Source organism: Neospora caninum, chromosome VIIb, assembly GCF_000208865.1.
Source record: "Neospora caninum Liverpool complete genome, chromosome VIIb".
NCBI lineage: Eukaryota > Apicomplexa > Conoidasida > Eucoccidiorida > Sarcocystidae > Neospora > Neospora caninum.
Genome location: NC_018394.1, coordinates 3,316,081 through 3,542,153, shown reverse-complemented (window position 1 = coordinate 3,542,153; position 226,073 = coordinate 3,316,081). Strand labels below are relative to the sequence as shown.

Genomic DNA, 226,073 nt, shown 5'->3' with positions numbered 1-226,073 from the left:
CGGTGTATTGGGTGTTCGGAGCTGAGCAAGAATACAACTACGCCAGCCGCAGGTGACGCTCATGAGTGAATTGACGAAGAGGCAATACGGATACGATACGGGCACGCCGGGGCTAACGCCCCAACACAAGTGAGACAAAGACATGAGCCACCGGAAGAGGGCACATGGAGCACTCCAACATTAGGGATGCAAAACGGGGACAGGTAGCGTAGGCATAACACGCACACGAACGCGGGGAGCGGGGAGGGTGAAAACGAGTAACACAGATTGGCGCAGACGTAAATGAGAGGCGGAATGGCAAGCGATGAGGAAAAACCGGAACGCAGGAAGGGACTGAACAGCACCACGGTGAGGGAGAGAAGCAAGCACTTCAGCGGGGGATTCTAGTAGCAGAGGAGAGAGAGAGGGAAAAGGTGAAACCAACTGAAACGAGAGGAAAGGCTGAAGAGGCGAACACACAGCACACGGATGGAACTGTTCAAACCTTCTTTAAACTGCTGACAAAGGTGCATGAGGCTCCGGTGTCGCTGTCGGCATCAGGTGGCAAGCAAGTAGCAACTGACGGGAACCAGAAAAAGGAAGTACAGCGCACTGATGTGTTGTCCACGATTGGAAAGGCAACCAAGAAATGACAACGATACTCGGGCCACGACACCAGAAAAAAACACACAAGATGCACATATCATATTCTGCGATGATAACGCTTGGTGACTGTTGGAGTCCGGGGGAAGTCGCTGCCAGTGTTACATCGCATTCGCAGTGATCTCCCCAGAATTTCCCCTACGCACTCCTCCTTCGTGTTCGTATTTGATGTTTTTTCTTTTAAATAGTTGGAAGGAAGGAAGAGATTTTGTTGGTAATTGCGGCTACAGAAAGAAACTAACACCTACGACTTTGACTTGGCAGTCCTGCGCCTCAGGTAGGCCTCCCGGTGTGGGCTGCGTTTTGGCCATCCTCTCAGAAATGCTGCGGGACTACGGACAGTCACTGCCGACTCCAGCATACGCATCCCTGTTGTAGGCGACTGTGTTATATGGTTTCCACCCCTATGATACGTGCCACATTTCTTCTGAAGAAGTTTTTTTCCACAATATCACCGGAGAATGCTAGCAGCGGATCCCGCTTGCTATAGTCGTTCCGCCCATTGGAAAGTGAGCTTGTCTTGAGGACATCAGTACCGCGCTCAATGAGATCGCCTGATACGACGTTATAGCATGGCATGAAGGCAAGGCAAGCTGGAGGCATATCGAACGCATCTATCTTCGACGTCCAGAGGGGAGGCCCCGATGGAACAGTCCACTGTCGGGTTGTTTCTACTAGCGAGCGCTGACGGCATTGACTAACATGTACTGAAGAAGTTGCTCAGTGGAGGAGTATGTTGGCGTATGACGGTGCTCATTCGCGATAGCTTTGGTTGAGCAAAGAAAAAGTCGTTTAATGAGCTGTAATTCTTTTCGAAGAAGTTGGCACCTAGTACATGATCTAACTAGGTCATTTTCTACTTCTTTGGGTAAACATATACACGAGATTTTACAAAGACGTATTCGTATATCAACTGTTGCACACGTCCTTATCAGCGATTACTGCATCCTTTCCCAGGGGCCGCTGCTTTCCTTCCTCATCAATTGTGTGCCCTCATGAGGAAGCCAGTCGAGAGTTAATTGCGAACCGAGGTGCTTCCTCCCACATTCAACAAAGCCGATGTCCGCTAGCTGAGGCAGCGTATGCTGTAGTTTCACGTTTTTGACTACCACCCAGTTTTCCTTGCTGTGACATACAGTTTGCGCAGCAATGCATGCTTAGAAAAACTGTTCCTATTTGCCATCCTTAGCGAACTCCCTGCCGATTCCCTTGGCACACTACTTGCGTTCTAATTCCTGACGCTTTGACTGACAAAAATACTTCCTCACCGTCTACGTCTTCGATAACTTTTCCTTTTGGTACCGTATACTGCCCTGTCGCTTTTGACTTCTGCCACATCCCCTTCCGCTTGTGTTAGCTTGTTCGTCGTCCGGCGTCGACGAAGTGTTTGCAGTTTTATTTGTCAGAGTTCTCTAATCGGCAAAGCCATTATCACGAAGCATCTTCTGACTTTTCACGGGGGCACCGTATGATTTAGCGGACCCTCATCCAGGCGAAGCCATGTCTCGTTGTCGTTATTCTCTCTCTATTATTCAAGAGAACGATGCCTGTTCGTAGGCACAAACTCGTGTGGTACGATACTCTGTATCTCCTCTGGGGCGCTCGCCTTGGAGAACACCTAAAGCCTGGGCAGCGTCGCAGCGAATCGTGCTGGTGCAGGAGTCCTGCGGTCTGACTCCGTCAATCATTCCAGCCGGTTAGAAAACCTAGCCTATCAGCTGTATCTGACTGAGTGCATTTCTTCTCGCCCACGAAGTGGCATTGCCGAACGAATGCCCGAACCGCTGCCTCAATAATTCCATTGTCTTGAAAGTTATTTTGGACGTAGGCGATTATCAGTAGCACACTGCAACAGAGGGCAACAGGATCAGGGAGAAGCGATTTTCGCGGTGTGTGATCCTTTTTCAAAGGCTCAATCTCCACACGTTTTTAACGCAGCCCACGTATTACATCTGACGTCAACTATCGTCCCTCACTGAATCTTGTTCAATAACAAGGGAGTAATGAGCCGACAAGCAGGTCTAAGGATTAACGCCTCTAAAAGAAATGGTGTTGCAAGGCTGTCCTGGTAAAGATGACGTGGCTGGCAGAGCCTCTCGACAGTCCGCGGGAAGCAAACGATGATGCATGTGGTACGGGCCGACTCAGCGGAACCAGTCTCAATATTTGGACGTGAAGGAACAAGGATGATTCCTCCTTCCACTTTTGCGGCCACCCTTCTCGAGGAAACCATACACAAAATTCAGACGCTGACATCAGAACTTGAAGACTGGCTTTCGGTGAAAGACGCAACGCTAACAGTACGTCTTTCTCAAAGAGCGGCAGTATCACTTGCTGGTCTTGGTCTTCTTTCTTAACATGCACGTTGTCCTGATCCTTGGCCTTTTCCCATAAAGTGTTCAACTCCTCACATCTGCTTCACTCGATTCCTGTTGGTTTGGCTACTCGCCGGATAAATTGCGGAAAATACGCGTCCGAGTGAGCGACACGCTAAAGTTCTGACGTAGGTGGGAAGGTACACATTGTCGCATCACGCGTGCAAGGCATCGAAGAGCTTTTGGTAGAAACCAGGGGCGAGGCTGCACAGAGAAACCGACAGGAGAACGGGAAGCGCTCCCTGTTCGTATCACTAAGCTCCTTCACTCTTCCATTCGGTACGCACGGAAACAGCGGAGAGCGCCCCAGGGTGAAAAAGAAGACACATGGGCCTTGCCTGAAGGCAATTGCTGGGCGGCAGTGTCGCACAACGGAAACCAGGAAGCCCCCCAAACCCGAAAGGAACAACGACCGCAGGTGCACGACACAAAGACGAAGCGAAACAAACAAGGAAGAAATAGACCGTGGTGGTGTTGCCAGGTGCAGGCAGGACTCGCCACTTGAACGAGGGTTACAGAGTCTACTCCTGCGTACACCAACGGAGGCGGAATGAGGAACGGAAGCTATTTTGATTCTATTTTCGGCACTACGGCAGCAGACCGGAGTAAGGACGGAAGTGCACGTGCGATCAAGGCAAGTGCTAGTTGCTTCATTTCAAATGACATGGAAGGAGGAAACGCATTTCCCCTCAGTGTGGTTCCGCACAGAGAAGAATCTCATGAAACTGAAGTAGACACGAACCAGTACACAGCAACGTCGTTTTCATCAAGACGCCCCATTGAGTCTTTTGTAGATGACGCCACTGCGGCGGAACGAGAGAGAGAGAGGGGGCGGACTAAATATCTATTAAACAGCGAATCTCAGCTCTTCATCAACAGTTACCAACAAGAACGACCCAATGAGGACGAGCTATCAAATGGCAAAGTACCTGGCCCTTCCTCGGTTCACACGCGCTCGCTTTTCTTCGCTGCCGGAAACACTGAGAAACAACTGCGGTCGAAGGACTTTGAGAGTAGATATTATTGGAAAACGCAACCAAGTGAGGTACACTCAGCAGTGAAGTTTCCCGAAGTACCCAGAGCTTCGGCCGACGTAGAGTGGAAGAAAAGCAAAACAAAGGGAAACAGAGAACAAGGAGAAGGCAGGAAAGAGCCTTGCTGGAAGCATAGACCACTCCGAAAAATTCTGCGGGTTATGCTGCCGGTACCGTTGAGATTTGAGGACCCAAACGACGAAGAAAAATTCGCTTCAACAATTCAGGTATATCCGCGTGAGACCGAAGCTGCCGAAAAGTTCTGTAGTTTACGCCTTGCCGGCAGAACTATCTATGGCCAATATGAATGGAGTCACCAGAACTGGAGACGTGGTTACCTAGATCTTCTCACCTATGCCTAGATGTAGCACTGTGGCTCTCACTGCGTAAGAGGTATACGGACATAAAGTTCACAAACTCCATAAAGGTGTTTGGACATCCCAATAAAGCACTGTCCTATGCGAGTTCATCTTTATCTGCGCTGCACTACAGAGCAGCAGACACGGTGTCTGCCCGATTTATCTTTACGTGAAGATTCTCTGCCTGTGTGAAGTATCTCCCATAAGGTATGCCTCTGTACTGTGCTCCCTCAAGAAGCGTGCAACGTTCTTTTCTCTACGTAATAAGCTGGCAGATACCCTGAAGCAACGAATCCAGTCGTGTAAGGAATGCACACCACTCACGAGAGGCAGACCTCAGAAGCCTATGTGTAAGCGTTCTCAACAGCATGCTGGTCAGGTGCGCCTTGGCCACGACACCCTGTGTCTCGTTTTGCTCTAACCATTTCTGTTTGTACTCTTCTTTGTACACAGGAAAACGCGCGTGGGCTTAGCTTTTGTGCTGCATTAGTCTGCTTTTTTGTGTTTGTTTTCAGCATCAATTACAAAGGAATATCTGGTGGACTGTGAGCATCCCCGTCTGTTCGCTGATTCTCGAGTTCATGATGACTCGTGTCTCCACACCCCAGTTTGCGCCGCTTCTGCATACTCCACATCTCCTCTACACTGTTGGAACGTTTACCCTTGTTTCGGTGTTCATTCTTCTCTTTCTTCTCTCGCACGTTTCCGCTTTTCTCCCTCTTCTCGAAAGCTGCCTCTGCATCAGTGGATGCCTCTATAGCTTACTCCTCCCTCTCCTCTGCGACCACTATCGTGTCGCAGCACTCTTAGGCCTTTCGCCTCAAGAAACATGGGGACGAGACAGCTTCTCGGATGGCCCCGTCCTCATGGCTTTGACGGCACTCCTCTTCTCCGTTGCTATCTTCATACCAGTCCGGTCCGTAACAAGACTCGATGAGAATAAAAAACCAGTGAAGCTTCATCAGATATATACATATACATTTACATATACATACATACGTACATACATACATACATACATACGTACATACATACATACATACATACATACATACATACATACATACATACATACATACATATATTTGGGTCGTGTGGACCTTCTTCTCTCCTGTCAGTTTGGAAGTGTAACTTGCACCCAGAAGACATATGAATCTGTATGTGTTCAAAACGTTTCCCCGAAGCACTTCGCCATCCTTAGAGACTCGCCTCGCGTAGTCTTCATGGAACTCTTTCGTGTTCCTTGCAAGTGCATATAGGCAAGTACACGAGCATATATAGTCGTGAATTTGTGTATGAATAGAGAAACCTGTTTTAGCTTGCCTGCCTTATTTTTTGCCTTTAGCTTTCTTCGTACGCGCTTGCGTAGTTTCCCCCTATATGTACCCGCCACAGTCCTGCCTGCGCCCGTCTGCAGATGCGCGTGTGTGCAGCTGGCGCCCTGAAGTGCCGCGCGCGCCGCGTAACAGTTGCCTCCTACATCTGCAAAGAGGTGTATGTATGTGGATGTCTTTATGTTTCCCTTTTTCGCTCCGGATCTCGCTTTCGAAATACTTCAGAATCCGTACCTGGTTCCTCATTGACTGCGCGGTATCCTGCGTCTGCCCTGTCCAGAGACATATGCCTGTGGCCGGTATGCCTCGTGGCAGTCGCTTCCTTCCAAGCTGCGACACTTCTCACGGGCGGCGCAGACGGCCTTCGTCCGAGTATCATCAACGGCCTCTTGCTTATGCTCCTTGCCTATCTTGCACTCGTGGGTAAGACACAGACACACACTCAGCCTCCGACGCCAAACACGAAAATGCGAGAGGCCAGTGAAGCGAGCGACACGGTGGCATTTTTTGCCTGTCCCCCGTTTTCATTCCGGATTCTGCTGCCGCTCTTCAGGGCGTCGTGCGCTTGAGCTTCAGCTGCGCCTTCAGTGCCGGTGCATGATCCAGGCGCAGGCATCGGTGGGTGCCCTTCGAGCCCGACTAGCGGCCGCGGCTTCGCTGCCTCCACCACCCACTCCACCGACGGGCTTGGAGTCCGTCATGAACGCCCTAGAGGCCTCGCTGGATCGGATGAGCAACGTCAAAACCGCGCTCGCTTCGGTCACATCGCAAAGTGTTCCCCGTCTCCTGTCATCCACTGTCCAGCATTACTCTGGCGTTTCCGCCCACGTCGCAAAGAAGAAAAGTACAAGTACGTACCGTCGTTGGTTCGTGTTCTGTGTTCCCTTGCCTTCTGGGGCGTTCATGCGCGTTTCCTGCCCCCAGAATGGCAGTCTGCTTTGCATCCAGTGAGTCGTCCGCTCGTCGCTTTGCACGTTAACCTTCGTGGTTCCTGGTACAGCTTCAAGCACTAACGGTTTTGGCTTTTTCCGGGACCAGACAGATACGTAGAGGTCCGGGTTGACTGTGTCTCGGAAAGACTCTCCACATTTTTCGCTTCCCGTCCACGGGTGTCCCTATACGGGCCTCCGCCTTGGTGGCATTCCCTCTCACGTGCCGTCTTGCCTGTTGTTTGTGCCGTGCTGAAGATACACCCGCCCGGACAGTCAATGACATCGAGGGGCGCCCGTGGGGGATAGGGCAGACACCCGCCACAGGGCGAGAGCAGGGCGAGGAGAGCGACAAAGAGGCAGGTGCCTCTAGGACCTCTCGTTTCCTTCCTTTCTTTCTTTCTTGGCAACGAAAGTTTGGCAACGACCCTGAGGGCGTCCAGGACCATGGAGAGCACACGCAGAGCAAGCGAAGCAGCGACGGGGCAGCAGAAGGAGCGAAACGAACAGCAACGCACAGCAGTGGCGAAGAGGAAATACGTGAAGATGACAGCAGCCTTGTGCCCAGTCTATGGGGAGCGTGGGTGTGTACAGAGGTGGACCAGGTTATGCACGATGTGGAGGAGGTGAAACGCCAACTAGGTGATCTCGGCGGGCTGCTCAAAGTTGACATCAATGCAATTCTGCGGGTACGGAAGGGACCGGCTTGAAATCTCGTCAATCACGGTGGCCAGCGTAAAAGAAGACAAAAGCTCGCAAAGGAAACAGAACGGCAGGAAAAGGGCACTCAGAGGCAGAGAGCGAGGCAACATATGAGGAGAGTGTTTAGATAAGCATATTTCAAAGCTTCAGCAGGGAACAATACACATACGCAAAGCCGCAAGAGGCAAAGGAGTGAGACAAGTCAAGGACGAGAAAAGAGGTAGACACGTTGTACTGCTTGTCCGTTCCTTATCGTTTTTTCACTTTGGGCCCACGGTTCGCGCATGCATCCCAGTCACAGGCAGCGGCGCAGCGGCGGTCCTCTAACATAGCAAACACGAAATTTGAGGGACAGGAAACGGCCGAACGGAGAGAGTCAGGAAAACGTACATAGGGCGAAGTGCGAACAAACCCAGCGATATCTGGCAACGTTCCGTGGCCCAACTTGTGGAACTAGATGATCCAGGCGCTCGCGTAGCAGCGGCGTTGCGCCGGTCACTGCAGTTGAAGCCCTCGACAGAAGACCTCCAGTGGCTAAGACGAAGGAGAGACGTGACGCCCGAGGAAGCAGCTCGAGGCTGGAAACGGAAAAACGGTTGTGGCGACGCTACACACGCGTGTCGTGTCATGCTTTCTATCGTCCTCGCCTCCACACGCCATTCTGCATGGCCTCTCGTTTCATTAAGGGCACTCGTTGCTCCTCATTCTTTTTGCTTGCCCCCAGTTTCTTCCGCCTGCGCAACTCTGAACTCCGCTACTGCATGCAGTTCCCCCTTGCCCGTTTGTGCTTGCTCGATGTTGTGTTCCCCTTCTTTGTGCGTCTTGCCGTTTCCGCTTTCCGTACACCGCCTGTGTGCGCATTGTGGTACGTACTGCTGGTCCTCCGCTCGGCGTTTTCGCTTCGTCACAGCTTCCGGTGTTTGCAATCGCCCTCCATCCGCTTGACCGTATTCCTTCCCTTTCGCGTCTTTCAGGCCTCTCTCCCCGAAGACTCGCGTCCACCATCGTGTGCGTCCTCCCCGCCCATCTCTCCGGCGCACAGTTGCCCGTCTCTCGCCGCCGTCGCAGTCCGGCAGGGCTTTGCGGCTCCTCCTGAGTGCCTCCGCGCTGACGCTTCGCGGTGTCTCAATCCTCTGTCTCTGTCTGCCTACGAGGATCCGCTCTCGGGTTCCCCCGCCGTCGCTGCGACTGCGCAAAGCGCCGGCTGCCACGCTGGCTGTCTCGCGTGGGCGTCAAATGCTCCCCTCCAGTCCGTTTCTGTGTTGCCGCGTGCGCGGCGGAAACGCGTGAGGGGAGGCAACGCCACGTGCTCGGCCTTTCGTCTCTTTCTGGGGTCGGAATTGACTGGCCATCGACAGCCGTCCTTCCAGGCAGCTGCGTCGTCGTTCAAGGCTCCGTTTGACGGCCGCCAAGCCGGCAGCGTGACCCCACACGGGACAGATGTTCACGTGCTGGTGGACGCCTACGCGACTCTCCGAAAGACGAAGACAGGGCAGACATCCAAAGCGGAGCGTAGGAGAAGAGAGAGCGAATGTCGTACGCAGACTATGCGTAGGGAGGAGCTCCGTGCTCCCATTTCCATCTTGCCTTCCCTCCTGCAAACTGAGAGAGAAGGAGGCGCCAACCCCTTTTTCGTAGGGAAAGAGGGAGAAGCGTCAGGGGGGAAGATGCACGAGGTGGAGAGAAAGGAAACCCAGGCGGAATCAGTGGGCAAGGAGACGCGGAGACTCGGAGAGCAAGCGACGGACAAGGAAGGCGGAAGCAGAGAGGACACGGGAGTCGAAGGGCCGACTCGGAGGGGAAAGGAAGCGCGCGGGCAAGACGTACACAAGAACCCGAGTGCTGCTGACGGAGAACTGAACAATGAAGGCGGCACGCCAGATGCAGAGACGCAAGGCTCGACCGGCTTGGCACGGGACAGCCGAAGTGAAACAGACGAAAAAGGAAGACAACTGGAGAGAAGAATCTCATCCGGTCCTCCCCAACTTGTGCCTTCCAAAGAGCCGCTGAGCAGCGGGGTTCTCCTTGGTCGGGGCGTCGCTTCCGCCTCAGATGCCGCTTCTCCCGTTCACGGTTTGTCCGCAGTCACAGGGTCGGAGAGCGTGCCAAGCGAGGAAGCACATCGTGCCTGGACATCGACACGTGACAGAACGAAGGAGCAGAGAGACGGAGAAGGCCAACTCCACGGTGCTCCTCCGGTGTACTTTTACATTGGCGACGAAGAAGACGACGGAACAGGCAGCAGCTATCGCTCTTCGCTACCTTGGCCCGGAGAAAGCAAGCACCAGGATATCTTGGTTTTGCCCGGCAAACAATTGCCAGCCGCCGCCCGGCTGTCCCGCGCCGTGTCTTTCGCGTGGGGTACGGCGAGGTCTGACATAGCAGAGGCAGGCAAAGACGGAGAAGAAGTGAGGGACGAAAGATGTGCCACAGGAGAACTTCCCGCTACCCGTGGAAGCGGCGCTGAGGCCATTACGCCTACGTCTGCTCCTTGCCGCCCCATGCGTTCCGCCGCGCCTCCCCTGGTCAGTCAGAGCCGATGCGGGCCAAGGGGGAATGAAGCGACAGCTGGACAGAGGCGAAGGCGTGGAGCGGAGGCTGGAGGGCACCGGCAGCAGAGCGTAGGGAAACTTCGACAATCTTCTGTCGATCGCGTGCACTCTCTTGGCGCACAAATTTCCGCTGCATTTGCTAGCTATCTTCCGCTTCAACAGCTGGCCAACCGGTGTAATCGCGTGCGCTCAGCGACGAAACAAGAACACCCGTATCGCTTCAAACTGCCCAACACGAGGTCATCAAATGCGCCAGCGTCAGGTGTCTGCCTCGTCCCCCACCTTTCTTCAGGGGACGGAGGCACAGAGAGCGGCGCAACAGATACAGTGGACGCAGCTGGTGCGCAGACAGGTGACGAGGAGACGCGTAGTGAGGAGACAGGTGACGAGGAGACAGGTGACCAGAAGACAGGTGGAGAGGAGACGGGTAGTGAGGAGACAGGAAATGAGGATACAGCGGGCGAGAGGCGAGGGAGGGAGAAAGCTGGGATGGCACGGCTGAAAGCGGAGAACTCGCCGACAGAGGTAGGCAACAGGCGGAAGGCAACACGGAGAGCGACCGACGCTGCGACCCTGGAGAGAGACGCGAACAGGTATGTGGACAGTGAAATAATAGATGCGCAGAAACGCGGAGACACAGAAGCAAAGGAAAGCACAGCGGAAGCAATGAGCATCGCCTGGCTCTTGCATATGCAGCGCGAAACTGCTACCTCGTCTTGAGGAGAGATACGCGGCGTTGCCGACGAGTACAGAAAGAATCGAGCGGTTGCGAGAACGGATTGGCGCTTGTTGGGCTCTGGACCTCCTCCAGCTGCACGAATGGACAGAAGGAAGAGCCTTGCAGACGGTAAGAGAGGAACTAGCTGTCGCTTGCACGAACGGGAAGTCTTGAGTAGACAGCAAACGCCGCTCGCAAGGAGACGTAGAGGCGCATCGGCGGGCGGAGCGGACCTCGTCAATAAAAAAATAACGAACAAGGCCGCAGCCATATTGTAGTGAAAATCAGGGGAAGAGGGTATAAAGAGCCACGCTTAGAGGAGAGGCTAGAGAGAATGTGACATCGAGGCGCAGAGTCGCCACAACGCAAAGAAGGAGGGACTGGAAGCCTGCAGACGACGGGGGGTTTGGGGGGGGGGGAGCAATGCTAGTGGGAAGTGAGTTGCAGCGCGTCAGGGAAGAGCTGCCCCGAGGGCGGTCTAAGCGTCGCTTCAACAGAAAGGGTAGGCACCCAAACCCGCAAAAGAGAGCAATCACGCGGAGCCGCACGAAGCAAAGGGTGAAGGGAGTATCAGACCAAACGACAGAAGACGACTCGTGAGGCCAACGGTAGGACGCGAGCAAAAGCCGCAGCGACGTTTGAAAACTGAGACACTACTAAATGGAGCAGAGGGCAATTGGCATTCCCTTCTGTTCTGTTTTGTGTCCAGCTTCGATGTGTGCTCTTGGCCCTCCGCTCTTTCGTCGCTTCGCGTCGCCCTGGATACCTCATTCCCCTGCGACGCCGTTTCGTCCGTCGCTTCCGATCCCCAGCGTGTCTTTGACCGGCGGCTCGTCTTTTGTTGGCGCCTTTCCTCGGTCCTCTATCCTCGCTTCCATTGCTCTCGCGCAGCTGTGCGTCTCCTGCGGTTTCATGTCTCTTCTTTAGGTCGGTGCGACCCTACTCTGTCGCTCGCCGTCGATTTCGTCTTTCTTCCACCTCTCCGTCCCTTCTCGCTCAGCGAAGCCCGATTTTCGTCGGTCCTCTCCAAGCACCGCTGTCCCTTCTGCGCCTTCTCCGCCTGCCTCCCCGTCTGTTTGCTCCTTCCTCGAGACGCTCGCGCTGAGTTACCATGCCACGATCCCCTACCACAATTCGGTGCATGCAGCAGACGTCGCGCACATGCTCAGGTGTCTCCTCCGCATCCCCGCCCCTAGGAAAGGGTGGCGGCCGTCTCCCTCGTCTTCGCCCGCTGCCTCTTCGTCGGCACCTGCGCGTCCACTGGGGGTGTTCGGCCCAGGCAGTTGCTTGCGAGAAGACGGCAGCGGAGACAGAGGAGGCGGACGGTCGGGGACGGAGGACCGCCAGAAACAGCCTCTTGCTCGACATGCACGACTCGACAGAAACTGTGAAGAAGGAACTGGAACACTGTGGGGTCTCTTGTCTCCGACGCAGAGAGCCGCGTCAATGGTTGCCGCCCTTGCTCATGACGTGGGACACCCTGGAACGACAAACGCTTTCGAGGTATGCGTGCTCCTTTCCAGTGTCCGATTTACTTCTCGCCTTCTTCAGCTGTTCCTCTGTCGCGGCCCTGAATCGGCGACTCCCAGGTGATGCGTTTGCTGTCCGAACCATTATATCCATCCAAGATATACCCATATATATATATATATATATATCGCATTGGCATACGCATATGTGCAAGTGCAACCATATATAGGCATGCACGTATGTATATATATATATATATATATATAAATGCTTGGCACTCTGCGACTTCCGCACTGTCAGGAAACTAAGGGATCCGCGTTTTCTCCATGCGGCCCCACCTGACCAGCGGCCGGAACTGATCTGCGCCCTCTTTGTTCAGCCACAAGAGCCACCATTTCTCGACGCTTCCTTTCTCGCCTGTGGATGTCCTTCAGTCCCGCAATGGATGTTTACACATACGCTTGGATATCCAGATACATATATATGTATATTTATACATATATTTATACATATATTTACATATATATTTACATATATATTTACATATATATTTACATATATATATATATATATATATATTTACATATATATTTACATATATATATATATTTACATATATATTTACATATATATACATATATATTTACATATATATTTACATATATATATATATATATATATATATTTACATACATATTTACATATATATATATATTTACATATATTTACATATTTACATATATATATATATATATATATATTTACATATATATTTACATATATATATATATATATATATATATATATATTTACATATATATTTAAATATATATATATATATATTTACATACATATTTACATATATATATATATATATTTACATATATATTTACATATATATATATATATATTTACATATATATTTACATATATATATATATATATATATATATTTGGTGGCTGAAGGCCATCTACTCGGGCGGCAGGCGGACGCGCATACGGGTGCAGCAGGCGGGTTCGGCGGTACCCGCGTCTCCTTGCATCGATCTAGGGATCGATTATGTTTATACAGATGCCGCCTTATATAACGAGGTGCGGCGCGACGTGCGTATGTGCCTATGCAGAGAGTTGACTGCAGATGCACGTGAATGGGTCAGTGCATTCCTCTGGCGAAAGTGGAGGGAGCAAGGTTGAAATGGACAGGTATTACTTACAACCCTGTCGCTTGTGTACCCACCGTCTTCTCTGGTTTCAGATGAATCGGAGAAGCCTGCTCGCCCTGACATACAACGACAACTCTGTTCTCGAGCAGTTCCATTCCTCTGTCGCATTTTTCCTCCTCCACCATCACCACCTCCTCCTTCCCAGACCGCTCCACGCCTCGAAGCCGGCGGGAGCGAGGAAGAGAAGCTCGACCAAGCGCGAAGAGGCGGCGCCGAGTCGGCGGGGAGACGCAACCGCCCAGACAGGCACGGGCGAGACTGCAGACGGGCAAGGGCTCGAGGGTGGCGGCGAAGGCGAAGTTCTCCAAGAACGCGATGAACCGGAAGGAGAAGCGTCGCTGTGTGACCGCATTGAAAGAGAGGACTCTTATAGAGCCTTTCGCAAGGAAGTGATCGAACTCATTGTCCACACGGACATGACTAAACATTTCTCCCTCCTGGCTCTCTTCAAGGTCAAGCGACAGACTGGCGGGCTCGACATCGTGTAAGAGACACCCGCAAGCGACCGCAAAGACCCGCCATCCCCGTTGCTATCTTAGGTCCCCTTCGCTGCTGACATAGCCTTCGGCGTGTCGTCGACCGCCGCTCCTTTGGGCTCTGTTGGGGATCTTCTTCGAGGTTTCCTGCCCGCTCTTGTTCTCTGTGAGCCAACTCCTCCCCGACCGCTCCATCTTGTGTTCCGCCCTCCTGCTTTGGTGGCTCCTTCTCTGACCGTCAGTCGTTCCCGCCCCGCGGGTGCCTTCCGAGTTGTCGCGCTTCCTCGCCCCGGTGTGGATCTGTTTTCTCTGGAGTTTCGCCCTGTTCTCTCCGCCACGCGCCCTCACCTGCTGCCTTTGCTCGTTCACCTTCATCCACGGCCCACCCGACCCACACGCGGACCGCGCGAACCTGCCGATGCAGCTTTCGACGGCAGCAGTTCCAGCGCCTCGCGCCTTCTCGTGTGGCGTCTGTCTCTTTTACGCACGCTCGCAGACCTGTCACCGTCTCCTGTCTTGGCTCTCCTCTTGTGTCTCTCGTCTGTTTCTTCCCGGCCCGCGCTGTTGCAGCAACAACGAAGAGGACCGCTCGATGCTACTAAAGATGCTGCTGAAGGCGGCAGACATTGGCCACGCAACCAAGACGTTCGATCTGCACTTCTTCCTCTCGTGTTGTCTTATTGAAGAGTTCCACAGGTAACTGGACTCAGCCGACGGCTCACGGGCGTGGCATCCACAGCATGGTCCACGCAGCAGAAACCGTGGCAACTCGCCTTTCGTTATGGCCTCTCGCGTGACAGAAACGCGGTATCGAAGCGAGGCGCGGCGGAAGGGACGGGAAAGGGGCGGAGCGACACCCGGAAACACGCGTGACTCTGCTCTGTCCTTCGTGCTGCGACCAGGCAAGGCGACGAAGAAAAAAGGTGCGGAATGGCTGTCTCGCCGCTATGCGATCGAACGCAAGAACTGCGACAAATCTTCTCCTCGCAAGCTGGTTTCCTACAGGTGCGTTCCTCTTTCACCTTCCCAGTCACTCGGTTTCGCCGCACTCTTTTTCTCGGCGTCCTCTGTCCCCTGTCCCTTTTTTCCCGCCCTCAGCGGGCGTCGACAACTCACTCTTGCCGAGTGAAGAAGCGTCTCGCGCACGCTGCCTCCTTTCTGCTTTCGCTCGCCATGATGCGCCTCCCTGCGGACGAGCAGAAATCGAGAGACAGGCAGCCCCGTGGACAGGCGCCGACGGGCTGTCTTTCTGGCGGGCGTGTGGGTCTTCGCATTCTCCGTTTCCGTCCTCACCGGTCTGCCCCGTGTGCTGTCGTTCATCCTGCGCGTTCCTGGCGACCGTGTTTCCTTTTCGCCCGCTCGAAAGACGCCGCCCTCGCCCCGGCGACCGCTCAGCCCTCCACGCGTTCCGGGTGTGAGGCCTCCACCTGTCGACATCTTTGCCTGCGTTGGGTTCTCTCGCTTGTCTTGCTTCTCCAGGTAGTGTGTTTGGATTTTTTCTCCGAGCTGGCCCTCGCTGCGCGCGACCTCGAGCACGGCAACCTGCTTCAGCGCCAGGCTCTGGGCGCTGGCTCTCTGGAGTCGTCGCTTTCGCGTCCAGCTTCGTCCTCTCGTTTGTTTCAACGCCGGAACCTCTCGGCCGTCGTCTCACACGAAGGGAGAAAGAAGACCGCCACACCGAAAGACAGTGAACTTTTCTCGCTCTCTTTCTCTTCCTCCGCCTCCCTTCCTCGCCTGTGCACCCGCTGCCCCCGTCAGTTGTCTCTCTCGAATGCACACCTGCCTCAGCCTCCGCCGCCTCCACCGGCTTCATGTTCCTGTAGTTTCGCTTCTTCCTCCTCTGCGTCTTCTGCTTCCGGTTCCTCTGCGCCGTCGCTCCTTCTGTCCGAAGCGCAGAGTGAGGACGCAAGGAAAAGACGAGCGCGCGAGCGGTCTCTCCCGTCTCGTCCTCGCTCTCGAAGAGGAACAACAGAGCCTTTCTCGACTGCGTTGGTCCGTGAAGCTTTTCCGCCGCAGTCGGCCTCTGCCGCCGCAGCTGTCTCCTGTGTCTCCTCGCAGGGCGCGCTTCGTGGATCCACTGTCTCTTGGCTCCACAGAAGTTTGCCAGAGGCGACGAAGGCGTGCGCAGGGGATCCCGCCGGGATCGAAGGCCTTTCTGCCGGCGAGAGCCGAAGGCGCGCTACCCTTGGAGTCCATCACCCTGCTGCTTCCCTCCAGCCTAGCAGTCCGGAATCCCGACGAGGCGCAAAAGGCGGCAACGCATGCATGCGGAGCTTATCGTCGTTTTTTAGGGGCCCGAAGACGAGAAAGGAGGACTCTGATGACGAAGCTCGGGCGCGACAAAGAAGCCAGACTTTGCCTTCGTCTCTTTCCTGTGCGCCTGTGTCACGCGGTGGAGCCGTCCATCCGCTTGACCCACGCCCACGCAGAGTTTGGCTGGACGGCGAAAAGGGACGTGGAGACCAAGGACAAGAGCCAGGAGGCCAGCGGCCCAGACTCAGCAGGGGAGGCAGTCTGCCTCCAAACTACAAGTCCCGGGTGGGCGATCAAGCAGGAACCCAAGACCCAGTTGAAGCCGCAGGCACCGCCGTCGCGCACAGTGCCGAGCAGAGAAGGAGAGAAAAGGGAGAAGGCAGAGCAGGGGATAGAAGGGAGACGGAGACAAGCGAGGAGCGTAGAAGTTCGACGGAACAGCAACTCGGTGCGGACGAACCAACGACCGGAGAGCCAAGGGAGTCCAGAAAACGGGAAGAGAAAGAGGAACCAGACGAAGCGCGGCTGTGTCACTGGGACCTCTGCGAAGTCTGTGGAGACAACTGTCGATCACCTGGAACAGAAACGTCTCCTCATCTCTCTTCCTCTTCCCCTTTCCGTTGTTCTTCCCTGCTTCAAGTCTGTGTGGCGCAGATTCAGAAAAACAAAAATGCTTGGGAGGTAATGCGACGACCGACAGGGGGGTTGTGGAACAGCTTCATTGTGTGCGGGGTTGTGGATATGACAGATTTGTAGATCTAGAAGTGAACCTGGCGATATCGACAGGTCCAGACACCTACGCAGTAGGCAGACAACCGGACACTTTGAGGCATCCACAACACCGTGTGCACTTGGTGGTAGAGAGACGCCCGTATCGGCATCCGAGCAGATGACGGTGCGGACTACACAGATCACGTCAGATAAAGTTTCACCTGGAACTCCACTTCATTCTTCGACGTTTAATGCGCCGGCTCCTCGACAGGGGCGTGTTTACACGTGTGCTGTCTGTCTCCGGTCTCGTGTACGCAGGCCATGGCGGAGGCTCAACGCGATCCGCCGAGTCTCCTCCCCACAAACATCCTGTTTGGGCCGTTTCCCCAAGAAGGCGTGGCCAGCCTTGTTCGGGCGCACCTCAAGCGATGGTCAGGGCTCTCGCTCTGAGGCGCGACACCAAAGAGAGAACCGCGCAAACGCTCACCACCCCGCCCCCTTTTTGCAGTGTGCTCCTCGCCTTGCGCGTTCGTTTTGTGTTCCTAGGTACTCTCCTTGTGTGTGCCGACTTGGAATCCCATGTGCAGTTACCTTCACCCGTCGTTGTCTCCCTTCTCTCATAACTTTCGCCAGTTGTGGTTTCAGGCGTTGCGCGTCTTCCACGCGTTTCCTGCGCGAGGCGTCCCAAACGTCACGGTGTGTGTGTGTGTGTGGTTTCTCTTCCTTCTCACGCTCCGTAACTCCGTTCTGCCTAGTCTTCTTCCCGTTGTCGATGTCATTTTTTCGGCTGGTTGGCCACGTGTTCTGCTTTCGGCGCTCTCCTTGCCCCGCCAGCTTTTTGCGCCGTTTCCCTGTCCACCTCTCTGTGTTCACAACAACCCGATGGGGAAGGGAATACCGCCGTTCTTCTGGCGTCCTGGGCACGGACACCCGTGTCGCTCTCGGTCGTCTGCCTCAAGGTGCACACGTGAACGTTTATGCATCTTGACAAATTCTGCCCATCTTTGTCTCATCCTGGCTTTCCGTTCCGCGTTGTTTAACGCGAGTCACCCTGGACCGTGGTCCGCGCGATGTTGATTTCTGGCGAGTCCAGAAACGGTCATTGTTCATGTTTCTGTCAAAACGGAAATAACTGGTTCCTCGTTTGCCAGAGCGTTTGTATCAAAACGCAAAACGCCTCAGACCTCGGTCGCGAGCGTTTCCACGACGGCCACACATGCAACGCACCCTCCACTATCGCTCGTCGCAAGCGCTGTAGAGTACCCTCTTTCCCTTGGTTCCTTCTAGCCCTCAACCGCGCGGCTGCGAAGCGCCTCACCCTCTTCTTTAAGAAGTAGAGACCGCAAATGCCGGGCTGCTCGTAGAAACAACACACACAGCCCCCTTGCTCTCCAGGAAATGGCCGCGCTACAATCGTTCGCTTTCCCTCCACATCGTCGAGGAGAGCCTCTCTTCCTCGTTTCGCTATACTTGGCAGTGAACCGTAACAACGAAGAGCTTCTGGGACGGTCGGAAACGCCCGTTGCCGTTCTGCGGTTTGTCCCAACTAACGCCACTCGGGGAGAGAGCACAGCTCTCTCCCCGAGTGGCGTCAGAAGGAACGGAATGTGCGTCTGTTCTTAGCGCCGACCTCACCGGACGACGTCGCTGCTCGCAGCCGACGTACTAAAAAGATATCTGTCTTTTATACGTCCGGCTGAGAGGCTTGTGCCGACGCGTCACGCAACGTCTTCTCGTCGGCCTGAGGGTACATCGCACGCCGGATGTCTTTCTGAGTTCACTTTGTGGCGGAAATAGGGCCGAGGAACTGGATTTTTGAGAGGTGAGGACACATCCCAGTTCGTGAGAACTCCGCTTTCGAAACGCCCTCTTCTCTGGAAAAACGCCGACAGCTAGGACCGCGGTTGGGAAAGTGGGGGCCGAGGAACCTCTGGGGGTAAAATGTGGTGTCTTCTCCCCAGCGCAAATCACCGTTTTCTTGCTGTTACATCTGGACGCGTCTTGATTTTTCTCGGCCAGCCTGCCTCTCTTGTCTCGCCGAACGGAGAGGAACTTGTGCGACGACTTCTTTGTCGCATTTTCCTCTGCTGCGTCGCCCCTGAACCGCTTTATTTTCGATTTTCCAGTGTGCCAAGTCGCCTCATCTCCCCGTCCTTTCTGCCTGCTCATGCACACCACGCAGCCGGCAGACGCCTGGACGGCCTCAGGCGCCCTCTGGTTTTTCCGGTCCGTTTCCTCTCCCTTTCCTCTCCCTTTCCTCTCGTTTGCGCGTTTTTTTCTCCCCGTATTTTCGCGAGTGGATTCTCTCCGCTCGTCAGGATTTCCCCCCTCTTGGTCTCCGTTTCCAACCGGCACCGCGCCGCGCCGGTGTGTGTAGTCGAAACTCTTTTTCCAAGTCCCAAAATCCGCTCGGGCCACGGTTCTGGGCCAACTTCCGCTTTTCCTCGCAACTCGCTTCGACACGTGCCGTCCCCCTCTTCTCTTTCTTGCTCTCGGTTCCGGTATTCCTCCGGACGGGGCGTCATGAATTCACGCTAGGCCTAGCCCCGCGTGTCTTGGCCGCAGGCATCCCATGCAACCTCTCTCTGGGCACCCTCGTCGTTTTCGCGTGTTCCTGACCTCGAATCGCCTGGCCGCATCATTGCCGTCTTCACCCTTGGCCTGTTTGGCAGAACAAAGTCGCGCGTGTCCCGAAGCTGCCGCCAAACCGAGCCTGCGGGGTGTCGAGGCCGTGCAGCCACGTGGATGACCTCGTTCTTTTTGTTCTCTCTCTTTTCATTCGTCGCATCTCGACTTTTCATCGCCCAGATTGTCTTTGTTGACCTCGTGAACGTTTGTCCATACAGCTTAGCGGCGCACAGCATCGACGAAGTCGGATACAACACGAGGGGAACACAGACTCGTTCGCGGACTTGCTTCGTCCTACTTTCTCATCTTGGTCACTCTAGAGGGCTTTTCTGTCTCTTCTTTCCCAGTCACGCCCATCTGGCTCATCTCGTCTTGCTGTTTCTCTTGCTTCCCTCCCGTTCGTCTCTCTTCTGCATCGCCTTCCTCCGTCCACTCCCTTCCGGCGTCTCCCTTTCTGTCTCCCTCCGTTGTCTCTCTTGCCGTTCTGTCTCTCTTGCCGTTCTGTCTTCCTCGCTGTCCCCCCCGTCGCTTTCTCCTTTTCGCCGGATGAAAGCCCTCGTGCTTGTGGGTGGCTACGGCACGCGGCTGCGGCCTCTCACGCTCTCCGTGCCGAAGCCGCTGATAAACTTCTGCAACAAATCAATTGTGGAGTACCAGATCCAGTCTCTAAAAAAGGCAAGCATGTCGACCTACTGCATCTTTTGTGTTGATACAGAGACATCCCTGTGGATCTGATTGTATTTCTGTCGGCGGGTCCCGTCTCTCAGTGGGCATATATGCATATAAGTTTGTTTATATATATATATATATATATATATATATATATATATGCATGCGGTGCTCCGTCACTGTCAGAGTCTGCATATTGAGGCATACGTGCAGATCTGTGTAGAGCTGTTAAGGGGAGAGACTGGCATGGAGCGTCGTCAGCCGGAATGCGTTTCGGGTGTCCGAACGGTGTCTCCTGTAACGCGGAGACGGTCCACTTCACGATGTGCAGAATGGTGGTGCATGTGCCCAATTCAATGCATGCATGCCAGCATTTTTACATGCGCATGGCGGGGTGGTAACAGACAAGGGCAGTCCTTTCGTACATGTAGGCATGAATAGGGTAACCACGCGCGACACCGTGGGACGTGCAAGGAGCACCGGGGAAGACAGTCGGAGACATATGGAGACAGAGAGCAGGGAACACACAAAGCGGGAGAAAGGCGGGCGAGACGGAATGCAGTGCATACAGGCGACACAGAGAGTTTACGAGGACGCGTTTTCCCTTGGGGGTTCTCTCCGCCTCGAAGACGTCGCTCAGCAAGTGATCGTCTGTGTCTCCGGCGGCTGACAAGGTGCACAGTGGCAGCATCACACAGCTTAGAGTCTGAAGTCCGTTTCGAGGTACGCTTCGCTTCGTGCCTATGTTTCTGTCTTTGGAGCCGTCTCTTGTCCTTGCAGGCAGGCGTAGATCATGTCATCCTCGCCGTTGCGTATCAGCCATCTACTCTGATGGATGCCCTCAGTGCACTCGAGCAGAAGGTAAGGTTTTCCGCTTCGTCCCCTGGGTCCCTCTTTCTTCTCCGCGACCCGGCCGGTCTTTTTTTGGGGCCGCGACTTTCATTTCTGATTCGTGTGCGGAGCTGTGTCGCTTCTCCGCGTGTGTGCTCCGCTTCTTCTTCCCGTCCCAGCACAGCGCGCGCAGGTTAAGCCGTGCTCAGTCTAGGTCTCGGGCCCAGCCGCTCTCTGCGCCTGTCCCCCGCGCCGCTGTCGTCGCGGCGTCGTCACCGGCTGTCTCTCGCGTCTGCTGTTGCGCTGGCGACGCGTCTCCTTTTGCAGGCGTAGTCTATGGATGACAGTTACCACTCGTGGCGTTTGGCCTTTTGTCTCTGCGCAGTATTCTCTGGCGATCACGTGCTCCCGCGAAGATGAACCACTCGGCACCGCAGGTCCGATTCGCCTGGCGAGAGATCTTCTGCTCTCTCCGCCGCCGGCTCTGCCTCGCCCAGATGGAGACGGCGAAGCCGCGACTGCCGTTCGCGAGAGCCCAGCGCGGGAGAGCGCGAGCGGCCAAGCGGCTGCTGCAGAGCCAGCCGCGGCGCACGCCGGCGCATGCACGTCCGAGGAAGTCGCGGACACGGAAGACTGCTTCTTCGTGTGCAACAGCGATGTGATTTGCCCCTTCCCGTTCAAGGAAATGCTGGCCTTCCACAAGGCAACGGGCGCAGAGGGGACGATTCTGGTAGGCACAGGCCGCGCGGAACGCGAAGCCGGGATAGGAGACCGCGCACGAGAGAGAGAGAGAGACAGCCTGAGAGGGAGAGAAAAGGGAAGGTGTTTTTGGTCCGTACGCGCTCGCGCACAGCCAGGCGCGATACGCGCCCCAGTTGGCTGCCGCCTCGAGGAGGGAACAGACGCGTTCTTTCAGAGGGGCCGCGCCGCAGCCAGGCCGCAGGTCTGCGGTTCGTGCAACGCAACGTCCTTGCTGTGCGTTCCGTCTTCGCCAGGTGACTGAAGTCGAGAACCCGTCCATTTACGGCGTCGTCCTTCACGACGAGGAAGGACGCGTCTCAGATTTCATTGAAAAGCCGCAGCAGTTCGTGGGCAGATGCATCAACGCCGGTGAGTAGGTTCCCAGGCTCCGGAGAAAACGCGAAGAATGACGCGGACATTTCCCATGTCCGCTTTTCCGCCGGCCGGACAGGCTCTCGACCTCTGGCCACACAGGTCGTCTCCGTTTGCGCCTTGGTGGTGAAACGCCGACATCCCTCCGCGCGTGAAGAAGCTGCCGCTGAGAATTGGATTAAAAACTGCGTGGTATAGGAAGCCCTGACAATACTGCAATTCTAGAGAGATCGTCTTTTAAAATTAAAAGCATGGGTTCAACTACTTCGAAACTTAGACAGAAACGGTGTCTGTGTTCTGTCCTGCTCCAGTTTACCGGGGGAGGGGGGGGGGGTCTCCTTGCTTTGCTTTCGGCGACTGCGCCTGCGCCTGGCCGGTGCCCGCCGAAGCGCCTCCCGCCCTGGCAAGCAAAGCGTCCACGTCGACAGGAGCCTTCACACACACGCCGGCTGCGCGCCTCGTGCTCTGCAGGCGCCTCGCGGATTCGGCCTGCCTGTTTCTGCTCGACTGTCTTCAGGGTTGTACATTTTGAACACGAGCGTCATCGACCGGATCCAGCTAAGGCCCACATCCATCGAGAAAGAAGTCTTTCCGCAGATGGCCAGAGAGAAGAAACTCTTCTGCTTCAAACTCGATGGATACTGGTAAGCCTCTCTGCGCAGTGGTGGTCCGATCTCCCGGGGATCTCCCCGAATAGAGCCGCAGCCAGGTCTCTGCCCATCTGACCGGACTGGTCCATCGTCTCTTTCTCCATCTGCGCGGGAGTCTCCGTCACCTTCGACGTCGGGATCGGGCTCGTGCCTGCATCGGCATGCATATGTCTCTTCAAGGTTATGTCTTCATCTCTGTCTCTGAGCTTGCGCCGGAAAGAGAATTCGCTGCGGTGGCGACGCTCAAGGGATTCACGAGCGGAGAGAAGGAATCTTTAAGCGGGGGGGACAGAGACTGGTGGTGCGAGGGGGGTCGGGAGAAGCAAACGCACCCTTTTTTTGTACGAGGCAGCACCGAAGGCAACAAACGAATTTGCGGGGATTCACCTCGTCTCACGTCTCCCCGCGCTTGGACCTTAAATGTAGCCGGCGGCCACAAGGCAAAGCGCATGTGACCCATGTACCCCCAAGCACTTCGCAAATGTATATATATATATATATATCAATGTGAGAAATCATATGCATGCCCATGCATATAAATGTTTGGTGCGTGAATCAAGAAACGAGAGCAAGCAAGCGAACAGTTAACTTTGGTGACAAACCGCTGGACTCTCACAGCCGGCTGAAAGGGCCATCCAAACATTTGGAGAATGGAATACGTAAATGCACATGTATGCATCGGAGGTTGGAAAGCGGCCGTGGATTCCTGAAGCGCTCTCGGGGACGCATCTCCACCGCGGCGCTGAACTGTGTCTGGGTTCCTGTCTGCCTTCAGGGCGGATATCGGCCAGCCGAAGGATTTCCTGCAAGGGATGTCACTTCACCTGGATGCCATGAGACAGCACCAGGAAGCCGCCAGCCGCGAAGAAAGCGAGAACGGAGACGACCTTGCCGAGGCTCCAAGCTCTTCCCGCCTCGTCTCCGGTCCCCAGTTCATCGGCAATGTTCTGGTCGTAAGTTTCGACAACAGCAAGCAGCCATCTACCGATGTAGTTTTGTCAACTTCCTGGTGCACAATCGCGCGCGTCCGCATGTGTTTTTGCTCGGATACGGTTCGTCCACTTCTCCATAAAGACGCAGAAGAGCACCTGTCCAAGGCGGAAAGCCCCGTCAATAGCGCTGGCAGGGAGACTGTGCGGGGTTGGCCAGATGCATCAGTTTATCCAACTGGGGGATCTGGCCATGCCTCGATCCTCTTGATACATCGTGCCGACAGCGACCGATATCTTCACTGATCGTCTGTCTGCCTGTGTCGCTCTACTTTTCACACATTCCCGTGTTTCTGTGAAAAAACCATATATATATGTATATATATATATATATAAGGAACCGTGCAAACCCGCCTCCGTACATGCCAGCGAGCTGACCCCCTGTGCTGCTAAGACCTCTGTGCCAACACGATATGCAGACATATATATATAAATATATATATATATATATATATAGAGAGAGAGAGAGAGAGAGATTTAGATATAGGTGGATGTATGTCCAGGGCCAGGAAAGGGGTATGTGCGTACGTGCATGTCGTAGTATTGGCGACTTTCTACGAGCCGTGTCAACCAGCGTACGCGTGTGGCAGCCGGGGACTGCTGTGTTGTCGCGCATTTCAGGATCCGTCGGCCAAGATCGGCGACGACTGTCTAATCGGTCCTGACGTCACGATTGACCGGGGAGTCGTGGTTGGACGAGGCTGCCGGCTTCAGCGCTCGGCACTCATGGAAGGTGTGCGGGTCGGCGATTACACGTGGATGGAGACAGCCATTGTGGGCTGGCAGTCTCGGATAGGAAAATGGGTAAGACCCGGACGTGGAAAAACGAGCGGTTTTGTGAAGCGAACTATTCTGCGTGCTGGACCGCGTCTTCTCTCGCTTGATCACTTCCCTTTTCCCCTCGTTGTTCTCCGTGCGTCTGGTTGCTTTGTCGCGGTTATGGCGGTGTCGGATTGAACGCACGGTTCGCTTGGTAGCGGGGGTAGGTCTGGGCCCCTTGGTGTTTCGTGTGTTGTGCGCATTCCTGCCTGTTTTTCGATTCGTGTCAGGTTTGAGTTTCCTGTTTTCGTTCGCAGTGCCGGATTGAAGGCCTTACTGTTGTCGGCGAGGATGTGCACATCCGAAGCGAGTGCTGCATCAACGGCGCGTTCGTCTTGCCGCACAAGAGCATTACGCAGTCTATCCGCGAACCGGGAAGCATTATTATGTAGCGCCGCGCATGGCGCGCCGGAGACGAAGGCGAACAGGAAAGAAGCACTCGTCGCGCTTTGCCGCTCCGTGACCTAGGCAGAGGAAGGCGGAGGCAACTTAACATGATGGTCATGAAAAGCACAGTAGAACTTGGATCCGGTAAAGAAAGACATTCAAGATATAAACCAGTGGTCCAACCAAAACACTAGCGAAGGGGGAACGAACGAAGACGCCCCACTGCTCTGGCGCGGCGCGCAGTCCGCTAACGAATCTGAAACCTGCGAAAGAACAGAGTCGACAGAAAGAAGGGTGTGGGCAAAGGGATGTTCTTTCAGTTTTGGCCGGCTCGTGCGCGCCTCGGGTTTTGGGAGGAATCGCCGGGCACCCTTCCAGCGAATCGACAGGCTTCCGGCCGCGGTTCTTTCCCACGGGAACACGGTGTGCCGCGTGTGTACGGAGAGACAACAGGTTCGTTGTTTTACGTGTTTTATGAACACTTTTGTCATTTTGAATCGTGTGTTCACGGACGGCCGCGCGCTGCGCCTCTTTCCAGTTTTTTTTGTCAGCTGTTCTTTCGGCTCCGCTTGCACATTGCCTTCTGTCCCCTTGTCCCTCACTTGGCAGGACGTAAGTCAGGCGCCTCCCTGACCCTCGAAAGAAAGCACAGCAACTTGTCCGCTCTCGGTCCTTTTTTGTTCGTTCCGTCTTTTCGACTTATCGATTTCCTGGTGCAAGTGCCCTTGGTCTGTACTCTTCTTTTCATGCTACCCTTCGACAATTTTCTTCGCTGTTCTTGGCCACTCGTGAAAGTTCCTGTTCCTCTTCTTCCTCGCCTGCTCTCTGTCTGCTGGGTGTCCATCGGCAAAGCCGTCTCGAGTGCTGTGCCTCTCTTTAGCACCTTCATCCCCTTCAAGTTCTCTCTCCAGGTTGCTTGACCTGACGATAGACGCGTACAATGATGCAGCCTAAAACTATTCAAGGTTGCGTAGGTCCACAGAGGTTGCACTTTCGTGAATGGCAACGTCGATAGACCGCTCACATTAGTTTCGCGTGAGGAAAGGCGACTCCTTCGCTCGAGCGGCGCACAGGCACATCGAGGGAGACTGTCAGAGATGCTTCACCACATGCTTCACTTGCATGTACGGTAACACTACGCGCCAGCAACTCCAGTCAGCAGATACGGAGACACGAAGGCAGATATATACGCCAGTCGACAAAGAAAGCAAAACATCACCCCCCGCGTTCATGCTGTGAACCCCGTCAGAGCACGGGTAAAAATAATATTCTGTGTTTGTAATACAGCAACTACCAATAGCATTTTCCACATCCCGCACGATAAGGGTAGATGCAATGGTCTTTCCAGCATACAGGTGACTCGGGGACACTGGCCAACATTTCACTGTGATATTTCAGCATGTGCTTGTGCGCAAAACATGAATGCCCAGGAGGGCTGGGAACAAGACTCGTATGTAGTCTGAATAGTGCCGCGATGAGGAATGCGTAGATTGTTGGGGACTCAGAGCGGAAATAAACACACGTCCGCTGCTCTCGCGAGGACGTGGACGAGCCGCGCGGTCCATTCGATTGCCACTACCGAGAAAGTAGCGGAGAAATGCCCGGATTTGGTGTGCGAATTAATTCCGCTGACAGAGTGCGCGGAGCCCTGGACAATCTCCGAATGTGCGTCGACCAGACGAGCGAATGCTTCAATTCAATCTTCACTCGGTGTCGAAGTTGCTTGCCGTGCAGAGGGCGAAGCTGCATACTTTGCAGAGAGAGAGATGGACATGCAGGGAGACGACAAGTAGACCTCTCCCAGACAGACAGTTTGCGCCTCGCGCGACTGAACAATAAACCCAGCAGCTCCAGGCCGCCTACCGCCCTTGTAGAGCCCCTGTAGATCGCTACTCAACCCCCATGAGGAGCCGTCCCTGAACACCTACCTCACCAGAACGGCATCCCAAGCACATGCGAAGCGTACGTTGTCTTTTGTAATAACAACACCTTTCGATTCGCTGCCTCCCTCCAAACAATCCTGAGGCGGAAGTTTACTGTGTAAGACCGAAAAAACCTCCGGTGCCTCAGGATTATTTCCGTTCTCTGCGCGCCTTCTCTAATACCTTTTCTGCTAATATCTGATAGGCGGTGCCAGAATCTGGAGCCGTCTCGTCGAACGGTGCCTGTGGGTCCACGTGCAAAACTTGTCTGAAGCGCGTCTCTATCTGTTCTAGATTTCTGAGGACGTCACGTGTGTACTTTTTCCCCCGCTCGATCGTCAGCTGCCGCTGAAGGACAGCAGTATCTTCTGAATTTGTCCTGCGCGCCTCCTCAACGGCCTTGACCAGCTTCGCCTCCTCGGGTATAAGCTCTTCTCTCAGCGATGCCAGGCTACTTCGAAGAATTTTCCAGCATTGTGCATCTTCAAAGTCGCCTCCTCGCCCCCGAAGGACGCTTTCCTCCTCTGTCGGTAGAGGCTCGTGTTCCCGGTTTTTCACGTCGTCATATAAAGACTTCTCCGCGGAAACCAAATCTTCATACCTCTCTTCGATCCGATTCCTTTCGTCGCGCAAATACTTGACAATCTTCCCTACGAGTTCTGCTTCCACAGCTGCTTTGACCTTAGATCTTTCGTTCACTGCTGTTCTCTGCTTTTTCGCGGCTTCCTCAACAGCATAATCGAGCATTTCATCTTCGGGGAACGTTTGCGCTATTTTGCCGGCTTCCACCCTCTGCCCTACGAGGTACCAGTACGCAGACAGTTTTGTCGTCAGAGGTGGTTCAGTAGGGGTGAGTAACCGTTTGGCTGCATAGATCCCGATGCAAGCGGTCAGAACAATCAATATATGCTTCCACTTCCCTTTTATCCACGAGAGCAACTTTGAACGGAAGGTGCGACTCTTTCGCGCCTTCTCTCGCCATGCGTTTCGCGTCTCTGAGTGTCGGATGATTCTGTCCTGAGGAAGGCCGAAGGTGTCTTCAATTACTTGCACGCGTTCCTCCAGCGGTACGTGCGTACTCACAGATATTGCAGTTGGAGATGTATTTTCCTGCAGTGGAGCTTTGGCGACGGCGACATCTGTTGAACACAGTGTATCAGTACCTCGTACCACAGCAAGGAAGTGCTCATTGAAAAATAGTACAAGGGCCGCCTGTTGAATCAAACGAAATGGGATAGGCGGTTCGAACAGAATGCGGTGGTCGACGTCGTTACGTTGACCGCTCCGAATACAACGCCCTGGTGCCATTTTGGAAGCGGTGGACAAAAGGGACACTCCTGACAAGGACTCAACGTTGGCTTGACGATTTACCACTGTCGACTCGCCTACAGGACTAGGCCGTTGCAGGCGCCTAAGAACTCGTGGATAGTACAGTCCCTTCTGACTGTAAAGGTGCTCAGGATATACATTTCGTGTTGTACCCGTCAAACAGTACACAGAAAAAGCAGCGTCGCCTCACACGCCCGCAGCTGGTAGCCTCGTATCCATCGCCATGCGCAGCACGTCGACTATCTAAAGCGACGGAGACAGTTCCCCCACGGTGTGACCCCCTGTGGACAGCAGCCGCAAATTTCGACAGCCCAGAAGAATAGACACAATGATATTCAGTGTTGTGTCGCTGTTCCTTTTTGCTGCCTCCCTGCTTGGTTTAGAGCCTTGCGCCGCATTCCAGCGCCCGCCGGCGGCGCCTTGTGCAAAGCGGTTCCTCCGTCCCCTCGGCTGCCGATGGACCGCAACGATCAGTCCCGGACGAGTGACAAAATACGGTCTCATGGGGACTTCGCCAGGCAGCGGCGTTTGCATGACGCAGAGAAATACGTGTCGGAAGAAGCAGGGAAGAGAGAGCGATGCCCGCCGGTATCAATCCTTCGAAGCCTGCATTTCTATCATTCATATATTGGGGTTCGATACTTGAAGAAAGTTGCGGTACAAGGAACTCTAGAAACCAGAGTCCTCGGGAGATGCCTGGCAATGCGACGATGTGTAGGTTTCCAGGGGATTAGCCCAGAAGATCATAGCGTGTAGACCACCTGGGTTCGCGCCCAACTGAACGAAGTGATGGCAGAACGCGCGTTGGGGTGGGGACAGGCTGTGTCAGGTATACACGTCAGCAGAAAGCGGTTCACTCCGGGCTCATGCGACGCGGCGGAAGGCCTTCCCCGGTCATCACTGGGTAACCGCGGGATGGAATACCCCGTCGCCCCACAGGTAACTGAGGCACCAGAATTCACTCGTGCGTGTCTGGTAAAATTTCAGTCGTCACAAGCAAGGCATGTCGATGCCCAAACGCTCCCTGGGACAACTGCGGAACGAGGCGGCACTACACCGTTCAGACACGTGCACCAAAGGCCACACAGCCAGTCATATAATTACCTGTGGTGTGTTTATGAGATTAGACAATTTCTGGTGTCGAACTCCTTTCTCAGTTTTTCTTTTCCAGCAGCCACAGTTGTTTAATAAGAAGTAAAGAAGAACCGTCGTCCACTTCATATGATGTTGCCCAAAGCCCCTGTCCAAGCAGTATCATGCCGTGTACTTGTCGCTAGAGTGCGTAAAGCGTCCAAGAAGCCCACGACGAAAATACGAGAGCTACGCGGTAAACCGTCACCATAGGGACGAGGCATTCATTGTACGTGAGGCGTGATTTTAGTAATCTCGAGAGTGTCCGTAGGTCTTCGACCCGCCACACGCTGGGCAAGCCCGTTCGTGGCAATTCAGAGTGCGTATCCATGGAGCGTCGGCGGGGTCCAGTGTGCCTCGCAAGACTGACCGTTTTACTGCTACGGAGTTAAGCTCTGAGAAAAAACTGGTGGACGCGGAAACTCCTCATAACTGTGTAGCGGTCTTTGATGTGAGGCCTCATGTCCGTTTCCTTCTTCTTCCGTTCGCCTGCCGTCACCCGTCGTGGGCAGCCAGTGTAGATGTAGCTCTCAGGAAAGAGCACTGAAGAGTGCAAATACGTGAACAACAGTGAACCTGTCTTCAGTTCTGTTCACATGCAAAACACTTTATACGCCGCCTACCTCTCGGCCACGTGCTCCGGCATCTGGCTGCATTGGCGAAGTACACACCGCGGCGACAAGTGTAACCGGCAAGGCAACACCCAAACAAGACGAAACAGCATGTGCTGGAATGTAGCAGGCGTACAAGCGGCTGCACGAAGTCGTTGCCTTCGTTTCGCTCGTGGCTCGTGCTCGTTCCTTCTCGTGTCGTGTGCTTATTCGACAGCGGACTTCCTCTTCAACGCAGTAGAGCATTGGGCTCAAAGCGAGGAGTCAACTTTCCGGAGATTTTGTGCACCTCACAGAACCGCGGGTGTGTGCCGGAAAAATGCGATTTCTCAGGGCTTGCGTGTTAACCCGACCCCTTTACCAGCGTCCTGCGGGAACCCGACACTAGCCCCGCCGCCGTGTCAACTCACACGCTGCGGATTGCTGTGCACCGCCACATACGAGGTATGTGGCGCTTTCAGCGAGTTTAGGAAACTGGTGTGGACCCCCGTTCCTTCAGTTAGCAACCTCGACCGGACTTAGCGTTCGAGACGAAGTATTGAAGACGAGGAACCTCAGCACGCCGGTTTCGTCTCAAATCTGCGCGTTAACGGGCCTTTCTGTGGATTCAGAAAAAACCTTCAAAAGCCGCGGGTTTCCGACCGCCCCCCACATCGTTTTGGCGTCTCCGTCTCGAGGACTCTCCGACGGGGACAGAGAGGCGGGAATGACCTTCCCCCCAAAAAGTGTGCCGCGACGACAAGACAAAAGGAGGACAGAGCAGGTTCGCTTAACCTCAGCTGCGGAGTCGGGTGAAAAAAGATCGCTTTGAAAGCTCCGCAAATGCTTTTTCTTTTCCCTTCCAAGGTATTATCCTCCCTCTCTTCTGAAGCACTTGACGGCCGTTTTGCCGTCCACAGCATCGACCTGTCGCGCGAGGAAACGCGCGCTTAGCCACTCCAAAACCAAGGCGCGAGTCTCGGTCCGGGCTGCTCCGGTGTGATTGGTTTTTATGCGTGGCCTATGTCGCGACGTTTCCGTTTTCTCTCCTCCTTCTTCTCAACTTGTCTCCACCTTTTCTTCGTCCGCTTCTTGGTGGCACCACGGCCTTCCCGTTGTCCTCGTTTGCCGACGCCCTGCGGGCACGGGAGCCTGTTGACGCATTTAGAGACTGCCGCACATCCCGCCGCCTCTTCAGAAAACTTTTTCCCCGCCTTTCCATTTTCAGCCGACGAGAGGAATCTTCACAAGAAGTGAACCGATGGGGAACGACGCTCAAAAGGAAAGGGGTTTCTGCCGGGCAAGCCTCCGCTCTCCGAGACACCAACTCGGCGCAGAAACGGCGGGCGAGACAGCCGAAACCTTGCTTGCGTCCCATCCCGTCTTTGTTGGCTGTCCCTCTCGTCTTCCGCTCTTTCTCCCTTTCTCTCTCTCCTTTCTCTCTCTCCTTTCTCTCTCTCCTTTCTCTTCGCGTTGCTTCTTTGCCGAAATCTGAAGCTGAGCAACGAGGCTGACGGTACGAGGGAGCGTGTGTTTAGACTCTTCGTCGGTAGAGGCTTGTGAAAGTGGAGCTTCTTTTTCCTCTTTCTTCTGGCGCTCTCAGCTTTTTCCTGGGTCTGTCGAACCGTGCTTTTAATCGACAATGACTCCGTCCCACGATGAAGCCGGTTCCTGTCCCGCCTCTCTCGGCCTGCCCTCCCTCTCTCGCGCTCGCTTTGCTCTTTCTTTCACATCTCCTCTCCAGCTGCTCTGCCTCGCCATGGCTCAACGGAGGCGCCGTAGTCCGCTCGACTGTTCTCGCAGCAAATAAGTCCGTTTCCCCTGACTGGCCGTTGAACCGAAAACGCTGCTCACCCACCGTACGTATTTCTCCTCTGTTTTCTCTTTCGGCGCACGCGCCTCGCTCTTTGTCTCTTCGTCTCGCCAGTGCCTCTCCTCGGTGCCTTGGCGCGTTTGCTTCTCCTCCCGTCCACCCTCGTCCAGATCTATCTTCCTGTCTTCCCTCTTACGGCCGTCCTCATCCGTATTCTTCTCTCGTTTCTTGTTTTGTCTGTCCTGTGTCTTTCTTCTCTGTGTCTTCCGTTGCTCGTTCTTCCTTTCCCTCTCCCCCTGGTCGGGGACTGTTCTGCTTGCGTTCGCCGTCCACAGGAGAAGATCGGGGATCTCACCCACTTCACGGCGTCGTTAGGAGCTGTTTTGCGAGTTCGCCGTTTTCCTCGGTTGCCGAGGGGCGCGGCGCAGCTCGGAATGCTCCGTGGTCTCTTGCGTTTGCCTCGATCCGCGCTTTGCCGTCTTCCACGCCCTCGTGGCTGGGGAGGAACAAGCTGTTGAGCAGGCGGAATAGCAACCGCGAGAGTGGAGAGAGGGGGGACAAGCGAGAGAAGACCAAAAGACGAGGGCGAGGAGAGGCCGAGGAGAGACAGGATCCGTTTGCCAACTGGACAGAAGATTCGTTTCTCGACAAAACAAATGAGTCTCTGCAAGGCGCGACAAACCGCGTGAAGCATCGCCTTGCTCAGCTGAGGCCCGAAGCCGCCAGGTGCGTGTACACTCGGCTGTACCTTGCGCTGTGCGCTTAACGTTTCGCGTTTGTCCGTCCCTCCGCGTAGGCATCAAAGAAGGAGGAGGAAGCGTCGAGCACTGGGAAGGGACATAAAGAAATGGAGGGGAAAGCGTGCACGGCACTGCACACGCGTCTCTTCTCTGCAGAACAGAGTAGAACAGCGGAGCGAAAGCGAACAGAAGACGCGATCCAAAGTGAAAATCGAAAAAGAGGCAAGAACTCGAGCGCCGAATCCCACAGTACCCGGCGTGTCCAGCTTCCCGGATTCGTTGCTGGGTTATCCGCAGCTCTACCCACGGAGAGAACTGAGCCCTTCGTCCTTACTCCCGTTCTCCGTCTGCCCATCATATATATATATATATATATATAAACGTAAACCCCATATATATATAGGTAGATTCACCTACACATAAATACTGCCCATATCTCTACGGAAGCGTGTCGTTTGCGTACCTGCACGGAGAAGCACATGTTGACGCCCACTAACTTGGATGTGGAGACAAAACGATGCTCACTCGCGGGACAGGAGGCGTCACACGCTTGTCAGCACCTGGAGGGCCTTCCGCTTTTGTCCCATCCTCGGAGTAAAAAGGCAATATAAAATGTAATACAACGATTCGTGTCTGTTCAGCATCTCCATGTCGGCTTAGTTCTCCCGTGGTCCTGAACAAGATAGAGTTAGGGACGCTCGTGCGCCGTCAGCTGTAGTACGTGAGCTGGGATACGAACTCCTGGAGACAGTTGGGCCCGTCTCTACCACGTAAAATCGTGTAAATCTCTTCAACTGACGCTGTCCTTCCCCGCGTTTCTCGCAGCGTCTTGGCCCTCGAGAAGATCTTCCTTCGGCTGCCTGCGGCGCCTCCCACTCGGCCGTCAGACGGCCTTGCGCCTGTCTCCGTTCGGTCAGTTGTGACAGTGAAGCAAGTGTCTCCTTCGACTCTCGCCTTGCAGCCCCTCGAGAGCTCCCTTCAGCTTTTTGCGGCGATTGAGAAGGCGCTCTCGACTGCGTCGCTTGGCCTGTCAGTCCGCACCAAAAATGAGGACGAGAAGGGAGCGAAAAGGCAAAGGTAAGTCGGCGCGGGATTCCTCTCGAGGCCAGAGTTGGGGGCCGCACGAGACGAGGTCGCGTCTTTCCGCTGTCTGTCGAGCCGTGTCTCCGTGCCTCGTGGGGTGCGCCAATCACTCGTGCTGAGGGGTGTCTCGAAACGACGGCTTGGAATCCCGTTGCGCAAGCAGCAAGCTGAGGAGAGGGACAGGACCAAGTTACAGATCCTTTCGCTGCCAAGAGAGCAAAAAGCGATACTCCTCAGCTCCACGTGCCTCTGTACGTGGCGGCCACGTCAAGGTCGGCCACGGGACACTTCTCCTGAACTCTCATCCTCTTTCTTTCCAGTTTTTTCTTTACATGCATGCATCTCGAGCCCGATGCACTGGCCGTCTCAGCGTGCGCCGCTTGCGGACCCCCCCGTGCGTTGCCAGGCCTGACGTGTGCGCCAGCATTCAGCCTCCCGTGTGCCCGAGAAATTGGCGTACATATCGTTATATCGACAAGCCTGATCTATCTCGGCATCGGTTGCCTTATCTCGCTCTGCGTGTCCGTCTTCTCCGTCTTTCCGTGTCTGTGTTGTTGCTACACGTTCGGTCCCTCTGCCGCTCTCTCGCGGTCGCCCTCGTTACGCACCCATCTGCACTCCCATGCATGTATGTCTACATATATATATATATATATATATGGTTGGGAGAACGCAGGCAGGCACAGCTCTCCAGACACATTCGTTTGTGGGGGAGGGTGAAACAGACGCGAGTTTGGGATGGCGACTTCGAGGTAGAGAGGCGTCCGTTTTGTTTTTCAAAAGGCGTTTGGATTCCGGATCGATCGTCCAAGGTGGCGGCGGCGTAGGTGCTTCTCTATCGGATGCGATGCTTGGCATGCAGGGAAATGCTTGTCGATTTCCCAGCTCTCACTCAAGAGCGGAGGTGCGTATCCACTCTTCGCGTCCCGACGGGAATCGAATGCCGCTGTTTTTTGAACTCCACATTGAAGCGGAGTCTCTGAAAATACACATGCACACAGCGACACTGTCGCCACATAGCTAGTCTGACGCCTTTCATGTAGAGCCTACTTGCTGAACACATGTGTGCAGATACATAAGTGTGTACGTGTATATACATGCATGCATATGTATATGCATTTGCGCGTATGTATATAGATAAGGTACATATATCTATATGTATATGCTTTCCTCGCGCGCGTCTGAGACAGTGGGAGGCTTCGGTGCCGCCGAATGTACAACGCCCTAGGTCCCCGTTTTTGTGAGCGTGTCACGCACCTAGGAAAAGGTGTAGAGTTGCGTTGAGAATGAAGCGACATGTGTCCGGGATGGGGCGGTTTTTTCTGGAGCCGGCCGAAATCAGTGAGGGGATGCGGAGGTGAGGAAGGCGACAGAGTTGATGAGAGAGGCGGGCACAGTCCCAAGGTGCTTCGCGGAAGAACTGCGAGAGCCTCTCTCACACACTGCAAGGATTGCCGCGTGGAAGGACGTGCGAGGGTCCGTAGCATGCGCCTCGTTCGAGATGGTGGAGGTTGAGAGCGTGCGTTGCCTTTTTCCTGTCAGGCTGCAACTTGTGAACGAAGCGAGAGCGGAAGCTGAGGAAGGACGCGTCGTCTTGAGGTGAGAACGCGACAGACCCGCGAGGGAAACACAGAGCTCGATAGACGCTTGCATGCTACGCGCGGAGGTGTCTTGCAGCCGTGCGCCACGCCTACTGCTTCAGTCGGACTCCCCAAAGGCGCGCTCCGCTTGAGAAAGAAAAATGAGACAGACAAGATCTGCAGAGGGAGACGAAATGCAGGCAGACGATGTCCGAGTTGCGCTGCTACGCGACAGCGCTCGGCGGACCCTGTCGCCGTCTTCCACGTTCGGTTGCCATGCAAAAGACCTGCCAGTTATGCCTCCACACACCCACACGCGCTTCGCGGTTGAGACCCAAACCAAAAAGCGCATTCCGTTGTTCCCTCGTACTCTTACGTACAAACGTATATCCTTATCTACCTATATCTGCCTGTATGTGCTTCTGTCTGCCTATCTAGAATGTAAACATTTCGCTCCAATTCAAATATGTATATACCTATATCGTAGAGTGCGTAGACGTGTGGCGAGATCTAAGAATACTTCCCTATCTTTGCAAGGGTGAAAAAAGCTGTCCCTGGAGTATCCCGCACCCTTGCGGTCACTGGCATGCGCCGCGATGTGTGTTCTTTGCTTCCTTGCTCCGGTCTGATTTTGCTCGCCTTTCGTGAGCAGACGCCTCCGTCGCGAACTGCTGGAGGAGCTCCGCGGCGTCAAGAAGGCTGGAGGAATCGGCGAAGATCGAATTTCCAAACTTCAAGTAAGTTTGTCCGACATCTCGCGAATACGGGAGAGATGCCTCTCGTGTTCCTTCCAGCTGATTTGAGGTTTTGTATTTCTGCCTGCTTGAGCGCCTTCCTAGATATGCCTGCGGTGGTAGGCGTGTTTCAGTAGGTGCGGACGCATGCATCCGGGAATCTCCCTTATTCATATATGGTGGATATGTACGTTTGGTTGTGCGTGCACTCTCGAGCCTATATATGGAGTTCCAGATATGTACAGCTGTATTTATATACGCAAACAACATACATCGCATACATGTGCACGCAAGAGTGGTTTCTGGGTGGAGGAACGATGCTTGCCGCCCTCGTTAAAAGGGATGGGAAAGAACCGGTATCAGAGTGGCGCGGCTGCTGCGTTGTTTACGCCTCTTCGGACCGTCCCTTGGAAGCGCCTGCTTCGTTCCTCGTCCGCCACGGTACTCCGCGCTTTGCAGTCCGTCTCCCATGGGCTGGTGTCTCTTCGCTTGCTTGCCTGGTCAGGACCGCGTGCAACAAGCGACGGAAAAGAAGATTGCAGAGATCGACACCACCCTTTCGTCCAAAGAGAAACAACTCCGAACGGTCTAAAGCCCTGCCGGAATCGGGGCAGGAACTGAATGCCCCAATGCAGGATTGAGAAACCCTGGAGAAGGCGGAAACGCTGAAGGATTCCCCGCTGACTCTGACGCTGAGCGCGTCTGTCGAATGCTGCATGCGTAGTCGCGTAACGTTATATGGACAAAACGTATCTATCTATGTCGTTGTGTGTCCTTTGCATGCGCGAAAAACCGACGCGATAGAGGCTGAATCGCCTTCACGTTTGACTCTCGAGGTTTGACACGTTGAAAAGTGTGAAAAAGGCTCGTTCTCTTTCTGCAAAGGAGAGCGAACAGAAAAGACGAGAGCGCCGCGTGTCAGCCACGTTCCGGGGGCTGCCTTGGCAGTTGCAGGGAGAGTGGAGCTGAGCGTGTTGGGCTTCCGGAAAATGCGCGCACACACTGAGGGATGCAAGGCCCTCAGTGTGTGCGCGCAGGTTCACGGTTCGGGTGAAGAGACGCGTCCTCCTTTGCACATCTGTGCTCCACATCCTGTCCTGAGTTTTGGGAAGCTGTCGGCCATCCTCACAATCGCTTGCGGGCTGTCTCGCCGCGCAGCAGTGAGACCGAGATCGCGGTTCGCTTGGCAACTTCCCGCCCACAGTGTTACGGGGAAACGATCGGGACCACACGCCTCCACCCACGCCCCCAAATGTATAACTCAAGGATATATATATATATATATATATATATACATACACTTCCCCCCCCCCCCCCCCTGCCTTCAAAAGAAGTTGATAAGCAATCTTGCTTCCGCGATGACGGTACTCCGTTACCCGGCGCTGTGTGAAAAGAGTTCCACAGATAACCGAAGCGCTCCGATCTCTGCACCCTCTCCGAAGAGGCTGAGGAGAAACCACGTCGCCCAAAGGACCGTCGCCCGATGCCCGAAACTTACAATTCGTCTTATCGACAGAACCTTCTGCAGGGGTTCATCTACATACATCCAGATATACAAGCATCAACGCATATTCCGTCATCAGTATATGAATAGCCGCGTATGTCTATATCTATAGATAACTACAGATAGGTATCTGCGTGAATGTACCCTAAAGTATAGATATATACATGCCTGTGTAGTGTGTCAGCAGTCACGAGCGTGTATGTATATGCATGTGTCTGTGTGCTTGAGTGCGTATGAGGACTGTGCCCATGTGTATCGACCTTCGTGCCTCGAGTCACACCGAAGGGCATCAACGAGTTTCGCATCGGTGGCGAGGTCGGGATCTCGAGTCGCATGCGCGGCCGGGTTTCTTCTCGGCCTAGTATCTGAATTTCTTCGCATTGGTCTCATGCATGGCCGAGGACCGATTGGTGTAGCTATCGGTGCGGCTTCCGAGGGAAAGCGTCCGGGAGTCTGGTGACAAGCTCTCGGCATCCATCTCGGCCTCCACAGGATGCCCTGGCGTTTTGCGCACAGATGCAGTCGACTCGACAGCCGTCGTCGTCTCCCATACCCACGCGCGGCGCTTCTCGTCCCAATCGCACAGCACGCGGGAATCCGGGACAATCTCGCCTGAAAGAAGTCCAAAGCCAAGATGAGAAACAACCCGAAGTCGCCCCTCGTTGCCACACAGACTGGCACCGAACATGGGCGCGAGTGACAGAGCCTCTCGCTTGAGAACTTCAGCAGGCATCGCCGTCTGCGCGAATGCCTGCCGTTTCCTCTCTGCATGTATTAATGCATATATGGAGATAAACACACACGACTGGACATGCAGAACGGTATGCCACAAGCGACTGCCTCTACATATATATATATATATATATATATACGTATCGTCAAAGATATGGGTAGGAGGATGCACATTCGATGTGTCGATCAATGCGTACCTTTGAGAAGTTTTAGGGACAGGTCAGAGACAATATGCCGCTCAACAAATCGCTTGAGAGGTCGTGCGCCATAGGCGGGATCGAACGCCTCGTGCACGACGTGGTCCGTGGCGCGATCGGTGAGCGTCAGTTCGATTCGCTTCTCAGCCAAACGCTCCCGGACTTCTTCCATTTGAAGGTTCATCACCTGGGGACGCAGGGAACAGAACTGGGAAACGTACGAATACAGCATATATACCTGCAGTTGAAAGAATTCCTTTACACGCGTAGATCAGCGCACAGATGCGCACATGCCTGCACAGATAGAGGGTATATATATATATATATATATATATATATATATGTAAATATCGAAGCTGCAGGCGTGAAAACTCGGCACAGATGTGCAGAGTTAGAAAGGTGCCTGGATGAGCAGGATACCTGACGCAAATTGACGTTTGTGAGGGCTTTGAAGATGACAATGTCGTCAAGGCGATTCAGCATTTCTGGTTTGAAGAATTTTCGCACTTCCATCATGACCATCTCCTTCGCCGCCGCTTCGGCGGCGAGTTGCTCTGAGAGAGGAAACAGACCCAAAACGCCACAAGAGGAAAAGAAATAAATTCATGGGAAGGGAACGAGAGGCCAATAGCGTCGAGTGTCTTGTGGCAGATGAATCCACGGTGCGATCGCAAAGAACCAGAAGCCATGATAGAGCATGCCGGAACCCAAAGATACGGTGGACACGAGGACAGGTAATGCTCTTAACACACGGCGGCCACGAAAAATCGGAAAGAGCACTTGTCGCTCTCTCTGTTTGGCAATCTCCGCGCAGCCGGTGCGGCCTTCTGCGCTCTTCACGTTTCTTTTCTCGCTTCCTCGTGGTGTGTCGCGTCCGTCTCTCTGTCTTTGCACTTGGTTTCCCTTCTCTTCTGGGGCGCGGCACCGCTGGGTTCTCTCCACGACGCACCTTCAGTGCCGACACGCTGCGCGGCCTCGAGGAGGAAGGCGGCACCCAGGTTGGAAGTGAGGATAATGATGGTGTTGGAGAAGTCGACTGTGCGGCCTTGGCTGTCGGTGAGGCGACCGTCGTCGAGGACTTGCAGCAGCACGTTCCACACCTGCGCAGAGAGGCCAACGCGCCGCGGGAAAACAGACGGAGAAAGAGCGCGGAGAGCGGAAACGAAGGAAATGAGAAAGAGAAAGAGAGAAGGGAAAAACTCAGAGTCGTCCCGACAGCGAGAGAGCAAGAGAGAAAAGGAGACAACGAAAAGAGAAAAAAAGACAGAGAGAAAGAGGAAGCGGAGAAGGGGTGAAGAACTGAGAACGCGAACTCGAAAACGAGAGAGAGAAAGGGAGGCGGAGAGCGCGGAGAGAGAGAGAACGGGAGGGGGAGAGAGAGCAGAGAGAGAACGATATGAGGAGAGAGAGAGACAGGGAGCAAGCGAAGGAAGCGAAGGTGAGAAGGACAGACAGCGAGATAGAAAGCGAGGGAAGAAACGAGAAAACAAGGCAGAGGCAGAGGGGGAAAGAAGTCGGCCAGTGTCGACAGGCCTACGCAGCGCTGGGGACGACTCCAGGCACGACGTGGGTTGGCGCTGTAGGCTCCGACACCTCGGCAGAAGCTGGAGAGACCGAGGCGCGTGCTCGACACTGCGAAGTGCGTCGAGACATTGAGCATCCGTCATTAACACATGAAGCTAAAGGCAACTTTAAGCGCGGTGGCCTACCTGAGAGTGGGCTTTCTCCACTTCGTCAAACAGCACCACGCTGTAGGGGTTGCGGCGAATCTCCTCAGTAAGCTGGCCGCCTTCGTCGTGCCCCACGTAGCCGGGTGGCGCGCCAATGAGCCGCGAAACCGAGTGCTGCTCCATGTACTCGCTCATGTCGAAGCGTACAAGGCGCTCTTTCGTGTCGAACAGAGACTCCGCGACGCGCTTGCACAGCTCAGTCTTCCCCACGCCAGTCTGACGAGGCCGCACGCGCACCAGCAGGACAAACGAGGGCCCAAGTCCAGGAGGGGACACGGACACGCGCCCCACACAAATGGAAGGAGACAGCGCTTCGATTCAGTACAGACATACGTGGACAGATTTCGCGACTTTAACAGGGCCAGAGACATCCGCCCAGACTACCTCGGGCAGCGCTTTCCTACAGCCAAACATATATATATATATATGAATGTGGACTTGCTTGTATGTTTGTATGGGTGGAGGCGCATGTGTGTCTGTGTGTGTGTGTGCCTGTGTGTGTGCGTGTGTCTGTGCCTGTGTGTGTGCGTGTGTGGGTCCAGAGGAGCATGTACAAGACTGGAGCGACATGCGTCCCGGCTGCTCCGCTTCCCAAGCGCACGCGTAGACCCGTAGACCGCCCCCGGCTAGGTAAACCGCGAACACCACCGAGGTGCGAAAACGCGTACACACGATTACATGGTTCTCTCTATCGATGCATCCTTCTATTTAGACAGGCTTCTATGTTGATATCTGTATATCGCTATGCACCTATTGCGGCCAAGGGTACACGTTCTTTTGCTTGGACGGTTCGGGTATCTGCGCGAGGCCAAGCAGGGCCGAGGGGCGTTCAGGTTGTTGAGCATGCATCTGCGCTCTTTTCGTTCGGCTTCGCGTACCGGGCCGAGGAAGAGAAAGCTGCCGATCGGCTTATTGCGTTTCGAGAGTCCAGCGGCGGATCGCAGAATCGCCTGCGACACTGCCTCCACAGCTTGCGGCTGGCCGATCACTTGCTCGGCTAGGGTCTTCCCGAAGGCCAGCAAACGCTCGGTTTCCGTCTGCGTCAACTTGTGGACGGGAATGTTGGTCCAGCGCTGGACGACATCTGCGATTTGCTCTGGACCTACGACCTACACCCGAGACACCACGTACCATTGAGCGAATCTCTCCTCTGTGTGCCCGCGCGTTCGAATTCTCTCTGACTCGCCGCCTCTCTCTCGCTCTCTGTCTCCGTGTCTCACACTCCCATTCTCTCTCTTTCCCAGTGGTGCGCGGAGGACAGGTGAGATGCTCCCGCGTCTCCCGGGCCGCGCTGTCCACGCGAGTGCGGGCGTCGGGCGCAGCGGGCCGCGCCGCAAACCCAGACCAGAAACACGGAGGCGCGCGCGAACGAGGCCCAAGTGTCTTACCTATTTTTGTGTCCCTGGGAGTTATGCTAAGGCTTCCCCCAGGTTACCCTGATTATCTTTGTCACACATGGTGTTCAGTCTGTTCACTCTCTCGCAGGCCTGCGTGCATGCATCCCCCAAAGCGTGGTCTCTAAGTTCCCGCGCCGCCCGCAGCACGTTCCTCTGCGTTTTTTGCTCGCCACGCCGCGCAGCCGGAGCCTGGAAGCGCGCGCCCTACCTCGGTAAGCAACGGTTTGTGGGTTCGTTCGTACTCCTCCTGCTCCGCCTGCAGCTTTTTGAATCGCGCCTCCACGCCGGGGAGGGCGTCGAAGCGGAGCTCGGCTACGAGGTCGAGATCGCCGACTCTCTGGGCCCGGTCGATCTTCGCCTTCAGTTCGTCTTGCTTCTGAGCCAGCTTCCCGAGCTCGTCGATTCGGCCTTTCTCTTGCTGGTACTGTAGATACAGCGGACGCAACGCGTCGGCGATCTCGCCCAGGTGCTGCCGGACCTCCGCCAGGCGCTTCTGAGAGGCAGGATCCTTCTCCTTCTCCAGCGCAAGAACCTCCACTTCTGCAGAAAAAGATCGCTCGCCCCGCACGCAACGCGAAACGCATGCACACAGGCTATACGAACAGCGGGGCGTTCGAAGGCTTACATAGAGAGAGATAGAAAGGGAGGGAGACGTAAATGTGTACATCCAAGGGCGCCGGCATGCTTGTGGGCTTGGAATCGGCGTGCGTCAACAGATCGCGAGGGCTTTTCTCGCGGTGGCGAGAGGCAGCTGACAGCCAGGCGGTCACCCTCTCCTCCAAAGCAAAAAGTCGGACCCCGCAACTACAGAGGGAGAGAAAGTGACGCGCAGATTCGCTTCAGATCGACGCATTCGTCAGACATACACAGCTACGTACACGGAAATAATTGGTGCGTAAGTACATATTTGCATGAGCGCATGAGGATCCGGGTAAACACAACAACTGGAAGTTTGATTTCAGTATGATGTGCTTGCGACAAGGTCGAACGCGGGGATAGGCGAACGCGGAGGTGCTCCGCTCCGACAGCTGAGGGCTGCCTTCTACACCGCAAAAACCTTTCGAGCTTCGGGCGGTTCTGCCGGTGGCGACGGCAAGCGCGCATGCGCTCTTCGGATCTTACCAAGCTGCACTTTTTGCCGCTCCAGCACGTCCACAGCCTCGGGTTTGCTGTCGACTTGCACTCGCGCGATCGCGCACGCTTCGTCCATCAGGTCAATGGCTTTGTCGGGCAGAAACCGAGCTGTGATGTAACGGTCCTGACGTGCATACAGTCAACACACGCCAAAACGGCGATTTCCACACGATCTCCCCATGCAGCGATGTGCACTTCCACGTGCAACTATATATCCATCTGTATATCTACCTATCTACCTATCTATCTACCTATCTATCTATCGATCAATCCGTATGTATATATATATATATATATATATATCGGTGAATACAGAGACAGACCCAGACACAAACAGAGAGAGACGTACACCGAACGACAGATCGATTGGAAAAGAAGCTACAATGATAGGCGGAGAGAAGGGGATGCACGAAGTGTCGGAATTCACTAGTAGGGCGCTTAGATGGCGAGGCAGGCACGCAGAGATACCTGTTGATAGAGAGAAAGGGAGACTGGGGGAGATACCGGTAGACAGGGAGACAGAGAGAGCGCTTCAGGGTGGATACCAACAGATGGACACTACGCAGAGAGAGCGAGAGATAGACCGACAGACGCCAAGGCAGGTTGACCAAGGGTCAGGATTTGAGACAGAGGTAGCCGGAAACACAGAGAGGCAGATGCACAGCTAGCTATGTATACGCTCACACTTCGCTGTACCGATATATAGCGCGTAGACGAATGCATACAGCAAGAAACTGGCGTCGAACGCGCACACGCCTTGCAACATCTGCTTGGAGCGAGGTCCAAAAGAACGTGTGCGTTTTTGCATTCACAGTGTCCGTCCACGCGGATACCCGTCCAGATGCCAGCGCTACCCACCCCTGGAACGCATCGGTATCTACAAACATTCGCATGCGGTCGTTTAGCGAGGCAGTAGCGGCGTTCGGCATGTGCAGTGCGAGTGCGGGCCGACGCGTGCGCCCTCCTCGCGTGTGCGTCTGCCCCGTTTTCTCGACTCACAGCGAGTTGAGCGGCTTCAACGAGAGCGGAGTCAAGAATCCGAACTCCGTGGTGGGATGCGTAGCGATCTTTTAGGCCACGCAGAATGGAAATGGTGGCCTGGACCGAAGGTTCCCGGACGTGGACTTGTTGAAATCGTCGCTCGAACGCCGCGTCCTTCTCCACGTGTTTCCGGTACTCATCGAGCGTCGTGGCGCCGATGCAGCGCAGCTCGCCTCTGAAGGGAAGACGGGAAAGTCCCGGCCGACAACAAAGGCCACGCGCGTTCGGACGTTCTGGACACGTCTCCGCTCACAACGTCGCTTTGGGCGACCCCACCGGACTCGACAGATTCCCGGGAGAAGACCGACGGTCACGAGTCACACACACCGGTCGTCAGTCGCGAAACACAGTAGCGAGAGAACGCACGAGGCGTCTCGGTTTCCTCGCAGACTGTCTCCTTTTCTTCCACCCCGTCTCAGCTCCTCCTCCAAACTCACGCACGCGAAAAGGCGCTCTCGTCCTTCCACGGGTCTCTCTTTTTTCGCTCTTTCCAGCTCGCCTCCTTCCCGCCTTTCTCGTTGGCTTCCGTTTCTCTGTTTTTCTGTCATCCGCCTTTCTTCCTTTCTTCCCTTTCTTCCCTTTCTTCCTTCGTTTTTCTCCTCAGCGTCCGTCTTCTCGCCTTTCTCTTCCTTCCTCCATTTCCTTTCTTCTTCTCGCGTTCGCTTCTTCCTTTCCCTTCGCGCGTCTTCTCTCCTCTCACCTTGCGAGCATGGGTTTGAGGAGGTTGGCCGCGTCGAGTGCGCCCTCGGTTTTCCCGGCTCCCAGGATGACGTGGATTTCGTCGATGAAGAGAATCACCTTCCCGGCTGCGTCCTTGACTTCCTTCAGGACAGCGGTCAGCCGTTCCTCGAACTCGCCGCGGTACTTGGCGCCGGAGATCAGGGCGCCAACGTCGAGGGAGACGAGGCGGCAGCGCAGATTGCTCGGCACGTCGTTCTCGACGATGCGCCTCGCAAGTCCCTCCACGATCGCGCTTTTGCCCACTCCCGGCTCGCCGATGAGCACCGGGTTGTTCTTCGTCCGCCGACAGAGAATGCGAATCACGCGTCGGATCTCGTCTTCGCGCCCAATCACCGGGTCCAGCTTTCCCTTCTCGGCGAGGTCTGTGAAGTCGGTTCCGTACTTTTTCAGTGCCTCAAAGTTCGCGTCGTCGTCCGAAGATGAAATCTTCCTCAACCCGCGCACGCTCTTCGCCTTCTCCTCGATCTGCTTCATCATGAACCCCGCTTCGGTGAGAAGGCCGCGTATGCTCTTCTCCTGCACCAGCGCGAGAAACAAGCTGTCCGCCGACATCAGCGAATCGTCTGCAAAAGACGACAGAGACGACGCGAACAGAGCAACAGACGCATATGCCGCGGAAAGACGGAGAGACAGAAGCGGACAAGAACAAGAGAGAAAGAGAGAAAGAGAGGGGTGCGTCTAGAGTGCGGGGACTGTGTTTGGGTGTGATTGGGGAGACGGAGAGTCGGCGCTTGGGCATGACGAAAGAGAGTGCAGCGGAGTTCGATCGAGAGGCATCCCGTCACTACCTCAAACGGCCTCGTTTTGCGCGGCGTGGTTGGCAGGCTGCCTTTTCGCGCGTTCCGCAGAGACCGTAAACGCACACACTGCTTTCTCGTTCTCTCCACGAAACAGGAGAATCTCGGACGCACTGTGCTTTTTCCTCGGCTCGCGGTCTCGTTTCAGCACCCTCTCAGGCAAGAGCCGTGGTGGTGTGACGATGTGCGCTAAGCTCTACGCATCCTCCGCAAACCTCCTACAGCCTCCTGCACTGACAGATACGCATGTTTCTATACACCTGCGCATCCGCAGATCTACCCCCGGCAGTGTGCACGTGTGGAGATTGCAGCCTCTGTTTCTTCCGTTTGCCTCGACCGGTTAGACGCACTCAGTTGCCTTTGGATTTCCTTGCCGTGCCTCAGCACCGCCATCAGCGCGTGGTTTGGACTGGGGAAGTCCGGCGGCGGGTTTTGCTGCGGAAACTTGAGAACGGCTCGGTGGACATCTTCCTTCAGCTGTGCAAAATCGCCGGGGCACTGCGAGAGAACCTGACTCGCGAAACTTTGCTTGTCGCGAAGCATCGCTTCAAACAGGTGGAGAGGATCCAGCTGAGGATTCCGCCGCTCTCGGCAGACCTCCTGGCCGGCGAGGAACGCCTTCTTGACCAGAGTCGTCCACGCGTCGGCATCCATGGCGGCGCGAGAAACACGAGACAGAGAGACGCCGAAGAACAGAAGAAATCAGCAAGCAGCGCGCACACTCAAAAAGGACGTGGAACGGAGAAAGCGCTCGGAGGTGAGAAAGCAAGACGCTGGGTCTCCAGGGGGGTACGGCCGCAGAAGAGAAGGCGCGCTCTCACAGGCGATAACCACGTCAAGAAGCTCGGCAGGCACACCAAAGAGACTGAATGAAGGACTGAAGAAGGCGAGAAAGCAAGAAGCGCCCGAAACTGCACTTGGACGACGTTGGCCTGACGAACGCGACTGCACGGGAAACCGAGCGAACCGCCTGCCGAGAGCCTACGACCGCCTCGCAGAGAGTGCCGAGCGCTAGTTGAAAATGCGACAAAGACAGATTCAACAGGAAAAGATAGCAGGGATTTCGGAATGAAGGCCTTTTTTACACCGGACACGCCTCAAGAAAATCAACTAACGGGAAAACTGTGGAAACAAAACTCAGTTGTCGGCCCCGCGTGTGTCTCTCTCGTTTGTCGCGGATATGGAACGGTGGGACGCCTTTGGCACCAACGAACACCCTTTTTTATGCGTTCGTTAAGTCGAAACTCCTTTCCCTTGCTTCACTGCCAAGTCGCTCTCTTCACGCGATTCGGGTTTTTTCTTGTTCTCCCGCCGCGCTCGCCGTGAAACCAGTGACAGAAAACAAACCAGCAGATAGCGAAGGAGCGCGCGGCGAGCTGTGCGCGCCTTGCCGTTCGCGACGACTCTGTGGCCCGTTCCGGTACCGAAGTTTCTCTTCTAATAAGCCGATATATATATATATATATATTTATATATATATATATGTATATATCTATATATGCGCATACATATATGTATGTATAAAGCCATCTCCATAAACAGGCATACGATCGCGACAAAAGAGTCTAAATGCAGATGCGTGTATCTCTGCGTAAAAACATGTAGAGATATGAGTACAGGACTGCACGTACTTCTACATCTATACATTTTTGCATGAATATTCATGTGGGCATATATGTGTATGTTGTCCACGTACAAATGTAGTGAACACCGCGGAGTTGCGCCTGCCTGGCGTTGTTTATCTTATCAGAAAGGCACATGTGGGAGGCCGGTAGTCTTGGCATCTCTAACGGGACGACGGAGCGATCACTCTCGCCTCGGGCTCACACGCGTATTACTCTGGACAGCAGGATGCGCGCGAACTCGAAAGAGCAGAAGACGATCGCAAACTAGAGCCTCTTGCCGTTTTTTTTCTCGCTTCCTTCCTCCCCTTCACCAAGCGTTCTCGTCTTTCACGGCCCCCAGTCGCGCCGCCTCGAGCCCACACGCCTGCAGCACAGCGGGTGCATTTCTGTCTACAGAACGAGGAATGAATTCCTTTTGTCAATGCATATGTCTACATGCATTGGCTTCTGCATTTGTTTACAGAGGCACACGAAAAGAAAAGGAAATCATGTGAAGAAACCCGTATGCGTACATGTGCAAATACATCCACATATATATATATATATATACTATTTATGTATATATGTGTGTGTGGACGCACTGCGGCTACAGCCGAAAGGAAATGAGAGGAAAATGAGATTTCAGCCTTCTGCGACAGTTCGCATTTTCGTGAAGTCTGCGTGTTCGTTTCTAGCGTTGAGGGCTGGGAAATCTGCACATGACGACTGATCCCCCCCGGGGAGACTGTGCACACTCCACGGAAAGCCGTGTTGGAATCGAAGCTGATTCGCCGTTTAGGGCTGCCATAAACCGCAAGAAAGCAAGGCCCCATAGACGCACTCCGTACACCTATATATACGTGTACATAGGTATAAGCATGAGCATATATATATATATATATATATATTTAACTTATGCGTATGTGTGTATTGGTGTATCCGTTGTCTTCTCCCAGAGAGAACGTGAAATCGCCTCGCTGCCTTTCTGCATGAGGAGCTGCGTGACAAATTGGGAGTGAGATGCCAGCATGAGCAAAAATATGCATACAAACAGGACAGTCTGTTTACTTTCTGTCTAGCCCTCTCTCCGTCCGAATCTCGATTATCTTCGCCCTTGTTCCACCTCCAAGAAGATAGAAGTGTTGTGAGCTCATGGCCGCTGGTCATCCCAGAGAGATCGAGAGGCCGCCAGAGTAGGTGTCCGAGAAAAAGATGACAAAAAAATCACACTTATTTATTTGAATATAAACATGTGCATAGATGTGTATATTTCCGTACAAATATGACTGCGCATATATATACGCGTATAAACATAGACGAATTTCTATGCTCCGCGGCGCCTTCGCCGCACACCTGCCAGCAGATTGGGCTCAACGGTTCCTTGCGGTTTTTCGTGACGCATGGTTTCACGTTTTGCATGTCGCGACGCACCACCGCGACGCAACAGCAATGGCCCAAAGGCGTTCCAATCATCAGCACTTTCTCCCCGCTGCTCTCGGTCCTTCGTTCGATCCTACATATACATATATATATATATATATATATACATACATGGATGAATATCATTTTATAGATGTCCACAGACACATGCCTGTAATGTATATATATACATAGATGAATATCCTTTTATAGATGTCCACAGACACATGCCTGTAATATATCTATCTATATATACATACAGCTGGGTGTGCATGCAGCGAGGTGTACGCCGTCGCCGCAAGTGACGAGTGCCGCCAGCTTCGTATTTCTTCTTAGTGTTGTGTACTGTCTTCGCGTTCGCTTTCTTCTTCGGTCTGGGGCGTTTCCGTGCGCGCCGCCCCGAGCTGTCGCCTCTCCTCCCGCCGTCGCTGGCTCTTCTCAAAGAGCGTCTCCTGTCTCCGAATGGCCCGAAGGCCGAGTAACTCGACGCATGCAAGGCGCAGCGCTTCGACGTCGGCTGGGAGCGCGCGAAGAAGCGACTCGGTGAGAAGGCGGCGATCGGTCGAAGCCGCAATGTCCGCGGGTAGCAGACGCGCTAGTCGAGACGTCAAACCTACAACCTGAGCTGGAAACAAAGAGCGCAAGACGAGAAAGACACCACAACTTGAGCGGCATCCTGCGCCTGCATGCGCTTGTGTGGGAGGCCCGAGGGATGGATACACACCACAAAAACCGGCGCGAGACAGGAACCACGGACGCAGACATGTACGTCTACATCTGAACCTCACCATACAAATGCTTATGGCGAGAGAGCCCGAGACACACGCAGAAACAGGCGGGAGAGAAAGAGAGACAGAGCACGGCAACAGACGGAACTACAGAGAGATCGACTGCTGGAGAGAGGTGCAAAGGCGTAGACAGGCACACAGAGCGTAGATGCTCACATGTAATGCTCATATATATATATATATATATATATATATATATATATGGAGAGCGCGTCAGATGGACAAATCCACTGGTTCGCAGCTAGGTTGAAAGATCTATAGACACGCAGGTCGGGAGATTGAGCGATTGATTGACCCGTATCGCTAGAAATATACATGCGTCTGTTTATACATGGCTAGACAAGTCAGGGAAAGGACAGGATGCGGTAAAGGACGAACGTAGAAAGGCGCATCGGCAGGCGTGCGTCGTGCACAGAGCGGGGCCGAGAAGCGGGCCGAGCGAACCTCCCGGGCACCAGCAGAGTGACGAGAGGCGCCAAAGGGGAAGGGGAAGAAGTATGAAGAGGGCGGAAAGAAGAAACAAGCGACGCAAGACACTTCTGACGACACTTCTGACGTGTGAGAGGCCAGGCGACCAGATCGAACATCTCGTCCCGTGTCTGCCTCGTACTTCGCCGTCGGTCTTTCGCCTGCATTTCTTCCAGCATGAGCCCGCAAGCTCCGAACGCCCCGGCCAGCGTCTGTCGGGTAATCCCAAACAGCATCAGAGCCGCGGCTTCTCTGCCTTGCATCTCCTCCGCTCTCTCGTCGCCGTCGTCGCCTCCGTCGCGCCCGTCTCCTTCGTCTCTGTCTTGATGAGGGCGAGGGGACGAGACGCGTCGCCCCGAGAGGCCCAGCGCGGGCGCGGCAGTCGACAGCGAGAGGAAAGTGGGGAGAGCGCCGATCTCGCTCACGAGCCAGGTGGTGGCCTCGACAGCGAAGAGCAGCAGAACCAGCACCTCGTCAGGGAGACCACTCGCTCTGCGGAAGAGAGTCCGGAGACAACATCGGCGAGCTCGGTGAAGGGGGCGAGACGCAGGAAAAGAGGGGAAACCCGAAACACAGACCAAAAAGCCGTTTGGAGACACCCCACGAACGAAGGCGACGCGACGCCAAGAACGCGACGCCAAGAGACGCGACGAGGAAGCACGGGACAAAACACGCCGCATTTCCCTCCCCACCTCTGTGTAGGCTGTCACTCCTCTCCCACCGCTGCGCATCTGTGTCGAAAGACAGCTGTGTCGACCGCGCTCGACCTCTCCATTCTTCTTTGCATGTCTTCGCGTCTGCGCATCGCAAAACGGTCCCTGGCTCTTTCCTCCTGTACACCGGGCACCGTCCCCCCCCCCTTCTTCCCGCGCTTCTGCGCTCCATCATTCCTTATTAAGCCCGCAGCTGGGGCGAGCGAAGAAGAGATGCAGCCTCGGCTCCTGTGAAAGGCGCGGACTTGGCATCCCCGCCCTCACACACGTGAAAAGCGCGTACATCTATAAGCACATACTTGTGACCATAAACACATCTGTAAATACACAAACATGTACCTGTGTATACACATCTGTGTATACCTGCACTCATATATATATATATGTAGGTGTACCAGTACATATAAATGCAGATATAGTGCGGCAAATCTGAGATATGAAAGATGCGGTGGACATGTGCCTATGTGTCTGAGTCGGTCCGTGTCCGCATGCCCGGCGTTTACTTGAAGACTTCGAGAGGTCGAGGCAGGAGGAGTTGCAGCGCTAGGCGAAGCTGTTTGATTTGCGCCTCGCTGAGGCCCTCAAGGCCGGCACGGTCGCGTGATGTCTCCGCGAGGAACTGACTGAAGGAGAGCGGCCTCGCACGCAGGAGAGCCTCGCCGTCCAGCGCGGTGCGCTCCGCTGGACTCTGGACGCTGTCGCCGAGTTCTGGAAAGAGCTGCGCAGCCCGTAGCGCGGCCGAAGCGGGGGGGTTCTCCCTGCGCTCCGGGCGGGTCGCTGCAATGTGCAGGAGGCGCGTCAGCAGCGCCGTCGTCGCAGGTGGAGACAAAACGCGCGTCTGTGGCTTCGCGCCTTTCTTCGCCGAGCCGTCGCGCTGACCCAGAAGGTTCAAAACGCCCAGAAGCGCCTCAGCGTCGGACACGGTGAACGCGGCCGCCTTCTGCATGCAGCGGGAAAAGCGCGAGAATCCGAGCCACGAAGAGCAGACAAAAACAACAAAACACGAGACAGCACGTCCACAAAAAACGAAGACGGCAACGCACGCTCACCTGCCGCGTTCTGTTTGTACATCGAGATATTTAGGTATATATACGTAGTCGTAGGAACAGAAACACCGCGGTTTAGGTGTGAACGCGTAGACGCCCTTCGTACATGGCCTAGAATGAACTGTGTGGAACTTCTCGTGGAGAGTTGCACACGCACTGGGGTGAGACTGCGTCTACATGGCAGTTGCGTGCCTCGATCGTTCGGCGCCTCAGAGGGTCAGAGTGTTCACGAAGAGACACAGAGGCGACGGAACGAGCCAACAGACCGTACGATCCCTGACGCCGCTTCTACTCCAACTAGGCGCGTCCTCTTCTGACGGTCTGGGCGTCGCCGTTTCCGCACATCCAGCCCCACCCAGGCTGCCTGCCTAACTGGATTTGGCGCTTTTTAACTCGATGCACAAGACCGGAAAGATGAAGAGAGCCGCCTTTCTCGACTCGCGCACGGTTGAACGGTGGTGACTTGTCTCACCTTGTGCAGGGCGTGCAGGATGTCGTTGAAGACGCGCAGCATCTCCTGGTCTGCCAGGTCGCCTGCGGCGTCGCTCGGCCGCTGTTTCGCCTTTCCGTCTGCCGACAGACTGGATACCTGTTTGAGCCGCAGCGTCGCGTCGAGGAGTTTGATCAAATCGGCTGCATGAAGCGACGCAAGCACGCCCCGCTCTTGGGAGATGCGCTCGAGACTCCGGCGATAGACGCGCAGGGCGGCCAGCACCTTTTTCGCCTCGGCGGACGGCGGCGCAGACGCAGCGAGCAGAGACGTAGACGGTGAGAGAAAGAGAGACGCAGTCCGCGAGATGTGCACTATGCGCGACGCATAGGACGAGTTCGAAAACGCGAGAGAAAAACGACGAGAAGGTGAGCTGAGAGGATCAACGCCACTCCAGAGGTTGCCTGCAATGTGCCCACAGAAAGCAAGATTCTGCGACACAGTCGAGAACGTCTGCGAAAGAGAAACCGCGAACATGTGAAGAAGAGAAAGCGAGAACATGTGAAGGGAAGAAAGCGCGAACGTGCGAAGGAGAGAGAAAACACGTGAGGAAGAGAAAGAGCCGCAGAACGAAGAGTGAGCAAAGGCGGGGCGGATCCCGAGCGAGATGGAAGGCGGCGAGAGAGGTTCACCGGAGGCGAGCAGACGTTACAGGTGCAAAAATCCCCCCGCGTCAGGTCGGCGGGCGACAGACCCCGGAGAACAGAAAGGGGCGCAGAAACGGAGAAGGGATGACTGCATGCGCCGAGGGGAAACGCTGACCGGTGCCGCGCACGACGTTTGGATGCATGTGAATGAGGAAGGACGACGCGAGAAGGGAGAGGGAAGCGGCGACATGAGGCGGGTGGTTTCCCACAAACGCCGCCAAGACGGCTCCGAGCTTCTCTTGGCGAGGCGGCGACATCGTTGGGAGGCGGTCGACGAGAAAGAGCGTGAAGAGATGGAAGCCTGAGAAAACACGTCGGGGTCCGAGAGAAACAGACGAAAAGTCCAAAGATGGCAAACCGTCGAGGCATTTCCGATCAAGAGCGCGGAAGTGTGAACCGGCCGATCCAAGACACATACCGAGAGTAAAAGAGAGATACCCATGCTTGCATACACATTCATTCGCATGAATACGCATCCATACGCGTGAATACACATCCATACGCATGCATACACATCCATACGCATGCATACACATACGCACTCACATATACACACACAGAAATACACACAAACACAGGAGCACACGCAAGCAGATGCCTCACGAGGACCGCCGGCGAGGCAGGCGAACGACGACCACGGGCGGCGTGACTCGGGGAAGAGGCAGAAGCGCGAGAAAGATCTCCCGTTTCGCTGTCTCGCGAACAAAGAGGAAAGTGGTTCCCGGAAGCGAACATGGCCCGCCCTGCGTCGTGGGGTGATGGAGACGGTAGTGTCGCAAGGCGGATTTCCCGTTCTTCGCTTTCGCCACTAATCCCGCAAGGCAGCTGGACGGGTGTTTGCTGTCTCACCGTTCACGCGTCGACTCTCCTCGTTCTCGGAGTCGCGTTTTTCAAACTGGACGAGAGCCGCTCGCCGGCAGAAGGTTGCGAGTTGGGCGTCGGAGTATCTCGGGAGGAATTTGTAAATCGCGTCCACGCAATCGAAAAAGAGCAGAGCGTCGGCAGAGCCAATGGCCGCCATCGCAGAAGGCACGAGCAGCATCTCGCCGACCAGCTGCGCTTCGCGTTCGCGCGAGGCCTGAGACTCCGACGCACTGCCGGCAGCCTCGGCCGTCGCCTCCCGGCCTTGGCGATCACCTAAGCGAGACGGAGACGACGCAGACATTTCGGAAGGTCGGTGTGTGGTCCGGTCTTCTTTGCCAGGCACGTCAGTCATCTGGAGCCAAGCGTTGTGCTCCACGGCGTTCGCGGCCTCGCGGGTGGCGTCGCCGTTCGTCCGCGCTTCCCCCCCGTCTTCCTCTGAGCCCTGAGGGCTTGTGTGAGTCCCGGCTTCTCCTCGCCCCGCCTGTCGGCCGCCGTCGGTTCGCGATGCTTCCCCTTCGCTGGCGTTTGCCGCCTTCTCTTTCCGGCCGTCGCGCGCCGCGCGAACAAGCGCCTTCAACAGTCCCTTCAACTCCGTTCGCTGCTCGACAGACAGAGGGCGGAGCTTGCCGCAGCTCGCAATGCATGCAGCGATTTGCGGCGGGTTTCGAGAAATCTCCTCCAGAGCGCGCGTCTCGGCGTCCTCGCGGATCCGCTCCCGTTCGCGGTTCGATGAAAGGGAAGAGCCCCGCGTGGCAGGCAGAGAATCCGGGGCAGAGGGACGTGAAACCGGAGAACCAAAAGACGAAGACGACAAGTTACGAAAGAGACTGTCGCGCGGGTCGGAGAGCAGGAAAGGCAAAAGCCGGTCGACGACTCGCTGACGCACAACCTCCTCGCGAGAAGAAGCCGGAGAAGACGGAGAAGAAGAAGGAGGAGACGAAGAAGACGGATTGCGACTGGTTAGGTTTTGACTGAGGGCAGAGGCGACATTTGGGAGAAGCGACGCATGCATCGACGCGACCCGCTGGTCGAGTTGCGTCACAAGCAACGCTCGTTCGTTGGGGTCGAGGGCGAAGGAAGAGGAGAAAAGCAGTTTGAGGATCAGGACAAAGACGGGGTCAGACACTCTGTGGGCACTGAGCAGGAGAGTCTCTTGAATTCGCTGCAGAGCGACACAGTCCTTCTTCCCCTTGGACGGCCTCTTCACATTCGCATGCGTGGACGGTCGCGCCTCGTCGCCATCGCCGACTAACCACTTGCGCTCCTGCAGCGCCGTGGCAGCCAGGAGGACTGAGAGAGGCGAGGCGGTCTTGGCAATCGCGTTCAGCTGCCGAAACGCAGGCGACAAAACCAAGCGGGGAAAACGCACGCATTCACAGACAAACCGAACGCACGAGAGAGAAAATGCGAGACACAAACCAAGCTTCGCAGCATCCACGAAAAACACGAGACTGACCACGGAGCGGCTATACACCGGCGACAAGACGGGAGCGATTTGGCGGCCCCGCTGGGAGACAAAAACTCAAAGAATTTTCATCTTTGCCACCAAACGCATTGACACACAAATACGTCTACAGGAGCGCATCTTCCCAGCACCAGGTTCCGCCATGCTCTCGCGACACAAAGCTGTTTACACACGCATATATATATATGGATACGCAGACGTTTTTGTGTGCTTGTCTATAGGCAACCACGTACACAGCGATATATGTAAGTGAATACGCAGACGTTTTTGTGTGCTGGTCTCTAAACAAACACACACACAATGATACATGTATATATACGTAGACAAATAGGTATACAGCCATATGTGTACGTGCTCCTTCATCTATGCTTACATACTTGTACATATAAATAAAGATGCATAGGAAAATACAAAAGGTGTATCCACTGTTTATGGCGGCGGCTGTCCCCGGAATTCGTTTGACGAATTCTCTAGTTTTCGTGTGTTTCTGGATGAGTAAATGTGGTGTTTCCTTGCGAAGCGACTGTTTTGTTGAGAGGGAGGGAAAGGCGTTGTGAACAGCCAGTCGGCACCGCCAGTTCTCGGCTTCGCGTTTCGCGTTTCCTACGACACTCGACAGGGCCGCGAACTGCACGTGTCCGTTTAGAATTTATCTCAGCTCATTCGTGAGGTTTGCCAGTGTGCGCGAGCCGATCGGTGCTTCGTATTTACGCTGGACACGACGTTTTAGGTCGTGCGCTTAACACAGGCACGAAGGTAAAAGCGGAAGTTTGAGAAGCTTTGGTTTCCACGAAATTTGAAAGAACGGGCTTCTGCCTCTCTCGTCTCACCCATAGCGCCGCTGCGCGACCTTCGCGTTTTCCGTCAATCTCCTTGACTGTCTCGATCCATGTGCTTTCGCCGATTTGTCTTTTTCCGCATATGAGAGGCAGTAGGAGGTCTCTTCTGGACTCTCGATCCTTGTCGCTTCCTCGAAAAAGACAGTCCTCTTCTTCTCCCTCTTCTTTGTGTTTCGCCGGGGAGTCTCTCCTTGCCCGGGGTTGTGCCGACGCATAGAACCTTGGAGAGACGCGGCCGCCTGACGAAGACGGAGAGGAGGGAAAGAGGAAAGACGAGGGACAGACGGAAGACGAGGGAAAGACGCAACGCGGCAAAGAAGATCGATTCGGCGAAGGAAACGAGGGAGGAGCGCGCGACAGCAGCGAAGAAGAGGCCGCGGAACAGTTAGCAGAGAGAGGCGTGCGCCGAGAAGGACGGGAGGGAGACCGCGAGAGGGTCAGCGCCGAGGAGGAGAAAGGAGGCGTTGGGAGAAGACCGGGATGGGTGTTTCGAGGGAAGGCCGCGGCGGCGAAGCGAAGCGAGGAGACAGAGTGAGAAAGACGAGGAGAGCGCGCTCGACTTCTCGAACTGAAGGAGGCTTCAGGCGGCCGAAAGACCTGCGGCACGCCAACGCGTCGGGCCATTTTTCTTTTTCTTCGTTTCCTCTCTGTGTCCCTCCCTTTTCCTCCTCTCCCCTCCTGGCCCGCGCGTCTCTCCTTCGCCGCAGAGGCGGCCCCCGAGGCTTCCGCACCCGAGCCGTGGAGAAAACGAAAAAGAAAGGCGACGCGTCCAGAAGAGCAGGAAGAACGCGAAACCTGGTTCTGTGGCGCTTTCGCATGTACTGCCTCGATTCCGACAATCGATGCAAAAACACGGCGAGAGCCGGGGAAACTCCAGAGAGAGACAGGGCGGGCGAAGGGACTGCCTGTCTGTCGCCTTTTTCAGACTTCACCTCTCGCGTCGAAGCCGCAGCGGCGTTTTTTTTGGAACTCGGGGAACGCGTCGGCAAAACCGCTCCACGACACGGCACACATATACACACAGGGTCGCCGTTCATCGTTTTGAGCAGTGTCGCACTTGCGAGTTTTCGCAAGTGCAGCTTTGTTTTCCCGGTGCATGCGCCTCGCTCAGCAAAAAACGGGAGCACAGAAGCGAAACTCCAGCGAAACCGACGCGCGAAATGGCTCTCGGCCGTTCGCAGTGTGCGCATCTCCGTGGAAAAAGAAAAGAAAAGAGGTGTCGCCGACTTGCATCCCTCGGTGTCTGTTTCCGGTGTATGTACACACACACCTCGGGTTCTCCCGGCGTTTGCCGACGGAGTTCCTGTTTCTTCCCTCCCTCCTCTGCGTGGTGAGGCTCCAGTACCTTTACGAAAACGGCGTGAGGCTTCCTCTGGAGGAAGGACGGAAAAGACAACCGAGACAAAACGCGACTGTCAATCTCCTGTTTTCTCCGGTTGCCCGGCTGTCGCTGCTTGGCGTTTTCGACGCCGTTACGCACGTCTCCCTCGCAGATGCATTCTGGTCGCCTCTTCTTCGGCACAAGTGTTTGCGCAGACGACATGCACCGTTCCTCCTTTTCCCCAGACAACTCCCCCGCTTCTGACGGCTTTCGCTTTTCTCGACGCGTCTCAGACGTCTGCCGCCTCGAACACCCGTCTGGGAAGAGGCCGTAGGAGACAGGCAGAAGGGAAAGGGAAGACATCGCTTTTCGCGACTTCTTTTCGCCTCGGCCCCTCCGTCTCTCTCGGCGTCTGCTTTCTCTGTCTCAATTCCGCTTCGTGTTTTTCAAAGTTCAAAAGCCCAAGTTTCGTCTGTTTGTGTACGAGGGAACGGCTCGACTGTCATAAACAACCTGCAGCGTCTGAGGCGAGACGGACACTCTCGCAGCCTCGGATCCCCTCTTCGGTGCGGCGGCTCTGCATCTCCGAGTGTCGTCTTCAGTATCGGCCGTTCTGTCTTTCCGTCTCTTCGCAAATTCTTCGCGCAGCTGCTTCGCCCCTTGACGTCTGTCTTCCAAGGTTCTCCAGAACAACATCCCGTGTTCTCGTCTACACTTCTCCTCACTCCTAACCACGTATATATACATATATATATATATACGTATGTATACATATTATATGCATAGGTTGTTCTTCTCCAAAGTGCGCCGGTTCGCGTTTTTCTCTGGTTGGCTGTCTTTTTTTTGCGGCCTTCGGCCTTTCAGGCGGGTGAAGAGAGACACTTGGAAGGAGAGATATGCGTTTTTAAGGCTTGCGCTCCGCGGGAAGACGCGAACTTGCCTCGCCCCGCCAGGACGACCGCGCCGCGTGGGGTGTCTCGGCGCCCTCGGTCGAGGCGAGGCCACTCAGATGAGCGCGGCGACGGGGTAGCGGCGGACGCGGCTAGACGCAGCGCGAGTTTTTGCGAGAGAAAAGGAAAGAGGACGAAGTCAGCCAGAGCGGCGCGTTGCGGGACGTGCCTGTGGGCAGTTGCGGAGACAGTTTCGTCGAGTGCAGTGTGCAGGGGGATTTCCGAGAGATGCCATGGCGAGCGAGGCGACAGCCGAGCAGGAAGAGGGAGGCCGGGAGGGCCGTAGCGGCGGATTCTCCGCAGATGCCGAGGCTTGCGAAGCTGCGGAACGCGGTGAGACAGAATCCGGGGAAGAGGCCTGCGAGGAGGCGTGGAGAGCGAGACAAGCGATCACGGCAGGGCGGATTTTCCGGAGTTCGCGCTCCGGCGCCGTTTACCAAATCGACCGCGTCCTAGGCACCGGAAGTGCAGCGACGGTGTACTTGTGTCGCCGAATTGCCAGGGGAGGTGGGGACGCGAAAGGCGAAACGGGCGCTGAGGCTTTCTGTGGGGAGACAGACCGGGGCCGCGCGGAGGGACAAGGCCTTGTCTCCGCGGAGACACTGGGCGACGCTCAGCGCATGCGCGAAAGTGCGGCAGAACTGAGAAGCACGGTGTGTGGAGACGGCGAGCGCGGCTGTAGCGCGCCGGCGCGAGACGGAGAAGAGAGAGCGACGCAGAGGCGAGAGTCCACGAACGTGTTTGCCGTCAAGGTTATTGATCTGAGGGCGATCAAACTCTGCAGCGACTTCGCCAGAGAAATTCAAAAAATTCATCGAGAGGTGAGGATCAACTCACAGGGGAACAAAGATCGAACGGCGACGAGGGCGTGTCAAGTCTCAAATCGAGGATCACTACATCGGTAACCTATATATATGTATATGTAAATATATATGTGTATGTAAATATATATGTATATCTATCTATATATATAGATATAGATATATAGAGAGAGAGGAGAAAGGAAGAAAGCGAGAGAGAGCACGAGACAGAAAAAAGGCAGAGATAGACAGATAGAAATGGACGCCTTGGTAAAGAGGTAGATAGGAGTAACTAGAGAGACAGGTAAAAGTAGATATATATCGAGACCGACGTAGAAAGGATATAGACGAGGACGAAGACTGAGGGAGACGCACAGGTACGGCGACGGAGAGACGCAGAGAGACAGGGAGAGGGGCGACGTACGAGAGGGACATATATATATCTGTATATGTACACCTGAGCTACATATCTCTATATATGTATATATGTAGATAGATAGATAGATAGATAGATAGATAGATAGATAGATAGATAGATAGATAGATAGATAGATAGATAGATATACTTTGAGAGAGAGTGGGGAGTGCGTGTAAACCGGGCACCAAGCGAGGTGCACTGGATTGGCTTGGTGCGCCGACCCCAAATGCAGATGCGATTTCGGATGGGGAAAAAACACACGCAGATGCAGAGACAGGCAACGACGCAGCACGGGCGGCAAACAAAGAGCTAGCCAAGAGCCCTGACTCTTGGGTGACGGGGACAACAGACGTGTCGTCTCTCGCGGTACACCATTTACGGGTCTCCGTCGCTGCGTCTTGGAGCATCGCGTACCGTGTTCGCGTTTCTCCAGTTGCCTGCGCATTTGTCCACTTGTCTTTCGCGCCCATTTCTCTCTTCCATTAAAACGCCTCGCGTCGCGCTTTGCAGGTTCGCATTCTGCAACAGCTGCATCATCCCTGCGTCGCCAATCTTGAGGACGTCGTGGAGGAGGACGACGTGCTGTTCCTGGTCATGGAATATGTGAAGGGCGGCGAACTGTTTTACCGCGTGGTGGAGAAAGGATGCTTCTCGGAGCCTCAGGCCTGCTACATAATGCACCAGCTAGTGCATGCGTGCATGTACATGCACAAAAAACATATTCTTCATAGGTACGAACCGCCCAGGACACTCCGCCCTGCGCGGACTCCCAAATCGACGTTCTGTGCCTGACAGTCTACGTGTCGGTATACTTTTATATATATATATATATACATCCGTATGCATGCGAATGTAGACAAGCATCAACAAATATACATATATATATATATATATATATATATATATATATGTGCCTGTATCTGTGGGAAAGTAGGTTAAATCTAGCCGTAGATATTGGTATATCTAGGTGTATGCGTGTAGACTGCTCTGTATGACGGTTTGCTTACACATGCGTACACCGCGATCGGACGTAGATCGACCGTCATCTGCGAATCGAAACGCAAGGTTGTCTACACGCATGCACATCCCTCTGCGGATTGGGGGGTGCGGCGTGCGTCTCCATCTTTTGCCACGCGTTTGCATCGCCGCATCCCTGTTCTGCCGCAGGATGGCTGCGCGCCTCTGGTCCTTGCCTGGCGGGCCGTGTTTCTCTCAGCTGCGCGCCTTGGCTCTGTTGTGTCTCTCAGGGACTTGAAACCGGAGAACATTCTGGTTCACCGCGTGCTCGACGGGGACTTCTTTGTGGTGAAAGTTGCCGACTTTGGCCTCGCGAAACTCCTCACGGAAACGTCGCTCGCTCACACGCTCGTAGGCACTCCGCAGTACTGGGCGCCGGAAGGTACGAACAAACCACGAAACACCAGGAGGCAGCGGGCGAGTCCAGGCAGACAGCCGGCGGTTCTCGTGGCGACGCCGGAGGTGCTGGGTCGACGCACACAGGCTCGAGTGCGGTGGAGCCGCGACTGTGTATGGCGAAGTCGTGCACGCCCTAGAGAGAGGCGCAGCCAGCCTTCCATTGGACCCTTTCGCGAGCTCAGGGATGCTCGCGTACCTCGTTCGCTCGCGGATTCTGGACGTCTGGACAGTCGGAGGTCTCGGGGCTCGAAACTGTCTGGGGCTCTACACGCGTCTGTTTCTTCTCCCGTCCCACTCTCGTATCTCTGAGTGTTCGTCTCTCGTCCCTTTCTCTCTTCAGTCCTCCAATGCAGCGCTGGGGCTGCGGGGACACCCCCCCGCCGGCAGCACTACGGCGCCGCAGCGGATCTGTGGAGTCTGGGCGTGTGCCTGTACGTCATGCTGGGCGGCAGCTACCCCTTCGATGAGAGAATTGCTCCGATCCAGACTGTGATTCTCAGAGGTAAAGAACCCGAAAAAAGCAGAGAACGCGAATGGGCGGCTGGACGTCCAGGCCGAGTCGGGGGGGTTTTACCGTTTGCGGCGGCTCCTGTGGCCTCTGTACGACTCCCGGGTTCCGCGCTCCGCGCGCGTACCTGCGGGTTTGTCTTCTGCGTTCTTTGCACGAAGGATCCGATGTTGAGCAGTTGTGAGAGCGCGTCGAAGGCGTCTCTGTGTGAGGCTCGGCGCAGCAGGGAAAAAACGACATCGTATAGAGGTTTGGTCCGGAGTCTTGTACTCCGACCAAGGACAGCCCACGCGCGCGTCGTTGGCGATTGAGGGCCTCTCTCTGGTCCCGCGTTTTTCAGGTCAGTTCCACTTTCGCCATCCGCGTTTCCAGCGCGTCTCTGAGAGCGCAAAAGACCTCGTACGGCGGCTGCTCACCGTCGACACCTCGCGGCGCATCACGGAACAGGAGGTGAAGCAAACGTTTCGCTCTGTGCCTCGCCTTTCTCGTTGCTTTCGCCAGCACATCCACAACCACATCCAAGTGCATCTAGGCAAATATCCACATCTGTGTCTGTATCTATCTGTAGACATGCATATACCAATCTATATATACGTGCGTACGCGTGCGTAGGTTTCTGACGGGACACCGCTGTCTGCGAAGACGGAGAAAGAAAGGGGTGTCTTGGAGACAAATCGCGGCATGATACCGCGCGGGGCGTTGTTGCCTTGCGTTTCCAGGCGTGTTCGTGCACGCAAACAGAAACTCCCGTCTTTGTCGCGGGGGGAGCTCGATCCACCTCCGTATGTAATCCGTTTTTCGTTCTTTTTTCTCGTTCTTTTCCTCGTTCTTTTTTCTGGCTCTTTTCTCGTTCGTTTCGCTACACATGGCTACGACCCCAGCGTGTAGGCCTAGCATCCCCGCGAGCGTTTTCGCCACCTTTTCGCGGCGCAATGCATTTGTCCGTTCGCCCGTGTCAGGTCTTGGAGCACCCCTGGATGCTCAGGTGGATGAACCCGGTCGACGTCCGTCGCTTCCTTCCCCCCGGCACTTCGCTCGCCAATTCGCCTTTCCACGTCATGCCGCCCCTGCCTTCTCTCAGGGCGCCTTCTGCCACGTCTGAGCGCTCTCCTGCAGCTGCGGACGACGGCCGAAAAGGCAAAGGAGAGGGGGAGGCGGGAAGGGAGGACGAAGGACCGGACGCAGGAGACGGCAAGGAAAGTGCGGGGGCGACTGCCGTTGGACCTTTTTCTGACAGCCCCCGCCGCGCACCTGCTACCGAGCTGCGTGTCGACGGCACGGCGAGAAGCGAACTGAGCAGTCTGGGCGGATCCGCGGCAGGCGTCTCGGAAGCATCCCGGCCTCTGTCGGCGTCTGCGCCTGCAAGAGATCGCGGGGCCGGAAGTGCGCGAGACCGACGGCGCGCCTCGTCGCCGAGCTCCGAGGACGCCCAGGGGGTTGGGGTGCCAGGATCCACCCGCAGCGGCGTGCATTCGAGGCAGCGCTCCACGGAACCACGCGCCGGTGGACCCGAGCTCGACGCGTCGTTCCTTTCCTCGGCCGTCACCTCGTCCCCTCGCGCTTGCACTGACTCCTCCCCCCTTAACGCAGTTTCGTCCCCGAATTCGCCTGTTCCGGTGCCTGCACTGCGTGCGCCGCCGCGCAGTGCCTCGGGGAGTCGCGGGGCTGCGGGTTCTCCGCGCTTTCTTCTTCCGCCGTTCGAGCTGTCGCTTTTGCTTCCGCTGCAGCTGCATGCGCTGCTCCTGCTGCATCTGCTGAGGCTGGCGCTGCGGCCTGCACCTGCGCTGCATGCGCTGCTGGAGCGGCTCTTGCATGCGCTGTGGCGTCTCCAGGCACAGGTGCGCAAGTGCGTCGAGTTCGTCGACTGCACGTCTGCCTCGGCCTTGGAGTTGCTTGAGGACGTCGCGGCGCTCTACGCAGACGCGCAGCCTCGCGCGGCCTTGCTCGACGGCGCGGCCGGCGACGCATGCAGCCCGCGCGAGCGCGAGAAACGCCGGAAACAGATCTCGGTCGAGGCGGAACCGGGCGGCGGACTGTACAACGGGGGCTCTGAGGAAGAGGCGTGGACAAGGCGCGACGACGACGGTGCGGAGAGACGAGCGAAGAGCGAGGCGATGGAAGAGCTGTTTGCATGCGTCGGCATCTGGGTCGGAGACATGCGGCGACAGGGCGACGCCTGCGGCCGCCGATACGCCGCAGTCGAGATGCAAGTTCGCCAGCTCATCGACGACCTTGCCGCTTTGAAGCGCCGAGAAGAGACGGCTCTCTGCTCGCTCGCCGCCTCCGCCGAGGCCACCCATCTTTCGGGACGCTCCAGACCCGCGCGAGAAGAGCAGCCAAGCACAGGCGCAGGACGACGCGCAGAGGGGCGAGGAGACGCGCAGGGTGTGGTGTCGTCTCGCGTTGCGGGCGACTCCAGTTACGGGAGTTTCTCAGGGCGTGCCCGCTTCGAGGCGACGCGCAGCCACCCCGAGTCCGGCGCGGCTGACTTGGGAGACGGCGCAGAGCCGGCCAGGGTAGAAGTAGTCAGTGAAGACGGAGAGGCAAGAGAAGACTCTGCCACGGCGAGCCAAGACGTGAATGAGCCGGCGAGAACGCCGGAGAGAGGGACCTCGCGGCGGACGCGCGGCGTCGAGGGGGAGTCTGAAGCGGAGTCGAGCGTCGCAGCCGGCGACGGAGAGACACGGCAGGAGCGGGCGCGGCAAGACTCGCCGAGGGAGGCGTGGATCGGATGGGGAAGGTCTCCTCCTCGGTTTCCAGAGGGTGAAGGTGAAGCTGTGTCCGCGTGGCCCCAGCGCGGGGACACGCGCAAAGACGCTGGTGTGTATCTCCATCGCATGGACCTCCTCCGGAAACACCTTGAGCGTCAACTCAAGACACTCGTTGAGAACAGTTTTCTCGACGACACAGATCTCGCGTCTGCTCCCACGGCGTCGGTGCAAATTGCGAGGCCGAGAGGAACTGAGGCCGAAGCGAGAAGGGGCGAACGAGACAGCGGCAGGTCTGGGAGGGCGGCGCACGCAGCCGCGTCGTCCCCCGGCGCTGGGTGGCACTTTGGGTGTCCAGGAGACGCCTCGGCACTGACTGACGAAATCCTCGACTTTCTCTTTCTTTCTTCCGACGTGGCCACGATGCATGCAAAGCTCGTCTCTTCGCAGCAAAACGAGTTGAGACTCGCGGCGCCAGCGCAGAGCCTCGAGGGCCCATGCCCGACCGGCCGGCGAGTGCCGGACAGCGAGACGTGGCGGGCGGCGCAAAAGGCGCGACCGTCGGCGGTGTGCGTCTCCGAGGAGGACGGCGCGGGCAGCCGAGGAAAGGCCGCTCGAGGGACACCTGAATTCGACGGTGAATTCCTTGGCGAAAGGGACGCGGAAGACGGCGCATGTCTCGAGCGAAAAACGGACAGAATGCTCAGAGAAGACGGAAAGGACGAGAGCGACGGCGAGGCGAGAAGCACGGTGTGGGGTCAGAATCTGAATCTTTCCTCGCTGGCGTCTCCGTCCTTCTCGGGAAACGCCGCTCAGCTGTGGCAGCTTTTTGCTAGCCTGCGTGACGGCTCAGCAGACAAGGGGTCGTGCGAAGCCTTTGGGGGAGGTCTTTTCAATCCTTTGCCCCCAGTCGCGTTTGCGAAACGCGACAACACGCGTGGTGGGGAAGCGCGAAACCCGTCGACGAGAGAGAGCACGGAGGCGCGTGTCACCTCCTTTTCGTCTGACAGCGACCGAGCCACGACCCATAGCGTACCGGACGGCCGGGACACGCCGAACGAGAATAGCGCCGAGGCGACAGTGGAATCGTTGTCGCCTCCGCAAGCTCTCACTCCTCATTCGGTCTCTTCTTCCAGCCCTCCCACTTCCTTTCCAGCGTCGTTGCCTTCGGCGCCTGCGTCGCCTTCCCGCGAACCGTCAGCCTCAGCCTCTGGGGCCGCGCCTCGCCTCGCGCGTCTTCCGTCGAGCGCCGGCGTTTCCTTCGAAGAGCAAATGTTCGTTTTGAAGTTGCTGACCAAGAGTCTGGATCGGCTGCGGCGCGTGGACTACCTCCTCTCCTGCATCTGTTCCTTCTGGGACTCCTTCGACGTTGCACTCACGCGCCTGCTCCAGCTGCAGCAACTCCCAAAGACGCTGCTGGGTGTCCGCCAGGCGAACTTCCAGCGGCGCGCCCGCGAACGGCTCCGGCTGTACATGGAGGCCTGGGACAAACTTCGGGCGCAGTGTCGGGTGTACGTACACCTCGCGAAGCGCCGCGAGGAGAAACTCGCCGAATTCGGCCTGCAAATTCAATCCACCGCTGACCAAGTCGACGCCATTCGAGCCCTGTCTTGAGGGGCGCCGGACGCGGCGGCGCGCGCGACCGAGGGGAAACGCGCAAAAAAAGCGAAAGATCCGTGAGCCGAGACCGAGGAGCGTGCTGCGTGGTGCGGCGCAATAGAACAGGTCTCGGAGTGCCGATGAAGGGATTGTTTCTGCCGCAGAACTCTTTGCCTGTGCGGCGGAGCTTTCCGTGCCTTCTTTGAGGCTTTGCCTCGGGCGGTCTGTAGTCCCACCCCGCGGCGCGGTGGCCGGTGTATGTACACCCGGACCGAGTCCACCTGATAGCGATACTGGAAGGAAATGGACAAAGAGTCGCAGCCCTGTGTCAATGTGGGAAAGGTCCTTTCTGAAAACGACTGCCAGGTTTTTTTCTGTTTTTCTGTGGAGGGCGCTGCGTGTCGGCACGAACTTTGTCTCTACTCCCCTCGCACCCCGGCAAAGTCGCCAAGACAAACGCTTTGAAAGCCTTTGCAGTTTTCCGGAGAAGACGCTTTCGCCAGAGCTCTCAAAAACCCTCGACGAAGCACGGGAGACGAGACGCCCAGGCAGAGACGAGTTCGTGCTCGGCTGTGAGCTGCAGGTCGTCTCCTTTCCTCCACAGATGCTCGCTGCGTTTATATAAACATGTACCTCTTCCCACAAAGGTACATCTACCTATAAATGTATGTAGATAGGTGTGAGTAGAGAGAGGGAACGGGAAAAGTGACAGTTACAGCTATCCACCAGCGGTTATAGAAATACATCTATCGATACAGATAAATAGATCTACGTAGATGTAGATATGGTTACGCAGAGATGTATATATAGATATCTGCATAGATAGGTACACTCATGCATATGGATAGATATACATAGACAGGTGTAGGTACAAGTGGATGTAGGCAGGCAGATACAGATCTTCCTCTACCTCCATCTACGAACAAACAACAGGTTACGCGTACGAACAGGAGGGATACACCTTTGGAGGCACCGGACTAGCGGGAGTGAAGAAAGCAGACAAATGAGAAGAGACAATTTGCGACAGGGCGCTCGCTGGTCCGTTGCGACGGGAGAGGTCTTTGACGCCTGAGAAGTGCCCAGAGGTGACTCACGTGAGGCCCTCAAACTGAGCACACTCTTTTTCCGGTCGCCTTATAGTCGGAGGAGCCTCACGGCTGCGACTTTTGGATGTCAGGTTAAATTCGCTAGATGAAACAAAAGGTGGCCGGCGTTTTCGGAAGAAGGAACTCGGAATAAGACACGCTATAGGAGGCTGAGGATACTTCTTCGGTCCTGACATTCGCCTCGCCGAGGACAGCCGCTCGCCTCACTTCCCGGACAGCGCTGATGTCGCTCTTCCGGTTCGACCGAGCTGAACCGACGCGAACGGCGAAATGTCTCTTTCGCTTTTGAAGAGTCGAGGAATGTTCGAGGACTGTTCTTATTCTTGGGTATCTCCGTTGTTTTCTCCTTTTTCGGCTTCTTTCTGGTTGCTTCTGTCTCGCGGAAAAGTCACTCGGCACGTGTCTCGCATCTTGTCTTTCTTTTCTGGCGAGAAAAGTTGCAGGTTGACAGTGCCAGCGGCGGTTTGTGCACGAAGCCACGAAACGGAGAGCAACCAGGATGATTTGGTTCCTCGTTTTCTCTCTCGATTCGATCGGCTCGTTCCCTCCGGTGTACGGAAGGTGACCGAAAACGTGGGAGGGTTTTCTCCCCCCGCCCTCACACACAAGACAGCGGAGGCTTCTTCCTCCGAGACGAGCGAGATTCGCCGCGTACAGAGGCTCTCCGAAACGGACCGTCTGGGGTTCTCGGTACCCGTCTTTCGCCCCTCCTTTTTCTCGCTCTTCTGTCGCCTTCCGATTGCTCACCTGACGCGGAGGCCTTCTCGTCACCGGGCTCTCGCCAGCGCCTCGGGCCTTTCCCGGACCTTCCGCTGCCACTTTTCTCGAGAAACTCTCGCTCCGTCCAAGAGACTCCACCTCGCGATTCTCTCTTCCCCTCTTTTGTCTCCCCTCTTTTCCCAGTTTCTCCTTGCATGCTGTGCCTTGTCGACCCGCGCTATGGCGCCTGGGTTCTCGGTAAATCGCCCCGCGTCTGTGAGAGACAAAGCGTTTCCCCGAGCGACGCGTCCGCGTTCAACTGTCTCGGGAGACGGCGCTGTCACCGCGCAGATCTGCTCTTCGGCTGGTCCCTGTCGACTGTGCTGCATCGGCCTCGCCTCGCTGCTCACCTGCCTCTGTCTCTTCTTTTTCCCGTCTCTGCTGCGCACGCCCTTCTCGTTGTGGCCTTCCTCTGCTCCGCCTGCGCTGCGCGACGACGCTGCGTCAACTTCCGCTTCTCCGGCGCTTCTCGCCGCGCCTTCCTCCCGGCCTTCCTCGCCGCCCGCCTCGCGCGCGCCGCGCGAACTCGGCGCCTGGGGCGCCGCTCCGCGCTTCTTCTCCTTCGCGCCTGCCTCGCTGCAGACCTTTGAACACGACGCGGCGGCTGCAGCCTCGCCAGTGGACGCGTCTCGAGCGGTTCGCCTGCCGCCGTTCACGCAGGCGCTGCTTCCGTCGCCGTTCCAGCCCTCGCGCAAGGATCTCCTCGCGCGCCTGCGCACCTCGCCCTCTCGCCTCTCTGCACAGGCACAGGCATGCCACGAAGCCTTCGACGGCGCCTCGGTCCTCGTCGAGACTTCCGGCCTCTACGAGGTGTCGTATATGCGCGAATTCGACTTCTGCACGGGGAAAACCCTCCGGAAACTGTACCTTCATCCGTCGCTCTTCGCCGAAGGCGTCGCGTTCCTCTGGGACGCCGAGAATGGGAGACTCGTCCTCCTCCTGCTGACGTGGCTCGAGAATCGCCTGATCGCCCTCGACGCAGCCTCCTGGAAAGAAATTGCGCAGCTTCAAGTCCAGTTCGAAGGCTGGGGCCTCGCCTCCTCGCTCTCATCCCACGACGCTGCCCTAGCCGTCGCAAACCTCTCTTCTCGCTCTTCTCCTCCCTCTTCGTCCTTGGCTTCGGATTCGTTGTCGGCTGAGGAGCTCCAGCGGCTGCAAGCCCAGGTGGCGAACCAAAGACTTTGGGCCACGACTGGAAGCGACGTGCTGCTCGAGTTGGACGTCTCCAGTCTGCTTGCTTCCATGCGCCGCAGCGAAGCTGCCTCGCGACGCCTCCAAAAAAACAGCACTCCCTCTCCCTCTTCTTCTCCCCCTTCCTCGTCTCCCCTTTCTTCTTCTCCCCCTTCCTCGTCTCCCCTTTCTTCTTCTCCCTCGTCTTCTCCCTCTTCGTTTGCGGGCGTTGTGAATGTCGGGGAGTCGCAGGCGGTGGACGGGACACCCCTGGAGCCTGCCGAGCCGGTTCCTTCCGAAGAGCCGCTGGCAAGTCGGCAAACGAATTTGCTGGTGCGCCTCGGGTCCCTGCTTGTCGGCGGGGCGACCGTGGGAGTGGAAGACCTCAAGGAGAAGGCTGAAGATCTGGAAATGCTGATCGAGACGGAGAAGAAGCGATCACCAGCTGCCGTGGTCTCTGAGGTGCCCTACACCCCGCCGCACCAGCATGCGTCTCCGGCGCTCACGGCCCCCGCGCTGCGCGCCGCCCGCGACTTGCCGCTTGTTCTTGTCAAGCGTCAGACCCCGATTTCCTGTCTCGGTCGCCCGCTGCCGCGAGTGAACGAACTAGAGTATCTCCCAGACACAGGCTCTCTAATTGGCAACATCTATGGTGAATCTGTCCTCGTGGAGATCGATGTCAACACCGGGAACTGCCGGTCTCTCGTCTCCTTCGGCGGCGCCGACGGCGTTACCAAGGTGAGAAAGAAGCCTCGTTTGCGGAAACGCATGCACAGACGGCGTTCAAAGACGCAACACAGACAACCCCACGTGCACAGTCTCCATTGCCCTCGCTCTGGTCTTTGCAGCCCGCCGCTCTCGCGTGTCTCTCTCCGGTGCGGTGCGATTCGCTTGCTGTCCGGGTTTTTTTCCTCCGTCTCCGGCTCGTGTCGCGAGGGTTTGGCATCGTTTTTTGTCTCTCTGCGGTTCGTTTCTCCTCAGTCGTCGGACAGATCCGTGAAGGTGATGAACGGCGTCTCGCTTCTCCCACGGAGACAGTCGCCTTCTGCCAACCCGCCTGCGTCCTCGACGGCTCTCCCCACGTCGGCAGCCAGCGGGCACAGTTGGAGCAGACTCTCTTCTTCTCTCTCTTCTCTGTCTTCTCTCTCTTCTCTCTCGCTGATTGTAACGGGCAAGCAGTGGCGCGAGTTGCATGTGGCTGAGCTCGTGGAGCTTGTGCCGCCCAGAGCGCTGGTCAGCTACTCAGAAGTCCATCGCGTTTTCCCCGGATTCTTCAACCCCGCTGGCGTCGCAAGAACTTAGGTTTTAAGGCGCCGCTTTGCCTACGCGCAAAATCAGGGAACCGGTTCGAGAAGAAAAGACGGAGAAGGGCGAGGACAGGAGGGGACAAGAGAGAACAAGCGAGAGAGGATCGCGAAGGAAGAAGAACGACGAAGGATATTGAGGGCGAGAGGGAGATGGCAGCACGCTTCGTTTGCACCCGCTCGTGTTTTTCCGGGATGCTTCAGTCGTGGGAAATGGCTAGTGTTCAAGGTTTTCGTTTGGGGCAGAAAAGGAAGCAGCCAGGGCGGAGGAAGTGAATCGCACGTGCTCTTTTTGATATCCGAATGTGCGTAGCTTCGGTTCGTTATAAAAACCTCTCTTGCATATACATCGATGTATGCAGTCGTGCATCTAGGTATGTATATGTTTGTCTATGGGTGGCGGTGTGTATCTCTGTATAAATATATATGTATGTTTGTATGTGCATGAAGCGCGTAAAATGCAGCACGAATATCAGGTGGTGTATCGGCATGGATATAGGTATGTAAATGTCCATCGCAGTGGAAAGGTAGAATCTGTGGCTATGCTTCCGTGTCCACTCCTGTGGAAAACAATCTTGTTGAAGACGGGGCATGTGCAACTCTTATTTGCATCGGTGAATGCTCACAAAGGTTCTTCTGTTGTTTCCTGAGTTTTCTGAGATATCAGGTATACGCGCAACGACGGGAAACTGAGGAAAAGGAGAGGCAGAGAAAGCGAACGTTGGTCGTTATTGTTTCTGTCTGTATACACACGCGAAAGAGAAAGGTGGGAAGTGAGAACATCTTCCGTTTCGCAAGTGTCTCCATCGGTTCTTCGGCGTTCTGCGGCCCTCGCATGGCCACGAAACAGGTTACCTTTCATCCTCGAGTGGAGAGGCTTTCAGCTGGCGGTCTCGTCGCTCAGAAGGACGGAGACGAACAGTCCGGGGTGGAGACCCCAGGCCTGTTGCGGCTGTAATTTGTCTCCATTGTCTCTCGTCCCTCCTCGCCCTTCGATCTTCTTGCTCCGCCTTCTCGTGTCTTTTGTTCCTTTCCCGGTGTCTCTGTGTCTCGTGTCTTTCACACGGCGTCACAAGGTCTACATCTCTTGTAGCAGGAGCGTCAGACGCCCCCCCACCCAGTTCCTCAACATATTGAGCCTGACAGCGATCGCCTTATATTCGGGTCAGCGCCAAAGAGCGCCGCCACCCACGGGAGCTCTCGACCAGAACTCGCCCAGTGAGGCTTTTCTCCTTTCCTATACGGTGGTTGGATTATGACGGTCCAAAGGCAGAGAAACGTGCGCGACGAGACGAAGCTTTAAAATCAACCAAATAGAGAGAGTTGCAGATTCACCCGGCGGTGTCGAGAGACGTGACGGTTTCGTGTCGAGAAAGAAATAGACTCGGGTTGCCTTGTGCACTTTTGAGCGGTCAGTGTTTACCCACAGATCTGCTGCGCGCAACGTGGGGATTTCGAAAAAATCCTTCATTCTGAATGGCCTGCCGTGCTGGGGCTCGTGTCTCTCGAGGCTTCGTCAGAGACAAACCCGACCAAGTTGAGGGACTGGACAACTCCCGAGCGCATGCACGTAACGCCCCTTCTTACACCGAGTCAACAAACCAGGGTTAAGCTGCATACGTTCAGTCGCAGAGGAAAAAGAAATACCTAAGCACTGGGATACCGAGAGAGATCGAAAAACACAGGAACACTATGTATACGCTTATATGAACGTACATATATATGTACATGTATGTATTTGTCGCTAGACAGATCTGCTCCGTCCCAGAGCGCGTAAAGTAAAAATAAACACTCACTCCTGAGAGAAAAGGGATGCTCGGAGGGCCCGAGAGGTGCGGAGACAGTGGTCGGCAGAAGTCGTGGGAGGAAACGGGCGGGAAAGCAATTTCAACTGCGAGTTTTGAAGTGCAATAAGAGCGGGAGTTATGGGGCGTTCACAGGGGAAAGCAAAGTGTTTGCGGCCGTGTCGAGAATCTGTTCCTACTCACAAGACGGGGAAGAGATCTTGTGTTGGAGACACTGTGAACACTCGGACGGACCGAGCAGTCGACGCGGTAGATCGGAGAAGTCCGACTTCCCAGAGAGAGAAATCGCTGAGCGAGGCGTCTCCGAAAGAAAGAACCTAGCGCCATGTCGACTGTGGTAGACGCAGCTGAAGGCACACCAGGTTGAGGGGGGACGACGACGGTTCTGAGCGGGTGCCGACAGAAGCGGAAAGAGAGAAGGAGAACGCACAGAAGTGCGTTTCTATGTCTCCGTGTGCCAAGCTCCAAGAGATAATGCAAATGAAAATGTGTAAGAATGTCCTTGTTGCCCGGATCCAAGTTCTATTGTGCTAGCCTGGTTTCCAGAGCATTCAGTATATCCATCAGCCTATTCCGGGCACACCTTGTCTTTTATCGGTGTGCCCTAATATAAATGCGTCTTATAACTTTGGTTTTTTATAGTATGTATCGTGTTCTGTGCAAATGTGTGCGGTTGCCGTGAAGGATCGCACTACGACGGGGAAGGCTGGTCGAGAACACTGGAACAGACGTCTCGCCTGATGTGAGAGCGCTCCAGTCTCTGCTTATACGGAAGCATTTGAAGAAACTGAATGGTGGAAGGTGAGTCTGCCTTCGATAGTCGAATTGAAGACTTGCTGGAATTATTCGACTTTAGGCACAGGACGCGACAGAAGTGCTGAAGTAGCTGCGCGTGCGAGCGTCGAGATGCGGAGACAGCGCCGGGGAAGATGTCGGGGCATGGCTGCATCCGTGCGCGTTTGTGTGCCGGAAAGGTGTGCAGAAACGCGTTTTTTTCCCGGGAGACGAGGATGGCGACAATCCTCTGGCTGGGAGGACGACTGAAATCGGCGCTTTTTAACGCGAAAACAACGCGCTCTAAACGGAATGAGGACCGCCGAAACGGCCTCCACACTCCAGCTGCAACCCCCTGAATGTCTTCTGTACAGCGCTGGCGACTTTCCACGGAGGGCAGAGAGAAAGTGAGATGAAAAGCACGACTTTTTGTCGGGAAAGGAAAGAGCGACAAAATGAGAAAATCGGCGCGGAACGTTTCCTGGGGGAGTTGAAAGGCAAGACCTCGAAGAGCTCGACTGTCTATACACAGCGGAGGAACCGATCCTCGAGGGAGAATGCAACCCTCCTCTCTTGTCTCGCCCCTCTTCACCGATTTCCCCTGTTTTCTCTCTTCTCCTTGTCCGATTATTTCTTCCTTTCTTCTCCACATCCTTCTCTTTTTCCCCTTTCCCTCCAGTTTTTCTTCCTCTCTTTTTTCTCCTTGATTTCTCCGTCCGATGCCTGGCACACTGCACTCCGCGTGCCTTTCCTCTGCCCTCGAAGTGTGCGTGCGTCTCCGTTCCTTTTCTCCCTTGTCGGCTCTTCTTTCTCCCTCGTCTTTGTAGACTGACATTTCTCGCGGTTTCGCTCTCAGCCCGGCGCCTCGCCGCTTCTCGAAACCGCTGACAGCCATCCGGAAGCCGCATCTTCTCTTCCTTACACCTCCCCCTCGCGGTCTGCCTGTCTCGTCCCCTTGCCTCGTTCTTCGCACTTCTTTCTCTCTTATCTGGCGAAGCCCCTTGTCTCGTACCCCCGCAGTTTCCAGGAACTAACGCCAACCCGATATGCCCAACCCTCCCCTCTCTTCTTCCCTCTCTTCTTCCCTCTCTCCTCGCTCTTCTCTTGCGTCTTCTGCCATGGCGACCACCCACGCGACAGACAGCAACGGGACGCCGAAGAAGACTTCCACGCCTTCTCGAGGGACAAAGAATGTCCTTTCTTCCCCGGTAGGGCAAGCGCTGCTGGCTTCGCCTTCCTCGCGGCGCAGCGTAGGGCCCAGAGTCTCCCCGCAGGCCTCGCCTCCTGTCGACGTGCTCGGCTTCTACGCCGGGACGGAGGCGGAGCGCGAGAGACAAGAAGAGCAGTGGAACAACTTACTCCAGTTGTGGAGCAGAGATGGGCCGGAGGAAGAAAGAGAGCTCGCCCTCCAAACCCCGCATGGTAGGGTCAAAACCAAATATCTCTTTGCAGGCGCGAAAGCTTCAACCGTTTCTCCACGGGGTGTCCACGCATACCTAGGGCACACACGGATCGTTGCGAAGCAACGGAATACGTGAAGCTGTAAACCCGCGACGCTCCATTGGCACACAGAGAGAGATGGATGCATGCCTCCATATACACAGATGCACAGAGACATACGCACACACATCTAACTATATGCAGAGGTATGCACATGCGTGTCTATACGTTTATGAATAAACATATATATTTACGTATATGTAGATATGTTCATGGCGGACATTCATAGGCAGTCGTATAGAGGAGATACACATCTGTAGGTGTACAGGTTGCGAGCGGTGGAAGAGCTTTCGAGCTTTGTGACGAATTCTCTTTTCCGATGAAGTTGGACACATGCCGACGCTTCTTTGTGCTGCCTCTGTTTTCGTGTCTCTTCTCTGCAGACTCCAAGAAGGACCTAGGTAAGCGACGCCTTCTTTTTTCCCTCGTTTTTCCCTGGACTCGTTTTCGTCCCGAGTCTGTCTTCCTTCTTCGGCCCCTCCCACCCCTCCGGTACCCTGTCGCGCGATCTTCGTCACCCCCTCTGAATTGTTCCTCGCGTGTTTCCTCTCCTTGTGTTCCTCTCTCCCATTTCTTCGTCCTCTCGGTCTCCGAGCTCTCCCTCTCTCTCTTTCTCTCCTCTCTCTCGCTTTCCTCTTCCTCTGTCTTCCCTTCTGTTTGTCTCCTCTCTGCCGCTCTTCCTCTTTCCGTCGCAGTGTCTCCCTGCGTCTCCTCTTTCTCTCCCTCAGTCGTTGTTTTCCCTCTCTCCTCTGTCCCCCTTCTCGCGCGCACCCTTTCCGCACTGCGCTCCCCGGGCGTTTTGTTCACCTACCGAACGGCCTGTCTCTGGGCGCTGCGCCTTTTCCTCGCAGTTTTCTTTCAGCTCGATATCGCCAATGCGACAGTTCACCGGAAGGCTGTCCCCGCCGCGGTCCGCACGCGACATCGCGCCCTGTCTGTCTCCTCGGCCCCGCCTGCGACCCTCTGCGCCTCCTACGAGCCCGAAGTGTCTCCGACTCCAGAGCCTGCGGCGGTGCCGCCCGGCGCCCAGGCGGCCGAAGCGGCGGCGACCGCGAATGCGACGAGTCCGATGTTTCGCGTCTACGGCGTGACTGAAGACGGTCGCTCCGTCTGCGCCAATGTCCACGGCTTCTTTCCGTACTTCTTCTGTCCGGTCCCTGCGTCGATTCAAGAAAGCCTGGCGCGCCAGCCTGGAGGCGGCGAAGGGACGAATGCTGTCACCGCCCGTTTGCGGGCCTTCCTGGACGTAAGCGAGGAGGCGCCTTCGCAGCGGAGGCGTGGAAGCGAAGACAGCGCATTTGGAAAAGGAGGGCTGGGGCAATTGCCTCGCCCCGCCTCCTCTTGATGCTGCAGTCGGGGTCGGATGGCAGTCGAGAGACGCTCAGGCTCCTAGGCAGAGAAGCGAGAGAAGGCGTTCGGTTTCGAAGGGGGAGGAAGACGCCCGGCGTTGTGCGAGGAATGGAAAACCACGGTTGAGAGATTAAGGGACCGGCTTTCCAGCGTGGAGGGCTTTTGATGCCGCCAAGTCGAGACGCAGAAAGTCGGAAGGAGCGCACCAGCTGACAGAGGGAAGATGCAGTGGACTGCCTCTCTCCACAGATCCGATGAAACACACACACACTTTTGCGCAGTTGCCCGTAGCGCGTGGACTCTTGCATCGAGGACGAAACTGTTGTGCATGCGTCTCCAGGACTGACGCAAAGACACATGTTTCCGCTTTTGGCGTCGTTCTGTTTTCCGCGGTGCCAGGCCTGGCTCCTCAAGACGCAGGCGTCTGCGAAGGCTTACGAAGTTCGGTGTCTCGACGTGCGCATGGAGAAGAAAGAGGTACGTTCTCTTGTGAAACCTCAGGGATCGTAAGGGAAACTGGAGAATTCCGCCTTTCCCCTTGCCTTTCTCGCTCTCCCGTGGCCGCACGGATCCTCTTTCTTCCTCAAAACCCGCCGCTTGCGTGCGCTCCTGCAGTCCGTCGCCTCTCACGCGCTATCGCCCTTCGTCGCGTCCCTGTTTCCCGATTCCTGTGTCGTCTCCCGCTTTGCTAACTCCCGGCTCCGCGTGTCTCGAGGTCCTCTCCTTTCGCCTCTCTGCCTTCGCCCCCGCTACCTCCTGACTGACCTGCTTCCAGCTTCTTTCCCTCGGCAGTTTAAACCCGGTGAATTCCGACCTACCCCCGACGCGCTTGAGAGTCGCCGTCCATCGCGTCGCTGGCGCCGGTCTGCGCTGTCTCCTGCGCTGTCTCCTTGCAGAGTTTGATGTACTACGTTCCGGGGCAAGGTCCATCCCTGTTCTTCCGCATCACCCTCGTCTTGCCGAACTGGGTAGCGCCGACGCGAACGCTGATTGAGCGCGGAATTTCTATCGAAGCGTCGCTCTCGGGGCCGCCCCCGCCTGCCGTGGCGTCGCCAGTTGCCGGGAATGGGGACAGCCGAAGTGCGGCGCAAGACGAAGACTGGCTGGATGAGGAAATCGACGACGCCGCTGGAACGCCGGCGGCGCGACGGCCTGCCTCTGAGGCTCTGCAAGCGGCGAACGCCATCGCAGGTTCAGGCGCAGGGGCGAAAGTGTCTCTCCCGCCTTCCACGTTCGAGTCCAACGTCCCGTTCGTCCTTCGATACCTCGTGGACACCAAGACGACCGGCTGTTCCTGGCTAGTTGGTAAGTGGGAGAGGAGAAACGCCAAAAGCACGCACAGCGCCCGCGGCGGAGGAACGACGTGGAGCAATCGGCAGATGAGACACGTCGAAATCAGACATCGAAAAAATACGGGAAGGAGACAGAGGGAGGCCGGTGCTCTGGTCGCCCGGGGAGGTATCGCGCCATTGACACACATAAACACAAGCGGACCTAGCACAGGACTGGACGAAGCCGTTCTCGCCTGTCCTGTTTCTCGCTTTTTCGCTCCTTCGTTTTCTCTCGTGTCTGCGCGTGCACCTTCCGCGGGACGGCTTCTTCTCTGCACGCGCGCGAATGCAGGTCGAGGCGGATCCTACGTGATCCGGCCCCCGAGCCTCCAAGACACCTCGTCTCAGCTGGAAATCGACATCCACTACGCCGACCTTTTGCCTCTCCCCCCTGCAAACCGATGGCAGAAACTTCCTCCACTCCGCATTCTCTCCTTCGGTAACGGAGCATCGCGACATGCGCTCTCCTCACAAACGCATTCCACGCCAGAACATGTCACGTGGAAACCCCGAAAATCCACACATACTTAGACTTTTCCACAGGACTGCGTATGCATGTCTCGGTGTGTGTCCATGCACACACATTTATATACATTTATATATAATTATATATATATATATGGGCAAAACCGGTTTCCGCGGAGCCTCCACGGAATCTGAGCGGGACTTTCTCATCCTGAAGAAGCTGGGAGTTTTCTTCTGTGGTGTGCACACAGTTAAATGCATACATGCTACCTATCTATGTGTTTACATTTATCCACGTGCTTGTGTGCATCTATATACATATAATACATATATATATATATATATATCAATATATGGATACGGATATATATATATATGTATGGGTGTATGAATCGGTGGCGTGTGTGGATGGCGCTTCTTGTGTGTGTAGATATCGAGTGCGTGAAGCTGAAGGGCGAGGGGTTTCCGGAAGCGGAGACAGATCCAGTGATTCAGATTTCTTCGATCGTCGTGCTTCAGAGTCCGCCGACCGAGCGGCCGGAGCATGCGGAGGCTGCGAATTCGCCGGCAGCGCGCGCCGCCCAGGCGCGGCAGAAGCGACTGTCGGGCGGCCTCGAGCGACCGGTCTGCCGAGTGCTCTTCGCGCTCAGAGAATGCGCCCCGATCGCGGGATCCGTCGTTCTGTGGTTCGACGACGAAAAAGAAATGCTCGCAAAGTGGGCCGAGTTCGTCAGACAGGTAATCCCACCGCGAAGAACGCCCTTCGCAATCGCGCGACGCTGACAGAAACAGAGCGACAGGCAGACATATATATATATATACTTGCAGAGCTACAGCGGGGCATATACATGTACATATATATATATATATATATGTATATATGTATATATGTATATATATGTATAGCGTGGAAGAGCAGGATACGCATGCATATGTAAACATGTTGATGCATCTATTTATATGTTCATATTTGCACATCGGTACGTGTAAATATGTAGGTAGATCAAGCTACATGTATCGATGGGAAGACGAAGTGGAGAGACATGGGCGTGAAATGCATGAGCGTGTCTGTGTTCGTCTGTAGACTTTTTCTTTTTTGTTTTTGTTTCCGTCCCGGGGAAAACTGAAAGATTTCTCCTCTCCACACGTTTCGGTTGGAGCGTGCCGGCAATGATTCCGTGTCCGGCAGACACTCTCTCCGTTTCCTCGGCTCTCTCTCTCGCGCTTTGTCTCGCCCCAGGTTGATCCAGATTTCCTGTCAGGGTACAACTGCGTTAACTTCGACTTGAACTACCTCATCACGCGAGCAACAACCTTGAAGGTCGACGGCTTCAACAGGCTATCGAAGCTAAAATCTCTCGAGAGCAAAATTCGAGACAGCAGCTTCTCCTCACGGTACGTTTCCCTGTCTCCTCGTTCTCTCAACCTTTCACCGTTTTGGTCTCGCAGCTGTGCTCCCTTTTGTTCTCCCTCTGGCCCTCCCACGTGTTCTCGCTCTTTCTTTCTCTCTTGTCCTCCCTTTTGATCTCTCTCTTCTACCTCCTGTTCTCTCTCTTGTTCTCTCCCCTGTTCTCCCTCTCATTGTCGGTCGTGTTCTTCCTCTTGTTGTCCTTTTGTTCTCCCTCCCGTTTCTTTCTTCTCTATCTCATTCTCGTTCGTGTTCTCTCCCTTCGCTTCCACCTTGCTGTCGCTCTCTCTTGTTCTCCCGTGGTTCGTTTGTTCTCGTGGTTTCGCTCGTGTTCCGTTTGCTCGCACTCTGTCCCTCGCTTCACTCGCGTTCCGGCGGGTTCGCTCCTCGTCCTCTCCTGTCACAGCCGTTTGGTTGCGTCTCCTTTCATTCTGGTCTTCTCGCGCGGTGTCGTCTCCGCTTTTGGCGTTTCTGTCTCTCTCGGTTGCGTCGTTGCGTCGTGTCGCCCCGCCGCGTGCGCGTTTCGCGGGGGCTGCTGTCTCCGAATCTCGACACTTGCCGAGCGAGTTTTCGTGTCTCCGCGCAGAGCCCTGGGAACGCACGAAGGCAAGGAAATCCCGACTGAAGGCCGGATTCAGTTCGACATCCTCGAACTCGTTCGCCGAGACTACAAACTGAAGAGCTACTCTTTGAACTTTGTCTCCTTCGAGTTCCTCAAAGAACAAAAGGTAGGCGGGCAGCCACCGCGATCGGTCGCCCAGGCAGACAGCGAGATGAAGCGGCATGTAGACGTATCCGTGGACTCACCTATGGAGAAAACCATGATGAGACTTCAGTATGTGTGGGGAGACGTGGAGTCGCGTGAGAAACCCGCGTGGAGAGGTGTCTAGATCTGTCGAGATTTATAGAGAGATGTGGAGGTGTGCAGATACACGTAGATGCAGAGCTACAGGCGTACATATGCACGAGTCGGTTTCTTATCTGCGGGCGTTTGTATTTCTTTAGCGTACGAGTTCTCTGTAGGTCCTGTCTTTCTTACGCCTTCCTCCTCGCTCCGGGTCTCCGTTCTGTGTGTGCCTCGTTCTCGCCGCCTTCGAGGTTGCACGTTCTGTCTCGGCCGTTCCCTTCTTTCCACTCCTCGTCGCCGCTTTTTCTCGGTCTTTTCTGAACAGGAAGATGTCCACTACAGCATGATTGGCGATCTGTTTCGCGGGTGTCCCTCCTCCCGGAGACGCATCGGCGTTTACTGCTTGAAAGACGCGTACTTGCCGCTTCGGCTGCTGAAGGAATTGCTGTTCCTCTACAACTACGTCGAAATGAGCCGCGTCACCGGTACCCCCCTCAACTTCCTTCTGACCAGGTGCGCCGACAGCTCAGAAAGAAACCAGGTGAACCAGGCGACAGCGAAACGCGAAACCAGGGAGACGAGGGGTGAAGACACCCACACCAGAAACGAAACCTAGCCGACACTAGCCGCGCGACAGCCAGGAGAGACAGGAAGAGAAGCCGAACCGCGGCTGCGCGAAACGAAAAGGGGAAGTGCAGGGAGTTGAGTCTTCGTCGAGACAGGATCTTTGAAACGCTGTGTACGCACTCGGTCATGTGGGTTTGCTGCCGCGGGAAATGGTGGAGAGCGCGCGTCTGCAGGGCCTTGCAGGGAAGAAAGCGCAAACCCGTAGGGAGCAGAGAAACCAAAACGCGCTCGACTTTCAGGGAATCTTGAGAACGGCGAACAGCTTCGTGCTCGTCTCAACACAGGTGGTTGTGCTCTCTCGACAACGGATGCGATCCTCTCTCTTGTTCTTGCTTTGCCTGGCGTTTTCTCAGAGGACAGCAGATCAAGGTCACCGCGCAGTTGCTGCGCAAATGCAAAGAACTGAATTACCTCGTCCCAGTGGTTAAGGTCCGACTGCCGTCTTTTGGGTCTCTTGTCAGTTCTACTCTCCACATTGTATTGCTCACCTTGTCTCTCCTCGTTTTCGCTTCCTGTCTTGATCTGTCCTCGCGTCGCCTGTTTCTTGTCGGCGCGTCCCTTCTCGTCTGTCTCGGGTCCTCTCTCTCCTCTCTCTGCGATCGTTCTCTCCCCTGGTTTCTCGCGTTTCCCTCTCGTGCCTCCCTGGTTCGTCCTGTGCTTCGTCCTCTCCCTCGCCCCGCTCCGTCCCCCTCAGTGTGTCGCCTCGCCAGGTTGTGCCTGCGTCTTGCCTCCCTCGCAGTGTCTTCTTGCGCCGTCTTCTCCCTTCTCTTCTCTGTGCGCCTTCGGGTTTGAGGCTTTCGGGTCCGCTCGGCGAGTTACGAACCCAAGCATCCTCCCTGAATATTTACAGAGTGGGAACACGAGACCCGAGTCTGCCCAACTGTTTCCTCTGCCGTGCGTCTTGCGCGCATGCACATGTCTCTGTCTCTCTGCTGAACGTCTGTGCGTTTTTCCCAGCGCACGGGCGGCGACAACTCCGTGCAGTACGAAGGCGCCACCGTGCTGGAACCGAAAAAGGGTTTCTACGACAAACCGATCGCGACTCTCGATTTCGCCTCTCTGTATCCGTCCATCATGATCGCGCATAACATCTGCTACAGCACTCTCGTTGCCGCCTCCGAGGCGCACAAAATGACCAACCCAGACGACGTAAGCCGCGGAAGAATCCACAGAAACAAAAAGGCATTGTCTTCACCCATACGAGTTCGCCGGCTGCTCGCCATAGATATTCGGAGACCAGTTTCATAGATATACGGAGACATACCGACATGTGTAGACAAAGGCGACGACTCCGACATGGAGGCGGGCTGTAGGTTTGTTTTTGCATTTGCCGCTCTCACTGCTCTACCTGTCTCCCCGCTCATCCGCAACCCTGCATGTCTCTCTTCACGTGAGTTATCGATTGTATCAAGAAACATAAAAAACGCGTACTCGCACAAGTCCATGTACACAGACCATGCACAGAAGTATACGTCCATATACACATGCACATATTAAACGCAAACTTCCATATACATATGAATCAACGTATATATATATATATATATACATCTATATACATATATACATATATGTATATGTATATATGTATATGATGCCACGCGCTGCACTGCGTGAATATGTCCCTGCGTTGAGACGAAGCGCTTCGTTTTTCTTTTCGCGAACTGTTCGACTGCTTTCGGTCGTTTTTGCAGGTTACGGTCACCACGACCTTGCCCCCCCACAAATTCGTCAAGGCGCACGTTCGCCGCGGAGTGTTGCCGATGATTGTCGAAGAGCTTATCGCGGCGCGTAAGGCGGCCAGGAAAGAAATGGCCGCTGCGAAGGACGAGATGACCAAGCAGGTGCTTAACGGCCGACAACTCGCCCTCAAGATCAGCGCAAACAGTGTCTACGGATACACCGGTACAACTGTAAGTGCGACACGTTTTCTGGACCATCTGCTCACAATGCAGAAGCCAACCGCGCGCCCGTACACGCATTCTCGTATGTATATATATATATATATATATATATATATATATATATATATATATCTGTATATGTATGGTGATGTGTGTCTTTGTACAGTGCATGCAAATGCATGTTTATATATATATATATATATATAAATATGTATGTGTGTGTCTATGGGTTTCTGCGTATCTGCGTGGCTGTTTGGGGTGTCTGTGTGTTCAGACGGGAGGCCAGCTTCCGTGCTTGGAAGTGGCGACGACTATCACGTGTTTTGGACGCGACATGATTGATTTTACGCGCCGCGAAGTCGAGAAGATGTTCTGCAAAGACAAGACGCGCGCATGCAACGCGACGGTCATCTACGGCGACACGGATTCCGTGATGGTGGACTTCGGCGACTTTAGCATTGCCGAGGCGATGAAGCTCGGTAGGTCCCGCGCCGAAAGTGCCTCTCGTGGGAGCCACGGTTTTCGTGCGTTTCCTCTCGACTCTCGGACCGTCGGGTGTACAGCTTTTCCTCTGAGTGTGCGCCCTGTTTGCATGCAGGCGAGGAGGCGGCGCAAGCGCTCAGCGCCAAGTTTACCAAGCCGATTCGCCTCGAGTTCGAGAAGGTCTACTGTCCCTTTCTGCTCATGAACAAAAAGCGCTACGCTGGCCTGTTGTACACGCGCCCGGAGAAATACGACAAAATCGACTCAAAAGGCATCGAGGTAATGGCGCGCCCGCGGGGAGGCTGGTCATATCTTTTCTCCTCGGTCGTCTGCGGGACTCGTCGTCGCCCCTCTGGAACAGACACCCAGAGTCGGAGCAGCCTCGCCAGGGGGACAGAGAGATGAGATCCTTGAGAGACTGAGACCAAAGCAGACACACAGGGAGACATAGATTGATAGAGATAGATATAGATAGATGCAGAGAGCTGCAGATAGATAGGTAGATATACGCAGAGTCCGATGTTCTGCATATCGATGCATATGGATGTGTAACTCTGGGTGCATATATATAGGGTGAATATATATATTTTGCACATTCGTGTATGTCTCTTTTTTTCCAGTGTTACGTGTGAGAGACAAGTGCGCGTCTCTGTGTGTCGCGTCTCCGTTGTGTCTTTTTTCAGACAGTCCGGCGCGACTTCTCGCTTCTCGTGCAAACGATGGCCGATACGGTTTTGCGCAAAATGCTGATCGACAAAGACGTCGAAGCGGCAAAGGAGTACACCCGAACGAAGGTTGCAGAGCTCCTCCAAGTACGGCGGTTCCCCTGACAAAACGGCGGGACCACAAAAAAATAGCAACGGACAGAAGACAGACGCGTCGAGGCACGGAGGAGTGTCTGGCCGTGAGACGCGCTACCTTTGCTACGGGGAAAGAGAGATGTGGAGATGCACGCCTGAACGCACGCAGCCGCAAACGATGTGCCTCGGGGCGTGGAATTGTCCACGCATAACTGCGACTGCTCCGACGGACAAACGCGAGGTTTAGCGAGACACACTCGCTGCATGCATATGTAAGCCTGCGTGTGATGCTGTGCGCGATCCCGCCGTTTTTGGTCAGAATAAAATCGATCTGAGTCTCCTGGTTCAAACGAAGAGTTTGGGGAAGATGGACTACGACACGCGCCTTCCGCATGTCGAACTCGCGAAAAAGCTGCGCAAGCGAGGTGAGGCAAACACCAACGAGAAGACGAAGAGGAAGGAAGAAAAGGCCAACCGCCTGGACGCCGGCGCGCCCCTGGCGAAGGCAGGCGGGAATGCACATGGCTGCGCAGATTCAAATACATCACACATTTCACGTTAACGTTTCCCTCAGGCGACCTGTCCACGCGCAGTTTGCGCCTGGCGGTCGACGACTCCGTTCGCGACATCGCTCTTCTCGGGAGCCCTCTGCGTGCGCAACACATCCACGCAGGAAGAGTGGAGACATACCGCTACGCAAACACCCCCTTTATCTAAATACATGTACACGTCGTCCGATGTACGTGTTTGTATTCATAGATGTACATATACATATACAGATATATGTATATAGAGAGCGATGTACGTGAATATATTCAAAGACGTCCATATACATCTACATATATATATATATATATATATATGTGCAGCTGTGGGTGAGGGTGGTGTTTGTACGTGTGTGAATGTGTGTTGGAGTCTATGCATACATATGTATGTGTGGAAAGAAGTGTAGATCGATATGAATAGGTGACAGAGGCGAGTGGCTGTCACCCGGTGAGTTGTCGCCCGCGCCTTTCAGATGCCGGTACGGCGCCGTCTGTGGGCGATCGCGTCTCCTACGTCGTCATTCAAGGGTCCAAAGGTCAGGCGCAGTACGAGCGCGCAGAAGATCCGCTGTACGTCCTTGAACACAACCTGCCGATCGACACTCAACATTACTTGGAGGGGATCAAAAAGCCGCTGTGCCGCATCTTCGAAGGCGTCATGAGCAACCCGGAGAGTCTGTTCTGTAAGTCGCAGCGCGGGTTTCGAGAATCCGAGAGAGACGAAAACGCGAACGTCCTGGGAACAGCGGAAAGAAAAGCGCGGCTCCTGTTGAAGCGTTTTCCTGGTCGCGACTGCGGAGGCTGTGCTTGGACGCGTCCTTTCGGTTTCTAGCCCTTTCCGGCCTGAGACGCACGTTGCTTGCCTCCACCCTAGAATCGCCTCCTGCGTTCGCTCACTCTCTCGTCCTCGTCTCGCGGCCGTTCCCAAACGTTTCGCCGAGGCCGTTCCTGGACGTGTGTCGTTTTTGCGGTAATGCGCTCTCTTTTCAGCCGGCGTGCACACGATGAAGAGAACGGTCAGTATCTCGACGCAAGGCGCGCTCTCGAAATTCGTGCAACGCGGTCTCCAGTGTGTCGGTTGTCGTGCGGTGATTCGCGAGGGAGCGCTTTGCCGTCACTGCCAAAAAGACGAGGCACAGGTGAGCGCCTTTTTTCCGGGCGGCGGGACGGCGGCCAGCGGATCGGGGGGTGTTCTTTGCCCTCCCAGTTTGTGGACAGGTTCGAGGTTTTCAATCGTTTTTGCTCGCGATGGCGGCGTGCTCCAAGCCCGCGCGTCTCCCCACTCGCGACTTGGATACATTCGCGGGGGGCCTTCGCTGTGCTCTTCGGCGGCGTTTTTCCTCGTTTCTTTCTCCCCTTCTCTCTCCTTGTCGTTTTGCTCGCAAGTCGTCTTTGGTTTCTCTCTCGCTTCGTTTCTTGCACAGATCGTGGTGAACAAGCTGACGGAGATGGCGGAGAAAGAGAAGGAGCACTCGGACTTGTGGACACAATGCCAGCGGTGAGCGCTCGTTCCTCTGTCTCTTCCACAAAAAAACACGCGACCTCTCGCGCTGCTTCCGCATACACTTAAACAGGCACACGCCACATGCACGTAGCCACCAACAATTCGATATATATATATATATATATATATATATATATGCATATGTATATATATATATATATATATATATATGTATGTATATGCATATGTGTATATATTTGTATTTATATATATGTATATATGGATGTATATATATGTATATAAATTTATACATGTGCATATATGTATATATTTGTATATATATATATATGTATATATACATGTATGTATGTATGTATGTATGTATGTATGTATGTATGTATGTATGTATGTATGTATGTATATAGGGACAGCGCCAACACGCACATGGTGGCAGTCTATATAGACTTATATAGGTGTATATACGCAGGTGCGTGCGCGTGCATGCAGCTTCACAAGGAATCTTGGTGAACGTGCAGGCTCTTCGACAGGCGCTGGATTTTGAGTCGCGTGTTCCCGCCGCCTGTGGTACGCATGCGTTTGCTTGCATTTTTGCAGGTGTCAAGGCAGCTTGCACCAGGACGTGATTTGCATCAATCGCGATTGCCCAATTTTTTACCGGCGCGCAAAGGTGAAGAAGGAGATAGGCACTTTGGAAGAACGCCTCGCGAACCTTTCGCTCTCCAGCGATTGGTGAAACTCCAAGAAACGGTGAAGCCTCTGGACGTCTCCGAGACACCGGGAGCCGTGGAGCCGCTGCCTGGTTTGGTTTTTCCGGCCTTGTCTTTCCTTTTTCGCCTGCCTTTCTCGTCGCAGAGATGTCGCCCTCTCTCCCCCTAGACGCATGCGTGGCTGTGTGAAGACCGTGAAAAATCGTGCGCGCCGTTTCGGGTCTCCGCGGGTTTCCGTTCTGCCGCTCGAATCTGTGGCGCGCCACCAGCCGGAGTGAGTTGAGGGAACGCGCACGCGTGGCAATTGCGAATCGCGTTCTTGTTGCTGTCGCCGGCTGTCTTGGCACGCATATGGACGCATGCGCAGATGCGCACATGTGCTTGAGATTTAAAGGGAGAGTCTGATCTCCCAGCTGCGTGTGTGACTGGTGGGCGCCTGTCGCTCTTCTGTGCGGGTTTCAGAGTGAAACAGGGAGCGTTTCGTTTCCGGGTAACTGAGAAAAAGGGCAGGTCTGTGTCCGGTCTGGGGGATGTGCATTTCTATGACGAAAAACAGCCAATGCAGTTAATTCCTTGTCTTTGTTCTCAAACTCCCTTTTGGTTCCTTATATATATATATATATATATATATATATATATATCTGGAGAGAGGTACGTGTACGTTAATATGCGTTCATATGCACTTACGTAGCTATGGACATTTTTAGGGCGGGATGAGGGCGTTCTGCTTGGTCGAGAGGGAGGTATTTCGACACAGCAGTGTTCACGTACACGAACTTGTTTAGTTACATTTGTAGGTGCGTAAAAAGACGTATGTACATATATGTACAGGTGTGTATGTACATGCGAGTGTAAATACGTGACTATATATATTTCTATAGAGATAGCGGGGTGGTTGTCGTGGGCGTGTCTTTTGTGTTTTTCGACTTGTCATCTTGCAAAGAACTCTGGAGCAACGGCACATCCTCCGTTCTGAAATTCGCATGCACCTACCTGCTCAACCCTGTTCGTTTTCCTCTTCTCCCCATTTGCTCTTCCAAACTTTTGACTGTCTCCGTGATCAAATGCCCCCACGATTTTGACGCTTTCTCTCTCGTCTCTTCCTCGGTGTCGTCCAAACTGCGACCAGGTGCCGCATCATTCTCCGCCTCAGAAGGGACTACCTGCCGCGTTTCTCCTTCTTCTCCCTCATTCCTTTTCCGTCTTCTCCTTCACTCCTTCTCTCGCTCTTCTCTTCCTTTATCTTTCTGCTTCCTCTCCCTTTTGCTTTCTCCTTCCTCTCCTTTCCCGGCGTCTTCCGTAACGAAAGTGAAGCGCACGTCTAAGTTTCAACATCACATTCGCATCCGCGTAGACGTTCAGTTCACTGCTTAAAGAAAGGCATGACCAGTTTTCCTCGCACCGCATCTCTCAGCCTTCCTCCTTGCCACACAAGCAAAATCGACAAAACGAGACGCGCATGCGCGCACCCCGTCTCTATACGCACAGAGAAGCGCCTCGCCTCCGCACTTAGAACCTATAAATATACACATTTATATGTGGATATGTGGAGTCACGCGTTGATGGGTACAGGTTCGTGACTCCGCGCACGTCTACACAAAAATCGACAAAGCGTCGACATTTTCGTCCTCTCCCTAAGCACCCCAGCTTTCCAAACGTATATGCATTTAGGAATACATCTTTTTAGGGGGTACGTCCCTATACACACTCCTAGGAATGTCCTAGCTATATATAGAGCTGGTGTATGTACCACGCCGACATACAGTTACATGTACATAGATGTATGTCTGCCTGGAGCATGCCTGTATGTACGGAACGCCCCTCTAGGAGGTATAGGCGTGAAGGCGCTTGCAGAACTCTTGTGAGATGCCTCGAAAAAACGCGTCTTCTTCAGTAGCACTTCCTTTCGACGATGGATGGGCCATGCTCGTCGTACTCCTCGCGGCTACACCAGAGGGACTGGAATGCAGCCATCGAGGCTAGGACACTGCCGCCGACCCAGGTCGACACTCGCCGCTCAAACAGCGTCGGCAAGGCCAGCAATCGCCACTTCATGCCCATGGTGATGGAAGACTCTCGGGCGAGCTCGCGGCTCAAGCGCTCGTAAAGGCCTGTGTATGCGAACGAAACAACGGAAGAGAAATGGAGACAACATGCGACAGAGTGCGGCAAACGAAGACGGGGCGCGGCGAGAACCGTGCCTTTGTGGGAGCGTCGCAAAGGTCGCCCGTTTCATATTTATGGCGGCGGATGGTCAACGAAAAGCGTACTTGATGAAGACGCCTGCACGCACTTTTTTGGTGGCGACTGAAATAGTCAACACCCTCACATAGCTCCATATACCCGAGTCCGCTGGTTCGAAACAATCCACCGGGAAGCAGTGTTTTCAGCACGGCGAGGTTTGCAGTGTTGAAACGGATTCCGTCCAACCCGGGGGTGAGTGTGGATGTCCCCATGTCGACGAGAGAACCGCTTCAGCCGAACCGGGAAACCTTTGTCCGCGACTCCAATGGCGTTACAAACAACTTTAACGGAAGTATGCATCTTCGTTGTACTTGCCCAAACTTGAAGTTACGCGCCGCAAACGCGTGCAAGCGGCTTCCTTACCTGGGGTAGCAGCGCCGCCGCCCGCGAGAACGATTCCGTTGAAAATTTCTTTCCGCGCTTCTGCATCCACACGACTCGCGACTTCGTGGATTTCCTCTGTCAGGCCCCGAAACGACTTCACGGCCGGTTGCATCCACGGCTCGTTTTCCAGCGGATGCAGGATGGCTTGGGGATGAAACAACACCTCCGGAATCTGAAGCAAAGACTCACATCCACGAACACAATGTACGCCCCACAAACGCCGCAGACGCTCTGACGTCACACACACATATACATCGATATGCCGAGATCTACATCGATGCACATACGTATCGATATATATATATATAAATACGTGTGTGTGTGTAAATACGCAGGTGGTGATGGAGCGAGATTTGCGTAGGTTTGCAAATTCATGCATACATTAACATATGCGTATAGAGAGACATGGCTATGTACATACAGGTTGAAATACGAGGTGGATAGGAATGAGTCGCACGGAAGGCCGTGGATGTGCTTTGACGGTTCCCTCGCGACGGGCCAGCCCGTTTTCTTGTTTCTCTGTCAACTTGCAAAATCGATATCTTTGACACAATCCTGTTTCACGTATGACGTTACCTCTTGCAGTCGCGAGGCCTTTCCTACACCCTCGCCTCTTTCCTTGCATGCACAAAGTGCCTTCTCTTCCCTCTCTCTTCTCCTTCTCTCCTTTTCTCTTTCTCTCCTTTTCTCTTTCTCTCCTTTTCTCTTTCTCTCCTTTTCTCTTTCTCTCCTTTCCCCTTTTCTCTTTCTCTCCTTTTCTCATTCTCTCCTTTTCTCTTTCTCTCCCTTTCTCTTCCCTCTCTCTTCTCTTTCTCTCCCTTTCTCTTCCCTCTCTCTTCTCTTTCTCTCCCTTTCTCTTCCCTCTCTCTTCTCTTTCTCTCCTTTTGCCTGTCTTTCCTTTTCTTTTTTTCGCGTACAGTGTTTGCGAGTTCGTCGCCGCGAAGCCTCGTTCCGTCCGGGAGTTCGAGGGCGTGCTGCGTCGCGCCGAGGAGGGCTGCGGTGCCTGGGAGGTCCCGGCCGGCGGCTCCGGACGGCGCGAGCATCGTCAGCCAGCGCGAGGGAAGGAAGGCCCGGCTGTCTCTCCCTGGCGTCTGTCCCGTCTTCGCGGCCTCTTTCCCGGGGAGCTGGAGCGGTCGCATCGGGCACTTTTGCGTCTTCTCGCCGAGGGATGCCCCGTGCACGCCGTTCGGGAGACTCTCGGAGCTGCCGTCGCCTCCGAAGCCGCCGCCTTCGCCGAGGAAGACTTGGCAGAAACTCTCGCGCATGCTGCGGAGCGCCGCGGCCTGGCTGAGACGCAGGAAGGACGGATCCACGCCGCTCCAGTCGAGCACGGCGCGTCGGCGCGCGGCGAACGAGGCGGCGCTGGAGCCGTTCGCGCTCGCACTCGATCCCGCGAGGCGCGACAGGGCAGGCGCGGCCGGGAGCTTTTTGTGCGTGGCGAAGAGCGGCAGCACGGGAAGGTTGTGGCGGGTCAAGACGCAGCTGAGCAGCTGGTCGAGGAAGTCCCCGGCGATCGGCCACTCGCCCGCCTCTCGATGCAGGCAGAAGCCGTCGACGACGGGCGCGATCGAGAGAGACGCGGCGCCGAGGTCCACCACCAAGCCTCCGCTGCGCCCGACTGCGAAGCAGGCGAGCAGTGCGCGCGGGGCGATGTACAGCGCAGGCACGTCTAACTTCTCGAACGCAATTGCAGCCATCTTCTCGCGGAGCGCGCGGCAGTGGAGATTCGGTTCCGACAGCAAGACCGGACAGTCCGCCAGGGAGTCCTCGCCGACGTTCGAGTCAGGCGACGAGGCGTGCGGAGGCAGGCACCGCGAGATGGCGGACCGCACAATGTGCTCGAACACGTCTTCGTGGAGACTGTAGGTCGGGAGAAGAGAGGAGAACGACGGATAGAGACAGGGAGACACAGCGAGGTCCGTGCGCTTCTCGCTGAAGGAGAGAGGGAAACGAAAGCCGTCGCCTGGAGACGAGGCGGACGACCCGTCGGTCGGGACGCCGACGTAAGAGGGGAGCATTTGCCAGGGAGAGTCGTCGCCGGCGTAGCCGACGCGCGTGGTGAGAGATCCCACGTCGACTACGAACGCGGGAATCGGCACGTCCATCCTGGAAAGTTTCGGTCCCCGGGCGGAAGAAAGGCGGGAAAGCAGGCACGGCCAGGGCACGTACACGCACAAAGAGCACGCACTTGCAGAGAGACTTGGAGAGACCCGGAAGAGCGGACGACGGCGCGGAGGCGGCAAGCAGCTGCGGAGACGCCGCAAAAAAACCTTCACCGGCGAAAACGAAAAATCGTCCAACGGTTCCCGAAACTCACCTGCAGTCGTGGAGGCTCCTCACGACGTACAGGGATAGAGAGAGACGAAAACCGGGACGGGAGAGATAGAGAGACGAAAACCGGGACGGGAGAGATAGAGAGACGAAAACCGGGACGGGAGAGATAGAGAGACGAAAACCGGGACGGGGGAGATAGAGAGACGAAAACCGGGACGGGGGAGATAGAGAGAGACGAAAACCGGGACGGGGGAGATAGAGAGAGACGAAAACCGGGACGGGGGAGGTAGAGAGAGACGAAAACCGGGACGGGAGATGGGAGAAAACCAAAGGGGCTGAGAGAAGGAAACTGAGAGACAAAAGCGAACTGAGGAGAGACAAAAGCGAACTGAGGAGAGACAAAAGCGAACTGAGGAGAGACAAAAGCGAACTGAGGAGAGACAAAAGCGAACTGAGGAGAGACAAAAGCGAACTGAGGAGAGACAAAAGCGAACTGAGGAGAGACAAAAGAGAACTGAGGAGAGACAAAAGAGAACTGAGGAGAGACAAAAGAGAACTGAGGAGAGACAAAAGAGAACTGAGAGGCAGATGCGTCCAGAGAAGGAAGAGAAACACGAAAGAGAGGGACGCGGGGAGATCCAGAAAAGAAGTCGTCAAGCGGAAAAGTGTGGAGTGCGAGAGGAGAAGAGAGAGACACGGAAGGGAGGAAAGACTGGTCGTTGCATTTGTCTCCTGGCGAATCTCTGGACTATATTTTTCTGGGGCGGTTGAAATGCAGCTGCCTGCATGTCCCCCCTCGAACTTTCCGTCGCCAGGTGGGGGGAAAGAAAAGAGAGGCGCGAATGAAAGCCGAAAACTCGCCAAATCTTGTTCTCTTTCTCCCTTCTCGCCCTTCTCTCCCTTCTCTCTTTCTTTTCCACTGGTGGTTTGCCCGCGAAACACCAGAGGGAGGAAGGCGGCGATTTCGCAGAGGCCAGTTTCCTCGCGGCTCGGAGAAAGAAATACTTCAGCCAGGCGAAACACCGACTGTTTTGTGTCTTTACGCTGCACAACAATCACCGGAAGACGCGAGAGACAACGGGAAGCTCGCAGGATTTTTGCATGCAAGCGAGCGCTCGTTTCCTTGGTCTTTGCGTGAGGCGCGAGACGCGAACGCCGCGGTTGCTGTAGAGCATCTTGCCTTTGTTTCCGCGTTTCAAATGCCACTTGGGGTGGAGGTGAGTTCTTCCACGAAGTGTTTTGAAAGAAGCTGGAGACGCGCAGCACGTACACAGCCTGTACACGTCGCCTCCTTAGTTTCCCATCTCACTGTCAACCTTCTACTTCGGCCTCGCGTGTGTTCTCTCACGATCCAGGGCGCAAAATTTCTTTCGCCCGCTGCCTCTTTCTCGCCTTTTTTCTCGCCCCTTTTTCTGGACATCTCTCTCCTTCTTTCTTTCCTCTTCCTTGCTCCCCCTTTGTCTTTCTCTCCACTTCCTTGCTCTGCCTTTGTCTTTCTCTCTCGCTCCTGAGATCCTTCACGTTCCTGGCAACTCGCCATCGGGTGTGTGTGGCTGTTGCACAGAAATCTACGCGAACAACCAAACACAGGCCGCACATGTGAATGCTGGGATGGGAGCACGTGTACTTCCCGTACGTGCGCGTATCTACACACATTACGCCTAGTATACAACTTCAACAAAAATACAGGACCCACGCGGAACACGGGCGACGCTATCCCTGCATATATATACACAAAACACGTATATATATATATATATATATATATATATATACCTGAATATATATATCTGAATATATATATATATACTCGAACAGGCACACACAAAAGCGCTTGGAAATACATGTATCAATGCAAACGGACACATGCCCATGCAAGTAAGAACGCATCCACATCAGTGAAAGTGCATTCAGTGTCCAACGGCAATAACGTCCGCATCGGAAACGATAGTTTATCGTCAGGTGAAGACGTGAGCTGGATTACGATGTCTCGAGTCAGTTTGATTCCTATCTAGTATACTCAACAGCACTACAAGGTTCACGCCGCGATAGAAACATCACACAATGATATCTACACACGTAGATACATATATCTGTATGCAAATATGTGTGTATGTATTTATGTAGGTAAAATGCCCCACCTTCGCACGGAGAGATGCAGCGGTTTGTGGATCGCTGGATCTTGCCCAGCGAAGCACATCCGCGCCTCTGCTCCTGAAACATTTGTCTCTTGTAGTGTCTGCCTGTTCATGCATCTGCATCGGCATATGAATGTATATAGTTGCACTTTTACGTGGGCATATATATATATATATATACATATAAAAATTTGTGTATATTTGAATGTGAAAACACGCATGTGTACGTGACCATTTATGCTGTGCACCGAGGGATGATTGGCCTCGTGCCGTGCTCTTGGGGATCGCAGCTTATTGGCAGGATCCGTGAAAGTTGTCACCGCGGGGTCTTGTGATGCGCAAAAACGCATGAATAAATATGGGAATTTCAGACGCGTTTTCGAGGCGTTAGGCCGCAGTTTTCACTTTTATAGACGGTCTCGTTTAAAGGACCGTTCTGAACTCTGAACTGTCGTCGACTCGGAACGTAATCTGCAAACGCAGGCAGCCTAAAGCCTTGCTGATGGGGAACTGAGCACTGAACTGTTTCCGTGTGCAACGCCGTGTCCAGGACAATGTGAAAGAGAAAGAAGAGAAAGTAGCGAGAGAGAGAGAGAAGAGAAGAGAAAGCAGCGAGAAGGACTGGGGTGAGGAAAGACCGTTACGCGATTTTGTCTCTTGTCATTACTTGCGTTGTGTAAAGGACGCCGCAGCCGCCACGACGTCTGTGAGCGACGCGAATGGGAAAAAGAGTTTGTACTTCTCACATGACACGTTTTCTCGTTCCTCTTTCGCCTCGTACAGACACCCCAAGATGTGCCCAGACGAAGCGGAAAAAACGCACCAGCGCTAAGGCGGGACAGAGAGGCACATAGAAGCAGCCTCATAACACATGCACGCGTCACCTACACATATACACATTTATGCACACCTATTCCTATATGCATATATATATATATATGCATATTTACGGGCGCATGTGTAAGTGTGCATATTTGCATGTGCCGTGAGGCAGAGAACCCCGAGTATCCATCGAGAGGGATGCGCAAGGATTCTTCGAGAACGGACATGTCACGCGTTTTTGAAGGCGCTTGGGAACCAGCCGGACTACGCGTGAGAGCAGAGAGGCGAACGACGCAAGAAAATCCCTGTTTCTCATTTGCCCTCGACCAAGTCCAGCAGTACGGCGCGGCGCTCAAACAAGGCCTGCAGAGAGAGAAAAGGCAGAGGAAACAATCAAAATTTGCACACACCAACCCTTCACACTTTGAGATCTCAAAAAGGACAAACTCCCTGAGCGAACTCAATATAGACGCACCCCTCCCTAGATACCTATATATATATATATATATATATATGTTTAGAGAGAGAGACTCACATCAACACATACACAATCATATATATATATATATATATATATATATACATATACATATGAGTGTGTGCTGATGCATGTAACGCCAAAGCCTTAGAAATATCGAGAGCACTTTCCTCCAGTTTTTTCGCATGCCTGGCTCCTCGAACGCGGGACATGTTTCTCGTGCGGGTGCCTTCGTAGGTGGTGCATGCACAAAAATCACGACAAAAACATTTTTCTCTGCTTCCCCAAGGGCTGCAAAAGGGGGATTACCTTTGCGCGGAGGTCTGCCAGGTTCTGACGAATCAAACTGTTCCTGTACGTACACCCGAGCCGGCAAAAAAAGCTGCCTTTATACACAAACACATCGACAACGAAGACATCGTTTCCGCCCTCACAGAAACCTACAAGCGGATATATACATGTACATATACACACATTTATATACATGTGCGTATGTGCACGAACATCGATACAAATAAGTAGTTCCGTGCACACACACATATGCATGCACTTACGTGGATAGAGGCATGCGTTTATAGCTGGCTGTCTCTGTTTACATGTGCAGCGGTGTTGAGTCTCGACGTCACCAATGGGCGTGTAGAAACAAAGATGCAACCAATAGACATGTCTGTACGAAGATGCATATATGCCCCAGACGCGCCGAACAACACACGTTTCTACGCCTGGACTTACACATGCAGAGATGCCCCGTCATTTACAACTCATCGCGCATTTCGAGTTAATTACGTTTTTGCGTACACACGCATATACGTGTTTATTTCCCTCCATGTGCGTGAATGCGCATGCATGAAACAGGGCGGTGCCTCCGTATATATGCATTCGCCTGCTACTTGAATCCACATGTGGAAAAATTGCAAGTTGTCTTTGTTGTAGGCAGAACCACGCAGTGCGTTGGTCTTCGCATTTCGAGTTTCAAAAAGAATTGTTTTCTGCTGACACATACTCGACTGATGCCGACTGCTGTTGGAGGAGTCCTTTCCTGCATGCATCGAAGCTGCTAAACGCGTTGAGGCACGACGACCGTCGCGCCTGAGAACAGAAGCGCACACCGCAAAACGTGAGACAGCGCAGATGCACGCAGTCCACAGAAACAATCACGACAATTCCGCTCCTCACACGCATGCAGGCAAACATCCCAAAACTAGTCTGTGCATGCATAAGAAGACGGACTCGCGCATGCACAGAGGCGCATCCCGAAAGGCGCCGAACCATCTACGCGTAAATCCCTGCACACGGAGCAGCGGCGTCTTCGAAAAAGCCGTCTTCACTTCTGTGGTTTTCTAGCAGTCGGTTCCCTCGAATTGGCGAAAACAAGTGTAGCGGCGTAAATACACCTGCAGAGAGGTGCGCTAAAACGCACAGCTGCAAACGCCGTTTCACAGAGCGGACATATCTGGATATTTCGATGCCTTCTCACACGTCCATGTGTACTCGCGTGTATGCACACATACACACAACACATCTGCCTATATATACATGTAAGTCTGTAAATGTGTATTCTACACAGTGCATGTCTTCCGGAGTTTGACTGGAATTAGGATCGCCTGCGTAGAAAGACAGTCTCCCATCTCTTGGAACTTACGCTCTGTGTGTCGCCCAGGGTGTCGCGGAGACAGCGCAGATAGGCAGTTCCTACAAGAGGACGAACAAGTCGAACACCTGTTCTCACGTTCCTAACGCTTCACTTCGCGTCAGTGCAACGCTCCCCACAACAGCGCACGCACACGGGCATGCGCCTCCTGCAGCCAAGGCCAACACTTAAATATGTGCACTGATTTCCATACACACGCTACGAGTATGCGTGCAGCAGTGAGACCTTACATATCGACAGGCTAGGTGCTATGCAAATACAGACACACATGTGTACACGCCGGAATACACGTGCTTATATGTATATTTATGTATATATGTAGTTAGATCATAGGACGATAGGTAGGTAGATGTGCATGTTACATCTATTTATGCACACGTGAATGCTTTCGCGTGAATCTGTGCGTGTCCTGATCGGATGCAGAAGGGCGAGAGTCTGCACGTTCGTGTTCTCCGTTCCTTTTTCTCCAGTTCGACTCTCCGAGGAAAGATGTCGCGAAACGGCGAAAGAAGTGGATGCCGGCTTCGCGAGGCGCTGAACTGTCTCACAAAGGGTTGCACTTTTCGCTTACCAGGAATGCGGCAAGGGTTCTCCAAGTCCGCCGCCTGTTTGAACATCTTCTCGTACATGTCCACCTGCACGGAAGAAAGCCAGCAACAGAAGGAAAAAGACAAGCGAAGAGCGTGGCTGGGCACAAGGAAGAAGCGAAGAGCCAAACGCCAGAGACTTGCCGAGAGACTCAAGCGAAAAACGCGGATCAAAACGCTACTCTCGAACCGTGTTGTCGGAGCGAACCTACCTTCATTTCGCGGGCATCAACACTCAAGCTGTCTTCCAGGTCCGGCTGAAAAAAACAGAATTTCGCGCATGCACAGAGACTGGCTACACTGCATTCTCTCTGAAAGTGCGACAGAAACGCATCACACTTTCAAAGCTGCAGGTGTTCACTTGTGCCCCGGGACAGAAGATAACGACAGAAATCAACTTCGATTGTCCTGTCTTCGTCTCTCCCGCGAAACCGACCTGTGTCTAGCGTGGCCTAGAGAGATAGACGTTCACAGGGAAGCTGTGAAATGGAGTCACACATATGCTTGCATAGAAAGAGAGATACACGTGCAGAGATACACCTGTGCACGGAAGACAAGTCGAACCAAACAAAGGGAGATCAACAAACAGATGCACGATGACACTACAGAGACGCACAGCCCAGACGAGAACACACCGTCAGATAGACGCTCGCTACCGATTTGCCTATTTATAGACCTACCTGCCTACTAGTATGTAGATATAAATATATACCTACATCTCTACCTATAGACATATATACTACCTATAGACATATATATATATATATGGTATGTGGAGGGTGAAATGGAGAGAATGAGACGACCGATTGTGTGCGTGTGTTTGCATGAACGGAAATATCTGAAGGTACGCGCTCCACCCTTTGGCGTTGCATCTAAACTCGAGAGAAGAATAAATCTTCGAGGCGGTCGCTTTTGGCAGAACAGAGAGAGCTGGCCTTTGTCTCTCGCATTTCTCTCCATCCGAGACGGAGCGTCTGAGTCGGTCGAGAATCACCTTGAATTCTGGCATCACACCGCTCGACACGGTTTGAGTGTTCGCAGGAGGATCCCCTCAATCGACTACAGAAATGCAAACCTGCGACCCTGAACGGATGGATCCAGTTACGCGGCATCAAAAGGGAATCGCACCTTGCCTTGAACGAGTTCCGTCCACATGACGCGCTGGCTGTCGGACATTTTGGCGTTGTTGATGGAGAGACCGACAAAGTTGTGGTGTTGCAGGAGGTTGAACAAACCGATGTTTCGCTGCAAAGAGAAGAAAAGTGGAAAGGGAGAGACATCAGCCGTAGACGCAAGCAGCTAACGGAGGCACCGTTGCACCAAGCAAATCGCCACTGGGATGCGCAAAACTTAAACTTGCTGTCTCTTTTTTTCGCGGCTCTTCTCAGGCTTTCACTTTTTTACGGCTTTGTGGGCAACGCGCGGCTGTGAGGCGGTCGAGAGAGAAGTCTTTCCCTGTGTGTCTGTTTGTCTATTATCTCTGTTTTCTCGGATTCGGCGCCGCTCTCTGCCTACGTCTCTGAGGATCTTTCGGCTCATCCACCAATCCTTCAACTCTCTTTCAATGCTTTGCAGCTCCAGGCGGATGTTTGCGCCCTTGGCCTCGGCGCGAGACATTGGGTCCGCCGGCGCAGACGTGAAGGACAAGGCGACGTTCGCCGAGGGCGGATGCGGCAGCGAAGACGCCATGGTGAGAAGCGAAGAAAAAGGAACGAGCGAGAAGGGAAAAGGAACCAGAGAGGACAGGACAGGGGGAAACGGGGAAAAGGGAGAGGGAGGGAGGAGCAGCCAGCAAGGACGACAGGGAGGGAGGAGCTACGCAGAAGGCGAGAGATGGGTGGAGAGAGCGAGGAGCTGGGAGACTCAGACGAAGAACAGGAGCGAAAAGAAAGAGAGATGAGAGGCAGAAGTGAGCTGGGGCGACACAGCAGGGGACTCGCGCGTCGCTGGTGTGAATACGGCGGAAGGTCACTGCCACGTTCTGTCGCGTGTGGAACACGACAGAGAGCGAGGGAGAAGAGAACGGAAAAAAGGAGAGGCGAGGAGAAGGCGTGCGAGAAAGGCTCGTCCAAAAACCAGTCGTCGCCGCGAATCCTCCGGTGGCGTCCCCGGTGTATGGACACTCGAGAGACAAAGGCCAGGAAAGCGAGGGGCGGGTGTTTCCGGAAAGGGAGACAAATGGTAAGAGGGCGAGACTGAAGCAGAGAGAAGCGAGGGGTTCTGCGGAGACGAAAATGCGTGAAAAAGTCGATGCTTCGCCTCTCTCGTCCTCGCTTGCCCGGGCATGTTCCCAACTGCATGCGCCGCGCAGCCTTCCATCTCACACCCGCTGTGTGTGCCCACCTTGCTCGACGGAGCGCGAGACACACAGCACGGTCCGCTTTCCCTCTTCCGGGCGGCGAGCCGTGAGAAAAGCGATAAAAACGAGAAAAGAGAGGCGGGGGCGGACGTTCGCGCGATTCTCTGCCTCGCTTTCAGAAAATCTCCCCTTTTCTCTTTTCATGTCCCATCCTGGAGGAGAAGTAACGACTTCAAAAAAAGGAAAAAGGGAGGAGAGCTGCAAGGGCGCCATCGCAGGGACGGCGTGCGCAGCCCTCGATTTTCTCGCAGCTTGTCTTTGTTTTTCGCTTCGAAAAGTTTCGCCCGAGGAGATGCGGATTTGCGTGGACGCCAGAGACACACGCAGGAGCCTAATTCTCCACCTTTCTCTGCGTTTCGTCAGACACCAGGTGTGCGAGAAGGGAGAAAAACGAGAAGGCGAGAACGGAAAGGAACAGTTCTCGCGGTTTTGTGGGGAGACGAAAACGTCACTCTTTTTTCTGCTGAGCCGCGTACAGCTGAGAGATAGACGAACCCTCGCAAATCCGAGAGAAAGAAAGCGCGCCTTTCTTCTCCCACTCGTAGGCTCGCTTCCTCTCTTGGTTCTCAGTCTTGTCGGTGTTTCTGTAAGGGGTTCATACCCTCCTCTCCCCCGGCTTTCCGTCTCCCTCCTTTGGGTATCATCGTTTCTCTGACGCCTTCGTCCCTCGTTGATTCGATTACAAGCTCCCCTTTTCCTCTCCTCTTTTCTCGTCTTATCTTGTCGCGTTTGTCGCCGTTCGTTTGCATTCACAGCCTGCTCTGTCCTTTCTTTCCCCGTCCGCGAACCTCTGCGTCGCTTGCGGCCTGTTTACCGCTTCTTCCCGTCCGTCTTCTTCCTTTTCTCCCCTGTCTCCTTCGTCGCATTCGTGTCTCACTTGGGGACTCCCGCGTTCGTCGCCCTAGGGACAGAAGAGCGGCGCTCCGTGGGTGACGAGAGTCAGGAAAGATGGGCGAACTCCCCGCGGCTGGGGAGAGACACCGGGAGGGGCGACCCGCGGAGGGAGCTCTGTTCAAACCCTTTTCTCTCTCCCTCGCGCTGTACGCGGAAGAGAGGAGAGAGGCGAATGGACTGCGTCACGGAGACTTCCTCAGGTACAGGCGCTACTGCACAGCTCGCCTCAACAGACTGCGAGGCAGCCTCGAACTCCGACAAGGCCGAAACCGATACCAGCTGCGGAAACTGCCTGTTGTCATACGAGATGAACGGTGAGCAGAAAGCGCGACGAAAAACGGAAGAACAGACAAGGGAGAAAAGGAAGTCGAAAGAGGAAAGAAAGGAAGCGATCGAGACGAGAGAACGGACGCGTTCCAGAGACCGTGAGAAGACCGCGTCCTTTGGTTCAGGACACGCGGCGGCGCGAAACCTGCACGCAGCTTGCGAGGCGAAGGAAAGGGGAGAAGAGCCGAGAAGAAAGACACACAGGGAGGCGGGGGCGGGTCAGCAAGACGGGAGTGCGACCATGAAGAGCCGTGTTTCTTCTCTCCTCTCCCAGGGTTCTTCTCCTCGTCCTCACGCAGGCCGAACGCGCGTGGAGCTACGCGATGCAACTCAAGGGCGAAAATGCCGCTGCAGCTGTCCTGGTGAGGAACGATCCTCTCGAATTTTTTCTCGGCCTGTCCAGCGATCTTCTCTCTTTCACTCCTCTCTCTCTCCTTCTCTTTCTCTCCTTCCCTTCCTCTCCTCTGTATGCTTCCTCTCCTCTTTCTGCTTCCTGTCTTCTTTCTGCTTCCTCTCTTTCTCTCTGTCTTTTCTCTTCTCCTGTCACTCTCGTTCCCTTCCCTTCGAGTACGCCTCGTGCTTCCCAGTCTCTGCCGCGGTTTCCTCTGTTTGCAGAATCCGCGCGTGCGGCGCCACGCGATCCAGCGGTTGTCGAAGGCGCTGATGTATGCGCAGCTTCTGGAAAATCTCTGCAACAGCCCGACGCCGAGTCTGCTGGCCCCGCCGCCGGCTTCCTCGGAGGCGAAGGCGAGCAAGGGGACCGGCGCGCTGCCCAAGGCGAAGGAGGACGCGAAGCCTGCGTCCGGGAAGAAGAGCGGCGCCGCGGAAGAGGCGCCGCATGCGCTGCTCCTTCAGCCGCATGCGCTGACCGAGGAGGAAATCGAGGCGTACTTTGCCTCGCTCGCCTGCGAGCTCGTCCCGCTCTGCGACGAGAAAACGAAGCTCGAAGCCCGCGCGTACCGGCTGAGCATCCTCGCGGCGCTCCTGCAGGAGCAAGAGAGGTGGGAAGACGCGCGGCAGACGCTCGAGGACCTGCGCCAGGTGTACGTACACCTGAAGCGGGTTTCGTCGACGCAGGAGCGCGAAGAAAACCTGTTCAAGAAGCTGCTTGAGCAAGTCGAACCGGAGTTGCGGCTCTGTGCCTTCCACTCCGGCGGCGTCGCCTCGTTCGCGAAGGCAGCCGCTCCCGGCCTGGCCGCGTCAGATCGGAAGCAGGGCGGCGCGGAGGGGGAAAAACGCATGCAAACCTCCCCGCCGCTGGTCGCGTGGCGTGGCGACGACGTCTACGTCGAGGCAGATCGCCCTCGAATGGGCGTTCTCGGCGCCGTGTCGCTCATCGACGAAGTCCAAATCCTCAAGACTGAGGATTTGGCGAGCGCCGCCAGTGCGGACACCACCCTGGAACGCACAGAACTCGGCGCGAGGCTCCAGCAGCTGTCCCAGGAGGACGCCGAACGCCTCGTCGAAAGGTATACGAAGAACGTCCGAGGGTTAACGGGTCGAAACAGGTGGTCTTCGCTGCGGGGGGCATGCAACCGCAGTGCGAATAAAACAGCCTCAGGGGGGGAGATCCTCTGTGAGCGTGACGGAGCATATGGAGAGGATCCAAAAAAGGGGGGGGGGATTGTTGCTCCGAATCGACTCTGACGCGGAGAAGGGGAGAGAGACGAGCGAGGAACCGACAGGAAGGGGAAAGGGCCAAAATCCGAAAAATGGAGAAACGGCAGTCGCGCGAAACAGGCCGCTGGCGAAGGACGAGAGAGAGACGCCGGTGGCAACAGAGAGAGAGGCGACGCCGGCGGGTCGCGAATCTTTTTGAGAGGCCGAGGCCGCCAGACGTGGCGCCGGGGAACGGGGAAAGGCGAGAAGAGAAGCGGGCGGGAGCGGATTGGAAGAAAGGACGAGAGAAAGGTGGACAGAGCAAGGGATACAGAGAAAAAAGGCGAACGTGAGACGGAAAGAGAGACAGAGGTAGAGGGAAAGAGGAAGAGTGAATCCTCCAGGGATGGCAGGTCAGACTGCCGTTTGTCGTATCTTCTTCCATGTGTTCTTCTTGGGGTTTTCTGTGGTGATCTCTTTAGATACGGAGATCTCAGCAGCCGCTTTCGACTCTGCGTCGACCTCATCCACGCCGAAATGCTCGTAAGGAAAGAAAGAAAACGGACAACAGAGGAAGAGATAAGCGAAAAGACTCTCTCCCTGTCTCTGTCGAACTCAGACGAAATGCATCTGTGTCACCACTGTCGAAACACAACGAATACGAAAACGGACGTGCGTGCGGAGTACATAAATGACTCTACGTAGGCCCCTGAATCTGTCGCTTGCTTCGGCCGAATGTACACATGCTTCCTACGCACATCCAAATATAAAAGTATATATACATGTAGTTATATTTATGTATATGTTTGTTTTTGAATGACCACACAGACAAGAGGTGCACGTTTGTTTTTCTGCGTCTCCCACTTTCCTCTCTGCGCAGAAACATCCTGACGTCTCTTCGTGGTTCCTCGCAGAAGGTAGGAAGGAGACAAAATCTAGAGATCGCTTGTTATGCACATCACACCTGTCGAGTTTCTTTGCCTCATACCGTCGTGCCGTGAAGTCTCGCCATCGCCCTTCAGCAAAGGCACATTGATTCGATTTGGCTGTTAGGTTCGGTCGACAGGCGAGACAGCCTGAATCGACTGGGCGGGTGAGAAAGGAACGGCAAGGTGAATAGAAAGATAGAGATATCCGTGTTCACAGGGCGCTTGCGAGTTTCTTGCTGTGGTGCATGTGTGCAGGCGTAGATCCTCGTTAAAAATCCGTTTATCTTATCGCTGAAGACGTGTATGCGTTTATATATGTCTTGGTGCGTGTGGATGCATTGTTTCGTGTGTTTTGCATGCGCATGTATGTCTGTTGATGCAGGGTACTGCCTGGACATTTCGCGGTGCTTGGAGGTCGAACGCGATATCATTCTGCTGCTGCGCTTCTTCTTGAATCTTCGCCAGAGCGACGGTAAGACGGGCGACCTTCAGTGGTTTCAAAAGAGTGGACAAAGCGCCAAAGGCTCAAGCGGCGATGGCCTCAGAGGCAGGCGAGGCTGCAAACAAAAAACAAGGAAACGCCTGCGAAATCCTCTCTTCCCAAGCGTACTCCCCCCTCTTTCGGTTTCCCGCCACGCTGCCTTCCTTCTGTCGCGTCTCCCCTCTTCCTGCCGTCACGTCCCAGCGCGGATCCAGCTTCTTTGTTTTTCCGAGGAACTGCGCAGTGTTTTGTCCTGATGTGCTCCAGAAAAACCGCACGGAGGCGCCGGCGGCCAGCACAAACAACAGTCCCTGCGGGGAGACGCCGGCGTCCGCTACGCGTCGCTTTTGCAGCAAGTGCGTGTCTGCGGTGTCTCTTCCTGCGCTCTTCACGGAAAGGGAGAACGCATTCGACGCAAAATTGCGCAAGAGAGAGGGAGAAAGACGAGAAGCGAGAGCAGTCGGCAGAGAAAGACGTGGTGTGTGTGTGTGTGTGTCGAGCGGGGGAGCGTTGTTGCGTGTGGGTCCGCCTGTCTGCGGAGCCGGCCGCGGAGCGTCCTTCGGTTTAAAGGGAGGCGTCTCCTCGTCCTTTGGGACGCGTCTCTTGCCTTCTTCAGGGTGTGCCGCACCTCTTTTTGGAGCCTGGAGTGTTCAAAGTGCATGCAGTTCGCAGGCCTGTCGAGACGTGTGGAGATGTTTCATCGCGGACGCAGTCCGCAGGCACACACTGGCACGGGTTTTGCGACTCTGGCGAGAGGCGCGCGCGACTGGCGACGAAGCCGATCTGTGTTTCTCCGTCTGCGTCCAGGGAGTTGGAAAGATGATGGAGGAGGAGAACCTCGACGAGAAGCGGAAACTGCGCATGCAGCAGTGGGCGAAGATCGCAAAGGACAGCAGGTAGGCGAGCGAGGCAACCCGCCTTTCCCCTCGGCGCTTTCCTTCGAGGCGAAAACAGAGGCAGAAGCTCTGTCGGGTGCACTGGAGTAGCGTCTCCGGAGACCCACGGACAGAGAAAAAAGAGGAAGAAAGACAGCAAGAGAGAAGGCGATTTCTTGGTCGTGGACTGAGGCGCGTTTCGGCTGTTGTGGAGTCGTGTCTTTTTCAGGGCTCTTTGCCTCGCCGTCTTCGACGCCTTCACTGGCAAACTCCCGGAAGCCTACGGTGCGCTGAGCGTGGAGATGAAAAAGGAAGCAAAGAGAAGAAGAGAGGAGCAAAGAGGAGACTCTAAGGGGGACTGCAGTCCTATAGAGGAGCAAGACGTGGGAAGAAAGATTGAGAGAAGGCGCAGCAGAAAGCCTGGGACGGCGCTCGAGGCCCGCACAGCTGGAGTTACAGTTATTTGACTGTCGCGTGGATGCCTAGTTTAGTTTTATTTAGTTCTATATCTACTTCCTAGAGCTGCCTCGGATATGTACTCCCCGGTTTTGACGATGAGGTTCTACGACATGGAGGATCCTCCGCATCGCGGAGAGAGGTTCGCCCGTCCAGGGTGGCGGAGAAAGCAATGTGGAGAATACACAGAATGAACCCAGGTGGAGGCGATCGTTAGTTCGCACCAGCGCACCGATCTTTCCTTTCTTCATCCACACGGGGCCGCGAATAAATTGCGCAAGGCTGTGAGACAGCGCGACGCGCGAGTGTGTCCCTTTCTGTGTTTTCGCTTTTTCTCAGTCCTCGCTGCGGCAGTCTCCTCGCGGTCTAAGGCCCTCGTTCCGCAGCCGCAAGTGAGACAAAACCGCGACCCCCGGCCGCCGAGGAGGCGACACCGGAAAGAAGCACATACGAGCAAGAAACGAAAACGTGGAGGCGAAGCGAGAGATCTGCACGACAGACGAGCGCGAGAGACGAGAGAATGTCGATCCTTAGAGAGGGGAACTAGAGCCTCTCGTGCGGGCACGTTTCTTCCCGCCGCGTCGGGGTGTTGTTGTGCGTCGGTCTGTCGCGGAACGTTCTTCCTTTCCGTCTTGTTCGGCCCGTGTTTGTTGGCGATGTGAGAGCCGTGCCTTTCCTCTCTTCCGCGTTTTTCTTCGCGCTCCTCGCATGTTCGAGCTTGCGTCTTCTCTCGGTTCTTCCGTGGCAGGTGCTGCCCCCGGACGATCCTCAAGGGCGCCTGGACATCTTCTTCGTCGCGCTGCAGGTAAAGCAAGGGAAAGGAAACGAGAAAGAGGTGAAGACGCAACCGATGAGGAAAGCAGAGAGCGACGCACACAAGACGGAAAACGACGGCCCCACACGAACAAGCGAGACAGAGTTCAGATCGACAGAATGACGGGCGCGCAGGGTGGCGCCGAAGGGACACGCCGCGTTTCTTCTTTCCTCCCTTCTCCGTGTTCCTGTTTCTTCTCCCCCCTTTTTCTCGTTTGGTCCACCTTGCTTTGATTTCGATCCAGCGGCACAAAGGCCTTCTCTCGCGTAGAAGCATCTCCCTCGTGTCCCTTGTCCTCTGCGGTGTATGTGCAGCGCGTGGTCGCCGAGCTGGCGCACCGCTACGAAGCACGCCACCTAGCCGCGATCGTCAAAGGTAAACGACTCGCAACTCCCATCCACGCAGGAAGATTCTTAAAAGTGCTTTCGCGTATTCAAAACGGGCACCCGAGACCGAATGGAACAATCACACAGCAATTTACGTCCTTGCATTAACATACATATATGTATATATATATATATATATATTCATGCATCTATCTATATGTATATATATATATATATGTAGATATATTTGTATAGGTGCATATACACAGAGAAAGGTAAGCCGACGGAAGGCGAGGCCGGTGGTTATCCACAGAGGTATAGATGGATGCGTAGCTAGACACAAATATATATATATATATATATATATATATATATGGCAGAAGTTGGTGTCTTTTTGCATAGGCATTTTTTCGTGAGAGCTGTCGTGCATCTCGCCGTTCGATCTCTTGTGTCGCTCCAGGTGTCCGGGTGTCCTCTCCGGTTCCCCTGTCTCGCGTTTCGCCGGCAGCAGGCTGCGCAGCTGAACTTTTTGAGCTCCTTTTGTGCGTGGCTGCATGCATGTTTTTCAGAGGAGTTGAAGGCTGCTGGATCCGCCGACGAAGAGATCGCCGCACCCACTGCGCCTGCCTTTCCTCTGCCCGGTCGACGCGGGGCGAAGGGGAAGGCCGCGCCTGCGCAAAGTGGGAAAAGCGACGGAAACCGAGAGGTGCGCCTCAGCAGTTGTCACGAAAGACAGGGAAACCAAAGGACATGTATAAAAAAGCTGCGTACCAGGAAAGAGAAGAACGGAGGAACATATAGTTAGATAGGTAGATAGATTTACATCTTTGCATGTAAGAGAATGAAAGAGTTGATGTGTGGGAAGGCGAGAGGCGAGTCTTCACATTGGGCCAGTGCGTACACCTCTTTTTCGAGACGCGCTTTTGTTTCTGTTCACTTGGCCGTTTCGCGTTGCTTCAGATGCTCGCTTTGGCGGCGCAGTACGTCCTCCCTCGTTTGGAGCCTCTGCCTTGCAAACCCGTGCTTTTTGACTTGGTAAGCGACAGTCAAAAGGACCGAACTGAGGACCGCAACGCAGTCCCGTGCCTCCGCTGTGTGCTCCAGTCTCCTTCGCACTCCGCTCGGCTCGGAGTGTGTGCCGCTTTCTGGCGTGTCTCGGAAGCTGTGGTGCACTCCATTTCGTGCACATCTTCCTCTCTGCAGTTCTCCCTAATCTCTCGGTTGTTCTTCAGCTGCCCTTTCTCGCTAGTTCACCAGTCTAATCGCTCTGTGTGATTGTTTTCCAGTCGACCTTCTCTCTCTAGCCTACACTTTCTCTCTTTACGTGTGCACGGGCTGTGATGCTGTACTCCGGGGGAAAAGTCTTTCGCGAGAACGGAAACGACATAGATAAATACACATGCAAGGACTCTGCCTTGACACTGCCTTGCGTCGCGCTCAGAGGCTCGCATTCCGTGCGATTTTGGTTCGCCTCACTTTGTTTCTCTCGCGGCGCCTTTTTGGCGGTTTTTGTGGGGTGTATGTACAGGCGCTGGCGTCGTATGCGCCGCCGCAGTTGAAGGCGCGGACGGAGGGCGGCGGAAAAAGAGCGGCTCTTCGGGGATTTGTGAAGTCGCTCTTTGGAAGATGAGCTCGTGAGGACACTCAGCGCGCGCGACCAAAGAGAACCTGCAGCCGAGAAGCGAAGAGAGAACGGACGAGAGACCGATGAAGAAAGAGAAGAAATGGGAGAAAGAGAAGACAGAGGATGAAAAGAACAAAGTGGAAGGAGTGTGAAGAAGGGTGGTTAGGGTGGGGCAAGGCGGGAGTGAACGGAAGAGGTGTTGAGACGCGAAGAAACTGTGTCTCGCTCTCGCTCTCCCGGTGTCTCTACAGGGTGTGAGGTGTATGTGCGTGTTTTCTGTGCTTTTCCGTGTGGGGGCACACGAAACGGCAGTCGTCCTGTCGCTGGTTCTCCGTTTGTGACAAAATGGTGGAAACTGGAAGCACGATCTCTTTTCTCGGTCGTCGCAGGCCTCTGTTGCCTCTTTAGTGGAAAGCCGGTAGATACACCTGTCGACAAGATGCTCGCTCGCGCCGTGAAAGGCGGATCCGCACAAGACAGTTTCTGCAGCGAAGCTCGGAGCTCGCCACAAAGCTGCCAGGAGGCGGCTGCTGCGGACCAGGCGGGGTAAACCGGTGTGGCGGAGGCGCACGAAACTTGAATCCTTCGCCCCGCGGCACTCTCAGGCGCCCCTTCTCAGAGTCTGTCTCTACACGAAACGAAAACGCTCTCTTCTCTTTTCTTCCGTCGGTTCTTCCTCGACTCTTCCGAACGAAAAAGCTAAATCTCTTCTCTTCCCCTGCTCTCTTGACCTCCGGAACGTGCCTTTCCCACAAAAAAAGTACCTTCACATACATATATACATAGATATACGTATATATACGTATTTATACGCACACGTATACAACAACTCTACAAATATATATATATATATATATATATATATATGCATGCCTAGGTATGAATGTATCCCTGTGAATATGCACGACTGGTCATGCGTAAATATATATCTGTAGACGTCTCGACGAGCTGTTTCGTGGTCTTTGTCGCCCTGTCTTTCAGGCGTTTGTGGGCGACATGTTCCGTTGTTCGTCGATTTGATTTTGTAGCGCTGCAATAGTTCTCGCGTAGTCCTCGGCCTGCTCTTTGTACATGCGAATCACTTCCTGTTGCTCCTCCAGCTCGTCTTGGAGCTCTCCGATCAGTTCCGCTGCGGTCTCTAGCCTGAAAAGAGGACCACACCCTTTCCACACTCGCATCAGGTCGTCGGCTGGGCCTGCTCGGACGGATCGCGCGGAACAGAGAAGCGGAAATTTCACGTGTGGAAGGAGCAGCGACTCCAGATCGAAAGCTGTCTCTGACGAGTGTTTACGACGCGCTGGACCTCGTGTCTCTGACAGACACTTCCCTTCTCGCCGTTAGTCAGAAACGATTTGCGATGAACACCTGCGCGAGAGACGCAGATCTTCTCTCTTTGCGCGCGAGTTTTCTGTGCACCTTCTCGACAAAAACGTTTTAGACCAGGAAGAAGACATCTCTCGCGTTCGCGGCCTTCGCGAAGGAACTCACACGGAGCGAGAAGAAGACGCGCAAAAGAACAGTTTAGGAAAGAGAGAAAGAAGAAACAGAACTTACTTTTCTTCTTCTGTTCCGGGGCCGCCGCGTGTCCACTGGAGTTGTTCGATTCGAGCACTGCGAAACAAAGAAAAGCGAGGGAGTCCGGGGCGCAACGGTTTGAAGCGTCAGAAAAGCCGGCGAACCGGTTTTTACGGTGGAGAGAAATCCACACAAAGACGGGCACGCGAACTCGAAGAGAAGACGGGAAATCCCGAATGACGCTTTCCAGGACACGCCCAATTCCAGCAGAAGATGAAGGCGCCCAGTCACAGCGAAAGGAAGTGAGAGGAGGCGAGAAAAAGCGCGAAGCCACCCGAGAGACGAAAACGGACCTCAAACTTTCTTTCTCCTGCATAAGCCGCTCGCACTGCGCTTCGAAGGCGTTGCGCTGCTCCACCGTCACGCGTAGCTCCGCCTGAAGCGCCGCGACCTGTCGATTCACTTGGTTTCCTGAAAGCAAAGAACGAAAACCCAACATCCGATCTGCGCAGAGGCAGCAAGAGGGTAAAGAGGGAGAGGAGAAAGGGTAAGGGGAGAGCGAGAAAGAGAAGGAGAAAGAGTAAATGGAGAGAAAGAGAAAGAGTAGATGGAGAGAGAGAACGAGAGAGAGAAAGTAAAAGGAGAAAGAGAAAGTAAAAGGAGAGAGAGGGGGGAGAGACAAAGGATGACAGAGACCTAAAAGCCAGGGCAGAGAGTGGGGGCGAGGAAGCGAGGAGGTTCGAGGCAAAACAGTCCGATGGGGGTCAGCGAGGCAGGAAAGAAAAGCGGTTTTTCGTCTTTCTGAAGCGAGCCGCGAGAGGCCCAAGAAAGGTCGAACACACAGGCAGCTCGGGCGCCTCGCAGAGGCGCTCTTGCCCGTCTTTCCAGTATCGGATTCGCCACCGGCCGGACTTTTTTTGACGTTAAGTGACGCGAAAACCCCCCCGTTTATTACTCTGGACAGAGGCACAGTTTACAAGTCGGCTTGATGTCGGTTTTTTCTTCGCTCATCACACAACCAAGCGACCGGTTTTCAGTCCGCGTGAGGTGTTTCGCCTGAGCCTGCTGCGAGGATCCGAGACGACCCTAACTCCCTTTTCCGCGTTCCAAGGTGCGCAACTGGTGCTCTGGGTCTCTCCGTCCACGAGAGAGATACGTCATTTCTTTGCTCCGCACGAGTCGCAGATCTCACCGAAAGTTCGAGTGTGCAGAGCCGCCAGAGTCTGGGCGTTGAGCGTCGATCGACGGACAGCAGACGCCCACGACCGCGCGGACAGGTCGTCGCTCGACGTTTCGGAGACACCCCCGCCGATCCTTGCGGCAGGGAGCGCGAGGCCGATGCCCTGTCGGGCGTGTGGGGTTTCTCCGTCGCGCCGCGCGGAGCCTGCATGCGGAGGCTCTGGGTGCGCCTGTGTGTCTCCGGTTGGGTGCGCCGCCTGAAGCGAGAAGAAGAGACACTTTCGGAGGGAAGAGTGCAGGAAAGAGGCAAGACGCTGAGCGGTCCTTTGAGACCGCCCGGAAGAGACCGCCGCCTTCGGGACGCAGCCAGGGAAACGGTTCGAGGCCTACCCGGGTGGGGGGGAGGGATTTGCCGGAGAGACACACTGCGGGGCGACGAACGAAGACGACAGGAAAGAAGAGAGGAGGCAACCGAAGGAGAGAGGGGACGGAAAAAGAAAACGGAGAACGGGGACAGAAAAAGAAAACGGAGAAAGGGGACAGAAAAAGAAAACGGAGAAAGGGGACGTAGCAAGATGTGCTGAGACGAGGACACGATCATGGTGGCCGCAGTTGCGTCAGCTTTTTTTCGGTGGAGCATCTGTCCTGAGTTGCACGGCAAACGAGAAGTGGGGTCAAGCACTCACGCTTCGGCGTCAGTTTCTCTCACCTCAAGCTCTCCAATTGCATGCATCGATTCCCGGCTCTCGTCTCGCTTTTCTTCTTCGTCTGTTTGTGTCTTTTCTCCGGTGTGCTTTGCAGGCTCGTCTTTCAGATTGTGGCTTTCTCGCTCTTGTTCCTTTCGAATCTCCTCGCGAAGTTCCGCAACCTCTTCTCGGAGAGCGTCCACCTGAACAGCCCAGCAGTTGAGCACTCCACGAACACTGTTCAAAACGAGGCTCGGCACGTGTTGAGGCAGAGTTCCAGAGATTTGCAGAAAAGCAGCGACTCTGCGCCTCTCCCAAATTCCACCGGACACGTCCCGCGAACACCAAATCGACAAACTTATCCACAGGCTCATCTACGGTCTCGAGAGAACACGAAACATACACATATTCCCATGCAGCGTGATTGATAAAGCGCGAGATATACGGAGCTCGACGGGTAGATACATGAAGATGTAGATAGATAGACAGATAGAAATAGATAGACAGGCATAGATAGATAGATAGATAGATAGATAGATAGATAGATAGAAAGATAGATAGTTAGACCTCTGGAATACACTGATAGATACACGTAGACTGAGAAAGGCATGTAGAGAGGCATAAGCACACACAGAGGTAGAGAGACGAAGCGGAGAGGTGAAGCAGCACAGTTGTGCCAAGGCGCTAGGCGGACGGGAAGACCGAGAAGCGCCGAACCTGTGTGTCTTTTGATTTCAAGAGGTTGCGCGCGTGGCGCAGTTGCTCCTGGAGGTCGGCCTGGATCACTCTGAGCGCCTCTAGCGTCGCCTCGTCTACCGCACCGTCGGCTGCCGCCTTGGCAGATTCTTGCAGTTTCTGCGTGAGACGGAACGGCGCGGAGAAAAGGGCAGAAGGCCGGTTTTGGAATCCAGTGAAGACTCAAAAATGCATTCTAGGTCACTTCCGGGAGGCAAACGACACCTCCGTCGCCCTCGCCTTCTCCAACTGTTCCTGCCGGTCTACTTCGTCATGGTCTCCCTCTCTATCCTCTCTCTCTCTGTCCCTTCCCTCAACTCCGCTCTCTTCATGTCCCCCTCTCCTCTTGCTTCATACACGGAATATCTGCGAGGAACCTGGAGAGGATGGCTCTGTCGCAAATCCCTTCGTTCGTGTTCTCTGAAGGCGAGCAAAGTGGAAACGCCTCTTGTCGCGCGTGCGCGAAGGAAAAAACCGGAAAGCAACTCAAACTCTGCGCCTCCTCTACGCGTGCGTCCCTAATTTGTGTGTGTGGATCCCCGCAGAGCCACTGTTCTTTTCTTCTGAAAATGGCCAAACAGCCGTTCTCTCCGTATATAGGCCGACGTCGTTTGAAGTTGCTCAAGAGGGGCCCTTCTGTGCTCGTTCGAAGCGTCGCCGCGACGGGTTCTCACCAGTGCCTCCTCCAGCTGTCTCTGCAACTCTCTTCCTTCTGCATCTTTCCTGTCGATTTCTGCTTTCTGCCGCTCAATCTGTTCGCTCAAGACGCGCTTCTCCTCCGCCGCGCGGCTTCTGATTTCCTCCATTTCCCCTTCCATTGTCTTCCGCGTCTCTACAGACAAGCGCGCAGCTTCTTCTCGAGCAGCCGCCGCCTGCCGCTCGGCGGCGGCGAGGCGAGACAGAAGCGGGGAGGTCGACGTCGCCAGCGCCGTCTGAAAAAACATAAAAAATTTGACCGTCGCCCTGACGAGCCTACACCCGCTCCACCGCGGGGTCTGTTCCGCGTACGCCAACAGACACCTCTGTGCTAAACGTCTACGCATGCGTAGAAACACAAGCAGATGCATGTGTATACATACATATATTTAGCATGCATATCGCGTGTCGATACGAAGAGAGGCACGGCAAATGGGAGAAATAGAAGTAGGCAGATTCTCTCTGTCTAGGGTCTTTCGTATACAGAGAGAGAGCGAGACATTGAGTTCTAGACACAGAGAGAAAGACATAGAATGAGATGTACCGAAATCACAGAGATCAGTATGGACATAGACAGCGACGGACCCTAGAGACCGGTGTTGACAGAGGTGTAGAGGAAGGGGTGGTGATCGAGAGACACAGGTCACGAAAAGATGTGAAAGACGTGGGATTCACGCGAACAGAAACAAAGTGAGAGAAGTGAAGGCGAATGGGCGACGGCGGACACGTGGAGATTCGAATCACGCAGAGATGTTTTGGGGGCGAGATGGAGAAGGGTGGGGTGCGAGACGAAAACGCAGAGAAGAAGAGACGTGACACAGAGAGCCTCGTGTGGCTTACCTCGAGTGATTCGACCTTGGTTTTCATCTCCGCGATGTCGCCTTGCAGGTATGTCTCCTTCGCCTCGCTGCGTCTCTCGCATTCGAGGAGCTGAGCCGAGCGCTCCTTTGAAAAGAAAACGGCAAAGCAAGTCCACGCAACACGGTGACGCGATGCCTCTGTGAGAGAGAAAGAAAGACGCAGCGTGTCCCCACACGGTCCCTCGCGCAAGGACGGAGACAGCGCCAGGGGACGCCCAAAAACGCCAGCCAGGGACAGAATTCTAAAGAAGTGAGGAAACGAGACGAGATAAAAGCGTCTTCTCGCTTCTCTCTCTCTCTTTCGGTAACCCCCGCGAGTTCCCTTGTTTCCGGACTCCTACTTGCAAGCCTAAGACACAAGTTTGTTCTCTCCGGAGATCGGCTTTCGCACTATCGCGAGGAGCGCCGCTTTCGAGTGCGGGGAAACTCATCTGTCAACTTTGAGGCACAGCGGGTCGGCGCCATCCCAGGACGTCTTGCGGTGCCGCATACGTCCTCGAGTTAAGCCGAAAAATCCCTTTACATACTTCAGATCTGCAATCAACAATGCGGTGCCTGCCTTTTTGTGCGTACCCCAATACAGAGTCTCACTGGAAGCTTCACTTCCTAAATAAAAACGTGCACACAAACATACCCTTACATGCATGTAGAAATACATATACCTACATCCTTGCGGAAGTAAATCTAACTACATATATATATATATATGCCTATACATGCGGGAGCACATACGGTCACTTGATTGTACGACTTTGTATTTATATAAATTTATATATATTTTTGTATGGAGTTGTAAATGTGTATTTGTCGTGGGACGCTAAGGAACCAGAAACAGGAAAGGGCAGCAAAACGGACCTCGAGCTGAGACCGGAGCTGACTGTTGACAGACAGGAGCTCGGCGTTGCTTCGCGCTTTTTCTAGCGCCTCCGCGTGCTTCTTGAGAATCTCTTCCTCCCGCGTCTGCGCATCTCTAGAGAAAAAAAACGGAAACAAAATGTCCGAGACACTGGACGTTTGCGTCGCCGTGCAGTAGTCTGCTGCGGAAACACACGCAACGCGAGAGCCTTGCGTGTCCTAACCGCGGAACCGTGTCAACAGACGTGTATGTTTCCCCACCTGCTACGTACAACGGGAGACACAGATACACATATAAATGCAGATAGACAGGCATACATGTAGATATAGAGGCAGAGATAGATGTGGAGGTAGAGGTGAAAAATGATGTAGAGATTGGCGCAGATGTAGAGATAGGCATGACACAGATAGCGGTGGACGAACAAGATATACAGATATCGATGTGTAGTTTAGATGTCGACATAGAGATTGACGTAGATCGGCTATATCTGCATGGAGAGAGGCGTAGGTAGAGAGAGCTGGCGGCACACTCAGCTCTGTATCGGAAAGGCGTCGATGGTCGACCGTCGCGTGTGTGCGCCTCTTCGCGCCTTTCGGGAGCGCGGTGATGTGGAGCGAGGACCGTGTTGAACTCGCCTCTCATTTGCCGAAGAATTCACGGATGCCTTTTCTTTTTGACGAGGCGCGCCTACCTCAGTTGACGGTGGAGACTCTCAAGATCCTTTTGCAGCGTCTGTCGCTCGGTCTCAACTGACTGCAGCCGCTCCAGCAGCGATCCCTTTTCTTCGCGTAGTTCCTGTAGCTAAGCGGGGTGAACGCAGAAAGGCGTGGAGAGAACGAAAAGAGAGAAGCTCGATGAAACAAGGAAAAGACGACAAGGAGCGAGGGAGAGGGAGGGAAAACGGACAAGGAGAGAAAGCTGGAAGGCAGCTGAGACGGGATACGAAGGGGAAAGGGTCAGAGCCTGGTGTTTCCCGTTTCAAGCGAAACTTTCTGGAAACAAAAGATGGCTCGTCAGAGAGATGCGGCAAAAGAGAGGCCGCAAAGTCTAGATGGCGAGCACAAGCATGAGGCCGTGCTCCAGAGGGGAACCATCCACAGAAAGTTTAAGAGCCGCCTTGCGAGGCGGAGCAAGGAAAAAAACGTGAAGCACTCTCACCTGGGTCTCTGCTTCGCTGGTGCGATAAGCCTGCGTTTGAAGCTTGGAAGTCTTCTTCGAAAGCGCCTCGTTGTTCGCAAGCAGCGTATCTCGTTCCGCGCGTATCGTCTAAGAAAAAACCCAACACAGTCACTCTCCTCGTTGCTTCCAGTCCCCTGCATACAGGCTTCTATTTATATATAATTATATATATAATTATATATATGGTTACATATTGTATGTATATATGTATATATGTATGTGCATGTAGCCACGTGTCTGTTTGCGTATAAAGGAGAAAAAGAGGGGTGGAGGATTTACGGACATATTCATGTGTCTTTGTGTGTGTGTGTGTGGAAATGAGAACGGTCACATCTTTTTCTGACGTTCCGAAGCGCGCGAAACAGCACCCGGAGCACCTCTCCCCGCTGCTGGGCGGCAGAAAGCAACCGCGTCTCGGGGCGCGCGAGAGCCGGAGTGGCGGAGGCGCGGAGACAGCGAGCGAGGCGCGCTTGCCGCTGTCAGATCGAGACACCCGCGCGCCCCGCCCGCCTCCCACACAGAGCGAGGGCTAAACGGAGTTAGACGCATGGAGCGGGGCCACCGGAAGCGGGGCGCACGCCCCTTCCACCCGACACGTGCCCTGGGACTCTCAGTTGCGTCTAAGGCCTCTTCGCGCGTCGCTGTCCCAGCTCGTCGCGCCTGGCAGGCCTTGGGACGCTCTACACACAGCGGTCGCTTCTCGCGCCGCCCGCACAGACGCGCGGAAGAGAAAGTTTGAAGTGCCCACCTGGAGATCCGATCTCAGGCGTTTGTTGGACCGCTCAAGCTGCGCCACTCGGCGCGACAGACGCTGAGCCTCCTGCTCCATCTCGTCCTTCTCAGCGCGCGCGCCCTCGGCGAGGCGTCTCTGTTCGCGCGCTTCCGAATTCACTGCGTCAACTGTCTGTAGCAGACTCGCGGTCTGCTGCTCGAGGTCCGCGACCTGACGAGAAACACCAACGGGAAATCACAGAGAGAAGAAACAAAAGACAAACATGGAAGACGCAGGCGAGGATACGCGCAACATACACAAACTAACAAAAAAAATATTCACACACACACACACACTCATATATATATATATATATATATATGCAAAGGGCTGCGTGTATGCATAAATATTTGGTTGGGATCTGGTATGACTCTCTTGGAGCCCCATGAACACCGGTGACAAAAAAGAGTGAGAAGCGGAAGATCTATGCATGGGGAGACAGAAACGTCCTGGGGCCTACATCCCTGTGTCTGTTGGCGAGACACGCTCCTTTTTTCGCGCAAGCGTTTGGATCTCTGCAACAGGTGTCTGTTCAGATCTCCTGTCTCTTTCCTGGAGACCAGAGAAGGGCCAACCGTGCCTGACCTGTCGTCGCAGTTGCTGCTCGACGGTCGGCCTCTTTTCAAAATCCGCCTGGCCCTCCATAAAGGACGCGAGCTGCGTCGCCTTCTCGTGGAGCTGTGTCTCCCGCAGTCTGAGTGTCTCCTCCAGTTCGCGTTCCCGCTCCTTCATCCGCGCCTCCAGCCTTCGAAAGCGGCTCTCCCAACTGTCTCCTTTGGGGCCCAACGCGGTCGCGCCGTCCTCCGCGACGGGCCCGTCGGCCTCCAAGGCGCCGCAGGTGTCTCCGTTTCGGCTCGGCGCAGATGTCCCCGCAGGCGTCGCGCAGGCCGCTCCTGCCTGGACAGAAGAGACGTCCTCTGGTCGCGGAACCAGAGCCCCAGTTGCATGCAGTGCGTCAGCCGCCCAAGCCGCAGCGGCGGGTGCGGCTGTCTGAGAGACTGTGGGGTTGGCCCTTGTGGACGTGAAAGGCGAGGCGGGGGCGCGAGGTGGCTCGTCCACTTCGCCGCTCGCTGGCGACGCGCAGACGGCACCTCTGGAAAGCGCATAGGCAGACGCCTCCGCTTCTTCCACGGGCTGTCGGCCCGCACATGTCGGCACGCAACTCTCTCCGAGATCAGGAGGAACCGAAGCCGGCGATGAACGCTCTCGGCGAGGTGACGGCAACGCCTCCCCTGCGCCAGATGCACCTGAAATGTCTGAGGCCAAAAGCCACGGCGACGATGAAGAAAGACAGCTCCTCTCCCTCTCTCGGCCTCTCTCCTCAGTTCGCCTCCCATCCGGATACCCCGCAGGGCTCGGCCGCAGGTTGTCTCCTCGTGTCTCCTTTCCCCCACCGTCGCCTCCAGCGGGGTGTTGAGTGCCGGGCGCCGCCAGTGCTTCCTCCTCAGCAGCAGCCGAGGGCGATTTCGGCTCGTCTCCTCTTTTCTCTTGCTGCGCGGATTCCCCAGGCTCTCTTTCTCGAGGATGTCTCTCTCCGTCGTCTCCGGCCAGGGCCTGCTGCGCGACACACACCGCCATGGCTTCGCCCCGTGTGGCATCGCCACTCCACGCGCTCGCGTCTCCCACCTCACTCGCGCTCTCTCCCTGTCTCCTATCTGCAGTCGGCAACTCCTCGCTGCTGTCTCCGTGCCGTGCGCGACCTGGAGATGCTTCCTCGTCCGCCTCTGCGGCTGCGGAGACAGTTCTCTCCCCGTATGCGGCAAGCGGCGTGCTGTTTGGCTCCTCGCCTTCGCTGCCTGGCGGCTGCGGCAAACCCGCAGTCTCCTTCTGAGCCGCCCTCTCCCCGAGTGATCTCTCTGCCTCGATCCCCACGCCTCTCAGTATCTCTCCACGTGCCAAGCCTCCGATGGCCGCTCCGTCGCCAGCCGGTGGGCAAGGGAGACGCTCGCTGCATGCGGCCGCCGCCGAGCGCTCTCCCCCCTCCACCCTGGCCTCCATGTCGCGAGTCGCCGCAAGTAAAAAGACCTCATCAAATGCATCGCTTCCGCCTCCCGTCGCGCCGCGAACGTCTCCACATGGGCCGGAGCCCGCAGAGACAGCTCGGCTTCTGCGCCCGGTCGGCGGGTCTCCTGCAGCGAGTGTGGCAAGACAGGGGCTGTCTCCGAGGGCAGCCTCGATCGTCATCTGCGCTGCGAGGAAGGCGGCGCGGTCTGCTCCGCTTTCTGCCTGGCGTGCGGCTTCGGCGTCTCCCCGCGCTTCCTTCGCTGCCAGGCTCGCCTCCTCAGCTGCCTCGGCGGCTTCCTCCGCCATCGTCCAGATCTCACCGACTTGTCTTCGCCCTTCGTCGGCCGCTCGACGCAGCGTCGCCGCCTGCGTTTCTCGCAGAGTCGCCTCGTCCTGCAGCCTCTCCAGAAGGTCGCCTGGAGCATTTCTCGACAGGTCCCCACCTCCCGAGCACCGCTCTTCCCCGGGAGACTCCCCAGCCCCCCCGCCCACCCACGAAAGCTCCTGGATCGCCCGCCGACTCTCACGCGCCAACTTAGCTACCTCCATCTTTGCACGCTCTGCATGCATCGAGGCGAGCTCCGCTGCTCTCTCGGCGTCGGCCGCCGCCCGCGAAGCCGCTGCTGTCACGACTGCTGCGGCTCCAGCGGCCTCTGCCGCGACCGCGGTCGCGCCGGCAGACGCGGCGAGGGCCGCGTCTTCGGCGGCGTCTCCGGCAGCCGAGGTCGCAATCGCGTCCGCTGCCTGGGCCGCGCCAGCCGCCAGAGACACCTCGGCTGCCGACGCGCGCGCACAGACCGCCGCTCGCCAGGCCGCCTCCGTCTCCTGCTGCGCGCGTGCAACGGAATCTGCATGCGCGGGAAGATCCGGAGACGGTCGTGGAGCCTCAGCGGGAGTCGGCGACGCCGAGGCCCCAGACGGGCTTCCGGGACGTGGCGAAGGCCGCGAAGGCAAAGGCAGACCAGGAGAGAGGGGACCAGAGCGGCAGCTGGGCATCGAGCCGCCCGCGAGAGGCGGAGCGGGAACGGGACTGGTGAGGGCGTCGGTGAGCGTCTCGTTTGCCAAGCGCGACCGACTGCTGGAACCAGAAGACCCCAGAGGGAGAGAGAAAGAAAAGGAACTAGGAAGGCCTGGGACGGAAGGCAGTAGGGGTGACGGAGATTCTGCCGTGCAGGAAAAGGGATCGTTGGCATTGGAGAGCACAGGAGAAGAGTCCAGAAAGTCCATTCTTCCGTCTTCTTTTGCCGGGGGAGGAGACGACAACAGATCCTCTCCTGGTTCCTCACACCGGTCCGAGACGCCTCCACGCGGACCCGCTCCCTCTACGACCCCCAGCGGATCGCCGAGACTCACAATCGGCGTCGTCGTCGCTCCGTTACCCACCGAAACACCTGAAGTTCGGCTGCTCACTCTCCCAAGAGGAGTTCCGTGTACATCTGCATGCACAGGCTCAACAGAGAGCAAGTCGCATGGAGCAGGCAGGGGAGGTGGGGGAGGAGGCGGCTGCGGGGTCAGGGGCGGAAGAGAAGCGGGGGCCGGACTGGAAGGAAACGAGGGAATAACTATGACTTGTGTCTGGCCTCTGGTGGCCTTCAAATGTCCCGTGGCTGCCTGTGTCCTTTCATCTCTCCCGAGTCCACGAGATCTCGCCTCGTCCTCCTGGAGAGGATTCACGCCGTGTTCTGCCTCTTGCCTCCTGCTGCCCTCCTCGTCCTCTCCTCTCCCTTCAGCGCAGCGTGCGTCTTCCTCTTCGGCCTCCCTTTTTTGTCTCTGACGTTCCTGAAGCATCAGTCGCTCTCGCCTCCGCTGCCTGCGGACCTCCTCCCTCCTTCTCTCGTACTCCGCCTCCTCCAGGGAGGCGTCGGTCCCTCCGCCCAACTGCGCGGCAGCAGCCTGCGCCGCCGCGGTGGCGTCTTCGCGCATGCGCCCCCAAAAGCGGGCAACCCCCTCGAGGGCGTGGCCACCCAGCTCGCGGGCGCGAGCCCGCAGATCCTCAGAGGTGACATCGCCGCCGAAAGTGCCTTTCCCGATCCCTGCGGCGGCAGGGGTCCGATCCACTGGCTCTACAGCAGAGGCGGGGTCTGCGCGCTTCGACTGCTTAGCAGCGGGGCTGTATGCATCTCCGGCAATTCGACCGTCGGGACAAGCGGCACCCGCAGAGGGTTTTCTCTGAGGATATCCATGAGGGGAAGAGGCGGGGGCGTTAAGAATGCGCTGTTGAAGGTCGGTCCTCGACTCGGAACTCTGAGGCCCATCACTGGGAACTCGACGACGAGATGGGCGTGCAGAGTTGAAGGAAGCAGGCGGTCGAGGCTCGCCCGTGTCCCGGACAGCTTCCTCGAAAGTTTTATCCAGTTGAGAGGACACAGAACGCGCTGCCTCCAACGCTGACTTGAACAGAGAATGCATTTCCACGGAAAAGTCAAGTGTGACCCTCGGTGCTACGCAGTGTATGTACAGTCCGCCGTTGGGAAAGTCTCGTGCTGGCGGCACGCGCCAAAGTCGCAGAGGGTCACAGCAAGAAGACACCGCCGGCAGGAAAGCAAGCGATACGTGGCTATTTCCGTTGCATTGGAGAAGAGGGCCTGGAACGTGTGGACGACTGAAAGGAAAGGCGGAAAAAACGTCGAGCGGCGATTACCCGCTCGACGTGGCACAGCAAGGCAGTTCGGGCAGACTGGACCCAGCAGACGGGCATGGCGAGCCTCGCCCTGTCAGTTTCTTCGCGGGAAAGGAAACGGCCAAAGAAAAACGAGAAAATCAGTTGCAAACCTGGAGAAGAAAGAACGGACAAAGGCCAGGAAGCGGACAAGACAAACGGTCTGACAATTGGCCGGGAGCACGGAAAAGTCGGAGGCGGCGGACGGTGCGGCACGGATATAGAAGACGTTCCCGAAGAGAAAAGAGTGGAAAGGGATGGAAAACTACGGGTGTTACCAACAAAGAAGAGGTGTTGACTTCATGCAGCGTATGCAAGACAGGCGTCAGCGCGGTACACACGTGGCGGGCGGGCTCCAGAAAAGTACATTTTCAGCACGAAACCGACGGTGCAACGGCAGAGAATGGGAAAGCCTTATCCCTGGGTTCACACCAGAAGGGAGAGTGGATTGTCCAAAAGACGATGCTGTGGCAAATTTAGGTCTAAAAACCTTCCGTGGAGAACAGAGAACGGACGGAAACCGCTGCCCGCCGATGTGCTCGCTGTGGTAGATGTCTCCCGCCTCAGCGTTCCCTCGGGCACGCTGACTCGGAAAGAGCGAAGGGCGAAACGTTTGCACGCGCATATCAATTCCAAAAAGTTGGGCCAGGCGTTTAGCAAAAAGACACAAACCGTCCGCCTTAGCTGTGTACGAAAAGTAAGTTTGAGAGCTGCGCATCTCGTCCCACAGAAAGTAGCCTACGCCTGCCCAAAGGCGAAATGTCGCACGATGCCTTGGCGGCCAGCTGCTACATCACACGAGCGTGTCCACGGAACGGTCACACCAGTGGGCACTGTCAAAATCTCAAAAACAGTCTGTTGCAGTTCCTCGAACCCGCTTGGAATCCTCCAGGAGGTTCGTCGGGACGAGCAGATATAAACGATTTAAGCAGGAAGTGAGCGCAGTGCCGGAAAAGCGTGCAATTTTGAATGGGGTCTGGAAGGCGTTCCATTGGGTAAGGACCACCTTTGACAGCCACGGAGGTGGGAGGTGTGCTACGCCAAAAGAGCCCTCGCTCCTGGAGGCAATACAGGTACGCAAACAGTTCTATCCATGGGCGAACACTGTAAACAAAAGCTCCACAAAAGGGGAAGAAATGTGTGTTGCGGGACGTCAGATGCGTTGGTGGGCTCTGCACCACGCTTACAGTGATCAAAACTTCGCACACGGGATGCTATCTTAATCAGTGCGCATTCTTCAAATCCCAAATATGGCGTGTGCTCTTCGTACGGTCCGCACAAAACACGACTTCAATTCGATGTTGCACAAAGGTTGAACTGGGAACAGCAGGCTCCAAGTACTACCTCAGGAAGCTGGATGCCTCCGGGAAAACAATTGAAATCTTACCCCGGTGGAAGCGCGCAGTCTGTATCTTCTGGTGTGCGTTACTTCTCATAACTCGACATCGATATAATGGATCGGTGGTTCAAATGATCATGCGGGGGACCTCTGTGGATCATGTGCTTACTCAACCGGGGGAATAAGGGTGAGTTTGGACAAGGCAATAGGTTTGGAAAAAAGATGGTGTTTTCCTCGATGTGTGGTGCTGTGTCGAGGAATGGCAGCGCGTTTTCGCCCGTGTGCTCGTCGAAGGGAAAGTCAACAGCCACTATCAGGCAATTCCACGCTGTAGCCTGGGGATGGCTTTCGCTCCGAGTCGCCGCTGGAGCAACGGTTCTGAGCTGGATTGCCCCTGTTCCACATTAAAAAATGGAATTCCTAAGTGTCTACAAACAGCTGGCTTTGTATGGAGGCCTGGCAACTTCTTCGTAGCAATCCATGTTGGGGGTTCGGAAGTCGTTTTCCTAAGAACGCCACGTGATTAATATAGACTATAACGGGACATTAGACCGACACCCATGCTCAGAGGCGCAGCTCGCCGCTGGGGTTCCAGAGGCCACAATCCCTGTGCCTTTTCCAGTTGCATCTGTCGGAAGCACACCGAAAAATGTGAGCGCCTCTGTAGTCCCTGTACAACAAAGCTTAGCATCTTGACGTTCCTCTCTTCGCAACCAAAAGCGTGACGGCATACAGCGGCTATTTGTGACGGACGTACCCCAATCACCATGGTAGTTGAGCATATCCCGCGTGAACGCCGATGCTCTCTCGTTGATTCAACTTTTGTTCCGTTCAGCAAGTCGCTAGCCTGGTGAGCATTGGGAAATTGTGTTCATTGCCGTGTCGGTCAGCTCCTGTTGTTTCCAAAAGAGCCGCTTTCACGACACCTATGACCTACGTGTAGTCCGCGCGCACAATCATCTCCCGGCGGTAGAGGCCGTCGTACGTCCCCCAACCACGGGAAGCTAGTGTTCCCACTGTTATCTTGAGGCATCCCTCGAACTCGTGACAGCGTTGCGCCTGATCAGTAAAGTGGTGAAACGTACAGATGGCCGTGGTTCTTGCTGCCTCGACTAAGATGACAACGTCGGAGAGCTCTATGCTGGCACGGACAAAGCTGACGTGTTTGGAAAACATGTTACGTCCTGGTCCGTGGTATGAACAGTCGGCGCGACATCATTCTCCACTGCTCCCTTTGTGCCGCACCATGCGCACATTAGCCAGTCTCTCCCATCATAATCACGAGAGTAGATTTCCGAGGTTCTCTCGTGGATTGCACTTTTTCTTGCTTTGCAAACTTGTAAGCCACTGCGCTGCTTCAGGTCAATCCATATGAGCTGCCACGGGCCAGAGGACGTTGCCAAGGAGACGTCCAGATTTAGCGAAGAGTTGAGGAGTCGCTCGCCTCAATGCCCTCGGAAGTATTTCGAAATATCATTTGCCCCCATGTCTTCTTCCCTCGCGTGGATTCCTAGAAAGAAGCTGGGGAACCATGGCTACCCAGCTTTGCATCGGAAGCCTACGAAGCCGCTCGGGCACGAATTGCTCGACGTTCTGGTTCTACACACTCCTTTCTTCGTGGGAAAGGGAGTGTTTCGGATCTATCGTGAACAGATCATGAACAGGCACACCGGCGAGTCTGACGGGGAAACAACTCAAAAAACCGTGCGTGGGCCCCGGTCAGCTCTCAACAACGCATAAGACTGCCTGCAATGCATGTGCGGCACAACGCGGGTTCTCTGGTTTCTGTAGCAGTTCGTTCATAATTTCGTTCCTCGAAGGAGCGGGGGCGTCGTTTGTCGGGCTAAAGGTTGAGTGGCTGCAAGTACGGCCGCGGCAACGTCCGAATCCATTTTACCGAACATGATTCTGAAGCACCCCGGGGCTCCGCTTCTCTGCACAAATCGTTCTAGACATGGGGGCAGTGGGCCTTCCCGTCAGGCAAGTTCTGGGCGTTGTTGCCAGTCCACTCGCCATTTCGATTTCGCGAAGATCTCGTGAGTCGGATCGAAGCACAGGATGTGCTGCGCTAGCATGTTCGCACGCGGCGACCAGGAGCTGTCCCAAGTGTCGCCCAGAAGCATGTTCCCCGTCTGCGTATTTTCCGGGCACGAAATTCCCTTTTTCTCTACGGAGCCTTCCTCTCGCAGAGGTGTTTGAATAGCCCCCCGTGCCTCTCTCGTTGCACAAAGAGTAGACAAAAAGACACAGCAGCTACTACGCGTGCAAACGGATGTCTTCGTCCTAAACAGGAAAAGCCCCGCGCCAAGCCAATTCCCTCTTGCCGCCCACCTCAAATCCTCCTTCAAGACACGACTCGCGCAGGAGGCACCGATGGTGGACTTGAATCGCGCGTATCATGTGCGTTCCCTCTTTTTTCTTGGAGAGAGAACTCGGTCTCTACGGTGGGCGCTAAAAACGGGTGAAAAAAGCGATAGTTCTCTGTTTTTTCCGGCGAACTGCTCGTCTTCTCAAGTCGTTCCCCGCCGAGCAGAAAGGTCTGTTCTAGCCACCCGAACCAGGAACGGTCTCTCCTGCGCGACTTGCACGTCTTCCAACCGGCTTCTCTGTCTGCTTTGCCGGGGATAAAGAGCCGCACTTCAGGGCCTTTCCAGCACGTTTAGGGCTGTGCCCCAGCAAGGAGTTCCCTGTTTTTCTTTCTCCCTCCCTTCTTCGGTCTACCCTTTTTTCGGCCGCCGGCTCCGATTTGAGGCGTGTATTCGTCCGTTGTTTCGATCGTCTGAACCTGTGCTCTCGTCTTCCGGGTTAAGGCTACCCCGTCACTCGAGCCGCTGCTCCATTTAGCGAAGCTTAGACATTTTTCCCGTTGACTTGGTTCATTCCGCCGTACGTCCCCCAGAACGCAAGTTCACGCCAAAGACTGGATCGAAAATTTCTGCTCCGCGGGGAACTTCAGGTCGACACCGGTTCCTCGCCGCGCGTGCGCCGTGACGGTTTGCTTCCTCCCGAGGTTTCCCATTTTCGACAGCGGCCTCCTACGCACTTTTACCCGTTCTCTGTGCGCGTTCTTCGTCCGCCGTCCGGCAAGCCCAGCGCGCCCGGCACACAACTCCAGGTCTCGGCGCCGCGTGAGAGAGAGTCGCGCGGTTCGTGTTTGCGAGCAAGAGCGGTGTCTGTACACTTGGGCTCTTTTGCGATGGCTATGAAGGGGCGTTCGGCTGATGCAGGGGGCGACAGAAGTTCGCGTTCTGCCACCCACTGCAACGCACGTTCCTCTCGTGGCGGCTCGCCGTCTTCGGCTCCGCGTTTGGGGATCTGTCGGGAGTTGTCGGCGCTCGGCTCCGAGCTTCAGGCGCTGGATCTTCAGCAGCAGATCCTGTTTGATCCGTCCGTTTCCCCAAACGACAATCGTCTCACAGTCAGTTTTCCGCCGTTTACTCGGCAGGTAGAAGACGAATCCGCGGGTGCGCTGCCGCGCGAATCTCCGGCAACGAAGTTTCGAAGTTCCCGCCAGAGAGACGGTCTGGACGAAGTCTTGGGCGAACTCGCGAAACCTGTCGACCTCGGGGTGTCGCCGCCCCCCTCGATTTCAGCCGCCGCAAAGCGCGAGGCTGTCGCCGACGCGTCTCTCCGCCCTCTTCCCGCGCCGACGGATACGCGTTTGCGGAAACTCGAGGACGCGCCCAGTAAATTTCGCATTGGCGTTCGCCAGCAAGCTCGCCCCGTCACGTATGCCGAAGCAGTCGACAGAACGCGAAAGGACAACGAACGCCAAGAAAAAGGTGCCGTGAGGTTCGCCGCAGCGAGCGCCGCGGTCGCCGCTGCCGCGACAGCTGTCGGGGCCGACGCTGACCAAATTGAGTGCTTCGTGACGGTCGAGGAGGAGGCTTCGCCCGTGCAGGTATCTCAAGAGAAAGTGGGAGAACGGGCTGGAAGTTCCGGTTCTGAGACTGCCACGGGAGGCGAGCAGTCCGTTCCTTGGTCGACTCCAAAGATGGTCCAGAGCGCCGCCGTTGGCCCGCGCCGAGAAGTCTCTCGGGTTCCCAGTCCCGCCAGGAAGCGAGAGACAGAGACTCACATGCCCGACGCGGTCAGCGAACCTCGGGTGTACAGCCACAGCCGATGGGTAGACGAGCGTCGCGGGGAAGGCGGCGCGCCGCCCGGGCAATTTCCTTTTCCCAAAGGACTCACAGAGATGCAGGAGCGAATGGAGGAGGAATGGATCGACCGGGAACGGCGGCTGCGCGCGGAGCACAAACGCGAGTTGGAAAGAGCCGTGGCTCACGCGTCAGAAAAGGTGAGAGGGAGGCTCGGAAGGCGTGCGGGCCAGGGATTTCGACACTGGTGAACCACTTCTCGAACGCGTGGCGCGGGACACCCGTGACGCGTGTGTGAACAGCGGCGTGCGTTTCCTAGCGAAAAAAAGGCCGGACGGAACGCGCTACGGCAAGAACAGCTCGACGAGGCACATCTCGTCAACGGCAGGCAACACGAGGGAGATGTCCGCTGTAGCCCGCGGCCTGCGGCAGTGCGCAGTCGGGAACCTCTCAACCCCGTTTTCCCTTCCTTTAGATGCTCCAGATGGCTTTCCTTTTTTGTCGAGAACGATCGTTCATCCACATCCTCATTTTACTGTGGACCTGACTCCAGGGAGGTTTTGAGGCGCGTCACTGCCGAGTCAGAGCCGATGGGTCTGATTTGTGCACAAGTCTCCTACATGCAGAACTGCCTGCCGGTGGTGGGGGCGGGACTGTGGTGTCCCGACTCGATGTGCCGATGGTTCGTGTGCTTTTCACGTGTCTGCGTATCTCTGCAGCTGTCCCGCGAGTACAGTCGCCGACTCGTGTTTGAGTTGCAGGAGCAAGAAAAGGCTCTCTTGGCGGAGATGCACGAGCGCCACCGCCAGGCGCTGGCTGAAATCCGAAGCATCTCCGAATCGAAGACAGATGCCCAGGAAGAAACTCAGCGCTTCCAGCATGAAGCCAGTGCGAAGGAGCACCAGCTTCAAAAGGTTCTCCACGAAGCGCGCCTCCTGGAGAGTGAACGCGAGGTCCGTGGCAAAAAATGGAAGTTTACAGGGGTGCGAAACGAACCACCTGAGGTCTTTCCCGCGGTCTGCCTGGTTCCTGGCACGTGCGTTTGCTCCTTAAGACGCTGTCGAAATATGACCGTTTTCTCGACGTTCTTTGGGCCGCGTGCTGTCAAAGGGAATGCGGAAGGGTCGGTGGTGGAGACGGGAGAGAACGGCAAAATTGTTTCGTGGAGTTTTCTGCTTAGTCTTCTTTACCGTCGTTTTCCCTTTGTGTTCCCGTTTCCGCCTTTCTCGGGTCGGCCTTCCTTTTTTCCGTCGGGTCTGAGCCGTCAGACACAGCGCGAGGCAACACCCACAGACTCGATAGGAGGGGTTCCGTCCCTGGAAGGTTGCCGCGTTTTTTTCCCTCTTACCCGTCACTCCTTCTTTCTCTCGCTTTCCGCTTTTTAGGCCCTCGCTGCCAAAGTGCAGCATTTGGAGGCGGAGAACGCGAGTCTCCACGCAGCTCTGGCGTCCCTGGAGAAACAGACTTGCAGCCAACGCGCGAAAGAAGAGGATCTTCAGCTTCGCCTGGATCGCCTGAAGGCCTCGAACGACCGCTTGCAGGTTCAGCTGCAACATGAACAGCAACTCGCAGCGAATTTCGCGCAGAAGCGAAGAGGCCTGGAGCGAGAGGTCGAGGTTCTCGACGAGAAACGGGCGGTTGCGGAGCGTGAGTGGAAACGGGTGAGTCGAGACGGAGACGAGGGCGGGGCGCAAAAAACGCACAGGGAGAACGAAACACTCTCCTCTGGCGAAGCATGCGGAAAAAGGACATCCCCCTTCGCGCCTTTCGGCCACAAGACAGCTGCTCTTGAGGAAAAATGGACACTGCAAGGGACACATAGCGCGTATATGACAGAACTTCGTGAGGTATATCCCAGCGTTCGATGCCTTTGTGGCAGCCGCCTTCGGACGGGAATACTCTCAACTCTCAATTACTGAAAAAGTGGCTACGGAAGCTTTATCAGCAGGATTTTCAGAGGGTTTTTTGCGTAACCTGTGCCAATCAGTCAATCCCCAACGCAGTAACTGAAAACACTTCCGGTTTTCCGTGGTCCCCTGGGGAAAAACTCGCCACGCCTAGGTTTCTTTGTCCCTCCGGAGACCTCCGCGCCGCTTTCCTCCCAAGGATGCTATGGGCAGGAAAGGTTTTGTTCTCTGTGTCTCGCTGAGTGTCCAAGCCCGTCGCCCGCTCTTGCTTCAAGTGCACCTCTCGCGGTGCGTGTGTGCTCGGTCCTTTCCGGTCAGGTCGCGGCGGAGCTCCGCGAACTCCAAGAGCGCCAGGCAGGTCTGTGCGCCTCCAATGCGCACCTGCAGAACGAACTCGACAACGCCATACGACATGGGAAGAACCTCGAACAGAGAATCGACGAAGACAAAAGCAAGGACGATGAACGGTGCGTACGCGCACTCCGACGCATGTCTCTCCGCAGGCAACCTTTCAGCGGGGGGAGGGAAGGCGAGACAGATTTTCACCCGGTTCTGTTGTATTTAAGGCCAAAGCGACTTGCATGGCCTCTGGACGCAGGCAGGATGGGATCTCACGGAGTCACCAGGACGTGTGCCAGGTTGCTTGGCAGAGGACGGCCCGTCACCGGTAGATGAACGGTAACGCGTGTTTCTTCCTTTTGTCTAGGTATCTACAGACAGAAACCCCTAGAAGCATGTGACGCATGCATGTTTTCGCAAGCACGTATTTCCACCTACAAATGAGGCCGATTCCATCTAAGCTTCTTGATTCCTGGACAGTGTTTAGCTATGCCCACCAATCAACCGGAAACTGCGTTTTCGGCGGGGTTCGGGTTTTCTCTTCAGACAAAAATTGTCGCAGCGCGTAGAGAAGCTCGAAGAGGAGAAGGAGACCACAGAGAGGCGTCACACAGACGAAATAACCTCTCTTCGGAACGTAAGGTCTCGAACCCAGTCGATCCGAGTCTTTGTTCGTCTTCGTCCCATGCGGATCGCGCTGTGCTCTCGGTTTCTTCTCAGTGGTGATGCCTTTTTCGTGCCTCGCTTTAGCAAAAAAGTGGAGAACCAACTCTCGTGGTTCTCCACTTCTCGGTGCACAGACAAGTGTCTCGAGACGCATGAGTGGATGCTCGTCGCTCGCAGCTGTCCGGCCGAGGGGCGGTTTTTGTGGGGAGGCGTGTCCTTTTGGGTCATGCGGAAAGCGCCGCGAGCCCTTGCATGTGTCCGCTCCTGTGAGGATTGGAGAAATTTTCCGCTGTCCCATTCCGCCAGAGAGAGTCTCTTCTTCGAGGCAAGGCCGGTTCGCTCCACGCGGCTCTTCCTTGTGTCGGTCTCAGTGCGCCTCACGTTTCTGTTGTCCCCTTCTGTTTGCATGCATCCGCTGGCCTGCAGCGCATCAAGCATTTGGACGCCGTCGAGTGCCAACTTCGAACGACTCTCCAGGACTTCAACAGTCAAAAGTGAGGCTCAGTCTAGGCTGGGGGAAAATTGCGTGTCGGACGACGCGGCCCCTATCCCGGTTTCGATACTCGAGAAGCGCAGAGAGAGACCCGAAAGAACGGGGACACCGGAGGGGTCCGTGCACGTATATATCTTTGTTTCTTTACATGGGCACACATGTATATATCTTTATTTCTTTACATGGGCATACATGTATGTATGTATATATATATATATATATATTCACGTGTATGCACATGTCTGCATATTTGTCTCTGCACCTACAGCCGGTGTATATACACTTTGATTTCTTGAGGTCGGTGTACCGCTTCGGGCGAGAGTTTGTCCATCTTCTTTGCGGGTTCGCGCATGTGCAGCCTGGAAGTCAAGCGGTTGAGAGACGAGAACGCCACGCTGCTTGCGGAGCTGCGTCACCAGAAGTAAGTCGCTGTCGCTGAACGGTCCGTGTGAGAGAGGCGAGACACCCGACGGTTGTGAGTGTGTCTCTTATTCTCTGCGCCCTTCGCGTCTTTCTCCGTTACTTTTCTCCGCAGCAAAGAGGACTACACAAAGAAGCTGGACCAACAGGCTCTCCACAACGACTTGATCACGGTGAAACAGGAGAATACCGATCTGCGCAAGGAACTGAGTCGCCTCATCAAGGAACGGAACTCTGCCGGTACTCTTTTTTTAGAGATCAGGGTGATAGTGGTTGTGGATCTCCTCGTGTGCATCTCCGATGGTTCTTTGTTTCGGCCTCTCCGCTCTCCTCTCGCTTTTCTCTTCTCCTTTCTCCGCCTCCCTTTTTCGCACCTCGCGACCGAGAGAGAAGATCGGCCTTCCGCTGATACACACACGCACACACACACACACAACGGTCGCCCCTTTTTGTTGCTTTCTCCGCTGTTGCCGCTCTCTTCCTCGCTCGCTCGTGTCTCTTTTTCTCTAGGGATTGTGAAGGCCGCTCAGCATGCAGCGAAAGCGTGTGTTTCTCTGCCTCCTCAGGGTCCTGTGGATCTCTTCCACCCTACACCCCTGCAAGGCCCAATTCCTTGTCGACCGCTCCCTCGCCGGACAACCCTTTGGCGATGCAGCTCTACAGTTCCGAGGTAAATGGCAGCGGTCTCTTTTCCCTCTCGGGTTGTTTTTTCTTGCGCGGTCGCCCCGCTCTGTCTCCTTATTACGTGGATCGGATCGTTTCCCTCAGTTTCGATGGTGCTTCGTTTTTTTCGTTTCCCCCCCTCCCCCTCCCTTCTTTCGCTTCTCGGCGGCGATTTCCCTCTCTGGCGCGTGCACGCACTCTCTCGGGCCGCAGAAATGCTCCTTCTTCTCCTCGCTTCTGCCTTCTCTTCCGGGACTTTGTGTGTGGCTGTCGTTCAATCTGGAACGTTTGTGAAAACCGCTCTGCGCCACACAGACGCAGCGTCTCCTCTTTCTTCCTCGGGCCCTTTGGGAAGGGGGCGATCCTCGCGCTGGTCGGCCGCTTGGTTCTCGGCATCGGCCGAAAAGATCTCTTCAAGGGGGGGGGGGATTTGCGGTCGGTTCTCTCAGTCTCTGTTTGAAGTTCGGGCGGAGCCTGTTCCCTGCGTTTTGTCTGATTGACAGACTCCACCAGTCGGAGGCCCCGCGGGAGGTCGACAGGATCCCATGATGACGGAGCACGATGCGTCCGTCTGTCCGTCCCTCACCGGTACCTTCAATCGTCGATGCTTCACTTCAGCAGGAAAAGTAAGTCTCTTTTCTCCACTCGACTTGTCTTCCTCTCCGTTTTTCTTTCCGCCTTCCCCTGTTCTCACTGCTCGCCCGTTCCAGCGTCGCCTCTCACGAGTCTGCGGTGGGTCTTGGCGCGCTTCGGCTTCTGTTTCGCGCGGAGTGCACCTGTCGCCTTTTTTTCCGCGCGCGCTCTGTTTGTCGCCGCCAGCCGTGGTGCGTCGAGGACCCGTCGATCCCGCCTTCGAATCTGCATCGCGAAGCCTTTGACAGTCCGACGCTCCGCGCAAAACAAACGGCCCTGCGCTGTCCGACTTCGATCAATCCGCCGGGGCGACGCACGCAGCCGCCGCCAGCTGCGGGCGATGCGTCCAACCCCATTCAGCACGTGCACTACCCCACTGTCGCCTCGCGCGTCGGCATGCGGTGAGCGAGGAGACGGCAAAAAGGTTCTCGCACCTCGAGAGCAGAGAGGGGTAGAGGCCGTGGGAGGACAGGCGGGGCCTTGGAGCGCCTCTCATAATCCCTGGGCGTGAGAGAGAACCGCAGGAAGCAGCTGGGTGGAGAGATTTACTCCTGTCAGACGTGTGTATGTGTGCAGTTGGGGCCTGGGAAAAGGAAGGATCTGTAGAGCGAGATGGGGCGTAAAAAAGGATGACAGATGTTGTTAAACCAATTTCTTCAGGAGAAAAGATCATGTTAACTGGATAGGGAAACTGCTTCTAAGCCAACCTTCTGGTTGTATTTACGTAACAATGCCACATTCTTTAAACTTGTCGTCGTATTCTTATCTTAGTTACTGGTCTGGTTTTATGCCTCCAGCACTTTCTCTTCAGGGGCCCCCACAAAGACTCGAGACAGAGCTAGGGGTGGAGAAAACCGAGCGGGGAATAGCATCGAAGCAGGTTGACTGTGCACACGTGTGTTCGCCGCGTTGTTGGCGCCTGCGATTCGTTCCGGGTTTTCAGGGGTGACCATCCCTCGTACATGTACGAGGGGTACCACGGCGAGTTGCGGCAAGCGGCAGCTTTGGGCGCTCTCGCAGAAAGCGGTCCTACCCGAGGCATCTCGCCCGCGGCCGCGCTCCCCGTGACAGCCGAGACGCCCGAGCAAATTGCCTCCCTCGAGTCTCAGTTGCTCGTGAGTCCACGAGAAAGGAGAGAGAAGCGATGGGGCAAAGGGAAGGGGGGGCTCGGTCTGTCTCAGAGAGTATCACTCCCAGTACGATGGTACTGATCATACTAGCATCTGAGTAGTAGTTTTCTCTCGCCGTTAATACGAGTGATAACAGTAATCCATAGATTACGCCTAGAACATAACCGATGTGGAATAACCTTAATGTAGTAGGATATTGAAATCCAACACTTTTAGCTGTCTTTAGCAGTCCAGCGGGGTGGGGTGGTGTACAGCAATCCTCGGAGGCGTTTCGCGATTCCGCTGGTCCGGGTGTGTCCATTCGACTGTGCATCCGCTTTTGAAGAGGCGCCTCCAGTTTGCGCAAAAGTGGAAACGGATGCTCGCCTACTGCTCTTTTCTGCTCTAAAAAGAGCACAAGGGGACGAGGAGAGACAACCCTGGGGGAGGGGAGGCAGTGGCGGGTGTGCAGAGAGTTGCGTTTGGAGGGCTGAGGTAGTAAATGAGGAAGGAAGAAAAGGCGGGGTCACCAGCCAGGAAATCCCGTTTTCGACAGGTGCTCAAGGCGGTGTCCTGGCCATTCACGCTGGGTTTTTTCTCCGGTTTCCCGTTGTTCTTTCAGCTGCTGGCAACGGAGCGCAAGCGCATCGAAGGCGAACTGAGCAAGATTCCTTCCGCCCGTGGTAAGGCGACGGGCCGAGAGGCAAAAAAGCCTCCAGAGCGAGAGGAGTCTCCATCGAGAGAAATTCGCAAGTCAGACGAAATTGACGGTGAAGCGCCTCCCGCGTTTTCTTTGTTTTCAGGCCGAACTGCCCGAGAGCGGCAGCAGCTGCAGTGCCTCGAGAGCCGTCTGGCCGAGGTTGACGGGACAATGCACCGAATGAAACAGACGCTTTTCCAGGCGCAACGACGAAAGAATTGAAACCTCCACCCCTGCCTCTCTCTAAACCGCGTTCAGTGTGTTCACGGCGAAGCGGCGGTGTGTGCCTCGCCGAAGAAATTTCTGACTGCGCCGAAAACCGTTTCTGGGCGAACTTCTTTTTCTCTCTGCGCGGCTCGTTGGTGTGCGTGGTCTCAAAAATCTCTTCGTGGTCTGTATGTGTGTGTCTCTCTGCAGTGCATGTTCTTGTTTGTGCTCGTTGTGTTTTTCGAGTCGGGAGGGAAGCGAACTTTCTTCTCGCAAAAAGGGATGTGCGCAAGGCGTGTGCAGTTCCACTTCTGCGCGGGCTGGGTCATTTCCTGTGTGTGTCCCGTGGTCAGCCGAGGCTGTCGCGAGTGTATAGAGGCGGGAATTTCCGCTCCCCAATAAAAAACACGGTGGGACTGCGCGTCTTTAAACGGACCATTTGAACCGAGAAACGAACCTCGGTGTGATCGCTGACCCTTCTCGAAGGCTCTGCCTTGCTGGAGAGCAAAACGCGTTCTAACAGCATCCCTTCCGGTATCCTTCACACACTCCAGACTGAACGTTTGCCCACGTTGCGCCTTTCCTTTAGCTAAACCACTTTTGGGATGTGCATGCACCGACAAACTCGAAATCGATGAGACGTGCGCCATCTTTGTTCGCGAAACCGCTGTTCTTCAAAGGAAACAGCGGCCCGACTGCCCAGCCTGCGAGGTACAGTCTGTGTCCCAATTTTTGACACTATTAGCAGCTCTATGTGGACTTACCTTGGTAAAGAGATGTTTGGAGATACTCTAAATGTATTCCTGAATCGCGCGCGCATGAAGGCATCGGGATACGCAAACGCAGGAGAGGCAGACAGGACGAACATTTTCGCGAAAGAGGCTTGAGGAAGCACTCATAGGGCGCCAAGGCGACGCTGTTCGATGCCCCCAAAACGGCAAAGTGTGAAATGAAGTGGTATGCGTATCTCCTCCCGTAGTGTAGAAGCGGGAATTCCCAGTTTGCCTGTGTCGTCGGTTTGACAAAAAGAGGTGTTCTGTGGTGAACTGCTTGACCGAATCCCCAGCGTCACGTATAGGTCCTTCCCGGTGAGAATAGGTCTTTCCCGGTGAGAATAGGTCTTTCCCGGTGAAAAAAGCGACTTCTCTTGAGGCTGTCTCGCCATGTCCACAGCTAGAGTTTTACAGCAACTCTCGACAAGGGAGTTTGGGGATCTCGGCGCTTTTTTCGAGTGCCGTCCACAGAAACGCGCATTTTTCCACAAAATCATGGACGGATACGGTTGGGTTTTCTCTCTTCTGCATTTGCCTCGTCAGTCTAGAGTCGTTTTCGCAAAAAACAGCGCCGATTGAATTGCTGGCGCCCCCCCCCCCCCAGACGCGCCAGGGACAGCAAAAAGTTTTCCAGCCGAAAACATCTTTCGAACACTTTAATGGAGGCGACCAAGACCGTGCGCCTGAAAGGCATAGACGGCAACAAAGTGTGTACCTCGTCTGTCGAGCGACACACATCTGGGAGAGCCTTGAAACGACAGTCGGAGTCGCAAGGCCAAACTGTTTCCACAAGTTTTCCTTGGTGGTCTCATCTCAGAAGCGTCTTATGACTTGGTTAATGAAACAGGAAGTCCCTTGGATTCCTTCACATATATCTCAATGTGAACATATGTAGATGCATATAAATGCATATTCGAGGCGTGCAAGTAGGCATGGCATATCTGTCTGTGTTTAGGTGAGACCATGTCCAAAACGGAGAGAAACCATTTGGCTACAGAGAGGAACTCTTTTTGTTAGACGCTGCCACTCTCTTTTTGTCAGCATATGGAGAACGAAAATAACGGAAACAGAGAGAAGGGTCAGAACGACGTCACGCTGTGGTTTCACACGCTGTCTCTTTTTCCTGCTGCAGCATGCATTCGCTTCGGCTTTCAGTCGTCGGAGTCTCTCTTTTCTTCTTTTCTGTCACTGTCCTTTCCTTTTTATTCGTTCCGATTTTTTCCTCTCTCCCTTTGAGGTCTCTTATCTTTTCGCGTTGCCTGCATCACCCCCCTGTAGCCTGTCCGCTCTCTGTTTTCTTCTGCGCACGCGCTGTGTCTCCCTGTCTCTCACCTGTTGTCCTTTCTCCCGGTGCACCTTTTTTCGTCTCATCCCTCGTTTTCTCTCTTCTGTTTTTGACATCTTTTCGGTTTTTCCGACTCCTTTTCCCCCGGTGTCAGAAACAATGGCAAGCTGCGTTCGCTCTGTTTCTCTGTCTCTGCTTCCTCCGCGCCCGGGCGCTCTTTTGCAGTCTCGAGCTCGCCTCTGTTGTTCTGTCTCTCGTTCGGCCTGCGCGTCGGCTCGCCCGCCGCCTCCTCCCCTCGCTCGATCTCTTGCCTCCCCTCTTCTGTCCTCTCCCTCTTCTCATTCTCGCTGTCCCTCTTCTCTTTCTTCTCCCTCTTCTTCCTCTTCTCCCTCTTCTCTCTCTTCTCCCTCTTCTTTCTCTTCTTTCTCTGGTTCTCGCCGACGAGCTTCAATTCTCGCGGCTTGGCGATGTTTCTCCTCTCTCTCCCTCAAAGACGGCATTTGCGGGCTAGACGAGAACTCCGTCATTCGCGACTCCGAGAGGCTGAAGCGTCTGATGTATCGAGCTAAGCAGGTGAGGAAAAAAAGAACCGCGCCAGTTCTCCTCGGGGAGGCGCAGCCTCTTGATCTCAAGCCTCGGCTCCAAAAAGGGAGTTCTGCTCCTTCCACGCGCATCAGTCCCAAGAACTGCTCTTTCGCAGAGATAGGCGTCCCTGCATGTGGCGACGCCGCGCCCGTCTGCGGGAAAAGGAGGCGCCTGAGCGTCGTCCAAACGCGGCCTTGACACCAGGCACCAGGTTCTCTCGATCATGCTCCGGTTTCGGGTTGTTCTGTCCACCCTCTCGTGAACGGTTCATGCCGCTTCCTTTCGCGCTTCGGCCCTCGCCTCCATCTCACGGCATCGCCACATTCTCTGTCTTTGCTGTTCTCGTAGAGAGGCTGGGTGGAGCTAGACTTGCTTCTTGGAGCCTACTGTGACCAGGCGGTCCCCACTATGTCTCCCGGGGTTAGTCAACTCTGCCCTAAGAGAGCGACAAAACACACCAAAAAATCGGCATATATATATATATATATATATATGAATATGTTTGTATGCGTATATATATATATATATATATATATATTTGTGTACATGTATCTGTATGTCGTCGAGCGGTGCCTGCGCCCACACAAAGAGACACGTGTATATATTTGTATGTCTCTTATGTCCGTGCGCTCGCATCGCTCTCTGCCTTTCTCTCGCTCTCGAAATGTGAGAACATATCTGAGCCTTCTCTTGGTGAACATCGCTAGGAAACACGGTAGTTGAAAAGGCATGAGCTAACTGTGAAAGACGTCCTTGGAAACATGCGCGATTTACCATATTTGTACACCTAAGCATATGTACCTACATCACGTGCGTGCCTTGAGACTCTAAGAGGGACGATGCTTTTAGAACGAGGCAGGCAAAGAGTCTTACTCATTTTTCCCGTCTGTCTGTTTGCCCGCCTCCATGTTGTGTCCTCGCGCGGCGCGTCGCCTCTTGTCCGTTCGTCGCGGCGAGGCCCTCGACTGACAACGCGCCCAGGTGTCTCTGTGTCTCTTGTGAGGTGTCTCTGTGTCTCCTGTGGGTGTCTCTCTGCAGGAAGTGGAGGAACTGGAGCAGATTTTGGCAGCGGAGAACGTGGTTTTGTACGACTGCTTGATCGGGAAAGACTGGAAACGTGCGCCGGCGCCGGCGCAGTTTGCCGAGTTGTCGCAGTGGAAGAAACTCAGCGCCTTCGTGGAGGCGCGGCTGCCGCAGCCGAACGAAGAAACTCCATAAACTAAGGAAGGAGACGAGTCAGCGCACGTTTGTTGGCGCGACAAGCGAGAAGCGAAGAAAGAAACGAGAAGAGAACAGTGGTGGAAGGAGGAGAGAGGGAAAGGATGCGCAGAAACGAGAAGGGACACCTGCTTCGATTCAAGGGCAGCATTTGGAGAAAGGGAAGGGTTTAGGAAGAAGCTGTTTCGCACACACGCGAGGAATGTGGGTTGGTGGTGTGTCTCTATTCCTCGGGACTTCTAGGATCCCCAACATTCATTCGTTTCTCTCAGGTTCCACGCCCTGCACAGCGATCGGTTCCAAACCGACTCCTCTCTCCAGCATTTTCACCTCACGAACAGGTTTGACAGCCTGTTCTCTACTCGCTGAGACTGTGTGTGCAACGCACGTTTTCACCACAGAAATAATACATATACATATAGATACATATATATATATACGTATATATACATATATATACATGTATATACATATATATACATATACATACATATACATACATATATAATATATATGTGTATATGTATGGATTGGAAGTTCATGGAGAGGTACAGATGTGTACACATACGGATAAGTAGAAACGCAGATCCACATAGATTCGTATCCCTGTATATGTATATGTGTACATATGTACATATATGCTTGCCTCTGCCGGCGCGTGCTGCATTGTATGGCCCTTGCGGATGAGGTTGTAAAGGGGGTCCGCTTAGTTCGAAAGTTCCGACGAGAACCTCGTCGCTAGCTCTGCGTTGGCGCCGCATGCAGCGAAGAGAACTTTTGCTCCCTTTTTCCCCTTTCGTGTCTCGGAAATCTTCCGATTTGCCACACGAGCCCGACCGGCAGACAGATACCGCCCGTGAAGCAACACCAGCCTTTTCCTGCGCGCCACGTAGCGGCTGGGGCTCCCCTTTTCCGAATATAAGACGAACCAGAAAGGCGTTCGGAGGCACGCGGCCGGGCAGCTTCCTCCGGAACAGGCGGTGTTTCGCAGCACTCAGCTTTCTTGATTTCTTATCTCCAACGGGTTTGTGAGAGCGCTGCAGACGCATGCGTTTCTTGGCAGGACGGTCTTCGCCTCGGCAACACACAAGAATGCAGGGTGAAGAAACGAAGGGATGTGATTTTCGAAAGTGACTGTTTCACCAAGACGAAGTGTTCTGTTCGCACATTGGTTGCCAGCCGCTCCCGGGGTTAAATTCTGCGGTTGATTCCTAGGCACGCACACTTCACAGAGACTCTCAGCCGTGGCGCTTCTTGAGTTCGCAGAAACCTCCACACTTACATCTCAATGTGTGCTCCGATGCACATACACAGCGAGAGAGAGACACCCGGCATTCGCAGGGTTCTGCCCTCGCGAGGAGACAGAGAGATGCATATATGTACATGTATTTTTCACCTGTATACATGTTCTTTGTCTTAGGATGTATGGGAGGAGGCGAAGGGAGGAAAGACACGAATGAAACGAGCAACTCGCCATTCTTTTCCCTTCTGGAGATGGCTTGAGACGGTGAGATATACAGCCGTGCCTCTAGATGCATGCCTACGCACATATCTACACGTGGTCAACCAAGCAAATGGACATGCAGGTAAAAATGTAAATGCATATCCCCAAATGCATAGTCGCTTCTACACATGCATGCTGAGGCACATTCATTATATATACATGTATATACATATATGGGGAATTGTCAACTCCTGTATACTGTGAGGATGTGTGACGAATGTTTTGTTTCCCGTCGAGCAACAGAAAGTGCATCTCTGGCGTATGAAAGCGGAACGCCGCTCGTGGAGGTTCGCAGTAACTTGGAGAATTTGCCGCGGGTCCAGTGCGTCGGAGCCGACGTCGAGAGGCGTCTCCCTACCCGTTTCCACGGGGCTACCAAAGAAAGGAGTTGAAGGGAAAGTCTACAACGGCCCCGAGGAGACAGTTTCGAGGCTCGACCTAGAGCGTCTCTTTCTGTCGGAGTCGAGCAACTCTCTTCCGGCGTTTTCTGGATTGAGAAAGGAGACTCCCGCGGAGACAGTCGGGCTCCCCAGCTCCGTCCATCGGCTGTGAGAGTTGCGCGCAGTCCTGAGAAAAAGGATCGTCTTGCTAGAGTAATCGATATTTTCTGTTTGAAAATAGAAAACCATTTGCTAGAACGATTTTCCTTCTTTTACACTTTCGAGCAAATAGCTCGAGAACTGCTTTACCCCGCCGCCGCCGGCCCTTCCGCGCTGTCTCCGGTGTCTTCGCTTTCGCGTACGCGCGTGTGTGTCTCCTCGCGGTCTGTTTCTCTTCGTGTCCTACTCCTCGAAGCGGACGTCTGTGCTTTTCCGATTTCTGAAACCAGGGAAATTTTTTTCGCACACTTGCACGTCTGTCGCCGATGCTAACTCTGTGGAGGAAAACGGCGAGACGAGATTGGGACACGTCTCTCCAAACTTATCGCCAGTTCGCATCTGTATTCTCGTGAGTCTTCTCGTTCTCTCTTCTTTTCCCCGTCTTGGCCTCACCTCGCTCTGTTACGCACTTCTTCTCCCTTCCTCTGGCTGTCGTCCTCTCTGTCTCTCCCTTTCTGTCTCTGTCTTGCTGTCTTTTTCTTCCCTTCTCTCATTCTCTCTTTCCTTCCCTTCTCTCATTCTCTCTTTCCTTCCCTTCTCTCATTCTCTCTTTCCTTCCCTTCTCTCATTCTCTCTTTCCTTCCCTTCTCTCATTCTCTCTTTCTCTCATTCTCTCTTTCTCGCACAGCCGCCTTTCTTCCCCTCTGTCTCTCTCTTGTCTCGCTCTTGTTCTCGTCTTCTCGCGCGCTCTTTCTCTCTGTCTCCGATGGAGAGGCTACAGCGCCGCATGGCGCGAACGTCTGTGCCTTCGCAGTCTTCGAGGTTTTTGTGGGGTCCGCTACAGCTTTTTTCTGTTGACTCTCAAGTCGACGTTTTTCTTCTTCTCCTTCCGCTTCTCTCCCTCGCAGTTTGCTTCCTTTCCATTCTCCTACACGCGCAGGCTTCGCATGCGCGGCGTTTCCTTCTGGAGCTGCTGAGCAGGAAAGAGAGCCCTGACAAGGCGGCGACCGACTCCACTTGTGTGCGACGAACAGAAGATGGAGAAGGAACAAAGGGACACAGCGGGCGGGAGACAAGAGACGAGACTGGGAGTATCGAGGCAAGACGCGGCTCGCGAGGGGGAGACAACCAGGAACGCGAAGCAGCGACAGAAACAGACAAACTGAGGATCGCCCTCGTTGTGGCGCACCCTGACGATGAAGTCATGTTTTTCACTCCGACTCTCGCGCTGTTGCGTGATTTCCCCGAACACGTCAAAATTCACCTCTTGTGTCTATCCACAGGTAAGTCCCTTCGGATAGAAACTGTTGCGCTCTTCTGAAGTGTCTCTCCTCTCTCTGCTCTTCCCTGAGCTGCGTGTGCGAATCCCTCTTGCTATGTCTCCCTTGTCGCTTCCTTCGCACTTTCCTCTGCTGCCATTCTCGCACACTTCGCCTTCTCCATTTTGCTCTTCCCCTTTGCTTTCTTCCACGCTCCTTCCTCTTCTCCCTATCGTTCTTGTTCCTCTCCTCTTCTCCCTCCTCTTTTTCTCGCTCTCTTCTCCTCTCTCTCCTTCTTCTCCTTCTCCTCTTCTCCATATCCTTCTTCTCCATCTCTTCTTCTCCCTCTCCTTCCTCTCCGTATCCTTCTTCTCCGTATCCTTCTTCTCCCCTCTTCTTCTCCCTCTCCTTCCTCTCCGTATCCTTCTTTTGCGTATCCTTCTTCTCCCTCTCTTCTTCTCCCTCTTCTTTTTCTCCCTCTTCTTCTTCCCCCTCTCTTCTCTCTCTCCTTCTCCATCACCTTCGGCTTCCTCTTCTTATTTGGGGCGTTTCTCCGATTTTTTTGAACGGGTGTGCATTTTCCCGCTCCGTGCGTCTTACTGTTTTCACTCAGGGAACGCAGATGGGCAAGGCCGCGTCCGATCGAGAGAGTTTCTGAGCGCGGCCAGTCTCTTTGGAATTGACAAAACGGAGGCTGTCGTCGTGGACCGTGACGATTTGCAAGATGGATGGGCCCCCTGGTCGCCGGAACGCGTTGCGGACGTCGTCGAAGAATTCACCGAAAGCAACGACATCTCAACTGTCAGAACATGAGAAAAAATAAGACCCAACAGCCAGACGCCGCGATGCGGTTCACGCGGTTCACCCCACCGGGGCAAGTGCATTCGCAGAGAGAACACTCCACGTCTTGTGTGTAGATCTACAGACCGATGCAGGTTCTTCTTAGAGGCACTATCCAGGTAGAGGAGGCGAGAGGAAACACAAAGGCGCGCCGATCTATCTCGATCTATGTTATCAACAAGCTGAGATAGATAGCTGCAGTGGAACAGGTTTCCGCACACATTTCTATGCGGAGCGGCGTGCATCAAGAAGCAACAAGCGCACGTGACGGCGCGACACAGTGCGCAAAGGGGTTTCTATGTGTTTTTTTCAGATCTTCACCTTCGATGCCCACGGAGTGTCGAGACACCCGAACCACATCAGTGTGTACAACGGTGTCAGGTACGTTCCCATTTCTCTTGCTTGGGTGATCACTGTCGTGGCTGTTGCCTTTCACCTTCCTCTTCGCTGGTCTCTCTCCCACTGAGATGCAATACAAAAATCCTTCAGTTTTCCCGGCCGTTCTCGAAGTTTCCCTCTCGCTTCTTAGCTACCTGCTGCTCTTGCCTCCGATGCCCGAGCTTGCTCAGCCGGATCGCCCGAAAAACGCATGCAGCGGAACAACGGGCGTGTGCGTGCAGAATCATCCTTTTCTTTGTCGCTTTGGTTGCTGCCTGTCCCGTTCATGGTGGGCATCTTCGCGCCGTCAATTCGCTGCTGCGCTTGCAGACTCTTGTGCGAGAGGCAGCGAACTCGAGGAAAGACAAGGCCTTTCGTCTGTGAACGCCCGGCCACCGAGATGGGCGAAAAGAGTGGAGCCTCGAAACGCGCGCGAAGCAGCAGAGAAACTGGAGAGAAGGCGAGGCATACAGAAGTGTATGTGCTCCAGTCGCACGGACTGCTCAGGAAGTACACAGGTGTGCTGGATATCATCTGGTCTACAGTGGCCTGTCGAAAGGAACTGAACAGGTACGCGCGGCCTTTCTGTTCAAATTTACGGTAGAATATCGTAGATATCTTCAGCTTTCAACGCAGAACCAGTAATACTCGGCACACTTGATGAAAATTCACACTTATCGAGAATGAGAAGTTTTTCGGTTGCGTGTCCTGGCCTAGCTCGCACTGACTTCTCGCGTGAAGTCGGGGACCCAAACAGGCAAAACGGGCCTCTCAATCAGCTGACGAGAACTCGAGATCGCATTCAAAAATCGGAAAACACCTCATGGATCGAGGCCGTTTAGGGACGGCCGATTCCGATGCATGCGAATGCCTATCCTCAGACAGCCTTGTACATGCTTATATATATAGAGAGAGATAGATATATCGGCCCAACAGAGGTGGATATACACAGGTGTATCGACGTAGAGGGTGGTATATATGGATGCACGCGTATGGTTGTATCGACACAGCGGGGACTCGAAGACGGTGCCTCCCGCGGGAAATGGCTGGGCCGAAGTGTGTCTCTTTTTTTCGATTCAGGATCGCCTCGGTGAAGCTCACGCCCTTTCTCTCTATCATGTGAGTGCGCGAGAGACGCAGGAAGGCAGGGATGTGGGGATCCCGGCGATGGAAACAGGAGAAAAGGGGAGAAAACAAGTCGAAACAAAGCGGGAAAGTCCGTCAAGAATAAAAGGCGGCACGGAACGAACAGGGAATGGGGCAGAGAGCGAGAGACAGAGGAAGCAGCAGTGTGTGTGTGTCCCAGTTTCGTGAGAGCCTGTGGTGCACACAGCAAGACTTTTCGGGTTTCTGTCTTCTGCAGGGGAATGCGCGCCCACTGGTCCCAATTCGTCTGGTTTCGGTGGCTCTTTGTCTTCTTTTCCAGGTGAGGACGCCGCGTGAAAACGCATATACGCCTCACAGCTTGACTTCAGCGCTACGCTGTAGGCTAGATGTTCGTATATATATATATATGTATTCGAACAGGCATGCAGTTAGTTGTGTATGCCTATGAGTGTATCTATGGGAATATCTAGTCTGATAGATGATTGCGAATAAGGCGGTCTTGTTGCTGGCGTACGATGTCGCGTGTTCCGAGGTGCCTCTGTGCATGTCTTCTCTGCTTGACGCTTGCAGCTACACATACTCCAACGTTTTTGACAGGCTTATTGTTTAAGGTGGGACGACTTTGTCGAGCCGTCTCCAGGATGCCGAGAAGAGCTGTACCGTACTTTTGTACGCGTCCGACCCTTTTGTCAAACGTCTTTGGCACAAAGGGTGATTTTCCCGTATACTCTAGACACCCTGAAAAAGTTTTGATCGCACCAGAACTCTTATCTAACCTTCTGAACAGGCTTCAAAAGACAATTCTTTCAACAAACAGCGTAGTCCACTGTCGAAGGCAAATCCGATTCGGAAGCACAGACCAGGCCGCTTCTACTGGAAGCGCTTCCTAGAGTTCACCGTCCACTCTCTTTTAGGAGACTAGACAAGCACCTCCGAGTTTTACCGGACAAGGACAATCGGGTGTCCCTTAGAAAAGATGTAGGAATGCCATTCGTAGAAGAAACATTGGTTTCCCGGTCGACACTTCAATTTGGGATTCGGTCAGAACAATCGCTCTCTGTGTAACGTTCATCATCGATTAGTGGAGGCAACTTCCCCTCAGAGCTCTAGCCGTGGACCGCTCTCAAGCCATCTGTCCCGTTTAAGCGAGAACTTCCTGCAAGCAATCGGTCCAGTCGCTGGCACAGGTGTTCTTCAGATCGCTGTTTCTGCTCGAGTCTCTAGGCCTCTTAGAGCTACAACGTCAAGACACGTCGTGCTTTTACTGGGCGGAAACCTTGCGTCATCAGAAAGGCCTGAAGGGTTGTCCTGCAGAGAATTACGTGTGCTGGACTCTTCAAAACGGGTTTGTCACTAAAACTGCAGCACGCAACTGGTCCCTTCTTAGCCTCTCCTGTGATAAGATTTGGATTCACACGCCAAAGAAATCGTTGAGGCAATCGTAAGCGGAAAGAAAGAAGATCTTACTGGAAAAACTCGCCGTAGCTCCTGGACCGACGATGGAACCGCACGAGCGCCTGAGTCGTCTGTGTCGTAGGCGGAAGCCAGCACGGTTCAGCGTTCCAAAAAAGAAACCGTGAAATTAAGCCTTTTTCACAGACAAGAATGACATACACACAGAATAGCCAGTTCGTCCACGCTTGTACTCCGCTAGAGCAGAGGCAATCCAGGTTTTGGTCCTCCGAGGTGTGCGGCGTTTGCCGGCCTTTCTACCCGGACCCGGATAGTCAACTAGAGCAGTTTTGCATGCTTACGGCAATCTCATGTTTTCCTTGAGTTTTGTGAAGTCCATCTTGCCCCACTTCTGGGCGGTTATTGTCTGTGCTTCCATCAGTATCATAGGAGAGAAAACTCGAGTGACCAGCAAATGGAGTCGATTGCAATGAAATATATCACACATGGGGGAGGGCACAAACAGCTTGGTCCGACCATTTCCTGATCACGCATTTCCTTTGATGTCTTGATACTCATACTGGAGAGCCATCTGAGCTGCGTTGAGTGCAGCGTAAAGATAGCAAAGCAAAATCAAGTCCGTTTCAACGAGATAGAGCAAGCGAAGAAACAACGAACATCGTCCGTGCTTTGCCTGGGAGCCCATGTCTTCGCTTCTGCTTTCAAAAGTGCATGTTCGGCTCAGGCTTTTTGGCCACGCCTCGCCAGACGGAGTTTTCTTTTCGAAACTTAAAGGTAATGCTTGCATTGTAACGCTCTGAAGACCGTTGAATTACGGAATGCCTGCACACGGTCACGAGGGCTCGCCGGGACTTCCACGGTTCCCCCAGCAAAATAGAGCTTGGAGAGACACAGTTTGGAGATCCGTTTCCTGGATGTCTCTGTCGAGTGTCCCTCCTCGTAAACGTGGAGATTCCCAAAGGCTATAGGTCATCGGTACAACCAAAGGCTGTCCGTTCTTCACCCTTGTTTCAGTGGGTTACTCTTTCCCAAAGGCTATAGGTCATCGGTACAACCAAAGGCTGTCCGTTCTTCACCCTTGTTTCAGTGGGTTACTCTTTCTGAAATCTGTTGCATTCTACCAAGCTATCTTGAGTTGTTACCAGTGTAACCAGCATTGGTGTCCTTTCTTGTTTTTCACTCCGTTTTGCTCCCCCTTATAGAAACAGGATCGTCTTGTTGTTTTGTTGCCTCTCGCTGTAGTGTCGTGTGGCGTTGGTTGTTCGAGGGGCAGAAAGGTCGTTTTCAGAAGACACATGCAGTGCCGACGAGTTCTTGCCGTTATAAGCTGTGTGTTTTCAGTGTGTTTTGAAGCTTTTCAATGATGCCATGACTCTGTGCTCGGCGCACAGTGTGACTTTCCGAGTTGCAGGTGCATGCTGTATCCCGTTTGTGTGTCCGACCTCTGTTCTAGTGCTTCTAGAACCTGACACCAAGGGAGAACGCGTTCATCTGATCCAGATTCCACGGTAGACTTGGATGCTTCCTTTAGAAGCCATCAAGGCAAATCCGCCAGTGGCGGCAACCGTCAATGCGTGCTCCTTCTCGAGCCCCGCGAATGCTGCGGGTCAATCAACTCGACGCACTGCGCGTGGATCAGGAACTTGTACTTCTGCTGCAGGAGGAAGCAAACGGGATACTTCGACATCTGTTTCCTCTATCGACAGCCAGCAGGCAACGTGAACTGTTCCTTGCTTTTCAGCTCTTCTTTTTTTGCGCGTATACACTGCGAAACCGACCGTCTCCTGGTGATCTTCTCCAGAATGTCAAATATCGATCGCAGCCCAACAGGGACGAGGCCAAGCAGTCTGATGGCTGCTCCAAGGGCCCCAGCAAGACCGAAGGAGGCGCGTCGGAACCTATCAGCTCTGCAAGGGAGGGAGACCCAGCCTTTCTTCTCGAGCATGCAAGGCGAGAGTGGCTGCGTACGGGACAGCAAAGTGGAATCCAGGTACAGCAGTTCTTGCCAAAGAGGAAAAAGTTCCTCATTCTGCTCTTCTCCATACTGCTGCCGTACGGCTTTGAGGTGTTGCATAGTGCTGTTACCGAGCGTTACCTGACACTCTTGTCTGTTCTGCAACAGCGAGCTCGACGCGCCGAGGCTCGTCGGCGATTTCAAGCGCAACAGCGGCGGGACGGACACCCTTTCCCGAACGAGACTCACGCCTCTGCGGCAGGAGAGAGGACCGTGGAGTCAGGGGCCGTAGTCCAATCGCTTACTCTGACTCGGGACGAACGCTTGGTCATTGTACTGTACCGGGCTTGTCAACTGATGCACACCTTTCTGATGGTGCTTCAGTTGGTTCAGGCGATCTTCTTCCTTTTGGATGGGAACCACCGCAGTCTAACAGATTGGTTGCTCGGATTAGAGATGGAATTCATTGCCCCTTCTCTCCCTCGAAGCATATCGCTGGAACTTTTACAACACCAATTGTACTGGCAAGCCTTCACTCAACTGCTTCTCCTCGTCGTCCCGAATCTTCCTCAGCACCGCTTGCTCCTTCAGCGTCTTGTACGTCTCAGAAGAACATCCGGGGGCAGGCGTGCTGCTCTGCGCCATCGTCTTGCCGTGTGGTTACGAACGAAGGAGGCAGAGCTTCGTAAACGTGAAACGGAAGTTTCTGGTTTTCAGTCTCCGCAATCTACAGAGCAGATAGAGCGCCCGCGGGCCAACTCTGGAGGCAACGGGTCGGATTATGACCCGAAATCTAGACAGGGTCCATCCAATAAGACAGTTTCTTCGAGGGATTCTCTCTCTTCGCGGCCCAAAACTACCAAGCCAGCCGTCAGCCGATCGCACCATCCGGAGGGGAGGCAGGCGATTCGTTCCAACGTAAAACCTCTCGCCATCCGTCCTCCGCGTGCACCCTCGGACACGGCGAGCATTCCAAGAACCATTCGTGCCTCATGCCGAATTCTCTGGTATCGGTCTCTCCGAGCTGCCTGCGCCGGTCTAGCCCGTCTGACTGGCGGTGGTAGCGACACTCCGGCGTCTGGGGAAGGGGAATACGATCGAATTGCTGGAACCAAGTCAAAAGTTCCCAGCGGCGACGGTTCACGGGCGTTGACTTCTGAGGTCACGTCCAAACAGGCCTTTGCAGAGGAAGTGGACAACAAATCGGACTTTACGGAAGAAGAAAACGCCCCTTGTGTCTTCTGTGGAAAGGAGGACATTCTCCTGCCGTTTAGAGGAGACGCGTGTAGACATCACTTTTGTTACTGGTGTGCGGCATCGCATCCTTGTTTTCGCTTCACGCCACCTAACGATGGTCGGACACGAGAAGGGCGTGGAGGAAACGGCGCAACACCGAAAACCATGATTGACGCGAAAGGAGCCGAGTGTGTTAGTGAGCTAGCGGCAACTGAAGACGAAGAAATACTAGAGTGTCCTGCATGCGGAGCGGAGATCCGAAGTATTGCCTGGGCACAATAGGCTAACGCAAAACCGCCTTTGGCGAAGCATAGACTACTACCACAACGCAAAATGCTGGTGTGAAGCCTCGGCGAAAGCGCAGGAAAAGGATGTCCAACTTCATTGCTCGCGGTTTCCACTGAGAGAGCCACGCAGCCGCCTGTACCTCAACGTGGAGAAACCAGCGTCTTGTGACAGAGATGCGTCTTTTCATATTCTTCTCCAGATTTCTCGAAGTAGGCATAATGTCGATGAAACCATCGTTTATTGCCCCCTTCGTGCATGTGAAGTCTGGGATGCCAGGCCGCCGTCGACGAGAGCGGCGACACCCAGACGACGGCGGTACCCACTTCTTACTGTTACGTTTCACAGAACACCCGAGGGAGCGTTTTCTGTTTCCAAAGGGGTAAAGAACAGTATAGTAAATTATGACACCCGGCGAGCTGTGCAAAAGAGTTTCTATTTTCGCGAACCTTCTCGCGCTCTCGTCTCGGCTAGTGTTGCGCTCTCTGTGGCAGTAAGATGATCAAAATTCCTGTTCACAACTGTCGATACCGGATTCGCAGAAACGCGTTTCCTCCGCACAACTTTCCCCCCTGCCTCCACACCGACTGGCTCTGCGGCAGATGGCACTGAACCGCCACTCTCTTTTGCTGTGGGGTCGGCCGATGTACACAGTGTACAAGGGATGCCCCGTAAGTCGCCGGTGAAGCTTGCATTTTCCTGGCAGATGTGCCGTCTTTCTGAACTCTCTGTAGCGCCCAGGCTACTCGATATACATCAACATGCTATTCTGAAGGCTTCTCATCAGGTTCTGTCCCTCTTTCTTCTGCCACCGTGTACCGGTTTCTCACGCTGTCGTCCTAGTCAACTATCACCTTACGCCAATACACAGTGTCGTGCCGAGTTTGTGAGATACAGAGCGACGCGGTTTCGCATCTGTATAACCGTGTACTGTCCACTCCGACTGTCATCGGAACACCCGCTGTTTCCTGTTTCTGTCCATCTAGATCTGCGATGGACAGTTAAACGAGCATGTTCATCTTCCGCCCAGGAACGAAAACGCTGAGTAGCGGGATCGACTTTCGCCGCATGCCTCTGTCGACAGCTCTGCCCCTGCAACGTGTTTGTGTCGGAGAGAAGTTGTGTGCAGTGTTCAGACACTGGAGAGTGGCCAGCAGCCCGTGCGAGATGAAGCAGCAGCGCAGTTTTTTGGCACAGGGACGGGTGAGACGAAGAGACTAAAGCGAACAGAGGCTGAGAGAAGCTTCTGCGACTGGAGACGATGGTAACGAATGGTCTAGAAAAACAAACAACCGACAGGACTGCGAATGCAGATCTCTCTTCACTAGCAGGAACAGTTGCCACTCCGCTGGGCCATGGCTCGGTTCTCGGCGCCTGAGGAAAGAAAGCAACAAAGGGACGCAGAGAAACGCGTCACCACGGGGGGAGCACCGCGAATCACGAGGAAACACCCCCTCTTGTTCGACTGGTCTCTTGAACCCTACACTGTGCCCCGCCCGACAGAGGCATCCGGACACAGAGGCCTCTCATGAAGCCGCTAGGTCAAAACTGCATCTTTCTCAACAGCGAAGCGAGGAACTAGACAGCGTCGCACTCGCCGGTCGGCCTTTGACACGAGCTGGAAGATTCCGGATCTTGTAACCAACCCGTGACACGCTCAAAAGCCTCCGCGTACCTGTTGGCTGACTGGCGATTCTCATTCCCTGCGGCCCCGCACTTCGTCCTCCCGCAGCACTTGCTGATTGCCTGTACGTACACCCGAGGAAAACCGTGGACCTATGCTGAGGGTTTTACTCTCATCCCCACTCTGTTTGCTTTTGTCGGTGACATCGCGCCTCCACAGAGACTCGGACAAGACTTCCCGTACCGACAAACCGGCAACCTCGTTTCTTCGCAGAAACAGTTTCGTACAACCGCAAATGCGCAGGTGGATATATGCATGCAGGTACATGTCCATAAAGGTATATGCGTCTGTTACGGGCTGTCGAGAATTCCTACGCTCTCTGAGGGGAATCCTTGCTGTGCGAAAAAGAACACTCGGTAAATAAAGAGGAAACACACTGAAGACGCAGCGAGTGGCGACGGCCCTGGGTTGCTTGCTTTCGCGGAAAAACTCCCCCTTTGGTCCCTTGCTCCCCTGGAACTGATCCGCTCTCTGTTTCTCGTATTCCTTTCGATTCTGAAAACATAAGACGGCTATTTATGTCATCTTTAAAGCACAGTAACATATTCCTTTGTAGAAAAACATAGATAGATGTAGATATACCGATATACCGATGAAGCGCGAGAGAAGTGAACCGTGGCTACGACTGGTTCGACGGAGATCACCCACGCATATACAGACCAGAGGCCAGAGCGGATTCGCAGACAGCGGAGTATGACCACCGCTCTTCTTGCGAGCACAAGAAAGCACGACTGCGAAACGGTGAAAGAAAAGGTAAAATCAAGAGCAGGACAGCCAGGGAGAAATACACCACACAGAACACAGAAGAGAGCCGCCTGAACTGCTTCACCAGAGGCGAAACACCAAAACGCCATCTTCCGAGCACTCACTTCATCTTGATCAACTCCCGGGCCACAACGGTGAACGCCTGAAAAAGGACACGACGCCAACTCAGACCAACGCATGCAGGAAAGATACATGCGCCACACTTTCCTCGATGACGATGTCGCCTTCTGCTTACTAGATGACCCCCGACAACTACGTATACATACATGATTATATGTCCAATAAGGAAATATTACAAAATATGAATGGAATCTGAACCACTGAGAAAAAGGTTTTCTGTTAGAAACCGAGATCATCTTCCCTGTAACTGTGTCGCTTCTTTTTGGGGGAAAACCGAAACAAGAAACACACAGATTTGGATTTCTGGCAAATGGTCTTGCACATCCCTTCCACCACGCGAATGCGTCGCTGCGACAACGTCGATTTTTGAGGCTCTCTCTGTATGCATTGCCAAGACAGACGCCAACACTCTAAAGAAAGAAGCTGCATTTTTTCGAAACACAGAAGTCTCCTGTGCTTCCTGGACAGGATGGACTTGCGGTGTGAGATGGCATGAAAGATGTTCTGTGACATTTGCGTCCGTCGCTCCTTTTCTCTTCTCTCCTTTTTGTGGAGCCATGCCTGCTGAAGACGGCGCCGTTTGAGGGCCCCACGAAACATCGAAGGAACGAGGGCGGGAGGAGACAAAACCGTAGGCAGAGAACAGAGCAAGCAGCCCGAGAAGAGAGACACAAGCGTAGATTCGCCTCACCTCATCGACGTTGATTGCATTTTTCGCCGATGTCTCGATGAAGGAAATTCCAAGCTCTTCTGCCTTCCTCTGACGGGACACGGAGAGACATGCGACGCAGTATGAGAGGGACAGAGTGGAAATGACCCCACAAAAAGATGAGACGCACCGGAGAGAAAGTGAGAATAGAAAATGAGAAAACGTTCTCGACAAAAATTCTCAGTGGTTTTGTGTGTCCCCTCGACTACGCACAGGCCTCTCTCTCTCCCGCGCTTCTTTCCCATGTTGCCCCAGGTTACTCCTGCGTTTTTCCTGTCTACCAAAGTTCTTCTTTTTTTCGCTTTCTCGACTCGGAATCTCCAGTTCCCGAGATCGCGAAGAACTCGTCTCGAGGACCCGAACTTTTAAGTTTCGACGACCCAGTCAGAACTCCACATTTCTCAACATCTTTCGCCTCGCCAATCTCCCATACAACAGGACACGAACAATGGGGGTTTCCGACTTCACGCATGCGCCTGCGGCTCCATTTATTGTGAACTAAGACCAGGAACCGTCCCTTTTTCTGGCACCCAAGCTCTCTCCATTTACCCAGAAACCCGTCTGTTCGTTTTCTTTTCTGAGAGACCAAAGACCTCGTCCTGTCTGTACGCTTTAGAACCTACCTGTCCCTCTTCAGCAGACACTTGGCGGTCGTCCGCCTTCTCGCATTTGTTCCCGACGAGGATCTTGCACGTGTTCTCGTTCGCGTATCTGCAGGCAGCCGCGCATGCATGCACACATCTCGACTGGCCCAGTCTGCACAGTCTCCTGTGCACCGCCCTTCCGCTGTCTTCTCTCTCTACGTTCTCTCTCTCTCGTCTCTCCTCCGCCTTCGCCCGCGTTCGAGGGGCTGGAGAGGGCGGCGGGAGCTTGCGAGACAGCCGAGTCGCTCTTGACGCGGGTAAACACCTCTTAACGGGGAAGCGCAGCGCGGGAAATCCATTCGCGGATTTTTCACGCGCACCCCAACAGACGCGAGACAGACACTAGCCTACCGATTGACTTCAGCTAGCCACTCGTCGACGTGGCCGAAAGAATCTCTGTCGGTTACATCGTAGACGAGAACGATGCCGTCGGCGCCTCGGTAGTACGCGCTGGTGATGGTGCGGAAGCGCTCCTGCCCCGCCGTGTCCCACTGCATGCAACGCCCCAAAAAGCCGCAAGACAGTCGCTGGCTTTCCGGGAGGTTCAGTTCATACCGGCAGAAACACGGCGGTCCGGCATCGCACGAACGCGTTCTCAAAGTTTCACAGGAGAGAGGCAACGATTGGGAATTCCAGCCTGGGTCCAAGAGGACGCACGACAGACTCCAGCTCGCGTTCCCGCACCGGACGAGAAAGGAGCTCTTTGGCGGAGAGGAGACAGCCCGGATCAACAGCGCCAGTTTTCTCTCGACGAAGAGGCACAGGTACGGCCCTGCATGTGCGCATAGGGGAGATTTGCGGACTTTCGTTAGATTTTCCTTACAATCTGAAGCTTGACGATTTCGTTGTCGACATTGATGGTTCGAAACCTCTGAGAAACACACCAAGCAAGACGAGGAAACGCAGTACAAGCTTCGCACAGAAAGCGGCGCGCGCTGGCCAGACGCCGCCTCAGCGAGAAACCCTGGGAAAAACTGTCGCTACTGCAGACGCCGGGGCCAGAGAAGCAAGAAAGACGGGGGAGAACGAGAAGAGGAAGAAACAGAAGTGGAAGATCTGCAGTCTACGTCACAGAGAAAGGCCACCAGTTGGGGGGACGTACGAAATCGACGCCGATCGTCGTGATGTAGCTCTCGGTGAATGCATCGTCCTGAGGGGACAAGAAAACGAACGTCGTTTCCAGTGGAAATACACAGCGAGCGCCGACACTTCGCACACGCATGCCTATATTCGAAGGAGAGAGGACACGTCTTTAGAAGGATGCTCCAGCGTATATTCGAAAAACCAACATTTGTATGAGAGGAACGCCAGACGTCAACGTGATACGTAGACCTACGCACATGCGCGCGCATGCACACGGTTTGTTCACCCGCTCCGCTACCTCAATAGACCGGAAACGCTTCTCCCTTCACTGCTTTGTTTGAGGCGGCACGTCCAAACATATTCCTTGAAAAGACTTGCGGATGCTCACCAACACAGGCAAACCACAACTACGTATACACCCACCTATCTATCGGCATTTGTCTAACCATCTATGCATGCATGTGCACAGAAATAGACGCATACGATCGGCGTCCGCCCAGATACAGTCGTACAGTCGGCCATACATTTGTGCATTTATAGATTTGTGTAGGGAATCGAGCACCTAATCGAGACGCCGAGAGGAACGCGGACCCCAAAATTTTTTATTTCTACGAACTCACGGAAAACCGCAGAAGAAGGCAAGACTTGCCCACACCGGAATCTCCGATTAGGACCAGCTTGAACAGGTGGTCACTGTAAGTACACCGGACACGCAGAAGCCGCACAAAAAGCCTCGTTCCCCCCGGTCTCCACTAATCATTACTTTGTTGATGCGCTTTCAGGACGACAAGAAAATGTTAACGAAATTGCTGCCAGCGCCAGGCGAGGTCCAGTCGAGCCGCACGAGCAACAGAACCTCGATCCGGAAAACGGCAACATTCTCGATCTAATGGCTTCTGTCTCCTCAGACCCTTTGATATACACGTACACACGCATGAATCTATCACTCGCCAACGATGCGTGCCAGTCCGGATATAGAGTGAAGGGAGGGCCGTTCTCCTGTCTTTCTCTCTGAACTGAAGCTCTTTGAAATCACGTATAGATATCATTTCCTACCTATACAAATATACAGACCCATCCAACTACATATATATATATATATATATACGTGTAATGTTATATATATACGTGCATATACATATATATATATATATATATGAGACGATATATTTGTCCGCACAACTGGAGTCTTTTCGACTTCAGCGGAACTTACTAGTCGCGTGGTCTGCCGCCCGCCGCCATTGTGAGGTCCGTATCCCTGTGGGTTTGCCGAGCACGAAGTACCGACTGAGAGGAGGGCGAGGACCGGAGGCGTAAGGAAAAGCCGACAGACGCGAAGGCAGGTGTCGCCTGGTCCGTTCGAGCGATCAGAAACGACGGAAAGGAGCGGTGAGAGCACGCTTGCGTGAAACGGAGAGGAAATTTGACCGGCAGGCGGGACCACCACGGTGTAGAGCCAGGCAGAACGCGAACGTTTACAGGGCAGTTTCGTACAGACAGAAAAGGAGAGGGGCGGTCGCACTCTTTCACACACACCTCACGCGTTTCTCAGTGGGTCGGCGCAAGGGACGTATACTCTGAGTGTTCACACCACCAGATATGGACCGCACTAAGTGGCAGAGCCAAGTGTACATACACCTGCGACTGTACCCCGGGGGGAAAGGGGCGATCGGCAGCCGGCGCGCTGCAGGGTCAGTCGCGTGAACGGAAAGCGGCTACAAACGCCGAACGAACTCGCTGACGCCGTGCGCTGAGGCTGGAAGCAAACGGGGGCGCTGCGGAGAGAGGACTACGAAAAGAGAAGCCAGATGCAGGTGGAAACGGAAGACCGCCTGCGAGAGCGTTTCCTGGCAGTGTGGCGCAGTCTCCCGATTCGCCGGCAGTCTAGAGCGGTCCAAAGGATTTGGTTCCCAAACGAGACACAAGTCGTTCTGCTCTCTGAAAAATGCAGAACAGGGTTGCGGTACGAGGAAAAAGAGGAGCCTACGAGGCGCTCCCGACGCGGAAAAGCGAGAAGCGCCGGCGGACTGGAGGTGGCCGTCACCACAGACGCGCATGCGGAGCCCGGCGAGGGCGGGTGCTCGAAACGAAGGAAAACGCGGATGTTCTGACAAAACCGGCCCCAGACGCAGCGGCCGAGCCGTGAACGAGCGTTTTTCTCTGGGCCGTTTTCGGTTCAACTGGGTTCGACGCGTGTGTAAGGAAGCGACGGAGGCAACGCGAGACGGGACGGAAATCGCAGGACAACGCACGGCAGACGAGTTGGCCGGCAAAAAACAAGAAAGACAAAAGGAAAGGGAAGACAGGTGTGTTTGCGAGGCGAGCAAGGCGAACGCGAGTCTTGGGCAAGAAAACACTCGCAAGGTTGTTCCTCAAGGAGTCCGGAGTGCATAAACAGTTCTCGTTCTGCCAGGCTGAGGCGGTCCTGGCGAGAAGAGACAAGAACACAATCGCAACCGCACGAAATGTCCCACGTCAAGTCTTTCCCAGAACAGCATGGACTCGTCGTCCGTGGAATCACGAGCGCCAAAGAAATCCCTGCTAATGTGTGTGCCTTCGTGACTCGCTGCTCAGGTGTACATACAGCCCGACTCGCGCCAATTCCGGCTGCTGCCGCCTGCAGCGCTTCGCAAAAGACAGGTTCAGAAGCGCCGGTTCCTATCGAAAAGATAGATGTGTATGCGTCCAGGCGTCCAAAGCTGTCCACCCGTTGCTTCGTTGGTTTTGCGAGAAGCCAGTCTCGGAATCTGCTTTCAAAGACAACTGCAACCGAGCAACGCATCGAGGTAGACATCGCAGGGTTTGCCGAAGCTTTTTGGCGTGGTTTTCTGCGTGGTCTTTGTCCACAAAACCCCGGCGTGGCGTCAAGCGTGGCAGCTGCTCTGCGCAAACTACCTCTGGGAGCCCTCCACCCCTGGAAACCACGGCCTTTCCACTTCTTCGTCGCCTTATGAACCGTGCCCCGGGCTGTAGCACCTCGGGGGGTGAGAAGCAGCGAGAAACGGCTCTTACCACCTCACACGTGCATAAACAGACAGTCACCTGCATTATACACAGATGTGCCTATACAGATTCCCACCTTCATAGTTGTAAATGCATATATATCGAGACATACAGATATATCTAGACACAGCTGTACAAATGTACAGCTGTACAAGTACAGGTGTGTCAACATACACGTGCGGTTAGAAGGATTCGCACTTGCGACAAGCCTTTAGCAGTGAAAGGAGAGATCGGGCGGGCCTTTTTCAGCTCCACGTTGAAGGACTCTTTTTGCAACAGGGGAAAAATGCCGCGAGGAATACAGCGCGAGGTGGAAGCCTTGAGTTGGCGGCTGCGCCGGTGTGAAGACCGGGAGAAAAGTGGAGAGAAAAGAAGACCGCACAGGGGCCGCACACATAGCGGAGCGCCGTCTCGCTCTGGGGGTTCAGGGCGTACACACCAAGCGCCGCCGCTTTTCTGCCGGAACCTTTTTTTCCTCGGCGTTTTCGGGAAAACGCGAGATTGCTCTGATTTCGCGCGTCTTTCATCTCCTGTGAGGCGACAGACCTCCCGCTCGTGCACAGTTTTTGATCGCCTTCGTGCAACCACGCCCGTTTACCGACGTTTTGCGACTCAGAACGGGTCCACGGTCTCTTTGTCTTCTCATCTCCTCGCCACTCGCCCTCGTCTAACCTTTAGCCGTTCGGCCGGTTTCTCTGCTGCTCACCTCTCTTCGCCGAAGAAGCAAGCGAAGAAGCGGCGGCTTCCCTACGCGTGTCTTCCAAACCAAGCGCCGTGCTCCGCTGTGAGCGCCTTCACTTTTTATGGTCTTCCCTTTGTGTCCTTCACTTTGCGTCCTTTCGTCTCGTTAACGGTGCCGTGGAAAAGCTTGGACAGGCTCTCTGCGAAGCACGACGTTGACCTGATCTTTCCACTCCGACGTCTTTCTCGACGCACTCTCACCGGGAAAACGAGGGCGTTTTCGGGAAGCGGTCAAACTCCTCACTTTGTCCAGAAGCAAGAACTGACTGACTTCGGCACACCGCGCTTCTCCTCCCGTGAGAAACGAGGCTGTGGTGAGCCTGTTGGCTGCCCCGGCGCTGTCTCGACAATTGAGCACGTGCGTCTCCAGGGAGGCGAAAGACAGAAGGAGCCACGGCGGATTGTCTCCTAGGCAAGGGAGAGTCCGGAAAGACACACTGTTTCCCTGCAAAACGCACCCCGCGCTTCTCGTCTCTTCCCTCTCCAGGTCCACTGCCCGATATAGCTCTCATCTGTCGAGCGAGGCGGGCAAACAACTGTGGCGTTGTGCCCAACTGAGGTCTTCCAAACTCCTCATTCTCTCACCTGGTTGGTCGCCAGGAAAGGCACCTTAGAAGATCAGGAACTCTCTTCGTCGTCCTCGCCTTCTCTCTTGCGTCTGTCTCCCGTCGCCAAAATGAGTTACGATCGCGCCATCACCGTCTTCTCTCCCGACGGTCACCTTCTTCAGGTAAAAACTGAGTGCCGCGAGAGACGCTCCTGCAGACGACACTCCAGTGCACACAGATGTCAACATCAATTTCTTCTGCACTACCCCTCCGACTGCGTGTAAATGCACATATATATATATATATATGTATATATATATATGTGTATATATATGGATTTCTGTTGGGTGTATACATAGGGTGACATGGGTCAGAGAGAACTGTTGCCACGTGCAGCGATACGAGATTCTCTCGTATACATAGGCGTATAACAAGATGTAAGCAGGTGTAAATAGATCCAAGGAAACAGATGCACATGCCTACACAGACCTACTATATATATATATATATATGGATTGGCGAGTTTTGAGTGAAAGCTTTGTGGAATTGTCTTGACATGTGGCGGCGATACGTCTTCAGGTCGAATACGCCATGGAGGCGGTTCGACGAGGAGGTTGTGCAGTTGGGGTCATGGGCAAGGATTTAGTTGTTCTGGCGGTCGAGAAGAAAGCTGCCGCGAGGCTGCAGGAACCTCGGTAGGAAACAACTCTCAAAAAATTCAAGATCTCCCCGGCGTGTGCTCACTGGCAAAACACCCGCTTCGCGCACCTCTGTTCTTTCCACGCTGCACTTTCCCCGCCTGTACATACACAGCACGACATAGCTATACAATATATATATACGTATATATATCTAGCCTATATGTGTATCTCTCTCTCTCTCTCTCTATATATATATATATATATATATATATATATGTAGATGCATGTTTATAGATGCATATGCATATGTGTATATGCGTGTTGAAAGGTGTGCAGAGAGTAGCGTTGCACCAACTGCTTGAATGCGTACACGTGTGGCGAGGCGAATGTGTATACATGTATATATTTATTTCTATTCATATCTGCATGGATCTCTGAGAATGCTTAGACGGGTCCTGCGTCCAAGCCACGGCTTGCATGCTGTGCATCTTTTCCTGGCCTCGGATTGGCTTTCTGAAGTGCTGTGGAGCGGCGGATGCTGAACAGAAGACGGGTGACCGGTGTGTGCTCTTTCCAGGACGGCTCGGAAAGTCGTGATGCTCGACGAGAATCTCTGCCTCGCCTTCGCGGGACTGCATGCAGATGCCCGAGTGCTGATCAACAAGACGCGCGTCGAGTGCCAGTCGTACCGCCTGAACACAGCGACGGCGCCTTCTGTGGACTACATTGCCAAGTTCATTGCCCAAGTGCAGCAAGTTAGTGCCTCTCCGACGGCAGAGAGAAAGGAACCACCGGACCGGTCCCCCAGCGTCTCTCTCAACACGCAAGACATACTTCTCACCGGAAGAGAGTACTGGGAATTAGGGATGCAGCCCTCCGTTCCCTACTCACATACTTGCATATGTGTACGTATGTATAGGTGTATATGTCTGTCTTTATGTGGGAGTGCCTGTGCTGTGTTGCTTTGGACGCCTAGACGACTCTCCCGGGCTGTGGAGTTTGCAGAGCGCATGGTTTTCTTGATGCATGTGCTTCTCAGAAATACACACATCGAGGAGGCGTTCGGCCGTTCGGGCTCAGCTGCCTGATTGCCGGCGCGGAGCACGACGGCTCTATTGCTCTCTACCAGACGGAGCCGTCGGGGATTTGCGCCAAGTGGAAGGCGCAAGCGATGGGAAAGAACTACAAAGTGAGTGTCCGCTTCGATGTGCTCGGCAACGCCGCGCGTTCCTAGGTGTCCAGACACCGGCGAACCTGAGGGCGTCGGACGCCGTCCAGTTGGCGGCCGCGTTCCCTGCGGAAACGGTGGGCTCTCCGCCCTTTCCTCACATCCCAGCCCCTTCGACGCTAGAGCTCACTTCTCTGCCTGCACGCGGAATGCCCAGGCTTCGTGACAGCCTCTGCATGTGAAGCACTCTCGGGGAGGACATCCACAAAGATGCATGCACAGTTGCCAAGACAGAGCTCGTCACAAAGTGTGTGTACGACGGAGCTACACACGTCTCTTTCGATAGGGACTCACGCGCAGCTTCAGCGTCGAGAACCCGCTTCAACTCCCTTCCTCTCCGTACATGCACATATGCAAATATGTATATATATATATGTATCCATGTGCATAGATATATATAGGTAGATTGATAGAGGACGCCTCTGTGTGCGTGTGCGGTTTTGAGATGCTCGTACTGAGAGGTTGATCTTGGGCACGCTTTTGAGGTTTGAATGAACCAGTGACGCCTTGTGTGTGTGCGCCACTAGACGGTCCAAGAGTACTTGGAGAAGAATTACACCCCGGACCTAGATGAAGACGCCGCCATCCAGCTGGCCATCAGCGCTCTGATGGAAGTTGTGGAGGCAGGCCATCGACACATCGAGGTGGCTGTTGTGAAGAAGGAACAGTTTTACTTCCTCGACGAAGATCGCCTTGAGAAAGAGGTGAGGTTCTGCAGTCCTCTTGATCCTTATGCACGTACTCATATTTCTCATATCTCCACCCCTATCTCTATGTGCATGCGTGTGTAGGTACACAGACATACACACAGATACACACGTGGACACATGGTTCATGTCGGCCTGTCGAGCGTTCGATTGCTGAGTTTCGCCGTTTCGCATTTCGTAGATTCGCGTCTCGGTGGCAGATGCGCGTTTGCAAATCTCTCGTGCGCAGGCAGGTGTCGTGTCTTCTTTCGTTTCGTGGGTTGGTGTGGACCGTGGATCTCCGTGCTCCGTTTCGGCGGCTGTCGCAGGCCCAGCGCGTCGAGTCTCTGAAGAACTCGGAGGAGGAGAGCAAGAGCAGTGGCGGTAGCTCGTAATCATGTATTTGCGGTCGTTCTCGGTTCAAGCGTTTTTTTCGCGTGACGGCGGCGAAGGGAGTCCAAGAGAAAACCGCACGCAAGCGACAGGCAGCGGGCTTCCCAGTCGACCCCCGAGGACACTCTGCCCCGTGTACTGGGACGAGAAAGACCACGCAGGGGAGCGGAAGCGAGTCACCGATGGAACTGGAGGTCGGGAGAACAAACGGGACTGAGATGAGACAGCGAGGACCGGAGAAATCGAGAAGCGCGCCTGCCGGCGATTGGAGCGACGAAGGAGTGGCTGCCGGTGCGCCGCCTCACACTGTTACACGCCTCCGTTTTAAAGTTTCTGGCCTTTCTACCGGTGCAGTGTACGCCTGGATCGGCAGGTGCGCACCCGCAGCCGGTTTCTGCTGAAGGATTCGTTTCGCGCGGGGAACCGGCCGTGCTCTTTCTGAGTTTGCGTACACTCTGAGGAGTCGGAACAGCACGGAGAATCCCAGAGTTCTTTGTGCCTTCCAGGAAGACTGGACGTCGCGCGACACTCAAATCAGATGTAGCCCTTGAACTGTGTGTGTCTCTGGCGTGCTCCATGCACACGACTCACGCTAGGTGTCTTTGCCGATAAGCGGCTGCAGCGAAGTCTCATTTTCTAGCCCAGCCGTGGAGCTGGTCAGCATGACTCACGGACCACACGTGCAAAACGCTCCCGATTTCTCTCTGGTTTTCACGGCCTTTTGCGCGAAACACACTTCAAACACGAACGCGGCGAGACAGTGGTCTCGGCCTGCGCAGCGTCATTCTTCGCCAGCATTTTTCGCACGCATGCCGAGTGAAGACATGCGCCAGCAGACTGATCCCAGGTTCGCTCTTTGCTGGCAAACAGTGCGTAGAGGAAGTGAGGTGGAACGTGTGGGACGCACGTTTCTAACTCCAGTGAGGCGGTTGCCAGCGTACAAATTCCGTGCCTGCGTTGTGCGCACTGGGAGAAACCAGAAACAGTGCGCTGCGTGCGGCGATGCCTCGAAAGAATCCCCGGAATCATTTGCTTTTTAGCATACGAACGGTGCATCGGTGGAAGCTGGGCACCCGAAGAGTAGGGACTGTCCAAGTTGGGGCAGTCAGGTGCCGCGTCAGAACCCAAAGTGACAAAGACGCCGAGCTCTCGATTCTAACAAACACGCGAGTATCGAAAACGCAGGCATGTGGAAATGAGCTCGGTTCCCAAACACACGTCCCGCGGGGAACGAAAGTCGCGGCGTAAGTTTACAAGGAAAAGACGCACCCTGCAGCTGCGGTCAATCGACCGGAGTCCCGTGCATTCTGGCGCGACGACCGGCAACTTGGGCAGAACCGGTTCATTCCGTCGTTCGGTTCCTGCCACGCGCTAGGTGAGCAGTGGCTACAAACCTCCTTTGTCCACGCGATAGATTTAGATGATAGAGATTTAGATGGCCGTGATGAGAGGCCCAGTTGGCTCTACTTCCAGAAGAGTTATCTGGTTACTCGTTGTAGAGCGTCCGGAACACTGGGCCGATGCGTGCGAGGAGGTGACCTGCCAGCATGCTTCGGCCGTGCTCCTGGAAGGCCCGCGCCGCTGTTTGTCGCACCAAAAGACAGGCGTTGAAAGCCGCGCAAAGGAGGCCTGCTGCCTCTTCGTCATCCACGCCGATGACGGGGCCCAGGCTGGTGTCTCGCCTCGCCTCGTGGTCCGTCTCTTCTGGGTTTTTCTTCACGTTGCCTTCAGCAGAGCCAGGGTGTACAGACACCACGCCAGGTGAACCTCTTCGGTTCGCCAGTGCGATTCGCCACCAAGCGATGAAAGCTGCAAGCACCCCTCCCAGAACGTCTCCCTGACCGCCTGAGCGCTTCGGACTTCCTCGCGAGGCCCGCGAGAGACCGCAAGCCGCGAAAGCCGCGCCGCCGCTGTCTGGCGAGCTATACCCCGGCCGACTGGGCGCGCGTGAAAAAACAACGAGGACGTCCGCTGCGCCCTTCACAAGCAAACTGGGCCCTTCCAGTCCCAGCGGAAGTCCAGCGAGAGTCGGGGCAAAAGGCATGAAGGAGGAAGGGAACAGAGGCAGGGGGAGGAGCGACGGAGGCGCCGTCAGGGCACTCGCCGAGTCTTCAGAAGCTGTGGGCGCCGCCTGCGTCTCGGCTGCTGATTTCCTTTGTTCAGAGATGTCTGAGGAAACGCCGCTCGCAGTCTGCGCACCAAGGCTTCTCTGCTGCTCACGATGCGCCGCCGCAAAAAACGAAGAGAGGAAAGAACCATGCGGCGGGGGCGAGGACTCCGTGAGATGGTGGAAAGCTCGTAGGAGGAGGTCGATCTCCCGTTTGTTCGGAGTCAGGATACACTGCCGGTAGTTCTTCAGCCGTTGAAGTGACGGCGAATGCGAGGGCGCACACAGGACGCGAATCATATCCGCATCGATGACCTAGTCGGCGAGGGGGGGGGGCGAGCAGAGACAAGGCAGGACAGAACACAGCTTTTCAAAAGTGGACATGTGGTAGTTTCCCGTTTGACCCGTCGACTCCAAGTCGCTGGGGTCCCGGCTGCATAACACACCGGAAGGACAGGCCCAGTTGCACAGCTGAGAACGAGGACAGGCTCCGTTGCCTTTCGTCAACAGACTCCGGAGACTCGATTCACTCAACGACCGCAACTGGAGACACTCTTACCAGAAATTTATTCTCCTCCATAGCCATGTTCAAGACAGTGAGTGCAGCCCGTTGTACGGCGCATCCGGTTTCAGGGGTCATTCCTCGAGTCTCGCGCAAGTCCCTGTCTTTGTCTGATCCGGCATCCGGAGCTGGCGGCACTGCAGGCGACCCCATACCCGGTCCCATGACGATCACGTCACACTTCTTCAGAATCGCACTCGCCTGTAGGGACGCAGCGCCGCAAGATGAAGACGCAGGCAGCAGTGATACACGCGGGTGAAATCGCGTCGTTAAAGGCCTTACGCCTCGGCAAAGCACGTTCTCCCCCGCCACGCGCGTCACTGAGAGAGAGACCGCTCCCTGCGCGCAAGGCCGTAGATCGCCTCGCAGTGGACCCTCCCCTTTGACTCTACCGCATTCATCCGAATTCGCCGCCACGGGAGACATTCTCTCCAGTCTGTACACTGGGCAGCGGCAAAGACGCTTCCAAGCACGAGTGTGCAGTCACTGCTCGACGCCCCGTGACCGCACCAGGCCGCAGAAAAAAAGGGGACAAAAGTCCGCTCGGTATCTGGACATGTGCTGGCTACCTGATCGATCCACCGGGGGCTTACTTTGCTTTCAAGGCGGGCCAGCGCGTCTTCGAGTGACTGCCCACGCTGTGATTCACCCGGCAAAATCTGAAAGAAAATCAACCCAACCGGGCAAAGTGCCCAGCGATGAGAAAGACGCACAGCTTCTTTTCTACATGGACCGACGCCAACGCAGGGATGCTGTCCGTGAGGAGCTTTGCAAGCTCACGAGACGATGAGAAGGCAGTCAAAACGATACGGCGTGCGATCACCTGTCACTTTTGCGTCTCGACGCAATGGAGGCAGGCGTGTCCCCGCCACAGGAGCTCAGAAATGCAGGCGAGTCAGCACTGCGGGGTGGTGCACTCTTTAAGCGGCGGGACGTTTCTTTTCCCAACAGCCACGTGGAAACCAGTGCGCAAGACGTGCAGCAGGTTGTGTTCTCGTGTACGTCGAGGTCAACACAGATCCTTGACCCTCGGCATTTACCGGGTAGACGATGAGTTCAGGACTGTACGTTTTGATGGGCCCCGCCGCCTCGGGAGTGGTTATAATATACGCCAGATCCATCCCCTGCGGAGACAGCGCGTTGGAAAGCGCCACGCAAACACACACGCAAGCCCTCCACGTCTTCTGAACCCCAGTGTAGGCGACGAGGCAACGGAAAGAGGCTGCAGCGTTACGCAGGGTGCGGACCTGCGAATTTCGCAGAAAACGGTTAAAAGAGGCGTGCAACCCACGAGTGTTGGCTGCAGTTCGATGTGTTCCTCTTGCACGTATTTCAAAGAACGCTGGAAGCCGCAACGTGTGGCTCGGATCAGAAACAGATGTCTCCTTACCATGTGCAGCGCAGCCATGGCACTGAAGTACGGGGCTCCGGTGAACTCCAGAGCGCCCCCCACAACGCAGATGCGCCCTGCAGGTTACGAGAAAATTCAGAGACATCAAAGAGATAACCTCAAGCTCGTCTCCACTGGTCGAGACAGCGTCACGCCGGCCCGCCAACAACAGGGATAGGGCAATGCCCGGTGTATCGTAGATGACAGGGAACTCAGAGCACCGACTGGGGTCAGAAGCGACGCGGGTAGCGTCCTCGTCGAAATATCCGCTGGTGCACGCGTCTTCAGGTGACTCCACCGTAGAGAGTCAAACCTTTCGGCCAGTGGCCGTTCACGCACAAAGGCGCATGCAGCCCCTAAAATAGCGGTCGACCGTGCCAGCGTGTTTATGGGTCTTGACGTATTCCTGTATGCACTGTGGAAAAGCGAGCGGAAATGTGGCAAGACATGACATGAGGGAGTCCGTACCATTCTGGCCCTTGTGGTGACTGAAGTCGAGAGAAGGGATAAAGAAGTCTTTCGCAGCTGCCAAACACCACACCGCACGCATAATAAAGAGAGAAATTTTGCTCCCGTCACAAAAGCGGATGCTCTACGGCGTTCTCGGCAAGCAACTGAGAGCCGCATCGGAATTCCAAAGTGCACATTGTTGGCCGCCCCCCTCGAGCAAATCCATGAGGCTCTGTTCAAGATGCCGGTACGTCCACTTGTTCCAACTTCCGAGGTCCTGGCGCAATTGGCTGACTAGGCATACGCACGAGTTCACTGCCACATGCGATGCGTGGGCGCTGCACGGGTTGCAATAGACTTAAAGCCATTTCGGCAGTGAACGCGCTTCCCGTTCGAATTCGAACTTTCCTGTTGCTGGCAGTGCCATTCACACACTTACCTTTCACCCAAGCACGCGACGTCTCATCCCAGACTGCTGGATTGTCTCTTCCGTCGTGTGAACGCGCGGTTTCCGCCATCGTCCTACCGGCGTCCAGAATATGGTCTGCGCCGTCCACACTCGCCGCTCCCCGGCTTGGCTTCAAACTCAGCCCGATGAGGGATTCGACAGCTTCCGGTCGACGAGCGGTGCGCCACCGAAATTGATGCCTTGCGCAGTTTTCTTATCTGGTTTTTGCCACTCCTGCGGTTTTTCACGAGCGAGCGCCGTCAACAAGACGTCTGCGTGTCCGTCAGGTTCACCTGACAGATGGTTACTCTCCTCCTCCGCACTAGTCCGAAAACCACAGAGAACTTGCGGGCAGAGCATCCCCGTCGTGTTCCCGATGTGACACTAGCTTTTGCGGTCAAATGGGAAATTTTCCTAAAGAACGCGGCATCGACCGCATGGCATAGCTACAAGAAAAGAGAGAACAAACATTGATGGGGAGAAACCGTAGTGATGCAGTATTTGATGAAGAGAAGGAAATTGATGTGAAGTTCAAAAACGCATGTGCCAGTGCTTAGAAACGAGGATGCAGCACAACGTAAGGGCACGGACATGGTGAGTGATGAGTTAGTTCACCACGCCGAAAGAACCGCAGCGGCCCTTCTGTTGCAAGAGTCCCAATCCACTAATAAGCACGGACGAGAGACGACCACGCAGAATCACCGCAAAACGAAAGATGTGCAAACCGTACAACTTCTAGTCTGGTGCAGTACTTGAGAAAAGGGCTCGTGTACGTACACCCGAAATCGCCAGTCCCGATGCATCCCGGTTGATGTCAACTGCCGCTAAACTGACAAGCTGCTTCAAGATGGAGCTGCCTCTGACCACAACAGACTACACCATTTCCATGAGACGTAGAGGGCAACGAAAAAACAGTTCGTTTTCTGTGTTTACTTTCAAAACAAAAAAGCGCCGGATGCTTCCGGCAAAGCGTAGTTTCCTGCACTGGACGATGCAACGCACCGTGTGTAGATGTTGGGCAGGGTCGCCGCTATTTGGGTAATAGCGAAAGTTTACACACAAAAGGAACGCGTCTCTTAACCGTTCAGCTTGAAAATGTGCGTCGTCTAAAAAGGTACGACCCGCTTCGTTCGTAGAGTGACGACCAGCACGCAAAGTTCGTGCGGCGGGCCGAGTCCGCAGTGCATGCCGCGTGTCTCGTCGCTGGCCGGTTTGCCGGTGACTCTTGTGTGATTGATCGTCGAATGTGGCAAAGTTGGGCGTCTCATCGTGATAAATGGCGGTGGCCTTTGAAGAGCATCTGCGCTGCTTGAGGCCAGGGTTTCGTCGTGAGACAAGTAAAAGTCCTGCTAAACACCGTCAGTAGCTGCTGATCTGGCGGGTCACTTGGCGCATGCACTCGCCGTCCTTGAGCCGCTTTAAACGGGGTCGGATTTCCCGAAGACAATTCTGTTCTTCTGGGCTAATAGCAGGACTTCCTGCCCTCTAATTCTCGATTTCCTGTACCCAGCGTCAGGCCTCATCCTGTGCCAGCGAGACGAATGCCTCGAGAAATCCCTATTTGTCTCAAGCACGTCGTGTCGCCTGTTCCAGTCTCTCGTCACCCGCATGCGGGGAGGCTCGAGTGCCACACCGGCTACACTAGGGCAGTGGCGATAAATAGCTGCAACTAACGACGCTCCGCGCTAGCAGATCTTCAGACTGCCGGTGCGTTTGCTTCCTGCACGACAATTGCGATAGCTAATTCACCTGACACTACACTTGGCGGAGTTGAACAACTTTGTTAACACGTGCCCATGCAAACGGCCCACTTGCGGCGCGTGTGGTTGCCTCGCCCGGACCGATGTTCGGCTGGCGGAGAGATACCTTCTAATCCGCAAAAAACGCTTGTGCATGGTTCCCCATCAGTTTCATGGATGAAAGAGCCGTATGCGGCTGTATGCATCTCCATAGAGGCCGCGAAGACGCACGTGCATGCAAGCACGTAGGTACAAAACCAGAAGGCACTCCAGCGGCAAGTCAAGGCGACATCAAAGAAAGGTGACAGCATTAGCGGTATAAATGAACGTTTAAGCAGTTCGAAGAGGAGCTAGGAAACAGTGCGGCGGGGAAACCTTTACGACGGCAAGGCAGTACCGGTGACGGTTGAGGTACGCGTGTTACGTTCTTCTCTCAAGTGTGAAAGCGTGTTCAGAGAACACCGGCTACCAAACGCATTTGACATGAACCAGACTGTGCGCGTGCAACGAAGACACGGCGACGCGCTGGCAACTGAATGGCGCCGTCGGACAGAAACGACGTCCAGGGAGGTGCATCCCAAGACAGAGTACAAATGGGAAACTGGTCGGCTCTCCGTACGTTTGGAGGAACACTGGAGTCCGCGCTTCCAAGCATACCTTTGACATTGCAAGTTATTCAAAAACGATAAACGAACACGAAAAATACGTTCCTGCAGTCGGTCGTGGGCTCAAACCACAGAGCCCCAGCATAGGCCTGTAGGATGGTTCTCTAGACACGACGCCTGGATGGCGCTGGCGCCTGCCCCGCAGTTTCTGTTTCACGGCCTGTTCGCCGTTCCTAGGCCGAATGAGACGCCACAACGCCGAAAGCGGGTTTCCTGTCTGTACTTCTAGGTCTCAGCAGCCAGTCACGCTGACGTGGGAGACTGGTTCCTGCCCATGGTTTTTCTTTCATTCGCCAGAGAGAGAAACTCTGCACACTTCTCCTCGTTGGAGAAGCGAATGCGGTAAATTGTGGTGTCCGAGCTGCTCTCTGGAACAGAACAACAGGTCACAGCATGCGCATCAGTCTTGTGGGTCCTCAAAACAAAGCCGTAGACAGTCAGGTTATGCCACACACAATGGCCATCTTGGTAGACTCCCAAGCCTTGGACCTTCGCGGCGCAGACCGGACCTCGTGGTATCAAATGAGACGACAATGCAGTGCCACAGCAGTCCCCAAAGACTCCCCACAAACGGCTGTCCATGGCAGGTCCGGGGTCGGGTGGGAGACCAGAAGGATCCCGTGGCCAAGAGGACCGCTGTCCTTCCGTCTCGACGGCCGAGCGCAGTCGCTGGAATTCGCTTTTACGCACTACCGCTACGATTGGCTGCTTGCCAAACTGCTGCAGACAGCCAGACGTGCTGGATTTCAATGTCCTACAACGGCATTGAGGTTATTCCGCATCCGCTATGTTCCGGACGTAATCTACGGATTACTGCCATTACCCGTATCAACAGCGGGAGAAAACTACTCAGATGCCACGGCAACCGACAAAACACACTCTACGACTCTCGAAACGTCCCTAAATTTGCATCGCGTGGCGCTGACGCAGACGCGTGCATAGACGGCGATATGCAGATGGCAGCACGTACTGGCATCTGTCTTGAGTCCAAGGAACTGCGCTGTGTTCTTTTTCCTTGGCACGTCTTCAGTCTGCGGGTCCTCGCCGCTTTTCTCATCCGGTTTCTCGTCCTTGGAGGACACAGCGGCGCGCTGACGACTTCGATCCAGAGGATGCTCATAGTTCACAGAGGCGATTAACGGCGTGTTCAGATGCAGCCGTCCCGTTCTGTGTACGAAAAACAGAATCCGTGTCGCCCCGCTGTCCTCCTCTTTCTGCAGAGAAATACAGTGTAGGACATTCCAAATCAGTCCGTCGTTCGCTGAGCAGAGAAAAACCCAAAAAGCCATACAGTGACAGTGTGATGCTCGGCTGTTCACGCCTTCCAGAGTCGGAAACTGCCGCATGCTCAAAAGGGCTCTGCGACAGAAGCCACGCGCACGCATGCGCGTGCCCAGTGACACAAAAGGCTTCAGATGTCTCGCGCGCGAAAATGTACGCGAGAGTCACCTCGCGCACGCGCGCTTGTCTTGCTCTGCCTGAGGCCGCGGATAGCTATACGCCAGCTAGCCAGTTGGAAACGCGAACACCCTGCCGGGGAGGTTTGACCGTTCGTATGGGACCACAGAGTGTTTGTGCAGACTCCCACAGACGCCAAAAAGCTTACTTTGCTTGCCGAGATTTGCACCCGTCCCTCCAGGGGTGGTTTGGGCGCCCAAGCCGTCTGACTGGCGTCGAACCGCTGCATACGGCAATCTCGCTGTCCAGAAGCGCACACACCAATCCAGGGGAAATGCATCTTCAGCTTGCGACAGCAGCGCAATCTCCGTTCAGAGTGTGATTCGGCGAACCGCTCTCTGGAGGCTAGCGGGGGGCTACCGCTCCGCTCACACCCCTTTTAAAACCCTTTTCCGACTGCCACACGAAATGCTGAAAAGGTGGAAAATGCGTATAAATGAGTCGGCAAATAGATCTTCTCACTCAGGGAACGCATCGCCCGACCCCAAAGAAGGAAGAGAGCTCTTTAGCAGGACAGGTGCTTCACACACGCTCGGATGCTGGCAATCCATCAGGGGCGCGCGTGCTGATGTGGAAAGGCGTTTTCGTCCCGTTCTCCTGAGGCTGCTGCAACTCACATCGGTGAAGAGAATTTCCTCATCGGCGTCGGCATCTGGGAGACAGAGAAACCGGCAAACGACACCACGAGCGTCCTCGAGACGGCCCCTTCAGGGTCCCCGGCAGAGAGGCGCGAGGCAGCTTGCCCGGGAACTTCTAGACTGGGATGCGAAAACCCGGAAGCCTCCCGTTCGACTGGGCCGCACAGACGCGCAAGCAGACATCCGTGCGAGAGTCCCTGAAGCCAGGACGTGGGTGGGAACCGGCTGTTTCGTTTTTTCAGCCTTGCATGGAAAGTCCGGAAGATGCGTGAGACACGTGACCAGTGAACCATTCCGAAACACCTGCGCAGTTACCCATGACGGAAGCCGGGAAACCGAAATCCAACGAAGGCCTGTTTGCCAGGGAATGCTCGACCAAGACGCACCGTTTTCAATGACGCTGGGCTCCTCGGGCTTCTGCTCATCCTCGCCATCTGCCCCCTCCTCATTGCCGTTGAAGCTTGTCGACGTGGCAAACAGGGACGACGAACCGCCCAAGTTGGCGAACAACGACGGCGTCGAGCCTGACGATGTTTCGGCTCCACCCGTGCTCGACTGAGGCGGCGACAGGAGGAAGAAAGAAGACTGGGGCTGTTTGGACTGAACAGAGCACCCACAGACGCAGAAGGCGTTTCACGCGTAAGGCGGCATTCCTAAAGTTTGGATGGAGCCGGAGTCCACAGCACGACGAATGAAAAGGGTAACCTGCACTACAGTTCACATATTGCCCAGGAGCCTCCGCGATGTTTGCGCGTCACAAATGACCCACTGTATGCACGCCAGCGACACGGGCGTTGCAGGAACTTACTAGCGAGGCAAACGCGCTGCTGAAAGTCGGGACGCTCTTGATTTCCGCTGTCCCGAGCAGTCCAGTCGTCGCGCTCTGCTCCTGCGGCGATGCCCTCTCTCCCTCTTTCCCGTTTTCAGACGACGCAGGAGCACCGTTTGTTGCTCCTTCCCCCTCAGCTCTGTTTGTATTCTTGGCCTGCGAAACACATGAAACCACGCAAAAGCTTTCGACTGATGTGAGAGGCGCCAGCGTGAGTTGTCTCTCTCCTCTCGTACGCGCGCCCGAGGGCACGCAACCAGACTCAGGAATGAAGCCGACATCGCCCCGACATTCCCTCGACAGCACGCGCCATGACCGTGAATGGCGTGCCTAGTCTCATTTCATCGAAACCTTCACGAAGTACGGAGCCGCCTGCACAGCAGTCACATGCTTAGCGAAGAATCAAAGGCGAACGCTGCCACACGCGGGGATAGCCATGCAGTCCAAACGCCCGCAAAAATTCGGTCTGGCTGACGACAGACGTTGCACCGTAAGATCGCCAGAGCACTCTGGTGCAGTGTTAACAGAGGGCATTTACCTGTTCGTTGGTGTTCTCTGGAGAGGTTCCCTCTTCCACTGGCTTCGGCGATTCACCAGGCTTCTCGGCCAAAGACGGGTTTCCCGTTGTCGCGGGCGAGACAGTCGCCGCGTCTGCTGCCGGGGTGGGGACGGCGGTGCCGGAACGAACCACCCGCAGGCGTCTGTGTGCATGAGTCGGAACACCACGTCATTCACGGAGAACCTGCAGATGTGTACGGCGCAAACGCCCTTTCCCTTCTCCGAGCGGCCGTGGCTTCAACGGAAAACGAGCTCCAGGCGGAAAGCTCTGTAAGCCGCTGGCGAGGTCACTGCGACTGCTCTGGACTCGAAAAAGTTAGCGCATGGAGATTTCGATTCGGCAAAAAGCTATCCCGGTAACATACAAGCTACATCTGTCTCAGTCTGGCGCATTTATATGAGGGGTCGCGCCCCACACTGCAAAATCTGGAATCGCACAGGAAGCAAGACACTCCAGAGACGGACTTGCGTGGGAGATGCAGCCATCGCCAAAAGAACCCGCGGGAAAGAAAAGCCGTCACCAGACTCCACACAGTGGTGAGTCACCGCAAAGGCCGCTCGGTTCTCCTTACTGTCTCTTCTGCAGTGTGGCCGCATCCGCCTGCTTCATGTCGTCCGCAGGCTGGCTGTCATCGGCAGCGTCACCGAGTGCTTTCCCTTCCTGAAGGTCGCGAAGTTCGTGCGCGCCCAGCGTTTGTCGCCGTTTCGTCCCTGCCGGAGGCTCCGAGCTGTGAGGGCTGGCGGGGCCCACCTCCGTCGCACTCGCCCCCGCGGTGTCAACCTGTGGAATCAGCGGAGAGCGCACATGCGACGTCCGATGTGCTGAACTTTGGCCTGCGGTCCTCTCGATGCCGTCAAAAGCCCTGTGATGCAGGTCTGTTTCGCGAGACCCGAAAAAGCACGGTAGGTCTTTGGTTTGGGCTGGGAACCGGGCAAAATGCGGAACCCAGGCGGAGGGAAACTCACCATTTTCGATCCTTGACACGAACTGGAACCGCTCCAGATACAGGAAATCTCCGAGAGCTTTCTGAAGACAAAAAGAGGACGCATCCACACAGGGGTTGATACAGGAACAGCAGCTGCAGACCGTTTCCGGCAGGAGTATTTGCGGCACACGACGTATTTCACGGCCGTGACCTACGGTTCATTCGACGTACGCAAGCGAGAGCCATGTGGCGACTAAATGGGACAAAAACAATGAAAGCGCGGCCATGTGGATTTCCCGTGATAAATGGGAAAAATCCCACGGCCAAGCAAGAACCCGCGGCAGAATGGCACGGACAGGCGGGCCACCCTTCTGAGTGAAAATGGAAACGGTGTGCGCGTTTAACGACCGCAACAAGAAGGGGTGACGACTGCAGCGTTACGGAAGACTTGGAATGTTATCTTTCGAGATTGTGCGCGGGCTATGAAGGACAGGAGTGCAATCTGTTCTCACGGGGCCTTGATGGCGGCGGTGTTGAGGATCGTCCCAGTAGTTTCCACAGAAAAACTTTGCGGACTATACACGTACTCTTACGGGTCCAGGCCCAGGTGCTTCTCGAGAAAGCTTTCGGCAAAAGTGAAGATGATCAAAATGCTCCGGCGGCACCTTGAAAATGTTTCGAGAAAATCCGATTTTTGGAGGGCGGCCCCCAGTGAATGCATGCACACAGGCACACACGGGAGAAGGCCGGAGCATCCGAGCAAACGGCACCTCATTCCTGGTAGAAGCACGCACCGCGGGAGCGCAGCGTTTTCTCGTCGAGTCGTCGCCCGTCGAGTCTTCCTTGGAAGACCTTGCGACCCAAGTGTAGGCTCAGCAGCAGGCAGTTCTGCAGTTTGTGGACTTCATTCGGGGTGAAACTCGCGCCGCTACTTCTACCTGTGACGAGTACGGCACAGTTCTCTTCTATGAGGAGTTCGGTAGTTCCGAACCCAACCTCTTCAGTGAACGGAACGACTTCTCGAGGCAGGCCTCTGCCTCCTACGCGCGGTTGTTGCCCCGACGTCGTCGGCCTCAAGTTGCCGCATGGAATCACTGTTTAGTTTGTTACGTGGACGAATCTAGGGGGTGAGGAGTAGATGAGAATGCGGCGTTGGAGGAGCGCCTCGCATCGTGAACATCGAGAGGGCAGCTGAAAATCGGCCGCGGAGCCACCTCCCTTCTCTTCCCTTTCTGTGAACGTCTTTCTCTTGTCCCAGGGTCCGTTCTCAGACCCGAATTGCCCTCATGTCAAACTCTTACCAAAACAGTTCCGAATCGGGGTTCGAATCTGCCGCAGTCTCGGTGGCTTTGGGGATGCCAGCGCTGTCAAAAACTCGGCGAAAAAACACAACCTAACCGTGTCAACGACGATGTTTGCCACCTGAAGTGACGAATAAATAAACAGTCTTGGCTGACCACTTGTCGCAGGCCTGTTCCTTCGTTTGCGGGGTCCTGCGCGGTGCAATTAACCTGCGGCCTCTCTGATGTGCGCCACTTACGCAAGAAAGATTTTGATCCTCTTGCAGCTGTGGCTCGCGCTGGTATGAATCACGAGAGCCTTCTCTGCGGCTGGGCATCAACGGTAGTCCGGAACGTTCCCGGTCGATGCTTCCCTAAGTTGGGGTGACCTGTGTCTCTGCAGCGTTGCAGCCGAAAAGAACGATAAACTTTCAAACCCGAACTGAGAAAGCTAGGGCTGAGAACCACGGCTGACGCTGATAACAGGGAAGCGTTGGCACTTTACCACTGCCCTAGCGAACACGGTGTTTTTCGCATCAAGAAAACCCAAAGAACGTGTTGTAGGCAGGAAAATATCGACAATGCCACTTGCAGGCACCTCTGGATCCTTTTACGGTACATCTCTGTTCTTATTTAGTGTCCCCGTTGAACACCTGCATCATGAGTTCGATGTCTTGTGCTTATGTTTTGAGATTCTCCATACCTGCTGACGCTTTCCCTGTTAAACGAGTCCGGTAAGGTCCGAGGAACTGCAGTGTGCCGTCTTTCAGGAAAAATCAAGAGTCTGGCAGACTCGCACTCACAAACCGTTAAAGCGGTCTGGTGCATAGAACACGAGGAAAATGGCCGAGCTGATTCGTCGTGTGGCAGCTGCGCCGGCTCCTCGTTCCTCTAGAAGAACCCAAGCGATGGGGGTACACACATTGACATTCCGTGGTTGTAAATGGCTGTGTTCGTCTTACCACCTAAGAGTCACCACGATCGATCCGGGGCACGAAAGCGGCATTCACCAGTTCAGGGAAAAGACCTACACTCTCGAGTTAGACGCACGATGCCCCCAACCTCCAAAGCTGTTCACGAAGTGACGGTGGCCGTGTTACAACGCCTTTCTGACAGGCCCCTTCCATATATTCTCCGGTGCAATGCAATCAACCGCGAGATTTGCCACTGGTCTTGCAGACTTCTGGTTTCAGGGATTTGGTACCAACAACACCACATTTGGCGGTAGTGACCACAGCCTTGTTTCGGTCCATTGCCTGCAAGTTTAAAACAGCTGACTCGGTGTTGACAGCGAGCTCGTGCTGTACGCCCATTTTCCTATTTCCGACTGCAAAGCAACGCTCAGAAATGCAGAATCAGCCGTAGTATGGAGCAAGCGGTCGCTGGGTTCACTGGAGCATGACTTCGATCACATTGATGCAGCTGATACTCCAGGAGCTCGTAGCCGGACCACGCGTTGGCAAGACATGCTGCAGCCGCCATCAGTTACAAACACCGCCAGCTCCACTTCCAAGTGGATGCAAACGTATGTCCACTCGAGCACAGTTGGGGATAAAACTTTTTGTCACACCACTTGCAACTTAGTGACCTCGGGCCAGCGGCGCGTCAACCTGCAGCCTGAGTGACCCGGCGGGACCCGTTGCGCGTGAGAAACGGCCGCCGAAGGGAGCGTCCGTCTTTGATCTATTTTGGGGAACCGACAATTACCAGAGGGTTATCTACTTGAGGTTGTGAGTGTCTCTTCGTTTCCCTGGCCCTCGGTTCACCCAGGAGATGTGCAGTCAACTTGACGCCGTGCACGGTCACACAGCGTGGACGGCCGTGCATGCCACGCGAGGGAAGTTCGCAGAGACACACTTCGTCGGAGTCGACGCGATCACTTTGGTCTGGATATGAACGCGAGGTTACAAAAGATGTCCTCTAGCAAAAAGGGAGAAAACGGAAGGCAAACATGCCCTGCCTCTTTGTTGGAGTTAGAGGGAAACTTGAAAATACTTGCGCCAGTCCCGAGCCTTCGGGAATGCCTCTTCGTCGACTGTTGATCCATCACAGTGGCACTGGCAGCTTGCAGCTGCATGCAGAATCGCAAATCATTTACGCAAGGACCAACGACGTTCGCTTTTAGTTGTTATCGTCCCTTTCTGTTATTGAGTGCACCTCCCCTCGACGTGACTAGAAAGGCAATAGAGCTGCGGAACTGCTCTGGCTGAACTAAGATTCATTCAGTCCTCCGCGAACGAGAACCCGATTCCGAGTTTCGCAGACGCGGTGTACGTGTCGTGCTTGCATTTTTTCAAAATCCACAATTAGGAGGGCTGGGTTTCCGGGTGTCAGATTTTTACCCCTTGTCTCTGCACCGATGTACCAGTGTGTTTCCTCAGCACCAATGGCAAATGTGGCAGAGGACTCGGGTCGCTGTTTATGGGCCACCGCGCGATGTGACGGTTGCGGAAAATAGACAAATTGCAGAGAAGCCCTCCGAAAAGCCACTTGGTGGCTGAAACACTCAGGACCCGCTAGAGGGATAGCGATGCGAGTCATTGTGTAGTCCTCTCTGTAACAACTTGTTCAGGGGGGCGGGTACAGCTGACGCGCCGCACTCGTTAAAGGATCAAAATATCTACACGTGGACATAAATGGGCGTGCGCATCTGTACACACGTCTACCTATATATATCTCTCTCTATATATGTTTTCCTCATGCTTGGGTTGCGTGGCGTATTCATCTGCCTCCGTCTTCTTTTTGCATGCCTGCTTGGTCCGAGAGTTGAAACTCTCTTCCGGATGAACGGTGGGTTCCACTTGCTTTTCCGCCATGGTGTTTTGAGGACTCAGTTCGAAGGTTTCCGTTGGTAAGCACTCCGGAAATGCACGCCTATCCGTGACGCTTCGTTGCGCCTCGGGCAACCGCTCGTGGTCCCGTCGCGGAGGCCTTCATGCAACTCATTCCCGAGCTTCAGGCCGTGGCGGTTTTTCCTGTTCTTCCACCTGAGAGGATTACGTTTTTCCAGGTCCAACTCCGGCCTCTGGCTGCTGCAGTTCACTTCAAGAGAGGATTCCTGTGACCCCGTGGATACCGAGATGGGCTTCTTTTCCGTCTTCGCGTCCCTACGCGCGTTTGTGCACCGTCTGTACAGGGCGGCGCTGAACGTCGTTATTTCTCTTATTACCGGTACGCTCTTGGACAAACCGGGCTGTGCGTCTTCTTCAGATTGACATCTGCTCCGGTCCAAGTCCTGTTTCAGGCGGCGTTAGCCTTAACGCTCTCTGCCAGGTGAAGCACTCGACGGGCGGGCGTAACTCTGACACCGCTGGGATCTGGGCCGCGACACTCTACAAAGCCCTCCCGCGGTTACCTGCATCGCGACAAAGCTACTTTTTCACACGGCGACACAAATTAGGCAAACGCCCCCGCCGATGTTTTCCACTGTATCGGCGGAGTGTGCTGAACAGACGCTTTCGTGTTTACTGGACGATGTGGAGGCGTTCCTTTTCGAGTGAAAGGGCCCTACAGAAACTGACGAGGGAGGGCAAGCACTCGTGGTCGACTCCTGCGAAAGGCTGCGCGTGCCTCTCAACTTGCCCAAACGCGTTTCAAAAACTCGCGCGCGGCCTTCTGTTTTTTCAGGCATGTCGCAGCTTGAGCGTCTTCTTAACCGGTATCCCTGCTTTCCGCGGGGACTCAAACCTGCTCTACCCGATAAAACTTCCCGCAGCGATCCGAACCCCGACGGCCCGGCGTGCCAGCTAGCGGCTGCTCGGCAGGCGGTGGCCGTCGAAGAACTCCTCAGGACGCGGTCCTCGTCCACGGTACGGGACACGCGCATTTGCATGGCGACTCAGCGCTCTGTGACTCTCTAGGCCTTTCCGCTGGTATCGAGTGGATCTCTGGAGGGCAACAGACGGTTGCAGCTGGTGTGGATGCGTTTCCCTCTTGTTTCTTCCGCACACACACACACACACACACGCGGCGCAAGGACAGTCCGCGGGGACGTGGCGGTCCTCCGTGGAAGATGCAGCGTGGACAGCTGTGTTCCTTGCCAGCAGCGCACTTTGCTGTCCGACAAAAAAAGGAGACAGGCGAGGGTACCAGCTCCGCGCTTCGGTTCCATTGGTGTCTTCGTGGAGGGCGCCCGTGAAAAGTTGGAAAGAACGAGTCGTACTGACGTGTGCAGTGGGTTCGATTCTGCCGCAGTCATCTTAAGTATGCTAGCACGTTTGTCGCGTGTGCGCAGGGGATCGCGGCCAGTCTCTACAGCTCTGCCGTGCCAGTCGAGGACTTGTGTCAACTCATCTGCGCCGAGTGCACGGTGCGGTCGCTCGCTCACCGCGGTCGCCTCGTGGACATTCTGCGACGGATTCGTCGGAAGCAAGAAGCGACAAATTCCGTCAAGTCGCGCGCCCGCCAGCATTTCGAACCGAATTGCGCCAAGAATCACAGAGTACGTTCCAGCGAGACTGAACACCTGTGTCGGGTTCAGACGCGTTAGGTCTCTCCCTCCGATCTTGCCCCGGCAGGCTCACTCCTAGCTGCTGCTCCCGCCCTGGCCTGGCCCACTCTGAGGCGAGGCCTGCTGGGGGACACGGGAAGGGGATTCGCCGCCGCGGCTTTTACGGTAGGCTCGACTCGAGGCGCTCCGAAGTCGCGGGTGTGTTTGAGCGGGGTTGTGCCGGCGCCTCGGTGCCGCGCTCTCCGGTTTTCTCCAGCGGCACATGTCGGAGATGCTGCTCGCTGTGTGTTTCTCTGGGGTGGGTGCCTTGTGCTTGACAGCGACTGGAACGCATGTGGCGTCTGTTTTTCGACAAACCGCTGCCGCCATCCTTCCACTGCTGCTCGTCCCTTGTGGGGAAACGCCCCAGCAGAACGCCCCAACTCTTAGGGACAACTTCTTCTCTCCTGACTTCCCCGAACTCAAACAGTCTGTCTTCCTCTTCCTCCATTTGCCTCTCTCCGGATAGCGAGAACTCGACCTCAGCCGCCCTCTGTTCGGATTCCAGTTCTGCAGCCGGAGCCGCCTCCTTCGCGCAGGAAGCAGAGAACTCGATGTCTCTCGCTGGCTCAACAGGCCCAGCAAGAGACGCGCGGCCGAGGCAGGTCGCAAACCTGCCTCGCGCAAGGCACCCAGCAGAACAGGATGAAGAGCGCCTTCTCACTGGGTCGCGTGAGGCCGGCCCTTTCGAGCTCCAGGAATCCTCTTGGGGCGAGCTTGGCTTCCAGCACCCCTTGCATGATTTCCGGGGCGCAGGCTGCTTGGGGGCAGACTGCCTGCTTTTTCTTGGACAGCGGTTCCCTGCCGTCGCCCAGCGTCTTCTCCAAGAAAGCCGCGATGAGCAGTTTTGGATGCCTTTCGCCGCAACAAGTGAGCCAAAGATCTCGCTTGAAGCTGCCTCGCCCCGTCGATTTAGATCAGCAAGGGAGAGTCGCGCACGCCGCGTACGCCCTCTTCGAGCAGTTTTGCGCGGGTGCCGGGAGAGCGAGACTGTCTCAAGCTTTTCTGGCCGCCGCTCCTGTTTCGACCAAGAGAAACGCTCTCGCCTAGACCTGACATTTGTTAGCAGCGGGGACGTGGCTCCTAACTCGCCGCGATCTGCGTGGTGTGACTTGACGTATAATGAAACCGACGCGTTCGCTGTGTAGTGTTTGACGGAGACCCTGTGGTTGGAGCGACCGTGGAGTCCGTGCATCGCGAAGAGCTAGCACCTTCTGAGGCAGGCTGCCGGCGAAGCCTTTTCTTCTGTGTGACTTGGGAATATCCACGGGCGTCCTTTGGTGTTCACCGAACAGGACGCTCGTGGCTGTTTTTGTTTTAGCGAACACACCGCCTTTCATCGGTGGCTTGTTTCGGTTTTGGGGCAGCAATTCGAGCGCGGACATTCTGTGTTTCTCTGAACCGTCGAACGCACTCTCGCAGGCATCAACGTCGTCGGATGGCTTCTCGAAATGATGGATCGCCGTCTTCTCGACGTATTCCTCTTTGCCTGCGATGAGTCAAGCTTCTCCGAGGACAGTTCATTTGAAAAGATGCCCTCCGACTTCCACAACTTCTCCAAGCAATCTGACGCAATCGTGTCGAGCGAAGATAATGCGCAGGACGCGGAACAATCAGACAACGACGACTGCTCTGCCGTGCCCGCGGTGTTTCTACTTCTCTATGCTGCAGTCTTCGCCAAGTTTTGCCAGTTTTGGAGAAGCAGGCAACCCGAAAATATTCTGCAGTTCGGCAAGGTGAGAGTCGTGGGTCCAGCGAGGGGCGCCTTTTCCTAGAGCCTTCATAAAATCATCTCAGACGTAGCATCTGTCACGCCATTCAGCATCAACGGTCGCAGTTTTCTCGAGAGCTGACGAACCGGGAGCTCCTTTTTTTGCTGAAAGACACCCGTTTAAGCCGACGGGAGTGATTCGCCGGAGAGGGCCAGCGGCAAAAAGGAAACCAGAAGCGTCTGGAGCATGGGGAAGCGTCATCCTGTAGAAGCCGCGAACGAGGTACTAGAGAGGCGCGCTTTGGTGTCCCAAAAGCCTTTGCGGCTGTACACGTTTTCTGAACTCCAACTCTGCTTTCTCGTAGGTGTCTATGGACTTCCGAGAGCGACTGGAGAAAGCCTTCAAGGGTGAGTGAGCAGACGTACCGATGCAGGAGGACAAACGCCGGACACTGAGGAAGTGGCTGAAGCAAAAACACCGCCAAACCGTCGTTCGAGTTTGCTGCTCTCTCCCAGCATACACAACATTTTTAGGTGCTGTCAATCAACTAAGACATACACATGTATAAAGGGGAGAAATGGAGGAAAGCTGGTTGATCTGGCCTGTGGACTCGGTTTGCGACCGCTCCAGTTCCAGTGTCCTCTTGGAGCGAGACTAGAGTTCTTTTGAATGACGGGTAATCACTACTGTCGACTGTGTTGTACGTTCAGAGTTTGCATCAGGCCGGGAAGGCGGAAACATGGGAGCGTGGGAGTACATTTTGGAGTCAGGTGCTCCTCAGAAGGGAGACGAAGTTTATCGCACTTCCACTGAGGTGCTTGACGATATCACAGCCTGTATAGAAGACCGTCTACACGTAACGGAGAACGGCAAACAGCCCGTCCAATCATCCCCGCCTAGACAGGAAGGGACCGTGCCAGCGGGGACCATCCGGAAAACCGAAAAATTTCGGTTGCTTCGTCTTGTGAATGCACACATGGACACGTAGTTTCTGCCACTCGATACATGAAGCTCCAGCGGATCGACGAGGGGTGCACCCTCGACATTCAGGTCTCAGGAGATCTGCCGCTCGCTCACGCGCAAAGCGATCGGACGCAGGAGGCCTTGTTAAGACTTCCTGAATAACACTGCGATTTCTATATGTTCACTCGTGGGTATGGTGTTGCGGCACTTCGCGGACACGTAGGTCGCGTCGCTCCACACCCCGTGAACGTTTCGGTGTTGTCCTGTGTTCTAAGGAACATGAGACTGAGGAAACAGAGCTAGCGATCTCTTCGTGCAACAATCAATTTTTTGACAATTTGTAGATCTCTGAGCGACCAGCGGATTTTGTACAATCCTCACTGGTATGCCGTTGACCAAACACCCCAGTGTGATACAGAAATGCGTAACATGAGGCGACCGGCAGTAAGCGGGGATAGGTGACCCGTATTACAGAGCCCCATCGCTTGTTCTGTGCCTAGGATACGGGTGAATAAAGCAAACATGTCGAGGAACATCAAAGGTGATAAAAAATGGACCTGACTTCGTTTTCCAAAGAGAGGATCGTCGGCAACTAGGTGTGCACAGAACAGGTGGCGAGTGTAGACTTGACGAGCCCAGTGAAACCGCGTCGAAGAGTTATAACTCGTTAAGTAGCATCTTGGCGGAAAACGAACTTGTGTGAGCGGAAGAACATTATTCTTAGTTCGAGTTCTCTTGTCTTCAGTCCACAGCTCACCAAAGATTCTACGGGCACCAGCAGAGGAAACCACTACTGGAGACCGCAGGACCATGTTTCTTCCACGTGGGCCCTTCACCGACAACAACGTGCAAGGACACATTTTGGAGCACGACATAAATGACGTGGAGTCACGATACAATCGCTTTATCGGAAGAAATCGGTATTTTTTCTTCGGCTCGGATCCGTTAGAGTCAGACAGCATCTACCATCTCGTTGTATGGCACTCCAAGCAACTGCTCTGATGGTTCTATCGCTTCCTGATCAAATCGCAAGTCTTTGATGTCTTCTGGAAGGCTGTCTTGAAGCTTATCGAAGTTGTGTAGTGAGTCGTCAGCTCCCTGTTCCACTTCTAGTTCATGCTTAATCTCAGAGGGTTCTTCATCCCGTTTCTCCGTTTGTTCGTGCAGTGGGACATCTCCACGATCAGCGCTGTCGACTCCCGTTGCGTCGCTCGAAGACAATGGCCCTTCTGGCTCACCATCGTCTTTTTCGAGGCCGGAAGAGTCGCCATATGCCGCGATAGAGTCCTCGTCACGGACTAGCTCCGCACCCTGAAACAAACCGTCGACAGCGTTACCAATATTCCCTGACGCCCCCTGTCCTGTCCCCTCCACACCGTCTTCCGGCAACAAGGAAGGATACTCCTGCTGCTGGCTGCCATCCCTAGACGCATATTGCTCTTTTGCCGGTTGCTTCGGTTCACCAGTAATCCCGTTTATTCGCTCCTCTTGAGATGCTACTGATTCTGACGTCCCCCACAGCGGGGTCACTTCCTCTTCCGTCTCAGTCGATTCTCTCTCCTCTTTAGTCATGGATTCCTCGTCTCTTGTCTCTCCATTCTGTTCCCCTGTTTGACCTTGCTCCTGACCCGACCCTCTTTTCTCTTCTGGCGTCGATTCATATATAGTTGCCTCTTCTTGAAACGACAGTCTGCTGTCATCTCCCTCTTTCGTCTCTGGCTCTTCTGTTGGTCGCGTTTCCCCAGTGTTCGCGATGAGTGGCTCAATGTGCTCGTGTCTCTCCTTCTCTATCATTTGAAGTTGGTAGGCTATGTCTCGTTCTTGTTCTTTTAGAGCATCCTGAAGCTGATGCAACCGTTCTGCCTGATCCAGCTGCTGCTGCTGCTGCGCTAGTAGCTGCTGCATTTGGATAGTCTGATCCCGCTGAACACGGGCGGCCAAGGCAGCCTGCCGCCTTTGAATCTTCTGCAAATCAAGTGCTTGCTTCTTTTTCAAAGCCGTCCACTCTTCTTCCTGTCTTTCGCTTAGCTGGTTCGCTTGCTCACGAGCACGCTGTTGTTGCCACTCCTGTAGTTGCTGTATCTGTTCACGCTGCCTCTGTTTCAGCTCGTCGTTTTCTTCTTTCAGTTGCTCAAGCAACTCACTCCATCTTTCTTCCTGCCTCGCCTTCAATTCAGCAGCTTGCGCTTGGTGCAGCGCCTGCAGCTTAGCTGCATTCCGTGAGAGTTTCTCATCTGCCTGTTTGGGAGCTGTAGACGGTTCTACCTGAATCCCAACTTCAGACTGCCTCTCCAGGGTGTTCGGTGACTGCTCTGAGTCAGTTTCCTCTCGATCCGCTTGAATGTCTCTCATCTCTTGTTCCAGCTGCTGCTGCCGTACCAACAATTCTTCAAACGCCGTGTCGCGCTGTGTTGTGCGTGAACCCATACCGTTCGAGCGCTGTCCCTGAGTTTCCTGTGCTGGCTCTGCATTTTGGCGCCCAAAAACTTGTGGAGGAACAAATTGTGTCCAGGAAGGGATGAATTGCTGCCAGGAGAATCCGCCTTGGAGGTCTCTTTCTGCAGTGCTGCTGGTCTTCCTGTCCTGATCCTCGAAGCGTTTTTCTTCGCTTTCAGCGACACTGGCGAGGTTTCGGCCAAGCCGCCGTAGTCTTTGTCGAGCCGGTGTTTCCTTTTTTGGGGAGGCGTCCTTCTGGCGGTCTGAGCTACGTGCTGCTCTAGGGTCGTCCCCCAGTAGCTCGGGCCGCAGAAGTTCAGGGAGCCCGTCGTCAGGGGCTTCACCCTCTGTGTTCCCTTTCTCCTTTTCCAAGTCATTCATCAAAGAAGAGAGGAGATCGACTGGAGGGCCTCCTGACGGTAAAGGGGTTTGGGGTGGTGGTGTTTGACCATCCTTTGAGCTTTCCGACTGCTGCTGTTGTTGGGTTGCGACTGGTGGCAAAAGTTGCTGAGACTGTTGCTGTAGCACTGGTCCTTCCTGTCGAGATTGAGAAGAGTTCCAGAAACGAGAGGCTGATGCTGTACCGAATCGACCATAGGCAACCCCACCGTTGGGAGTCGACCACACATACCGACGTTGGAGTTGTGGTTCGAGCTGCTGCTGCAACTCCGCCGTCACTTGCTTCTGCATCTCCTGCAAGCGCTGCTGCATTGTGTAAAGCTGTTGCGGAGCCCCTTGGGGCAACGGCATCAGCGGTGCCTGTGGCATTTGGAACGGTAGCAGGGGCAGTTGCAGTGGGTCCGGCAAGAGACGTTGCTGGAGCGACTGCCATGTTTGGCTCTCCATCTGCTGCAGCGCTTGCTGCGCGTTGCTCAGCGGCCAGGGGTTCGCTCCATATATGGGAATCGGGGCAATTAGTGGCAGGCTTATCTGAAGCCTTCTGGTATCAGCGGGCTGCTCCTGGCTTTGGCTTTTTTCGTCCGTAGTCTCCGGAGTTGCTTCCCCTTTATCTTCGGCTGCCGGAGACTGCCGTTTGCCCTGGTCGAATGCGGGGATTACTCCACTGGGAACGAATTGCCGCCAATTGAAGCCGGGAGTCTCATCCAGTTTTGGTGTGTTCTGTGAGGCCGGAGTTCCGGATCCACCTGGAACAAACTGTTGCCAGTTGGAACCAACACTCTGGTTTGCAGCTTGTTGGCTTGGTACACTTTCCCGGCTTACCATCGGCAGCACGAATTGCTGCCAGGTGGGAAACGGCGATGCTGGACTTGCACCTACCTGATTCTGCCTTGAGGAAGCGCTTCCCCCAACTGGCACGAACTGTTGCCATCCAAAAGGATTTACTCCCTGGGGGATATAAGAAGCCCAAGGAAAGTTCGTGAACCCTTGAGGAGCCTGAAGGTCTCGTGGAGATCGCTCCGGCGGGGATGTGTCTGCAGTGTGACTTCCCTCGCCGAGGGGAGAAGGACCGTCATCCACCAAAGTATCGCGAGCACTGTCTACAGCACGCCTGTCTGATGCTAACTCGGTCGCTCGATCGATTGCTTCAGAGGACTGCCTGAGACTACCACGCTCGTTTGGATGAACGCGACCCAGCTTTGTACCCTGGTGGTCCAGACCCGTAAAGGTCTGTTCCTTTTTGAAGTGCACTCTTTCTGGCTCTGCGCTGGCTAATTCTTTCAGTACATTACTAAAAAACAGGAAAATCGAAAATAGATATGCCGGACGTCCACAGAAGGCTCGCGGGTAGCCACAGCCTCGTCGAGGACAAACAGTAGCCATGGCGTTCACTAACTGACACAAAGTTTTAGACAACCACGCAATTCAGATATCCAAGAAAATCGCTGGCAACTTTGCCAGACAAAACGGAAAAACTGATCTAACGCTCTCGTTGCTAGCGAGTGTGTCATGCTGCTGCTGCCAGCATAGCCACCTTCGAGCATCCAGAACGGCGGGCAGACAGCCCGCCACTGTTCAAAACTAAATGGCGAACAGTGGAAAATTTTCCTTTTCGGTAGGAAACTGCCAACGAGACCAAAGCGATTCGATTGAATTTTTGCGACAGGATACTTCGTTGTCTGGAGGCGCGGTCACGTAAGGAGAGTTGGTCAAATAGACGAGGGAACGTCCAATGTGGTTGGGTACTCGGCGCCTGCAGACAAAGTAATGGTACGAAGTGCAGATAATGGTACTGCAGGGACGTCGCTCATTTGAGATAGCTTGGGGTCCCCACTACAGTGCGAATAAATTTGCTGAGCATGCCAATGTCGCTGCATAAAACTGGTCGCACTCAAACTTTCCATCGCACATCGCTGTCTGTTTCCTGTTCTCTTGTCACTCTAAAGGCCCCCCCATGCTACGTGTATGCTTCTGCTCACCACGCCGTTTCTTACGTTGACTCCGTTCACTCGCTGGACCAAATGGACTTCGGGGCAAGCAGGCACATATTAATACCACAAGTCCCTTGTTGCCGTCTGTTTTCTTCTTGGTCCCAACTCGTTACCAGCGTCGGTAACATAACTTTGACGCTAGCGGCATCGAAACTGCCGTAACAGCAGACCCCAAATATATCAAACTTGTCCCTTGAATGCAGGTATGACACTGGACAGATGAGACAGTCTGCCAACGATTTGCTTGGCAGTGGGCTAATTGGTCTCGTGTTCGCCTTGCGAGGAGTGGCTTCCGCCAACTCGGGACTCCAGAAGTTGCGCATTGGTCTGCCGCAGTTGCAGATTATTTGTAAAAACACAGCCACAAGTAGACTAATGAACCGGCATTTAAAATTCATTGAACACCGTAAACGAGTGGCCCTAGGTATTCATTCCAATTTGAGGTAGTGCATACAACATTGTTGGGGAGAGATCCATCTTCCCACCAACTTTCCATTAACAGCTGACTCCGTGGCTGCTTCCTACCTTTTGGTTTTTTTGAGCTATGCTTCAAGCAAGTCCCTGAGGAGCGTCAGGGTCGAACGTTGTGCAGCAGTAAGCACGCGTCGTTGACTTTAAGGAAGTGATCACTACGGAGATTCAAGAGCTGGCACGCGAAGACCAGGAAAACACCACCCATAGGGAGGGAAGGGCTGGGAGTGCGCCATGCTGTGTTGTTGTGGGTCCAGAAACGACATACCGCTAGCAATACGGTCCCAATACCCCGTGTTACGGGGTGACTCTGTGTCTTCGGCGACGTGTGCCAGGACACCTCGGCTACTGACTTGCATTGCACATCGGGGGCCAAAAAGGGAAATGATTACGACCGATAATTCATTCGGGTTGAGCAGAAATATGAACGCCTGCCAGGGTTTTGTTGCCTAATGATGACGACAGTGTAGCATCGACGGTATGGCCCAATTGCTTATTACTGCTCGTGGCAAGTGCGTGGCACCTAATTGAGGCGAGTACAGCATCCACATATTTATTTGCAAAGCCGCAGTTTTGTTCTGCCGTGATCGCCCCTGAGAGAGCATGTAGCGAGTGGATCGGATGCCGCTGATGGACTATGTGGGGTTTATTATTTGCGCGGTAGCGTTGTTTAAAGCGTTGGTCACGACAGCGTCAATCGCGTTAGCTCACGCTTGTACGCGTGCCACGCGTGCTTTGCGGCGACAGCAACCTGCTGGCGTTGCTGCTGATCATCAGCCTTAAGGTTGCATGCTGCTGTGGTCGCGGGGGTCTGCGAATGTCATGCCACTTACTTCAACCTTTCCTTTTCCTTACGTAGTCAGGGCAAGACACCGAACAATCGAGATACGGCGCTGCGTGGAGTGAGGTCGGGAAGGCGTAGATGAGAAGAGTTGGGAAAGAAACAGCACCTCATGGGATTGGACGAACATTCAACAAGTGCGAAGACAGCTCGATGGTAGCAGAGCGACCTGTTGAGCTGTGCTGAAGTGACGATATCAAGAGAGTTCAAGTTGCGCTGACAGCCGGCTTCACACTGGTGCGACCTAATCACGGCAACACAAATGTGGCAGTCGTTGGCTGCGAGGAAAATCGTAGCGTTTTTCACTATGTGCCCAAATTTTAGCTTAGGCGAATAGAGATGAACCTGTCTTACAGGGAAGGAGCCAACAGACTGACTGCACGGGTAGTTTTTGTCAGAGGCCCTGAGTAGCAGGAACCGCATCTAATTTGAGAATCAAATGCCTTAGAGAAAAAAGGCATTTCCAGAAGTAGGCATGCTAAGGCAAGAGGTTGAACGCAAAGACGCACGGCAGTTTTAGCAGAAAAGACTGATGCAGACTGAGGATGACGGGATCAACACAACCGCGTTCACACTCTCGATTCCACGCACATTTCCCGTTGCACGACACAAGCGATACCCAAGTCCTTTTCTTCACCAAGACCCCTCCCCCTCAACCTACGCACTGTTTTGCGCAGCGATTCTAAGCGACTTGGAGAACCAGCCTTGGATAGATACACATTGTCATAAGTTCCTGGAGAAGAAGTTTGCAAGCGTATGGGATGCATATTTGAGATATTCTCGACTTGTTGTCACACAGTTTGCATTCGAAGTTGCCTCTGGACAGATCCGCCGTGCAGACCAAGCCACAGATATCACACACATGAACCCTGTAGGCGTCACTTTGCTCAAACAGCCTTTCTTTTAACATATGGGCAGCACCGTGGCTGATCATGCAATCTCGCTCCATTTCTCCGAATCGCAGACCACCCTCTCTGCTTTTTCCTTCCATAGGCTGGCGTGTGAGCATCGTTACGGGTCCTCGAGCTCTTGCATGGATCTTATCGTCCACCATATGCTTCAGGCGCTGATAGTACGTCGGGCCGAAAAAAACAAGGGATGGGAGGTGACGCCCCGTGTGGCCATGGTACAGCCGTTCGTTGCCAAACCGTTCATAACCCAACGAGTGAAGCCGATTCGAAATATCCAGCACCGCGTACTGAAGCAACAGCCAAACGCATAAAAACAAGAGGTCACGGCTTCAACCGGAGAGAAGCAAGAGAGCCGAAAAAGACTGTGGGTGGACTGTCAGTAGCGCGTCCACTCGCCAAGGCTCAATATTGAACTGGCAAGCACGGTCAAAAAACTTGACCAGGAACTCTGACTACCGGAAAGAGAAGCCTTGACAAACCACTTGGTTGTCTCGTGTCTACAAAACAAAATGCATCTTCCGAGCCCCCACGAGGCGCCATTTGCCGACGGACTGCCTCTTCGAGCCACACATGGCATGGCGCTGTCCTCACTTACAACCGCCCTCTGTCCTCCCTAACGATCCAAAGTTCATTTTATAAAACTATCCCACCACTCACACACCTACAGAATCCTACGAGGGTTCCCTCCTGGAGTCCTACAATCACCTACCAACACGAGCTCAACGGCAAAGGACGGCATGCAGTTGAAAAGCGGCATGCTCTTCCAAACTCGGCAGCGGGTCCAGTTACCGCCCTCACGGTTACACGAATCCTCAACCCGTACCTCTACCCCGTCGCCCCACAACAAAACAGCAGACTTACGCCGTTGAACGGAGTTGCGTCACCTTCGCCACCGAAAATGGCTGCTGTCTTCCCCAAAAGACACTCGACCAAGTGCCCAATTGTCATACGAGATGGAACGGCGTGGGGATTCATGATGAGGTCTGGCGTGATGCCCTCCTGGAAAGCAAGACAAGCGGAAGACGACGCAAGCGCTTCGATTGACAGGTGAAGGTTACATTGCTGTGGAAACAATCGAGAGGTCAGGAAATCGATGTCGCGACCACAAGTACGACAGACGCCAAGCAAGCATATAGAACGAGCGCAGACACCGTCATTCATACGCCTCTTCAGACATGTCTTCCTGCGGAGACTAGTCGTCGTTCGTGTCGACGTAACACGACCGCTCATACACGAGTTCAGCTGCGCTTTTTCCCCGCTTCATTCGTGTTGACTTTCTCGTATAGACTTCGCAAGGATAATCAACTAGACTCGGGGCAGCTTATCTCAATCCCTAAAGTGGAAAGCTAAGGGAAGCCACGAGGTCCTATCCCTGCTCAGCTGTGCGCACGAGCAAGAGCTCCGCCATTCGCATTTATTTTTGGTCAGAGTCAAAGGCGGTGTCGGCCCCCCGAAAGACCAAGGCTTTCCCATTCCGCCGTGCCTACGAGTAGGCCTCTGGCCGGTACCGCGTCGCAGTAGCTGTGTCGCGCTTCTTCGGTGCGTGTGCGTGTGTGTGCCCTCGAGTCCCCCAGAGAGAGGCAGAACCCTTTCGCTCTTTTTCTGGCGGTTTGCACGGAAATCTGTCCCTTCCAGCGTGCGCCTCACCTCGTTGAACGGCATGTCTTCTGTCCGGTAGGTAATGCCAATCGTTCCCTTCTGGCCGTGTCGGGAAGCAAATTTGTCTCCTGTCTGGGGAATGCGAACACTCCGCACTTTGACCTTGGTAAATCTGCTGCCCCGGCTGTTCACCGACAGCATGACTTGATCCACAACGCCTGCAGCCGTCGGCAAGACACACACCGAGGAGCTCGAGAAAGACTCGCAAATCAGTGTCCATGCCGCTTGCGGTCCAGCTGTGAGATGGCGGCAGCCTAGACTGCGATCGCTCTTCTCTACACGCCAAACGACTAAGCGTTCAGTTTCCTTCGAGGCACAAAACAGTGGATGCAGGCTTTCACAAATGCGCGTCCACGCAAGCATACGCACCAGCACGCACACGTGCAAACCTGCACTCCTCGCAGGAGTGCACCGGTTTCGCCAAGGTCTTTTCCCGATCGCTCCCTCTGCTTGCAACCGCCACCGCCCCAGGAATCCGAGTTTCTTTGTCCAAGTGTTCACGCACATCTGCATCTAGGGGCCTTTGAGAGGAAGGCGCGGCATACGCAGTCAGCCGCAGCGAAGCGACTGTGCTGTGCGTCCGTCTCGAACGAGCGGCGTGCAGCCCCGTCTCCCTTGTGCTTGTGCCACAGCCGGAATCTTACAAGGCCTCTCTCCCTCCCTCGTACCTGTTTCGGAAGATCGCAGACACAACGAACAGTCGCGCTTGCGTTTTGCAAAGGGGGACGGTACCCCCGCGATCCCAGCTGCCGCGCCAGGCATGCCTGCGTCGTCGTCAAAGATCGGGGAAGTCTGCAGGCCAGGGCGCAAGTCGGAGAAAGGAAACACAACTCGTGCAAATCGCGCGGACAGCATCCCCAGCAAGCGGCTATGTGTGTGTGTGTGTGTGTCGTTTCCGCTCACTTCCCGTTTCTTCCCCCTCTGTTCGAGGCAGGGGGCGTGCACGGAAACAGCGAAGACAAACAACACGGAAAAACGCGAGGGCACGCCCCCTCCAGAGCCACACTGTCTTCGGTTTCGCATGGTTTTTTTGCCATGCATATCCTTATCGATGGAGCCTCTTCCGCCTTCTCTTGCGTCTGTTGCCTTGACTGGTTCCGCGATTCAGCCTCGATCTAATCCGCGAATCCTCTGAGGCAGACTTTTCCTCCATTCTCCCTCAAGCGCGCCTTAGTCTTCCCACGCCTCCTCGCGTCTGGCGCCGCTCTCAGCCGCCCTGCTGCCTCTCCACTCCTCTCTTGCTCTGTCTCCCGCGTACCTTTCCAATGATCACGTCATCTCCCAGCACGCGGCTGCCTGGTTCTACCAGTCCATCTGCGTCGAGCTTGGAGTAGTCTCCGCGTTTCATGCCTTGGACGTGCTCAATGCTGGGCGGCTCGAAGCTCTCAACCATCAGGCTCCCCTGCTGCCTTTCTTCGCTGCAGTAGGTCCGGTAGAAGACGGATCTGAACAGTCCCCGATCGATGCTCGACTGCGACATGATGAGACTATCTTCTTGGTTGTACCCCGAGTAGCAGAGAATGGCCACGATGGCGTTGATGCCCGCGGGAAGTTCCCGGAAGCGCAGAAACTCCATGGCCCGAGTACACACCAGGGGCTTCTGCGGATAGTACAGCAGGTGCGCGAGCGTATCCATCCGGTGGTTAAAGGACGACGTGTACACGCCCATGGCTTGCTTTCCCATGGCAGATTGGTAAACGTTACGCGGAGACTGGTTGTGGTCTGGAAACGGAATAATGCTGGCGCAGACGCCCAAGATCAGAGACGGGTGAATCTCGCAGTGTGTGTACGGGAAGGCGAGTCTGCAGAGACAGAGCAGCGCAGCCACACGCGAAGGAGTCACAGTGCGAACGGCACGCAGACGAAGGCTTCGCATCACACTGCCAGGCACCGTCTCCACATACGCACACACCGGACCCCGCGGGAAACCGGGCGCATCTGCTGAGGGGAAACGGACGCGTCAGCTCTCGAGCGACGGCAGGGGGCTGCGCTGTTCCGGAAGGGTGGCAGGCAAAAAACGAGTTACCTCTTCTCGCTGCGAATGTCCTCGACGAACATGGCAATCATGCACGTCTCCTCTTCTTCGCAGTCGACAAATTCAATGATGCCTTTCTCCATGAGATAGCCCCAAGACTTCTCGTCCTTCCCGCGGCGCTGCAGCTCTTCCAGGTGGCCGCGCTTCATCACCAGATCCCGGGTTCCCTGAGAGAAAAACGCGCCGCCGACAAGACAACCGCCTTTCCCTCTGCGTCCCCCGGCGCGCGCGCGCGGCCCAAGCCAGCGCGACGCCGAGGCCAAGCGCCGCGTCGCGCAGAGGATGAGCCTCACGCGCGACTTTTGCGGATAAAATGGCGGATGGGTAGACGCATTCGATTTTCAGGGTCTCACGGAAAACTGAGGAAGTGCAAGTCTCCCCTCCCGTACAGAGTAAATGTCGTATTCTTCAAAGAAGGCTCAGATTGGATTTGAACCAACAACTCTTCGGTTACCAGCCGAAAGATCCAACCCTGAGCTCGAGGCTTCCAGACCTCTTCGGGCAGCTGAAACAGTTCGACCAAGACACAGTTCCGGGGCGCTCCAAGACGCGCCGCCGACAGCCATCACATATGCAGAAATGCATGGAAGTGCATGCTTTGGTGCGGGCATTGCTCGCGGAAGCACGCGCGCGTGCCAGGCACCTCCTCTCAGGGACGAGCGCCGGACGCGCAAATCGCGAGACGCCGGAAGGACGTCTACGGCCTTTCGAATGACCACGACACACAGCACGGGGCGAAAGGAGATCGAAGCTTACCTCATCGACGACGAAGAGCGGTCGCATTGCCCGTCCTGCATCTGTGAAGATCTTCACTTCCTGGGAGCAACGCAGCCAGCACCACAGCGCCTTCCCAGTTGCCCGTCTCGCCAGTCGGCTCTCGCGCCATCGCAGGACCCACGAAGGCGCGGCGGCCCGCGAGAGAAGCCACGCCCCACAACAACACAGCACGGAATGCGACGACAGCCAGGACGAGAGAAGGGGTAATGAAGAGCTCCTGCCGCTTCGCCGCCTCGCGTCTGTCTGTGTCGAGTCTTATCGAAGGAAGCGGCCGAGAAGACCCAGAAAGACCGCGAAAACCGGGTGAGCACGCAGAGCGCGAAAGGGGGGGAGAGAGACACAGCGAGGCCCTCGACGCTGGAAGAAAAGTTTCCTCTCACCCTGTTGACGAGATCCCGAACAATGGACGTCTCGCTCGATATATCGCAACGGCGTCGGAGTTGGCGGAGCGTTTGGCACAGGACGTCGGCCTCGTCGAAGCAACCGACCCAGCTTCCATTGACGAAAACTTTGACGCGCTCCTTGATCACGTCTGGGGTCATTTCTTCCAAAGGGTCGAGGCCCCACTCCTAGAGAGAGAAAACGCAGCCAGAAACCGTGGAGGCGAGAGAGACAGATCTCGGCGACTGGACACAAAGCCTCCGCTGCGCGGTCGACATCGACACGCCGTCTTTCTTTCGATGCTGTCGCGACGTGGAAACCCAACAGCCCACGAGGTAGCTGACCCCCCAGAAGACCGGGAGAGGCGTCGGTCCTGCTGGCGACCCTAGCTTTTTAGTCACTGTTCGTCTCGAATGCGCACATCGATTTATCGTTTCCCGACGTGAATCCCCGCCAGGTCGCACAGACAAGCCTCCCTTGATCAGTCACGCGAGCGAGACGGACACGCCCTCTTCCACTCTGCACAAAACCCTTGGCTCTCGGTGTTTTTTCCCTTCACCTCGCGTGTTTTCGCCGCTCAGCGCTCACCACAAGAAATTCATGGACTGTGTTGGTAGCACTGCCGACACTGATGTCTGACATGAGAGCGAGGTTTTTGACGAGGCCGACAGCCTGGCCTTCGGGTGTCTCCGCGGGGCAAATCATGCCCCAGTGCGTGTTGTGGAGCTGCCTAGGTTTCGCCATTTTCCCTTCCCGGCCGAGCGGCGTATTGAGTCTCCTCAGGTGCGAAAGCGCAGAGGCAAAGGTAAGACGATTCAACACCTGGGCCACGCCGGTTCGCACGATCTTCCCCTCCTTGTCTTTCCCCCAGTTTCCAGTCGCGATCTGGTACTGAAGGCCTTGCGTGATCTGGGACGCGCTGCGAATCGCGCCGGCGACGTCGAACGACTTGCCGTGGTCGACCTGCAAGGGCGGCACCAGAGAGAAAAGCCGAGAAGAGCGCAGGAAGCAGCGACACGGAGGGCCGAGCAGGTGAAAAACGAGGCGAGAGGCAAACGAAGAGAAGGCAAAAGAAGAGAAGGAACGTTCCCGGCGGGTTCTCGCCTCCTCCAATGACGCCCCAAGAGCATTCTCTAGGCGCGGTCTCGAGTTGTCAGCTGTCCCTGTCTCCTCCGTTCCGCTCGGCCTCTCTCCACTCGCTTGCTCGTGCTCGGTCCGCCTATATCTGTCTCGCGGGGAAAAACTGTGCCCCGGGTTTCGCCCCGCCCCCTTCGCTCCTCACCTGTCTCTGAAGAATGCGCCGGACGTCCTTGATCATTTTTCGATACAGAGTGCCGAAGCTGGCCGCAATGAGAGGCCCAGCCATGTCGAGTCGCTTCTTCCCGAAGTGGTCACGATCGTCTTGGTTGATTCGACCGAGATCTGCCAGCAGAAGGCGATGCACCATGTAGCCGATGAAGAAGGCCTTCTTGTTCTCGCAGCCCGCCTCCGTTCCGACGTGCGGGAGGACTTCTTTCCGCAGCAGCTCCCGCGCGTACTGAATGCGCTTCTCCCTTTGCGCCCCCACGGTCGGCCCACGTTTGCCGATGAAGTCGAGGCAGACGTCTTGTGAGCCGTAGTCGAAGCCTTCCTCCAACGAAGGCTTCATCAGAGAGATCAACTGCGGATCTTTCAAGTCGTACGCCACGCGCAGAAGAATGTCGCGATCCGAAATGCATCTGGGAAGGGAACGCAGGGACCGAAACAGAAACCGCTGCGAGAGAGGCGAAGCCTGAAGCACACGAGATCGACGGCAGAACGAACTTCGCCGCCAGAGCAGAGGTACACACCCGAGAGCGGAGACGAGCACGTGCCGCATTCCCAGCTGACTCGTATGAGAGCGCCCCACACGAGTTGCCATTCTTTTCACGGGCCTTAGAAGGCAAGAACGAAGGCGCAGCTCGGCCGCGCGTGCCCTCCTCTGCTCAGGGCAATGAAAACCGACCTCTCGCAACACGTGCGCACTCCGAACGACATACAAATACACAAATAAATACCTAAAGGTATACATATATATATACATACGTGTAGAAAAGTATATATGTATATGTAAACATGCACCTGTGTGTACACGGTCGTGGGCACAAGACGTGCATATGATCGCTGCCACGCCCATCTCGTCCATTCCTCCTCCCTCCAGTGTCCATGTTTCAACTTCTGGGACGCGTTTGTCGCCTGCACGCGTTACCCGTCCGCGGCCAACGAAGGCGCCTCTCGGAACAGCATCGCAGCGTCACCGCTACGTAAAGATGCCTAGCGACTGGCTACGTCTACGGAGATAGACTGTGTACAGGAGACTGACGATCCGCAGATCCACCGGAAACGCGTTTGTGCAGATATCGACGTTTTTACGTGGTGATCCGCGTTGCTTTAGACGGACACGTGTCCCCAGGGGATCCTGTCAAGAAGACCCGGTTCGCTTCTCGTTCCCGTTTCGGAGCCGTCGCTGTGTCCAGCCCTTTGGTCTCACCCGAGGGCTCGGAAGAGAATGACAATCGGAATTTCGGTTCGAATGTACGGGAGCGCAGCGACGATTTGCCCTCCTGGGCGGCCGCCCTTCGCGCCCCGACCTTCGCCCGTCCGACTGCGCTTCTTTACTGCGAAACCACTCGTCGCCTGCATGCCCTCTTTCTGACTCCGGACTTCGGCGACCCAGCCGAATTTCGACGGCTGCTTCTTCTGGAAGACGTAGACAAAGTTCGACGCCATGCGTTCTTGCGCCACAAGAACCTAACGGAAAACGACAGACACAGCAGAAAACTCAAAACTCCACGCACACGCGCGCGACACGCCCGCCTCCCGAACAGGTCGGCTGCATGCAGGAGTCGCAAAAGGGGGAGAGTCGGCTCCAATATCGTCGTTTCCCTCACCGCCGAACGCCTTGTCTCTGCCTTCTATGGCCACCCAAACATATCGGCTTGTGCGTGAAACTGGGTATGCGAAGGAGAACAAAGACACAGGTCATGTGCGTGAAACTGGGTATGCGAAGGAGAACAAAGACACAAGTCCTGTGCGTGAAAATGGGCAGGCAAGACCCCGACGCGCACCCGCGGTTACCTTTTCGCCTCCATTGATGATGAAGTAGCCGCCCTGGTCGTACGCGCACTCGCCCACATCCGCCAAGTCGTGCTCCGGCAGATCCTTTGTCCAGCAGTACGCCGATTTGAGCATCATGGGGATTCGCCCCAAGAGCACGCGACTGTACGTCACTTGGTCCACCAGACGCTGCAGAGACAAGTGCAGGTCAAATAGCGAACGAAGGCCAAGCCGATCGAGTCGGAAGGTGTCCGGACACTCAGACACTCGGAAAGCCCCGCACAGGGAAAGAAGGAGAGACCAGGCACGGGACCAGAAGACTCCCGGTTAGTTACGGACACTCCAGCGACGAGCGTTGTGAGATCGAGGGGCAAACCTCTCGCGGTGCGCGGTTCGCCTGCCGTGTAGAATCGAATCTGTACTCACGCCAACCCGCTCTTCGTCTGAGACGAGCAGGGCGGATGTGGAGCCGCGAACGAAGGACGCGAAAGGGAAGGGATAACTGGCGCCAAGCGACAAAGTGAGGTCCCACAAAACACCACACAGCTACCCTGCCCTGACAAATGGAGAGGAAGACACCCGATATCTGCGGCATATTGAACGCTGTGTCCCCCGTTGTTCCCCTGGAAAGACACTGCGTTGCCCTCAAAGGTGCTCGAGAAGCTGGACTCCTCAGACGCCACACTGCCGATCGCGAAGACACAAGGGTGAATCACAGAATTGCCGACAGCGCATATCCACCGTGCGCTCTGTAACTCGGTCTCTCCACAACTTCCCCTGTCCCCGCGACTCCACGCGATCGACCGCGAATGCGCTGCGAAGTCGAGTCTCAAAGGCCACTCTGCCTTGGAGGCTGCCGACGGCGATTCCAGGATACACGGCTTACCTCAACCCCAGTTTCCGGGTCGACTGTGTACGTCGTTTGCTCCACGTCAACGTAGAGAGGACTGGAGTACGTTAGGTTTCGAGTGCGTGCCTCGTACGGCCACAGGTGCTTCGAAATACCTTCCTTCTCTTCGACGCTTGGCCGATTCAGAGAAAGCTGGTCCATCTTCAGGCGGTAGATGACGTTGCTCTCCACTTCCTCTTCGGGTCGGTACTGGGGAGTCGGTCTGCTCAGAGAGCGAAAACACAGATCGCGAAGGAAAGTGGAAAACACGAGCTGGCGAGGGGTTGGGCACCACTCTGGAACGCCGCGTGACATCTGGCCGGCTGTACGGACACCGACGCAGACAGCATTCGCCGCGTGGAAGGAACGGCCGCGGAAACATGGAAACCACGCACGGTCATGACAGGCGCTCTTCCTATCGATGCCCCGCATCCGAGAAGACCAGACGGTTGTTTGAAGGAGGAGAGGAGCGGCGCGCCGCACTCAAACACAAACCGAGGTTCCCGCAGTGAAGAAACGACGAAACTGCCGCTGCAGTTTGGTGTAGAACGCACAGACGCAACAGGGCCGTAGGCTGCCGCCCACCGAAGCGTATCGGTACAGCACGGATGTTACGAGACCGACCTCCCGCCACGGATTCGGCGTCGGGCGTGAGGACAGCTGCCCGAAGCCTGCGACTTCCCGGCTGTCTGTGCACCTGTCGCTACAGTGAATCTCCACAGAACTGTGAGAAAGCTTTCGTTTGCCACTTGCGCGCGACAAACAGGTGTACACGTACTTGATTTCGATCGGAGGGTGCTCGTCGATGATTTCTTGGATTTTGTAAGACACGAAATCGTTAAAACTCTCCAACTGCTGATTAACAAGACCGTGAGAATGGAAAAAGGAGCTGACAACAGCCCAGCAGGCATCTTGGTCTACAGGGCTCTGGTCACCCTCATCTCCACGCTCTCCGCTCTCTTCGTCATCTGGGAAGAAAACATCCGTCTGTCGACTTTGGGAGTATCCTCCCTCTGCCTCCCCACCTGAGAAAGACGCACTCGAACCAGCATTTCCCAAACCCAGATCGTGCGAGGCGTTTGCCCTCCCTTCTGCCATCCGCAGTGCACCTTGACCTGCTGCGCCGTAGGGCGGGTCTCCATGGCCGCCGCTCCTTCCTCCTTCCCAGGGATCTTCCATTGTTTTTGCTCGCAGACAAGGCGCCGGACAAACGCACCGAAAAAAAGGATCAAGAGATCCCGCCTGGCAGCGGCTACTTCGAGAACAAACGGTTTCCACCTGGAAAACGGATCACCACAGAGTGACGCCCGCACCGCTACACCGCAGCGGATCAGCGCGGTAAAGGGGGACGGGGGAAACCCAGAGACAAGGCCACCGCAATTACCATCAGCCGCGATAACGGACTGGTTCGCCAGTTGGGAGGAAATGTCGGAAAAGAAGCAGTAAACCTTGCAGAAGGGAATCGGAACGGGATACGAGTCACTTCTGGAAACAAGCACGTGAGCAAAGAAAATGACGGAGTTAATGAGGAAGAGCCCCCAGGAGGTGAATGCCGCTCGCACAGCCCACAGCCCCCCCGCTTGGGCGCGCGAAACGGTTTACTTTCGAAGAACTGTCCTACCAGCAAAAGATAATGTTTCTGCAGGGCACGGTAGCTTCAAAAAGAGAAAAAGAGAAAAGAGTCGACTGCAGTATGGCCGTGCTTCTGTCGGCGGAACGCAAAATGCACTGCGCCCCCGCGTAGGGAATGCACACAGAACCGGAGCCAGAGAGGCGATCGTTTCCCTTCCGCTAGACTCCTATGGACTCAACAGCCTTCCCTAAGAACTTTTAAGACAGGAACATGCAGCGGAAGTGTTGCGGGACGTCTGGGCCTGGACCCCCCAGCCTGCGCGTCCAGCGACTGCTTGGTCGACGCGTCGGCTGTCGCTGCTCCCCCAACACGCAGCGGCAGGAGGGAACAGAAACCCACGAGAGGGGCAACTCCTTCCAGAAAGACGGGTGCCGAACTACAGAATAAAAGTCCTCAGCCTAGACTCGACAGAAGAAGAAACGCAGGACCGGAATGGGTTTTCCGTGAAACGGTCGTTGCCAGGCAATGCTTTCGCGGGAGGAACGATCAGGGGGGTAACATCAGCGAGACGGTGTGCCAAGGAAACAAGGAGGGTACTTCTGCTCCACGGGGGGGAAAGGAAAAAGGGACAGAAGGGCCGTATTTCGGAAAGTTCTCGAGGGAGTCCCGATTCTGTCGAGTTAGGGAAAAGGCAACGCGACCTCAGGAATGCATGCGCCTGAAGGAAAAAGCGAACGAGTGCATGCAAAGCCGTGCTCGCTGGAAGGTGGTGATCACGTCAGATCAAAAGACAATGTCATGGCCTCCTCCATTTCGACTCCACCTGGAATCTGGAGAGAACACAGAGACGCATTCGAGGAAAAGGCCAGTCTGTACTGCTGGACTTTTGGGTGAATGTTTCATAGTGAGTTTTGTCTGACGAACCGCATTGCTGCCTGCAGTAACGTGTGTCCGGGAGGATCAGTGACTCAGAGCCACAGGCGCCCGATCAGGTGAGCGATTACCAGTTTGCTCACAGTGATGGCGTGGGTTACACGCTGTTGCTGTGTCTTACTTGTCCCTTGTTCCAGAGGGACACCAGTAGGAAAGATAAGTCAGTTGTCGACTCGCTGCCTTTCGGTTTTCCGGCTCCCTCGGTTGTCGAAAGACGTCGGAATCGAGGCCATGTTGGTAGCTCATCTCTGTTACAGAGTAATGGCGCCCGATTTATCCTCTCTGGGGCATTCTTTGATGCTGTCAAAGACGTCCAGGCATCGGTTAGCACGAGGCGTCACGTGCCGGCAAATTAAAACCACCGCGTCAGCACTGCGGTATGCGATTGTTGTCTCATGTTGGACGCCACTCGGGATAAGAGTGGAGCTGGCAGCAACAAGCGATAGCTTTGACATAGAGTACCGTACTCGATCGGCAGCTTATATATATATATATATTTACGCTCTTGCAGATTTGCTAGTCCTACCTATGGTTATACCCACAGCAGCCACTGGCGACACACGAAGTGGGCGAAAGGGGACCGATAGCTCCATCTGCATTGTCCAGCTGGCATATTGCAATTTCTCATCACATGGGACCAATGCAAATACAAGTTGGGAAAGGCGCTGCTGCAGTTGTTGGGCAAAACAGGCTGGTCGAAACACTCGTGCTATGGCGCCTTCTTTGCTGTAAAGAATGACTCCAGTATCGGACGTGCCTCCTCATGAAATGCACATCCACGAGTGCATACGCACACAAATGGAGGCAAAGGCAGTTACTCTCCTCACAGCACACAAGGTGCCTTATGGAACTCAGCGGCGAACGCGGGATCCCAGAACTGCGAACGGTGTGGGAGGGGCTACAAGAGACATACCGCGTCAGACAAATTTGAATGCTCACGGTGCTTCCAGTTATCGCCAGATAACGAAATCTGATGGAACAAATGCGACACCGTCAGTACGCAAAGGACAGGGGCATTCGATTTTTCCTTGGTTTGTGGCCCATCACTATGAAGTTATCATCTTCTCGATAGTGACGTCCAACCCGAATGCTCGAGGGGCAGAACGAAAAGAGGAAGTAGAGCCACGAGGAGTTTTCTTTTTGAGTGCCGCTTATAACTTCTACGTGATTATGTCCGTGGTACTACTAGCTGGATGTCTGGCTTATATGAGCGAACTTCTCCCGTCCAAGTTACCCCGATTCAGCATGAGGAAAGTGGTTGGACGCCGAAAGCCTAAGAACCCAGGAAAAAGGACACAGGGCACCACCAGTGACACCCGATTCTTGTTTCTTCAAAGAAGAATGATATCTTCCCTAAATGAATATTGGCCGCGGCCACTACCGTTGCCGATATGGGACTTTCAGAATCGGTCATATGACAGAGGACAACGCACACACCCGTAATACCACGACACAGGAAAAAGACAGGCATCGTTCTTCACTGGGCATAAATAGATGGCAAGGCGTTTTACACACACAGCATGGAAAGCCTTTGGGACCCATCTTGCGGTTGCAGTCCTATAGCGAACGCTGCTGCGATACGTCTGATTCTCCGGACTTTTTTCTCCCGAGGCTGTTTGACAAAGGTCCTGGTTACAAGGATGCTTTTCATCCTGGCTGTGGTAGTAGCCTGCTCTTGTCACAGCTCATTACTCTTCTTGCATCCACCGAAGCTTAATCATGAACCTACAGCCGCAACACTCCGATTCTGATTTCACTAGTCGGGATATGCAACGGGAGTGGGCCCCAATCCATTACATAACAAACATGGTTCGCTGCACGTCTGCGAAAATGGTTCACTCATCATCGTTTCGTTTTGCCATGAGCTACTGGACCCCAGTTTACTGCGACATCTACTGCAACAAAGCTTTCAGACGCTGTCCTTTACATGTGACTGGTTATGTGACGGCGGCGACCGGGTGTTCCTGGTTGTTGGACAGGGACCTTTCTGACGAGCTCAAGCGCAGGTTACAAACAAGGGTGTAGAATTGTGATGGGCTACACAATAAGAATCTGAACGGTTTTGTGTGACTGTGTCTTTGGATCGATCGGCGCTGGAGAACCACTTGACGACTTGACGAACCACTGTGCCCCGCTCCAGACCAGCTGGGGGGCACTCGGCTGGAGCTACATACCACTTCCTCTTAGATGCTCCACCGACATGCCTGTTTGGCCAAACTAAGGTGTACGAGCTAAACTACAGGAGATGTTCCATATCAGGGAAGACACCGAGGTTTGGCAGAGGCAAACACTCGTAGCAGTGGCTCTCGGTAGGCTGGGACCCGGCAACGCCCTTGCTTGAACGCGCCTCGCGGTCGAACAGCGCGGGACGGCAGGAGGAAGGTTCCGAGTACTGGAACAAGCGTTTGTCCTAGTTCGCAGGCATGGTAGAGGCGCTCCCGTGTATCAGCATAATGCATCTTCTGAGCCAACGCTATTAATCTTTTAATCAGATGTGAAGCAACAGGAATGCCTCCAAATCCCGCTTGTCTTCAGAATTCTAGTATCATGCTCCCGCTGTGATGGGAGTACAGAACACACAGCCTAGACTTACCAACACGGTCCGGTAAACACAAGCTCCAGCTGAAATTCCTGTGGAGCGGGGTTGCCCACAGAGTATCATGCCGTGCCATATGCGGTACCCTCTGCTCCTTCCACCAGTTTCAAGCGTGGCAGCTCGCCGGTTCTGTGACTTGGAATCCAAGCCAACATCCGACAGCGACGTCCCACTGACCGTTGCCTTTGGCAGAACTGTGGCTTCGATCGTGGTTCATGGCACCCCCAAAGTTGGTGGTGCTCAATGCTTGCAAGCCTGTTACGCAAGATACCGAGGCCCCAGCAGCGCATGCCACCTGCCCGTGGTTGCACAGTTGCCATGCCACATATAATCCCGGACACGCCAGTTCGTGTAGCGATCGATTCCATGGCAGCGCCAGTGAATACCAAACCTGGAATCTGAGCAGAGAGCTGCTTAGCAGCCCTCTGCTCGTCATAAGGGATGGGTTGGGTGACACCAAGAACGTGAAACGTGAGATGTAGAACAGGTCTGACCCCTGTTCGCCCATGCCGCCCTTGGTAGCACCCACGCCGTATGCTCCGCTGGAACAACCTCGTCGTCCGTCAAGCAGGATATATTGCTGCGGTAGACCCCGTGTGTGGTAAACCAAACGGCGACGTTTTGAAAGCAGGCGTGCCAATTCAAGCGTCGGCGTGGCTCATTGTGATCGACGACCATTTCAGGTAATCTCAATCGGCACATCTGCCTTGCTCACTCTCCTGATAGCAAGTGTCCCGCAATGGGCAACATCGGTTTGTGGGTGGCCGCGCTGTCCACAGGCTTCCGAAACGGCTAGGTATAAGATGGTTGCGTGGGTTCAATGAAGCGAAGAGGAGATCCGATATCCCTCACAGGCAATGCCGACGCTCTAAGACACTCACAGACCGCTCTACGTGCTTCGTCCCGAGAAAGTGAATATTTAGTGGATCCCCTATCCCGTGGCAGTTGAGTGCGACTTTCAATGCACCTTTTATGATTCTTCCTTTCTCCGCCTCATGTACATACAGACTCTATTTGTCGGGGACAACGGTACAGTTTCAACGGAGCCGCGTGGCGCTTCAGTGAGACATTTGTGTCCGCGACGTCCTGCACTAGCCAAACGGCTACAACACTGCAGTTCGCTCAATTTATCACGTGTGCACACAAACACGGGAAAACGCTACCGAGGAGCCCCAGAATCGGCCTAGGGTTTGCTTCACACGCAGACCGCTCGATGGGAGAGAGGCTTCCACGAACTGACAAGCGCAGTCTGTTCTGCGCGCTACCGTGTCCAGCAACGCTGCTCTTTTGTCTTGTTTTCTTGCGGGCCGGTGTGTCTCCTCATTCGGCGGTCTCTTATTTTCTGTGTACGTTTGATGAGTCATACGTCACAGTCAGGGTGGTAGAAGAAAAAAGCAGCAACGATCGGCAGAACCCGGAAAACCAGGAAATATCTGGTTGCCTTGCCAGCACATCACCGAATGAGTTGGGGGGGTTTTGCCATCTCACAGATGAGATGAGAACGTGGCGAGCGGAGGGCCCTCCAGGGGACAAGCTGTGTGTCTTGCGGCGCGAGGTTGTGTCTCTTTGAGGCGTCGCTGCCGCCAAACGGATTCCGGGCCACGCTTCGCAGGATTTCACTTCTTTTTCTTCTGCAGGCTCGTGCACAAACTCAAAGCAAGGAAGTCAGTGGCTACAGTCTCCGTATTAAGCCTCAAGAATGCCGCAGGGTACTCGTGTGGCCGCTCTCTTCATAGGGGACGGTTGCTGATCGTTGTGACGAACGGTACCTGCAGAGTAAAGGACGTCATGAAAATGCCCTTCCGCTTTCGTCTTCTCCGTCATTTCTAACTTGCGCGAGCAAAACTTTCGTCGGGCTTGATCCGCCGAAGCAAAGAGGAAGGACTCCTGCGTTTCCGCAGCGATGAGCGTCTCTCCCCGTGCTGGAACGCGGTCATCATTTGTAGAAGTCAAATTGCGAGTGGTTTGTGCTGTGTCCTGCCGAATGCCGATGGCTAGCCAGCGGGGATTTGCGCCCTGCGGGGCGAAGTTCCGCCGTCTCGTTTTTTATCTTTTCATCTTTGCAGCAGCCTTGACATCAAATCTTTCCGATGTGCTTGGCAGTTTCATATCGGACCCTGACTTTTTCTGTCAGCATGGCCCCTGTCGATTCCGGGGGGAGTATTCCCTCTGGCCAGCCCGTCCGCGACAAGGGAGCACACGCCATGTAATATCCATCAGTCACGTGAAAGGGATTTCCTTTCTACAGGAAACGGAGAGTTCACCGGATCGACCACTTCCTGATCCAGAATCGAGAACTAAACTGTTGGTATCTCTTTCAACCGGACACTATGGACAATGGATGACGGCTGACGACGAGCAAGGCCGGACCAAATTAGCGGAGTCTGTTTCACGCCTGACTCGCTCACAATTACTAGAAGGCATGTCCCAAAAACTGATGGCCGTTCTAGACCACGCAATTCCAGAAGGAACCGACATCGTCGTCGAGCCAGTACCGGGTTTTCAGGAGGGTGATCATCGGGTCCAGGCATTCAGGAGAGGAGAGGCGCTCGGCACCGGCTCTTTCAATGTCGTTGTAAAGGCAACCCCTGTTCCAATGCCCTCAGGCGTCTCTATTGTCCAGAGGCCCAAGTATGCACTGAGTCCAAGTTTATCTACGAAATTTACTCGAGCCGTTACGACTGGGGCGGGACCGGCTGCGGGACCACAAGCCCATGCCACAGAGGGGGCATCACATGATGCTGCTTTCCCGCCAGAAGGCGTAGCCCTGAGAATAACAACAGCCCGCGCAAGATCTGTCATGGGTGAACTGGAAGCGGAAGATAAGTGCGTTTCCTTGGTACGTTCGTACGAGAGTTTGAAGCGTAAACTACCTTCAGGCTTCTCGAGCGAAGAGCTGCTTAACAAATTTGGCCTTGCTGTCCCCTTAATGGCGGGCCAGATTAGAGGACGTCCATCATTGCTTCGACAGGAACACAATAGATCGGTGGTAAACTTCGTGCAAGTGCTTCCAGTTATGGTGTGCGATGTCCAAAACGTACGCAGCGGCGACCGACACGTCGCTACGTTTCTGGTCAAACGCATGATACAGCTGGGAGCATTTTTGGGGGCTGCAGGTATCGTACATGGGGACATAAAGCTCGAAAACGTTCTCGTCAGCAGGACAGGCCAGTTGTTTTTGACGGATTTCGACGCCTTAGTACGAGTGAATGACCTCATCGTATGCGGTAAGAAAAATACCCCCGAGTTTTCGCCCCCGGAGTTGGTGCGATGCATTCTTGACACACCACAGGAAAAGATACCTGCCACCGAGCTTGTAGATGCCTGGAGTTTTGGGATGGCAGCTTGGGATGTTTTGTGCATGACATGGCCTTTTGCGGGAATGGACTTCGCGGCACGTGCTATCCATAATATGAATGTACTTGCTGCGCTGCCTGAGGTTGGCGACGACACAAGGAGCCTAGACTGGGGCCGGTGTAAAAGACGACCGCCGTCTGCAGAGGTGAGGGCTGCAGTCGAATGCCTTCTCGATAGAAACCCCCGAACCCGCTGCACGGCCTTGGACCTGTTCATGTCTTCACCGCTTTTCGCTGCTGGACGACCAGTGTCACCGGAACCAAGTCCAGGTCTAGCTTCGGAGGTCAATTAAAATATGTTTTCACGCGGACACCTCACAAGCGGCATGGACTGAAAGATACTAGAACTTCTGACCCGGCGTCCCACGTCAGGCCGGACACCGATGCTGGTCTGCAAGTCGCTTACATACATCTACGTCTTGCACTTGTAGACTGCACCGTATTTTGCCAGTTTAAGATCTCTGTCATTCGCCGTGTATGCTTCAAGTTTTCAATACGTCAGATTTCTTCCACACTTCGTGCTTGTCTTTCCCCCGTGGCTCTTTGCCTGAAGCGTTGGTGGCCTGGCCAAAGCCCGGTCCCCGACAGTGAAGGCACTATTTGAATACTGAAAGTTCCGTTGAACGGCCGTGGGCCAGCTGGTTTCTCGGTAGCGCTGATTGCGAGTCAGAAACGCCCCTTGGGACCTCCGCGTTCTGGCCCGACAAGAGGGAAGCACCAAGATCATGCGTCTTCCAAGCTTCTATCTGGCACAAGCAAGGCTGGTCAAACAATCAATAAGGCGTAGAGGCTCTCAGTTTGTATTCATGGTTTTCGGCATTTTCGGAGGCATGAGCATTGGACAACGCGCGCAGCGTATCGGAAAAAAAGCTGCGCTCCTCAGCTTTCGATGCTGACGCTGCAGAACGATATTATGCTGCTGAGCCAAAACGGTGAGCCTTCCTGAAAACCTGTGCAGTTGTGGTCTGAGCGTTTTGTCGCGGTTTGCATGTTTGTCTAGTAGCTCCCGGCACGGAGGTCACGGCAAAGACGCCTTCTTCTGCACATACATGTGCCACCCTGACGCTCTTTCATCCCACCGAAGTCTGTTGTCACGGTACTTTTTCTGTCGTGCATCTTCTATGTCTACCAGTGCCAGCGATTCCAGCTCACAGACATCATTGCTCGTATTTTGCTGCGCCCGCCGCCGGGGTACAACCTCGTGGTAGTGGTCTGGAGTGGGACCCAGTGCAATGTACAGGATGGGGATGCACTCTGCCTCGCGTATCCCACCATCTATTCTCACTGATATTGCGGTTTTTACCCGGGGGTGTCCCACGCTCGGTTTCCGACTCCCAGTAGTGGAACAGAAGTGTTGGTCGACACACCCTGGAGATTTTTGTGTACAGGGAAAGGAACTTTGTGATCTTAAGTATTGCCCCTGAAGTCTATCCGACTGATACGCAGGCTTGTCAGCTCCTTGATGAAAGACTTTTCGTAGGGTGAGAGGTTTAGGCATGTTCGTTGATCAGAGGGTCTCGAACACCTTGTCTCGTGAAATTCGGTGCGTGGAGTACCCATAAGGAAACATGCTATAGTTCAATTTTGCGAGCCCTTTTGTTATGCCTACGAAAGCAAGTGACATGGCGATTTTTTTTTGAAACGCCACCGTATGGTACAGAGACCGACGACTCTTCTCAATTCCGCCACTGTGCCGTGTTGTGTAAAAAGCGGGAACTGACGGCAAAGAAATAAAGCCTAGTTTCCCATGAATCCCGGCGTCAGGCCGTTTATGCAAGACACGAATATGTGAGGAACTTAACCGGGTCTGCTACTCAGAGGCGAGGAATCTCCGATCTTTTCCCTCACCTCTGTCAAAATCATCAGCATTCTGCCTCATTGTGGGTGGTGTCTCGTCGCACGTTTGCCGCCGGCCACAGTTTCGAACACAAGATCCACTGTACTGCATACAACTGCCTGGAGCATCTGTTGTAGTCGGCTATCGCTGCTGTAAGGAAGCAATGATGTGTTGGGGGACCATGAACATTTTCCTGATCTCCACACGGAAGCCAAAGGGCTGTTACCTAAACGGTCATTAAGGGTGTGAGGAGTTGCCATTCCCATATGTGCGCTCTTTTGGTGGAACTATCTTCTGAGAATTCCGGTCTAGACAGAATGCCCCCCACGACCGCGCCGTTGTGTCTCGTAAAGTGCAGCCCATGGAAAATCAGGCTGGCCTTCTAGTTGCCTGGAGAAACATGCGTGAATATGAAGTAGTGTCAGTTTGCTGGTAGTAGTCTTGTGCAGTTAAATGTTGACTCGTTAAGCTGCCAGGGACACTTGGCAAGGTGGGTGTGCCCATCGTCCACCGGGGTTGAGCGAAGCTACTCAAGATCAGATGCAGGGCGTCTCTTCACAGGTGAAGCCGACATGCTGTTTTGAAGACAAACGGAAGAGCGATCCTCTACTTGCGATTATTTGTGTGCCGTCCGCAGTGAAGAATGAAGCAAGAGAATAAAGGTTGGCAACAAGCCTTTTTCTCCAGAACCATAATTCCTTATAGCATATTGAACCGCATTTAACCTGTAAGGCGTCAAACGGAAACGCCGACGAGCACTTGAAAGCGGACTGTCTGTTTGCAAACCATCAGAAAGGACAGACCTCCTAAGTTGGCAACGAGAGCATAATTTCAATAGGCACTTTTCTGGTGGGTGTGGCGCCACTTTTTTCCCGTGTAGTTTATTACGTCGTACCTTCGCGGGACATACCACGCGCCTTCCCTCTTTTCAAGGCGCGGCAGGCACACAGCTGCCCCAGAAAAAAACGAGTCCCACCTGTTACGTGCTTGCTGCACTCTACCGTTTCTCCCACTGCGAGTTGCTGTCACCTCGATCTTCCCTCTTTTCTCTACTCTCAACCCTGCTACACCCCCCCCCCCCCCCAGAATTTTCTTCGGTTTTCACACCGGCCGTATGTGCACATGGACCTTCCCTCCTCTAGTTTCTGAGGATCTTCTCAAATTTCTTTCCTCGTCCGTACCTCCTTTTCTCCAAGGGTTTTCTTTTCTCTCTGAAACCCGTCCTCTTCCCCACGCCTCTCTTGCTCATTCGGTTTCTTCGCCCCCCCTTTTCTGCTGCTCTCCTCCCCCCTGCGCGTGCGTACGCATATATGCCGTATCCCATGCTACGAAACCTTTCGTCTCGTCGCTCCGTTTGTTCCATGAAACAGCGTCTCGTTTTCTCGTGTCCAGCAGAAAAAACGCGGAGCAACTGGGCGAAGCCCGTGATTCCAACTGAGTTTTCCTGGCAATCTCTTTTCGTCCCTTTTTGGCTGATGACAGACTTGTTTAGAAAATACCGCTACATACGCCTTTCTCAAATTTCCGACGACACGGAGCACGAGGCTCTTGGAATAAGCCAGGTCAATTTCGCCGTCCTTTTCGTTGGAGACGACGCGGTTCCCCCCAACACTTCTTGGAAACAGCTAGCAACCGAAGTTCTTTCTTTTTACAAGTTCCACAACGGTGTGCGCTCGCGGTCGTCACTGGCCGGCGCCTCGTCCTCGTTCTCTCGCGTGACCACGAACGTCCGAGAGGCTCGGTCTTTCCGTGCAGATATGTAGCCAGACGTGGTGGCGGCTTCTCTTCTTTTCTCCTTGTCCGACTCGCAGTTTTCTTTTTGTTTCCTGGATTCTCCAGCGTTGTCTTTCGCTGGACGACTCAGCCCCGGCGCCTCTCAGCAGGGTGTATCCCATCGTCTGCAGACTCTCTTCCTCGCAGAACCCCCTGCGCCTCGCGCCAGCAGCTTCGCCCCACGAGGTACACACTACGGAGGTGATTCGTGAACTTCCGGTCGTTGCCTCTCTCAACCTCGAAAAAGCGTCACAGACCGGCTTCGGCGCCCTTGCCTTTTGTGCGTGGTTCACCTGTGCGAACAGACTGTGTGGGCGCCTCCCCTCTAGGGGACAGCCCGCTGGGGCGATCAAAGGGCGTTGAGCGGCGACCGCTTCGCTTTCCAGCAAAGGCCAGCCAGAACTTGCTGCCCGAGCTGCGCTTTTCGGGCTCAGAGCGATGGAGGAGCTTTCTCGAGCGTTCGTCGGCGCCCCCCACCCGAGCCACCAAAGTGTTTGCCAGCGGCAACTTGAGGGTCAGGGAGCACGGCCTGGAGCAGGTTTCGCTGGACTCATGTCTGCTGCTCACCAGCCTCTCCTCCCCTCTTCTCAAGGCGCAACCAGTCCCCCGCCTCACCAAGGGAACAGTTGTCCGGGCCAGCCCGCGGGCGCGGCTCCGACTGCGGGGCAAGTTCCCAACTCTCTCCAGTTTCATCTAAAGCATCTACAGAATGCGCCCTCGCAACACCAGATCCCGGCGCTTCCCACCCAGAACCCGCGGGGCTTGGCTGCTCCACACCTGGCCGCAGGCGTAGGCGCGAAGCCTCAAAGTGCAGCTGCCCAGCAGCAGTTGCTGCTGCAGCGTCACCAGTTACTTCTTCAACAGCGCGTTCAACAAGACCACCTTCGGTTTCAACACTTACATCAACAACAGCTTATGGCCCAGCATGGCCCCCGGGGACCGTCACCCGTGCCGTGGCCGGGCCCTCAGGCGACGCACGTCCCGGCCGCCCCAGGTGTAGCGACGCCGGGGAGTTTCGCCCCCGTCGCGGCTTCGGCTACACAGGCGCAACTTCGACCCCCGCTGGCGTCTCCGAGCGCACATCCGCCCCCGATGGCCAGCCTGGAGTCCCAGACAGCGCCGCCAAACAGTCGGCCCAGTGCAGAGTCAGAGCTGAGAGGCCAGAGCGCAGGCGACAGGGACGCCGGGCCCTCGCGATTCGCTGCGGGCGGCTCCGACGCAAGCCTTGGGGCGTCCGAGGACGCGCGAAGGACCGGGAATGCGCCGTCCGCGTCGCCCGACGCCGTCGGCGTGGGCGCCTCGGGGGTTTCTCCGAGTGGAACGGTAGCGCCTGCCGGGGCCGCGAGTGCGCAGGCGCCGGCGGGGCCTGGAGAGAGTCGAGGAGCTACAGCCGCGGCGGGATTTCAGCCGCTGCTGGGAAACAAACTCGGCGGCGACGCAGCGTCGCTGGCCACGGCGATGCAGCGTCAACGACAGCTGCTGCAGCATCAGCAGCTTCTCCAGTTCCAGCACCAGGCGTTTGCTCACGCACAGGCGTCGGGCGCGGGGGTTCCTCCGCAGAGAGCGCCTGGTGGCCCCAACGGGGTTGGCCCGGGGTTCGGCTTCTTCGGGGCGGGCGACTCCGCGTCTCAAGCGGCTGGGGCGTCCAACCAGGCGAATCCCCTGCTCCAGCAGCAACTCCTTCAGCAGCAACTCCAGCAGTTGGAGCAGGCGCAGCAAAACCCGTTCTTGAATCCTCAGCTTCTCCAGCTCCAGCAGCTGCAGCGGCAAAACATGTATCTTCGCCACCTTCAGCAGTCCGCCCCGACCTCGTACGGCTTTCCGTCGAGTGTCATGACGCCGCCCACCGCGGCCGCGGCCGCGGCCGCGGCAGCCCTCGCAGCGTCAGCCGCGAAGACTGCCGGCTCTTCCAGTTCCGCCGCGCCTGTCCAGCCGTACTCGCGCAGGTCTGCAGCAGCTGCTGCGGCGGCGCGCATGCGGCAGTTCGCGGCGGCAGAGAACGCGACCGACGACGAGTTCTTCGACGCGGAGACGGGGCCTTCGCGCAGCCCGGCGCGACGCGCAGGGGACGGTCTGGCGAAGGGCGGCTCGCGCTCGAAGCGGTCCAGGCAGCAGAGCGGTCGTGGGGCTGAAGACGACGGCTACTACTACGCCTCGCACTCGATTTCCAGGCAAAACAGCGGAGTGGGCTCCGTGGCAGAGACAGGCGGCGTGCAGCTACGGCAGCGGCGGGCGACTGCGCGGTCGGGGCGGTACTCGGAAATGCTTGACGACGACGACGAGGAAGACGATTTTGTCGAAGAAGACGACGACGAGGAAGACAGCGGGAGACGGCGAAGAACGCAACAGAGAGCCGCAGCTGCAAGCTGCCGGGCGCAGCAGCTTCAAACTGCGGACGCGCAGCAAGCGGGAGGCGTCGACAGAGTTCTCGACAGCAGAGTCAACGAAGATGGTGAGGAAGAAAGCCAAAAAAGAGAGGCGAAGTGAACTGGAACGGAAAGACCCGTGCTCAAGGGTGGGGCACGCGTCCCAGGGAAACTGGCACAGAAAGCCTCAGGCGATGGAGAAACGACGCGAACGGGAAAGAGGCATGCAGGGGGTCGTGGCGTGCCGTCCGTCTAGGATGATTGACAACGCGTTCGCGCGAAGGAGAAGCCAAAGTTCAGAGCGTAAAAGATGGGCGGGGCCTGATGTGACGCAACAAGCACGAGGAAACGGATCTGCCCAGACAAGGCACTACACAAACCAAAACACCATGCAGCTGCGTCGACACACGCCAGAGGTTGAAGGGAAGATCAAGATCGGCAACTGGGGAAAAAATCAAGATCGGCTGAGTGAAAAGCGAAAGAGAGAGACAGATCGAGACGGGGGGAAATGTATGCAAACAGGGGGTTCGGAGAGACGGCAGAGTGTTTCTCCGTCGGGAATCGGGAACGCGAATTCGGAACGCGGCACAGGCGATTCTCTTGTTGATTTTTTTGCAAGGTTCTGCTGGCTCCGTTCCTTTCCCTTCAGGGACAGAGGAATTCTTTATCAAGTGGCTCGGCCGTTCGCACTTGCACAACTCGTGGATGACGTACGAAGAGCTCATGCCGCTTCTCGGCATCAAAAAGGTACGCTTTTGTAGCACGACGAAAATCCCGAAAATCTCTGCATAAGCGATGGCCTGCGGCGCGCGGAGCGTTGCTCCCGGGGGGAAACGCTCGGCTGAGAGGCTCTGCCGCGCTTTGTCGTTTCAGCTTCCTTGGACAGAGGAGGCGGGGCCTTACTCTGTCGTGAGTGGCTGCGAAACTCTGAACATTTTTGGGTGCACCAGTCAATGATCTCAGCTACAGAGTGTCGCCACGGGGGTCGGCGGCGGCGGGACCGCCATCTGGCTTCACAGCGAAGCTCGTGTTTTTTCAGTGTAAACAGATGTTTCCATTTCCCTACTTCTTAAACTACCCGTGTAACTTCTTCTGTATCCGTACGCGTTCGCCAGCGGCCTGCGCCACGGACGAGTGGTCTGCGTGTGCATGCGCCTGTGCACAACACGCGTGCATGAGTCCTTGCGGGTGCGCTTGCACGGCGGCGTCGTTTTTGTCGTTTTTGCGCCTGTGTGGGGGGTGGCGTGCGAGCGCGTCTCTGCAGCCTGTTTTTTCTGTCGCGCGCGGCTGTGCACTGCCTTGATTTCTGCTGGCTTCTGTCGCCAGGTTGACAACTTCATCAAACGCCGCGAGAAGAGACAGCAGGCGGCGCAGTGGATGACCCCTGACGAGTTGGAGCAGCAGGAGATCGAACGTCAGATGCAGCGGCAAATGGACGAGGACGCGCTGATTGCGGAGCGGCTGCTTTGCAAGTGGTAGGCCTTTCGCAACGCGCGGCGATAATACACTCTGCTGACAGACCCTGTCGTCAGACTCACCACCGAAACGCGTGCTCTCCGTCGTGGCGCAGCTTTCTTCTTTTCTCACTCTGCACACAAGAATGAGGGCGGTCCACACACACGCACATGTATGCATGCCTGGAGAGCGTGGAGATAGCTGTTCTTTTCGACGGCGCGGCACACGCGTTTTTTCCCTCTTTTTTCGGTTCTCCTCGCGTTGAGTCTCTGCGCCACAAACCCTGCTCCTCTCTCGTTTCGCTGTGCGCTCGGCGGTTCCCAAGTCCCTCATCGGCTCCACTTTCTGGGTGTGGTGGACACAGGCAAGACCAGGCGACCGGGGAGTGGCTGTACATCGTCAAGTGGAGGTCGTGCCCGTACGACCAGTGCACGCAGGAGACGGAGAAGGCGTTGCTGGAGCACAACTTCGGTCATTTGATGGAGGAGCTCGACGCGCGGACGGAGCGCATCAATCGGAAAGTGGCGGCCTCGATGCAGCCTGGCGCCTTCCGACCCATCACCGCGACACCCTTCAGCCCCTACTTGGAGACGCCGTTCTACATGCGCAGGGAGGCGACCCCGGACCCTGACGGCGTCGGCGACGACGAGGAGGAGGACGAGAAGGGAGAGGCGCAGAAACCCAGCGGGGGGACGGGAGGCGAAGCAGCGGCCTCCGCGACGAACGGGGCGGCCGAGCCACAGGACGAGATAAACGCGACGCAGGCGGTGAGCAAGAGGGAAGAAGTGAGGGAGCGGCCCAAGGGAGAGGAGGGCGACCCCGGCGACGGACCCAAGGTGGAGAAGGAGGAGGCCAGCGGCGAGGGTATGCAAGCCGATCAGAAAGGCCAAGCTCTCGGTCCGGTGAAGTCTGAAGGGAAGTCTGAAGGCCCTCAGAACGCGGGGTCTCCGGCGCCGCGGCAGGTTCCCACGTCCTCGTCTCCGGGGGCCAGTCCTTCCCAAGTGGTGGCAGGCGAGAGCGAGAAGGCCGGTCTGAAGCGGAAGACGCAGGTGTTGCGGGATTACCAGATGTTTGGAGTCAACTGGATTTTGTCTCGCCTGAAGCGGGGCGTGTCGGTGCTCTTGGCCGACGAGATGGGTCTGGGCAAGACAGTGCAGACGATCGGGGTGACGGGTCACTTGCTGTTCCGCGAGCACTCGCTGAAGCCGATTTTGATTTTCGCTCCGCAGTCGACGATCGACAACTGGATGCGCGAGTTCCAGCGCTGGCTGCCGCAGGCGAACGTGGTGTGTTTCCACGGGAACGCGTCCGCTCGCGAAATCATCAAGAACTACGAGCTCCAGAGGGTAAGCCAGCAGCGGTCGTACCCGCCAGTCTTCAAGTTCGACGTCTGCTTGACGACTCCGAGCATTCTGAACTGCGCCGCAGACGCGGAGTACCTGAAGCGGATTCAGTGGGGGCTCCTGGTCGTCGACGAAGCTCACCAGTTGAAGAACATCAACAGCAAGCGGTTCATTGAGTTGTCGCTCTTCCTGGTGGACCACAAACTCTTTCTCTCCGGGACGCCGCTGCACAACAACCTCGAGGAGTTGTGGAATCTACTGCACTTTCTGAATCCGAACATCCACCGCGACTGCGCGGAGTTCAAGGCGAGATACCACCTCGTCGAGAACCACGCGGAGGTCGGGGAGCAGAAGACGGGCCAGCTGGCGGCGCTCCAGGCGGAGTTGAACGGCTTCATTCTGCGCCGCGTGAAGAAGGACGTGGAGAAGAGCATGCCGAAGAAAGTTGAGAGCATCTTGCGCGTCGAAATGTCGCCGCTCCAACTCAAGTTCTACCGGCTGATTCTGACCAAGAACTTCGATTTGCTCGCCAAGAAGGGCGGCGGAAACCGCAGTTCGCTGCAAAACATCTGCATGGAACTCAAGAAAGTCTGCAACCACCCGTTCCTGTGTCAGTCCCCCGACGAGGAAGAAGACGGCGAGGAGTGGAGGCGCCTCCTCGTCGACGGCAGTGCCAAGATGGGACTGCTCGACAAGCTGTTGAAGCGCCTGAAGGAGAAAGGCCACCGCGTCCTCATCTTCTCGCAAATGGTCAAAATGCTCAATCTCCTCGCCGAATTCCTCAAAATGCGGGGCTACAAACATCAGGCAAGCGCCACTCCCGCGAACTGCTAGACAGGCAGACCAACTGGCCATTTCCTGAAGAGTCGAGGGAGATGTGCGCGTTCGCGACTCGTTTTTTCGTGTCCACTACGGGGGGACGCTCAGATCCGGGGAAAGGAAATACCCTCATACCGCCGTTTTTGACTTGGCGTTTCTTCGAATCAGTCGAGAGAGACAGAAAAACGTGAATCCCGGGGACCTCTCGCGTCGGTTGTGCACCCTCACCTCGCTTTGCTTCTTCTAGGCTTCTCGGAAGCTTTGTCCGACTTTTTAAAGCTGCCACGCCCTCAGTGCTGCATGCCGGAGGCTACTGCCCCACACAGCCTTTCCCATGCTAATGCGTCGACTGTTTCGCTGCGCACGCCTCCACACTCAGCTGTCTGTACAGTGGACGCCAGTTCTCATTTTCTGGCGTTTTGTTTCTGCGGCGCTCATGTGCCTTCAGCGACTGGACGGCACCATGGCAAAGGAAGTGAGGCGGAAAGCGATGGAACACTTCAACGCCAAGAACAGCGAAGATTTCTGTTTTCTCCTCTCCACCAAGGCAGGCGGTCTGGGAATTAACCTGACGAGCGCGGACACAGTCATCATTTTCGACTCAGGTTCGTGCTTTTCGCCGTTCTTCCCCCCGTCACTCGCGTTTCCCATGTAGACCCAACGAACATCACAGTAGTCACAGACAGGAAATGGTGCATGCGGTAGCTGCGCGGGGTTTCGCACATGCCTTTCTTTTCTGTAAACAAAAATAGAGCTCTTTTGGCGCTTCGTAGAGACGTGTGCACAGCGGGGCCGTGTCGCGGCACGCACTCACACACACACACATATATCGCATGCATAAATTGCGGACAACACGTGATTTTCGCTGGTGGGGGGTACGTACAGTCGAGTGGAGAAGAAGGCGGTTGCCAGGTATCCTTTGTCGCTTTTCCCCGCGATTTCGTACACGTGTCTTCTCTCCATACATCCGTATGCGTTTGCCTCCGGCCCGTTTTCCCCCCATGCGCGTTTTTCTGCTTTGTCGCCGAGGGCTGAGTAGATCTTTTTAGATTTTTGCATGCAAGTGTACATGGTCCTGTGCCCGCGACTGCAGCTTTCTGCTTGGTGTTGCGGCCGCAAACGGACGTCGCTGCACACAGGCCGGGTCCTTGCGAGTGTGATCGCGGTCCCTTTTTTTTCGCGTTTTTGCTCAGACTGGAATCCTCAGAACGATCTACAGGCGGAGGCACGAGCCCACCGCATCGGCCAAACGCGCACCGTCCAGATCTACCGCCTGGTGACGAAGGACTCGATTGAGCAGACGATTTTGGAGCGCGCAAAGGCCAAGATGGTGCTGGACACTCTGGTCGTGCAGGTGAGTCGAGTTCCAGGCAGTGCGGAGAAAGCGACAGTGGAACTCCTGCGCCGTTCTCTGTCGCCGCCGCCCCAGAAAAACTCTCGCTTGCGCGCCGGCGGACAAACTGGGGGAGGGTGGGGCGGGCGGCGCGTGAGACGGTTGATGCGGGAATAGCCCACACGGCGAAGCGAGGAGACACAAACCGGCGAGAGGGGGGGCTAGGGAGAAAAGACGGAGGAGAAGGGAGACCAGGAGGGGGGAGAAAAAAGGTGGGGTCAGACACCGCCGGGGCGTGCGCGGCCTGCCAGGTGCGGCGGTGTTTTGCGAGCGTGCATTCTCTCTCGCGCGTCTGTGTCCTCTGCGAATTTTTGTCTCCTCGCGCGCAGGGCCTGAATCAGCGGAGCCTGGAAGGCGGCGCGGGCCTCGGAGCGGGAGGCCTCAGCCTGACGCGGGACGATTTGTCGCGCATTTTGAAGTTCGGTGCGTCCAAGTTGTGGAAACAGAGCCAGCCGAAGGGGTGCGAGGATGTGCAGGGGAAGGCCGAGGAAGAAGAGCCGAGCGGCGAGAAGGACGAGCAGAAGGAAGTCGATTTGGATTTGATTCTCGCAGAGGCCGAGGTCACTGTGACGGAGGCGGGGGCGGGCGGCGGATCGGGCGGCCTCGCCGACAGTCTCCTGAGCAGCTACCAGAACATCCAAGAATTCAAGTACGAGCCGACAGCGCCTGCAAAGACGAAGGGCCGTGGTCGGGGTGGCTCCGCCGCGTGGAGCCTCGGAGCGGACGGCGAGGCCGAGGCCGTGAACGACGCGGATTTCTGGCAAAAGTGCATTCCAGAGGAAGAACGCCTCAAGATGAAGAAAAACAAGGAAGAAGAACTGATCGTCTACGGGAAGCGAAAGACGCGGAACAATCTGTTCATCGGCCAACTGCTCGCGGGCGGAGACGCCTTCGGATCCCCCAGCGCCGACCCCTTCGGCTCGGGAAACCTCTCGGAACGCAGCAGACGGGGCGAAGGAAAAGGAAGAGATTTCACACAGGGTAAGACGAGCCACACGGGCACGCGAGTCGGGGACGAAAAGACGCTGCCCCAGCGCGTGTACGCGTTTGGTATCTGCTAAGCAATTTTCGCGCGTCTTGCTAAGGGGGAGAGGGGCGTGCGGTTGGAAAGAGAGCGGACGCGCGTCTGCCGAATGGGTGCGGGTGTTTCCAGGCGTCGCAGCGAGACGAATGAGCGACGTTGACCCACTGGAGGCGCCTACTGGTGGACGGCACTACACCAACTGTGTGTATGTGTGCTGTGACCGGCATGGCTTGGAGAGATATGGAGTGACAGAGCGAAGGAAAAAACGCGCAAAATGAAAAGGGCGAGAGACTGCATCCGTTATCAAAGTGCTCGGCTGTCCGCGTCACTGTGTCCCAGTGTTGCCCAACTTTTTCGCGTCTCGGTTTCGGGAGGCACGTTGAAATCTGATTTTCTTTCTGTGCTGTGCGTCGCCTCTCGCAGACGAGGCGTCAGACGTCTCGGCCTCGGGGCCGTTTGGGGCGGGTGTCTCCGCGTCCACGCCCTCGTCAGTCCACGGCAACGGCGCGTTGGGGAGCGCCGTTCGCGAGCGCAGAGGTCGCGGCTCGCGGCGGCTCGTCAGCCCCACGAGTCTGACGGACAAGGAACTTCATCGTCTGTACAGGTGAGAAAAGGATCCATGCACGCGACGCTCAGCGACCCGGTGACTCTCGATGCGTGGACGCTGTTTGTAGTTCCAGGTGCATGCAGAAAACACGTTCTGCGTGTGCCGCATTGTTTTTTTCCCATTGGGGAGGGTCAGACAATTACCGGCCATGGTGTGTTCCGGCGTCTCTCAGCTGTGTCTCGCTGTTTTTTGATTTGACCGTTTTTCTCGGCTGTGTCTCGCTGCTTTTTGATATGACCGTTTTTCTCGGCTGTGTCTCGCTGCTTTTTGATATGACCGTTTTTCTCGGCTGTGTCTCGCTGCTTTTTGATATGACCGTTTTTCTCGGCTGTGTCTCGCTGCTTTTTGATATGACCGTTTTTCTCGGCTGTGTCTCGCTGCTTTTTGATATGACCGTTTTTCTCGGCTGTGTCTCGCTGCTTTTTGATATGACCGTTTTTCTCGGCTGTGTCTCGCTGCTTTTTGATATGACCGTTTTTCTCGGCTGTGTCTCGCTGCTTTTTGATATGACCGTTTTTCTCGGCTGTGTCTCGCTGCTTTTTGATATGACCGTTTTTCTCGGCTCCTCCTCGCTTCTCTCACGTAACGCCCGTTTTTGTGGGCTGTTTTCAGGGCCATGCTCAAATACGGGTCTCCGTCGGTCAGGACAGATGACATCATTTTCGACGCACGCCTGGACCGCGTGGAGAAGGAGGTGGTTCTGAGCACCAGTCAGCACATCATGTCCCTCTGTCAGAAGCGCCTGCAAGAGGAAATCGTCAAGCAGTCGGCGCGAGGTTCCGGCAGACGCGGGCGTCGCGCGGCAGGCGGCGACGGGGCCGGAGAAGAAGAAGACGAAGAGGGCCGCGCCAATGGAGAAGGCGACGAGGACGGGGAAGACGGGGAGGAAAAGGGCGCAGTGAAAGAAGGTAAGCAGCCGCAGAGAGAGAGCGCGAGAAAGGGGGGAGAGAAGAGAGAACAAAAAACAGACACCCACAGACAGGGAACAGACCGTGAGAAGACAGCGATCCAGCTTTGCTTTCTTCGGGTGTCCTTGGCGACTGGTGCGCATGTGGTGTCTTCCTGCATGCGGTCGCACTCCGTTTTCCCTGCTCCTTCCTGTTGTTGCCTCCGGTGCTTCCGCTCTGCTTTCTTTTCTCGTTTCTTCCGTTCTCCGGCGCCTCTCCTCGTTCTCGAGATTCCGCCGGGGTGTCTCCCACCTCATCGGCTCTGCTTTTTGCCGCTGTGTCTCTTTTCATCGCTCTAGGCGGCCGACGCGAGTCGTCCTACTTTACGCGCCTCGGCGACACGCGCGTGAATGCGTTTGACCTTGTCGAACGCCAGCATCTCCTCACGCTTCTGCATCGCGTTTTGTGCGATCAAAACCCGCAAACTGCGGAGCCGTGGAAGCTCCCGACGGGGCCTCTGCCGCTCCCACGTGCGGGGCCCAGCGGGAGTCCTCCTCTCTCCCAGAGGGACGGGGAAGATGGAAAGGGGCGGAAGAGAGACGGCGAGAAAGCGGAGGAAGAGGCCGAGAAAGCGAACGCGGAGAGCGAGAAAGCGAACGCGGAGAGCGAGAAAGCGAACGCGGAGAGCGAGAAAGCGAACGCGGAGGACGACAAACTGCGGAGAGAAGACGACCAACGAGGCGGAGATGGAGAGGAAGAAACCAAGGAAGGCGCCGGCGGCGGCCGGCATGCTGCTGCACGGATCGACCGCATCATTCGCGAGGAAGTTCACGGCCAGGGCTTCCTAAAGGTGAGCTCCGTGCTTTTTTGAAAGAAAGCGAGAAACAAAAACGGCGTCGTGTCTCGGTCCATACCGATCAAGTGGAAACGTCTCACCTGCAGCGTCTCGCGTTTTGTCCGGGCGGCCCCGCCGGTTTCCAAAATCCAGAGTGGGGAGGCAACAAAGATGCTCTTTTTGTCAATCTGGCGCCTGCGTGGAGAGGCTGAAGGCAAACGCCGTGAAAGGTGCACATCTGCTTTTCCTCGCGTCACGTCCTCTTCAGCTGCACTGGAGGGACCAGCCTTCTGTGTCTTTTGCGTATCCACCTTTTCTTTTTTGTGTGTCGCGAAACCTCCCTCGCGCGTCCCTTCCGACCGTTATCTTTTTGTGTGTTCTCGCCTCGGGCCTTCTTTCGCCGGCGTCCCTCATCCGCGCCGCTTTTTGTGGCTTCTTCGCCGTCTCAGCTCGACCTGCCGTCGCGAGTGATGTCGCGCCTGAAGAACTGGAGTGCCCGAGACGTCCAGAAGTGGGGCGAGGCGGAAGACCGGAACCTCCTCATTGGCGCGTACAAATACGGCTTCGGTGCCTGGCTGGTAAGAAAAACGACGGCCCCGGAGCACACCAAAAAACGTCGCTGGTCGGCTCCGACGAGCGCGACTGGCGTGCGGTGTCGGGGTCTGGGTCTTCCCTCAGCTCTCTTCGCGTCGCGACTTCCTGTCTCCTTTCGAGCCAAGATGCACGCTCGTTTGTCAGTGGGGACTCTGTCTCAGAACGCACGCTTGTGTCTAGGCTGTCGTTTGGAATTTCCTCGCGCGCCGCCTCCGTCTCGGTTCAGAGGGGCGGGCCGTACAGCGGGGCGTCTGTTTTTCGGGCGCCGTCCTGGCGGCGAAAAAAATGTGCCGCTCTTGTTCTCGACGCGTTTCCCGTCCACGGCGCCTGACGGAGACCCGCGCGTAGGTGCGTAGATGTGCGTGCAGGCCGTTATCGGAGTTGCCTGTTGACCTGTCGTCGCTGCGTTGGGTCTGCGTGGTTCCCTGTGCAGGATGTGTGCAATGACCCGAACTTGGAGTTGCCACAGATTCGCCAGATAAAGTTTGACAAGTTGAAGATGCGTGCGCTGCGAACGCTCAAGTTGCTCGAGCAGGACTTGCAGCACGAAGTGGGCAAGCGCCGGCGGCCGCGGCTGCCTCAGCGCGGCAATCCGGAGCGCGGCGGTGGCAGCAGCGACAGCCCCGCAGACTGCGTCGGCGGTTCACCGCAGTCTTTGAGCGGAGGGCGGGAAGAGGCAGGCGTCGCGCCTTCGGACGCGTTTCCACACGCGAGAGAAGACGCGGAAGGTGCGCCAGGAGACAATCGAGGCGAAGGCAGCTGCGGGCTGCGCCTGGCCTTGGGCGACGCGCGAGGCAGAAGGGAAGGCGGGCGAGACGAAGAGGAAGAAGACGACGAGGACGACGAGGAAGATGACGACGACGAACGCCCGAAGAAACGAAAGAAGGCCGACAAGGGCCATGCTGCGGGAGACGAGGTGAGGTGGAGAAAAACTGCGAACAAGGGCGGAGAAAACGGGGCAGGACCGGGTCTGGCGGCTTCCCCTTTTTTCTGTCGGCTCGCACCCCGCTCTCACTTTATCGTAGGCTTTGTGTCGAGGAACCTGAGCCGGAAGATCGGACTGCCTGGATCTACAGAAGAAACGGCCTCGCACGAGATCCGTTCCACCACTCGCGCGGGCCTTTTCTGCGCTTCGTAGCGCTGTGAAGAGGGGGCGAAAGAGAGATCTTGCAGGCTGGTGCATCCCCACGGGTCTCCGGTTTTTAAAACTCGCCTTCTGGTTTTGTCCCACCCCAATCTCGTGTTCTCAGGAACGGAAGAGGAAGAAGAAATCAAAGGACGTCGACGCTGCAGGTGCGTGCCTCTTGGGGTTCTGCCCCACGCCGTGCTCTGCTCAAGTTCCGCTGCACTGCGCGAAGGGTTCCGTAGCCCTCAGTCGTAACGCGTCTCTGTTTCTGTTTCACTCCTTTCTCCCCATATGTCTCCCTCGGGCAGTCTCTCGGTTTGTGTCCGACCTTTTGTTTCGTCTCGCTGCTGTCTTTGTCGCGTTCTCTCTAGGGCTGGCGATGCTGCAGGGTGAAGACCTCCGTCGTGCATGCAAGAAGCTGTTGCGCAGTGTAAAGAAGAAGATGAAGAATTTGAAGAAGATGAAGAAGGATCCAGAGAGAACGGAGCCTGGCGCGGATGACCTGGCGGGCTTGGAGTCTCTCACTCCTCTTCTTCTTCCTATCGGCGAAGTGAGTCATTTTGGTGAATCCCGCGGTTTCTGCCCCCCACGAAAAACAAAACCGGTTAATAGGCATCTTGCGTGCACCAGAGAGGGAGACGCAAATAGACAGGCCACCGAGAGACAGAAGCGCAGAGACCCTAGATCCCGGTAGAGAGGCACGTAGAAAGTGTGTCCATTCGAAGGTGAGCAAGTTCGCGTACAGTTTTAGACAGAGATGCATCAAGAGCCCGACGAGAAGACAGAGAGTAGGCGTGCAGATTCGTCGACGCGCCTGTCTTCATAACCTCTCGCAGCTATCCCTCGTGTGTTTCCAGGCCATCATCGGGATCGTGCGAAGTCTGAAGGATCAGGGCCAGCCGGAGAGTCTCTGCGAACACGTTGCTGGAGGCTGCTGGCAATATGTCGCTTCGTAAGTCCATGTCTTTCCTTGTGTCTCTTCTGCTCGGCCCCCGCTACGCCCCTTTGCTCGCGACGAAAAGTGCGCAGCGGGTTCAGCCAGTGCAGAGCTGCGTTGAGGCGCGTTACGCGCGAGAGATGCTGAGCGTGCAAACGGTGTGGGCGTCTGCATGTGCCAAAACCCGTTCCAAGTCGCTTTCGCGCCATCCTTCGTTCATTTACGCAGCGCATTTAGGTGACAGAGAAGGTTGTGCTTTGCTTCACTCTCTTCTCGCATTGAGTGTCGAAGAAAGGGCGAAGCTGGAGGTTTCTTTGCACGGGTTCCCGGTTGTCTGCTCCACCGGTTGTAGGCGGGCCATCTCGCTGCCGCGTGGCGACTGGACTCTCCTGTCCCCTTTCATTTCGTTTTCTTCGTTTTTCCGTTGCTTCGACTTTCGAGTACCACCTCTTCTCCCTCCTTTTTGGGGGTCTGTCGTTCCTTCCCCTTTTCCTCTTTCCGCTACCTCCTCTCGTCTCGATGCCAGTTTCCTTTCTTTTTCCCTCGCTTTCGGGCAGCGATATGGAGGGATTCAAGGAACGTCACGTGTCTCTAATTTCCCGCGGCTTGGGTTTCCCGTTCTTCCCAGGTTGACGGCGTTCTCAGCGTCTCAGCTGAGCCAGGCGTTCGCGGCGTTGAGTGCAGGACAGCCCAGCAGCGCGCCGGGAGCTCTCCTTCGCGCAGGCAGTGCTTCTCCGTCTTCGCTGCAGTCCTCTCATACTTCGTATTCTTCGCGTCTGGGGGACGGCTACCTGCCGTCGCCTTCTGGATTCCCTTCTGCGTTTCCGCCCGAGTGCGCGGAGCATGGAACAGGACCGGTCTCCCTTCGTTCTGAGGCCTCGCCAGGAGAGCTGACGGGACAGAGTGTTTCTGCGCCTGAGGGCGCAGTGCACGTGGTGCATGCAGACGCGTCCAGCGCGTTGAAGCCGGCTCACTCTGTGTCTAGTCCCTCGATTTGCGCAAAAGGATTCGGCGCGGACGCTGGCGGGGTGTCCGCGTTTCCCGCAGAGGCCGGGGCCTGCGAGAGAGCAGAGAATGCCATCGCGCAGGCGACGTCTTTCTCGCCTCTCTCTCAGTCTTGCGGACCCTCCTCTTCGCTGGCGGCAAATGCGAGTGCGCGGGAACAGGTTAGCGAGGAAGCGGAGGTCGGGGGAGAGGAACACGTGTCTCGCACCTCGCAAATGGAGGTGGATGATCCAGTTAGTCACTTAACTGAGCTGTCAGAGGCGTTTGGGGGAGAGAGTGGAGAGGGACGAACTGAAGCTCCATCGCGGCTTCTCTCTCCTTGCCGCAGTGCGGACGCGAACTGTCCGCTCTCCGGAACTTCCACATTTGGCAATGTCTCGAACGTCGCCGGGACAAGCTGAGTAGCGCTGCACACAGAGAAAAGAAGAGGGAAGGAAAGGGACAAAACTCCATAACGTCCACAGGGGTTTGAGCCGGCTGGGAACAGTCCTCTCGGTGCCGCGTTCTTCTTCTTGCCTCTGTGAAGGAGGCGAGAGGGATGCCCTGGCGCCGCTGCTCGGAGCTCTTCGTAGAGAAGACAGCACTGTGAAGAGCCGAGGGATCTGAGAGGGAAAAGCTTCATTTTAGGGAGACGCGCTCAAAGGCAAGTGCACGGAGGGCGGCCGGAGAGAAGCGGTCTCCAAGAGACGTTTTTCTTCGAGTGTGTCGCTGACTTGGCGTGTCAAGGTGTACGTACCTAGCTGCCGGGCGCAGGAGTGCCGCTGTGTGTCTTTTGGCTCGTCTCTTGTTTCCGCCATTCGCGCCTTTTGTCTTGAGGTCGTTCTCAGATGCATCTCTTTTTCCTGCTTCCCTCATACGCACGCAACTGTACCTTCGTAGGAATATAGTTTTGCCTCGCGCTCTGCCCCAGAGAGGCACGACCTGTGCGCGTGTCGGCTCACTGAGAAAGACGCTGCTGCTCCAGTAATGGGTCTGTCGGTTGCGATTGGCGTGGGACAAGGCGGAAGGGCTGACGAGGACGATGGCGAGGGGATTCGGGAGTCTGTAGAACTGACGGAGAGTCACAAGGCAGCGCAGAAAGTCTCCAGGGAAGGAAACAGGGAATGCAGTGGAGAGTGAAGGAAGCGGTCGGACCGGTTTTAAGGGGGTTCCTCGATTTTTCAAATGGCGGCAGTCGCGAAGACACTCAAGGAAGTGAAAAGAAGAAGCACGTGGATTTTGAACGGGATCTGGAGAGGGGGGAAGTATGCGACACACGGGAGGGATGATACCAATCGGCCACGTCCGTTTTTTGTTGCATTCCTGACGGCTACGCTTCTCTAGAGGAAGCGCGATGGCTGTTTTTTCGTCCCTTTTGACTGAAGTGTGGGCGCCCCAGCAAGGGACATGCTGTGAGGAAAGCGTGCAACATGGGTCGAGATGCGCATCGCGTATGCTGGGGGTGTTTGACCGGACACGTATCCGACTTCTCCGTTTCGAGTTTTATCAGCAGAGGCTTCATTCGAAGGACGCTGCGTCTCTTCCCTGGCACCGAAAGGGGAACAAAATTTCAGCGTCTCGCTTTCCACAGAAGTGTATAGATTTGTGGATGTCAAGGCGCATGAGGTTACAGCTGCTAAGAGACGGGGCAGACAGAAGCGTGACAGTGGATAAATCGTTAGGGCCACCGTGGAGACGGGCGTAGACGAGTACGATAATCGTTGAAGAGAATCACCTAGGGAAAAACTCCGTAGCGGCATCATGCGCATCCGCCCGCAGAGAGCTGCACGGGTGTATGTGAAATCGGCTAGTATTCGAGAAAAGGTGTTACGAGAGGGAAGAACGAACAACTGTGCATCTCTATTTCATGGAGCTCCACGTGCTTGTGCTGCCGATGTTACATCGTTGAATGTCACTTCTATATCGTTTTCCGAGTCCCCAAACGCATGCCGAAACTTCCGCCGCTGAGAATTCGGCACAGGCCTGCGTTTCTGGGTGAGAGCACATGGAGACTCCTCTACATCGCAACGAAGCACGTCAAACACTCTTGCAGCGATTTTCGTCGCTGAGTTTTTTGAGATCGAACAATGAGCGAGGGAGGCAGGGGCGACAGTTTTTTGGTGCTCTGGCCGTCATCTCACCGCACACACAGTGCGGACATAACTTCCGGTTGGTGTCTTTTTTGTCGTGCGTCGAGACCTGACGTGCTGCTTCTGCTGCTTCCGTGACTTCTTGCTCTGAAAAAGACGCTGTCTCCAAAGGCGTACTAGTTCCTCCGAAGGAAAAGATGCCGTTTGTCTCGGTCTTTTTGCCCGGTCGGCTTCCCCCGGGCCAATTTTCGTGGATAACGTGGGGAGAGGATGACACACATCGCGGCCAGGAATTGCTTGCGTATTTGTGGAACAGAGATCTGCGCAATGAGGCAGAAGGATGCGGGTGCCGGTGGTTTTACATCTCGTCTTCTTTGGTTACAGAAGGGAACATGCTTTTTGCCCGTGTTCTGCTTCCATTGAACAGAACTAGGCAAAAACTTTCTGACTAAGCGCCCGCGACATCGAAGCGGACCCGCAGCATTCGACTGAGAGCTACGAAACACACATGAAGAGATATCCACTTCGTCTCTGTGTAGTTTATTGCTGGATACTGCAGGCTCACAAAAACAAAGAGTCTTTCAATCAGACCTGAGCGTATAGAAGGGTGTCAACTGCTGAGGCAAAAGATGCTTCCCACAAAGTCTGTGCGCAGGGCTCGTGGTAACGATGTGACGTTCGCAACTTAGTATCCTTTACGTCGTTCTTCCCATATGGACGGCTTTTGGTAAGTCAAAAAACAGCAGAGAATCCTAGGAGAAATGCATTTGGGACTGTTGCCTTTCCACCTCACCGGCGTTCTTGCACACTAAACCAGCGCGTGTTAGTCAGGTGTTTGCCTTACGGTGCTTTCAGATAGGTTTTCCCCGTGCACGGGAAATGAGTACGTAGTTACAAAACGCAGTACAAATCTGAGTTCGGCCGACCAGCAAAGTCCGATGAAGACACCTGGGGCACGGCAATGCCCACCAAGGTCTTACGGTGCGAGCAGAGAGATAAAAAACGACTGATTCGGATTCTCAGTGAACATTTCTCACGTGATAAAGGCACGCCGGATCGATCCTCTTGCGATTCTTCTCCACTTTTCAGGAAGCTGGTTTTATTGTGGTAGGTCACAACGATCCATCTTGGGGGAAGTCAAGACTCGCCCTGCGAGCCTCAGACGCCTGCACGACAAACTTTTTGGATCATGTGCAAAACGTTTCAAGAAGATGCGTTTTGACACGTCTAGGCAGGACTTTTTCGCTGGAGAGTCAGGCCACGACGGCGGCTGAGCTAGTGATAGTCATCTTCCTGCGGATATCAGCCGTGTCAAGGAAGAGCCCCTCCGGATAGCACCTGTTTTTTCCTTTCTTCATTTTATCAAGTGTACTGCGTTACATTTGTTCGTGTTTGTCGCCTCCGCGTTTCCCGAGAGCGGGCCTACAGTGGTGAGGCGCCGCGTTGGCCTTTCGAATTAAAGTGCAAAAAACGCGACTCTACAGGGTGGTCTTTTGCTCCGGACGTTCGCCAGCCACACAGTCACACGAAAACCTCGCATCTGCGTTCAGTCTCGTGTTGCCCTCGAACATTCCCCAAGAAAAGACCAAAAACCATGGCCAGTGTCTGGTTAGCCCCGCGCCGTGCCGTCTGGGGGTTTCGTTTACGCGCCCGCCTCGGTTCGCCCGGAACTGAAAGTACACTAGCAGTTCCCGCTTGACCTGCCGATAGACAAAAAGTGCGATTTTGGAGGGCTCTATAAAAGTCATAAAAGGACACTCCGGTGCCATGTGCACGTAGCGACTGTGTATGTGGGGTACGGAAGAGAAACGGACAACGGTTTTTAGAGGTGGAAACGCAGTTCTGCGAGACACGCATGCGGTCACGGAGGAAAGACGGCAGATTGTCCTGCCAGCCGACGAGGCAATGACGGCTGAGGTTCCTTAACGAATCTATGGAAAAAGAACGCCTTTTGCTCGTCCTCTCTGTTTCGTTTTTCCCGCCCTCTTCAGCGTACCGAGACATGTGTATGAGTGTTCGTGTCCACGGTGTTATGCCGGATTTTTTCTGCACTGTTTGTGTCATGCCAGGTTTTTGCCGTTTCTAGCCTCGCATATAAACGTATTCCCCACGCTGCTCCGGCGGCTGGTGGATGTCGAGGCACTGTTCCTTTTCCCCTCGCTCGAAAAGAAAAACGGAGAGGGAGGAGGGGAGTACTTGAGGGCCAGAGAGACACCGGTAGCGCTTCGCGTTTCACTCGCCGGAGCGCCAGGGCGGGCGCGTCTCCCGAGCTGCAAATTTCGCCCCTCGAACGAATTTGTCGTAAGATTACGAGCGATGCTCGCCTAGACAGCAAATTGTCGCCGCAGATATGTGCAAGCAACTGGAACGTGTGCGTGTGTCTTACTGGGTGACTCC

General features: G+C 55.1%; 27 protein-coding genes and 1 non-coding gene across 28 annotated transcripts; 16 read left to right on the top strand and 12 right to left on the bottom strand.

Annotated features, from left to right (window-relative positions):
* Positions 1-4,778: 4,778 nt before the first annotated feature.
* On the top strand, positions 4,779-12,238 carry NCLIV_028420 (hypothetical protein; the record flags this gene model as incomplete). The annotated part of the gene is made up of 8 exons (XM_003883036.1): positions 4,779-4,789; positions 4,926-4,955; positions 6,025-6,167; positions 6,298-6,594; positions 6,932-7,362; positions 8,350-10,520; positions 10,624-10,774; positions 11,573-12,238. 8 exons carry the CDS (start codon positions 4,779-4,781, stop codon positions 12,236-12,238), a joined length of 3,900 nt encoding a protein of 1,299 aa, XP_003883085.1.
* A 1,132-nt stretch (positions 12,239-13,370) lies between these two features.
* NCLIV_0284 (3'5'-cyclic nucleotide phosphodiesterase domain-containing protein) lies at positions 13,371-16,752 on the top strand (the record flags this gene model as incomplete). Its single annotated transcript, XM_003883035.1, has 3 exons — positions 13,371-13,822; positions 14,385-14,510; positions 15,873-16,752. The coding sequence occupies 3 exons, from the start codon at positions 13,371-13,373 to the stop codon at positions 16,750-16,752; spliced, it is 1,458 nt and encodes a 485-aa protein (XP_003883084.1).
* A 3,200-nt stretch (positions 16,753-19,952) lies between these two features.
* On the top strand, positions 19,953-24,869 carry NCLIV_028400 (Nucleotidyl transferase family protein, related; the record flags this gene model as incomplete). The annotated part of the gene is made up of 8 exons (XM_003883034.1): positions 19,953-20,068; positions 20,837-20,936; positions 21,292-21,636; positions 21,902-22,016; positions 22,537-22,663; positions 23,445-23,622; positions 24,280-24,462; positions 24,735-24,869. 8 exons carry the CDS (start codon positions 19,953-19,955, stop codon positions 24,867-24,869), a joined length of 1,299 nt encoding a protein of 432 aa, XP_003883083.1.
* Positions 24,870-26,936: 2,067 nt separating this feature from the next.
* On the bottom strand, positions 26,937-28,094 carry NCLIV_028390 (conserved hypothetical protein; the record flags this gene model as incomplete). The annotated part of the gene is made up of 1 exon (XM_003883033.1): positions 26,937-28,094. The coding sequence occupies one exon, from the start codon at positions 28,092-28,094 to the stop codon at positions 26,937-26,939; it is 1,158 nt and encodes a 385-aa protein (XP_003883082.1).
* A 3,400-nt stretch (positions 28,095-31,494) lies between these two features.
* NCLIV_028380 (conserved hypothetical protein) lies at positions 31,495-36,378 on the top strand (the record flags this gene model as incomplete). The annotated part of the gene is made up of 7 exons (XM_003883032.1): positions 31,495-31,695; positions 32,065-32,375; positions 33,215-33,466; positions 34,335-34,376; positions 35,015-35,071; positions 35,705-35,789; positions 36,292-36,378. 7 exons carry the CDS (start codon positions 31,495-31,497, stop codon positions 36,376-36,378), a joined length of 1,035 nt encoding a protein of 344 aa, XP_003883081.1.
* Positions 36,379-37,648: 1,270 nt separating this feature from the next.
* On the bottom strand, positions 37,649-45,713 carry NCLIV_028370 (hypothetical protein; the record flags this gene model as incomplete). Its single annotated transcript, XM_003883031.1, has 11 exons — positions 37,649-37,902; positions 38,220-38,406; positions 38,640-38,773; positions 39,169-39,319; positions 39,929-40,165; positions 40,828-41,058; positions 41,555-41,886; positions 42,469-42,604; positions 43,480-43,696; positions 44,222-44,825; positions 45,410-45,713. 11 exons carry the CDS (start codon positions 45,711-45,713, stop codon positions 37,649-37,651), a joined length of 2,787 nt encoding a protein of 928 aa, XP_003883080.1.
* Positions 45,714-48,414: 2,701 nt separating this feature from the next.
* Positions 48,415-54,948, bottom strand: NCLIV_028360 (conserved hypothetical protein; the record flags this gene model as incomplete). Its single annotated transcript, XM_003883030.1, has 7 exons — positions 48,415-48,707; positions 49,481-49,830; positions 50,555-50,991; positions 51,570-51,901; positions 52,350-52,535; positions 53,084-54,425; positions 54,937-54,948. The coding sequence occupies 7 exons, from the start codon at positions 54,946-54,948 to the stop codon at positions 48,415-48,417; spliced, it is 2,952 nt and encodes a 983-aa protein (XP_003883079.1).
* A 2,958-nt stretch (positions 54,949-57,906) lies between these two features.
* NCLIV_028350 (putative CAM kinase) lies at positions 57,907-65,137 on the top strand (the record flags this gene model as incomplete). The annotated part of the gene is made up of 6 exons (XM_003883029.1): positions 57,907-58,494; positions 59,402-59,622; positions 60,139-60,290; positions 60,648-60,809; positions 61,156-61,265; positions 61,775-65,137. The coding sequence occupies 6 exons, from the start codon at positions 57,907-57,909 to the stop codon at positions 65,135-65,137; spliced, it is 4,596 nt and encodes a 1,531-aa protein (XP_003883078.1).
* Positions 65,138-67,167: 2,030 nt separating this feature from the next.
* On the top strand, positions 67,168-69,459 carry NCLIV_028340 (hypothetical protein; the record flags this gene model as incomplete). The annotated part of the gene is made up of 2 exons (XM_003883028.1): positions 67,168-68,895; positions 69,139-69,459. The coding sequence occupies 2 exons, from the start codon at positions 67,168-67,170 to the stop codon at positions 69,457-69,459; spliced, it is 2,049 nt and encodes a 682-aa protein (XP_003883077.1).
* Positions 69,460-73,158: 3,699 nt separating this feature from the next.
* NCLIV_028330 (DNA polymerase, related) lies at positions 73,159-85,498 on the top strand (the record flags this gene model as incomplete). The annotated part of the gene is made up of 20 exons (XM_003883027.1): positions 73,159-73,462; positions 73,924-73,941; positions 74,392-74,786; positions 75,290-75,367; positions 75,787-76,195; positions 77,117-77,424; positions 77,927-78,081; positions 78,681-78,822; positions 79,267-79,454; positions 79,922-79,997; positions 80,526-80,717; positions 81,263-81,481; positions 81,747-81,951; positions 82,071-82,234; positions 82,639-82,767; positions 83,075-83,180; positions 83,774-83,983; positions 84,291-84,439; positions 84,725-84,798; positions 85,360-85,498. 20 exons carry the CDS (start codon positions 73,159-73,161, stop codon positions 85,496-85,498), a joined length of 3,660 nt encoding a protein of 1,219 aa, XP_003883076.1.
* A 1,864-nt stretch (positions 85,499-87,362) lies between these two features.
* NCLIV_028320 (putative actin-like family protein ARP4a) lies at positions 87,363-90,205 on the bottom strand (the record flags this gene model as incomplete). Its single annotated transcript, XM_003883026.1, has 3 exons — positions 87,363-87,583; positions 88,080-88,272; positions 89,018-90,205. The coding sequence occupies 3 exons, from the start codon at positions 90,203-90,205 to the stop codon at positions 87,363-87,365; spliced, it is 1,602 nt and encodes a 533-aa protein (XP_003883075.1).
* Positions 90,206-94,869: 4,664 nt separating this feature from the next.
* NCLIV_028310 (conserved hypothetical protein) lies at positions 94,870-97,739 on the bottom strand (the record flags this gene model as incomplete). The annotated part of the gene is made up of 5 exons (XM_003883025.1): positions 94,870-94,901; positions 96,035-96,098; positions 96,263-96,307; positions 97,179-97,295; positions 97,566-97,739. The coding sequence occupies 5 exons, from the start codon at positions 97,737-97,739 to the stop codon at positions 94,870-94,872; spliced, it is 432 nt and encodes a 143-aa protein (XP_003883074.1).
* Positions 97,740-99,357: 1,618 nt separating this feature from the next.
* Positions 99,358-106,740, top strand: NCLIV_028300 (putative signal recognition particle; the record flags this gene model as incomplete). Its single annotated transcript, XM_003883024.1, has 15 exons — positions 99,358-99,617; positions 99,905-99,992; positions 100,246-101,099; positions 101,712-101,772; positions 102,110-102,146; positions 102,541-102,630; positions 102,907-102,995; positions 103,447-103,535; positions 103,744-103,799; positions 104,310-104,362; positions 104,719-104,775; positions 105,099-105,159; positions 105,680-105,816; positions 106,071-106,145; positions 106,639-106,740. The coding sequence occupies 15 exons, from the start codon at positions 99,358-99,360 to the stop codon at positions 106,738-106,740; spliced, it is 2,109 nt and encodes a 702-aa protein (XP_003883073.1).
* A 971-nt stretch (positions 106,741-107,711) lies between these two features.
* NCLIV_028290 (conserved hypothetical protein) lies at positions 107,712-119,625 on the bottom strand (the record flags this gene model as incomplete). The annotated part of the gene is made up of 14 exons (XM_003883023.1): positions 107,712-107,877; positions 108,289-108,345; positions 108,603-108,720; positions 109,442-109,685; positions 110,138-110,317; positions 110,832-110,969; positions 111,524-111,781; positions 112,386-112,490; positions 112,979-113,011; positions 113,261-113,375; positions 113,953-114,062; positions 114,420-114,527; positions 115,189-115,383; positions 115,798-119,625. The coding sequence occupies 14 exons, from the start codon at positions 119,623-119,625 to the stop codon at positions 107,712-107,714; spliced, it is 5,655 nt and encodes a 1,884-aa protein (XP_003883072.1).
* A 4,791-nt stretch (positions 119,626-124,416) lies between these two features.
* NCLIV_028280 (conserved hypothetical protein) lies at positions 124,417-132,463 on the top strand (the record flags this gene model as incomplete). Its single annotated transcript, XM_003883022.1, has 14 exons — positions 124,417-125,511; positions 126,031-126,264; positions 126,697-126,972; positions 127,537-127,685; positions 128,104-128,194; positions 128,650-128,717; positions 129,075-129,137; positions 129,252-129,376; positions 129,703-129,806; positions 130,303-130,425; positions 130,619-130,833; positions 131,376-131,547; positions 132,164-132,224; positions 132,345-132,463. 14 exons carry the CDS (start codon positions 124,417-124,419, stop codon positions 132,461-132,463), a joined length of 2,895 nt encoding a protein of 964 aa, XP_003883071.1.
* Positions 132,464-135,061: 2,598 nt separating this feature from the next.
* Positions 135,062-136,309, top strand: NCLIV_028270 (hypothetical protein; the record flags this gene model as incomplete). The annotated part of the gene is made up of 3 exons (XM_003883021.1): positions 135,062-135,079; positions 135,440-135,511; positions 136,130-136,309. The coding sequence occupies 3 exons, from the start codon at positions 135,062-135,064 to the stop codon at positions 136,307-136,309; spliced, it is 270 nt and encodes an 89-aa protein (XP_003883070.1).
* A 2,809-nt stretch (positions 136,310-139,118) lies between these two features.
* Positions 139,119-141,952, top strand: NCLIV_028260 (hypothetical protein; the record flags this gene model as incomplete). The annotated part of the gene is made up of 5 exons (XM_003883020.1): positions 139,119-139,635; positions 140,225-140,412; positions 140,765-140,832; positions 141,337-141,399; positions 141,910-141,952. The coding sequence occupies 5 exons, from the start codon at positions 139,119-139,121 to the stop codon at positions 141,950-141,952; spliced, it is 879 nt and encodes a 292-aa protein (XP_003883069.1).
* Positions 141,953-144,919: 2,967 nt separating this feature from the next.
* Positions 144,920-146,821, top strand: NCLIV_0282 (Pex2 / Pex12 amino terminal domain-containing protein; the record flags this gene model as incomplete). The annotated part of the gene is made up of 1 exon (XM_003883019.1): positions 144,920-146,821. The coding sequence occupies one exon, from the start codon at positions 144,920-144,922 to the stop codon at positions 146,819-146,821; it is 1,902 nt and encodes a 633-aa protein (XP_003883068.1).
* A 1,327-nt stretch (positions 146,822-148,148) lies between these two features.
* Positions 148,149-153,071, bottom strand: NCLIV_028240 (putative Ras family domain-containing protein; the record flags this gene model as incomplete). The annotated part of the gene is made up of 10 exons (XM_003883018.1): positions 148,149-148,198; positions 148,500-148,570; positions 149,378-149,415; positions 150,085-150,153; positions 150,726-150,813; positions 151,098-151,237; positions 151,570-151,617; positions 151,849-151,896; positions 152,450-152,522; positions 153,043-153,071. The coding sequence occupies 10 exons, from the start codon at positions 153,069-153,071 to the stop codon at positions 148,149-148,151; spliced, it is 654 nt and encodes a 217-aa protein (XP_003883067.1).
* Positions 153,072-156,249: 3,178 nt separating this feature from the next.
* Positions 156,250-159,071, top strand: NCLIV_028230 (Proteasome subunit alpha type-7, related; the record flags this gene model as incomplete). The annotated part of the gene is made up of 6 exons (XM_003883017.1): positions 156,250-156,303; positions 156,701-156,816; positions 157,340-157,517; positions 157,802-157,951; positions 158,518-158,694; positions 159,006-159,071. The coding sequence occupies 6 exons, from the start codon at positions 156,250-156,252 to the stop codon at positions 159,069-159,071; spliced, it is 741 nt and encodes a 246-aa protein (XP_003883066.1).
* A 1,484-nt stretch (positions 159,072-160,555) lies between these two features.
* Positions 160,556-164,096, bottom strand: NCLIV_028220 (hypothetical protein; the record flags this gene model as incomplete). The annotated part of the gene is made up of 7 exons (XM_003883016.1): positions 160,556-161,491; positions 161,736-161,939; positions 162,332-162,397; positions 162,779-162,862; positions 163,129-163,205; positions 163,597-163,653; positions 164,018-164,096. 7 exons carry the CDS (start codon positions 164,094-164,096, stop codon positions 160,556-160,558), a joined length of 1,503 nt encoding a protein of 500 aa, XP_003883065.1.
* A 2,577-nt stretch (positions 164,097-166,673) lies between these two features.
* On the bottom strand, positions 166,674-170,882 carry NCLIV_028210 (conserved hypothetical protein; the record flags this gene model as incomplete). The annotated part of the gene is made up of 8 exons (XM_003883015.1): positions 166,674-166,798; positions 167,401-167,691; positions 168,037-168,129; positions 168,913-169,126; positions 169,335-169,511; positions 169,894-170,056; positions 170,486-170,694; positions 170,880-170,882. 8 exons carry the CDS (start codon positions 170,880-170,882, stop codon positions 166,674-166,676), a joined length of 1,275 nt encoding a protein of 424 aa, XP_003883064.1.
* A 4,020-nt stretch (positions 170,883-174,902) lies between these two features.
* On the top strand, positions 174,903-179,308 carry NCLIV_028200 (hypothetical protein; the record flags this gene model as incomplete). Its single annotated transcript, XM_003883014.1, has 8 exons — positions 174,903-174,970; positions 175,256-175,290; positions 175,747-175,928; positions 176,354-176,560; positions 176,890-177,478; positions 178,031-178,344; positions 178,685-178,727; positions 179,031-179,308. The coding sequence occupies 8 exons, from the start codon at positions 174,903-174,905 to the stop codon at positions 179,306-179,308; spliced, it is 1,716 nt and encodes a 571-aa protein (XP_003883063.1).
* Positions 179,309-180,234: 926 nt separating this feature from the next.
* On the bottom strand, positions 180,235-182,487 carry NCLIV_028190 (putative glutamic acid-rich protein; the record flags this gene model as incomplete). Its single annotated transcript, XM_003883013.1, has 1 exon — positions 180,235-182,487. One exon carries the CDS (start codon positions 182,485-182,487, stop codon positions 180,235-180,237), a length of 2,253 nt encoding a protein of 750 aa, XP_003883062.1.
* A 3,616-nt stretch (positions 182,488-186,103) lies between these two features.
* Positions 186,104-196,327, bottom strand: NCLIV_028180 (DNA-directed RNA polymerase subunit beta; the record flags this gene model as incomplete). Its single annotated transcript, XM_003883012.1, has 14 exons — positions 186,104-186,619; positions 187,194-187,331; positions 187,980-188,149; positions 188,660-188,783; positions 189,250-189,793; positions 190,018-190,193; positions 190,783-190,842; positions 191,184-191,372; positions 191,773-192,147; positions 192,467-192,902; positions 193,694-193,953; positions 194,281-194,448; positions 195,146-195,371; positions 195,927-196,327. 14 exons carry the CDS (start codon positions 196,325-196,327, stop codon positions 186,104-186,106), a joined length of 3,783 nt encoding a protein of 1,260 aa, XP_003883061.1.
* On the bottom strand, positions 190,441-190,512 carry NCLIV_t090006. Its single transcript has one exon. It is a non-coding gene; the product is annotated as a tRNA-Thr (tRNA).
* Positions 196,328-202,153: 5,826 nt separating the features above from the next.
* On the top strand, positions 202,154-203,899 carry NCLIV_028170 (uncharacterized protein; the record flags this gene model as incomplete). Its single annotated transcript, XM_003883011.1, has 1 exon — positions 202,154-203,899. The coding sequence occupies one exon, from the start codon at positions 202,154-202,156 to the stop codon at positions 203,897-203,899; it is 1,746 nt and encodes a 581-aa protein (XP_003883060.1).
* Positions 203,900-207,654: 3,755 nt separating this feature from the next.
* On the top strand, positions 207,655-222,008 carry NCLIV_028160 (hypothetical protein; the record flags this gene model as incomplete). The annotated part of the gene is made up of 16 exons (XM_003883010.1): positions 207,655-209,668; positions 210,232-210,329; positions 210,909-211,057; positions 211,402-213,130; positions 213,648-213,804; positions 214,393-214,553; positions 214,922-215,573; positions 216,040-216,220; positions 216,836-217,131; positions 217,470-217,960; positions 218,395-218,523; positions 218,973-219,455; positions 219,790-219,832; positions 220,037-220,215; positions 220,523-220,617; positions 221,231-222,008. The coding sequence occupies 16 exons, from the start codon at positions 207,655-207,657 to the stop codon at positions 222,006-222,008; spliced, it is 7,635 nt and encodes a 2,544-aa protein (XP_003883059.1).
* Positions 222,009-226,073: the final 4,065 nt, after the last annotated feature.